General features: G+C 36.7%; 7 protein-coding genes and 4 long non-coding RNA genes across 13 annotated transcripts; 5 read left to right on the top strand and 6 right to left on the bottom strand.

The window, feature by feature from the left end:
• Window positions 1-74,741: 74,741 nt before the first annotated feature.
• On the top strand, window positions 74,742-85,218 carry prkag1 (protein kinase, AMP-activated, gamma 1 non-catalytic subunit). The gene is made up of 13 exons (XM_073870656.1): window positions 74,742-74,942; window positions 76,912-76,963; window positions 77,868-77,968; window positions 78,122-78,203; window positions 78,287-78,345; window positions 78,440-78,485; window positions 78,573-78,627; window positions 80,149-80,278; window positions 82,127-82,289; window positions 82,482-82,519; window positions 82,718-82,864; window positions 82,947-83,046; window positions 83,141-85,218. The coding sequence occupies exons 1-13, from the start codon at window positions 74,934-74,936 to the stop codon at window positions 83,149-83,151; spliced, it is 993 nt and encodes a 330-aa protein (XP_073726757.1). The 5' UTR covers window positions 74,742-74,933; the 3' UTR covers window positions 83,152-85,218.
• A 2,805-nt stretch (window positions 85,219-88,023) lies between these two features.
• Window positions 88,024-103,457, bottom strand: acvr1bb (activin A receptor type 1Bb). The gene is made up of 9 exons (XM_073870655.1): window positions 103,303-103,457; window positions 95,257-95,502; window positions 94,935-95,183; window positions 94,580-94,809; window positions 92,056-92,224; window positions 91,687-91,843; window positions 90,784-90,908; window positions 90,577-90,707; window positions 88,024-90,454 (listed from the first exon to the last, which is right to left on the bottom strand). The coding sequence occupies exons 1-9, from the start codon at window positions 103,364-103,366 to the stop codon at window positions 90,329-90,331; spliced, it is 1,497 nt and encodes a 498-aa protein (XP_073726756.1). The 5' UTR covers window positions 103,367-103,457; the 3' UTR covers window positions 88,024-90,328.
• Window positions 103,458-104,089: 632 nt separating this feature from the next.
• Window positions 104,090-106,696, top strand: pxmp4 (peroxisomal membrane protein 4). The gene is made up of 4 exons (XM_055213822.2): window positions 104,090-104,249; window positions 104,873-104,935; window positions 105,268-105,466; window positions 105,672-106,696. Exons 1-4 carry the CDS (start codon window positions 104,137-104,139, stop codon window positions 105,930-105,932), a joined length of 636 nt encoding a protein of 211 aa, XP_055069797.2. The 5' UTR covers window positions 104,090-104,136; the 3' UTR covers window positions 105,933-106,696.
• A 3,149-nt stretch (window positions 106,697-109,845) lies between these two features.
• Window positions 109,846-122,932, top strand: tgm5l (transglutaminase 5, like). The gene is made up of 15 exons (XM_073870654.1): window positions 109,846-110,001; window positions 110,274-110,453; window positions 110,800-111,054; window positions 111,131-111,249; window positions 113,775-113,903; window positions 114,003-114,183; window positions 114,760-114,892; window positions 115,785-115,888; window positions 117,020-117,263; window positions 117,342-117,364; window positions 117,563-117,595; window positions 117,686-117,895; window positions 120,068-120,231; window positions 120,316-120,452; window positions 122,634-122,932. Exons 1-15 carry the CDS (start codon window positions 109,995-109,997, stop codon window positions 122,782-122,784), a joined length of 2,070 nt encoding a protein of 689 aa, XP_073726755.1. The 5' UTR covers window positions 109,846-109,994; the 3' UTR covers window positions 122,785-122,932.
• Window positions 122,933-126,650: 3,718 nt separating this feature from the next.
• On the bottom strand, window positions 126,651-128,478 carry LOC129450413 (uncharacterized). The gene is made up of 3 exons (XR_008646335.2): window positions 128,166-128,478; window positions 127,938-128,034; window positions 126,651-127,845 (listed from the first exon to the last, which is right to left on the bottom strand). It is a non-coding gene; the product is annotated as an uncharacterized lncRNA (long non-coding RNA).
• Window positions 128,479-134,890: 6,412 nt separating this feature from the next.
• Window positions 134,891-158,366, top strand: vstm2lb (V-set and transmembrane domain containing 2 like b). Of its 2 annotated transcripts, XM_055213143.2 has the most exons (5): window positions 134,891-135,163; window positions 140,036-140,205; window positions 140,345-140,389; window positions 140,514-141,012; window positions 155,894-156,120. In XM_055213143.2, exons 1-4 carry the CDS (start codon window positions 135,085-135,087, stop codon window positions 140,940-140,942), a joined length of 723 nt encoding a protein of 240 aa, XP_055069118.2. In that variant the 5' UTR covers window positions 134,891-135,084; the 3' UTR covers window positions 140,943-141,012; window positions 155,894-156,120. The 2 variants fall into 2 exon arrangements, with proteins under 2 accessions (XP_055069118.2, XP_055069115.2); XM_055213140.2 differs by lacking the exons at window positions 134,891-135,163; window positions 140,036-140,205; window positions 140,345-140,389; window positions 140,514-141,012 and adding an exon at window positions 142,474-142,962 and having other exon boundaries at window positions 155,894-158,366.
• On the bottom strand, window positions 137,378-139,776 carry LOC129455660 (uncharacterized). Its single transcript, XR_012370798.1, has 4 exons — window positions 139,393-139,776; window positions 138,712-138,796; window positions 138,449-138,569; window positions 137,378-138,322 (listed from the first exon to the last, which is right to left on the bottom strand). It is a non-coding gene; the product is annotated as an uncharacterized lncRNA (long non-coding RNA).
• Window positions 148,947-152,831, bottom strand: LOC141365821 (uncharacterized). Its single transcript, XR_012370797.1, has 4 exons — window positions 152,792-152,831; window positions 151,394-151,458; window positions 151,176-151,274; window positions 148,947-149,300 (listed from the first exon to the last, which is right to left on the bottom strand). It is a non-coding gene; the product is annotated as an uncharacterized lncRNA (long non-coding RNA).
• Window positions 158,367-159,738: 1,372 nt separating the features above from the next.
• tgm2b (transglutaminase 2b) lies at window positions 159,739-180,929 on the bottom strand. Its single transcript, XM_055213139.2, has 13 exons — window positions 180,769-180,929; window positions 178,464-178,643; window positions 172,636-172,854; window positions 172,380-172,498; window positions 170,762-170,890; window positions 170,429-170,609; window positions 170,183-170,318; window positions 165,757-165,860; window positions 165,441-165,680; window positions 165,037-165,312; window positions 163,197-163,357; window positions 161,919-162,055; window positions 159,739-160,354 (listed from the first exon to the last, which is right to left on the bottom strand). Exons 1-13 carry the CDS (start codon window positions 180,770-180,772, stop codon window positions 160,204-160,206), a joined length of 2,037 nt encoding a protein of 678 aa, XP_055069114.2. The 5' UTR covers window positions 180,773-180,929; the 3' UTR covers window positions 159,739-160,203.
• An 8,327-nt stretch (window positions 180,930-189,256) lies between these two features.
• On the bottom strand, window positions 189,257-264,929 carry quob (quattro b). 2 transcript variants are annotated; one of them, XM_073870653.1, is made up of 23 exons: window positions 264,837-264,929; window positions 219,003-219,200; window positions 216,359-218,132; window positions 214,150-214,311; window positions 213,422-213,545; window positions 212,699-212,792; window positions 212,218-212,304; window positions 210,481-210,600; window positions 210,196-210,291; window positions 209,769-209,917; window positions 209,349-209,487; window positions 207,526-207,648; window positions 206,983-207,177; window positions 203,693-204,822; window positions 201,133-201,382; window positions 198,985-199,074; window positions 198,355-198,585; window positions 196,369-196,539; window positions 194,019-194,196; window positions 191,245-191,361; window positions 190,063-190,275; window positions 189,570-189,775; window positions 189,257-189,418 (listed from the first exon to the last, which is right to left on the bottom strand). In XM_073870653.1, the coding sequence occupies exons 2-23, from the start codon at window positions 219,060-219,062 to the stop codon at window positions 189,377-189,379; spliced, it is 5,751 nt and encodes a 1,916-aa protein (XP_073726754.1). In that variant the 5' UTR covers window positions 219,063-219,200; window positions 264,837-264,929; the 3' UTR covers window positions 189,257-189,376. The 2 variants fall into 2 exon arrangements, with proteins under 2 accessions (XP_073726754.1, XP_055069295.2); XM_055213320.2 differs by lacking the exon at window positions 264,837-264,929 and adding an exon at window positions 244,973-245,450.
• Window positions 212,206-250,800, top strand: LOC129450501 (uncharacterized). Its single transcript, XR_012370796.1, has 3 exons — window positions 212,206-212,339; window positions 212,687-212,765; window positions 249,874-250,800. It is a non-coding gene; the product is annotated as an uncharacterized lncRNA (long non-coding RNA).
• Window positions 264,930-278,728: the final 13,799 nt, after the last annotated feature.

The following is a 278,728-nucleotide window of genomic DNA, read 5'->3' as shown; positions in this document are numbered from 1 at the left end:
ATTTTTGCTTTGTCTCTTATCTCTTGATCTTTTTAGGGGGGACCCCTGTGGGTCCCCAATTTGCAAATCCCTACACTGTAAAAAATACTTTGCTGCCTTAAAAAATTTTGTGAATCAACTCGGATTTACAAGTCATTTCAACTTACTATTATTTATCTTGACTAGAGGTGAGTTGTTATAAATCTACAGGTGAGTTGTTATAACTTTAAAAAATTTAGTTGATTTTTCTCAACTATACTTTATAAGTTGTGACAACTCATCTCTGTTGACATGACTTGTAAATCTGAGTTGATTTAACAAAAATTTTTAAGGCAGAAAAGTACTTTTTAAAGGCATTTTTTCTCAACTACTGACCTCAAGGGCTCTTTTTTCAATCCAAGCATTTTTCTGTACAAACTGTATCTGTCGCTTGATAAAAGTCACAAAGTTACAAATTTGACAGATGTGTAACATGAACCGGTTGCGTGCATCTCCTCGTTCCCAAAAAACATGAACAAAGCTAAAAGAAAATATCAGCAAGAGTACATGAAATACGGCTCAGTTGCAACAAAAATAAACATGATTTGTGCCGACAACAATTGTGCGATCAATTATTGACACACACAATATAAACTCTCAGTTACACTTCTGTCGTTTTTTATGCATTTACAAAATCATCATAATTTTGCATGTTGGGCCTACACTGTAAAAAGTGAAAAGTTGGATCAACTTAAAAAAAAAAACTTCAACTGGTAGCACATTTAAAATTTACATGTTTGAGTGAAAAATACTTTGTTACAAATTTAACTTTCACAGTGTATTTATGGTTACAGTAATAAATGTCAATGTTTATTTTTGGGAAATGTGTACTTTTGTGCAATAAACAATTTAAGTGCGCTGTTCAGTTGCCAATTCACATCCAATATAAAGTCCCGATGCAAAAGCAGAATTGAATCTCGTTCTTCTGGTAATTATATGAAAGCCAAACTGAACTTATCATAATTCCTTTCTCGGTGTGTATGATAAGGTAATACAGTATTGCCACCCTAATGCGATTCTGTGAAATATATTCATGGCTATTTTAAGTAACAGTGGCCGTTTCAGATGACACTGTCAAATGCAACACAAAAGTGGGGGGAGAAGCGACATTCCTCGTCTCGCATCCATATGGAAAACCATGAGATGATCATCTGCCTCTCTACCGTATTTAAAGCAGGGCCATTATTTTATACTTCTGTTTGGTAATGCTAGTTGAATCTATAGCTATAATAAATACAGTAAAATATTGTAAATGCACAGGTTTGCGCATGTCATCAGTATAATATAATTATTTAATTTTTTTAATACTGGAACAAAACAACAGTGGCTGTTCTTAACGCCTGACCCAAGACAACAGTGAAGATTTGAAGCTGTATGTGAATTAACGCCAAAGCAATAATATATTTCTTATGTAAAGATTAACATTGTCTATATTATATCAAACAAACGCAGACCTAGATCCATTAGACATGTCTTGAGCGAATGCGGGCTGACAGGGATGCAGTGGATCGGTCGGTCCGACAGACTTTCGTCTGGGCCGTGGGTCATTCCTCATGACTGGAAGGATCCAGAGATGATGCTGGGACCTTTTCAAGAATATGAGAGAAGTATTTTAATATCTAGAATAATACATACTTCACTTCGATACATTTGTGAGAGAAAACTATTCATATTTAGCGATCAATACGTCACCTTGTAATGTAAACACATCTAGATTTAAAATGGCGGCATGCCAGCTCCACGTCAGATGATCATTGCTTCTCACAAGTTTTGACTAGTGACTAGTTGTCATATGCTTTGTGACAAAACATGATCAAACCAATGATCGTCTTACTGTACATACGTTCCGATATAAAAGTGATAAGCAATAAATACATGGGCTAATTTTCAATTTAAGGTTAACTATTCCTTTAATATGATTTGTAATATGGTCACCACTAATGGGTGTGAAATCTTCAAGACCTTGCACGTCCTAAAAACAACATTTCAAGCGGCATGCGCTGTAGTTATAACAAACTCGTGGTATATGAGCTAGAGTTCCCGGACACGAAGGAACGTCAGAGACGCTCAGAGCAACACAGCGGCGGAGACTCCACAGATGAGTCTGAAAGAGTGAATACAGGCGAGAACAAAGAGGAGCTGTGTTACAGCAGACATACTAATCACTCGCCTACAGTCAGATCAATGAAGCCTCAGAGACAAAGAGAAACCCATAAATGACACAGTACTGGGCTCAGGCATCTTCAGGAGGTTCTGGTTCATCTGTTCTGGGTCTAGTTGTTGTTGTTGTAGTCACAGCCTGCATGTGCTGTCCGTCTCATCACGTCACATCAATCACTTGCTTGTTTATTTACAAGCCTCATTATGTAAGTTTGGCATCTGCACTGATGTTCTTCCCTTCTGTCTTCCTGCACTCGCTTCCATCCTGTTCTCTCTCTCTCTCTCTCTCTCTCTCTCTCTCTCTCTCTCTCTCTCTCTCCCTCCTGTTCTCCTTCTTTCTTTCTCCCCTTGTCTCCTCCCATTTTCTTCTTTCCTTTGTCTACCCCTTGTCTCCTCCTGTTCTCCTCCCATTTTCTTCTTCCCTTTTCCCATTTCTTGTCTCTTCCTGTTCCCCTTCTCTCTTCTCCTATTCTCCTCCCAATTGACTCCTGTTCTTCTCCTATCTTTTCCTGGATTCCTTCCATTTTCCTCTTATTCTCCGCTCCTAATATCATGTTCTCCTCCAATCTTTCTACTTTTCTCCTCTTCTCCTGTTCCCTTTCCATTTTCCTGCTGTTCGCCTCCCATCTTTCTACTTTTCTCCTCTTCTGTTTCCATTTTACTCCTCCTATCTTTCTACTTTTCTCCTCTTCTCCTGTTTTCTTCTCTTTTTCCTCCTGTTCTCCTCCCATCTTTCTAATTTTCTCCTCTTCTCCTGTTCTCTTTCCATTTTCCTCCTGTTCTCCTCCCATCTTTCTACTTTTCTCCTGTTCTCTTTACATTTTCCTCCTGTTCTCCTCCCATCTTTCTACTTTTCTCATTTTCTCCTCCCATTTTTCTCCTGTTCTCCTCCCATCTTTCTTCTTTTCTCCTCCTCTGTTTCCATTTTCCTCCTGTTCTCCTCCCATCTTTCTACTTTTCTCCATTTCTCCTGTTCTCCTCCTATTTTCCTCCTGTTCTCCTCCCATCTTTTTTAATTTTCTCCTCTTCTGTTTCCATTTTCCTCCTGTTCTCCTCCCATCTTTCTACTTTTCTCCTCTTCTCCTGTTCTCTTCTCTTTTTCCTTCTGTTCTCCTCCCATCTTTCTAATTTTCTCCTCCCATTTTCCTCCTGTTCTCCTCCCATCTTTCTTTTCTCCTCTTCTCCTGTTCTCTTCTCTTTTTCCTCCTGTTCTCCTCCCATCTTTCTACTTTTCTCCTCTTCTCCTCTTCTCCTGTTCTCTTCTCTTTTTCCTCCTGTTCTCCTCCTATCTTTCTAATTTTCTCCTCCCATTTTTCTCCTGTTCTCCTCCCATCTTTCTACTTTTCTCCTCTTCTCCTGTTCTCTTTCCATTTTCCTTCTGTTCTGCTCCCATCTTTCTACTTTTCTCCCCCAATTTTTCTTCTGTTCTCCTCCCATCTTTCTACTTTTCTTCATTTTTTTCCATTTTCCTCCTGTTCTCCTCCCATCTTCCTACTTTTCTCCTGCTCTCCTCCCATTTTTCTCCTGTTCTCCTCCCATCTTTCTACTTTTCTCCTTTACTCCTACCATTTTTCTCCTGTTCTTCTCCCATCTTTCTACTTTTCTCCTGTTCTCCTCCTATTTTTCTCCTGTTCTCCTCCCATTTTTCTCATTTTCTCCTCTTCTTCTATTCTCCTCCCATTTTCCTCCTGTTCTTCTCCCATCTTTCTACTTTTCTCCTGTTCTCCTCCTATTTTTCTCCTGTTCTCCTCCCATTTTTCTCATTTTCTCCTCTTCTTCTATTCTCCTCCCCTTTTCCTCCTGTTCGCCTCCCATCTTTCTGCTTTTCTCCTCTTCTACTGTTGTCTTTCCACTTTCCTCCTATTCTTCCTCATATTCTCATTTTCTCCTCACCTGTTCTTCTCCTCTCTTCTCCTCCCTTCTTCCTCTGTTATTCTCTTCCTCTATTCACCTGTTCTTCTCCCATCTTCCTCCTCTTTTGTCCTGTTTTTCCCATCTTCCTCTGTTATTCTCCTCTTCTTTTCACCGGTTCATCTCCCATCTTCCTCCTGTTCTGTTCTACATTGACATTCTTATATGTAAATGCCCACATTCCGACATAATTTGCTTTGTATCATTTATACAGTTAATCAATATCATTATATATTTATGATATTTCTATCAATATTTGACCACCCACATTTACTTATAAATACCTTAGATGTTGATATGTGAATGCAGTTATGAATTGTGACAACATAACCATGACAATTCTTGAATAAACCATGCCATTATTTTTGATAAATGGTCTGGCTGGGCATGGGAGTGTGGGTTATGAATATTAAAGATTTAATATGCATTATATTTATATTCAATATTTGTCTAATTTCCAGTACATCAAAGTTTTAATTCCAAGGAAAAGTCTGCTTTCCATGCCATGACCGTATAAACTGTCTTTAAAACTCTCTGGCCTGTAAAACAAGCCTTAAAACGTGCCTGACCTGCCTTTGACCACTGACCCTGTAAGCACCTGACATCTGAACATCTGAAAGCTGATGTTCTCCAGCACACACACACACACACACACACACACACACACACACACACACACACACACACACACACACACACACACACACACACACACACACAGAGATACAAATGAAAAGTCCCAGAGTAGAAAACTGTCCATTGAGACACATAAGTACTTGAGAGAATTCAATCACGCACTCCTTACATGCACTTAAACGTGTACAGAGAGCTTTTATGTTCACGGCTCAGGGTCAGAGTGAGATGAATGAAGTTTCACTCTATAGACTTTAACTTCTGCTCTGTTTATGTCCACAAGTCAGTTATAGAATAACAGTAAAATGTTTTGAATCTAATGAACAATCGTAAACCAGCCATAGCAAACACTTTCAGACATTTTATAAATTAAATTGAATTTGTCTCACAGGAGTATGAACCAACAGACATGGCAACATTGTGAACAGCACAGCCATGTTTCCATCACCATGATTTTATGTGCTTTATGAAGTATCACATCAAAAACGAACACCAATTTTCAATAAAAATCGCTTTTTATTGCACTTTTTACGCTGGCAAAGATTAAACCCATGTTACTGATGGTCTAGCTGTTTCCGATTACCATATATGGGGCTTTTCTAAGTGTGTGTTGTTTTATTTACTGTTGGTAACTAGGTTATCAATACCACTGTTATTCACTCGTACAACTTGATGGAAATGCACCTAATTCACATTTGTTTGTTCATATTTTTTGCGATATTTTTAAAAGATTTCGCTTCACGTCTGGATGGAAACCCAGCTAGTAAAAAGCTAGATTGTGTTTTCTTGAATAAAAAAAACAGAGCTTGCAAGTTAGCAAAAGAACAGAGCTTAAATGTTATGGTAAGTTTTGATGTCATTTGTTTTACCTGTCATTGGCATGATGTTTAATGTCTTAACTCTTACTAGCGTAGTGCAATGTAGCGTAGCGGTTCTCAAACTTGTTCAGTGTGCGGCCCCCCTTGTTTACGGTGCATTCCCATGCAGCCCCCCAAAAGACAATGTATGACAAATTTGTTCTATAATGTAACATTTTAATTAAACAAAACATATTATATTATGCAAAATAGTGTTGTTGGTTAGTAGCCTTATTTTTAGGTTTAATTACACAGAATTTATGAGGAATTAATGTATTTTATAAAATGTCATAAAACTGGGGCCCCTCTGACACCATCTCACGGCCCCCAGTTTGAGAACCACTGGCGTAGCGTAATGCAATGTAGCGTAGCGCAACGTAGCGTAACGCAACGTAGCATAACATAACGTAGCGTAACGTAGCGTAGCGTAAGGTAACGTAAAGTAGCGTAGCGTAACGTAGCGTAGCGTAGCGTAGCGTAACGTAACGTAGTGTAGCGTAACGTAACGTAGCGTAGTGTAGCGTTGCGTAAACTTAAAGTAACAACGGTTCACCTAACGTAAGGCAATGTAACTGTAAATGCATGATTACGGATTACGTATTCGTAACATAGCTTATTATGTTACGTTACTTAAGTTAATTTATCTTGCAACACTCATATATAAAAAATGATAAAAAACATTTTTGAATGAACTGTAGTTCCCTTTGGATTAAAATGTCTGCCAAATGCATAAATGTTAATGGATGTCAAAATTATGTCCATTAATACCAGAACATGTCACAACTGTTTGATAGAAGTAGATAGTTAAGTTGTATTAAACCTTAAACGTTCTTTTAATGTCTGTTGAATATGATCAGCATTAGGCTGGGTCGTACAATGAAGCCCAGATCCATTAGACGTTGATGTTTTGATGTTATTGTGCCGTGTCTCTATACCGGCCAATGTTCAAGGTTTAACCTTTTACAGATACTAAATGGTAGAGAAAAGGTTAAACAGCACATTAACATGTATTAAAATATTAAATTATGACTCCATTCACTCTATTAAAGAAAAACAACAACATAAAAAAAGCTTTTAAATTTAAGAAGCTCTTTTCTGAAGAGTCAGGATGGGCGGGACGAGCGAATGAAAGATGATGATATCTTTGAATTAAGGTTTAATGAAGTAACGCGGGGCAGCGCTGTAATTACAGTAAAACTCTCAAGCAAAGCTGGACAAGAAACTGGCGAGAATATAGACAAGAATATGAAAACTGTATTACATTATATACATCACTGAACCATGGTGACACCAGTGTACTGTTGGTGCAAGGCACTTTATAAATATTTGTGATGTACTTGATATATTGTAGGGAAAGGGTTTTATTACATGTAAAACAACAAATGACTGGAGATCTGTCTGTCTGTCCATCTCATGGCAATTCATACATTTTTTTCAAAGTGGCTACTTCTTTTTAATTCGTACGACCACATTTGTAAAATTTTGTACGATTTGCTTTTGCCCGGGTGATGTTGTGGTTAGGGACGGGTTTTGTTATTGTTTTTTTTATGATATTCGTATGTGTTTGTACGATTTGCTTTTACCCCTGTGACGTTGGGGGTTAGTTTGTTACTTTTTTATGATAATCGCATGTTTTTGTAAGATTTGCTTTAGCCTCTGTGACTTTGTGGTTAGGGGTAGGGTTTCGTAATAGTTTTTTAATGATAATTGCATGTTTTTGTACGATTTGCATTTACCCCTGTGACGTTGGGGTTGGGGTAGGGTTTCGTAATAGTTTTTTATGATAATTGCATGTTTTTGTGCGATTTGCTTTTACCCCTGTGACGTTGGGGGTTAGGGGCGGGTTTCGTTACTTTTTTATGATAATTGCATGTTTTTGTAAGATTTGCTTTAGCCTCTGTGACGTTGGGGGTTAGGGGCGGGTTTCGTTACTTTTTTATGATAATCGCATGTTTTTGTACGATTTGCTTTTACCCCTGTGACATTGTGGTTAGGGGGTAGGGTTTCGTAATAGTTTTTCATGATAATCGCATGTTTTTGTACGATTTACTTTTACCCCTGTGACGTTGGGGGTTAGGGGCGGGTTTCGTTACTTTTTTATGATAATCGCATGTTTTTGTAAGATTTACTTTTACCCCTGTGACGTTGGGGGTTAGGGGCGGGTTTCGTTACTTTTTTATGATAATCGCATGTTTTTGTACGATTTACTTTTACCCGTGACGTTGGGGGTTAGGGGCGGGTTTCGTTACTTTTTTATGATAATCGCATGTTTTTGTACGATTTACTTTTACCCCTGTGACGTTGGGGGTTAGGGGCGGGTTTCGTAATAGTTTTTTATGATAATCGCATGTTTTTGTGCGATTTGCTTTTACCCCTGTGACGTTGGGGTGAGGGGTTTTGTAATTGTTTTTTTTATGATAATCGCATGTTTTTGTACGATTTACTTTTACCCCTGTGACGTTGGGGGTTAGGGGCGGGTTTCGTTACTTTTTTATGATAATCGCATGTTTTTGTGCGATTTGCTTTTACCCCTGTGACATTGTGGTTAGGGGGTAGGGTTTCGTTATTGTTTTTTATGATAATCGCATGTTTTTGTACGATTTACTTTTACCCCTGTGACATTGGGGGTTAGGGGCGTTTCGTTACTTTTTCATGATAATCGCATGTTTTTGTGCGATTTGCTTTTACCCCAGTGACTCTGTGGTTAGGAGAGGGGTTTTGTAATTGTTTTTTTTTAAATGATAATTGCATGTTTTTGTACGATTTACTTTTACCCCTGTGACGTTGGGGGTTAGGGGCGGGTTTCGTTATTGTTTTTTATGATAATCGCATGTTTTTGTACGATTTACTTTTACCCCTGTGACGTTGGGGGTTAGGGGCGGGTTTCGTTACTTTTTTATGATAATCGCATGTTTTTGTGCAATTTGCTTTTACCCCTGTGACATTGTGGTTAGGGGGTAGGGTTTCGTTATTGTTTTTTATGATAATCGCATGTTTTTGTACGATTTACTTTTACCCCTGTGACGTTGGGGGTTAGGGGCGGGTTTCGTTACTTTTTTATGATAATCGTATGTTTTTGTGCGATTTGCTTTTACCCCTGTGACATTGTGGTTAGGAGAGGGGTTTTGTAATTGTTTTTTTGTTTTTTTAATGATAATCGCATGTTTTTGTACGATTTACTTTTACCCCTGTGACGTTGGGGGTTAGGGGCGGGTTTCGTAATAGTTTTTTATGATAATCGCATGTTTTTGTGCGATTTGCTTTTACCCCTGTGACTTTGTGGTTAGGGGTAGGGTTTTGTAATAGTTTTTTTTTTTATGATAATTGCATGTTTTTCTACAATTTGCATTTACCCCTGTGACGTTGGGAGTTGTGGGCGGGGTTTCTTTATAGTTTTTTTTTTATGATAATCACATGTGTTTGTACGATTTTCTTTTACCCCTGTGAGGGGTAAAATGGGAGTTATGGGCGGGGTTTCGTTATAGTTTTTTTAATGATAAGCGTTTGTTTTTGTGTGATTTGCTTTGACCCCTGTGATGACGTGGGGTTAGGGGCAGGTGTCATTGTTGTTATTTTTATGATAATCATATGTTTTTGTATGATGTATGATAATCACATGTGTTTGTACGATTTTCTTTTACCCCTGTGAGGGGTAAAATGGGAGTTATGGGCGGGGTTTCGTTATAGTTTTTTTATGATAATTGTATGTTTTTTTACGATTTGCTTTGACCCCTGTGACTTTGTGGTTAGGAGAGGGGTTTTGTAATTGTTTTTTTTTATGATAATCACATGTGTTTGTACGATTTTCTTTTACCCCTGTGAGGGGTAAAATGGGAGTTATGGGCGGGGTTTCTTTATAGTTTTTTTATGATAAGCGTTTGTTTTTTTACGATTTGCTTTGACCCCTGTGACGTTGGGAGTTATGGGCGGGGTTTCGTTATAGTTTTTTTAATGATAAGCGTTTGTTTTTTTACGATTTGCTTTGAACCCTGTGATGACGTGGGGTTAGGGGCAGGTGTCATTGTTGTTATTTTTTGATAATCATATGTTTTTGTGCAATTTGTTTTTACCCCATGACGTTGGGGTTAGGGGCAGGGTTTTGTTATTGTTTTCTTTTTAATGATAACCGGATGTTTTTGTATGATTCACTTTGTACCAAACCCATAAAATACGTACAAATTCTTGTGAGATCAGTCTGGTTTGTCTGTCTCAGAATGAAATGACCACCATGTTATTGGAGAAAATAAACAATTAGGCCATCTGAGTGGCTTGTGTCCCCTTACACATCTCATCCATTTAAGTAATTGAAGAATCCCATCTCAGATCTTACAAACAAGCAATCCCATCATGCAACAGCACTTCAGTCATCTTTGATTGACAGCTTAACCTTTTTAACAATCCTGTGGCCACCAACTTCAATTTACGAGAGAGAGAGAGAGAGAGAGAGAGAGAGAGAGAGAGAGAGAGAGAGAGAGAGAGAGAGAGAGAAGCATCTGTACCTTTGTTAAAAATGGCTTACTAAGGTTAATGTCACCAATTTGCTTACATTTGTTTAGTGGCATGGAAATTGGACAGAATCATTTTACGTTATAATGTTTCATTGTTTTCCATTTGACTCTATTTTCAGGTTTGAATTCTATTTTAATCGCATGACTTGAGACCCCACTGTACTGTATATGTGATATATCACTATTTAGTTGAGATGTAATCATATAAACATTTGAACACTTTGAATTTAACTTTATTAAAATTACTTCCACTAAAACAGAAATTGTACGTTTTCCATTGACATGAATGTTGAACCTGTCACATCAGACATTAATTGGTCAATGGGATTATGCAGGTCTAAATTTATTAGTTTGTTACTTCCAGTCACATTGTTTTTCAACGTGATGGAAAAGTAAAAGTTACCACAAACGACTGGAACTTCCATGCCAGCGTTTGCTTTCGGCCACCCAATTTACTGCGGCGAAGACAGCGGGTGAGCGAGAGTCCCGGTGGGCGGCTGTGTTGGTTTGTATCTGGACGGTCTTTGGTGAGATAAACCCTCTGTAGCTCCAGGGCTCTGTCACTGCTGAGAGTGGCAGATTTGTGTGGGAGATCTCAACCCCACAGTCACTCATCCACCGGCACACTGCTTTTATTAAAACTACCTTCTCTCTCTCACACACACACACGTTCAGGTGTCTAAAGCCAAGTGCCTGGTGCCGGCATGTTTTCAGGCCTAATTTGCATTAATAAAGAGGCTGTTCCTTGTCGGGATGTGTTTTATTCCTCTCAAAAAATCCCTGGGTGATCCCTGACGGAGAGGCGCCCGGGAGAATCTGACTGTCAGATACGACAAGACAAATGTATGGCGATGTCAGCGCACGCCGGCTCACAGATGACAGATTGAGAAGCGCTGTCCCTCTGCCGACAGGCACGCTTCATTTTCAAATTAATAAATCTGAATAAAATATTTTAGCCTTCATTATGAGAGATTCCTGGCTGACAGCTCGGCATGCTGGGAGTGTGCGTTCGGACCGGGAGGGGCTGCCGAGAACAGCTTGCATCCAATCCACCTGGGCCCGGGCTTCATGTTTGTGATGTGGCAACATGCGGTTCAGTCTCTGCCGTGTGTGTGTGTTTTCTCTTCATTAGTGGCTAACATTTATGGATTTGTGTGCGTCTGTAATGCCGCCTCCTAAAGATAACAGTGGTTACGTGCTCTCCGATGCCCTAGGCCGCGGACAGAAAATAAATAAATGCACTCAAATGCGGAGGTTTCGGCCCCAGTGGAGGCTGGGTAATATTTGCATGTCTCACACCTGCCTGGCCATTAGGGGATTGAACAATCACAACAGAAGCATGCATACTTTATGAACGATGATTGTGCTTTAGTAAGCGGACATTTAAGTGTGCTGACACTAACAGAATACATTTACGTGGTGTCATGACAATACAGCTTTTTTGTAGAGTTGAGAAGCCAATTCTTGTGTTATGTGCATTATTAGTCAATTAGTCAATTTCTCCAAAAAAATTTTTATTACCAATATATTAAACCATCTGTTTATATTTTCCTAAGCCCCTGAGTCCTATACTCATGTTTTCTATGTGGATGTGAAAAAAGTACACATTTTTTTGAGAGACAACATACTTTATAGGAATACTGTGAAATAAAACGCACAAACCAGAAGCAATAATACCCAACCAATGTAGGGTCTTCACAGAACAAATATATTCATTTTATTTTAATTATCGTCTGCACATTTATGAGGAAGAAACAACGTTGTGGATGTCAAATTTCTTTATTATAGTAGTGACAATTCCGAAAGCTTCACTAATGGAAAAATAATTTACCAAAATGTTTGAAAACTTAAACAGAGACCTCGCATGGGTGTTTAAGCCACCAAATATTGACATCTGAGATATCAGTTTGGTTAAAAACGTTTGGTTTAAAGGGGCCATGGCACAAGACTTTTTTAAGATGTCAAATAAATCTTTGGTGTCCCCAGAGCACATATGTGAAGTTTTAGCTCAAAATACCATATAAATAATTTATTATAGCATGTTAAAATTGCCACTTCGTAGATGTGTGCAAAAAGGTGCCGTTTTGGGTGTGTCCTTTAAAATGCAAATGAGCTGATGAAATTCAAACACTGATCACAATGATGGTGGTTTGTTGCAATTAAAACTCAATTGTGCTTTTCTCTGCACTAAATGTCAGTGCTGTGGTTGGATAGTGAAGATTAAGAGGTGGTATTATTATAATAAGAGCTCCTTATGACATCATAAGGAGAGCCAAATTTCAACGACCTATTTTTTCATGTGCTTGTAGAGAATGGTTTACCAAAACTAAGTTACTGGGTTGATCTTTTTCACATTTTCTAGGTTGATAGAAGCACTGGAGACCCAATTATAGCACTTAAACATGGAAAAAGTCAGATTTTCATGCCATGGCCTCTTTAAACTAAATTTTTTCATTGTAAGGTTGAACTTTGCATTTTCAACAGTATTTACTAATACTTATTTTTTAACAGAAATATGGACGTAGTGTTCATGATGTCACCCGTAGATTTGCAAAGAGCTTTTTTGAAGTTAATTGTTGGCGGTGCCTGCCGTCGCCATCTGGGCCGTATGTCACCAAGCATCACTTGCGGATAAAATCGAAAATGGGTAAAGAGGCGGGACATGGGTGAAGCTGAGGTGGCTGGTTGCTGAAACCACATCCGCCTAGCTTGATGGTAGTGATAGCAGTGGCAGTTCACCTGTCACTCAAATAGCCACGCCCTAAATTATGCAGAACTTTAAGGTTTAATATAATTTAAAGGGATGAGTTTCAAAAAATTCACCCCCCTCACAGTTGCCATGAAAGGCAAAATTATCTATATAGACCAAAAACACTTTTTGTACCAGGCTGTAAACGCATTATTTTCTGCTGTAAAGTTGGCCATTTTAACATGGGGAGGGTCTATGGCAGTGGCGGCTTGTGACTGCTCATCTGAGGGGTGCTAATTCAAAATATGTGTTTGTTGCATCATGTAAGCCATATGCGTCACATGTTTTGTCAAAATAAGTGCCTGCTGCACACGCGCCAAAACCGTTTATGATAAAAGAGACGCTCACGTTCACAAAATACATGCAAGACACTCCCTTAACAGTAAACTGTGATTGCGCATGAGATTATGTGAGTATCTGGCAAATGTGTGCATCTCTTTTATCATAAACCCTTTAGACGTGTCCACAGCAGGCACTTATTTTGACAAGACACGTGATGCACACATGATCTCTAGATGCCCAGAACACATATTTTAAAAAAAAGAACAGACTACATACATGTTGTGACAAACTTCGCATTGAGCGCCCTCGAAAAAAGAAGTCACCGGCCGCCACTGGCCTATGGGGATTTGACCCCCTTTTGGAGCCTGTCTCTAGCGGCCCGTCGATGAATTGCAGTTTAAGTCACTTCACGTCAATACACGTTCCAAAAAATGGGTTGAAATAACCCAGCAATTTTTACTAAATTTTGGGTGGTTTCAACCCAAAGTCTGGTCAAATATGGATAAACCTAAAAGTTGGGTTTAATGAAATAAATTAAGAATGTCCATATTCTTTTTTCACCCATACAGCCAAAATGGTTCTTCTATGGCATTGTGTAGCACCTTTATTAAGAGTGTGGCCACCTTCACTATACTCTCACAATACTTTTTGACCAAAAAAGTTTTGGTTTCTCAAATGTTCCCCAATTCTTTCGTACCCTTTTATCATCTAAGAATAGCTTTTGTGAAACAGAAAGGTTCTTCAGATGTTAAAGGTTCTTTATGGAACCATTTAGCCAAAAATGGTTCTTCTATGACAGCAGGTAGCATCTTAATATTTAAGAGAGTGTGATAACTGGATTTGATGTATATGTAAAATAAGAAATATAACAGAAGCACTCATCTCATCTGCCATTAAAAATCAGGACGGAGATCCCCATCACTGCTGTAATGTGTTTGGGGGAAGGGATCGCTGCGGTCAGTCTTACGGCTCTAAGGCAAAAAAATTAAAATTCAAAAGCTAAACTAATATGCCATTTCAACACAATCTCTCTCTCTCTCTGTGTGTGTGTGTGTGTGTGTGTGTGTAACAAGAAATTACAGCTTGAGGCTTCATGTCATTGTAATATGTAAATGCATTAGGAACACCGAATGTGATCTGCATTATTGCGTTCATTTTTTTCACGCTCTCAAGGTGATCAAGTAAATGGCCGTATTTATCCAACACCTTCTAGTGGAGAATTAATTTGGATCAGTTTGATATATTAAAACACAAAGAGCGGCTGATGGAAGCGTCTCATTTTTCAAGAGAATCCATTTCATATTTGAGAGAGAGAGAAAGAGAGGTGTGCAGAAGAAAATAGAGTACCATTAGTACAGAAGACATCTTCATGAGTTATTGCAGAAAAAAATGACAAAGATGAATAAATATGTGCGCTGTAATATCTGAAGCATGTAATGAAGACACACAATAGCTAAATAACTGTGAACGATTTAACCGGCACCTTAATTCTACATGACACATGAGCAGAGACATCATTTTTAGGTGAGACGCCTTTTTCTTGTAAGAGCCACGTATTGAAAAGATAAATCTGCTTTTTCAACTTCTGAGAGTTTCTTACAGACTGAATGCGGAAGAAAGAGGCTAGAATAAACAATAATAACATCTCATATCTAAAACAACACAGACCCTCATTATTGCTTTATATGTTTTCTGTATTTGATCGCAAAATAAAAATGTGATTCACTGCCTTTAAAACACGCATGAGCTTGTGTTTGTGCAGGACAGGGAAGGGGATTTTTGCAGAATATCTAAGCACTATAAAAATACTTTATATGATTATGAGCTATAGTCCAAGCCATATAATATAACTGTAGTCATTTTTTACTGATAATCCATTCTCCTGTTGCTCTTCAAACTCATTTGCATATTTAAATACGGCACAGGACGACACATCACAAAAGATTCTGGGAATCCTTAAATTCCAGAGCAAGCAAGAAATTTTGCATTTAAACGACATCTCATAGCTGTCCAAACGCACACTGTAAAAAAGTTAAAAACTTAAATTGGTTGATTTACAATTTGAGTTAATTCAACAACAACAAAAACACAATTCTATTTTTCAATTCAACTTTATTTATATAGCACTTTCCACAATTGTTTAATTGTTTTAAAGCAGCTTTACATTAATAGATGCATGAGAAAATACAGAAAAATCAACAGACAACATAAGCAGCAAAATACAGCTAAGATTAAACGGTACTAGCGAGCGTTGTAATATGTAACATATAGAAGAGGGTACTAATTTAAGCCAATGTCTGGAGCTGACTCCCCAGGGGTTGAAAAAAACCCCTAGGAGAAAAAAACTTCCAACTTTTTAGTTAGGTAAAGCCAAATGTCATACAGTATTGTGGTTTAATAGCCGCTTCAGACAGGCTAACTATTGCGGCATAAGTATATTACCCAGACGAGCTACAGTATGTGAATGCTTTGGTCCGGACACGCTTACTATTGCGGGATAAGTACATTTAAACAAATTATGTGAATGATTTGTTAAAAAGAAATGTCTTTAGTTTAGACTTAAAGCAACCAGGTAACTTAATTTAAGTTGAAACAACAAATCTTTTTTACAGTGATGTCTAGGCTAAAACAAGGCAAATTTTTGTCTGTCAGTGAAAATCGGATAGATGTCGAATCATATAGCCCCAAAATAATTAAATTAAATAAATAAATAGAAGAAAACGGCTTTTAATTTCAGCTGACTTTGCCTACATGATGGAATACATGATGCAATATCAGAAATTGGCAAAAACGACATGTAACCAAATGCGAGTTTATTAAAGTGGGTTACTCATAGCTGGACTATTTCAGGTCTAGATGGTGAAAAGATGACTATTGCTGAGATCAAAGTCACAAAATAAAAGTAAATATATGACTGTAAGACTTTAAGACGTTAAGAGTCAGTTTTTATTTGGGAAATGTTCAGATTTGTTGTAGTACATGAAGTGTCAGTAGGAAGTTAATTAGGTGGTGTTGTATAAACACTGTCAGTTGATTATATCAGATTCATTCACTAGCTGTGTGTCATCTTGTGTGTATTTGCATGTTCAAGACGAATTCTGTCACAACGTGCCGTTCTAATGTACTCTCGTGTACGAATGATAAGAGGATATTTCACAGGAGGTCAGGGCCAATAAAATGCAGTTTCAGCACAGCAAAGATGAATCATGTCTGACTGCTTTACACCACAGCACAGTGGACAAACACAACCAACACCCCCCCACATACACTGTAACGTATGACGGCAAAATGCGGTACAAACAATCGCAGCTTGTCATTAATGATGAAATTTCACGTCCGAAACGGAGTGGCTGGTCATTACTGCTGATAAATGGGTGGAACCAGCGCTGAACTAATCTAGTGAGCAATCAGTTTAACCAATAACACATCCAATATTCCGGCTATACGATTGAATCCCCAAACATTGTTTGAAGGGCATTAGGGAAATAACAAATGCACTGCAATTTAGTTAAGGATTCTCCAAATGTCAAGTCCTGAAAGCAATAACTCCATCAAGCCCATTGCTAATAATGAACATCTCTCACGTCTGCATTGACATATAAACAGTGTAAAGTCAGTCGAAACGATCTGCGTGCGTGTATACAGATGAGTTTGTGTGCGTAGTGTCCTCCAAAATTCACTCATTATTTACTGACCCCCATGCCGTTTCAAATCAATGCTGGTCCTTTCCCCTTATGTAAATTAGCCATGGTTTTACTACAGTTATAATAAACAAACAAAAAATCTTGGTTACTGTAGTAAAAAACACACACTTATATCAAAATATTGTTCAGTTTTAAATTTTCGTAAGTGTTCTTTTGATCTGGAACATAAATGTTTTGATGAACGATAATGCTTTTAATTCATATAAGAATGAATGATTAATACATATTTACAGTGTTTCCTTAAATTTTCTGGGACATCAACCTACAAATGGCTTCTTTAATTTAAATTTATTTCCATATCACTTTTCAGTTTTTGCATTGTTGCAAAGCAGCTAAAAACACATTGTTATATAAACAGATAATATATACAGTATAATAATAACAACTGAATAATAAAAATGTATGTGTATATATCATAATAGCATGAAAATTATAGTTGTTTGTGACACATATCATTTCATGATTTAAGCATCACAACATGACATTTCTGAATGTGCACGGTCAGAAAAAATGATTAAAAAAAATGGTCCATACCCTTTCAAAAAGTACACCTTTATCTAAAGGTTAATATTAGTACCACAAGAGGTACATATTGGTACCAGTATACATATCTGTACCTAAATGGTATTCAGGAACTTTTTAAAGGGTGCTGCCTCAGTAACAGCTTGGGACAATTTTTTAAATAATTTTTCTGACATTGTGCGCAAAACTAAATTAAGACCAAAGCGCTACAGTTTATTGTATAGATGCAGAAAATCTGCAATGTAGAATATATTCACGCTGCAAGTCTAGCATAGAAACAATGGACCAATTTTGCCCCTGAAATAGGGAACCTATCACAGAACGGGACGATGATTACGTCTATGCGACACACAGAAGCAGTTTTGTTTATCCAACACGGCCAAGTTACTTTTCAATGCAGCCTTAGACAGTGTTCTAAGTAGTATTGAACGCAAGTTCATTTTAAAAAAGACATTAAACAATTTCATGTCCAAGAAGGATGTTTGGATATGGCAAGACATGATAGCTACGGAGTTTTATAGGACCAACCTGCTAGGCATCGTCGTCAACAAAGTCCATTTAACTTAGAAATGGTAAGTGGTATTTATCAATATCATATTGTCATTATGCCTGTAGCCTATGATGCAATTTCATGTTTTCCTTTGTCTTTGGAGTGTTAAAAGCCATTCATGCATATAGAAGATCCATAAAGTCTGAAACCCAAAGAGATATTCTTTCGAAAAGTGACGGCTCACCCAGATCTTCCTAAAACGCCTCATTCAATCACGACCCCACATATCTACATCACTGTGTGGGAAGATTTGCATAACACCACCCAAAATGTATATGCCAAAAAAGAAAGCGTAACTTTTATTCTCGCTGTAGTATTTAATTGCTGCAATGTCGTGGAGACGCTGCTTTGGGAGCTGATATTCCAAATATGGTAAGGAGCATATTTGGCCAATCACAATTCACTGGATAGCTGGCCAATCAGAGCACCCTGCGCTTTTGAAAACGAGGAGCTCTTTAAAAATAAACGAACAATCGATCGAACAATAATGTACGGTATGTGGAAAATAATTTGTTTTTTGACCCTTAAAGTGCATAAACACTTGGCATTACACCAAATACACAAATAATTTTTCTTAACAACGTCATGACCCCTTTAAAAAACTCTCTCTCTCTCTCTCTCTCTCTCTCTCTCTCTCTCTCTCTCTCTCTCTCTCTCTCTCTCTCTCTCAGCATTCTTATTCAGCTCCAAACTGACAGTGTTTTTAATCTTTTCTGGGCTTCTCTTCTGGAGATTGGGGAAACAAAAATCAATAGTCTGTGGCAGGTGATCTGGAGGGCTGTGAATTACCGACCGACCGGCCGGCGTTCTGCAGCGCTGACTGTCGTTGGCCTTGAGCCCGAACACACCAGAGTGTGGATGAAGGTCAGAGGTCACGACAGGAGCACTGTGTGTAAAGTGAGGTATTTACTGCACACATGACTGCAATGAGAAATAACTCCTGTAGGTCCATCTCAACGGAGGTCAAACCACACATAACTGTTTTGTTTTCTTGGGAAGCTATGCATTCAGTTTTGGTCAAAACAAATGCGATCTGTCCCAAGAAGTAGCAAACCACCCTGAAATCGATTAAGAGAACACTTTAACTTAAGGGCAATCTGATGACCGAATTCACTTCTTATAGACATTGATGTTAGCATATGTGTTACATATGCATGTTTATACTCTCAAAAGTCTCACTTTGTCCATCTCTGAATGTTGTCTCAGTAGATTTTGAAGCAGAGCTACACTGTCATATTTTCTCTCTCTCTCTCTCTCTCTCTCGCGCTCTCACTCACACACACACACACACACACACACACACACACACACACACACACACACACACAAAAGCAGGTGATGTATAGCAGATCTATCAGTGTGTGTGTGTGTGTGTGTGTGTGTGTGTGTGTGTGTGTGTGTGTGTGTGTGTGTGTGTGTGTGTGTGTGTGTGTGTGTGTGTGTGTGTGTGTGTGTGTGTCTGACAGGACTACAAATCCTGCATGAGAACAGAGTGACGATCCAATGTGATTACTGCTTAATCACAGCAGCACCAATAACATCCCGACTGCCCACCAAAGCAACAAAACCACAGTAAATCCAGCAAAGCACACATAATTTATACTCCACTTTCATCAAACATTCACTTCAATTAAAACTACAGCAATATTTACCACACATAATCTAAAAAACTTTAATTTCATATTATAGAAAGAATTGTTCAGAAAATAGATTTCATTAAATGTCTTATTAAATAAATAAAAATATTTATTAAACTAATCTTGCATAAATTCTTATTAATGAAAACGTCTCTTTTTTGAAATTTTTATTTTCTCGTATAAGCATAATGTACATGTTTACAGCATGTTTAAGGGGATTTGCACTGCCTTAAAGTCAATTTTGAGCATTTCATTAGCAATCAAATTATATTACACTGAATTACATTACTGTTCATGAAATAAAAGGTTTTTGGTCACTATTTATATTCTTGTTTAAAACTGGCAAAACAATTTACATTCAAAAATACCCTAAAAATATCATCTTTCATAATTAACTTCTTAATCTCATTTGCATGTGCAAAATTGAAGCTGAAGATCTACTGAAAATCATGAAACTCAAATTATTGCAAACAATGACCCACTGTCTCGAAACAACAAAAAAAAAACGTTATTTCTATACATTCCAAAAATTATTTTTTTTAATCCAGCAATGGTAAAGGGGACAAACTCCACCAAGTCGCAAACATCTCACTCGGTTGAGTATATTTGCTCGGGCTGAAATCCATCTTTTCCAGGCCTGAATCTGGCTTGATTCATTTGCGTTTGAGGGATTCGGTCGATTGGTGTGCGGTCATCTGCCAATACGGCGCTGACTGAGTAATTAGCCGATGGGCGGCTGCGATCGTTTGCAGAGCAGACAGCCTTAGCAGAGTCACGTCTGCGCACGGGAAAATCCTTGCAGAAAAACACAGACTGGTAACTGTGCTAAAAATGTGAAAATACAAATGAAAATAAATTGTTTAATGTCCATTTATATATTTATTTCTGATAAAATGGTTTATTTTCTGATAATCACAATTTTTTGCAATATTGTATCATTTGTTATTTTGTACATTTGGCAGATGCATTTATCCAGAGACTTAAGATGCATCAGTATGTGTGTTCCTGGGATCAAACCCATGACCTTTTGAGATGTTAACGCAATGCTTTACCAGCTAAGCTATAATACTCTCAACACAATTCCTTGGCATCATCTAATCTACTCTAATTCAGCTTCACATGAAAAGCAAACCAACAAAAATTGTACGTGACCGACTGATAATAGCGTCCTGTTTTCAATCATTTTCTGCTGCAGGACTCACAAAAGCACCATTGTGTTCTTTAATTTAAGTCACAAAGGCCTAATTGAAACTTTCCCTCTTGTTTTCCTGCTTGATTTTCTCCAATTGTCAGAAAATCGATAGCGCTGCCTTTCTTCTGGACAAGCGGCCTCTGGCTTTTATACAAACCCCGCTGAACGCACACACACAAACATACTGAGACTGAAAATCTTCTAATTTATGTCTATTGGCTACAAATACAGAAAGTGTAAATTATCAACCAACATTTGAAAGGTTTTAAAAACAATCTACAGTAGCTCAGTACTTATATAATCTCATTGCTGCCTGAAAAAGGATTCGTTTGCACATAAATGCATTTTCCGTCTTTCATTTATTGCTTTTGCAGGCTAAAATTGAAAGATTCAAAAAACTTGTAATATAGCAGGCAAATACAGTAATTTACCGTTATTGATCTTTTTGCATCAGGTACAGGAGTGCATAGATTATAACAAAATCTTTCTTTTTTTGCATGAACTAAGCCTTTAAAGGAAAAATAAAGAGATTTGACTTTCTCTAAGAGGTCATCGAAAAGCTTGCTGTAGTAGCACGGATCTGCCCAAGTTAATGCACTCGGGTAAAGCGAGGAGAGCAGCTATTTGGCTTTAAGTACGGAGCAATTACACGAGCAGGTGATTTAGAGAGAGCCGGCGTCCTGCCGACGGGGATAAAAATGGTTTTGATAATGATAGAGGTGACGCACGTTCACTCCGAACCATTACGGCACGTCAACGGAGGGAAGAAAAAGCGGAAAACTATGAACGCTACAATTAAGGAGATCTGTAGGAATGACTGTAAGACGTAAGACGAACTAAAAAGGCCAGAGGACAGAGATGGGCAGCTTACGCAGGGATTTATGGGTGATTTTACGAACGACCCGCCGCGTGCCGCAGGTTCCCGTCTGTAGTGTTAATGGCTTCGGTAGCGTTAATGAGGTCAATATGAATGTCATCGTGCCAATGGAGACTATGTTCATGGCCATCACAGTCCGACCTGCTCGCTAACGGTGATGAGGAGAAAAGAAATGTCTTTTAACCTCTGATCATCACACTATTAAACACCTTCATCTTATACAACGAGGGATCATTTATTTAGGCAAATAAACAGGCTGTGCTTATATTACGCAAATGTTGAGAATAGGAGGTCAAAGGTGTGACATTGAGTTGCAATGTTTTTATATTTCAGATAATACAGCATGCTTCACATTTGTGTAAAGAGTTTCACTGATGCGCACCGCAGTGCCAGCTGCACATGAACGTAACTGTAAGCAGGGCAGTGATTTGTGTAATAAATGTAATTTGTGGCCATCCGGCTCGGGGCGACAGCATGCGGCTCCGGCGTTCGGCACAGCCTGCGTCTCATTACGGCGCTCGCATCTGAACGCTTTCTGAAAATGAGCCACAGCAATTAGCGCAGGATTAATTGGAGTCTTTATCTCATTAGTGCCGATGAGATGCCAGCGTGATTAGGTTTGTGTAACCTGCCGTTTGTTTAAGCGGAATGCGGTAATTGGTGCCATTATTACGGGATCTTTAGCACGGCGCGCCGCGGCGTGAAACTCGTAAACCCCAGTGGCGTGACGCCGGGTTGGGTTCGGTTAACCTTGAGAAAGAGAGCTGAGAGCATAAACCCACCCCTGCGATCACAAATAACCGCTGCCCCTCCATAAACAAACAAGTCCTGAAATCTGGGTGTGAATGCCGCGTGTGCGGTCTGCAAGACACAACCAGCTTGTGTTGCATTTAATGGCCAAAGTGTTCCTGTTGAGCATTGCGCAAAAGCTTGTGGAATAAAAAATTTATACCTTTGGATAAAAGCGTCTGCCAAATGCGTAAAGTGCCAACGGTGTGCTAATAGCTCCAATAACACACACACTTCCGGATGAGATGTCAGGCCTGCTTCTCTTGAATTAGTATATGCACGTGTGAATGCTTTACATTTTGGCTAAATACTGTCTTCATGTGTGAAACTTTGTGTATGGGCAGACCACAGTAAACATCCGTTTCGCCTTTTTAAACACACGGTGTCACAGTTCCCAGCGGTATAAAAACACTCATAATAAGCATCTCTCCAGACATGCATTAAGCTTTATGATAGCATCTCTGTTATGAAAGTGATGCTTGTATAAATTGTAAGAGAAAGACAAAGGCATTAATCCACCACTGGAAGAACTTCACACACGCTTGTGACTTCTCTTAAGGGGGTGATCAAGTTTTATGCTCTCGTAACCGTTTCAGCCTCCCTTAGTGTTAACAAACGGACACTTACAAGATGGCAGTGTTTAAACGAGAGTCCTGAGGGATTTTTGGCAGGCTAACGCTGAGCGCCGAACATCTCTGTGGCTTTGTAGCACAATAACAGGATAATCCAGGCAGCTGAAACACAAGTTTGTTCGCTCTGTCCCCGACAGCCGGTCAACACGTGGATTTATTGCAGAGGTCAATCATTCCTAAAGGATCCGGTTCAGGATTTTACACGACGGCCGGCTGAATTGGCATCGAACTCGTCTGCTGTTTCCATAGAGAGTGTGTGTGTCTAAATCAATATGGACTTCTGTGTCTTTGAATAAAGGGAGAAAGAAACATGAAAGTGATGCAAGAAGTTTTTAAGCATTCTCCCTACATTCCAGCATTCAAGTTAATGTAATATACTGTAAATATACAAAATCAGCTTAATATATTAAAGGGCCGCTAACCTACGTGTTTTCAGCAATATAAAATAGTCTCTGGTATTACCAGAATGTGTCTGTAAAGTTTCAGCTCAAAATACACCACAGATCTTTCATTATACGATGTTGAACATGATCATTTGTGGCTCCAATGAAAGTTGTTTTTGTGTGTGTTTCTTTAAATGCAAAACATGTGTCTCTGGCAGAAGATTGAACTACACGCTCATGAGGCGGAGTCTGTGAGCAGTCATGGGTGGGGAGTGATCAGTGTGACATCACATTGATAGAGAGGATCCCCAAGCCTGTTTTGTGTGACTGTTGCGGCTTAAAGGAGATTACACGAAGAAGAAGAGATGGATTTGTATAATAACAGGATGTTTCTGCACACACTGGCGACTACTTTTCTGCTAGAAACACATTTAAAAGTGCATTTTCTAGGTTAAGGGGGCTTTAAAATGGGACCAAATGTGTATATTAAAGGGCAACACTTTACAATAACGTTGTATTTGTTAACATTAGTAAATGCTACTGCTGGGCAAAGATATATATAAATTAAAGTTTTTTTTAATGAATATATGTATGTGTGTATGGTTAAATATACATAATAATTACACATAGCACACAGTCGTATATTATGCAAAAAATCACTTTTATTTTGTATGCAATTAATCGCGATTAATCTTTGCCCCGCACTAATAAATGCATGAGCTAACATAAACCAACAATGAGCAATATAGGTTTTAGAATATTATATTATCTTTATTACACGGCTCTCAAAAAAGCTTGATTCTTGTTGGCCAGTCACAACATTCCAGTTTTCGTTCTTTTCTGATAACTACCACACATGGAAACGGTTACCCGTATGAGGCAAGTCATTTTGACAGGTACAGTTTAATATCACACAAAAATTAAATATAAATATGTTTTTTAACATATATGACATTATATTTAGAAATGATTAAGCCAAATAGTGTATTTGTGACATTTGAACGTCTTTTCTTGAAACTGAAATTAAATGTGTTTTCCTCGCGGAAAGTCGCTATTCGTTAAAAATTAAAAAATAAAATATTTCAAATCATTATTTAATGTTCCTTACCTTACTTGTGATGTAAATATGTCGTTTGTGTCACACTTTTAAGTGGTTTTACCAACACTGGCCACTAGGTGTCAATGGTTAGCTGTATACGCTTGTCACAAATTAATAAATTACTGTCACTGCATTATTATTACCACTAAAATGTTTTAAAATATGAAAACGCCTTTTTTAGACCTTTCCAACAATAAAGAGTTTTTTCATGAGAGATTAAAATTTACATGCAAAATATTAAAGTAAACTCAGTTGTCTCGCACACGGAACAGCGGAAGTTTAGGAGCTAAATACCTGTAATACTTAAACTAGTTTTTTAGTGTATTAAATAAAATAAATGTATAAATGTTTTCTCAAAATAGCCTAGTTGAGTACAGAAAACAACAAACAGCATGATTTACTGACTAGCAATATGATTTTTTGAACAAGTCGTATGCATTTCTACCACTATGCGCAGTGTTAAAGTGTCTGATTTAAAAGTAACAGAACTGTAAAAGAAGCAAGAACGTGAGAGGAAACAGCACAGAAAAGGTGCAGAAACTTCATCCAGCGTTTGAAGTCACAGCTCTGTCACAATCTGTTTTTCTCCCTCATTTATTCAAAGACACACAAAGCCCTGCTACCACTAGAAAGAAAACACACACATTCAAATGCAAATGCGCACACACACAATATGTGTACAGTATTCTTTCATGGTTTCTCATGTGATGGTCAGGCTCTGACTCTGGATCAGCCCTCACAGTCTTTCCGTGCTGCTTTTCTTATTCGCTCTATTTATCTATTATTTATAAAGAGAAGCCGAGCTGAGCTGCAGCTTTATACATGTAGAGTAGCTGTACCCATCCTTTAAAACCTGTTTCTATTATTAATGCCATGCCGCAATAAACGGAGTGCTTGAATAATTCCTGCAGTGATGAATGTAGCATTTTGAAATAATATTTAATGAAAAAGCAAGAAATCACATTCAGTGAATAAACAAACACATTTGAAATAGGCACGCAGTGAACAACAGCGTTTCTCTCTAAAGGATCGACTGGCCCTGAGGCCGAATGTCAATCCACACATGTGAATCATGGAAATGTCAAGTGCAAAGGTCACTGAAGAAACAGAGCCGATGGAGCCGTCTGATCTGAACAGAGCTGAGATATCACGCGACTTAAAACATAAGACTGAGGAAAAGATTCATAAAGGCATAATACTCAGTGTATATTTACAGTTCAATAAAGTGCTACACAAAAAAGTTTCTTATGTTGTCAAAACGCAACATTGATGATGGATTATGATGTCACAAATTCACTTTTTTTGTAGTTTATGTGGAGACGACAAGGGTATCATTTTCAAATGTATGTGTTTATCATGTAAACAAACCAACACTTGCTCATGGCAGTTCGTACGTATTTTACAAGGTGGCTAATTCGTGTTAATTCCTACGATCACATTCGTAGATTTTTGTATACAAAATATGACGTTGGGGTTACGGGTGGTGTTTTGTTATTGCTTTCTTTTATGATAATCATACGTTTTTGTTTGATTCACTTCGTACGAAATAATAAGGAATAGCCAACTCGTAAAATACGTACGAACTCTTGTGAGATCAGGCTGAACAAACAATCAAAACAAATAAATACTTTTCCATTTTTTGTTGAAAATGGTGTTGTCCTACAATCTATTAAAGATGGATTAACTCTTCCCCACTTCTCGTCAATTAAGAGAAAACGTTTGCCTGAAGAGTTTTTATGGTAATCTATAATTCCGCTACTATCCACTAGATAGCTCTCTTACCCAATTTATAAAAAACTGAAGCATAAACTAATTTAACAACCTTGTAAACTCCGTTTATGCTTTGATCATCATTTTGAATCTGATCTCTAACAAAAGTCCTTTACAAAAATTATTTTAGCTTTTACATTTTTTTAAAGAATCCTACCCATATTTGAGAGGTGATAAAAAGAGAACAAATGAAGATAGGATGAATGTTTTTTGTTTTGTTTGTTTGTTTGTTTGTTTGAAAGCAGAGAGTTTGTTCTTTCATTTGATATATTGTATGTTTATAGAAAAAAAAATTCCTGGAAGGCATTTGTTGCAACTTTTGTAAAAAAAAAGGCTGGCATGCAACTTTAAAAAAAGGCTGGCGGGGAATGAGTCAAGGAGCTCTGTAACACTTACCATTATAGCGGTTATGTTAATATAAACAATAAGAAAAGGTTAATAGCTCAAATTGATAACATAAACACTATTCTATACGATTTTTATAAAGTTTTTTAAAGGTATAGCGGAAAATTTTCTTTTTCCGGGTGGATCATCAAGCCTAATGGTCATCCCAGTTGTCAATCATTATGATGATATGTTAACGTAAGGCCGTCGAACGTAAAAAAAAAAATTTAAAGTGGAGGGGCGGTTCTTTTAAAAAATTTGGGGAAATCTTCCGCTATACCTTTAAGTGCATTTTAGCTGCCCCTAAGGTGACATTGGAGTAAAAAAAAATCAAAAGTTTAGTTTCTTGTGCTTACTTGAAACCATCACGCGTGCATGTGAAACTATCGCATGCGCATGTGAAAGCGAAAGTTTCACGTGTGCATGAGAAAGTTTCACGTGCGCACGCAAAACTAAACGCGGTAGTTTCACGTAAGCACACGATAGTTTCACGAATGCACGCGAAACTAAACTTTATTTAATTTTTGCTTCATGTCCCCTGATGCTGCGTTTACACCAACCGCGGTAGAGGTGTGAAGCGTGAGTGATTTCAATGTTAAGTCATATGACACGTTGACGCGCGTCTAGAGGTCCCGCGGCGCGGATGGGGCATTTGGCGCGGAAGACGCGTTTCCGCCTCATTCATACATCTAGCTCGCGCGAAAGGCGCCAATTGAGCGTTGTGTGCGGTATGCGCGAATGGTGCTTTTTGTGCATTTTGTGTTTGATGCGAATTACCGGCTTACACCCGAGTTGAAAATTGTAACCATCCGCCACATTAACCAATCAGGAGCCTGCTTGCTGCTGTGGAGGGATCCCCGCCCGGAGCACTCATTCAACATGAAGGAACGCTTGATATTGTCCGTGAGCAGTCACCCGGAACTATACGACACAAGTTCTTATTTCTATAGACCGTTTCAGCAGTAACAACATAAACAAGTGGCTGCACGTAACTTCCGGTAAACTCCACGAAGAATAAATAACAACAAAGTTCTTTAAACATAGTTTATTTATATAACAAGCAAAAAAACAACACATAGACTACCTAGGAAACCAAAACATTTGTTATTTTCGACGAGGCATTTGTTCAAGAGATCAGTTTAGCAACTAGTCAGACCTTAAAAAAACGAAAACGGAAGTAAGGTTAGGATCCAGACGTGTATCACGTGCGTCCGATGAAACCGTCTATAGAGACAGGAATAAACCTTGCTTGGAAGAGTGTCAGTGAAGACATTGGGCAACCTGGTAAATTGTAATACACATGTCACTTTTGAGTCAAGTGACGTTTATCTACCCGCGCCGTTTATTTTCCCCCTATAGTAAGGTGACCAAATTCAAACCGGTAACTCTCTCGATAAATGTCAACATCAGCCATCTTGCAAACAGACAACTGCATAGCACTTGCCCCTCCCACAAGAAGTGGATTTTGCCTCTGGTGTGCATCAAATGCTTGCTTTTTCCGCGTGTCTACTTCGCTCTACACGTGCGAATGCATTCAAACTGTTCAAGCGGCAAACTAGGTGCGGTAGACGCGATTTTGACGCCTGAAACACGGTTGGTGTAAACGCACCATAAGGGGCTCCGTAAATATCAGATACATTTTCAATTAAAAGACTTATTCTTCAAAGGACATGCATGTCTGTCATTTCTTTTCTCTTTTTATGAAGAGGAAGCACATAAAAAAGACTCAATCTGCTTCATAGTGACAGGATTTTCCATTAAACGTGTATTTGCTTGAGTATGAGACTCAATTCACAGGTGCAATTAAATGAAATGCACAACAGATAATAGAATGAGACACAATTATAATGGCTATAATATTAGGCCGTTTTGCCTTTGTGATCTACCGTCTCCTATAAACCCGTAGAGAAGCCACTGTGAGCCGCCCCTTATACAATGTGATTAAATTACTGCTAATGGCCTTCTATTTTTACACCCCGATACACTTCACTTCTGTACATAAGATCTGTTAGCATCAGCAAAGACCTCATGGTCACAGATCCAGAGAAAATATCATTTTAGTAGTTTTGTCAAGTGCCAAATGCAAGTAAAAATAAACAAGACACGCAAATAAAATCACTCAACATCTATCCGTCCATCCATTCTATTTATCCGAAGTGATTTTAACAACTTTAACCTTTTTCTAGTTTCTAAAACAATTTAAATAGTTTATCCAGGATAGGATAGCCCAAGGTATTTTTCCTTCAAATTTCCATGTAGCATACATGCAGTGTTGTAGTCGAGTCCAACTCGAGTCTGAGTCAAAACCAAGACCAGAGTGTCGAGTCCGAGTCCACATCCAGCTTAATCTTGACTTGGACCAGCCCGATCTCACGAGAATTCATATATATTTCACTATTTGGAATGAACTCGTATGAAGTTCATCGAGCAAAAAATGAACGATTATCATAAAAAAGAATAACAAAACCCCACCCCTAACCCCAACGGCAAAAATCGGCAAATCGTACAAGAATGTACAAATATGGTGATGTAACTTACCCACCTCGTAAAATTCACACGAATTCCCATGAGATAGCGTTGCTCGGACCCGACACTTGATCGCTGCTCTTGGACTCGACTACTGGACTCAACACTGTTTCTCGTATGAAGAAAAAAAATACATGAGCGACTACAGTAATTTTGTTGAAATCTTTTGGAGTTCGACTATAAAAAGTAATGTTATTGTTCTGAAAAGCACAAATTGAAAGCAAGCTTGACTTTGTAATGCGATTCCGATGTTGTTTGTCTGTAAATGGATTAAACTGTGGGGATCTTTATGTTGTCTCAGAAATCTCTTTAAAATATCACAATAGTAATGGAGTCGTACACACATTCAGTCAGTCTGAAGGAGGATTACCTTCATCCAGCAGAACAGAAGGTCTTTAATGTCACACAGTAATTTAAATGAGACGCTGTTGCTCCTGTTGTGATGGACCGATGACTGCTGGAGAAGTGGAGGAATCCTGACATTCACACAGTCAGACGTCTGTGACATAAACACATCATCGGCTTGTTGTTTAACAGTGAATACCATCGACTCTTTTCTCAGTGATGTGAACTACTGTGAGTTCATGTTGTGCTGTACACATCTACAGTCATGACAACCTGCTAAGATCATCCATTCATCATCAGAGGTTGTGTAGACCTACTTGTCTTTCTGTACTTTCAAATCAAGCAATAATAATTGATTTGCATTGAACAACTGGGATTTTTAACTTTTCCTCATGTTGTCATAGGAAAGTCTCAACCTGAACTTTTTAACATGCGTTCTTAAAAAAAACGAATTTGTATTTTTGTCAAATTATGCAAAACATAAAATATATTATTGAACTGTGCGTCAATGTACTGATATAAACATTATTGTGTGTATTAAGGACACATGCTAGCTATGAAATGAACTTTAGGAAGACAATGGGTGCTTCTCAATATGCTTTCTCATCTCCTCGCTCTTACGTCCAACGACCCGGAAACGGATTGAGCTCCGCCATCATGTAGGACATCTCAATTCTTTAATTGCACCATGAGGAGGCGAGGAACAAGGAGTTAGGACACTTTCTGAGGAGTCATGAGCAAGGATACACAAGTGTATCATATGCGGAAGTGTTTTATCAACTAAACCTGACGCACGTATAAATCTCCTCCCCCTTCATATCGTCATGTCATTAAACACACATAAATCTTGCTATTAATCGTTAAATAATTGTAAATGTAGACTCGTTTCAGATAGTATATTTAATATGTATGTATTAACCACCGATCTATATAAATGATCAGTGGTATAGACACATATATTAATTTTTAAGAATTAACTTTTAAGAATGTCTTTATTTTAATGTAAATAAGGATATGAACTCTAACTCAATTATGTTTTAACTTTATTTTATTAAATATTTGGGGTTTTTAATGCACTTGATAATTTGATAACAGAGAATAAACGTTATAAAGAAAGTAAGGAAAGAGGATATCATTTCACTTAATACTTAATATTAGGATGCACAAATAAGAATTGAAAAGCACCCAATGACTTTTATCATCTAATTAAAGAAGTTTTATTCCTTTCGACCATAGGGAATAAAACAAACCAAAAAGCATTATTTGTGACATAGGCATCAATTTCTTTTTCCGTCGATGGGTGCTCGGCACAGCGTCATTTATTGCTTAGGTTGCTTAGCAACGGCAGACACTACGGGAGCGCCCAAGCACTTTGGAAAGAAGGAGGAAAACCGTTTTTCGCTGTGTATTTTTAAGACACGAAATGTGAATCGCTGTTTCTTCAGCTTATTCATGAAAGCATTGTAGATATTACATTTCTGATTAAAATTAATTGAGCATATCTGGCATTTTTCTGTGGGTGCTCGAGCCATGGGATTGGCACCTATGATTTGAGAAATGTTGTTGGGAAATTCCATTTATCCATGACATTTAACTCTTTCGCCGCCAGCATTTTTAAAAAAAGTTTCCAGCCAGCGCCAGCGTTTTTCATGATTTTCACAAAAGTTTAATGCCTTCCAGAAAATGTTTTTCTTTAAATATATAAACATACAATATAACAAATGGAAGAACAGACCCTCTGCTTTCAAACAAAAAAAAAAAAAACGTTTCATCCTACCTTCAGTAGATCTTTTGTAATCAGCTTTTGAATATGGGTAGATTTCTGCAAAAACACCACATTTTGAGCAAAAAGCAGAGATAATTCCATTTTTGTGACGGACTTTTCATAGAGATCCCATTCAGAGCGATCTTTAAAAAAAACACGGACATGCAGCCGCTTGCCCTAGGGAAATACTTCCGGGTTTAAAAAGTTGCGGAATGGTGGATAATAGCGGTATTGCGGAAAGACGGAAATACTCGTCATTGGCAGGGAAGCGTTTTCTCTTGATTGACGAGATATCTCGTCAATGGCGGCGAAAGAGTTAAAGGGACACTCCACTTTTTTGAAAATATGCTCATTTTCCAGCTCCCCTAGAGTTAAACATTTGTTTTTTACCGTTTATGAATCCATTTAGCTGATCTCCGGGTCTGGCGCTACCACTTTTAGCATAGCTTAGCATAATCCATTGAATCTGATTAGGCCATTAGCATCACGCTACAAAATAACCAAAGAGATTTTATATTTTTCCAATTAAAAACTTGACTCTTCTGTTGTTACATCGTGTACTAAGACCGCCGAAAATTTAAAGGTGTGATTTTCTAGGCAGATATGGCTATGTATAGCTGCCAGAGGCGTAACTTTCAATGGCAGGGGACTATTTTCGGGCACTGCGTAATATCATTGCGCCTCGTGAGAGTGAGAGTATAGTTCCTAGCCATATCTGCCTAGAAAATCGCAACTTTTTATTTTCTGTCGGTCTTAGTACACGATGTAACTACAGAGTCAAGTTTTAAATAGGAAAAATATCCAAACTCTTTGTTTTTTTAGGGCAATGCTAATGGCCTAATCTGATTCAATGGATTGTGCTAAGATATGCTAAAAGTGGAAGCCCCAGACCCGGAGATCGGCTGAATGGATTTCAAAAAGGGGAAAAAATCAAACATCTAGGGGAGCTGGAAAATTAGGCTATTTTCAAAAACAGTGGAGTGTCCCTTTATAAAGAAATTACAGAATTGTAAAGTATGTATAGACGGTTTTCATTGGACGCACTGAACTTTACTTCCGGTTTCAGTTTTTTTAATGGTCTGACTAGTTGCTAAACTGAACTTTTGAACAAATACCTCGTCAAAAATAACAAACGTTTTGGTTTCCTAGGTAATCTACGTGTTGTTTACTTTGCTTGTTATATAAATAAACTACGTTTAAAGTACTTTTTTGATATTTATTTTTAGCGGAGTTTACCGGAAGTTACGTGTTGACCACGAAAGCCGCTTGATTATGTTGTTACTGCTGAACCGTCTATATATATTTCTGTATGGTAGGCAAGGCAAGGCAAGGCAAGTTAATTTGTATAGCACATTTCATACACAGAGGTCATTCAAAGTGGTTTACATAGAAATGACGAAAAAGAGAAAAATACTGTAAAAATAAGAGACATTTAAAATCAAAATAAAAAACAAAGATACATAAGAGTTTAAAATAACAATTTAAATGTGATTTTAAAATGAGTTAAAAATAAAGCAGAAATAAAACTGACTGGAATTAAAAGTGCACAGTAAGCATACAGTAGGTGAAATAAACCAGTTCAAGTGTGAATTGTATGTTTTCCCAAACGTATCTATAGCTATAGAAAGACAGTTAAATGGTCGACATGTACGCGTGTCAAACGTCCAGATCATGACAACACGCGTTTTCGTCTTCCTAAGTTGATCGGCGACAGCTTGCGAGCCAGAGGAAAGGTACGGTACACTTCAGCAGCTATGAGCGTCTTCCTAACAGATGGATCAAAGATGTGCAGTACACAAAAAATCTGGAGATCTTAATAATTCAGCAACTTTATATGTGACATGGAGTGTAGTTCAGCCTTCTCTCAAACAGGCCACATATGGAGAAGCAGACGCTCCTCTCGCAGAAAGCGCTAAACTAAGAGGAGAAATCCCCGATGAGAGGAGCGAGGGAGGAACGGACAGAATGCGACTCAACCCCCCCGAGGCCACCGGAGAAAACTTTAACATGTGTGTGTGTTTGTGTACGTGCAGATGTGAACAGCTTGATACTCTGCACCAAATGCTGCCGAGATAAATTCCTCCTGTTTCCAGCGTTAATTTGTGCTGAAATTATCCAGCAGACCGAAGACTGACACTCCTCAAATGATTGATTAAACTCACTAACTTTATCAACTTTACTCTGATCACCCGACAGGCTTTGTGTGAAAATATGAGCATTATCCACAACAGATTTTGTTTACCTTTATTTCATTATCAGGCACGAAGGTGTTAACTTTAAGACAGTGGACACAACAGATCTACCAGCGACTTTGTTCGGAGACGTTCCTAATTCTGGTTGGCCTAGAAACAATTATAAAGAAATGGGAGCCATTGGTAGTTCTTCACGAAAGTTGCTTATCATTTGCATAAAGTTGAACTTTTCCCCTGTCACTAGTGGTCACTGTTGCTCGTGTCACCTGAAGTCACCAAGCTTCCAAAAAAATGAACGAGATTGCATCGCTCCAACGTTTCTGAGTATCCCAAACCTGAAAGGGTGATGATATATCACACTGAATATTATATTATTTGTAACAAATTCAAACCTGGCATGGGAAGTGATGGTGGAGTGATACATTAAACATAAAAGTAGTTCCGGTCAAGATGAAAGGTGTGTAATCTGTTTTTAGTGTTGTTATCGGAGGACCTTGTAATGGCACGACCGAGCATGCCGAGAGTCATGTAATAATGTTTTAGAAATACAAATTTCTGTATTAATTTCTATTTTGCTGGACTGTATCATAAACGAAATGCTACTGGTTATTTAAAAAAGGAGGAGGGTCTTCCTGATTGTTCCGTTCTGACTTCCTGTTTCAGTTAAAATGATGTCACCACATAAGAGGTCTTCACGGGTCCACTTAGATCCAATAACCCGAGGTCCGACCTGAGACCCAAGCAGGTTCGGGTCTTAAAGTTTCACATGTGCCTCGGACACGGGTCAGGTATAATAGTAGCAGCCTTGGGTAATTTAAAATGAATGTGTTTTTGCAAATGGACGCGAGAAGACCCGAAGTCCTTTTCCAACCCCTAATCTGTTTGCCAAGAGTGCTTGCGACATTGTGTGGCTGGTGCTAGAGGCTGGACACACCAAAACTTTTAAACGCGGCTGTAAACGCGGCTGAAAACGCCTTGAGGACGCCGAATGCCAGCTGTTTTTCAGATGAGTTTCAGCTTTCTTCAGCTAAGCGCTTTGGTAGCTCTGATACGTCATCTGTGAGACGGTTGGTTGCTGTGATACTTGTCTCGCCCCTCCTACACTGTGATTGGACGGCCGTGTGAGAACTGACATTGACGAGTGGAGCTTTTTACCCAAAGTTGAATATTTTTCAACTCTCGGCAATCAGCACTGAGTGCGGAAAAACCGCCGGGCGCTGGTTTTCAACGCGGAAGAAAACAGCTAGCTGCTGGCTTTTTTGAAAAACGTCGAGCTTCCATTGGAAACAATTAAAAACATGCCCCGGCCGCGGGCGTAAAAGTTTTGGTGTGCACAACACCTTAGATTTTTTCTCGTTGAGACAGACCTGTCAATCAATTTTGAATGGACATTTTAGCGGTTACCTGTGTCGTCGTCAGATAACAAATGAAAACAAATGGAGCAGCGGGCCAAATTGGTTGCAAGGCCACTGGGGATTCTTTCTGTCTGACATGTCTGTGTACATTCGGGTACACTCAGGTTAAAAAAAATTGCCACTGGGTAAGGTCAGGCTCTGTGAAATTTACTGGGTTTGTCTCGGGTTGCTTCTTTTTTTTTATGCATGTCGGTCATTCCCGGTTGGGTACATGACATTTACACAACATGAAATAATGATGGACGTTCCATGGCACTTCAGTGGGCCTTTAAGCCTAACCCCGGATTTCCACCGACTGGGGAACGGCGGCGGAGTCAATCGGTTTCCATTCAAGTAAATGTGCGTATTTCCACTGACTGCGTTCCGAAACCGTCACAGCTCCGGCCATCCGCAGCCTTCCGGAACAAATACACAGAGCTTCTATTTTTGCCGGATGCCGGACAGCTCTGCTATATCGCGTGATCATACCTGAATTTGCGAGACTTCATGGATCCTCGTCACTTCAGCACAGTACTGGTGGGTATTGGCGGGCGGTGGAGTGCGAAGCCATAACGCAGCTGAGCCGATCTGCAGCCGCTTCGCGGTCGGTGGAAATCCAGTGTAACCCTCCCACATTTTCATTTCAACATTGCTTAGTTTAACATGAAGGCATTGGAATTTAGTTGAAACACAATACATCATTCCTGTATGATGCGTTGTAATATAGTGGATAAATTCTGCTTCCGTTTCAGCATTGGCTTGTGCAGGGCATCTGCGCAGAAACATCAGTAAGGTCGGGGAATGAAGTAGCTCTGTCCTCAGGCTTCATCACATCTCTGATGATTAAGCCCGGCCATCAGAGACTTTACTGGCTCATTTACATTTATCTGCTCGACAGAATCAAAACTCTTCCCAACAGCTATAGCACACTCTCACAGCCATTTCATGCTATTGTATGAAACTTCTCAGGGGAAAATCTTTATTTCTCAGAGGACGATCTTTCATAGCTCGAGAGACTGGTTAAATTCGTTTAAGCGTCAGCTTTTCTCAGATGTTTCTCCTTAAACTGTTTCTAAGAAAAAAATTAATTGCAAACTTAATTATTGTTTATCTGCAGAAAGAGTACACAGCTGTTTAAATGATTCATCATCATTTAGCCTTAAAATAATCTGATGAAAAAAAAATCTGAGCAATGGCGGCCGGTGACTTCTCTGAAGAGGGGCGCAAATTCAAAATATGTGTTTGGTGCGTCATGTGTTTGCCTTGTCATGTCAAAATATGTGTTCTGTGCGTCATGTAACCCATGTGCATCATGCGTGATGTCAAAATACGTGCCTGCCGCACCCCCGACAAAAGGGTTTGTGATACAAGTGACGCTCACATTCACGAAATACTCGCAAGACACTAACTTAACACTAAACTTTGATTACACATGAGATTAAGCGAGTATCTGGCAAACGCGAGTGTCTCTTTTATCATAACCCCCTTCAAAGCGTCTGCAGCAGGCACGTATTTTGACATAATGTGTGATGCACATTGGTTCACATAACGCGCCGAACACATACTTTGACATGATGAGCCACACACATGAAGGGCTAAATAAATGTTGTGACGAGCTTCGCGTCGTGCACCCTCAAAAATCACCGGCACCACTGAAACTGAGTTTGTTCAGGGTTCCCACACCTTAGTTAACTTCAAATTCAAGGACCTTTCAAAGACTTTCCAGGTCCAATACCCTCAAATTTAAGGACTAAACGTGGGGACACATTTCAAGGTTACATCGTGTTATCTTAAAAGAAACATTGTAACAATTCCCTTTTGAGGGAACTCGCGCTGCGTCACTGCGGTGACACTTTGGGAATGCCTGGTATCAAATTTAACCAATGGTGAAGCTTAACGACAAAGACAGGGTGACGCGGGAGTCAGGAAGTATATCGCTATCTGAAATATTGCCAAAGACGGTGTTACAGGGATGCAGGAAGTATGGCATGGGAGACGCAGCGTCTCGTTCCCTTCTCAGGGAACAACAGTTACATACGTAATCCGAGACGTTTTCACGTGTCAAACACAACTATGTAAAAAAGCATTTTGGTATGAATCAACATTCGCATACATATGATATAAGCATTTAAAATGAAACAGTTTAGCACGTGTGCGTAAAAAGTCTAGATTTTTATGATATTATCCTACACTACACAGGGAATAATATGTTTTTTTTTTTCAGAAAACGTCTTGCATAAAATAGATTTAAGCACTTTCAATGACCTGTATCTATGTATGTATATTTTTAAAAACTTCCCAGGGCCTTGAATTTTCTCCCCCAGATTCACAAACTTTCAAGGATTTCAAGGATCCGTGGAAACCCTGTTAGATGGAACATATATTTTTTGAAATTGAGATTTATGAATAAGCTTTCCATTGATTTATGGTTTGTTAGTATAGGAGAATATTTGACCGAGATACAACTCCTTAAAAATCTGGAATCTGTGGGTGCAAAAAAAAACAATTATTAAGAAATTCACATTGAAAATTGTCCACATGACGTCCTTAGCAACACATATTACGAATCATTTTTTTTTTTATATATTTATAGCAATTTTACAAAACATCTTCATGGAACATGATCTTTCTTTAATATCCTAGTGATTTTTGGCATAAAAACTATAATTTTGACCCATGCAATGTATTGTTGGCTATTGCTACAAATATACCAGTGCGACTTGTGGTCCAAGGTCACATATGAGACTTCGGGTTCTTATTCTTATATTGCTCTACAAATGGACTTACTGTTCTTGGTCTTTTTGTAAAAGGATTCATCAGTACACATTACTTTTCATATCTCTTACTAACATGTCATAGTCCCACATCTGAAATGTCTTTTATTTTTGTCTGCTGTCACAAACCTTCTATCCTTATAATCTTTTCAAAACACCTATTTTCAACATTCAAATCTTGTGAAAAACCCCTGCATATTAAAGTAAAATGTAGTGCAAACAGTATCTCACATTCACTTTAATCTCACTGCAAAGATTGCAATGTTAAATAGATCTCATTTGTGATTTTTGTCTTCCACAAGCTGTTTAAGTTGGCATGGAGCAGTTGGATTTTGCCATGCCAACACTTTGTGTCAGCAAAATGCCAGCACTGGATGTGGCATCGCTGACTACGCCCGGTACGCAGATCAATTCCAGATTCTCTGGCGAGCGCCAGCTGGGGTGAGACAGTCGTGTTCTAGTGTTTTATTTACTCCTCCCGGCAGACACGCGCATACATCACCTTCACATCTGTTGACATCTCAGTGACTGACAGGTGCGTTTGATAAGACATGCGTTTCTGCATTTCAGCGTGCAGGCTGATGACTGCGAGCACGTCGCATACACATGTAGAGTTAATGCGGCTACTGGCTCCCTGCACCGGTGCACAGTAATACTCTCTGATCGCAGCGACGCGCCGAACGTCTCCGCGGCCTGACGTGCAGGCCTCACACACACACACACACACACACACACACACACAGAATGGCTCAGCTCCAGGAATAATTGAATGGTTGGATTCTTCTCCGAGCTGGTGCTGAGAGGTTGAGAGAGAGAGATGTGCGGAGACGGACTGACAGTATTCCGGAGCTCATATCAACACTGTCTCTGGAATAATGCAGCCGTGACACTCAGCACCTCTGCTGTCAGATTAGCTGATCTCTGAGACTTATGGGGAACATGGTTTTTAATGAGGGTTTACTCTGGATTATGATTTATGCCATTGGGCCTTAATGACAGACCTAAAGTTTTACTAGTCAACATTCAACAAAGTAACAGGACTGAAACTTGACCATTATTATGTTTTGTGCCATTTATAAGAGTAAACCCATCATGCAATGAGTGCGTTTATGCTTAATAAACTGATAACGTGTGGGGTCATGTAAATGCGTAAAAAGTTTTTTTTTATTGGGAAAAGCCCAAAAACGGAGTATGCAAAAACTGAACGGCACAAGTAGTTTTGTGACGATTACTCCAATTTCGCGTTGCATGTAAACACCCTAACCGGCTTTCTCGCAGTTATGTGCATGTGCACAAGTCTCCGCATGTGAAAGGTAAATGGCTACGCGTAAATAAGCACAAAGTGACGCATAAAACTCTGCACTCGACTCAAGCAGTTGGAGGCACTGTGAAAATTAAGGCTCATCTTACATTTACAGTTTCTGCAGACATGAGTAGAGATGTAACAGTATGTCGGATGGCTTTTTAAACGAATGTACTATCGACTGTCACGAGAAACCTGACAAATCTGCAAATCCCATGTAACGCAGTTTCTGCAGAGCCGGTTTATTGATATGCATGTAAACGCATAGTGATAATGAGCAGATTTTTGATAGTTATCCGTTTATTCTGTCCATGTAAACGCACTCAATGACATCCGAGTGCAGCACATTGAAAAGAGTCAAATGCTTCAGACGTCCACTGAAGACTGGACCTGAGCTATATCTAGAAACCAGAACATCACAGAGACTCAGGGATGGATTCTTAATGCTGCGTTTACACCAGCCGCGTTTGAGGCATCAAAATCGCGTCTACCGCGCCTAGTTTGCCTCTTGAAGAGTTTGAATGCATTTGATGCGCGTCAGAGGCGAAATCCGCTTCTTGTGGGAGGGGCAAGTGCTATCCGGTTGTCTGTTTGCAAGATGGCTGATGTTGATAGTGCATTCATCGAGAGAGGTACCGGTTTGTATTTGGTCACCTACTATATGGGAAAAAAGTAAAAAAAAGTCCGGAATGCTGCGGGTCGATAAACGTCACGTGACTCAAAAGTGAAATGTGTATTTACAACTTACCAGGTTGCCCAATGTCCTCACTGACACTCTTCCAAGCGAGGTCCTTTTTATTCCTGTCTCCAGAAATAAGAACTTGTGTTGTATAGCTCTGGGTGACTGCTTACAGACAATATCAAGCGTTCCTTCATGTTGAATGAGTGCCGCCACAGCAGAAAGCAGGCACAGGCTCCTGATTGGTTAACGCGGCGTGAAAATCTGCCAAAGGTCCAATTTTTGAACTCGGGCGTTAGTCGCAAATTTGCATCAAGTGCAAAATGCACAAAAAGCACCATTCGCGGGTGCCGCGCCAGATGCTCAATTTGCGCCATTTGCGCAAACTAGATGCGCAAATGAGGCGTCTACCGCGCAGCGCTAAACGCCTCATTCGCGCCGCAAGACCTCCAGACGCACGTCAACGCGTCTTCACATTGACTTAACATTGAAATCACTCTGCTTGACGCCTCTACTGCAGCTGGTGTTAACCAGTGTTGGGGAAAGTTACTTTTTAAAAGTAATGCATTACAATATTAATTTACTCCCCAAAAAAGTAACCAATTGCGTTACTTCGTTACTTTTCATGGAAAGTAATGCCTATGTTACTTTTAAGTTACTTTTGCGTTACTTTTTCTTACTTGGCTGAGGCTTGATCTCTTTCAGGCCTTGCAGGTGTTTTTATGATCGCAAAAATGTCAAACTCTGGCCTGCCATCTCCATTTCTGACTCAAACTGTTCCCGCTCAGGCGCAAAGAGTGCGTAATTCTACGTATAGTTTAATTCAGTACATTATTTTTATCTTTAAATTGAATTAATAAAACTGAAAAGTAACTCACATTACTTTTTTTAAAGTAACTCAAATATTAACGTGTACATTTATAAAGTAATGCGATACTTTACTCGTTACTTCAGAAAAGTAATATTATTACGTAATGCGCGTTACTTGTAATGCGTTAACACCAGTGTTGAGGGTAACGCAGCATAAGACCTGGACCAGTAAGCAAGCACCTAGCATCCCCTTAGCAACCACTTAGCAACTGTGAACTACATAGCAATGCCCTGGCTACCACCAACAATGTTGCAAATGCATAACAACCACTCAAATCACCCTAGCAACAGCATCACGTGGTACTCTTCATCTGATTACTCTATGACTTTCAGGTGATGTATGTCTCTAAGATTTCATACAGCCAGTCTGATTTCATGGTGTCGATTGGTGTGATCAGATAGACGCTTCCCTGCGCAGGTGCATGTGAAACAAACTGTAGTTTCTCTTGATCACAAGAGCAAAAACACAAACATACAAATGCATTTATCAACACGACACACCCACACGGTGCGAAGAATCTCTAAATTCAAACGGTTTTCATCTAATCCATCGATAATCTGTCGCTGGTTTCTACGGATACTTGAGCAATGAATGTCTAATTCACAGCCAGAAATAGCAACCGAAATCCAAGTCAAGCGTATTTTTCACTCACCCTGCTGACAAGACATCAGGAAGATTGTGAAAAAATGACAACAAACTTGAGAACAGGCTCGCATGGGCTCACATTCATCAAACACGCTCCCTGTTTTACCCGGCCGCCGTGACAGTCAAATGGGGTACACGCTTACGTCCTCAGTCATTTCGAATCTGATATAAATGCAGCCATTGTAATGACACCACAAAGATTACAGACAAACAACAAACTCACTCGGCAATGCTGGCGGGGGGTAAACTCAGGGAAATAAAAGTGGCAAAGAGGGTGCGATTAAGTTTTCAAGTGGGAAAATGTTGTGCGTTTGGACCTGAGGGGGTTTGGTTCGCTACGATGGCAGCTGGCCGCTCCCCGTGGAGTCGCCCACCTTCACACCCGACTCTCACGTAAACAAGGTCGACTCGTATAAAAACAACTTTGGCCGTAAATACCACACCATTATTCAAATTCTATTCAGCCAAAGTTTGTTTTATTGCCAAGGCCATGCAGATTGTGCTCACCATTGGTGTATAAATTTACCTTTCAAATTTGGTGTGGAATAATTTAGGAAAGCTGCAACCTGCTATTTTAAAACCCCGACTAAAAAGGGACACGCAGCACTTTTTATCCGTCCATATAAAACTTGTGTTCATTTGCATTTACATCAAATTGAAAAATGGTCATTGAACGAAGTTGAATCTCCAAATGAATCACTTTCATTTACTAGCACAAGAGATCTGATGGAGTTTTCAATTGTGTTTCAGTTAAGTATCAACTCGGTCTCAGATGTTTTTCCAAAAATTGCTTAGGAGAAATAAATATATAAACACAACTCCATTGTTAAAATACAATACAGTGATTCTTGAGAATTTGGATAAAACAGGTTTAAATTTTGAAAAAAAAAGTTGAAGGTATATCATTATAGATCAAGGTCTTGACTGTTCAGCAATTTACTGGTGCAACCTCCCCTGTTCGTATTTTTTTCATAAAATAGGTGTTTTTCCAGTTATTACTCATACAACACAAACTTTAAGCCTAAATAGAAAAAGTAATGATTTTTTTTATTTAATAAACATATTTTTGTATTAATAGAGACTATTCATTTAATAACTCAACAGCACCGAAGAAAAATATTGTAAGCATATTAATTTAAAACAAATAAAACTACGTCTGACGGTGGTGACAATAATCTGACGGTGGTGACATTGGCCCTTATTATTCCTTATACCACGGGTCTGTTGAATGCTGCATTCTGATTGGCTGAGAAATGTTCTATGGGTGTTGATTATTTTTCTGTAAACCGCACACCTAACCTATAAAATGTCTTAAAAATAGGCATCAGAGCAATGTTTGTGGTAACCGTGGTATAAGCGGAATAATTGACTCCGGTCCTTTGAATTATAAGAAAATAATGCACAGTGTGACGCTTCGCGTCGTGCCGCATTACCACCTTGGTGTGCATTATTTTCTTATAAAAAATATGAACAAGTTTAAGAGAAAATATCAAACATACAGGAGCTTGAGTGATCTTGAAGCATGCAGAAGAGCTGAAGGTTTAAAAATGTGGTCCTCAGGAATGCAGTTGACCCTGTAGTTGTCTGATTTTATTGCTTTTTATAAATATCTGACGGTGGTGAAGAATATGTGGGACACATTTTTGAGCAATCACAAAATAATAGTAAATATTGTTCAAAACTCACTGTTTGTAGTTTTTAATACATATTACAATGTACTCTTTCATGCGGTAAATATATTATTCAATTCATTTATTACTTTTGGCTTTTTTAATCAAGTTGAAATGATTATCTCTTAACTGAGGACAGTTGATTTTGTAGGCAATGGGTCAGCATATAATCATTAAATTAATAAAAAATCAAAATAAACCTATAAGAGAATTTAACATATGTGCAAAGGACCCCCTGATTATAACATTGATTCTTTTTCTTCATGAAAATGTTATTATTTACAACAGAATTAGCACTTTTCTTATTGGGACATGCTTTTGCCAAATTTTCAAGAATCAGTGAATAAACACTATATTCACTGGAATCCATTCAGCTTATCTCTGGGTCTGGCGGTACCACTTTTAGCATAGCTTAGCATAATTCATTGAATATGATTAGACCATTAGCATCACGCTAAAAAATAAATCCAAAGAATTTTGATATTTTTCCTATTTAAAACTTGACTCTTCTGTAGTTACATCGTGTACTAAGACCGACAGAAAATTAAAATTTGTGATTTTTTAAGGCAGATATTGCTAGGAAATATACTCTCATTCTGGCGTAATAATCAAGGACTTTGCTGCCGTAACATGACTGCAGGAGGTGCAATGATATTACGCAGCACCTGAAAATAGTCCCCTTGTTAATAACTGTGTAATAACTACAGAAGAGTCAAGTTTTAAAAAGGAAAAACACCCAAACTCTTTGGTCATTTTTGAGCACGATGCTAGATTCAATGGATTGTGCTAAGCTATGCTAAAAGTGGTGCCGCCAGACCCCAAAGATCAGCTGAATGGATTCCAAAACGGTAAACATGAAATGTTTAACTCTAGGGGAGCTCGAAAATTAGAATATTTTCAAAAAAAGTGGAGTGTCGCTTTAATAGCATGGAGTTGTGAAATGAATGTCGATTGTATGGGTTAAACAAATTCGGTAATAAATGTGTGACTTCATATAGAAATCTTTAATTATATTGCAGACTTGGCAAATCTGAGATCAGTTGATTGTTAAGATTTCTTCTGAAACTCTAATTTGTGATATTTCTTTGAGTCTTTTCTCAGGAGAAATATCTGAGAAGTAGAAGACTTGTGTACAAGTTTCAATTTACTCTCTTTTTAATTTCCAGGAAAAATCATCAAGATATTAAAAATATTAATCTCATCTGGGATTTTTCATTCCTACAGACTGCTATGCTAGTTTAAAAATACAAAACGGAGAAAGAAATTTAGCAAAATTACATAAATATTGACTTTTCTGCAGTTTAGCGGACATTTATTCTGGAATGGACAAAGACCTTTCTGAAGATTCTTAATAACAGCATATGGGTTTGGAACAAAGTGTTGAGTAAATAATAACAGAAAAAAGTCCTTTTTAAGTGAACTGTTGCTTTAACTCAACACACAGACGTTTATAGGCTGAATATTTTTCCTGTTATAGCGTCGGTTCCTCTCACAGGATACAGAAGAAATCAACAGGAAACACATTGCTGTTTCTATACACATCTTAATGGTGTATTTAAATTTACTGGAGTATAATTGTAAACCTCAAACCTTGCAAAGTGTAATTCATCTGGTTTTGGTATATAATATTGGTGTCCCAGAATACACAGTAAACAGTGAAATTAATGCCAGATTTCTGGTTTGAACTCTTCATCTTTGTGCCGTACAGTCCGACAGAACTTGCAGTAAGAGATTTAATGTTACAATGTTTCATGGACAATAAGTTTAAGACCTCTCAATGTCTCCTGCTTTACATGTTTCTCACAAACATTTATTAAATTGCATAAATTCAGGTCTAACAAAAAATTTATCCTTTTACTATACAAAGTAGACAAAATGTCTTAGATTGAAATGAATTCAGATGCCTAAACTTTCTCTCTCTCTCTCTCTCTCTCTCTCTCTCTCTCTCTCTCTCTCTCTCTCTCTCACTGTGTGTGTGTGTGTGTGTGTGTGTGTGTGTGTGTGTGTGTGTGTGTGTGTGTGTGTGTGTGTGTGTGTGTGTGTGTGTGTGTGTGTGTGTGTGTGTGTGTGTGTGTACACAGGGCCAAAATAATCCCCAGTTCTGTTTCCTCTTACTGGAGGTACAGGGGTGAAAAGTCAACTGAAGGACAGTAAAGACAGATCGAGTGAAGGTGAAGCTGAGGTCAACATCACAACAGCCATTTCCTCTCTGATCACTATCATGCTCTCTATTTCACTACACAACCTTCACAACACACAAAATACTACACAAGACCTGACAAACACACCTTCAAAACACACTCTAGACATGTAATACTACACAACACCTGACACACACGCAACATTTACTTGAAACACAAAAAAGGCTTTTACCATGTTTAAAATATTTCCATTACAGTAAATAGACAGGCCTATTAGTACAAAGCAAAAACAAAAAAAATACATATGATTTTATTGTATTTATTTTCACAAAATATGTACACTTTAGCAATATTAACTGTAACTGCAAAAAAATAAACGTCATAAACGTTATATGACATGCATATTAAATATGTCATACAAACTATTAAAAAAACATTGTCTGCAAGAATGTAATCAGTATCTCAATAGAAAGATGACTGAACTAATAACAACTACAATAAATTGAAACGATTTTATACAGGGTCGCCATACCCTGGCATACAGACAAAATAGCAGAATTAAATAAAATTTTATTTTATTTATATAGTGCGTTTCACAATTGTTTAATTGTTTCAAAGCATCTTTACATTAGTAAATGCCGGAGAAAACACAGAAAATCGATGGACAACATAGGCTAAGCAGCGGCCAAGATTAAACCGCACTAGCGAGCGTAGTAATAACGTAGCCAAGAGGGTGCTAAGTTAAGCCAATGTCTGCCAATATATATATATATATATATATATATATATATATATATATCTCCCAAGGGTTTTTTCCCTCCTAGGACCTTTTTTTTCCTAGGCTTAAAAAAGTCGGGAGGTTTGTCTCCTAGGGTTTTTCAACCCCGGGTAGTCCGCCAACATTGGCTTTACTTAGCACCCTCTTGTATACGATACATCATTATTACGCTCGCTTGTAAAGTTTATTCATAGCCGCTGTATTTTGCTACTTATATTGTCTGTCGATTTTTCTGTGTTTCCCCTGCTTCTTTTAATTTAAAGCTGCTTTGAAACAATTACAAATTGTGAAAAGCGCTATATAAATAAAATTTAATTTAATTGACTTTATGCTTCGCATCATGGGCCCTCGAAAAATAACTCACAGGCCGTCACTGCGTCTGACCTCAGTGTACATTTCTGGCAAAACTTCTTTTGCAAAGTAGAGTCATATCAGACCATACCGATATAGACGATATATCCTGTATCTCGCAAGGAAAAAAATACCAAAACTCAATATATCGCCCAGCCCTAACTATAGTATAAGCAACACTAACACCGATGCTTGCCTTAGAAAACACCACAAATAAATAAAACAAACGTTACTTTGTGCAGAAAAGTGCTTCCCTAAGCTTCAAACGGTAGATTCTGTCAGCTCATAACCTTCATCTGATTGTGATTTTTTGTCCAGCAGTTTAATCAGAAAGCCACAGACAGATTCAATTATCCCAGACACCTGAACACACACACACGGCCGCCTCTGATCCGAGCTGCTCTGTTGTTGCTCTAAGCATCAACCACGCTAATGGGAAATATTGATTCAAATTTTCTCTCGGACCGGAGCAAGCAGATTTGTCTCTCTCTCTCTCCGTGCACTGCTGCTGGTAATAGGCAGATTGGATGTGAATCAGAAGTGGAAAGCCTGTTATTTCATCCCCGTTTATTTCCCCCGAGACCCAAAAGTACTCGTCTCTGAACGTGATGACGATAAAGAGTCACTCACTCACTCACACAGACCGACGCAAATCAAACATCAATTTGTGGACGGTGATACGCAGCTAAAATGTTTCACTATCCGAGTTGTTGTTTTTTTTACTTAAGTATATACTGTTAATCATATCTAGAGTAACTTTTACACTGTTTATTCATTTCTACTAAATCTCTGTCTCTCCTTTTCTCTTATTCGTCCTGTCTCCCTCACCAACCTGTCTCACTTCAATTTAAATGCGCTTCATTAAAATGACAAAACAGTGTATTTTCTAAGTATTTGCAAGGTCTACAAGGAATAACATTAGTCTCTCTCTCTCTCTCTCTGTGTTCAGGCGTCCAGCCAGAGAAGCGAGCAGTAGATTCATCATGATCTCGCTGTGTGGTGTACAGTGTCCACACAAACCACTACAGCTCACATCACTACATAAATCTGCTCTGACTCACTTAATGAAGCTCAATTTCCCCGGACCGGCAGACAGAGCCGCATTTACATGATAGTTCACAAACCTTATCTCTCTTTCTCATATCCCACTGTACACAACACAATGACTCTTTCATCCCTCATCACAGCACGCCAAAGAAAACACTCATAATGTCTATATCAAATAAAAGATATGGACAATTAATAAAGTACAAGAGAACATGCTGTACTGTGAGCTTTAACACCAAAGGGACTTTAAATGTAAGCTGGGAATATATTGTGTTCACATTATAGCCAAAGTCTTTTTTTAGGAAGTTTACAGAGATTTGCAACAGCAATTTTTATTTGCATATTTATTTCATATTTGCATCCAAATGCCCACACTTGCCGTCTTTGTACTTGACCACTTACATGACGTATTTCCTGTATTTGGCTCAAGTGTAGAAGATCCCAAGCATGCAGGTAAAATTATTCATCCGATGGTATCAAGTGTAAAAATGTCAATCCAGGTACACTGAAAAAAATATTAATTCAATTTACTCCATTTAAAAAAAAATAGAAAAGCAAAAGCAAAAAACTTTTATTTCAATGTAGCTTAAATAAATTTATTGCAACTACTTACCTTAAAAAAATTGAGTTAATTGAATGAATTCTTTTTTTCAGTGTGGCAGCAATTTGCACCAAAAACGTATTAATTTTTCATCAAGGCTACATAAAATATACAATTTTAAGTTTTTCTTTAAATAAAATGAACACACAAACACTCTGAAATGAACATTTGCTAAACTTAAAGATGATTATCTACACTTATTTGAAACTTTCAGAAGCAGAATTCTTTGCACCTGTAAAACTCTTAATTTTTTGCATGCAACTTTATAAAAGTTTATTGTTTATTTTATTATCCCTGAATAAGCGACACCATTAATGTTATTTCTACACTGTAAAAAATACTTTGCTGCCTTAAAATTTTTTGTTAAATCAACTCAGATTTACAAGTCATGTCAACAGAGATGAGTTGTCACAACTTATAAAATATAGTTGAGAAAAGTCAACTAAATTTTATAAGATATAACAACTCACCTGTAGTTATAACAACTCATCTCTAGTCTAGATAAATAATAGTAAGTTAAAATGACTTGTAAATCCAAGTTGATTCAACAAAAAATTTTAAGGCAGCAAAGTATTTTTTACAGTGTAATTATGTTATAAAAAGCAGTTGAAGATGTTTTACAAAATACATAACAATGTTTGCACCAATGAAATGTGCAACACTTTCCGTTTTACTACCCAAATATGCAATATCCATTTATTAACTTACAATCAAAAGTTGTCGCAACATCTTGAGAGGGTTGGGCAAAATTCTCACCATCTACAGTACTGTGCAAAAGTCACCATGCCACAATTAAATTTGTTGTTTTTGAACTGTTATAGTGATCATATATAATTTATTTCTCAGTCTCTTTAATAGAATACATTCAGAAAATACAAGAAATGTGTATGTAGTATTAAAAACTGTATAAAAATGTAAACTGAAGTGTCAAGTTTTTAGCTCTACTTCCACTTGAGCAATAGCAGGAAACTGCAGGATCTCTTAAACCTAAATAAAATAAAATCCTAATTTCTAATTTTAAAGAAATTAGTCTTTTTATTTCATTCTGCTCAAAAATGCTCAAGATGTGCCAAGAGAGGTCACACTAAACACAGACGATGCCTAAAGAAGACATTCTGGAATTTTTTTTTTGTTGACATATTTCCTGTATTTTCTGTTTGTATCTTAATAAAATAGATTGAAAAATAAATATGGATGGACATTAAAACTTCTAAAACAACATCAAGTCTGGTGGTGGTGGTATAGGACTTTGGCACAGTACTGTACATCCAGAACATGATGAATGATGGGATACTCTTAGCCGTATTCAAGATAGTGTGGGTTTAGTGAGGATTTGGGGAACTCCGCTTTGCCAGTTTAAAGACATGGGACAGTCTTACGCACTTACTTACTGTCGCGTGCATTAATATCATTAACTCTTTCCCTGCCATTGAGTTATCTTGTCAATTAAGAGAAAACATTTCCCTGCCAATGATGCATCCCTGACGAGTTTTTACGGTAATCTATAATCTATAATCCCGCTATTATCCACTAGATAACTCTAGTACTCTAGTACTCTAGGACTCTTACCCATTTTCTAAACAAAACTGAAGCATCAACTAATTCAACAACATAGTAAACTCTGTGTATGTGTTGATCATCGTTCTGTATCTCATCTCTAACAAAAGTCCTTTATAACAATGTAATTATTTCAAATTTGGTATTTTTGAAGAAACCTACCGATATTTAAGAGGTTATAAAATCAAGTTAGGATGAAAGTTTTTTCCCATTTTGTTTCTTTGTTTTTTTTTTAGAAAGCAGAGGTTCTGTTCTTTCATTTGATATATTTGTATGTGTATATATTTATAAAAGAAATTTTTCCTGGAAGGCATTTTGTGAAACTCACAAAAAAATGCTGGTGGGCAACTTTAAAAAAAAAGACTGGCAGGAAATAAGTTAAAATGCACATTATGAACTTGGGCAGAATTACTAACTGTAAAGGTTGTTAATAAAGCCATCGCCGAATGCAACAAAATACTTAAGTATAATCTCATGTACGATTTACAAAGCCATTACCATCTACTTGTGTTTCATTAATGACTGTGTAAAGTCCAATATTAAATGTATTCTCAGTTTGTGACATCACCGAGAAATGTGATATTAACCACCCAGACCAATTTGAATGATAAAAAACACCAAATAAATAAAATACGTTTTCAAAATCTTGGAAAAACAGGCAGGATTCACTGCTCCCAAACGTTGGGGGCGTGCGCTGTAAAGCTACCGTTTGTCTCAAGTTTTAAAGACCACTACAAACTAAATTGATGCTTGCGATTGTGTTAGGGGCGGGGCCATACTCAGTGGCTCCAGTGCATCATCAAGCCACCGTTTTAGCCCCGCCCACATAATCCTGAACCCAGAACTGTTTGACAATATAACTCCACAAATTCCGTACTGCATAGTCTTTGCAACATTTCAGCAATACATTTCTAACATTTATAATGTGTTTTAAAACAATTCTCTGAAAAAAATATACGTGGACTTTAAAGCATTATGAGGTTTATGTTTTAAGTTTAGGAGATTAAGTGCCTATACAGAAAACATACTTGGGTTTCTGATGAGCATGAAATTCCTTGTCAAAATTTCATTTTTCCGCAAAGCTTTTTCCAAAATGTATCCTTTGTTCCCCGTCTCTCTCTCTCTCTCGCTCATCCTGGGGGTTTTACTAATCCCGGATGTTTTCTTGGATCTTCATATATTTGCTGTCCTAGATTCACTGCTTTCTATAAAACTGCATTTTTAATGCACAAAAAAACTTTCTCCTCCGTGATATTAACATGAAATTGAGGTGTCTGTTAATATTACGCTGGATGTAAACATTTCTAGATTTCATAACAATCCAGTTTTTATTGTAAGGAGCTATGCTTTGAGAAACTAGCTGGTAAAAACCCCTAATTTAATGAGATTTCTAAATGAAGTGTTTAAACGTTTGCAGTCTGTAACTTGGTCTCTCTTTCTCTCTATCTGGGATCAGTGAAGCGCTCACAGCCATCATACCTGCTTTCTCCTGTCGACTTCCATACGGGAAGAGAACGCTATCTGTGATGTCCCATCATGCATCAGGACAGCCGGTGTAAGATTGATGACACCGTCCGGAAGCAACAGAACACGGGGCCGCCCGCGAGCAGCCGCTTATGAGACCTGATAGACTCGTGTCTTAATAAACAGCACTGACGTGTCAGCCACGCCGCGTTTCACCCAAAGCAGCCATGCAGACGAACAGAAACAAGAAGATAAGTGAGGGAGAGAGAAATTTGCAGGAAAAGTCTCGACGGAGCTGCTTCAGCCATCTTCTTATGACTGATGGAGCTGAACACTTAAATGCAAAGAGAAAAACATCAATATTCAAATTAAAACCACCATTAGTCTCTGTCAAAGTGTTCTGCTTTGATGCACAGCTAAAAGGAAGAACGTTAGTATCAGAGACATCACTTGTTAGTACGTAAAAATCATATCAAACTATATGACATTTAAAAATAGATTCGTACACTTTATGAAGAAAATGTGAGATCCACTTGACCGTTCAAAACGCACCACTGCAATGTTAAGATGTTCTGGGGTTATGTTTCTCAAAAGCATCCTTAGTATTCAACTATGATCACAAGTTTTATCATTACCAGCATTGTACTATGATACAGAGAGTGTCTGAGGCAGTGTTGCCAACTTTATTGCTAGATACTGCTAGATATTGCTAGCGTAGCTGCGTATCTGATGTGAATCTTGAGTACCTATAGAGTATTATTACATCCTTCATATCTCCAAAGAGTCTTTAGTTTTATCAGATTTATAAAAGACAGAACAGCTTTACCGTTTCTTTCCGATAACGAACGAAACAATCCGGAAGGAGGAGTTACGAACTGCGGGAGGAGCAAGTCGTGAGTCATGCAACACTGTATACAAAACATCTTATGATTCACTACATGTTCATGTCGTTTATATAATATGCACTTACCCGCATATTTCCAACATAACACAGAAGTCTGTCTTACCGCATGCAACTCATGACTCGGTTGAGACTTTTCAATGAAATCCAACGGTAAACAGACACACACGCAAAACTCTGCTGCTACCCTGGATAGACAAACTATATCCAACTGTTTTTTTTGACACGTTGCATTTGTTTAGCACGAGGAAACAACTATTAAACTGTGTTAATAAGTCAAAATGCATGAAATACCGTTGAACCCCCCCCCCAATGACAAATCTAGCAAATGTTTGGATGAACCTTAGCTTCACATATGTACACATCTGTACACATTTTGTACATTAAGCTGGGCAGCATTCAGTTTCAGACCATACGGATCAGACATGACATTGTTAAAAAAAATTATGTAATTAAAAATTTTGGTGCATATATTTGCGTACAGTTTTCTGTTTTTATAATTCATTTATGTATTTAAAATTGGCAGAAAAACATTCCCTAGCTTTTATCCAAAGCGCTTACTGCATTGCAATGTTTGTTTTTTATCACACTGTAAAATTTGAAAAGTTGGATCAACTTTAAAAAATTACTTTAATAATTGGTAAAACCTAAAAAAATATTATTTCAACTTAATTTTGAATTAAAGTATTTTAAACTTAAACAAATATGTTGAAAATAAAAATTTTTTTGGGGGGGTTACCACTTAAAGTCATTTTTTAAGTTGATCCAACTTTTCACTTTTTACACACTTCAAGAAAGAATGTGTTAATTTTGAAAAAAAAATGTGTTATACATTTTATGACATTATGTGTAATTTTTTGTTGATTCTGTGTTAAAATAAAACACAAAATGTATTGATCCAATAACAACACACATGCAGAGATGTGTGCATTTTGGGACAAAGCATTTACAGTAGTGTGTTGTCCCTAAACTAACACTGATTGTGTTATTTTTAACACATCCAATCTAAGAGTGCAGTGTGATAAAAATGTGTTTTCACTGGGTGTGAACCCATGACCTTTTCCTCTGCTAACAAACTATGCTCTCAGGGAAAAATGATCAAAAGCGGTACCCTTTCAGTTGCCCAAACTTTATCCTACCAAAGGCCAAAAATCAAACCTGACTGAGGGCTGTGTGCCGAAAATAAATGTTGCTGTGTTATATTAAAAGTTGCCTTGATTCTCCTTATTTATAATTTTCTAATATTTAAAAAATAAATAAGCAAACATTACTCGGTTTACTATCCAGTTTTATTTTCAAAGGTAACTGTTGTAAAAAAAGAAATCATTTTACCAATCATTTTTAAAATATCCTTTTGTCTGTGTGCCACTACCTCGACATCTCCATTATAAGCATATAGTACCTAAGTTTATTGAGTTTCGTGATGCATGCTATACATCTTCAAATATGCATGTACATAAAAATTTTTACTTTATTCCTTGCATTTAATTTACATTTTTGTAATGTCCAAATAAAACAAATTTACACAAATCTGATGTTTATACTTTTTCCTTATCTCACGTAGCATGACGGGCCAAATTTAAGGGCATTGCTGGCCAACTTTTAGTTTGGGCACCTCTGATCTAAAGGGTGCATATAATACCTCAAAGGTACATGTCTGTAGCTAAATGGTACATAGTAGGACCTTTTTAAAGGGTACCATCCCACTGACAGCATTTGCACATTTGTTCTGACTGCTGTGAAAATATTTGTATTGATAGGATTTAAATTCATTAAGAAAGTGTGATATGTCAAAAGTCCCAAAGGCAACAATGGGAAGGAACCAAATGATGTAGAAGTGGAGAAAAAAAAACTTGAAACCAGACTCAACTGAGTGGATCTGGCACATTAACATAACACTGCACTAAACTGTGGATGTATACGGTTTGTCGAAGCTAACCAATCTGTTTAAATAATACAGAAAGCAAAACAATCAGATAAAAAAAAACCTACTTAGTACAATGTGTTACACAATTCACTGAATATTTTTTCAAGAGATCAAATAAACTTTATGATCCAACTTGAAAAAAATTCAAAAGGAACCTTAATATCTGTTCGCAAACTCGCTGGAAAAGATGATCATTGGAGAAGTTTTGCGATGCCAATACACAAAAGAAACAATAAAAAAGCAGCCAATCTGGGATCTTATTTCATTCGGCACAGAGATACATGAAAAGACACGGCACGAAAAACCTCTGGCACATTTATGGAGTCTGCTATTTACAATATTCCACATTTCTACGATAAAAAATGTTGTAACTGTCACGATTCGATCTCCTCGACTCACCCTCAACACTGTATAATGCCTTGTTAAAGTCAGTCGTGTGTGAAATGGTGTTTTGAAATAAATGAAACCGACCAGGAAGCGCGGGAGAAGCGCAATATTGCGATGTCAAGCTGACAGGCAGGCGCTGAAAATGTAACAAGAGGCATCATCCGACGGAAGAAACGGGTTAAATAAAAACTCCTGCGCTCATATTGACACGCCGGTGGCGGGGGGCATTTTTCATTGTCTCATCAAGACAAAGGATTATGGGAGATCAATCCGACTGCGCCTCACATAGGCACCGGAGCAAAGTGCTAGCTGCACGTTTTCCATTCTCACGCTTTTATTCCTGGGCAGACGAAGGCCTGCGCCGCACGCATTTCTGCCCTCCATCTGGGGAGAGAATAGCTGTCAGAATTTGAAAAGCAGAAATTCAGAAGGAGAAACGCACGAGGCTTTCTCTTATCTTTCCTATCGAACCTCGGTGCGCCGTTTTTATGATGTCTCTTCTGTTCCTGACCTTAAGACCTTGGTATTGTTAATCACTTACATTTGTCGATGACGCCGACGAGGGCTGTGATCAGCGTTTCAGCTGAGCTCTTTGAAGGCGAACGCCGCTCTCGACAACGTTAAATATCACACCGCGGCTAAATGTGACAGTATTGTGAATCAATGCCACGGAAGAGACAGAATAATTGGACCTCTTCTGTTCAAAAGCCCTCTCGGATTTTTTCCTCTTAGCACAAAGCGCAGAGCGACCATTTTGTCTCATGCACTCGCGAGAAACACTAGACTCTAGAAAAACACAATCCCACATTATTCTTTGAAATGCATAGGAACAGTAAGAGCGGCCCGGCTAAAGGTAATTACCAGAGAAAAATCATATATCATGCCTTTAACCTGGAGAGCTTGTATATCTTCAGGGGTCGTTAATTTTAAAAGAGCGCCATTAACCTGGGGTGAGATTGCTAATGATAGACAGAGAGGGCAGGCTTTATAAAACAAACTCATGCAGATGTGACCACAGGGGGAAAAGAGCTATGTGTGTGTGTGTGTGTGTGTGAGAGAGAGAGAGAGAGAGAGAGAGAATCAGAGAGATCTAAACCGTGGTAAATTCATTGTAACGCGTAGCCTCAAGTGGCTTATTACTTTAATAAAACAGAAGCAACAGCAATATGATAAACGACGCCAATGTTCAATAAATAGCTGCATTCATTAATAAGAATATTATTCAGCTATCCGAATACAATTTCTGCGCCTAGTAATGTGGTTTATAACAGATTAACGCCCTGGTTACTTTTACCATGCAGCAACTTGAAGAATAAAAATCAGATGCAAAACCCTAACATGTTTTCTTGTAAATAAGCATTTTTTCCTCAGGCTTTTATGTTAAGGTTCAGTAATTAAATTTTAATGCAATGAAAAGGTTATTAATTTAAATGCATTACTTTCACAAATATCACTTTTCGTCATTTCATTGGTGTTTAACACATTTGGCTTTTGCTGCAAAACCCTCTAAATGCATCCAAGCTTTGTTTTTGGCAAAAACGTTGTTTTCCAATCCGACCCTATCTCTCTGTAGTCACTCTTCAGTGTCCTTTTTCAATAAAGATTAAATGGTCTAAAATTGGGTCAATATCCTAATATAGCCGGTAAAAATCAAGTAAAAAACTCTCATCTCAACAATTGATTTCCGATGTAGGCGTACCATGATTGTTCATCCAATTTTTCTTTCATGCACTTAGAGGACTTTGCTAAAAATGGGACAAGACTTTTAGTGTGTTCAGCCAACAAAGCCAATGTGTAACATATATATATATAAATATATATATATATATATATAAGCTAAAGTTTCGTAATTTCGTAAGCGAATTGAAAATGCACCCAATGAAAACACGGCAATTTCACATAAACTTACATAATTCGCAAAAAAGTTGCTTGCCTTAGGTATGGCGCAAAACTGCTAAATATTTTACTCATTTACAGTGCATCCCTACTAGCCATTTACATTAATTTAGTATACGACTGAAGCTCAAACATTTAGCTTTATATTTTAATGTAAGAAAGAAACCCACACTGTCAGAAAAAAATTGTCAAAAAACAGCCCAGTCTCACGAAATTTCGTTATAAATTTTTGATTCTTTTTTCGTGATATTATCAAAAATTTTTTGTGATCGTATAACAAATTCCTGTTTTTGTGTGATTATCACGTATTGGTTACTCAACAGTTTTGTCCTATTTTATTACCATTGTCGCTTCGGTTTAGGGTTAGATTTACATAAAATGACATCCTTACCCAAACTCAACTCTAATCCTAACGCCAGGTGACATATACAAAAATAAATCAGAAAAAATTGTGTAAACCAATACATAAAGTGACATTCTATTGCAAGCACCAAATCTAACCCTAAACCGAAAGCGACAATGGTTTGAAAATAAAAAGAAGCAGTTGAGTAACCAATACGTGATAATCACACGAAAACAGAAATTCGTTATACGATCACAAAAAATGCGGAAATTTGTGATAATATCCCGAAAAAATTCTCAAAAATGTACGTGACTATATCACGAAACCTTGTGAGACTGGGTAGCAAAAAACCACATCACTGGGGTGAAACCCTTTGAAAAAGTACACTTTTGCAGCTGAAGACTTCATATTAGTACCACAGAGTTACATTTTGGTACCAAAGAGTGCAGGTTCTTTAGATTATAATAAGGTAGGGATGCACCAAAATTTTGTCTGACAAAAATTTTCAGCCAAAAAGGGCATTATCAGTTTTCGCCCAAAAGAAAAAACGGCCGGAAATATGAGAACATTTTGTTTTATTTTCATCCAATTTTGATTTTACTTTTAAAAAAGTCCAATTATTTTTTGTTTGTATTTATTGGTTTGTAGTCCAACTTAGATTCATTCAATTATTATTTAATAACATTAAAAGTCTAATATTAATACAATTACTGTATACAAAAACCTTAAAATATTTTTTATTCGGTTTTCGACCAAGTGGATCCTAATTTTTTTGGTATCGGTTTCGGCTCAGTATTTTGGTATCGGAATCGGTGAATTACTTAAAGTTTCGTAAATTTCGTAAGGAAATTTAAAATGCGCCAAATGGAAACACGCCAATTTCACATAAACTCCCATATGTCGCAAAAAAAGTTGCTTGGCTTGGGTGGTTTTTCAGACACTTCGAACAAGCAATATGTCGCAAAACTGCAAAGGATTTTTTCTCATTTACAGGTCACCTAACATGCATAAAAGTCACATGATCAATCTTTAAATATGGCACGACATGTTTGATTGGAGGACAAGACAAAGGAGGTGTGGTCGGCTTTATGCAGCGTCACAAGAACCATCAAACGCATGACATCAAAATACCATGAGAGCTATTCGGAGTTGACTGCTCTGTGTGCTTTCGAGTTGTTCACGTAGTATTTTGATGTCATCCGCATGTCGCTCTGTGCAGCAGCGTATGAAGTCCAACACAACCAATGTCGTGGTTTTTGGAATGACTTATCTTGAGAGAACAATATTACATTTTAACATTGGTTTAACTTCGCAATAGTTTTTGGTCGACATTTAGAAAATAATGCAATTTAAACAAATTGAAAACTTTTTGACATGACCTTAAGTCAATATTAAACATATCAAGATTATCTTTTCACATGATGTTCTTCCTATCATCTAGGATAATTTTTAAAGACTTTTTACAGGCAGGGTCACGTATATGAAAGTAGTAAAAAAATGATCTCTGTGGTCATGTCCATGTCACAAATGCTTGATTTCTATTTAACCCAGAACATTAATTTCATACAATATAGCAGTGATGTCATGACACTATGAATGCAGTTTCTCTAAGAAAGAATTATTAAGACGCAACCGTCTGTTTCTCAAATGACTTTCATCATATAACTTGATATCTGCTGAAAGTTACACAAATACAGTTGTCAAAGTGAGTCCAGCTCATTGTTTTGCTTCTTTGGGAATATAAATATTTCTCTCTCTGTCCTGTTTCAGCCAGCATGTGGTCTGATTGTTCCCGGGGTCTCGGGCCCTTTTGCCCAGCAGTGTAAACCATATACCCCCTCGGGGAGTTTGCTGAGGGGGCGACGCGGAGGCCCTGTTGATTTCTGTTTGGACTTTGTGTTCCTCAGGCCAGAGCAGCGCGTCACATTAGAAAGGTTTATTTTCCTACATCAGAGTCAAGCACAATCATTTCTCATTCTCAGAACGGGGAGAAAAACACAGCGCGTCTGTGACCGAATGACTCCACAAGCAAAACACACACTGCCATCGCTCAACCCGAGCCTCATCGACTTCTGTGAAATGTTCATTACTTTTACTGACCTACTAACCTGTAACATTAATTAAAGGAACAATTTATCCAAAAAAAATGTAAAAATATTTTTGCAATAGTTATAGTCTGAGGTCATTTGGTAGCTTTAAATTACATAATTGAATTCAAGTATATATTCACTGAATTATGAAATAAGAGACACTATAGCTCCTGAATCCTATGTGCCATTCCAGATATTCAAGTTAGATTTGTGTGATCAGATATTTGGTATGATTAATTTTTGTTTAACATGAGCATGACTGATACACCGATACAAAATCTCTGAGGCGATAACGTTATTCAATCATTTAGGATAACATAGATACCGACAGTTTTGCTTTTTACTCTTTGTTTCAAAGTATTATGTTGTGAAATCCTAAAAGTGCAGAGAGTACAAATTACAATTCTGTTGTCATTGTGAACCAAAATATTGACACATTATGAATCTGATCGTTTTTCCGTCCCTTTTGATTGGCAGGATATAATCTGCCCTGATCATTGGCTGTTTTTTAACCAACGACTGATGTCCGACAGTGGGGTAAAAAAACTATTATCTGCTGATAGCGATTATTGGCTGATATATCGGTGCATCCCTACTGGAAAAATTTTGGGTAAGATTTCATTTTTATTTTCAAACAAAACTGAATCGCCATTGACATTAATTGACAGAAGCTCAAACATTTAGCTTTTAATTTAAATGTATGAAAGAAACCCACACTGTCAGAAAAAAATTGTCAATAGTCACTGGGGTGAAACCCTTTCAAAAACTACACCCTCGAAAACTTCCAGCCAAAAATGGCATTATCGGTTTTCGCCCAAAAGAAAAAACGGCTAAAAATATGAGGAAAATTTAGTTTAATTTTCATACAATTTTAGTGTTACTTTCAAAAAAAGTCTAATTATTTTTTTTTTGTTCATAGTTATTGATTTGTAGTCCAACTTAGATTCATTCAATTATTATTTAATAACATTAAAAGTCTAATATTAATACAATTATACAAAAACCTTTTTTTATTTGGTTTTCAGCCAAGTGAATCCAGATTTTTTGGTAACGTTTCGGGCCAAAATTTTCAGAGGTGAATCACTTAATTTCAATTCAATTTTATTTATATAGTGCTTTTCACAACACAGAAAAATCGGTGGACAACATAAGAAGCAGAGTAAAGCGGCTAAGATTAACCCGTACTAGTGAGCGTAGTAATGATGTAACATACAGAAGAGAGTTCTAAGTTAAGCCAATGTCAGCTACGCTAACAAAAATAAAATAAAAACTTCTAGGAGAAAAACCCAGTACTAAGGAGAGAAAAAATTAAGTTTGCGCAATTTGAAGGGTAATGAAAACACGTCTACTGTGAAAAACCTTAGCACATTTATTTTTAAATCTTTCCCTGCCATTGACAAGTTATCACGTCAATTAAGAGATAACACTTCCCTGCCAATGACAAGTTTTTATGGTAATCCATATATCTCCACCTTTATCCACTAGGTGGTGCTCTTACCCAACTTATAAAACACTGAAGCATCCATTGATCCAAAAACAGAAAATACTCTGTGTATGTTTTGATCATCGCTCTGAATATGATCGCTAACAAAAGTCCTTTTCAAAAATGCAATTATCTCAGCTTTTTGTTCAAAATTTTGAAGAATATCTGAGAGGTGATAAAAAGAGAACAAATAAAGATGAAGCAGATGGTCTGATCTTTCATTTGATAGCCTATATTTTATGTTTATATTTAAAGAAGAACATTTTCTGGAAAGCATTAAACTATTGTGAAAATCATAAAAAATGCTGGCGCTGACTGGCAATTACAAAAACACTGGCTGTGTTCACATCTCAATGCTACATACTGGTACCAAATGTATCCATATCTGTACCTAAATGGTGACAGACAATTTGGGACCATTTTTTTCTGACCAATTACAAATCTCAGATGATTATTACACCAGTTGTTTGCAACCAGATTAAACAAAAAGAGACTTTCTCAGCTTTCTCAAATGTTTCTCCTGAGAAAAGGACCCCAGTAATTTCACATACTGTAGGTCTCCACCATTTATAAAAGAAATCTAGTAAATGTAAATGTAAATAAAATGTTTTAAACTAGGATCAGATGCTACCATTGAAAGACATATCTTATTATGAATTCAAACATTTCTCATTACAATAAATTCTCACAAGACCAAATTATTTGAACTGCGCCACTTTATACCACTTCATAGCTTTAAACTGTCCAATTTCCAGTTGATGCCCAGTTGATGTCTTAAGAAACTAAAACTCCTTTAAATGAGTGTTTAAAGAGCCTCAATTTCAAAATGCAAAAACATTTTATGTTTTTCACGTGTTAATGTGGTTTTTAACCCAGTGTGTGACTGTATGATGGTTACAGAGGATAACCCTACTGAAAAATCCAGCTAAGACCAGCATAAGCTGGTGAGCTGGTTTTAGCTGGTCCCCAGCTTGGTTTTAGCTGGTTTTGCTGGTGTAGGAAGCTGGTTTTGCTGGTGTAGCAAGCTGGTCTAGCTGTGTTTTGGTCACATTTTAAGCTGGTCTAGCTGGACTTAGCCTAGCATGCTGGAATACCAGCTGGCCCACCAGCATGACCAGCTTTGTCAGGCTGGGAGGACCAGCATAAACCACCTTAAACCAGCTACAACCAGCTAAAACCAGCTACCAGCTTATGCTGGTTTTAGCTGGATTTTTCAGTAGGGGCTCCTGACTGAATCTCTCTCTGACCACACATAAACACATGTCTAAAGCACAACTCCCTGTACACACTGTACACAAACACACACATTGAAAAACAGCATCAATCAATACACATGCGCGCGCGCACACACACACACACACACACACACACACAGTGCATGCAAAAAAAACACACACTAACATACAGATTCAAAACTGCACTGAACAAATCATACAGTAATCCATCTGAAAATATAACATTTGAGTCATAAAACAAACATGAAGAGAAGATATAAAAAATAGAAACGATATAAATGCATGCAGCTGAGACTAATTCCCAGTATCAATTAAAGACGCAAAAGAAATGTAAAGTGACAGCCAAAATATCTTTACACTTTCATAAAGCTGCATATTTAAATGTATATATACATTCTCATGCTTATTTAGTTACTGGACAAGACACAGAAAGACAGACAAACCTTCATCTCTTCTTTAAACCTTTACATTTATCAGTTTTAGCAGCAACACTGCCCCCTACTGACTGTGAACAGTAACAACTTTAACAAGCCATCAGTTCTGTTTATCTGATCCAGAACCTGAAAGCAAAAAAACTAGATTACAAGAAATGCACTTATTTATACACCTGTGTTTTATGATTAAATTTGGTAAAATATTATAAAAACAAATTATTAGGACACAAATGAAAAAAACTGTGAAGGAATCCAGTACATTAACTAATATTTAATGTTCCTCATAAACAAAGCTGTCCAGCTTTGGTAAATTCAGGTGATGCCAGCCAATAAACTGCTGAATATTCTGCTTTATTAAGCACAAGCTGAAATGTGCAGACATTGATTGACAGCTGTCCGTCAAACAGCTGACATACACAATTACACACATCTTCTTACATGATTCTACTTAATGATTCATTATCGCAAAAGCTTAATGAATACAACACACATTTTTAATTCGAGTAAGAAACACAAAAACCTTTAACAATGAATTTGCCAATAGCTACAAATTCTGTGAAACCACGAGCACTAGACTATATAACAGATCGGCTGTATTCATTAAAAATGTTTTGTTAAATGTCAAAAAACCCATTGCACTTTATCAAAGCGTCACTTTGCATGATAGTAGACACGGTGTGTTTGACCTAGAAACTGTGAATTGGTAATTAACCCTGCAAATGAAAACTGGTAAGAATGCATTAATGAGACTCTCCTCTTCTCCGCTCACGCTAGAGGAGATCTTTGAAAGCTTTCTGTGTAATTGATATTGAGAGAGATCATAAAGTCAGTCTAAATCAAATGAAAACGCCTAATTGGCAGAGTTATTACATTCATAGTCCATCATTACAGAGTACATTCAATAAAAACTCTTTACATTTTCTCTTTCACACGGTAATTGGATTCTTGATGAAGGATGAAGTTTCTAGAAATGGCCTTTTTTCAATCAGTGTCTTTTAATTGAAAGCAAATCTTTTTTTTACCCATCAAAGAGGTTTTATATACATCGCTCCAAGAGAAAATAGGACAGACACGGCATAAAGACTTGACACGTGTCAAGCACATTGCATTACAGCCCTTATCAGAATCTATTGTGGCATGTCACTTTTAATAAGGTGAAAAGCTATTCATAGCGAGCAATTTGTAATAATTATTAATTGACCTGGCCAGCTGTTATACCAAGATTTGTTCATTTTGGAAAGTAACACTTTCTTAGGCAAGAATATCTAATGGAGACTTTTACTTAAGTCTCAAATGGTTCACATTTCATCCATGTCTCCTCTAGATTCAAGAAGAAAACTTCACAATGTTTTACATTTGTCAGGAAACCAAAGCCAGTGATTGTACTTTCTCAATTTTACTTGTTTTTTACTTGTTTTTTCATATGGCCGATAGCGGGCTTTCATGACGATAGTTGGCATGTTTGTCTATTATAGTTTTAAATGATTACTATGCTGTTATTATTATCATAGTTTCAAATTAACATTCCCGCGCTTGTGTCACAAATGCGCATTGGGTGCTTTTCCGCACATGAGAAATTCTCTTTGAACAAGAGAGCTTGTAATGGACATGGACTCCTTCTCGCACCTGAACTTGTAATGCACAGCACGGACTCTTCCTCGTACCTGAAAGCGTGAGGCACAGACTCCTTCTCGCACCTGAACTTGTTATGCGTGGCACGGACTCTTCCTCGCACCTAAACGCGCACCGTGTGGACTCGTGGCTAGTAATTCGTGGCACAGACTCCTTCTCGCACCTAAACTTGTAATGTGTGGCACGAACTCTTCTTCACACCTGAATGCGCATAGCACGGACTCCTTCTCGCACCTGAAATTGTAATGCATGGCACGGACTCTTCCTTGCACCTGAACTTGTAATACGTGGCACAGACGCTTTCTCGCACCTAAACGCGCGTGGCACAGACTCCTTCTCGCACCTAAACTTGTAATGCATGACACAGACTCTTTCTCGCACCTGAACGCCTAGGCACGGACTCCTTCTCGCACCTGAGCGTGCACGGTACGGACTCCTTCTAGCACCTAAACTTGTAATGCATAACACGAACTCTTCCTCGCACCTGAACGCGCATAGCATGGACTCCTTCTTGCACCTGAACTTGTAATGCGTGGCATGGACTCTTCCTCGCACCTGAAAGCGTGTGGCACAGATCTTGCACATGAACTTGTTATGCGTGGCACGGACTCTTCCTCGCACCTAAACGTGTGCGCTACGGACTCTTTCTCACACCTGAACTTGTAATGCGTGACACAGACTCTTCCTCACACCTGAACGTGTGCGGCACGGACTCCTTCTCGCACCTAAACTAGTTATGTGTGGCACGGACTCTTCCTTGCACCTGACTTTGTAATGTGTGGCACAGACTCTTCCTCGCACCTGAATACCTAGGCACAGACTCCTTTTCACAGCTGAACTTGTTATGTGTGGCACGGACGCTTCCTGGCACCTGAACCCACGCAGCAAAGACTCCTTCTCGCACCTGAACTTGTAATGTGTGGCACAGACTCTTCCTCGCACCTGAACGCGCGGGGTATGGACTACTTTTCGCACCTGAGCTTGTAATACATGAGGCTCTGGCATTTCCTTGCACTAGAGAGGTTGTTAGATGCACAGGGGTTTAAAATCAGTGAGTTAGTTGTTCCCGCTCCCTGGCACGCAAGATATACTATCGTGCAACGGTGATCTCACAGGCTGATGACAGGACGATCTCACGATGGGGCATATCGCACAACACTAGTCCACTGTGTAGATTTTAGTGACATCTAGTGGTGAGATTGTAAACTGCAACAAACGCATAGAGAAGCTACGGTAGCTGCCACAGGAGAAACATGTCATCGCTGAGACAATGTAGTGACAAAACGTGCTCTGTAGATTTATACTGCAGAATCATGGCAGCACGAAATAGCTACTTCCATGTAAAGTGACCTGACTCATTCTAAGGTAATAAAAACAATACAGTTCATTTTGTAAGGTCTCTATTCACCAATAATAATAATATAGTTATGTAGATTATATTGGATTTCTGTCAAGAGATCCTTCTAAAAGTTACACAATGCACCTTTAATGCAGAAACAGGCGGAGACTCCGTCTGGCTCAAAATGTTCCACCACAAACTGCTTCAATAGAAAATCTAACAAAACAGAAACAAAACTGAACTTGTCAGTCAGAGGGTCTCCACGTCGTCTGAGCAATGAAAGAGCAACTTATGAAGTTTTGAGTAATAAAATGTTCCTCTGTCAAAATATCGCAATCTATATCTACAACACATAAACACTGCAATCCTCTATTTCTCAGGCTGTGTGTGTGTGTGTGTGTGTGTGTGTGTGGAGGGGGTATGTGTGTGTCCTTGGCAGTGAGCTGAAGAAAATTAATCACATCTCAGACCTTCCCCAGCTCTTCTCCATTAGCCCAGAGGTTTGTTGACAAGGCCAGGTGTCACACAACAACACATGCACAAGTGACACATTGAAGAGTGACGGCTGAAGACAGAAATCATATCTCTAAATCACTCTCATCATAAGACACACTCAACTCTGTGTATTATTACATCCCTCAAACTATCATAGAAAAACCTCTTGCTCGTATCATTTGTGAGGCCCATTCACTTCCATAGTAGGAAAATAGAATACTATGGAAGTGAATGGGGCTCATGATCGGTTTGGTTACAAACATTCCTCAAAATATATTCCTTTGTGTTGATCAGAACAAAGACATTTATAGAGGTTTACTTTGTAACAACATGTGAGTGAGTAAATTATGACAGCATTTTGGGTGAACTATCCCTTTAAATCCAAGGCTGTGATAACAAAAAAGTGCATGTGAAAGATTTCAATCTAGTCACAGCTGAAATGTCTGATAGGGTTTAATAACAAACTGACAGAATCAGACAAGATATCTTATCTGGTTATTACAGACGTTGGGCTTTTAAACATCTCATACTTAAAAATGATTATTTACAAGCATTCAAAAATGTCATTCTGCATTTAAATTTGGATCACATTTGTAATGATGTTTGTCATTAACAATTGAATATATAATTATATATCATTAATCTAATACTTTCTGACAGAATCATGCATTTGGGTTTAAAGGTTGATATAATTTCTTCAAAATTAAAGTTAAGGACAATTCAAAAATAACAAAACAAACCTTTTTAAATATCGTACAATTTCATGAAGGTGTGTAAACTGCATCTTTTGGGGAGGCCGCGTGCCACGGAGCTCGAATTTGATTGGTTTGTTATACTGTCAATCTGTTGACGTAATAAATCCCGCCTCTCAAATTGCGCTACTGATCCGCGGCCAGACTGGAAATAAATTAACCTATTTGTTTACAACTTTAGTAACTTACCCACGTAAACAACACCACAGTTATATATATATTTTTTTAATTAGAAACACTTTCTGTGCCGGCTTTAGCTGATGTCAGTGGCACCTTCGATGTGACAATATAGTTTTTATTAACTAATATCTATGCCATACAATACATTAAATAATATTACAAATTTATAAAATATGAATATTATGTACTGTATTATTATTATTGTAGGTTTTCTAGAAGTATTTTAATATGTTATATATATATATATTTTATACCGTAACTATATTATGAACTTATATATGACAATTTACTATATAATTATATATCATAAATCAAATACTTTCTGACAGAATCGTGCATTTGGGTTTAAACGTTAGATATTTTATTTATTTATTTATTTATGTATTTATTTATTTTATAATATACAAAAATGGCCCAAAAATATATTTAATGAAATATATTTTGAAATATGTTTACAATAATATTTTTTCACCAATATATGTTGGGCCAGTTTTGTATATTTGCAAATATTTTTTTGAAATAAATATATTTTAAAGTGTTTAAACATATATATTTGAGCCCTGCATATTCAATCCAAGGAAATATTTTGACGTCGCATGTAAAGAAAACCTTATTCATGTTACAAACCTGTAGGCCTATTTTACAAAGGTTTAAAAAAGGCAAAAATAAAACTAATTTCAACTGCAAAAATATATTTGATTTAGCTTCACTGTTAATAAAATGCATTTAGCAAATATATATGCTAAATACATACATTCATATACACCAGGAATTTTTTTTCGGTATGGATTTAAAATTCTCTATAAAATTACATTAATTGTATTTTGTTTTCAATTGGTGAGTAAATGATGGCAGAATAAAACATGTTTAGATTTTTTTTCTCTGTATGACAAAAAATCTATTGTTTTGAAATGTTGCTGTGATAGCAACTGCACTCAAAAAAAGGATTCAAGCCCTTCTTAGAAATGACACATTAAAATTGTGTTCAGTGAATTTAAAATACCTAAGAGCAACAAGTATATATATTTAATTAGTCTGTCTAATACAAAATGAATATGTACTATTATTTATTGATTTCTTTTTAATTGCGTTAACACAATTAGTTTGAGTCTGGGTTCTGGAAAAAGAATTTCCCAGCATGCTTTGCATGCAACTGCTTTTGGAGAGTAATTTTTTTAATTAAGTGTTATTTTATGCATTTTTAGGTAAAGAGAAAGACTTAATAGTGTTTAATGTCCATTTTTAGAAGCGTTGTGTTATATTTTTTCAAATTGTTTGGTTACCATCGTGCAGAAGAGTGGCGCTTGTAGTTAGGTTGTGAATGTGACATATTTCTCTCAATGAGCACTAACTGTGTTAATGCCTGTTTGGAGATCAATCTCTTCTCACATGCTCATCCAAAGTATCATATGTTATTATTATTAGCATGCTAACATGTGCTTATGCTAATAAGTATGATATAAAAGCATTTTATATAAAATAACAGAATTGAGTTATTCAGACTACACTACATTGAGTTATTCAAACTACGCTAAATCGAGTTATTCAGACTACACTACATTGAGTTATTCAAACTACGCTAAATCGAATTATTCAGACTACACTAAATTGAGTTGAGGCAACTAATTGAGTATTGCCATTTACTTTAAATTGAGTTGGGCTAACTCAATATATTTTTATTGTGTAAAGCAGTTTTTTATGAGTTAGGGGTACACATTCATATTGGATGGAAATCCTGCCCACAATTTTATTGAGTTAATCCAATGAATAATTTTCTTTGAGTGTGTGTCCTTCTGTATCTATCCTCTTCCTCTGAGAACAAAGAGGACGATCATTCATCTTAAGGTGATCTATTTACACTGTGATCACCTCTGGTCTTTGTTATAGTCAGCTGCTCACAGGTTGCTCTTGAAGTTGCTCTCAGGACATTAAATAAAGTTATAATCTAAAAAATGGTATCAGGTCACAATCTGAGATTATAAAGAGATTCAACTTGAAACTTTCTTTCTTTGAATATTGTATTGCCTTGCTCGATACGTTGAGTCTTCCTCTCTAATTTAAACAATAAAACAAATACACGTTTCACGAAACGACACAGGAATAAAACAGAAAGACGTGATTCCATTGCACAATAACCGTAGGAATGGCACAGCTGTGATGCATTGCCTTGGCTGTGGAGGAATCAGTTTAATAAAGGCTCTGTGTTCAGGCTCCTCTGCTGGATTATGTCAACCTGAGGGCCCGAGCTCTCGAGCGGAGCGGTGAGGAACAATGACAGCATGCAAACGGCTGCAGATAATCACTGCAGGAGGAGGAAAACCTCCCGCCCGGTGTAGGCCAATGAAATAACCCCAATAACATACAGAGCACTTGCATCTGATGCGACATGACTTCTGCTATTCTTAACTGCATCCTCCTGTGGCACATCTCCACAAGCTCTGCCTATGTGTGTGTGTGTGTGTGTGTGTGTGTGTGTGTGTGTGTGTGTGTGTGTGTGTGTGTGTGTGTGTGTGTGTGTGTGTGTGTGTGTATGTGTGTCTGTGTGTGTAAGGAGGCATCAGACCGCTGACGGTGGCTCGGTGAAGGCACGTCTGACATCAGATTCTTGCTTTCTGTGCGCTTCAGGGTGTGTGAAAGCAAATCTGAGCATCTACGGACGGCACTTTCCTCACTTGCAGCTGCTTCAAGTACCATTTCAGTCATAAACAACAACTTCACACAGCCAACAGCGTCCTCTGCTAACATTCACACTGCTCATCTAAGTTAAAGTGAGTTTCTTTGGTGATTATGGATAAATGTAGCGTGTAGGTGAGTTGTGTGTAAGGGTGACAGACAGCTGGAGGTCACTGAGGACCACAGGACCGCTGTGTCCTGAAATGTGACAAAAACCTCGGGCATCACACTATTAATGTGAGAGAACCTTTATAAAGGACACTAAGCCAAACCATGAAGCACACGTGTATCTAAAAAGCGAGACAACGTCTATTGTTTTAAAGCGGACATTTCACAAGACTTTTTTAAGATGTTAAATAAATCTTTAGTGTCCCCAGAGTGCATATGTGTAGTTTTAGCTCAAAATACCACACAGATAATTTATTATAACATAATAAAATTGGCATTTTGTAGGTGTGAGCAAAAATGTGGTTGGAGTGCAGATTAAGGGGTGCTATTATCTCCTTCTGACATCACAAGGGGAGCCAACTTTCAATTACCTATTTTTTGCTTGCAGAGAATGGTTTACCAAACTAAGTTACTGAGTTGATCTTTAAAAATGTTCAAGGTTGATAGAAGCACTAGGGACCCAATTATAGCACTGGAAAAAGTCAGATTTTCATGATATGTCTCCTTTAAATTAATTTTTACCAAAACCTAAAAGTGTCAGATATCATAATCTTGAGTACAGAGATACAACTGATGTGGAAATGTAAAATAAAATGTCACGTATTTTCAACCCAGCATTGGGTCAAAAACCGTGTTTGTCCCTATTTTAACCCAAATAACCTAGAGTTTTTTATAGTGTAGTACATTTACTGTAACAGTATAAAATATCTAATCTTGTAATAAGTGCAAATTTTATACAATAGTGCAAATACATAACTATTTCAATGTGTAAGAAATTATTTTCTTTGTCAAAGAACACTTAAAATTATTGTTAACCCATCATTAACCCAGTTGGGTTTTAATTTAACATATGATTGCTTGTGTCAACTGAAAATGCTGGGTTGTTTAATTGTTTGGTCAAATATATAAACATTTACTGGATCATTTAATACACTAGTTGAGTATGTCCCTTTTGGAAATAACCCAGCATTTTTTCAGCAAATTATTATTTTAAAAAATCTAGTTTTACTTACTGTAAAAATCCACAGTACCAGTAAAAAAATTAAAATATTTAATGTGATGCACAGGTAACATCTTTACGTTTTATGATCACACTCTAAAAAAAATCAAAATTTCAGCCAACAATGGGTTAAAGCAACCCAGCATAGGTTAAACCCAAATCTGAAATAATCAGTTTTTCTTTTTAGAGAAATTTCACAAGACTTTTTTTAGATGTCAAATAAATCTTTGGTGTCCTCAGAGTACGTATGTGAAGTTTTAGCTCAAAATATCATATAGATCATTTATTATAAAATGTTAAAATTGACACTTTGTAGTTGTTGTGAGCAAAAATGCGCCGTTTTGGGTGTGTCCTTTAAAATGAGCTGATCTCTGCACTAAATGGCAGTGCTGTGGTTGGATAGTGCAGATTAAGGGGCGGTATTATCCCCTTCTGACATCACAAGGGGAGCCAAATTGTAATGAGCTATTTTTTCACATGCTTGCAGAGAATGGTTTTCCGAAACGAAGTTATTGGGTTGATCTTTTTTACATTTTATATCTTGATAAAAGCACTGGGGACCAAATTATAGCACTTAAACATGGAAAAAGTCAAATTTTTCTTCCATTTAAAGTTAATCCATATGTTCTTCTAATGTATGTGGTGAATGTCAAACTAATGTGATCTCAACTAGTAAATGTGAGTTTAATATTCTATCCAATATAGAAAGAAAAAACATGTAGACTATCTGGTAAATGACAGTGCTTGTAATGCACGATAACGGTTTTGATTCCCAGGAATACAGGAATGCAAGTCGGTTCAGATAAATGTCTCCGATAAACCAGACATTTGTAAGCGCATTCATGACTCTATATGATGACCTGTGGTATCTTCTTTTATGTGTTGTTTTGTTTTGGTAAAGTCAGTAAAGGTCATTTAAGTTATTTTAAAGATCAGTATAAACTCATAGCAAACACCTCTGAACTCCAGACGTGTGTTTGTCTTCTAACCGCAGGCTCTATTCACAGTAATAAACTCTTACACATGTGGGAATTCTGACACTAGTTCACACTCACCATTTTTCAGGACCATTTGTTTAATTAAAAGAGCACTTTTTAGAGAAATTAATTTTCGACTGATGCCTCTGGCTCAGACTCTCACATGGGGTGTGTTAGGATGACATTCAGCTGATGACTGTGTGTGTGTGTGTGCGTGCGTGCGTGCGTGCGTGTGTGTGTGTGTTGAACAACCCAGCCAATAAACACTGAGAGAAGACGACAGTGATTTTGTCCACGAGCTGTTTATGTCTCATTACAATTCTGTTTTGGCAAAAGGGATATTAGAGTATATACACTCACCTAAAGGATTATTAGGAACACCATACTAATACTGTGTCTGACCCCCTTTCGCCTTCAGAACTGCCTTAATTTTACGTGGCATTAATTCAACAAGGTGCTGAAAGCATTCTTTAGAAATGTTGGCCCATATTGATAGGATAGCATCTTGCAGTTGGGGATGCACATCCAGGGCACGAAGCTCCCGTTCCACCACATCCCAAAGATGCTCTATTGGGTTGAGATCTGGTGACTGTGGGGGCCATTTTAGTACAGTGAACTCATTGTCATGTTCAAGAAACCAATTTAAAATGATTCGAGCTTTGTGATATGGTGCATTATCCTGCTGGAAGTAGCCATCAGAGGATGAGTACATACATGGTGGTCATAAAGGGATGGACATGGTCAGAAACAATGCTCAGGTAGGCTGTGGCATTTAAATGATGCCCAATTGGCACTCAGGGGTCTAAAGTGTGCCAAGAAGCCATCCCCCACACCATTACATCACCAACACCAGCCTGCACAGTGGTAACAAGGCATGATGGATCCATGTTCTCATTCTGTTTACGCCAAATTCTGACTCATCGAGACTCATCAGACCAGGCAACATTTTTCCAGTCTTCAACTGTTCAATTTTGATGAGCTTGTGCAAATTGTAGCCACCTTTTCCTATATGTAGTGGAGATGAGTGGTACCCGGTGGGGTCTTCTGCTGTTGCAGCCCATCCGCCTCAAGGTTGTGCGTGTTGTGGCTTCACAAATGCTTTGCTGCATACCCAAGGTGTTAATGTGCATGACACAAAGCGATGTGAAGTAGCTTCTCTTCAATGCACCCTAAAAGTTGAAATTGGTAATAATATATGACTGTGACCCAGGCCATCAGTATTGATCATGTGATTTTCTGTCATTATGTTTCTTAGAGGACAGAAAAACACTCTCTCATCTCTTTAATTGATTTTACCAACGATGAACCATAAAGTAATTTCACTGCACATACACAAATGATCCTCTACTGACCTGTCCTACTTATTTTGTCTTAGAAAACTTTCAATTTAAATTAGCAGTGTAAATTAATTTCTTAATATGTAAAGCATTGTTCTGCATACTAATATTAAACCTTTCTTTAGGTTCATTAACAGTAAGATATCTTTCTAAGATATATTTCTTCATCATTATAACCTATTGATTATAATCATAACCCTAAACTGATTTCTTTGAAAATAAATATGTGATATGACTACAGAATATTTGGTCTCTATTGCTGCTGACATGCCGCCTAAAAATATAGAAAGACAGTTGTATCCCAGCATAATTAAACATCTAAGCAAAAATATTTTATATATTAAATATATTACTATATATTTATAAACATGTATTATTAATCCAAAATTAGTAACTTAATAGATATATTACTTAATATATTTGAATTTTTATTCAAGGCTCTGGAAATTTTTTACTCCCTTATTCAAATCTTCCCGTAAAAACCACATTAATTCAGTTTCACACATGCACAAATCACACGTATGTACATTTTAAATTTACATGCTTATGTTTAATTTCTTTATAATAATGTGAAATATTGGAAGAACATCTTATATTTGACCCTGGACCACAAAACCAGTCATAATTACCATGGGTAGCTATTGTAGTCTACATTACATTGTATGGGTCAAAATTATTGATTTTCCTTTTGTGCAAAAAATATTAAAAGGATATTAAGTAAAGGTCATGTTTCATGTGGTAAATTTCCTACTGTAAAATATATCATTAGTTTCATTAGTCATTATCATATCATTAGTAATATGTGTTGCTGAAGACTTCATTTGGACAACTTTTTCTGAATATACTTAGATTTTGCTCCCTAAGATAGTTGTATCTCAGCCAAATATTGTCTTATGAAAAGCTCATTTATTCAGTTTTCAGGTGATGTATAAATCTCAAATAAATAAAAAATTGACCCTTGAGAGGGTTTTTTGGTCCAGGGTCAAATATGTGCCCAAACCATATAAAATAACATCTGTACACTGTCAGACACTGTGCAGCCTTTCAAAAGTACACATTTGCACCTAAAGAGTTCATATTAGTACCTCAGTGGTACATACTTTTTACCAAATGTACTGTATATATAGCCTATATCTGTAACTTTTTAAAGGGTATTGCCCCAGTGACAGCTAGGGACCATACTTCGTAGCTGAACAAAACTTCAAAACATAGCACATGAAATTGGTCATATTAAAAATGACTGACCAGATGCAATGCTTTTTGTCGGTGGTGTTGTACTGCCCTCTGGAGGTGATGATTATGAACTACATCATTGAGAAGAAGCCCCTTATATAAAATATTAATAAACTATTTACCCGAACTCTATATTTTTTATTATTTACACATACTTTGTTGTGTTCTCTAGTCATTTTTTAACATAAAAGGAGCATAGGGGTTTAGATGCCAGTCCATAATGACAAAAGTTAAACTTTGTATCCACTATTATTTTAACACTTTAACACTTCACTCAACCTCCTTCCCTAAAAAGCCTAATCTATATATAACCAATGTGTCTTTATACATGAGATCTACAACTGAGGTTAACAGTTTTGATATTTTTGACGTGGTCATTAACACGTTTTCATGGTGCAGAGGTGTGAATGAATGTCTGCTTCTCACTTGACTCTGTGCTTAAACTGTGTTACTGTACCTGTGTATTGCAGGTGCAAATGTGAAGACAAAACAACCAACTTTTCTTTCATGATTAGATTTATGATTAGCTGTAACACAGAAATGCAGATGTTTAGTGGAACTAAATGATGATGAAGACTGGGAAGTGTTGAAACATCACATATATTATTTTACCTCAAAATATTCACAATTGTGCATTTGGCAGACCCATTCATCCAAAGTGACTTAAGTTGTGGTACACCAGCACACATCAGTTTGTAATAAACAACTGATATTTTAAAGCTCTTGATGAGCAGCATCAGCATGAGGCCTTGATGGGCGGCGTAACGAAGTGTCAGCTCTTGAACTAATGAAAACGCATCAATAAAAAAGGTCAAACGTTTGCACTTTAATAATAAAAGCTCACTGCCTCCATTTAAAAACCTACTGGAAGACTTAAAAATGTATTGAAGAAATCCACAAAAACTCCGTTGATTGCTTTTCTCTGCAAACACATGCAGTTAATAATAAGACACCAAACAACCCCAATTTGGGGGCTCTAAAATTAAGATATGAATTACAATAGTTGCTTATAATAGTCTGTCCAATACAGGTAAACTCACTACTAAAATACAGCTATTTTGATTAGTCAATACAAATTGTTACTAGTAGGAATAACGCATACTTGCAGTTGAAAATATGTATTATAAAAATTAGCGCACAATAATAATAGTATTAATAGACAAAGTTGTATTTTTAAGTTGCTGTGGATTAAAGTGTCTGCTAAAATGAAAAATGTAAATAAATAAATAATAACATAATAAATAAACAAACAAACAAACAAATAAATAAATAACTGACCTTTTTACACGTAAAATACATGAAATATACTAAATATGCAATATAATCTATAAAAAGAATTTCCATTATAAAAGATTTTAATTTTTAGTAGTTATTCTAAGTAAAACGTAAAACATTTAAACACACAAAAATTATTATTACTATTTTTAACACACGAAAATTATGTTATTGTTATTATTTGACACGCGAAAATTATTATAATTAGGGCGCGGGGGTGGTTGACGTCACATCCGGTCCAGGCCTGCGCAGCGGTATGTCTCTTCCTCATCCTTAAAGAAGTCTATCAGCGAACAGCGGGACAAGAATTGGATTGCAACATCATATTTGTCTTCGTATACCGGATTAAACATCATTTGTGTGTCGATATATCGAGTTAAACGTCATTGTGTGTGTGGAGAGACACTGAATGGATCATGGAGTGTGTAAGTTGTCTCATTGAACTCTTTAACGGCTCACTTTAACTGAATGAAAACACAGTAATGCTCGATAAGATCAGTTGTCTTTTATTGTTTTGTAAGAAAAACAGCTAAATTCTTTCACGTGTTGAAATCGTCTTTACTTGATGATGTTATGTATTGTTTTAAACGAGGCCAGTAATCCTCTTCATGCTGTAACAGTGCAGTAATTTATCACTCTTGTTTAGTAAGTTACTGTGTTGGTTTATCCAGTTTACTGTCGTTAGTCTAGGACTGTCTGTGTTGACTGCTGCTTTACTATTAATGTATTAGTTTACTATTGTTACAGTGCATTAAGTTAACTTACTTCAGTGTCAGATGCTCTGTGTTGGTTTGTCTCTGTGTGTTTATGAAGCAGCCAGAGTGGCCGGTTGCATAAACATAGCCGTGACGTTAATACTACGTCTTAAGTATGATTCTGACTAACTAGCAATTAGTTAGGGCTAATCAGTTTTATTCTTTGGATTTAAATTAGACCAATCTACCTTTCTATGTAACATACTTGAAACAGATATGATCAGTCTTGAAGAAAAAAAAATTCATGACTAACTTTTAAAGCTAGTCTTAAAGTTTTATGCAACCGGCCACAGAAGTCGATTTAAAGTTATTGGATGTTGACTTTAAATTGTATTGTTCATTTAAAGGTGTACTGTAGTCTGTAGGTCATGTGTCTAACTTTATGCTTGAGTACAGGGGACTGTACTGATATTTCACTGTGTTATTGATTTTACGGTTACATCAGTACTCATACTGTTAAAGGGATAGTTCACCCAAAAATCCTCACCCAAAAAAATGTTAATTAGCCCCATAGCTTCCATAGTATTATCCGATTATGGAAGTGAATGGGACTCATGATCAAACATTTCTCAAAATATCTTCCTATGTCTTTATCAGAACAAAAAAATGTATGCAGGCTTGTAACAACATGAACATGAGAGTAAATGATGACAGAATTTTCATTTTTGGGTGAACTATCTCTTTAAGTGTTATTGGTAACTAAGATTGAAGCTCTGAAGTTAAACCAAAGTGAATGAATAAGAACTCGGTTAACCGGTGACTAAGATACAAGCAGACATATTCTGCTAATAAATAATTTTGCTTAATATGTGACCAACTCTTTTTATAGTGCTTTACCGTTTTCTACATAAAATCATCCTACGTAATGTAAAGAACATCTGTGAATATAATCTTCACATCTTAAGAGAGAGAGAGTTCAGCCCAAAAATTAAAATTAACCCATGAATTACTAACCCTCCTCAAGCCATCCACGATGTATATAATTATATTTATTCAGACGAACACAATCAGAGTTATATTAGAAAATGACCTTGCTATTCCAAGCTTTATAATGGTAGTGAATGGTGCTTCTGATTTGTAGTCCAAAAAGTCCATCCGTCCTTCACAGAAGTAATCCACGCGACTCCAGTGGGTTCAGAAAGGCCTTCTGCGGGCAACCGCTACCGATCTTGCACGCTAACTCACTTTCTTGTAAACACACGTTGTTTGTGAAACATTGATATTTTTCTTACAAAATCGCATCGATTGCCCTCAGTAGGCCTTTATTTATTCCCCTGAAGCTGTGTGGATTATTTCCGTGAAGGACTTTTTTGTGGCTTCAAATCTGAAGCACCATTTACCACCACTATGAAGCTTGAAACAACCAGGACATTTTTAAATGAACTCCAATTGTGTTTGTCTGAATAAAGATAATTCTATACATTGAGGACGGCTTGAGGGTCAATGTTGAGATCATCAATCAAAACAAACTATGGTGCTCCTAATCTCATGATTAAATTATGACACTTAAGTCTGTATTTTACATACAGGATCATGTTTGTGTTTAAAAGACATTTTAGCTGTCATAGATGTTTATAATGTTGCATTATAATGAGAGCAAGCTTTGAATGTTTGATTTTCAACATGATCTGTTTTCCAGGTTCCTGCTGTTCTGGATGAGTTGGATGGCAGAAAGGAGGCACCCATAGAGGGTAAGAATGCAAAGAAATGACTTAGAAAAATAAAAAACTGTAATCTGAGGATACAAAGATGTAGGAATGTGATCAACTGTGGATCTGAAAGCAACGAGGGGTTTGACTTCACTTAACTCCTGCAATTAAAAGCAGACATCAGGACTATGCTCGTATGTTAAGCTGTAATGAATTCTTTTTAGGGTTCCCACGGGTCCTTAAAATCCTTAAAAGTTTGTGAATCTGGGGGAAAAAATTCAAGGCCCTGGGAAGTTTTTGAAAATATACATGCATAGATACAGGTCATTGGAAGTGCTTAAATCTATTTTATGCAGGAAGTTTTCTGGAAAAAATATTCCCTGTGTAGTGTAGGATAATATCATAAAAATTCTAGACACGTGCTTAACTGTTCACTTTAAATGCTTATATATTCTGTATGTGAATGTTGATTCATACCAAAATGCTTTTTTTGCATAGTTGTGTTTGACACATGGAAATGTCTCGGGTTACGTATGTAACTGTTGTTCCCTGAGAAGGGAACGAGACGCTGCGTCTCCTTTGCCATACTTCCTGCGTCCCTGTAACGCCGTCTTTGGCAATATTTCATATAGCGATATACTTCCTGGCTCCCGCGTCACCCTGTCTTTATCGTTAAGCCTCACCATTGGTTGAATTTGATATACACATTCAGACACACTTACCCCTGGAGGCGTCCCCAAAGTGTCACCGCAGTGACGCAGCACGAGTTCCCTCGAAAGGGAACTGTAACAATGTATCTTAAAATGTAACTCGATGTAACCTTGATCTCACTTGAAAAGTGTCCCCTCATTTAGTCCTTATATTTGAAGGTATTGGACCTGGAAAGTCCTTGAATTTGAAGTTAACTAAGGTGTGGGAACCCTGTCTTTTTGTTTCTCTCTTACAGACCGCGAGCATAATGTGTACACGCGCTTCATGAAATCACACCGTTGTTATGATCTGGTGCCTACCAGCTCAAAGTTAGTTGTGTTTGACACTTCACTTCAGGTGGGTAACACAATTTTTACGTCACAATCATTCTTTGTTCTGAGATTTTTTAACTTAACCCTGAAAGACAGTCAAATAGTCATATATTTAACTTTAGGGTTTGATGCACTTTGCTCATTCCTAATGGTTGGTTTATGGTTGTGTGGTTACCAGGTGAAGAAAGCTTTCTTTGCTTTAGTATCTAATGGGGTGAGAGCGGCTCCTCTCTGGGACAGCAAGAAGCAATGCTTTGTGGGTAAGTTCGTTTTATTGACTTTTCCAGTGTGTCTGTAGCGTGTCTGTGCTGTGTTGTCATTGTACTGTTGCTTACTGTTATAGGAATGCTGACCATCACAGACTTCATCAATATACTTCATCGCTATTACAAATCACCTCTGGTAAAAAAAACTCTCCTTCACGTCAATGTTATTCCTCAGTGTGATGTTGAGGACTTTGTCAGGAGTTCATGTGTTGTTGTATTTCTGTTGATAGGTTCAGATATACGAGTTAGAGGAGCACAAAATTGAGACGTGGAGAGGTAAGAATGGCCATGTGCGATATTTTATATGAATATTAATAAGTAAAACGTTTGATTAACTGATATGTGTTTATTTTTGTCTTGTAGAGGTCTATCTGCAAGATTCCTTCAAGCCTCTCGTGAGCATATCGCCCAATGCCAGGTGAGAGTTTTTCCTTATCTAACATCATATGGGCTGCTTCTGTGTATCTTTTATCAACTAAATCTGACGCACCTTTACAACTCGGGTCAAGGAGATTTATTGTCATTTCAACCATATGTAGCAGTGCAGTATGTAGTAAAATAAGACCATGTTTCTCCAGGACCATGGTGCTACGTACAGACACTGAACTACATAACGCAACACAGAGCTAAGGACAAAAAAAAGTAAATTTTTAGCTTAGCCACATACATCGTAGCTTCAAGTCATATTCAAACATGCATAAATGTTAGTGTTCATGTAAGTTACTGTAAATGTATACTAATTCCAAACATATACATTTCACTTTATTTATTATGACTCAACTTGTATACTTAAATGTTTTGATGTCTTTGTATGAATTCAATATTTGGCTTGATGGCTACATCTGGTGGTAATTTTGTGTCAAAAAAATCCTCTTACTGTTAAAAATGCTGATGTGTCAAATACTTATTTTCCCCGCTGTATTTATTTAAGAGTACTTTTGAGAATCTCTTTCATTTTAATGTCAGGAGGTCTAGGAACTGTCACAAAGGAAGCATATGTGTTTAACCTTATTTTTAATACATTTGATAATAGAGAAGGCTGTAACAATTAATCAATTAAATTGATAATGAAATTCGTTGTAACTTTTTTAAAGGTTTTTCTGCGGGTTAGAGATTGAAGAATTTGGTTCATTAGTTGTTGATATTTGGGCTGTGATTAATCATTGGAATGCTTTTTAGCTAATTTTGAATGGCCATTGGGCTGGTTTTATTACGGGGATCTGGCAACCCTGACATGACAAAGACTGAGGCAAAAGCACAAATGAATGCTGGTTAATAATTAGGTTTAATTTCATCCTTTAATATAAGTAAGTTTGTATTTGTTCAATTGTTTTTGGGGTTTTATAAAAAAACAGTATGAATCACAAACTAAGCATCTGTTTTAAAGTAAAGGGGGGAATCCAGATATTTATTACTGTAACAACGCATGTATTTCCCTTTCATATCATATGGATTATTTATTTTGTTAATAACGAATAGAGACTTAATTCATTTAGTTTTTGTTTAGGTTTTGACATTTAAAGATTTTAAAATGTTTTACTATTTAAAAGCTGCACAAACCTTTTTTATTTAAGGCTTAAAATGTCATAATCAAAAAAGATTATATAAGTAAAACTCTGTACCCTAATTTAGTTCCTTATTTAGCTACAATAAGTGAAAAATCAATTTGAGCACATATTTATGTTTTAATCCGATTGGTCAACTAATCGAAAAATAATCACCCGATTAATCGATTATGAAAATAATGGTTAATTGCAGCCCTAATAGACAATGAACTTCATATAGAGAGTGAGGATATGCCATTTAACTTAATGTTTGGATTCCTCGGTCCTCACATTTTTCCTTGCATTATAACAAGGAAGTGAAGGGAAATGGAGATGCAAAAATGAGAAGTACTCATCCTTACCACTTTTATTATGTTTTCTCTCTTGTTTCTCAGTCTGTACGATGCTGTTTCATCTCTGCTGAAGAATAAGATCCACAGATTGCCTGTGATCGATCCTCTGACAGGAAACACGCTTTACATCCTAACACACAAGAGGATCCTCAAATTTCTCAAGCTCTTTATAAGTTTCACTTACTAAATCATTGTGCCTTTAGTTCAAACTTCCTTTCGTATTTCAAAATAAAACCGATGTCATCTCATTCAATTTACTTTACTTCATGTATACTTTAATTGCTGTAATGAGTGCATTATGACTCATTTTAATGCTTACTAAAGCACACATGAGAGTATGTGCGGCTCGCTCATCATTTCCCATGTGCTTCAGTCAGTTTTGGTAATAAAATCAACACAAAATTAAAATAATTTCATAGTCAAAGCATAGCTACCTTCGTGACACATTGTTTCTTTTGAACATTGCTGTGTTTGGTTTGTGGCACTGTTGTAAATCTGTTATCTTTCGACAATTTTTCAAAAGGATGTTTTGGGGTTTATGCAACCAAAACTGTGTTTCCATCCAAGGCTCTTTTTGTAAAAAAGTTTTGCACATCCAAAAGTTTACCGATATAGGGTCTGGAAATGCTTATTATCAACTAAATTGTGTAAATGTCGACAAAATGACTTTCCATTGAAATGTAACGCATAAACGCAATGTCGATACCTAAAAAATATGTTGCAAAAAACTAGTTTAATAACACTTTTGTCAAAAAATTGCTTTAACGTAAATAAATGAGGTGCCACATGATAGATGTGCCACCTCCAAAGGGCACAACAGCGTCTTAAAAGCATTTCTGTTTTGATTTGGACTGCTGCTTTGTTTTTTTGACCTAATCTAAAACTAGTAACGCATTTCTGTTAACTGAAATGAAATCAAATAATAATGTCTACATATTTTCTAAATTAAAGGAAAATTAAAAATGTTGCTTTAGTAATAAACAGAAATAAGTTTGAAGTTGATGCGGTAAAATTAATAGCTGTAAATAAATAAAAACATAACTAACTATAAAATAAAATACATTATTTTAAAATTCAAATAAAGTTATGTATCAATATAAAAATAAACAAATGACAAAATGACATTAACAACATTGCTAAAATTACCATGAAAACTAAAACACGCATATAAAAATTAAACTAAGTTTATAATGTTAGTAAAATACCAATAAAGCATAAAAACTATCAAATGTGACAACACATCGTAACAAAGCAAGAAGCCTTACCGTAAAAGATCTTATGATGTTTATTGTGTGCAAGGTAACGTTTATGTCTTTTTTTTAAGTGTGCTTTCCCAAAATGCACTTTACACGAACGTGCAGTCGAACATGCACTGAACTGCTTGAGCCGCTGTCACGGCATGAAATGCTGAAATGTCAATTACTTCTCAATAAAATGCTTAAGGTTTATTTTCTTAAATATTCAATGGTATTCTCCTCATAATCCGATCCATTCGTTTTTACCCGAGGCACCATAAATCAGACCCAACCTGGTCCCAGCTGAGCTATAGTTGATAAAGCTTAGACCTGAACCAACATTGTGTTTTCAAATCCAAGTTGATCTTTATTTTAGGACCTTTACAGCTTTTTGATGTTGTATTCCGATTTTTTTTTTTTTTTGAAATCTTTAAAATTTAAATAAAAATCTTTTTTTAACGTGCAACACCAAAGGAAGATAATTTACGATATACAAAACAATATGTATGAAAATGGCTCAAGGTCAGATTTAGTTTTTTGTCATATGCTATTTTATCAATAAATCAATCAATTATCAATTTTAACAACAGCATTTTATCAATAAAATGGAATTTGAATCGAAACAGACCAGAGACAACAAATTTCGCACCTTTTTTTAATTCATATTCACTTTGTCGCTAACAAAACAGCAGAAAAACTGAATGGAAACATGGCTCATGAGTTCAAGTGTTGTTTGTTTTTTGTAGGCAGAATGTTAATGTGATGTTTATGATCTGTGACAGATATCAGAGATCCCCAAACGTGCGTTTCTCTTTCAAACACTGGAGGAGCTGAACATCGGGACGTTTGACAACATCGCAGTCGTGCATGCTGACACGCCGGTCTACGCCGCATTGGGAATCTTCGTGGATCAGCGGGTGTCCGCACTTCCAGTGGTGGATGAGAACGTTGAGTGGAAACACATTTATCACAATAAATGAGATCTGCAGATACCCATAGATGAAATTTTGCTTTTGTGAACAATGCAGATACATCAGCTGTAGTAAAGTATTTAGCTAACAAACTATATGTAAAGTATGGGGTCGTTTTGCATTCGATTTGTGTTTTCATTGTTATTTTTCCTCTGGTTTGGGCCAACAGGACGAGTGGTTGACATTTACTCCAAGTTTGACGTTATAGTAAGTTTTATTGGCTTATTTTTTGACATTAAGCCACGCTGATGTTATATTGGTTTGTGTTCTGTGCTATCTTTTATACGAGTCAGCAGATATTTATATATAATGTCTCACAATAAATAATTTAGCTTAAAGGCAAAAACTGTGTGTATGTCTGTACATGTTCATGCATCCGTCTTAGTCTTGGGTTGTAATACACAGAATCTAGCAGCTGAGAAGACGTATAATAATCTGGACATCACTGTGACGAAAGCACTTCAGCATCGCTCGCAACATTTCGAGGGCGTGCTCACCTGCCGAGCCACTGAAACGTTAGAAGCCATCATTAACCGACTGGTGGAGGCCGAGGTGAGGAAAACACCAACACTTTTGGCCAAAACAGCCCCGTATGATGAGACAAAGCTGAGAATTGTCTGTTTTCTAATCTTAGGTTCACAGGTTAGTAATCGTGGATGAACAGGAAGTCGTGAAAGGCATCGTTTCTCTCTCGGATATCTTGCAGGCTTTGGTCCTCACCAGTGGAGATGATGGTGAGACTTGTTTATTTATCTAATTGGTTGAAAAACTCAAAATCTTATATATAGTCAGCAATGTTTTACAGGCATGTTTCCCTTTTATTTTCAGGTCTGGCTTGATGAAAGTAAACATCATTGAAGGAGAGCATCTCTCTCAAGACAAGAACTTTATAAAGCACAATGTCAGTTTTTAGATATCCAGCTGTTCCTATGAAGAAACTTTTTTTTATATAGAGCCTCAAACCCTCTTTTTCACATCAAATAGGAAATGAAATGATTCTGATTTTATTTAGTAGAAAACCTCAAAATCCACATGTTGCAGAGCGAGTGTTATTTATGAAAATGTGGCAAAGCGACACGAACATGTAGGGCAGCTGTTTGAAGGGCACAACAAAGTTTGCATGCAAAACGCAAGATTTAACATCATCATTGCAGAAGAAATGATTTGTTTTAAATGATACTGGTTTCAGTTTTTAGCCGTTTAACAGGGTAATGTAGTTTATTTGCATTGCAGTGGGCATTTGAGATGAATTTCAGTGAGTTATGTGTTGACTGATTCTCTAAAGCACAATATGAAATATGACTGAAAATGACCACACATGATACAAATCATTCCTATTTTTGTTTAAAAGCTAGATTTTTGTTATTCAACACTAAAATTTATTTCAATATCTTTACAATGTGAAGCAGAGCTGAAATAAGTGATGCTTAACGGCGTTTGATATGATTGCAACATCAAATCATGTGTTCATTAGCTTTAATTTTTTTGATTTGTTATTTGCATTGCTCGTGTTTCTGGTGTGTTACAGAAGAACTGCTGATGGGTTTATATTACAATGCCACTGATTTCAGTCCACTTTGAGTGCAAAAATCATTTGAAGTTGAAGTATTTAGTTTGATATAAAGTATGAGATGTAACAGGATGACAGTCAGGGTGATTCAACATGGGAACATTTTTTAAGCAAGGTTGTTATGAAACTTCCTGCCAGCTGTATGACAAAAATGTTGTTTAGTTAGATGTGTGACCATTTCCTTTCCATACTTTTCTTTGATCTACACTAGTCAACATCAAAACCTTTCATAAAAGTTGTTTTAAAATGTTGACCAATACCCATTCTTGGCTTAGGACAACTTGATCCACTTAAAATGTAGACTAGGATAAATGTATAGTTGGGTCCAAAAGTTGAGGACTACCACTGAAAAATCCTTTTATTTTAAATAATTTTCTGTTTTGCTTTTTATCCCCTCATAAAAATCTGACTTTTTCCATGTTTAAGTGCTATAATTGGGTCTCCAGTCCTTTTATCAACCTAGAAAATATAAAAAAAGATCAACCCAGTAACTTAGTTTTGGTAATTTATTCTCTGCAAGCATGTGAAAATATAGCTAAATGAAATTCAGCTCCCTTTGTGATGTCATAATAATACCACCACATTTACAGCAAAATTATATTTCAATTTTAAAAAACCACCATTATTGCGATCAGTGTTTGCATTTCATCAGCTCATATTCATTTTAAAGGACACACCCAAAAAACGGCACATTTTTGCTCTGACCTACAAAGTGACAATTTTAACATGCTATAATAAATTATCTGTGGGGTATTTTGAGCTAAAACTTCACATATGTACTCTGTGGACCCCAAAGATTTATTTAAAATTTAAAAAAAGTAAGTCTTGTGAAATGTCCCTTTTCAACAACTGTGTACATTCATTGTGGTAGGAACGTCTGCCCTTTTGTACAAAATACCAAATCTGACCTTTTGTATGAAGAAGTTACAGATTTGTTTACACTTGTTTGGTTAGCAATATGCATAACTTAACATTTTTAATTCCTAAACATTACGATTTCAATAAACTTTAAAGATATTCCCAAGAGTATGTGTAAGAATAAGCTTTTGATTAAGTGCTGATATATTAATGTAATCTGGACTGAAACTTGATTATTTTCACAGCTCATTAAACAAGCAAGACGAGGAAACACTGAACGCTGCTCAATGGCCTCTTGTGCTCCTCAGATTTCCTATAAGGAAAAAGTTTCTTCCATCATTTCATTGTAATATATTTTGCTGGTATTACTCTGTAATGACTTTTATGAATTCATTTTATAGATTGTAAATACACCTGAACTGTTTTCTATCACGTCAAATATGTGCACGAGCAAAATAAAATTGATCCAGTTTGTCAATTGTGGTGCTTCTTGGATGTTGCACTGCACACTTCACATTTTGTACAGATAATATGGACAATATAAAAGCATTCAGAAATGAAATGTTCATTTAAATAAAAATAGTTCGAAAATTAGATAATCTTGAGGTTTGACTAATCTGCAATATAGACAAATTGATTTGAGAAGCATTTCTGACCCTGGACCACAAAATTTACATTGTACATATTTTTCTAAATCATTATTTTAAGTAAAGATCATGATCCATGATGATATTTTGTAAATTTCCTATGTACAAAAAATGTATTTATCATTAGTAATGTGTTTCTGAAGACTTCATTTGAACAACTTTAAGAGAGATTTTCTAAATATTTACATGTTTTGCACCATCAGATTTCCAAATAGTTGTATCTTGGCCAATAATACATCAATGAAAAGCTGTTTTCAACTTTCAGATGATAAATCATCTATCTATATCTATATCTATATCTATATCTATATCTATATCTATCTATCTATCTATCTATCTATCTATCTATATATATATATAAATTGACCCTTATAACTGGTTTTGTGGTCCAGTGTCAAAAATGTGCAATACAGACAAATTGATTTGAAAAGCATTTTACAATTCTAAAGACAATTAATTATAGTTAATTATTAATGATTATTTATTCATTGTTTCCCATACAGTAAAAATATATTTCTTTGGCCAAAAATATTTTTAAATATATGCAAATACATTGTGTAGAAATTAAAGCTTAATTAAATATATTTTTACATTTTAAAAACATTTCTTTTTAACTTTCATATTAACACATATTATAAAATGTATTTCAGGGGCAACAAATATATTTCTTATTTTACAACCCATACGGCAAAAAATAGGTTGCATAAAAGGTATAAAATTCTAAATATATTTTTGTAGTAGTTGAAAACCTATATAATTTTAATCTTTTCAAACCTGTTGTTTATTTTTTATTAAATATATCTCAAAATATACAAAAAATGGCCAAAATTTATTGGTACACATATTTTTTGTATATTTTAAAGTTTTATAGTTCTCATTTTGTTAATGTTGTATGTGATTTTATGTACAGTATTGTTCAAAATAATAGCAGTACAATGTGACTAACCAGAATAATCAAGGTTTTTAGTATATTTTTTTATTGCTACGTGGCAAACAAGTTACCAGTAGGTTCAGTAGATTCTCAGAAAACAAATGAGACCCAGCATTCATGATATGCACGCTCTTAAGGCTGTGCAATTGGGCAAGTAGTTGAATTAGTTGAAAGGGGTGTGTTCAAAAAAATAGCAGTGTGGCATTCAATCACTGAGGTCATCAATTTAGTGAAGAAACAGGTGTGAATCAGGTGGCCCCTATTTAAGGATGAAGCCAACACTTGTTGAACATGCATTTGAAAGCTGAGGAAAATGGGTCGTTCAAGACATTGTTCAGAAGAACAGCGTACTTTGATTAAAAAGTTGATTGGAGAGGGGAAAACCTATAAAGAGGTGCAAAAAATGATAGACTGTTCAGCTAAAATGATCTCCAATGCCTTAAAATGGAGAGCAAAACCAGAGAGACGTGGAAGAAAACAGAAGACAACCATCAAAATGGATAGAAGAATAACCAGAATGGCAAAGGCTCAGCCAATGATCACCTCCAGGATGATCAAAGACAGTCTGGAGTTACCTGTAAGTACTGTGACAGTTAGAAGACGTCTGTGTGAAGCTAATCTATTTTCAAGAATCCCCCGCAATGTCCCTCTGTTAAAAAAAAGGCATGTGCAGAAGAGGTTACAATTTGCCAAAGAACACATCAACTGGCCTAAAGAGAAATGGAGGAACATTTTGTGGACTGATGAGAGTAAAATTGTTCTTTTTGGGTCCAAGGGCCACAGGCAGTTTGTGAGACGACCCCCAAACTCTGAATTCAAGCCACAGTACACAGTGAAGACAGTGAAGCATGGAGGTGCAAGCATCATGATATGGGCATGTTTCTCCTACTATGGTGTTGGGCCTATTTATCGCATACAAGGGATCATGGATCAGTTTGCATATGTTAAAATACTTGAAGAGGTCATGTTGCCCTATGCTGAAGAAGACATGCCCTTAAAATGGTTGTTTCAACAAGACAATGACCCAAAACACACTAGTAAACGGGCAAAGTCTTGGTTCCAAACCAACAAAATTAATGTTATGGAGTGGCCAGCCCAATCTCCAGACCTTAATCCAATTGAGAACTTGTGGGGTGATATCAAAAATGCTGTTTCTGAAGCAAAACCAAGAAATGTGAATGAATTGTGGAATGTTGTTAAAGAATCATGGAGTGGAATAACAGCTGAGAGGTGCCACAAGTTGGTTGACTCCATGCCACACAGATGTCATGCAGTTTTAAAAAACTGTGGTCATACAACTAAATATTATTTTAGTGATTCACAGGATTGCTAAATCCCAGAAAAAAAAATATTTGTACAAAATAGTTTTGAGTTTGTACAGTCAAAGGTAGACACTGCTATTTTTTTGAACACACCCCTTTCAACTAATTGCCCAATTGCACAGCCTTAAGAGCGTGCATATCATGAATGCTGGGTCTTGTTTGTTTTCTGAGAATCTACTGAACCTACTGGTAACTTGTTTGCCACGTAGCAATAAAAAATATACTAAAAACCTTCATTATTCTGGTTAGTCACATTGTACTGCTATTATTTTGAACAATACTGTATGAATAGATGACAATTCTCATGGCATTTAACTTTAAATTAAACACGCCTTATATACACATTCATAGATTATGCAATAAATGATAAACACAACACAATGTAGGAAAATCTGTATTTTATTTCATTTTTTCATTACCCATGTACATGATTGAAATTCCTGAAATCCCTCGTTTAGATTTGGGAAATACACACAGATTATAGGTAGCTTGTGCGGTCACAGAAGTTAAAGGAAACTTTCTCTTGTTATAATACAAGACAGATCACACAGACATGATCATTATATCACACAACATGGAGCGAAGTCAAAGAGCTCTTGCGTCACCCTGCCGGGTTTACATCGAGTTACTGACCGGCTGTACACGCTCTCAAACAGAGAAAACAATCAAATGAGATTTCCTAACTATACTGACGGATTAGCAGCGTGCTAGTTTGTCTCAGTAGTGTTATGAGTCAAAATCAATCCAGTGTAAGATCATAAATCCTGCTGGTCTTTTTGGATGCAGATAACGAAATAAAAAAATGAAAATAAATAGAAACATCACATGCATCAACAAATCCTATATATATATATGATTTTTGGTTTTCTCTGGACACGTTTAAGTATAAAACTAATTGTATAGTGGCTTTGAATTGTAACTGATCACTTACTATCGAGATTGTCAAAACACCAGACGTCAATCTGGAGAGGCAGGGAGATCGAATAAAACAAAACAAAAAAATAAATGCTGTACAGCTTCTTTAAGACCAAATCTACTGTTACAAGCGCTATACAAATAAACCTGAACTGATTCACATTACAAAAATCGTCAAAGCACACAACAGATGATAATGAAAAAGCTAATAAATACAAGCAACTACAACCACACAACAGTCTAAAGAATTAAAAAAAAAAACAAGATTATAAAAAATCAAATCAAACTATTTATACATTCTTGCATATCCCATACAGGAGTGAAGGGCAGTAGTATTAATGGAGTATTTATCAGAGTCAGCTGTCATAAATACAGCGCGAAACCAAACCTTTCAAGTCTTTTTCACACAATTCCTAAGAGACGTAAAACATCAGGAGTCAATCACCACAAAAACAACAAACCTGAATGGACGGTGGGCCTGTCAACATCCACAAATATTAAAATATGAGTAAAACAAAAGCACTTCCAAATCAATCTACGCAAACGCATACAACAGAGTCGTTATCGATTAGAAATCTTAAATCATTCATGATTCAAAGCTTTATTGGCCAGATGTCTTGATCCTATAAACATTATGGATTGTGCATGTTGTATCTGATGGTGATGTGTCTGAATATGCAGTAAAGATTTCACTTTGTCTGTATATCACACAATCTATTGTACGGTTCATAAAGAAGACTTTGAAACAACCCTATGCAAAGTTTCAACAAAAGTCCAAACAATTCCCAAACCTCATCAGCTGATAAAATGTGCATAACCAGTGTTTAAATCAGGTTTAGTGTCGTTTAATGCTACAGCGAGAGGATTAGCTTAAAAAACAAACAAACTAGTTTTCCTGTACTGTACCCAACACAAAACCTTTTCAAACCCGCGACCCGTACACTTCCACGCATTCCTATCGTAATACCTGACTGCCAAGAAACATTTTCACAATGCACCCAACACTTTAAATTAGCTTAGAAATTAAAAAAGGGTCGGCTATTTACATTTCCATACCTTTAAAAATATACTATGTACAGTAGCTTTGCCCATGGAGTGAATGAAAGTTATAAAAACAAGGACGATACCTAAAAGCCAAAATAAATAGATCTCTCTGTACCGATCAGATGTGTGTGCTTTGTTTTTGTTTTTTTAAATCAAGATGGCTGTAATCCACTCGCAAAACCTCCATAATAAAGTGCAAATAAGGTTGTTTTGCTAACACGGTTAGAATTAAATGAAAAAACCAATCATGTTTTGCTCATCATCATTACTTATAACCTTCCTGGAGTGTGTGTGTGTGTTTATTTGTAGATGTTACACAGCTATAGTTTAGCTTAACCGAGGTAGTCTGCTAACCTTTGACACAAACAAATCAAACGTTCACAGCAACCAAGTTAAAAGGGTCAAATACGAGCCATCCCGATGATGTAAAACAACATCTTTAGGGTAAAATGATTGAGAAAATCGCAATGTTGTGGTTATAGAGAGAGATTACAGATGTGGGTGGTAGTAGATTTTGCAGTCGTTTCAGAAGATTGATACATGAGGAGTAGATGAAGACGGGTGGAAAGATGGCAGAAAGGGCTTTTGGGTACCATGGGATTCAGTAGTTTTGGCGTTGGGGGTGAGGTAGGCCCCGCTGCAATATAGCAGACGGAAATACTTTTCACTTAAAACTGGCAGGATAGTTTGGAGTGGTAGCGTTTTTTGTACAGTCTCTCACACTTTCGTTCAGAGTTTGATGTCTTCGTCTACGCTGAGTTGAGACAGGGTTTTTTTGATACGGAGAGCGGTGAGTCGAGCGGCGCCGTTGGCGTACCAACACTCGCGCATGATCTTCCCCATCACACGCAGAGCCTGCAGGAAGAAGTGAATTTATTATTAGTTATTATTAAACAATAATCTGATTTCAAACAGGCTGGAGGTCATGTTTTATTACATTCAAATAATATTTGATTGACGCAGGTTTGGGATCTCACCTCATAGCTCTGCCACCAGTTAGGGATGTTAGGTCGTAACCTCTGATCGCACACCACTTTCCTCATTTCTTCTATGGAGGGGTCAGAGGGCACCAGGTCGTAGTAGGGCAGCTGATATTCCTCATGAATACCTGACACACACAACATGAATGTTATTAACCAAAACAGCATTGTATTGTTTTTGGAAGTTGTGTTTGACTCGATTACCTCCGGCATTGCACCGTCGAGCGATCTCCCAGTACACCAGACCCAGAGCGTAGATATCGGCGCATTTAAACGAATCAAAGTGACGCATGTTAATAGTCTCATCCAGAACCTCGGGTGCCATATACCTGATAAACACAAACAGCACAATACAGTTTATTTTAATGTAAACACGCACTTGGTATATTGTATGGGTGATTCTCTTGAAATTAGACTAATGAGGTGTCATGAAACATTTTGATAAAAAAAAAAGTAAGAGTATCAAAATAAGAAACATACCGTTACAAACATCTTTTCATGTACTATTTTGCATATGATTTCAAATGACATCATTCAAAACAATTTTGTTGTTTTTTTCACATTTAAGAGAAAAATGTTCATTACCGCAACATGTCCATGACTGGATTTTGGTTCTTTGACATGGAAATATTTATAATTAAAAAATTCTAAAAAATAAAAAGTTTCGGTGCATGTTAAACTATAAACATTTAAAGTAAAGAAACACGTGGTATTTGGTGATCATTGGTAAATGTAGAGACAATAATAAGGAATATAAATGTGTCCAAGACCAATTTTTTCAATAATTGTTTAAGCCCTCAAGGAACTAACATTTTCAAAAATTGTTGATAGGGACATAATTGACTGTGACACTCAAGATGGCTACACATATAAATGCATATATTTAATGTAATATCATGTTGCGGTAATGATAATTTTTGATAACGATAATCTAAAAAATGTAAATAATTCTATAGGAAATATTTTTTAATTCCTCTAAAAATAATGTTTATAATAAGACCTTAATCTTATATGTGCAAAAAAAATTGGCTTCAAGGGCTGATGCTGGACTCCTTCTAAATCTGGATTTCGTGAGAATCACCCATATGCATGTTTATCGGTCCGTACCTCTTTGTGCCGACGCGCTGGTTGGGAGCGATATCGATGGTGTCTGTGACGGACTCGTGGCGGACTGCCAGGCCGAGATCGGCTATAGCGCACGTGCAGTTTTTCTTTACCAAAATGTTCTTTGACTTTAGATCCCGGTGAGCGATGCCAGGCTTACCTGCAAAACAACATGAGAAAAAATAGGGCTGATTTTCAAGGGTATCTTTAATATCTTTAAAGGTTTTGATTCATGACGGAGTAAACTTCATAAAGTATACACCTGCTGTGTTATATACCTGATAAAAGCACACACACGCATGATCGTGCATTTGGCTAAACCAATCGTGATATGATATTTTCCCCATATCGCCAACCCCTACGCATACTTACCCTGTGTGCCCAGGATCTCCATGTGCAGATGTGCCAGTCCACTGGCGGCAGACAGAGCCAGTTTGATCATGCCCTCGATAGTGACCGAGTATCGGTTTAGATAGTCGAACAGAGAGCCGTTCTCGTGATAGTCTGATACCAACCACAGCTGAGTCCATGTGCCATTATCCGTCAGCCATCAAACAAACAATATTAGACCATAACACATAGGGTTGCAAAATTAAGAGAATTTTCAAGACTGGAAACTTTCCATGGGAATTAATGGGAATAAACTGGGAATTTAATTTTTTAAAACAAGATTTAATGCAATTTCAGTTGAATTTCTCCCCTACACATTCATCAGTCACATGCACACTGCTTACTGAAGGGCCACTGAGGCCACACCCCCTGCAGGGCTCAAAATTAACTTTTTTATTTGGTAGCACTGGTGCTCCCAACTTTAAAGAGTTAGGAGCACCAGCAAAAATTTAGGCACATCCATCCAAAAATTAAAAAGCACCACAACTACAATGTAAATGTTAATAGATTTATTTTATTAAAAATAAAACACCACCTCTGGGCTTTACACGTCCTATGGCCAGCAATTAAAAGTTTGTCTTCTATTTTATTTTATTTTATTTTATTTTTTGCTGCATAAATTCCTAAATTAATACCCAAATGCTGTTGAAATAGTATAGCAGCAATAATAATTTAACAATTACAGGTAATATGATTAAGATTACATAGAAAATCTAGCAAACATGTAAAACACTGATTAATTGTGACATTACAAAAGTGACCCTAATATAGAAGGCTAATATATATTGGTATTGATTACCAGGATGCTTTTACTACTAAATAGGCAATGTTTTAAAAAATACAACAAAAACATACCATCAGCATTGTCGTATTCCACAGCAACATGGACCACAAGGATGTTTATCGAATGTCCATTCACCAGCGCATGCGCACATACACCATCAAACACACTTTGACAGACAGGTCGGTGTCTCCTTCAATAATAAACACATTTGTCATGACACGCCTTGTGTTTTTGGCACTTTCGTTTCGCCTTGCGCCTTGTTTATACAAGGTATGTCTGGCGCTTAAAATGTTTTGATTCCGCCATTAACGCTGTTTTACAGGATTTACAGTAAACACAGTAAGTTACATTATCATAGCGGAGACACTCGAAATCTTTAAGCCACTCTCTCTAAAAGGTTTAACATCAACTCGTATTTTCCGGTGGTGGAGTTACATTTGAATCCGGATCGTCGTCAAAAAATACAGTAATAACCTTGGCTGTAATCGGCTCGCTCTCGTCATGCTTGCGACGCGTTCGTCTTTTCACATTTCCGCGCTTCACGGCAACAAGGAATGACTGACGCTCATATTAGCCAATCTGCGGTCTTCATTAAACGCAAGAACTTAATGGTGAAATTTGATTGGTTATGTATCGTTGGAGAGAACACTGAACCTGGGACAGCGCCAGCACGCAGGATCACAATCAACTCGCGTCACAACAAAATGGGCAGTCGCACAAATGCTCCCAAATATATTTTAAGGTCGCAGAGATTAAATTTCGGTCGCATATGCGACCAAAATGGTCGCAATTTCGAGCCCTGCCCTGCACACAAAATAATGTCTAAATGTCCATCTTTGCATGTATAAATTACATTAATGTGTTTATTTCATTGAAAATGTATGAAGCTAGCTATCATGTAGCTAGCTCAAGCTGTGATGCTGTTTCTTCTACATTCTGCTAGCCAGTTTTCTGTTATCATACTGTTACTGTACCACCCAAAAGTTTGGACACATTACTATTTTAAATGCTTTTGAAAGAAGTCATTTATTTGATCAAAAATCCTTAAGAAATCATTAATATTTTGATTTGTAAAGGATTTTTAATCAAATAAATCCACGGCTTGATGAGCGCAAGTATCAGGATTCTTCAAAAATTTTATTACCTTGCATGCATGTCGGCTTATGACCAAACAAAATGTTTATTTATGTTTGGATATAATATAGTTTATATAAATTTCCAAATAATTAAAAAAAATTAATTCCCGTTAAATTTCCAATTTGGAATATTTCCTAAATTCCCATGAAAAGTTTCCGGACAATTTCTCTTGCTTTTTGCTTTTTCACATGCATGTTTTCGATTTGTATAAAATGTGTATAGATTTATTAATTCTGATGTTTATAAGATGCACGTTGTCACCATTATAAATCAGTAAACAATGAATGGACGTGTTTAATCTTCTTTAAAGGAACAGTATGTAGGATTGTGGCCAAAACTGGTATTGCAATCACAAACCTTGTGGCTAAAACTGGTACTGCAATCACACAACTAGTGGCCAATACACAAAATGACAACATAAACATCAGTTGAGGGCTTGCCAGCCCACTGTTGTCAGTGTTATAAATATTTGAAATGAAAATTAATTCTTAATGTCTAGTGACATATCAGGGCCATTTTATGATTAATTGATATACATTTCTTACATACTGTTCCTTTAAATAAACGCGTATGAACATTTTTACCTTTGTTATCTGCGGCAATAAAGCCCAGAATGTTCTCGTGCCGGAGCATAATGGTCTGATAAATTTCAGCTTCACGAAACCACGAGCGTTCCTCCCGAGATGAGAAGATCTTCACAGCGACGTCCCCTCCTCTCCACCTTCCCCTCCATACCTCCCCGAAACGTCCTTTACCTATGATCTCCTGCAGCACTATGGTACGAGCCACAGTTCTCTGGACAAACAGTGGCAGACCTGCTCAAAGACAAGAAGGAGTTTATAAAACCAGCGAAAGTGTTTTGTGTGAATAGAAAAAGACTTCACTGCACTGATGCCATTTGAGCACGTTTTGTAGCAACGCCACGTCTTGTGATACTAACCTGAACCAGATCCTGAGGTGGACAGGTCATAGATGAGATCTTGCAGTGTCTTGTCTTTGGCCAGGAACATGTGTTCAGTGCTTGGGTCATCCACCTCCAGTCTCTGCCGGTGGCCGTATGCCCGCTGGTGGTGATGGAACAGAAAGAGACCCAGCAGAACCAGCACACACAGCACAAAGAGCGGACCGGCCACCACTGCCGTCAGCTCCACCGGACCCCATTCCTGACCGACGCCCAATGGGTTTGTCACTGAGAGAAAAGCAGATTAGTAACAAGATCTTTTGTAATTTAATGTATGCTTGGGTTACGTAACGGTGCTCACCTGTAGGTACTTTGAGGTCAATGCCGTTACAGTAGTCTTTATAGCAACAGTGCGTGTTCACCAGTCCTTCAGCACCGAGACAGTAAAACGGCTTACCGGGAGGAACCAGATCCTCCTTCGGGATGCAGTGACGCATGTTCAGTTCCTGTCCATTAATCACAGAGATGGACACCACACACGTCCCGTTTGTCTCGCACTTATAACCATCCTTCTCACATCTAGGTATGGTGCAGTTACAAATCAATCCTGTATAAACAGAGACAAAGAGAAATCAATTTTCAAGTCGACTTTATACACTGTACTGAATGGATAAGCAGACTGTAGTGACTCTTTTAAACAGCAGGGGGCGACAGAGATTATTGCACACAAAAAAATTAAAAGCATTACTTTTTGCACTGTACTATTACTCTCAGGACAATTAAGCAACCCCATTGCCCACCAAACATGAAAACAGTAAGCTAAACACTATGGAGTCTAAAACCTTTTTGTGAGCAAGAGTTAACACTTTTTTATATAGTCTACTCAAAACTTTTTGTTTTACTTAAATGTTTTATCTTTGTTAAAAATGTTAACATGCATAAAGGAAGCCATAAGCTAATATAAAAAATATGTCATGAATATTAAAATTAAGGCTACTAGTAGAATCTGCTTTGGCGGGCAACTCACAGACTCTGTGCGGACAACCTGGTGCCCACGGGCATCATGTTCAAGTCCACTGCACTGGCACTATAATGTTTATTTTTGCTTAATTTCACAAAAACAACTAAAGGATTTCCTTTTCCTCCATTACATTATTTTTGCCACTTTGCATGTATGAAAATGCAGTTTTAGCATTAATTATGTGACTACATTTACTGGCTATGAATACAAGTATGACTACAATCCTACAAGCTATTATTTTTAAAGGTTCTCTAAGCGAATTCACGCGTTTTAGACCATAAAACATTTTTTGTTACATACAGCAAACATCTCCTCACTATCTGCTTGCTTCCTGTCCGCTGATCAAACTGTAAAAAAACGCGATCTCTGTAGACAGCCCAGCCTCCACAAACTGCAATAATAACAAACTGGCCAAACCTACACCAGAAACCATAACAAAGTATTCTAACCAATAAACGCCAAGAAGTATTTGAGGGTTGGGTTTGGGCGCGTTCATGAAAGCACGAAAGGGAGGGGGAGGAGTTAACTACGCTCAGTTTGTTTGAAAACACATTTCAAAAATCAACACACAGATTCGCTTAGAGAACCTTTAAGGTTAGTAGCGCCTCTATTTCGCATTAATACCATATTTTCGATCCTTTTTTTCATGTTATTAAAAGGACACTCCACATTTTTTGAAAATATGCTAATTTTCCAGCTCCCTTGAGTTAAACATTTGATTTTTATCGTTTTGGAATCCATTCAGCTGATCTCTAGGTCTGAAACTAGCACTTTTAGCATAGCTTAGCACAATCCATTGAATCTGATTAGACCATAAGCATCGCGCTAAAAAATAACCAAAGAGTTTCAATATTTTTCTTAATTAAAACTTTACTTTTCTGGAGTTACATCGTGTGCTAAGACCGACGGAAAATTAAAAGTTGGTAAGTTTCAATAGCAGGGGACTATTTTCAGGCATTAATGTACATGATGTAACTACAGAAGAAGAGTTTTAAATAGGAAATATATTTAAACTCTTTGGTCATTTTTTAACATGATGCTAATGGTCTATTCAGATTCAATGGATTATGCTAAGCTATGCTAAAAATGCTAGCGGCAGACCCAGAGATTGGCTGAATGGATTCCAAAACAGGAAAAATCTAAATCACTCTAGGGCAGTGGTTCCCAAACTTTTTCAGCGTGCGGCCCCCCGTGTGTACAGTGCCTTTTTTCGCGGCCCCCCGAAAGAAAATTGATGACAAAAACAGTTTTAAAATGTAATATTTTAATTAAACAAAACATATAAAATTATACCTAGTAGTGCTGTTGGTTAGTTGGCTTATTATTTTTTAGGTTTAATTACACAGAACTCATGATAAATGAATGAATTTTATAAAATGTCATAAAACGGGGGCCCCCCTGGCACCATCTCGCGGCCCCCAGTTTGAAAACCACTGCTCTAGGGGAGCTGGTAAATGAGCATATTTTCAAAAAAAGTGGAATGTCTCTTTAATATACTGCTTTATCTTATATGCATCTACCGTTTGTTTCACACATGCATTTTCTGTAAAACAGCATTAATTTGCAACAATTGCGAATGACCCGCTTGCATGTTCATCAGCTGCACCATTCTCTAAGCAGATCAATCGAGCATTTAAGTTAACAATGAATGATGCAATAATACAACTTTCATTAAGTGACTGATAAATCTCAAACACAACATTGTAATTGAAATATTCTTCACGACATACGGACGATTGCAAAGCGTAAACTGAACTTTCCAAAATTGTCCTGACTGTGTGCAAAATGTCCTCTGCGCCTCCACAGATCGGCATGCAAGCCAGAGCGTGTCGAGCCGATGGCGTGACTGAACACGGCTCCAACGCATGCCAACGAGACTCATTTCCAGCTAAAATGCTGAATCATTAAACACATGAAGCTAGTGACAGATTCACATTAAGTGGATCTGGTTTTATAGTATAGCGTGACATCTTTGGCTCACTCTTATAATTTTTGTGCTTTCTACAACATGTAAACATACAGTAACATGATCACTAATCTATATGTTTGTTAAGGTTTTCATGTGTCAGGGTCATTAAGGTGGGTTTGGTTTCAGCCAAATATATGTATAATAATCTATTAGTTAACAGCTAACAGGATTTGCTGTTTTTAAAGCCGTTCACTTCACATATGTGAAAGTGATTTTAAGTGACTGAATTATTGAGGAATCCACACAGTGAAGCTACATGATTATAGATACAATAATGATGATGAACGCAATGACAGTTTCTAGAGATGTCAGTCTGTGAAAGCGCATGGTTTATTTTTCAAACTTCATGTGCAATATCTCGTGACAGATCATCTTGTCTGGAGTGGACCAGATTAATAGTAACATCAACCATCCCAAAAATGTAAAGAAGAATAAAGAAATGTGTTCTTCAGCCGAAACAGAGACAAATCTCTTCAGAACAGTATCTCACCAACATTACATTTCCAAACTCAAACTGACATACACATGTTCGTGCTTGCACATTTATATGAGTGTTGATACATCCTAGTATGATTACTACCCATAATCCATCGCTCGAGGACTAATTCTGTTACGGCTATAAAAACATACTACTGTTTGAAATGGTTGTGTTACGTTTTCATCCTCGAATCTTAAACCATTTTAGAAAAGTAGTTGGCGATATAATGTGTAGTATGCACTATGCATACATGTGATGTTTTCATGCACTGATCTCATAAGAATGGGAGGATGCAGAAAAACAAACCATTAATAGTTCACTATTGAATACGAAGACAACACAAGATAAACATTGTGATCAAGGGTGAGGACTTATTTCCTATTGAAACAAAGTTGTTCATACCTTTAGAGAAGCTTAATGTTTAGTCAATCGTTAGGAGGACAGAACCATATGGACCGCCCCACCTGTACCAGGCATAAACATCCAGTTATGATTGTTTGCTGTAAATGTAAATGACATCAAGTCCTGGCCCTGAAGGCTTGTTTGTCAATACAGCGCTTAAGCTGTGCAAACAAACATGATACAGTGACAGCTATGGCATGGAATATTTGGTCAATGCAAAACATTAGAACTTGTCACGGTCACGTGGCAGGTGAAAACCAATGGCGGCTGTTATGTTATCAGTGATGCCACACCGAACACGCCATATCGACATGCAAACAAGCACAGGGAAAGAAAAGCATAAATTGTCTGTTTTGGTTCCTCGTGAAGGCTTCAGTCCTACTATAGCTTGTAATTCAAACTCATTACATAACCACAACAAACCAAACAAATATCATTCATGGAAACATTGCAGCTTGATAACAGGAAACAAGTCAGATCCTATTGGGAATACTATCATGTCTAATATTTAGCTGTTCTCCATTTATAAACTACACAGGGGATTATTATTAGCAGAATTTACATTAAATTATTACAACTTATTTCATCCTCTGAATTTTCACTGAGGTAGGTAGTAAATTAAAAGTCCAAATGTTTGTGCATGCTTTACTTCATGTAGGGCTTGTAAGGAGTGCCCGATGGCAAAGGATGCACCAATCTGATATTCTGGATCGGTATCGGGCCAATCCGGGCTTTTTGGCGTTTTTATGCACTTTAATTTAAGTCTTCTTAATACATTAAATAGCTTTATGTGAAGGAACAGCTATACAATTTCAAAGTTCATGAAAACTCTGAACTTGCAACTGTGTTAATGCACCGGTGAAGCAGACAAATGAAACGCGCCATTCACACACACACACACACACACACACGATAACTTTTGGCTATTTTAAAGATCTTAATTTTATAACGTTTCAGTAGGCTGTTGGATGGATGCAATCCGCTATGTGCTAAGCACACAGTGCATCTTTTCTCTTTGTGATTTGAACAGTTATATGAACTTTCCATTGCGGTGCGAGGATTCCCAAGTGAGGATGCTTCAAGTGTATTACATGTAGGTCTCAAAGTGACAGCACACTAAATTAATTCCATGTCTGCAAAACTAATTTTTTTAATGAAATATCGATTACTAATTAATATTGGACTCAATTGAATCAAATCGCCAAATTTGTTGCAATACCCAGCCCTAATACACACTCATTTCAATGGCTTAGAAGGGATGCAGCCTACATAGAAGGGGTGTATGCCAAAATGTTTGAGAAACACTGCCGTAAGGGTTGTGGCAGAGTTTGTGCCTACAGAATTATAAATGATGCGACAAACACAGGCATGTGATTGGCCAAAAACAAAAAAGAAGGAAGGAAAAATAAAGGAAAAAAGGTCACATAAATTCAAGCTTATGATGGCAACAGTCAAAATCTTTAATGTTTTAGCTGGTGTTGGCAAAGGTTTTCTGCCAATCGGATTGTCCAATCCATTTTCAAAATACAAAACATTTCCAAATATGATGTGTGTCCCATAGTGGTCACAACGTCTTCTGCCTCTTTCGCTGTGTTTTTTTGCTATGAGTGCTTTATTGCTGCATTGCATTCACTTGCTGACACGAGCACACGAAAATAAATGAAAAAATGTGCGATTTAGCGAAAATGCGTAAATAAACGTTATGTCAAGGAATGAGGACGCGGAGTGTGTCAATAAGGGTACAGTACCTTAAATAAATATTTTATGTGTGGCATCCACGCATCGTATCGTTGGAAATGTAATTAATGCATCGATCCATATCGATGTATTGTTACACCCCTAATTTATATAGTATGCTGCTATGATACAATCCCCACACGTAATATAAACATTTGTGCTGTGTATTAATATTAGCATTAAATTATATTTTATAGTGTTCATGTGATTAGCTATTAAATACAACTCTTACTCTTTCTGAAGTTTTTTAGACACTGTGAACGTTTTCTTTATCAATCAATAGATATATAAATTAGGGTTGTGCCGATAGACGATAGTATCGTGTATCGACGATCTTCAGACATATCGCCAATGGCAGCCTTTCATGGCGATAGTCATGACGATAGTTGGCGAATGGTTATTATTATTATCATCATAGTTTTATATTAACACCCACAATGCATGCTTTTCCTCACATGAGGGTTTGTGGGCTTCACTTTACGTGGAGAGCTTGTAAAGAGAGAATTCCTTCTTGCACGTACCTGCACTTAATGCGCGCGTCTTGGTCTCCTTCTACCACTGAATCCAGCACGCCGCGTCATGATCAGCTGCGCTTCTCTCTGTCTCACGTGCACGCGCTCTCGTGTCTGTCCGAAGTCTAAACATAAACTAAAGTAGTAATCCTTATGTCTTTGTTCAGTTTAATGCGTTTCATGCGAGCTGAGGCAAACTTTACTTTTTGTTTAAAATATGACCCGCTGCATATTAGCGCCTCTCTCTCACTCTCGCAAACGTGCAGAAAGCTGCGCTCTGTCTGAAGTCAGATCACTAGGTATTAATCCTGTTTATGATATGCATTTCAAGGAGTTGTAGCAACACGTCCCTCGTGTTTAATATATGATTGTGTTTAAAATATGATCGCGTTCCGCAGGACCGATGCGTTTAAAAAGGCACCTCATGAGAGCACCACTGCTTGACACGTGTAGTCTTCTGCAACAGCACTAAACCAATGCATTGAATTGTTTGTATGTGCGCGCACGTGTGTGTGTGTGCGCAGATGCATGTTTTTACAGTTATTAAGTAATCATGATAGGGTTTTAATGACGCGCTCGCATTAATGGCATCAGGTTTAAGAAGGTTGCGGTCATGACGGTGTTGCTCTTGTTTTTTTTTGTCCACCCATCAAGTGCCTTGTTATAATGAGTAAAAAATTAACATATAAAAAATGAGTAAACTACTGCCCCGCCCCCCGATAATATTGTGTATCGCCGATCTCACAGGCTGACGATAGGACGATCTGAAAATAGGGCATATCGCCCAACACTAATATAAATTAATGTTACTAAACCTTGCAAGGAAATACTCTCGTTTATAGTGTGTTTTGCTATCCTAACAGAAAACAAGGGCCTTTATAAAGGGGGTTTGAGAGCTGTAAAGAAAGAGCCCCGGGGTAAGAGTTACCCCACATCAAACCAAACAGAGAAACAAACTGACTGTATGTCTCACATGATACTGAAAGAATAAGAGACAAACATAGAGAGATGGGGTCAATGCTCGGTCATGTCTCTGATAAATAACAGAAGCTATTTTAGTCCATGCACACCAGCTTGAGACCCCTGAATGAGATCCCAGAAGTGTCTCAATGAACCCAGCATTATCACAACCCGTACAGTAAAACACACCATAATTCACAGCCAAGCAGAAGGCCAACAATACCACACACAGCTTGAGTCTACCCTGGTATTAACATGGTATTTCAAAACAGTCAATTTCCATTGAGAACAATAATTTGCATGACTCCCCTCTGTACTTATATTGATCATCATAATAACTCATTATAAACATCGTGCAGGTATTGTCCACCTGTCCTGATACTTCCTCAAAACTAATACAATGAATCACTAACAGTAAACCTAAAACAAGCGAGAAAACTAAGAGTACACAAACGTGCAACAGACCAATGCAAAGATACTTTAAAGAGAGTCATGGTTTAAAATGATCATTTATTTGATCATTGGTTTATAATGATTTACAACTAGTTTATTTCTTACTTCCTATATAAAGATGCATAGATAAACCATCAGTAAGTCTGTAGTGGTAACGCCTCACTTCCGCAAAATCATAAGACCAAACAATGAACAAACAAACCTTTATATAAACCAATATATCAACATTAAACAATAGCATAACACACACTGACAAGAACAAACACAAGTGTGTAACTTATAACAGAGAGAAAAGAACACAATAACTCCGTAAATGTGTTAAAGTGTAAGGTCTGTGTGAATTCCGGTTGTTTAGCAATCATAGTCAAATCAATACAGTACTGTAAGTTATACAGTATATAAAGAGGCCTGTACAGATGATAATAAACCATCAAATGACTGAAAAAATAACATTATACAAACAAACAAACAAACAAACACAAAAACATACAGCGTGTTTTGGAAGTTCACATATTTTATGTTTTTTTATTCAAACTTAACTTTACAGACATGTATCAAACGGTATTAGCCTGTTAGCATGCTAACTCTTCGCCTACGTGATCTTCTGACAGAAAAACGGCCATCCTGATTAATTATTGTTTACATTATACATATAGGTAGAGTATAATTGAAAGTTCTTTATATATTCATAAATCTGAAGGCAAAATAGGAAATGAGAACGGAAATGAGAGAACAGTCTGAGGGTTTGTGGAGACGGTCATTAAACCGCGAGCGCCATGTTGTTGTTGAGGTAAATTCTCAACGTTCAGCGAATAAAACACACTTTTAGACTCACGTCCGTGAATAAAACAGTACATAAATCACCCAAAACTAACCTTCACACACTCGGTTTAATCCTAGTATAAGGATCAGGAACCGCAAGATTCGCCGTGGGTCCATCCTCACAGGACTCACATCTCACTGACTATGCGCGTGAACTCGCGGGGCAATGAGGCGAGCACGCGCTACAACTATATTTGACCATTTCGCATATTTTTAACCTGCACCAATTTAAATGATCTAATTCACTGATGATTAAACATAAAAATAAATCATAGATAGATATATTTTTCCACATTGGTGTTAATGTAACAACAAGCCCCGGTCTTAATTACTAGGGGTTAAAATAAAAAATGATTATTTTCTATAATTTTCTATTTTTTATATATAATTTTCACAGATAGGCCTACAGTTTGATTGTTGCTTGGCGACAAATTTTACATTTTCTTAAAGGTTGTCCCCGTGCGCGCGTGCTCGTCGGTTATGCGCGAGAGCTATGCTGCCATCTGCTGGGCATCATACAAAACAAATCAGAACCAAAGTAAAGATTATTTATCATGTACACAGCAATAATAATGTGGCTTTTATAAATGTAAAATTGTTTAGATGCAATACATGTCACGTAACTACACCACATTCCAAACTACCTAAATATTTATCGATTATAAATATTATAAAGATGTCCATATCATAATAAATAATTGTGTAGCTGTTGGTTCTTTTATAAGTGTAATGTTATGTACCAAACATGTATATAATATTAAATATTTACAGTAAATACAAATGACTGCGGGGGAATGTACGCGGAACTATTAACAACCATAAAGTTTCCTACCGAGAGGGATGACAGCTGCACGTGTGTGTTACAGCGTAAAGCGTCTAGAAGTGTCATGGCAGCTTCAGGTCTCTTTAAAACTCTGTTATACACAGTCAACAATCTCCTTCAACAACAGAAATATAAAACTGCTCTGGCGGTTGTTAAAGGTTTCAGGAATGGAGCTGTGTGAGTTCATCGTTTGACTACATTAATGTTTAATAATGGCAGCAGGTTGACGTCAGGTCCGATTGTCGTTCTGATGTTTAATACATTTGGGCATGAATGTGATCTTTTGATTATGTTCCATCTTGCATGAGAATATACGTCATTTCTTTTCTTAATGTGACGTTGATCATTTTATTGGTCTCAAAATTACAGTTAAGTAACTTTTAATTATAAAGTGCGATGGGTAAAGATGCTCCTGCAGCTCAATTGATAGAGCAGATTGTATTACCAGTGCAAAGGTCATGGGTTCAACCCCAGGCAACACACATACTCATAAAATGTATATCTTAAATGCCCTTTATTTGCTTTGTATAAAAGCGTTTGCCAAATGTAAAAATGTAATAAAGGCAAGAGTTTTAGACATGGAATTTAAACACATGTTATTTATTAGAGATTCAAAGAAGTTTTAGTTGCAGCTTGTACAGTACATAGTAAAACGTAGGTGTTCCTTTAGGACCATGGTGCTATATAAATAATACAACATGCTTGATCTATACATGATTAAGTTATGTTAAATATACTAAATAAAAAAGTAAAATAGAATATAAAAGAATGAGTATAAAACTTTCTTTCTTTTCTTCCAGATATGGTGCTAAAATTCGTGCCCCTCATGCCCTTGTCATGACGTTTCTGTTCAGAAGTGGAAGGTGAAATAAACTTTGACATCTCAATCATGCTTTTTCACTTTTAAAGCAGTTTGTTTAGATTGCATGTTGTTTTTATTTAATTTGCTGATTGTCATCTTTAGCAGATCTTTTGTATGGTCTTTGTAATGTAATCTGTGCTTTACTTAAAAATAAATCTTAGTAATAACTTAACTGATTTAATATAATGTTGTAAATTTTGATATGACCATGAAATACTAAATGCAACCTTATGCATGTAATGTTCTGTTAATGTAATGTAATCTGTGCATTAGTGTTAAGATTTTCACATTTCTTTTTCCTTTTTTTTTCTTTATATCATCACACATTGACAGTCTAAGAGAGAAGTTTAAAGCGATCGCTAAGGCCACATACACCCATTCCAGGAACTTGGCCTGCTTTGTGTTTACATATAAAGGGTTGCAGGGGATCCAGCAGCACATACAGGGCAAACAGCTTCAGTCTCACGCTTTCCTCGCTGCCTGTATCGGAGGCTGGCTTGTATTCGGAGAAAATAACAACATCAACAGCCAGGTGAGTGAATGTACAACTAGCCAAAATGAAATGGATTCAAAAAGTACTTTTGGCATGAGATTTCATACAGTAAGTAAAATAAGAAGATTTTCAATCATAGATTTACAGTGGCTCCAAAAGTATTTGTACAACGAAATGGATGTAGATTGCTGTCTGTCTGATTTGATTTTGTTAACAAATTAATCTTTATTTTACATCCCCTCAGATAAATATGTACCTGCTGTCCAGAATCCTCTTTGCTTTGTCTCGATTGGCTGTGGAAAAGGGTTACATCCCTCAACCCAAGAGAGATCCCTTCCCATTGTTTGCCATGTTGGTGTGGGGTATTGTGCTTTGGCTGTTTGAGTATCATCCTCATACACTTCAGCCTTCCCTTCAGTCATCCATGAATTACCTGTACCATGACAGCAACACCTGGCATGATATTACAGACTTTCTCATTTATAACAAACCAAAATCTAGATGAACATGATAGTATATGGAATTCGACAAAAAAGTAGAGGTTTTCATTTACTTAATGAAATGGTTTAATTATCACGCCTATGGTACTGCACTTTGTAGCACAAAAGGAGGTGGACTGAATTAGTTCTAATGTTTGTACATTGAGTAAAGCATAGCAGATGTAATTCTTAGCACTGAACACTACATTTACTCATGAAAATCATAAGAACCTTTATGATTTAGAGTGAATCTCACAAAAAACATCCAGCTATGCTTAAAATAGTAAAGTAATCTAACATGATTGTATTGTAATACTATAGATTTTTTTGAGGGGGGGAGTCGTAATGTAATTCATTTTGCCAGAGATATGACAAAAAGTGCTTTCTGGAAGTTAAATGTGTGTTTCTGAAGCGATATGAATTCAGGTGCAACTGTCAAAAGTGGTACTGTATGCATAGTTGACTGCTATGAATCTCCACTTTCTATTGCATTGACTGAAGTTGTCTAGCAGTCACACAAACAATGATTTACTTTTGTTGTTAATAATTCTTTTATTATGAGGGTCCATTGTTTATGCGAAATTCTCACCACAACTGAACTGGGTGAGTTTAACCAGATTTATATTTTAATTAAATTAAGAGACAATAGTGTAACATAGTAAACTGAAAATCAAGAGTACTATTTACATAGTTTATTAACCATGCATTATGTGGGTTTGGATTTAAAGCGAGAATGTGTCTTTCAATAAATAAATACAGAAAAGATTGTACATGCAGTACTGTATAGACAGTAAGTGACTCAGTTTTTTTGCCACATACATATTTTCCTTTACTACTTACCCAGGGCATGTATTAACTTGTCAGCTTCACAATTTCAAAATTCAGAGACCTTTTCTTTTCATGATATTGGTTGTGAAATATACAAACAGGTCAAGGTGAGTACAGTGAGTAAGGATAAAGGATAAAAAGGAAGGGAAAAAAAGGATTATTGTAAAACACTGATGCAACTGTAAAACACTGATGCATTTAAATATATATATAACTCTTTTAGAAATGCTTTTTCAACTGAATTCTTCTGTGAAGTGCAACAATGTTTATTTAAATCATATTTAATGAAACCATACGATACTATAACACCCTTTAGCTGTGACTGTCACTAAATGTCAGAGCGTTTGAGAAATAATAACTTGCAAGAATTCAGATCTGTCACATTAAGTATCAATTTTATTTGATTTATCAAAAAATTAAATTAGTAAACCACTTTGTACATTAAGCAAAACTATAGCAACTAACTATAATACTAAAATATACAGTATGTGAAACCAAAACGGCCAAGTTGTCACCTTTTATGTGTAAACTCTGAGAGTGTTGTGTAAGCCAGAACTGCAACTTTATTGTACTCTGTCAGTATAAAACTGATGCATGAAGTCCTTTGCGTCCATAATAATAAATAATTGATATAGCTGAAGGCTCATTCATTCACATGTTTACATAAAATTTCAAAGCGGTCATGAACTTTCTCTTGCATTGTTTCTGAACTATATGACTGTTTATAGCCGACTTATCTTTGTTAATCTAAGATTCATCAAAATGTTCAGTACATGAGGACGGTTGAAATTTTAAGTGACTAATCCTCTTAATCCACATGAGACTGTAAATGCTGCTAAGTTGTGTGTGAGGAGAAAATGTGCTGTTTCTATATGCAAGATGTCATAATCACAGAAAATCCTCTGGAAAAAGGGCCGAGTGGAGGAGTGACCGAAGTGAAACCATGCCAAGCCCATGAACACCACACCTTCTCAATACTTCAGCTCTTACATCACTGATGATGATGATGATGAGAGATAGTCACGCTTCACTTCTCATGCATGTAAGTGAGGGTGTGTAAGATCAAATCATTTCCTCAGAGATGTCATTATGGACCATTCATTGTGTCTTGTAATAGTGCTTCTGTATAGCAATAAAACTAACAATAAAATTATATATTATTCCACTTTCGGGGGAAAATGATTATAAGTGAAAATCACAGGCAGAAATATACAGTGTTTAAGTGTCTTAGGTTTGTTGTTTTTGCAATGATCATATGTATTTTTATCAATCCTACTACCCGAAAATACAGAAAATTTGTATGCAGTATTAAAAAACTAAAGAAATTTTTAATCTAAAGTATCAAATATTTAATGTTTGAGCACTTGATAATAGGATCTCTTAAACTCAAATAAGTTGAAATTTTAATTCTAATCAAATGACTTTAGGACTTCAGTCTCCTCAAAAGATTTCAAGATGTGTCATTTTGTTCAGAAAACGTGTGTGTGGGGTGGTGTACATTTTGAGTACATATATTTTCTGGATATAAACAAAGTATGTGGTGGTGGCCTAAGCCTTTTTACAATACTGTTTATATAGTAATAAATGATTTATAATTATAAATATGATTTTTATGAATAATTGAAAAACTTTCAAATGCATTGTGTTATCTCATGTGCTTTATTGTCTTAATGTGAAATGTATTTTTTTAATCCTATAAAATGAATGTGACCTGGAAGATAAAGGTTATTCCCTTTGCTTATTTTGGGTAATTACTGATTTTCTTATGGCAAGCATCACTGTTACTCTTAATACATTTTTTATACTGATTTAAACACGATTTTGCATGTACTCTAACATTTTATTTTGGTATCCCATGGTTAGGTAAATATTATACAGAACCAACTGTTTGGTCATTAATAACCTATACTGGTTGTTGTTACACTTACTTTAATAAATGCTGGATGGTTTTCATCCCAGCACAGGGTCAAACCCAACCCCTTGAGTTAAATTAACCCAGAAAAAATTTATAATTGACCCAACTATGGGTTTAAACAACCCAGCACAGGTAAAATTGCCACCCATCGGGTTGGGTTTGTCCCTTTTCGACCCAATGCTGGGTTGAAAATACATTTTAAACTTGAACTCTGCACAAAATGAACTAAAAATCAAACACTGAACAAATTTGAGATTGCATTTGACTTTGACCATGAACTAAAAACAGCTAATGTACCTATACTGAATGCTGGTGTACCTGTTTGAGGTGTGGTTTTTACCACAAACAACAATAATAAAGTTTATAGGTGAGGTCAGGGCTTAATCACCCTGTCGGGCACAAATCAGTGCACCGTTCTGCATTTCGTAAAGCAATGCTACTGATGGTGGGCTCATCTAAATATCTAGATTTTTATTAAAGCTATACTGTTAGGGCTGTCAAACAATTAATTGCGATTAATTGAATTTACAAATACACACACATTCATGTATGTATTAAAGAAACATTTACATCTGTATATATATAACAAAAATTTGTGCTGTCAAACGATTAATCGCAATTAACCGCATACAAAATACAAGTTTGTGTTTGCATAATATATGTTTGGTGTCCTGTGTGTAATTATTATGTATATATAAAATCACACACATGCATGTATAAATGTAAGAATTTTTTATATATCATATAAAATGTCAACATTTGAAAGGGATCAAAACTTTTCATAAAAGTTGTCTTAAAACCAATTCCCAAACCCGTTCTTGTCTTTGGACAACTTTGATTAACTTTTTTGATCCACTTCAAATGTTGACTAGTGTATATAGAAATTAATATATGAAAATTTTTCTTTACGTAAATTAATTTGTGTGTATTTTTATATACATACTTACAAATAGGACACACATATATTATGCAAACATTAACTTTTATATTGTATGCAATTAATCGCGATTAATTGTTTGACAGCCCTAATACTGTTTATGAAATAACTAATGACAGTATGTTTATTTTCTCACAGATGGCTGGGTGACTAAATCTGTGACAGTGTAAATCCAGTATGCACTCCTTGATCTGCACAATACTCACGTAATGTTGGATTGCTCAATCATCTGAGGTGTTGGTTGCGCTGACTGTATTATCTGGCATGCTTTGACTGTAAGTGAATGTGGTTGGGCCACTTCATGCGAAATGTTCTTTCAAAAGGGAGGGGCGCGAGAAAATCCTATATAAAGATACTAAAAGCAAAGGATCAGCATATAACAGCAAATAAACAACACGGCAGTACCAAATGGATGGTGAGATTCACATTAACTTTCATTTATAAAAATTTAAATGCAGTTTTGTTAACACTGTTTTATTCTTCACTATGTAAATGTTTACCTAAAGTGTTATTTAGGAATTAACAGTAATCCTAAAGGATTTACAGTAATCTTTTTTTTTTTGAAAATATTATTTATTTGGCTAAGCATTGTATGTGTTAACATTCATTTTACTACGTTTAAGCAGTTTTCAGTTCAGCCAAATCTCAAATTTGTTCAGTGTTTGATTTTAAGTTAACTTTGTGCAGAGTTCAAGTTTAAAAATGCCGACCTGCAGCCGAGTAGAAACCAGCCCCGCCACAGGACGAACGGTTTGAGCTCCACCACTTTGGTCCTGAGGAGAGGACAGGCCTTTCAGATTCTGATTAACTTTGATGGGAGAGCATTCGATCCACGCAGGGATAAGCTGGTCTTCCAAGTTCTTCTAGGTAACCTTGTGTGTTCATGCATATGAGTGATATAAATGACCTCTGTTTCAATTATGTCATCAATTATGTTGATCAAATGTTAAGCACTTTGTCAATGAAGTGCATAACTTATGAACGTTTGTCAGTATGATTCATTCCTGGGTTTGAACCTCAAACGGTAGGCTAACCAGCCCAGATCTTCAAACAGGCCACACCAGCACACACGTGTGTCATCATTAACTGCTTTAGGTGCTCATTCATTCATAAAATTCTCTTGTAAATCATCATTTGTGTATAGAGATCAACAATGATGCCCATTTTGTAGTGCACGTTTTTCTATGGAAAAATGATAATGTCCTCTTTGCAGGTCCGCTGTCTGTGGAAGTGCCCGTCGAGGTGCCCGTCTCTGTATACGGACAGCCGTCTTCATCTCAATGGAGTGCCACTCTGGAGCAGGCCGTGCCCAACCCGAACTCACCCCGTACAATATCAGTGTCGCTGTTCAGTCCCGTATCTGCTTCTGTAGGGGTTTACTCGCTTAGTCTGAGAGTAGAGACCCGCACTGGTGTAAGGACCCATTTGCTCGGTCAATTCACGCTGCTGTGTAACCCCTGGAGTCGAGGTGAGCCCTCAGTCCTGATGTAACACATCTAATGTGAAGTTTTCAGTCAAGAACAAGTCGTTTCGTTCATGTACAGATGATTCTGTGTTCCTGAGCGCTGAGGATCAGAGAGATGAATATGTGATGAGTGATTTTGGAGTGCTATTTAAAGGCACACCAGGTAACATCGTCGCCAGACCGTGGTCCTTTGATCAGGTGAGAGATGCATGTATGGGATATTTGATCTTTTTCATACGGTTTAAAATATTGTAAGGATTTATTTTTCAACTGTTCAGTGCACAGTGCATTTTATTTCTTACTTTCTATGGTACAAAAATAAAAAAAAATGTTGATGCTTATATTAGGGCTGCACAACGATTAATCACAACTTATCATTTGCAGAATAAAGGTTTTTGTTTACATCATATATGTGTGTGTTCCGCTTATAATATTTATCTCTTCGTAAAAAAAGTCGTTTTTACGACTTTTTATAAGTCGTAAAAAAGAAAAAAATATAATCTAGGGCTGCATAGCGATTAATCGCAACTAATCGTATGCAGAATAAAAGTTTTTGTTTACATCATATATGTGTATGTACTGTTTATAATAATTATCCAGTTGTAAAAAGAAAAGTCGTAAACAGGAAAAAATATATAAACTAGGGCTGCATAGCGATTAATTGCAACTAATCATATGCAGAATAAAAGTTTTTGTTTACATCGTATATGTGTGTAGTGTTTATAATAATTATCTAGTCGTAAAAAGAAAAGTTGTAAAAAGAAAAAATATTTATAAACTAGGGCTGCATAACGATTAATTGCAACTAATTGTATGCAGAATAAACGTTTTTGTTTACATCATATATGTGTGTGTACTGTTTATAATAATTATCTAGTCGTAAAAAGAAAAGTAGTTTTTTACGACTTTTTGTAAGTCGTAAAAAGTAAAAATATATATAAACCAGGGCTGCATAGCAATTAATTGCATCTAATTGTATGCAGAATAAACGTTTTTGTTTACATCATATATGTGTGTGTACTGTTTATAATAATTATCTAGTCGTAAAAAGAAAAGTAGTTTTTTACGACTTTTTGTAAGTCGTAAAAAGTAAAAATATATATAAACCAGGGCTGCATAGCAATTAATTGCATCTAATTGTATGCAGAATAAAGGTTTTTGTTTACATCATATATGTGTGTGTTCCGCTTATAATATTTATCTCTTCGTAAAAAAAGTCGTTTTTACGACTTTTTGTAAGTCGTAAAAAAGAAAAAATATAAACTAGGGCTGCATAACGATTAATTGCAACTAATTGTATGCAGAATAAACGTCTTTGTTTACATCATATATGTGTATGTACTGTTTATAATAATTATCCAGTTGTAAAAAGAAAAGTCGTAAACAGGAAAAAATATATAAACTAGGGCTGCATAGCGATTAATTGCAACTAATCATATGCAGAATAAAAGTTTTTGTTTACATCGTATATGTGTGTAGTGTTTATAATAATTATCTAGTCGTAAAAAGAAAAGTATTTTTTTACGACTTTTTGTAAGTCGTAAAAAGAAAAAATATATATAAACCAGGGCTGCATAGCAATTAATTGCATCTAATTGTATGCAGAATAAAAGTTTTTGTTTACATCATATATGTGTGTGTACTGTTTATAATAATTATCCAGTTGTAAAAAGAAAAGTCGTAAAAAGAAAAAATATATAAACTAGGTCTGCATAGCGATTAATCGCAACTAATCGTATGCAGAATAAACGTTTTTGTTTACATTATATATGTGTATGTACTGTTTATAATAATTATCCAGTTGTAAAAAGAAAAGTCGTAAAAAGAAAAAATATATAAACTAGTGCTGCATAGCGATTAATCGCAACTAATTGTATGCAGAATAAAAGTTTTTGTTTACATCATATATGTGTGTGTACTGTTTATAATAATTATCTAGTCGTAAAAAGAAAAGTCGTAAAAAGAAAAAATATTTATAAACTAGGGCTGCATAACAATTAATCGCAACTAATCGTATGCAGAATAAAAGTTTTTGTTTACATCATATATGTGTGTGTACTGCTTATAATAATTATCTAGTCGTAAAAAGAAAAGTAGTTTTTACGACTTTTTGTAAGTCGTAAAAAGAAAAAATATATATAAACTAGTGCTGCATAGCGATTATTCGCAACTAATTGTATGCAGAATAAAAGTTTTTGTTTACATCATATATGTGTGTGTCCTGTTTATAATAATTATCTAGTCATAAAAAGAAAAATCGTAAAAAGAAAAAATATATATAAACTAGGGCTGCATAACGATTAATCGCAACTAATCGTATGCAGAATAAAAGTTTTTGTTTACATCATATATGTGTGTGTACTTTTTATGATAATTATGTAGTTGTAAAAAGAAAAGTAGTTTTTACGACTTTTTGTAGTCATAAAAAGAAAAAAAATATAAACTAGGGCTGCATAACGATTAATCACAACTAATTGAATGTAGAATAAAAGTTTTTGTTTACATCATATATGTGTTTGTACTGTTTATAATAATTATCTAGTCATAAAAAGAAAAGTCGTTTTATAAATAGCACACACACATATATTATCTTAACAAAAACTTCTATTCTGCAAACAATTAATTGCGATTAATCGTTATCCAGTCCTAGTTTATATAATTTGTGTTCTTTTTACGACTAATTTTGTTTTTAAAAAAATGTATTGTCCACTGATTTTCTACAGTATGAAAGGGGGATTTTGGACATTTGTATGAAGCTGCTGCAGTTAAGTCCCCAGTATCTAGCAGATAAGAGAAGAGATTTACTAAACCGGTCCAGTCCGGTTTACATTGGCAGAGTGGTCTCAGCTATGGTAAGGTTCTTTCTCATCTCCAGTCCTCTCTTCCCATCTATCCTTTCCGCTGTCTGTTCATCTCAGTATTGTCTCTTGTTTTTTTCTCTCTTTGAGCAGATAAACTCTCAGGATGATCAGGGTGTACTAATGGGAAAATGGTCGGGTGAATACGACGATGGCATTAACCCTTCACTATGGTCTGGCAGTGCAGATATTCTCCAGATGTGGTCGGCATCACAATTCCGCCCTGTTAAATATGGGCAGTGCTGGGTTTTTGCAGCTGTCATGTGTACAGTAAGATATAAGTTACTTATAATATCTAGTTTACCTTATATGGCTGACTGGAATAATTCATTTTAATTGGTCAGTCCCTGTTTTCCGGTGTTTCTCAATTCACAGTATTGCATGAGTGATGTCATACATGATGGGTCTGCATTGCGCCATTAACTTTGAACAAGTGTAATGTTATAGGTGTCTCCCTAATTAACACACTAACTAGCTGATGCATTGAATCATAGAGAGACATCTTAAACATTGTGGGAGGGGAGCATGAGGACTGAAATTAGGAAACACTGCTTTATTCTGTGGTTGATTTGATCCATAATTCATTTATTTGGTAAGTGTCCAAATGTGCTCATATATGATCCTGATGACCCTGTCAGAGTTTATTCTGCTGTAACGGCCAGTTAACTGTACATTATCCCCTATAACCCTGGGACGGATCTGCACCGGATCTGTGCCAAAGTCTGCAGCTCTAGTGTGGATTTGGTGCAGATCTGGCCCAGAGTCATCTGCTATCTGGGGATGAATGATTGTTTAGATGCTATTGTAGCACTATCAATATTAAAAACAATATTTGTTTGTTTATCAGTAATGAGGGCACTCGGCATTCCAACTCGTGTGGTCACCAACTTTAACTCCGCTCACGACACAAATGGAAACATGGTTATTGAGGAATATTACTCGGAGTTTGGGGAAAAGCTGCCTGTTGGCCGGGACAGCATCTGGTGAGTTATCCTGAAAAAATATAATTGAAACATAAAGGGCTGGTTTCCCAGACACGGATTAGTAAGGCTTGTTTGTTAAAACTAGTTATATTTCCTAATTAAACTAAGGTCTAGTCCTGGCTTAAGCTAATTATCCTGTCTGGGAAACCAACCCAAAAGGTTTAATAAATGCTGTGTCTGTGCACTAAAAAAAAAATATTCATTCAATTTACCCAATTTTTTTAAGGTAAGTGAATCGCAATCAATTTATTTAAGCTACATTTAAACAAAAGTTTTTTGTTTTGTATTTCAATTTTTTTGTTTAAATGTAGCTTAAATAAATTGATTGTGACCACTTACCTTAAAAAAGCTGAGTAAATTAAATTAATAATTTTTTTTTAGTGTATAAGGACAAAAATGTACCCACTGAAAAAATGATTCATTGAATTTACTCAATTTTTTAAGGTAAATGGTTGCAATCAATTTATTTAAGCTACATTTAAACAAAAGTTTTATATTTTGTTTTACTTTACTAATCTTTTTTTGTTTGTAAATGTAGCTTAAATAAATTGATTGCAACCACTTACCTTAAAAAATTGAGTAAATTCAATAAAAAAAATTTTCAGTGCACAGTAACCATCATTTCAATCAGAATGCCACTAAATAAATCACTGTAAAACAAATGCAGCATTTTGTCAAATCAACACATATTTTTCAAATTTGAATTGATAAATTATGTCAATTTTTTAAGCCAAAACTCAAAATAGTAAGTTGAATTGACTTTCAAAACCAAGTTATTTTAAATTACATTTTCAAAAGTAAAGCTTGATTAAAAAATGATTAAAGCATCTTTGATATTAATAAAATGCTGATACAAGTAAACTGAAGTAAACCGAGAATGAACATTTTTCAGGAACTTTCATGTCTGGGTGGAGTCTTGGATGCAGAGGCCTGATTTGGGTGAAGGGTTTGATGGTTGGCAGGTTCTTGACCCCACGCCCCAAGAGATAAGTTCAGGTCAGTAATCTAATATTATTTTTATGACATTCTGCACTGCAAAAAATGATTTTCAAAAAAAAAATCTCAGTATTTTTGTCTTGTTTTCAGTAAAAATGTCTAACAATTCCTAAATTAAGATGCTTTTTTTGATGAGCAAAATGACCCAAGAAAATATAAAGTGTAAGTAATTTTGAGCATAAAACAAGCAAAAAAATCTGCCAATGGGGTAAGCAAATTTTTCTTGAATTTTTCTTGAATTTAGTGTTTAATAAAAATGTTCAAGATTTTTTTTTGCTTACCCCATTGGCAGATTTTTTGTCTTGTTTTATGCACAAAATCACATAAATTTGATATTTTTTGTCTATAAACTATAGACTTATTTTCTTGGGTCATTTTGCTCATCAAGAAAAAGCATCTTAATTTAGGAATTTTTAGATATTTTTACTGAAAACAAGACAAAATACTAAGAACATTTTTTCTTGAAAATAATTTTTTACAGTGTGGCCTGGTTTCACTGACAAGGCTTAGCTAAAGGACTAGGCTTTAGTTAAATTAAGATTTTAAGCATTTTTATTAACATGCCTTGGATAAAGACGTTACTTGTGTTTATATTGAGACAAATCAATAGCACTGGCATATTATTGAGGATTTTTTTAATTCAAGAAAAATTCAAGGAAAAATGTCTTTGAGTTAAACACAAATTCACTTACATTGTATATTTTTTGTCTCAAAACTAGACTTATTTCTTTAGTCCTTTTGCTCATCAAGAAAATACATCTTAATTTAAGATATTTTTTATATTTGTACCGAAAACAAGACAAAAATACTAAGTGTATTTATTTATTTATTTGATGATGTATAAATCTCAATTTCAAAAAATTGGTTTTGTGGACCAGGGTCACTATTTTTGAAAACTCATTGTCGAACTCGGTATTGACACATCTAGTTCTGGCATTGTAAAACATTTAAAACTACACCCTAGACTTTGTTGTGACTCTTTACAATGGATTTTTTATCAGTCCATGTTATTCAAACTCATTAGCCTGGAACAATCTATCAGTCGAGCTTAAGAAACATCATATGCCACGGTTTTACCATGCTGAAGTTTGTCTTTATATTCATTCAAAATCTTTCAATCTTCTGCTACAGGAATGTATAGATGTGGACCTGCTTCTCTTAAAGCCATTCGTGAGAAAGAGATAAATGCGCAGTACGACGTACCGTTTGTCTACGCTGAAGTGAACGCCGATGTGCGTACAATACTTGTCCAAAATGGGAAGATTTTAGGAACCATGACTGATACCAAAAGAGTTGGAGCCCTGGTTTGCACCAAACGTATTGGATCCATGCAAATGCAGAATCTCACCTCAGACTACAAAACTGAGACTGATGAGAAGCACAGATGAGTGAAAATAATTTAAAGATATCATTAACGAATTCACCAAATTTTATTGTTTTTTTTTTCAGATGACAAAGTAATTCGTCCATTTGCTGGTAAGTCATTACATTTTTTATTAAAAATAAAATTGTACACAGAAGTGATTATCTGATAAAACCCTTTAAAAAAGGTCAATTTAATTGAGAAGCTAAACTGTAAAACTGTTTTGAGTTGTGCAGTTACGCATTTTTAATTGATGAAAACATATAAAGGCACTCGTTTTCATTAACATTTTGATACATCTGTTGATACAGCAAGGATGAGAGGTGAAGACTCGTCCAGAACAGGTTCAAGCATTTACAGTTTTCTTTGTATAATTGACACAGACTGTAATACAGTGAGGTAATGCTTTATTTTTTGCGTGCCCTTGCATGCAGCTCGGCAGGGCGTTGCTGTGTCTCTCAGTCTTCTGAAGGCTCCTGTAGTTGGAGAAAGCATCGTGTTTAACGTCATCATCACCAACAACGGACCCAAAGAAAAAGTGCTCAAGGTGCATATCAACGCTCAACACAAAGAATACCACCGCAATCCTACCGCTGCAACCTTCTGGGAGATTCATAATGATCTGAAGATCGCTCCTAATCTAAGTAAGAATTATGCACTACATGAAATGTGCTTGATATTTTAACCACCACACAACTAAAGGCCACACGATAACCAACAGACCAAAGTTTGAGATGAAGACCCCAAATTTACTAAACTACTGATTGTCGGTATCGGTAGATAAAAGGGAACAAATATCGGACATCAGCATTGTTTAAAGTGCGTTTAAAGACAGTCTCTCCAGAAAAACGTGATTATGCGATTGCATGATTCAATCATAGACTGTAAAAAAGATGGTCGACGCCTGTTCGCTCTCTTCCATTGGTGAAAAGTGAAGCCGCCAGCGTCCCGATATGGCGCTGACATCTTGGGTCTTGAGTCTGCGCAATAGCGATTTCGGGACCAGTCATGCGCAGTAGTGAGCAGGAAGGGAAGGCGCGAAGTCAAAACCCCGCCCTCGCTCTCGTAGAATGCACATATCACACGATATCACAGCTGTCAATCATGACGTGACACCACCGTTTTTATATAATTAAATAACTAACTAAACACAAACCTATTTTAAAAACAAACATTTGAATTTACATCAGCGTGATAAAAACTACAGTAAATGACGGAAACCAGCTTCGGAAAAAAGATAATTGATGTGTAATTAATTTTTTTAGTTGGTCTCAAGTCCCATTGAATAACATGGGGAGGCGGGCTTTATGACCTATACTGGGACCGGTCACTGGGGGGCGATCGAGACGTTTTGGCTTCACTTTTCAGGGCTTGTGCGGCACGCTTGGATTCAATGCATAGTCAGCCAAAGTCCGCATATTTAAGCGGGGGACACATTTTTGAAATACGCCGCACTTTCGCCGCATAAATTGCAGATTTCTGCTTGCAAAATATGCGGGCTTGCATGATTTCATAATCCCTGCATTTTCGTAGCAAAAAGTCACATATATCTTAGCAGAAAGTTGAAAAATGTTGCATTTACTTTACACATGTGCAGCCATGTCCCCTGTTGTCATGGGAATGTCAGGAAGTGATGTAATTACGCGATGTGATCATCAATGAAAAGCTGCAAAGACTGCAAACAGTTTTGCAAGTTCGGCAGGTTCACGCAATTTCATCGCATAAAATTGCATAAGTATTCCTCATATTCCATTGCATTTTTTTAAGAAAAAGTGCCACAAGATCAAAGATTTTTGCCTGCAACAACCACAAAAAAACTCAAAATTTTTCTGGAAGGACTGTAAAGTCAATTCAGAGATTCTAAACACATTATAAATGTTATAAATGTATCGCTGAAACACGTTACAAAGACTGTGACTTATGTAGTACTGAAATGTGGAGTTAAACAGTTTTTTTCCATATCTATATGTTCAGGATTATTTGGGCTAAAACGGGAGCTCGATGACACACTGGAGCCAGCAAACATGCATGGCCCCGCCCCTAACACAGTCGCGAGCATCCATTCAGGTTGCTGCTGTATTTAAAAGTTGAGAGAGATGGCAGCTTTCCCACATGTAGGCATGGTTTCATTACAGACAGCGGATACGTTGTCAAAGATTTTTACGAGATTTTAATTTTATTTTAATTTTTCGTCATTCAAAATTGGCTGGCTGGTTAATAACAAATTTTGTCTGAGGTGTAACAAACAGAGAACAAATTTAAAGTTCTTGTGCAATCGACTTTACTTCTTTGTTGTGAAGTATGTCCGAGTGAAACGTTATATCGCACAAGGAAAATAGTGGGTGTGGCTTGTGTTTTTCATTGTGAATTGATTGGATTAAAAAACAATAGGTGTTTTATTCAGAAATGAAACTTGCAGCAAACTTACAGTTGGAGGGGGCGGTGTTAACTGATGCTCCGCCCAAGCCACCTAGCTGATGTAATCAGAGAAGGATCGGCGGAAGTTAATTTTCAGATTTTGATTAAAGTTTATAAGGGCACATACATTTTTTTAAAATAATGACTTACACCGATGAACTGTTTATAATAAACACTGCTATGTTCCATTAAAAAATAAGAATTGTCAGTTTTGATTTCATGGGGACTTTAATATCGGACTGTACACAGACTTTAAAAGCAGTCGATATCCTGGACATAGAAAGGGCCAGAAAAACTCGTATTGGTGCATCTCTTACTATAATAAATGAAAAATCACTAACATTGCATGATAACTCTTCTATGTAGCTCTGATTCATGTTTTACTATTTTTCCACCAGCCCGGACATTCAAACACGAGATTTCTTACGGCAAGTATGCAAGGGATGAGTCCAGGGAAGATGATCTGGTTAACCTGGCTGTGGTTTTAGAGGACGTAGAGACTCAGGAGAGAGTGCTGGCGTCTGAAGAGTTTAACATCAGCAGTCCTACTCTCAGTATACAGGTCAGTGATCGACAAAACTGCAGTCCAGGTGAGGTTTCTCTCTGTCGCATACAGAAATTTAATACCAACACTTTCATTTTTCAGATCCCGAATGAGTACTCGGTCATTGTTAACACGCCACAGGCTGCTATAGTGTCCTTCACGAATCCTTTCAACGTATCAGTAAGTGGAGAGCTCAAGGTCACCGGTGCAGGACTATTGGACGAGAAGATTCGAATAAGGTGATTAATGAAGCGTTTTCAGTTTTATGTCTGTCACGAGTTAAACCAAACCAGTTTGCAAATGTTAATTGGTGTTTTGTTGAGGGTTCCCTTAATGTTCTTCACATTGTGTTTTAAGAGTTTTTTTTATGAATGGCTTACTTTTAGTTCACTTTGCTTATTAAGCTGGCATGTGCACAACATGTATCTTAGCAAAAATTTTATACTTATCCATATTAATGTGAAAAGATTGAGAAGTTGAATAGCTTCTGTGTGATGTCAAGTTCAAATCAGGTCATTTCAAATACCTGAAATGGTACTCGTCTGTACTAGCTGTGATGCCAAAATGACAACATATTTATTTAGCAGATGCTTTTATTCAAAGCGAATTACAAATGAGAAACATGTTTAAACTGTGTTTATGAACAGGGAGAGGTGGCTTAAACAAAGATTTGATAAAGTAATTCCTATGTAAAGAATCACTTCAAAAGATTGATCTTTGTGCTTCTTTAAAGGAACCGAACATGTTTTTATGGCAGTACATTAGGGCTGTCAAAGGATTAATCATGATTAATCACGTACAAAATACAAGTTTTTGCATAATATGTATGCACTGTGTGTAATCATTGTTGTATACATAAATACACACACATGCATGAACTGTAAAAAAAACTTTGCTGCCTTAATTTTTTTGTTGAATCAACTCAGATTTACAAGTCATGTCAACTTACTATTATTTATCTTGACAAGAGATGAGTTGCTTCAACTTCATTTTATAAGTCATATCAACTCATCTGTAGTTATAACAACTCATCTCCAGTCAAGATAAATAATAGTAAGTTGAAATGACTTGTAAAACTAAGTTGACTCAACAAAAAAATTAAGGCAGCAAAGAATTTTTTTACAGTGTGTATGCATTTAAGAAAAAAAAAAAAAAAAAAAAAAAAAAATATATATATATATATATATATATATATATATATATATATATATATATATATATATATATATATATATATATATATATATATATATATGATATATTTATGATTATTTTATAATATAAATAAAAAATAAAAATTACATTAATAACAATTTTCTTACATTTTTAAGAACATGTTTGTGTGTATTTATATACATAATAATTACACAGTGAATGTGATTTCACCAAGAAGGATGTGATCCTGGATTAACACCATTGTTGGTCCTGGATCAACATTTTTATTAGATTTATTAGATTTTATTAGATTAGATTCAATCACATTGCAGGATTAGGGTGTATGTTAGATTTAGTTTTAGGATTGTTGTAGGGGCTCAAACTATTATTTCATACTAATTTGAGGGTTATAAAATGGTTCGGGTTTGAGTTATGGGTAAGTTGGTGTATCTTTGATTGAAACGTTGATCCAGGACCAACAAAAAATGTTGATCCAGGATCACATCTTACTTGGTAAAATCACAGCGACCTTAATGACACATTACACACACACATTGTGCAAACACAAACTTTAATTGTGTATGTGATTAATTGCGATTAATCTTTTGACAGCCCTACAATACATGCTTGCCAACATTTAAGAGACTGAAAATTACAGACATCACGCTGTTTGTGTGTGTCTGTCTGCGTGTGTCTGTATGCGTGTATGTCTGTGTGACATATGATGAAAATCTGACTTTTTCCATGTTTAAGTGCTATAATTGGGTCTCCAGTGCTTTTGTCAACCTAGAAAATGTGAAAAAGATCAACCCAGTAACTTAGTTTTGGTAAACCATTCTCTGCAAGCATAGCTCATTGAAATGTGTCTCCCCTTGTGATGTCAGAAGGGGATCTTATTATAATAATACCACCCCTTAATCTGCACTATCCAACCACGGCGCTGCCATTTAGTGCATCAGCTCATTTGCATTTTTAAGGACACACACAAATCCACAAATTTTTGCTCACATCTACAGTGTGTCAATTTTAACATTTTACAATAAATTATCTGTGGGGTATTTTAAGCTAAAAGTTCACATAGGCTCTCTGGGGACACCAAAGACTTATTTGACATCTTAAAAAAGCATTTTGCTCATCCATATCATCTACAACATTTAAAACGTACAGTATATGAATACTACGCTAGCTTTTTCTTAGTACAGGTAAAGGTTGTTTTAATTTTCTAAATATTTAAATTTTATATCTTCTGTTTTTTTTTGTTTCAGACTCATACTTCAGCCTGGAGAGGCCATGAAGAGGCCGATTCAGTTCATTCCCAAGATGCCAGGTGCCAGGATGCTTCAGGCTAGTTTAGCGTTGACAAACCTGCCCAGCCTCTTCTATGGATTCAAGACCATCAATGTTAAACAGGCTTGAAGTGTCCATAATCTGTTTGTAGTCAGATTTGTAGTCTTTGTATTTCTCATATTGATGTTTGTATAGGATACTGTATATCAGTAGTTTTGTAAAGTGCACCTTATCTGTAAGTAACCCGAATAAAAGCATCTGCTTTACTTTTTAAGTATTTAACTATAGTAACGCCTGCTGTTTCTACATTTAATGTGACTGTAAAAAGTATTCATGACTTAAAGATGTTTTTGACAAAAGCCTGAATTCTGTCATTACATTTTATTATTTACAATCATTCAGCGTGATTTTGCCAAGACATGTTTTAGGATCAACATCTTTTGTTGGTCCTGGAACAACATTCCTGACAAAAACAGTCCCAAAACACCTACCATAACAACCCAAACCCCTCCCATAACTAACCCTTAAATTCACAGTCATATTAGCTTGATAAGGATGATAAACAAGACCCAAACCCTGTCCAATATCTGATAAAACAGCTAAACCTGCCTATTTGATGGTTTTCACTGTTCTCCCAGACTGGTTTTATCAGGCTAGTTTGGAGGGGGTTAGGCCAGTTCTAACTGTTCATGCTGAATGGACAACTACACACCAGCTTGACCAAACTGAAAGATCATCTATTCTAGACCATGCTATTGTCATCTTAAACCAGATCAGTCAACCTGCTTAGGCTGGTTTTTGCTGTTTGTAAAATATTGTATTATAGTTTAATATTGTATACATTTCTAGCCTCTAAAGTGTTTTGAATCCTGACAATGGTACATTTAAATTTACACAGTGTAATTTACACTACACTGTAAATACACTATAAAAAGTACTAGTTTAATATAGTAAATGCTAAAGTATACTATTGTATTTTTTGTGGGATCTAAATGGCTTATAAAGGTGTTGATCAAGTATCATGTGACATTTATCTCTTAACAGTAGAGGGCAGAAAGGATCTGTTCATCACAGCAGAGGTGTTCAGGTTCAGCACACATCAGAAATCTTACAGTATGTAAAGTCATTGAAGTATAAACAAAACATCACAGTAATCACTGATTAATTTCAGCATAACGATGACGTGGACTTCACTGTACTTGTATGATGAAAATGTCAATAGTATGGGCGGTTGCTAGGGTCTTTTGTGTGGTTTTAATCTGGTTGCTATGCAGATGCTGAGATGTTTTCGTGGGATAGTTGACACGGTGTTCTGAGTGGTTTGTTTTGCAGTTGCTAACCCGTTTTCAGTGGTTTTAATCTGGTTGCTATGCAGTTGCTCAGGTGTTCTGAGTGCTTTTTATTCCTCTTACTATGCAGTTGCTAAGGTGTTCTGAGTGATTTTTAATTCGGTTACTGTGCAGTTGCTAAGGTGTTCTGAGTGATTTTTAATCCGCTTGCTATGCAGTTGCTAAGGTGTTCTGAGTGATTTTTAATTCGGTTGCAATGCAGTTGCTAAGGTGTTCTGAGTGGTTTGTAATCTAGTTGCTATGTGGTTGCTAAAGTGTTCTGTGTGGATTTAATCCAGTTGCTATGCAGTTGCTAAGGTGTTCTGAGTGATTTTTAATCCAGTTGCTATGAAGTTGCTAAGGTGTTCTGAGTGATTTTAAATTCAGTTACTGTGCAGTTGCTAAGGTGTTCTGAGTGAGTTTTAATCCATTTGCTATGCCGTTGCTAAGGTGTTCTGGGTGATTTTTAATCTGGTTGCTATGCAGTTGCTAAGGTGTTCTGGGTGATTTTAAATCCGGTTACTGTGCAGTTGCTAAAGTGTTCTGAGTGATTTTTAATCCAGTTGCTATGCAGTTGCTAAGGTGTTCTGAGTGATTTTTAATCCAGTTGCTATGCAGTTGCTAAGGTGTTCTGAGTGATTTTAAATCCGGTTACTGTTCAGTTACTAAGGTGTTTTGAGTGATTTTTAATCCATTTGCTAAGCCGTTGCTAAGGTATTCTGGGTGATTTTTAATCCGGTTATGCAATTGCTAATGTGTTCGGGGTGATTTTTAATCTGGTTGCTATGCAGTCGCTAAGGTGTTCTGAGTGATTTTTAATCCGCTTGCTATGCAGTTGCTAAGTTGTTCTGAGTGATTTTTAATCCGCTTACTATGCAGTTGCTAAGGTGTTCTGAGTGATTTTTATTCCGGTTATGAAGTTGCTAAGGTGTTCTGAGTGATTTTTATTCCGGTTATGTAGTTGCTTAGGTGTTCTGAGTGATTTCTATTCCGGTTATGCAGTTGCTAAGGTTTTCTGGGTGATTTATATTCCGGTTATGCAGTTGCTAAGGTGTTCTGGGTGATTTTTAATCCAGTTGCTATGCAATTGCTTATGTGTTCGGAGTGATTTTTAATCCGCTTGCTATGCAGTTGCTAAGTTGTTCTGAGTGATTTTTAATCCGCTTACTATGCAGTTGCTAAGGTGTTCTGAGTGATTTTTATTCCGGTTATGAAGTTGCTAAGGTATTCTGGGTGATTTTTAATCCGGTTATGCAATTGCTAATGTGTTCGGAGTGATTTTTAATCTGGTTGCTATGCAGTCGCTAAGGTGTTTGGAGTGATTTTTAATCTGCTTGCTATGCAGTTGCTAAGGTGTTCTGAGTGATTTTTAATCCATTTGCTAAACCGTTGCTAAGGTATTCTGGGTGATTTTTAATCCGGTTATGCAGTTGCTAATGTGTTCGGAGTGATTTTTAATCTGGTTGCTATGCAGTCGCTAAGGTGTTTGGAGTGATTTTTAATCCGCTTGCTATGCAGTTGCTAAAGTGTTCTGAGTGATTTTTAATCCATTTGCTAAACCGTTGCTAAGGTATTCTGGGTGATTTTTAATCCGGTTATGCAGTTCCTAATGTGTTCGGAGTGATTTTTAATCCATTTGCTAAACCGTTGCTAAGGTATTCTGGGTGATTTTTAATCCGGTTATGCAGTTCCTAAGGTGTTCTGGGTGATTTTTAATCCATTTGCTTAACCGTTGCTAAGGTATTCTGGGTGATTTTTAATCTGGTTGCTATGCAGTTGCTAAGGTGTTCTGAGTGATTTTTTAATCCGCTTACTATGCAGTTGCTAAGGTGTTCTGAGTGAGTTTTAATCCATTTGCTAAGCCGTAGCTAAGGTGTTCTGGGTGATTTTTAATCCGGTTATGCAGTTGCTAAGGTGTTCTGAGTGATTTTTATTCCGGTTATGCAGTTGCTAAGGTGTTCTGAGTGATTTTTATTCCGGTTATGCAGTTGCTAAGGTGTTCTGAGTGATTTTAATCCGGTTATGCAGTTGCTAAGGTGTTCTGAGTGATTTTTATTCCGGTTATGCAGTTGCTAAGGTGTTCTGAGTATATCTTAATCCGGTTATGCAGTTGCTAAGGTGTTCTGAGGGATTTTTATTCTGGTTATGCAGTTGCTAAGGTGTTCTGAGTGATTTTAATCCGGTTATGCAGTTGCTAAGGTGTTCTGAGTGATTTTTAATCTGGTTACTATTAGCTAAAGGGTTCCTATTGGTGTTTAATTTGGTTGCTATGGGACTGCTGAGGTATTCTGAGTGGTTTGTAATCCAGTTGCTATGCAATTGCTAAGGTGTTCTGACTGATTTGCAATCCGGTTGCACTGCAGTTGCTAAGGTGTTCTGACTGATTTGCAATCCGGTTGTTATGCAGTTGCGGTTGCTATGGTATGTCTGATTTGCAATCCGGTTGTTATGCAGTTGCGGTTGCTATGGAGTTTTTTAATGTGGTTGCTAAGGTGTTCTGACTGTTTTTAGTCAGGTTGCTAAGGTGTTCTGGGTGTTTTTAAACAGGTTGCTATGCGGTTGCTATGATAATCCGAGTGTGTGTGTGTGTGTGTGTGTGTGTGTGTGTGTGTGTGTGTGTGTGTGTGTGTGTGTGTGTGTGTGTGTGTGTGTCTGTGTGTGTGTCTGTGTGTGTGTCTGTGTGTGTGTGTGTGTGTGTGTGTGTGTGTGTGTGTGTGTGTGTGTGTGTGTGTGTGTGTGAGTGTGTGTGTGTGTGTGTGTGTGTGTGTGTGTGTGTGTGTGTGTGTGTGTGTGTGTGTGCAAAAATCACTAACACCACATGTCTGTAAAACACATACGGTTTGCCATAATGGTGTCATGTTAATGTGAGGAGACAGTGTTATTAAACTGCTAGTGTACTGTAGAAGATGAAATGTGATTTCATGGGAACATGCAGCAAGAGAAATGATTTGCTCTTCTGAACCAAGTAAGACAGAGATCATAAGAAATGCATGAGCATCTTATGAATGTTTCATAAAACAGAGAGAGTTTTAGAGAGAGATGAGACTCTTCTGTGTTTGAGCATTAACAATAAATGTTACGTTTATGCTAGGCTTCATCAAAACAAACCCAATATCTTGACAAATGCTACAAATATTTATACAAGAATTATTTAAGGGCCTTATATCTAATCTAACTGGTCCTTATATTGTCATTAAGTACAACATGGCATATTTGTTAGTATTTTGATACACATCTCAATTTTCAATAAAAAAATATTTTTGAGAATAAAATAAAAAGATAATAAAGAAATAAAAAACACAAATGATGGTCTTATTCACAGGTTCTCTGATAAATTAATTCATTTATTACAGAGGGGTTGAGGTCAGGGTCATGGGTTGGGTTGAAGGAAGGCCGATGCCCTGCACATCTAATGGTCAAAATGATGGATATCACAACTAATTTTAACTCACGCTGCTGAAAGTCAAGCCGTTTTATTCACATCAATGCACGATACACACATATATATATTTTTTTACAGTACCGAGTAATTTATTTACATGCTAAAATATGCACACAAACTTTCTCCTGACCTATCACCAAGGAAAATAATCCTTGATATAAGTGTCTTGTGTATTAATTGTTGGTAAAAGTTGAAAATTAGTGGTAACATGAAGATGTTTTGTACCAAGAACCCATTATAAGTTGTTGTGCTTTTACAAGCCTTCAAAACCTCCATTGGCTTTTGGCTTAAATTATACAAATACATCAAGCCAACAAACAACTAGACACAGTTTTTAGTTTTTTAGACATAATAAGCATGAAGTTTTCTTCAACATGGGATTTTTTTTGATGTCAGCCTTTTCTTCATCATTCCAATAATCTTAAAAAGGAAAAATAAACACATTTCCGAAGACGAGTTACAAACAACACATATTTATATAATACATCAGAATGATATGAATGTGAGATTACCTTTGTTTCTGATACAGAAAAGAAATGCAGCCACTCCTAGATGAAATAATACAGCAATAACTACATAAACGGGATACAGCTGAAGATTATCCATGACCTTACAGAAACAAACAACTCGTCATATATTTCTACAGATTTTTACTAAACAAAAGCACAGCACAGATTTACAAACACATTTAAAACATTTACGCATCTATCAATATAGACGGCACTGAATGTTCTTCATACCAAAACAGATTAATCCACATTGACTGATGTCCTCTGACACATGTAGACATTTGAAAACAACTGACCAAGTTTAAGTCAACATTGCTGTTATGTGTGTTTAGAGGAAACTTGGAAACCTCACGTTGGTTAAAGCTGTTGACTCAACACCCATGTGGGTTAATGAGTTTAAGCTTAACATCTTAACCAGTCATGTGAGACAGATAACGAATTGTGTAGTAATATTTTAACCATCAAACATTTTGTTGGAGATTTTTTTATTTGTTGCTAAAGAGTTCAGATCATCGCATGACTTACAGTATGGCTAAATATGAGAAATATTCCACATCCATGCTGCCGCCTGGACATCTGGAGAAAATAAGCTTTATGTAGCATAACTATCAAAAGTTTTTACTGTACACCTTCATGCAGAATCTTTTTGCAGAAAATAATTTTTGAAAATGAAGGTTTCTTTTTAATACAGTCCTGACCTGAAAACAAGTTATTTCACACAAGAAATTTTAAGAAAGTTTGCAACACAGAATAATTTGTAAAAAAAAATATCCCAGTACAAAAAGTTAAAAGGGTGATGGACAGAAGCTGAGGTTGGAGGTGGGAATGTTGACTGAAAGAGTTATTTCACGTCTGATAATGGCCGACACTCAGAGATCTCCAAACATTGATTTAGCTTCGACATACATTAGTCCAACAAAACATATAGAGTATATTTATGTACATGGTACATTATACTCTCTGAAGATATTTACTGGGTTGCTAATTTTAAATGCAGATATTGTGTAGGTGACCGTAATTAAAGCAACGATATGAAGACTATATTTTAAACTCAAAGCGCCATAATGCTGTGACTATTCTTGGAAAGATGTGAATCTCAAACGCAAGAAATAAAAGTGCAATTGTGGTATGTGATAGTTCAGCAAATAAATAAACAATCACGTAACTACCTGCATTTCATTTGAAGCATTAAACATCATTGTCAATGTCAAAAAATATAATAATATAATATAAATAAAACAGCTTCTCAAAAAGAGATTAAAAAATACTGTCCAATATTAAATGTGTTCTCAGTTTGTCACATTTTTATATTATTTGTTTGGCTTTTTTTAATCATTCAAATTTAGTTGGTTGGTTAATATTACATTTATATGCACTGAAAAAAAATGATTCATTCAATTTACTCAATTTTTTTAAGGTAAGTGGTTGCAATCAATTTATTTAAGCTACATTTAAACAAAATATTTTTTTTATTTTTCGAATTGTTTTTGTTTAAATGTAGCTTAAATAAATTGATTTGCAACCACTTACCTTAAAAAAATTGAGTAAATTGAATGAATCATATAAATGTAATATTAACCACCCAACCAAATTATTTAAAAAGCCAAATAAATAAATAATAAATAAAATAAAAATAATAAAAAATTTAAATCTTGGAAAAACAGGCAGGATTTCCTGCTCAACAGTATGGGCATCTCCGCTGTCAGCGCTGAAACCACGCCCACTTGTGTGAACGCTGCTGTCTCTATCAACTTTCAAATACATATGTTTTGAAAAATGTATGTTTCATAACTTTGTATTAAGAAGTATAGCAGTGAATATTCAGATCTATACATACATTAACTAATGTGCTGTTGTGAATATAAGTTTTAGTGTGATTTCTGAATCATCTGACCTTTATGATGTGCACATTGCATGCCTGTAAAAAACGAGATAGAGAGAGAGAGAGAAAGATTTTTGTACATCATCATATTTGGTGTGCCAGTAAACAACCACAAAGCGTCTCAACGGAGTTAGTGTTGCATCTTAACACTTCCAGTATAACACTTTGATGGGGTTTCAGATCCTTTAACATGCACAACAGTTTGTGTAAAATCCAGCAAATTCAGTTCATGTTTTTGAGTTTCTCGGTTTTAAAGGCACGTGTTGTTTTTCTTTTTGTTATGTCAAGATGTTACAGAAGATTGAATACTAATGTTTTTAATATGTTTTCAAGATTAAGGAAAGCCGTTTGCATGGCATGAACTGTGAGCTATGCGGCTCATTCCTTCTGTGCGGTAAAGACATCATGTTGCTTTTCTTTCATCAAAATATGAACCGTAATCAAAATCATTTCTCTAGACTGGTTTGCGAGCAATACAAAACAGAAAAAAATAAAGTAACATGTTCAAAAATGCCAGTTTAATAAAATAAAACAAAACTTAACATTATTGTTAAGTTGTTTCTTCTGTTAGATATTTGTAACACAACAAAAGCCATCACCAATCTCATTTTTTCAAACAACCACACAAATATCACTAAATAGTCACAATAGATTTAATCATTTTTGTATGGTGGTATTAGTTGGTTTTTCTTACTCTGAAACATACCGTCATGTTTAATAAGTTTGGTTAAGTGAATATTAAAATATTTTTTTTCACATAAGCCAAGTTTCAGACATCAAAGGGTGTTGAGTATGATCCTATAGCCTCTTTCACACATGAGCAATTTAACCATTTATCATTTAATGTATCCCAGTTATACTTTATTCATACCGTTGCCATGGTGAACTTGAATCATTATGTGAATTTAAACTGTACATTATAAATGAAATCTTATAGAGTCTGTGTGATTCAGTTGAAATGTTAAAGGAATATTCCATTTTCTTAAAAGAAAAATCCAGATAATTTACTCACCACCATGTCATCCAAAATGTTGATGTCTTTCTTTGTTCAGTCCAGAAGAAATTATGTTTTTTGAGGAAAAAATTGCAGGATTTTTCTAATTTTAATGGACTTTAATAGAGCCCAACATTTAATACTTAACACGTAACAGTTTCAAAGGTCTATAAATGATCCCAAACGAGGCACAAGGGTCTTATCTAGCGAAACGATTGTCATTTTTGACAAGAAAAATAACAAATATACACTTTTAAAGCACAACTTCTCGTCTAGATCCGGTCGTGATGCGCCAGTGCGACCCCACGCAATACGCCATGACGTCAAGAGGTCACAGAGGACGAACGCGAAACTCCGCCCCAGCAGGCTTGTGCACAATTCAGAATTGAATTGAGAATGACCTCCTTAATTCCAATTCAATTCTTGAATTTGAATTGAATTTGAAATGATGTCAAAAACAGGATTTAGAATTGCAATTCGAATTTGAATTAAAGGAAGCAGAATTGCAATTCAATAGAAATTCAAAGAAATTTATACACATATTATACAGTAAGTGAAGTGTTAAAAATGAAGCTTTCAGTATATGTCAGATATGATTGCATTCTATAAATTAAATAAGTTTGAACTACTTGTACAGATACAATTAACAGGAAATGTTTTCCCCCAGCAATTAATGTTAAAAACTCTAGTCACATAACAAATAATTAAGTTAGATTATTTTATAATTGTAATTTTGTGGAACACGATGGAACATGACTTAATTTCCCAGAATGCTTTACTTTAACCAAGTATTTAAAATGGTTGGCAAACAATTTTCCAAAGTAACTTTCCTAACAATGAATGTATGTGAGATTCTTTATGTAGAGTGACTGTGGAATTTCTTTGAATTGACATGAATTTAATTACACTTCCTGTCATTCCAATTCCAATTCAAATTCAACTTCCTTTAGGGCGGAGTCAATTCAATTCAAATTCCAATTCATGAATTGAATGGAGGCCAATTCTGAAATTCTGAATTGTGCACAAGCCTGCGCCCCAGTGTTTACAAGTGTTGAGGAAGAGGACCGTTCCTACGTTGTTGTATGTCAACTGATACTAATTAATGTCTTTGTGTCAGTTTATTGTTTACAATGGTCCGCAAATGTGCATTTTATATATGTAACACGTGACCTCCCTACGTCACCACACATTTACGTTAGGTCGCGCTGGACCAGACATAGACGAAAAGCTGTGGTTAAAAGTGCACATTTTTCACTTTTCCTGTCAAAAATGACAATCGTTTCGCCAGACAAGACCCTTATGCCTCGTTTGGGATCGTTTATAGTCCTTTGAAACTCCGTTACGTGTTGAGTTAAGTGTTAATTGTTGGTGTCTATTAAAGTCCATTAAAATAAAAAAATCCTGCAATGTTTTCCTCAAAAAACATAATTTCTTCTCGACTGAACAAAGAAAGACATCAACATTTTGGATGACATGGTGGTGACTAAATTATCTGGATTTTTCTTTTAAGAAAATGGAATATTCCTTTAAATTATTGACATTATTGTCTTGACTAGAGAGCTTGCCACGCAGTTGCTGGATTTGTCTCAGGATTTTGCATATGGTGGCAACATTAATAACATTAGCCAACAGCATTGCAGAATATATGTTATTATATATATCTTTAATTAGGTTCAGCATTAAGGCAACTTTATCAATGTTGACATCCTTATTAATGAATTATGTAAAAGTAAGTTTGATCTGAAATGTAAAGACTACTTTGAAGGTAAAATCTCATTATAAACTGAGTTGACCCTTCCTTGCCTGTACAGTATAAAAAAATATGATGTTGGGTGTTTAAAAATAACATACAAAAAAGCATTTGTATAATAGCAATTGCTTTTATTTTACATTTACTGAGATATAACCAATGTGACAACTAGCCCCAGTCTTGTCTATAAAGTGAAGCATTGAAGTTTTGATGTTTTCGAGCAGATTTATTCCTGGTTTCTCGTCAGTTTCTTCTCTTTCACTTGCACACAGGTAAATATTCCCTCAAGCACACATCTGTATCTTTCATATCTCCAGACACCGATTTTCCACGAATGTCTTTCAAAGGCAAGAAATGTTGAGGTTTCCACGCATTGTGTAATAAATGCAGCAGTACAAAATCAAACTATGCATATTGGAATCTAGGGCTTATGTCAAAACAGAAGTCACATTCTTGTAAGCGAAAAAACCCTCACATGGACCCAAAAAATATGACATACGAAATAAAGCAGTATGTGATAGGCTGACACATTATCATTCAGTGTTGGTTGTCTGGGATGCTGTAATTACAGTGTTTGCAGACGCTTTGTGTTTACCGACTGGATTTGTTTTTCTCTGTGTGCATTAGAATGAAGCATCTCTGTGTGCATGGCATCTGCTGGCAGTCATTTGTCTCTATTCGAAGAGCCAAACACACAGACTAATGAAGCCACGGGCAAATATCTCTGCCACCATTTCATTATTATTCAAACACAACTTAATGAGTACTTTTTTCATTATTCTGATACGGTTCGTTTTATTTTCACCATCTTAACGTCTGAGTAAAAGATCACATAACAAAACATCTAATTACTTTAGCCAGGTTGAGTTTACAATACACATTGATCTTTCTGCATTTATTACTCGCTTTCATATTGTTCAATAGCAGAGAGAGAGAGAGAGAGAAAGTGGATGGCATTCTCTGCCTCTCAAGGACAATTATCATGCCATTGAAATACCAGCTGTCGTGTTCCTCATATAATATAAAGGCTGAGGACACATGAACGCTTCAGCAATTGAAGGTCACAAAAAAAAATTTTACAACACACAAATACTCAGAAAGCATCAAGCAAATGCATTCATGATTCAAGAGTATATAACATTACTTTGAGTCTGTTTGTCTCTTTATCTTCAACATCTCTCTTGCTCGAACTTATCTTTTAGATCTCATCATAAAACACAAAAGATTGTCCTGAGGAACATTTGTTGTGCAGATGTTTAGTTTGCAAAGACAAGACACAAATTGAGTAGCAAATTAGGAACTATTACTAAACTAAACCTATTACTAAATACCTGGGTTTGAGGATTGTCTCAATTTGCTCATTACATATCTTTTTTTATCAAATGGGTTATGCATGCAAATAACATGTTATTATTTTTATTTATTTACATTAATTTTTTTTCTGTTTCTTTTGACGCATTAATGCATCTGCTCTCATTTTCTGTCATATTTACATCTGCTGTTGATGTCTGTTTCTGAGCTGTGCATCTGTTCCAGCCCTTGGCATCTCACAGCCGGCAATTACACACACACACACACACACACACACACACACACTCACACACACACACACACACACACACACACACACACACACACACACACACACACACACACACACACACACACACACACACACACACACACACACACACACACAGAGAGAAAGCTTTCAGAATTGGATTGCACGCTTGCAAACCCTGTGATGCATCCATCATTCAACCTGAAACAGTGACAATGAAACTCAACGCAGCTGCTCTGATGCTCAGACACACACAGTGCTTGGTGGACGCTTTGATGTTTTCTTTTGTAATGAAAAAACAATACTTGTTCAAAGAATCCACCTTTAGTATGTAGACAAATTTTGATTTAATTATTTGTATTTAAACTACATTTTCTAGCAGGTGTTACAACAAACCCCACCTATAGGGGTAACGTTTGCACTTCTGTCACTTTCGGTGTAATTGTACGATAACAGTAGGTCCCACAAACAAACTTTAAGTGATAATTTGTAGCAGAGATGTGTGTGTTGATTGTGTAAAAAATATTAATCTAATTTACATTTTTTTTAACGATAAGCTTTACTGTGTGCACCGCTTTCTCCTACTGATAAAAAGCATCTCCCAAATAACAGGTTATTATTTTTAAATGATAAATATTTGTAATAGCTATATTATCAGCTTGTGCAAATCTTATTCTAACAGATGACTAACAAATGTGTGTTTTTCTCAGATCAAATCAGTATAGTATTATGAATTCATGAACACCTTTTATCCCTCCGCCTAATTGATCAGACCGCATCACACCGCCTGTGTGTTCCTCCGCCCTGCAGCGGCTCGTGTAATTAATCCGCATCAGAGTGTGAAGAAACGAATCCGCTACTGCGTCTCCCCGTCAGCCGTCATATTTTTTATATCAGCACACTCAGGGATTAAATATTTGGATCGGATGAGTGGATAGACCAGAAACAGTTTCGTTTGGAGAGATGCTGTGGATTTTACACTGCGTGGGACTTTGTGTCCAAATCACCGCACATCTGGATAATCGCGCGTCTGGAAACACAGGTAGGCTATGATGTGAAGAACAACGTGTCTTAAAATCTGCTGAGCTCCCTAAATATATAGCTTCCTACCTAGGCAAGTGAGGATCAAAATGATGTCTAGATAGGGAGCTTCACCAAGTTTTAAGACACAGCTTTTATTTAACGGGTCAAGCTTTAGACTATATCGTTAATCATGTTTATTTTATTTAGTGTTATTCCTCATCAGTACTTTTATTTAGTATAAACTGCATTTCAGTTTAAAGTTTTTATTGTAGATTGATAAGGAAACTTTGAAAGAATTGAAAAAGGAATATTTGCGCATTTCTTTTAAAGAAAAATACGCACTGTGATAGATATTGTTTATTTAGGTCGCTTTAGATATCGCACTTTTAAATATAAGCGAAGAAAACTATCCATAAATAAATATTCTGCAAACTTTCAGTTATGTCTTTCAGCATATCAAAACAATTCTTATTAATTGAATGATTTCAGTTTTGGTAAAATAAGTTCATATTAAAAATCTACAAAGAGAGTTGAGATAAAAACTTTTTCTAAAAGTTCTTCAAGACACAACAAACTATAAAGGCCATTGAAGGTCTGGACTGAAAGCCAAAGAACATGAGATAGATTTTTACTTGCAATGTAAAAGAAATGCAGCATTATTGTCAAAGCAACATATATTTTTATTTTAACTTTAAGATAAAAAATTAAGTCAAACAACTTCAATTTGTTTTTATAATTTATGTCAACTTTTCAAAGGTCAAAATTTAAAATAGTAGATTGAATTGACTTGCAAAGCCAAGTTGTTTTAACTTCATGCTGCAATTGTTAGAGATTGTTTAATGTCATGAATTTTAGGGGTGGGGGAGAAATTGTGGAAAGAAATTATTCTTGGTATAATGAACAGCAGTTCTTTGCTTTAACCCTTTAACTGTCATGGGGGCTTCTTGAGTGGGGGGGGGGGGTGTTGAAAAGGTGATGTGCATCTTCAAATTACCCTGGTCTCTTTTTAAAGAAGACACTTTAAAGTTTTTACTGAAGTGTCTGAAGTTGTGAATATTAAAGGAATAGTCTACTCATTTTCAATATTAAAATATGTTATTACCTTAACTAAGAATTGTTGATACATCCCTCTATCATCTGTGTGCGTGCACGTAAGTGCTGGAGCGCGCTGCGACGATTCGATAGCATTTAGCTTAGCCCCATTCATTCAATGGTACCATTTAGAGATAAAGTTAGAAGTGACCAAACACATCAACGTTTTTCCTATTTAAGACGAGTAGTTATACGAGCAAGTTTGGTGGTACAAAATAAAACGTAGCGCTTTTCTAAGCGGATTTAAAAGAGTAACTATATTTTATGGCGTAATAGCACTTTTGTGAGTACTTCGACTCGCCTGAAAAGTCTGCTCCCCTTCTCACTCTCATAATGGGAGAGGGAGGGTGTTACTGCGCCGAGTCCAAGTACTCCCAAAAGTGCTATTACGCCATAAAATATAATTCCTCTTTTAAATCCGCTTAGAAAAGCGATACGTTTTATTTTGTACCACCAAACTTGCTCGTATAACTACTCGTCTTAAATAGGAAAAACGTTGATGTGTTTGGTCACTTCTAACTTTATCTCTAAATGGTCCCATTGAATGAATGGGGCTAAGCTAAATGCTATCGAAGCGTCACAGCGCGCTCCAGCCCTTACGTGCACGCACACAGATGATAGAGGGATGTATCAACAATTCTTAGTTAAGGTAATAACATATTTTATATTGAAAATGAGTAGACTATTCCTTTAAATGAAAAATGGTAGCATTTTAAGTTTATTTTTAAAAATTGTATATTAAAAACCCATAAAAATGAAACTTTTTACTCCCAAAATGCTATCAAAATAAGGCAGTGAGTCTCAATTAGTTCAGATCTAAATTTCAAGTTAAAATCACTAACAATGAGTTTTTATCACACTTTTAGTGGTTTCACATGGGTTTGCTGCATACTCAAAAATCACAAATTAATAAATTATTGTCACTGCATCGTTATTCATGAAAAAGGTTTTGAAATATAAAAAATACATTCTTAGGGCTTTCCAGTGATGTATAGTTTGTCAAGATTTTTGAAGATTCATAATAGGATGTATACTGTTATGAATATATATTCATATGTAATTCTACGGGGTGAGTGACGTTTAACAAAATGACTGTCACTACTTAATTTTAACATCAAATGGCATTGAAATATGAAAACTAAATTCTTACACTCTTAAGAAAAATGGTTCTATATAGTACCAAATAAGGGTTCTTCAGCTTGTAACAATAGCAGCACCCTTTCTGGTACTATATAGAACCCTTTTTAACATGGTTCTATATAGAACCTTGCCTTGAAAAAGTGCTAAATAGAACCTCAGTGGTGCTATAAAGAACCCTTTCATTTATCAGCAGTCAGGAGGATTATTTTTTATTTGTTTTTTTCTTATTTATAGCACTTTATAAGGTTTAACAGTTTAAAAACAGAATGGCAAGACATCAGAACATACTTTTATTTTCACTTTTTCATTACATGAGGTGTCATACCATAATAAATATGTGCATTAAAATCACAATCAGAATAAATATATTAATTATTATGCAAATATAACAAATCACTACTCAAATAAGATATGGATGTTAAATAACAGCTTCAATATTAAATAAATTAACAATAAAATTTGGCAATTAAAATCATTTTAAATAGACAACAATTACATGAAATCAATAAAATCATGACATGCAACATCAAAACATGCATATGATAATAAATCCTGAATATTAACATATTATTGACATTACATTCAGATGTATACATTTTAGCACAAACAGATCGATGACATAGAATACAAATGAATGGGATGTTTATAATGCATTATTAACTGTAAAAATAAAAGACAATAGGATTGTGTCAATCTTTGTAGAATCTCACCAAAAAAGTCCATATTATTTTCTTTACGGAATCATCCAATACTCCAATACTCCATCTAATGTTCTTTGTTTTGTTGCAATGATGCTGAACATTTAGTCAGATAAGAGTAAGATAAGAAATGGTCTGCTATTGTCATGTTGATCTTGAGACGCAGGGTGTGATTAACACAGATCTCCATCACCTGGCTGTGGTCATCATCATACAAGGTTGAGCATCAGGCTGAACAAGATTTGGATCTGTTGGAGATGGGAGAAAGGATAAGACATGGAGACAAAACAAGTTAATATTAGCCTGGAGTTTGCTTACATACTGTATGTAAAACATGATTTGACAAAAGTTTAATATGACTCTGCTCAAGATACCTGTTTTGTCAGTAAATAGGTGAATGCTTGGTGAAAGATTTATTTATAAATTGAATTCACTCAATTAACATAACTGTTATCAAGCCAATGGCAGACCTGCAGAGCTTCACTCACGATCCACCTACAACAGATAGACCAAAATAATTCTGTTATCACAAGTAAATGTGCCACAAGATCACATCACACACACAATCTCCAAAATGTTTAAACAGTAAATAACTATTATTTTAATGCCAGCATTGAAAGTAACATGCATACATCACCTTTTAAAACAGGATGTGTCTTTCATATCAAGCAGTCATACGCACTGCCTTCACTCCCAGCAAGATTACCTCACATATAAAAACTCTGAAATATCAATAAAAAAAAAACTAAACAAATGTTGTACCACATTCTTTTCATAATTAGTTTAATAAACTTAATGTAAAATATACATGTATATGCTTTATAACAAACACTATAACAAATCATTATCCTAAGTCATTGTTAAAGCAGAGTCCCTAAAATATATCATTTAAAACAATATGAAGATTACCTGCTTTGAAGGGAATGAAGCTTACAGTATGTTGACCTGTTATAAAAGAAATAAAGTACATCAAAAAAACACAAAACCTCAATTTACAAAATGTTTAAACAGTAAAAATTATTATTTTAATGCCAGGATTGAAAGTAACATGCATACATCACCTTTAAAAATAGAATGTGTCTATATCAAGTGGTCATACGCACTGCCTTCACTCCCAGCAAGATTACCTCACATATAAAAACTCTGAAATATCAATAAAAAAAACTAAACACATGTTGTACCACATTCTTTTCATAATTAGTTTAATAAACTTAATGTAAAATATACATGTATATGCTTTTAAACACTTTAACAAATAATTATCCTAAGTCATTGTTAAAGTAGAGTCTCCTATCATTTAAAACAGTATGAAGCTTACCTGCTTTAAAGGGAATGAAGCTTACAGTATAAAGTTTACCTGTTATAAAATAAATAAATTACAATAAGAACACACAAAACTTCAATTTTCAAAATGTTTTAACAGTAAATGATGATTATTTTCCTCTCTTACCTGTTTGTGTTGTTAGTCTGCAGGCAGTTCAGCAGGACTGATGATTCAGGGCTTTTACAGGTGAAAATAATCAGGAGGCAGCTTGAAAATAACTGACTAAATTTAAAATCAAAAAAGGAGGGAAATAAAGAACCCTTTTGCCAAGACAAAGAACCATTTCAGCAAAAAATGGTTCTTCAGTAAGCTATGGTTCTATATAGAACCTTTACCATCGTTTCAGAACCTTTGAAGAACCATTTTTCTTAAGAGTGTAGAGCTTTCCAATGATATGGTTGTCAAGATTATTTCAGGTTTATAGGATATAATAATAAATATGTAAAACCACCATGGGCCCACCTGTTGCACTGCTTCTGTGGTATTTTGCACTGGAAAAGTTACAGTGTGTTTTTATAGTACAGTCATGATGTAAGATAGGTATATTCAATATATCTCTGTCATTGCTGAATCTGTCCATCATATTTACTGAATGAGTATATAAATAATTACTTGCTTGACTTTCTCTCTATTTTAGCGTTGTTCACTGAGGTTCCTCGTGACATCATCTCTCAGGCTGGAGAAGATGTGGAGTTGGCTTGTTCCTTCAAAGGGTCCGGTTCCTCATCCGTTTCTCTGGAAATTCAGTGGTGGTACGCCCGACACGGTAGAGACTTACCAGAGAAACCTGGATGGACCGACAACCAGGCAAGACCAGAAATGTTGTTATTGCACGCACACTTTGCATTAGTAATCCTATACTGCAACATTATTTAGAGACATCATTTAGAGACCTAACCACATTGTTGCCACAATTGTGCATAATTTCGCTCTTGTGTCTCTCCAGGTGCTTTCACAAGAAGTAACATCAAAAGGGGAAACCAAAATAAGTGTGAGTTGTTCATATAAATGTAATAGTGTAGATGTATCACCTCTTTTTGCATTTGACTCTGAGCTCGTCTTATCTGGTAGTCTGCAATGTGTAATGTGAAGGTTCTTGCCTTATTTTTGTTCAGGTGGTCAAAGTGGTCGGCAGTAATATTTCGCACAAGCTTCGTCTGTCTAGCATCAAACCATCAGATGGGGGCACGTACGAATGCAGGGTGATCGACTTCAGCGAAAGCCGAACTCAGCAGCACAGAGTTCAGGCGTATCTGCAGGTACGGCCGGATGATCTCCGACACAAACGCACGCAGCTCCGTCACATGGACCACCTGAGCCATCAGCACACCGTAAAGGGCAACCATCAGCTGGATGATGGAGAGCCGGGTGATGCATACGTTCACAAGGGACACCACAAGAGTGAAGAAATGTTTTATAAAGTTGATCATCACGGGGGAAACAAAACCAAAGCCGTAAATAAACACCAATCGGAGAGCAGAGATTTCCAAACACATGACATGCAGATGAACAGTGACTGTCCTGATGAAGACTGTACACTATAGAGGAAAGGAGGGGAAGAAGAAGAGATATAAAGGGTGATTATGAAGAAGAAACGAGGAGGGAAATAAAAAAGTGTGCTCACATTTTAAAATAATTTATTAAGTTAAAGTAAATGACCATGCACCAACTGCACAATTTAGAGAATGGATGACTGCATATACAAATGTGCCAGTAAATTTGCTGAATAATTCTGAATATTGTGTAATAATTATATTTAGTGTTTTGTTATCACACGGACTTAAACAAGAAACATATGTCATTTTAACCTTAGCTAGTTTTAACCAAAGTATTATTAGTAATTTGTTATTTGACCTGCATGGCATATTAGCATATTAAAGGGATAGTTCAGTGAAAATTATGATTTACTCACCTCCATACGCATGACCATCTTCTTTTAGATGAACACAATTGAAGTTATATTAGAAAATGGCTCTTATAATGGTAGTAAATTTAGGGTCATTTTCAAGCACAAATAGTGCATCCATCCTTCACAGACGCAATCTACACGGCTTCAGAGGTGTACCCAGAGTACGTATGTGAAGTTTTAGCTCAAAATATCATATAGATAATTTATTATAACATGTTAAAATTGCCACTTTGTATGAGTGATCAAAAATGTGCCGTTTTTGGGTGTGTCCTTTAAAATGCAAATGAGCTGATCTTTGAATTAAATGTCGGTGCCGTAGTTGGATAGTGCAGATTAAGGGGCGGTATTATTATAATAAGATCCCCTTCTGACATCACATCGGGAGGCAAATTTCAATGAACTCTTTTTTCACATGCTTGCAGAGAATGGTTTATCAAAACTAAGTTACTTGTTTTTTCTTTTTCACATTTTCTAGGTTGATAGAAACACTGGGGACCCAATTATAGCACTTAAACATGGAAAAAGTCAGATTTTCATGATGTCTCCCCTTTAAATGCGGAGTCCACGATGTTTGAAAAACGCGTTGGAAAAGGAGACGGCCCGACTACCAAAACACACTTATAGCCAATCAAATCAAATCAAATGCCGGGTTGCGTATGTGTGGGGCGGGTCTATCAACAGAAGGTCCAGATTCTATTGGGGCAGGGGCGTGTTTGTTTAGGTGATTTCAAATATCAACATTGGCTTTCAAACATCATGGACTCCGCCTTTAATAGAGGCCTTCTCATGGTATTCAATGTGATTTTGTAATAAAAAAATCCATATTTAAAACTTTATCTTATAAACTATAAATAGCATTAAATCTTAAAAACAAATACATGATTTTTTGTGTCGTGTTCAGTATGTTGTCCTTTAAGTGCGTTGTGTTCTGTATCTCAGGTTTGACGGTCAGGCTGCGCTGTGTTTTATTTGATGCAACACTGCCCCCCTCAGGATAAACTGATAAACTTAGTTAAACAAACTTCATAAAATAATGTGTTTATTGAAACATAAACCACGCGAACATATTGTATCAGAGGTGGGACCAAGTCATTGTTTTGCAAGTCACAATGGCTAAGTCTCGAGTCTTTGCATTCAAGTCACAAGTCAGGACAGGCAAGTCCAAGCGTCATCAACTTTAAGCTTCAAGTTTTAAACAAGTCATTCGTGCTCTTTGCCCAAATGATCAATATTAATATATCCACTATATAAGAGAATAGAGAAGATGGTTTAATAGAATTTATTTATTTTTTGTATATCCTGATCCACACTCCAGTCCAGTCGGTGGCGGTAATGCTACCATAAACACTAAAGAATAAGAAAAAGTTCTACAAGGGGCTGCGTCCAAATACTGCCTTCGGAGGTGGTGAGGAGAAAAGGGCTCTGAAGATTTGGGTGTAACTTTAACTAGTTAAAGGATTTCACACAGCTTTGCTTTGTCTTTGAGGGAAGATAACGTTTCCTACGTCAAGATCGGGAAGTTCGAGTCTCGCGCATGCCTGGATGATTAACGGCTTCGTGTGTTTCATTGAGCGGATGTGAAAAATAACGGTTTGAAGAGAATAAGTGGACCAGACGTCGTCAGCGAGATATTCATACGAATGATCAGAGCATAAGTGAGTACAATTTGACTTAGTTTAATGCAAAGCGAATCTATTGGAAAAACAATCAATTAGTGATGGTAAAGTAAAGTCTCTGATAAAGCACCAAACATTACTGATTCTTTGCTTTGAGTGTCAGCGCCATATGTTGGTTAAAAAAACAGTCGCTTTTTAAAGAAGCTCGTGACAGGTGTAAGTGTAGAAGCGCAGCTGCGCAGGATCATACTAACACCATATGACATGTCACTCATGAGTCTGGGTATCAGCGGCTGACTGTTTCTCAGTCGGAAGGCTGCAGCCTCCGGAGGTCGCATGTATACGTCATTATCTAATCACCTTGCTTTTCTTGATAATTCTTACATTTTTACAAAAAGAGATATTGTTTTTTATTTTACACACAAACAGAAATGTATTGAATTTGTTACCATTTTTTTTTACCTGTATCCAAACATTACATTCACAAACAGAAATTCAAAAAAGAAAAACCTATATTTAAAATGTTTCTCATTGAATTTCAGTACCTCTTATCCACACTTCGAAGAATTAACAACAAGAAAAACATGATGCTTCTTTCTTTCTATGATGAACTCTTTGCTACTCAAACTTGATATGAACTGACTTATTGATACCACCCCCTTTCCCTCCCCCTCCCTCGTATGTTCATGTGACAAATTTAATGTTGTATTCATATGTATGTACAATAAATGTTCTTTAATAAAAAATAAAATAAAAAAAAAAGTTAACTAACTGAGCATTACATTCGCACAGAGGCGTCATGCCCATGATTCAAACATCGTTTTTTTAAGCCAAATGGATTTTGCATGCAACCTCAAAATCAAAGAAGGGAAGGGTCCATTAATCTGTTACTTTCATTTAATCTGTTTAATATGCTAAATATTATGAATTCTGTGCTGCATCCTTGTCACTTTTCAGATATTTCTGCCGTTTTGATAGTGTTTTGATCGTGTTACATTACTTTATTCTGGCGGCAGCTAGGCGCTGCAGACAGTGCAGTCGCAGACGTCATTAGCTTCTAAGCACGCTCATGAGCTCTTTGCTGTTGCTGCTGCATTGGCTGAGGATTTAAAACGTGTAAGAAACACTAACAACATTTCTAAACCCCAGTAATGTGCAGTTAACCTCATCTGTGTAGAAAATGTATGGTTTAAAATGTGACCGTCTCAACGTTATATTAGTAGATTTGATTTCATCTTGGTACAACTCCAAAGTTCGCCAGAGTTCACGGGGGCGCGGAATCACACATGCTCACATATGAGGTAAATTTTGATGCAATAATGCATTCCTCTAATAATTTTATTTAAACATTTTTTTTTAATCATTTTTTAACATTAAACTCAATCACGTTGCTATAGCTTATGTCATTTTCGTTGTTTATATATTTAAAATTACATTAATTTCACAGGATAATGCAGTTGTTGTGCAAAATGCATTAGTGACGCAATTAAACAAAACCTAAATAAACTAAACATGCCGTTTCAGATGTAAATATGATGCCAATATGTAATTATTCCTATTGAATAGTATTTGATATAAAAGTTAGTCAACACTTTTATTGTGGAGATTTTTGCAGGTGCGCTCAAATTGTTAGAAATGTAAGTTCCATGGAAAACACTGAAAGCTCTATAATATTTCGTTTGATGTCTGTGTATGCACAAATTTCTGTGAGCTGTACACACCGTGCCCCCTTAAAGAAATTGGTGCATGACGCCCCTGCATTCGCAAGTCATAAAGCATATTACAAAAACAATTTACAATTAACTAAGAATAATAGTAAACTGTAACATTGTTAATATTCTGTAATAATATTCTGTAATAAAACGTATGCAGCCTGCAAATGGGACCTCCGAAGGCTGCAACCTACGGCTTGAGAAACTGCCAGCGCCAGCCTACAGTAATGCCTATTATCTGACAACTATTGATAGCTGTGAAAATCAAAAATATGTTCCCCCACACCCCCACTGGTAAACATGTAGTCAAACCCAAGTTTACTCACGTATATCCTTTTGCACCTTGTCTAATTAACTTAAATGAAACAAGTTAATACAACACTTTTTTTTTGGCTCAACCTATTTTTGTAATGTTCAATCTGCTTAAATGTAAAAAAAATTCATGAACTTAATCATTTTATATTGGGACCACATTAATGATTTTTGTTGCTATTACTATTACTATTACTGGGCTGTGGATGTGTATTTCCCAGCATGCTTTGCATGCAACTGCCTTTGGAGAGTCATTTTTAAAATTAAGTGTTATTTTATGCATTTTTAGGTAAAGAGAAAGACTTTATACTGTTTAATGTTTGTTTATCTTATTGATTTAGAAAAGTTTACGCTATATTTTTACAAATTGTTTGGTTACCATCGTGCAGAAGAGTGGCGCTTGCGTACGTACTTCTTTAACTGTATTAAAGGAATAGTCTACTCATTTTCAATATTAAAATATGTTATTACCTTAACTAAGAATTGTTGATACTACATCCCTCTATCATCTGTGTGCGTGCACGTAAGCGCTGGAGCGCGCTGCGACGCTTCGATAGCATTTAGCTTAGGCATAAAAAAAAAAAGTTTGGTTCCGGTTGGTTGTCAGTTTAGGTCATGGGTCGGTAGGGAATTTTTTATTTTTTTATTTTTTTTTTTTTTTACAGTGGCAGCAAGGGATAGGTAGGAAATTGTTAAATATTTAAATTGAATAGCGGATATATTTGAGGTGACTTTGGCCATATTGCGTGTTTGTCTCACGCAGCGCAGAGCCACGGATCTCCACGGATTATCTCTTTTTAATTGTGTGTGTGTGTGAGTGTGAGAGAGAGAGAGAGAGAGAGAGAGAGAGAGAGAGAGAGCAGTAAATGCAGCTGAACGAATACACTGCGTGTTTTAAAGTAAAAAAATAAATAAATAACAAAACGCAATATGTGGAGCAGTGGCGGATGCAGAACGTGACATATGGGTGGGCATGGATTAAGTACGGGTGGGCCTGAATCTATGGGTGTCACTTTTGAATAAGAAACTATAACAAGTCTATAAAATTCGTCAAAACCTCAGAACACTAATTTAAACAGCATACACACACACCCGAACTGCACGTCACATTTTTGACATTATTGATACTTTAAATTGTAATGCAACGTGACATTTATTAAGCCTTTTTGGTAAAAAAAAATATTGGGCTCTCATAGCCTACAAAAAAGAACCTGCACACAGTGACAGGAAATATAAATGAACCCAAAAAAACCTTATACTTTTTTAAATAACCTATTAAAGTGTTTAAATAAATACGGCTACTAAATGCTTAAAATGAAGCTTCTAACATCATATTCTCTTCATGCAAATCACTAAAAATATATTTTCGTTCTCACATATTTAAGTTAACTTACTAAATAAAGAAAGAAAAAGGGAATTGCTAGAATAATGTTAGACTCTGGGGTTAAACGAAATGGCAAATAAATAAACATTTAATATACTTTTTGATGAGCACAAGAGCAAGCCTACTCGTGAAGAGCGGAGCCGAGGAGCGCGCATATCAGACGTGAACGAAAGGATTTAATGCTTTCACTTCATTTCCTGACAGTTTCACTTGTTAGTGAGGATAGTAATGGCTAACAAGATGACGCCGAATTACATACAACATAATTACCTAACTAAATCTGAGAGAATGCAAACACATTACAATATTTTTTCCTCCGCCCGACGGGCAAGGCGCATCATTTTTTTTTTTAGCCCGACAGGAATTCGCCATAGCCCGTAATGGACGTCGGGCAAGCGATTTTGCGAGGTTTGTTTTGTAGAAAGACTTTCTTTAAAGTGAATTTCGTTTTGTATAAATTGTATCTTAATATTAATCAATGTTTGATCAAACAATTGCCTCGATTTAATAAATAAGAAGAAAACCAAGAACGTCTGTGGTGTGGATTGAAGTGAACCCACTATATTTCCCAGCCTACACGTCTTTCTGCTATAATGCATTTCTTAAATTAATGTCTCAATTACACAGTAGGCTTATAGGTTGTTATGATAGGCTATTTGTTGCCTAAAAGCAATAGGCTATATTGTATAAAGTGTAGCAATAAACGTGGCGTGACTTATAGTGCTGCTATATCGCTATATCAAACAACATCACTATGATCAGATGTTTTCTTTCTATTTTTTACCCCGCTGTCATATTTGTTGTGTGTTTATGTTATTGAGAGGAAAGCGCGCAGCACATATTTATAACGTGTTGTTATTCAAAATACGTTTTCTACTTGCTTTCAAAAAAAGTTCTCAAAGTGATCATGGCTGAAAGCTGCTCGGGAATATTTCATTATAACGCAACATTCAACTGCTTTAATAGTTTTTAAATAGTTATCAGGCTTACTTATAATTTTACTGTTTTTAACATAACATGCAATAGATAAATTACACCACATATACATGTCTAACTATACAGAGTAGTATTTTTTACATTTCTGATTGGGCGGGCCGCCTGATGTGGAGGCCGTTGTTTAATCTGTCTGTATTATATGAAAAATATCTGACGTGAGCCTGTTGCTAAAGTATAAAAGTGGAACTCTTTGTAGCATAATCCGGGCTTGACATTAACTTTTTTTGCTCACCAGCCAAAGTGGCTAGTTGTTTTTCAAAGGTACTAGCCAAAGTTAAATTGTATATGATTTAAATTTGACTTTGGCATCCTAAAATTACTTTAATTCGAGCAAATTTACTTGCTAAATTAGATGCAGACTGAATTTCAAATGCAGTCTGACTACCCGAATTAAGACAACATTTAGCTGGTATATAGCTGGTATATCAGTATAGATCATATAAGATGCATGAAAAACATGCTAGTAATTAAGGCATAAATAGATTAACTTTGAATGAATATATTAAAAGTAGAGCAGGGGTGTAGAAGAAACACTAATTCTAAACTGAAAAGATAAACACATAACCCATCGATAACCACTTTAAATATTTATTAACAACAGCAGTAAATACTGTCAAGATATGTACATTAATTTTACTGTCATGCAGATGTATTTTATAAGCTAAATGGTTTCTGATAAAAGTGATTTAAGACTTTTAAGACTTTCCCGAAGTGTGTATGCGCTCAGACTGCGTCCTCTTGTTACACTTGTGCATTCGCAAATCCCTCAGCTCTCGCGCGCTCTCTGGAAGGTGACGCTTTGGTCCGCAACGCCCCGCTGATCGCGTGCGCGTCTCTCAACAGATCTCTGTGCGTTGCTCTGGGTGCAGAATGCTCATGGAAGTTGTAGTTTTCCAGTGTCGCATTGCGTATTGTTTATCATTTCGCATAACTTTTAAGAAAACAGACTCGCCTTACGGCCGAAATCTTACCCGCGTTTGGCGGTGTTAATGTCAAGCCCTGGTCATAATACCATGAATTCAAATATTATAATTCACTTACTGCCAGCAAAAATCTCTGGAAGAGAAAAGCCCACTTGCATATCGTTGTTCAGCTCGTCTTTTTTTGTCTGTAATTTACAACTTTCGGCGGGGCAAAAGATCACGTTGCTGTGCACTAAACAGCATCTCGAATGCACACCAAAAATTACCACTTTACCAGTGCCTTTGTAAGTGGCGACAACGATCTGTGAACTATTGTGTTAACGACTGTGTAGCTGCTTTGTTTGTTGCTGGAGGACGCGTCCCAGCAAGCCATTTTGCGTCTAATAGACGTCTAGTAGCCGTCTAAACACCCCCCTGACGTCTAGGCTAAAACAAGGCTAATTTTGGGCTGTCAGTGAAAATCTAGTAGACGTCTATCATAGCCCAAGAATAGACTAGCCGTTAAATAGACGACTATTAAACGTCTACATATATACGTCTAATAGACGGTGAATGTGGGTCTAGGCTAAAACAAGGCTAATTTTGGGCTGTCAGTGAAAATCTAGTAGACGTCTATTATAGCCCAAAAATAGACTAGCCGTTAAATAGACGGCTATTAAATGACTACACATATGTGTCTAATAAACAACAAAAGAATGGCTAAAGAATTCTTTTTAATCCATTAAAACAGGTTCTCATAAACATACAATCATGCAATTTATTACAAAAAATATTGTTAATACAATAGAAATTCAGATAAGACAAAATGATAAGAAAAACTACTTTTAACAAAAAGAATAAAACAGTAACAAAATAAAGGAATAAATAACAAAATACAATTTTAAAAATGAAATAACATCTAAACATTAACAAACTATCTTCAGTTCACTTCAACTTATTAATTGTACTAATTTCTATACACCACGTCCTCCCTGGTGCCTGTTTGAAATGCCCCCATTGCATCCTTCCCTTCCAGTTCTGTTGCTGCTGGGAAGTTGTTCAACACAGCATCTGCCAAATATGAAAAGAATGCATGAGACAAGTATTTTTGCTTTATATTAAATGTGATAGTCATTCTCTTTCGAAGAAGTCATATATAAATATTGACAGGCAACAGTAATCATACCGTTCTCATTACTACAAACACAAGTGCATGTTTCTCTGTGTGTGTTTAATGACAATTTGGAACTAGCAAAAGAGGCTTAAAGGCAGGGTATCTGATTTTGATCCAGAAACATTTTAGTTATGCTGGTTGAAAGTCTCCTCAAGTCTTGATAGCAATCACTATGTTAAGTTGTCTAATGTGTATTTTTATATATTTGTGTCATCTGTAAAAGGCGTAGGACCAAAAAACGTTCAACAAATCATTGAACCCCGACCCAATGCAATATTTGGACATGGGCCAGTTACCAGTTTAAAGGTATACCGAGATTTTCAGAGTCAAGGTTTTAAAAACCACAAAAAATTTCTGTGATACCGTTTTCAATGTATGAACTGTGTTTACACAAAGTGAATTAAATCATGTAATTGAATTCATGTTTACATTTACAACTGAAAGAATATTATCATTTAAAGGCTTTATTTTAAACTGGCATAAATGTTGTTTGTTGTTTAAAAATAAAATGTATTGTGTCCAGTTGAAAAGTTGATGTTTTAATATGCAGACATTTGAAAATAACACATTTTAGTGTCACAATGGCAATACCGCAACACCGTGGTATTTTTGCTTATGGTTATCATCCAGAATCTCATTCCGGCCCATGCCTAATTGGACGCATTAAATTTTTGCCCCTCTTCTGTGAACGTGTTTTGCATGCCACTTCACACCCTGTTCAAACATTTTGAAACAACAAAAAAAAAAACATCTGGATGAGCAAAGAGCAAAAACCCAAATTAACATTGGTAACTTCACTGCTTTTCTGCAAGATGGAAACAGCTACAGGTCTGAAAGGGTCGTTGCAGTGTTTCTTTTGGAAAGGTAGGTATACAGTGTGATTCTATTTTGATGGATTCAGATTGTATTTTAATGAAACGTGTTGCTTATGTAGTTTGTGTTCCTTTACGAATTAGTGCAATGATATTTATCTTTTCAAATTTCTAAACGTGCTGTTTTTAATTTGGTTATTTTGGTAATGTTATTCACTTTGTCAGTCTTACTGGTTAATGAGATAGGAGTGTGCTTCTGGTTGGTGCGTGTAGGCTAAAGTTAGTATTTTTCAAAATCAAATACCCTGCCCTTTAAAGGAATAGTCTACCCTTTTGCCATATTAAACTATGTTATTACCTCAACTTAGACAAATTAATACATATCTATCTTGTTTCAATGCGTGCACTGTATAGCGCGTCGTGAATGTGTTAGCATTTAGCCTAGACCCATTCATTCCTATGGTACCAAACAGGGAAGCCACCAAACACTTCCGTGTTTTCCCTATTTAAAGACTGTTACATGAGGAGTTATACCAGTAAGTATGGTGCCACAAAATAAAACTTTTTTTTGGTACCATAGGAATGAATGGGGCTAGGCTAAATGCGAACACATTAACAACACACTGTACAGTGCACGCATTGAAAAAGATAGGTTAATTCGTCTAGGTTGAGGTAATAACATAGTTTAATATGGCAAAAGGGTAGACTATTCCTTTAAGATGCCAAGCATAAAATATTCACAATACAATCTTATGGACATAAAACATCTAAACAATATTGTATGGGTGAGTTAACTGTTGTATCGGCAAAGAGTAATTTAATCTGGGGCTTTTAATATTTAGAAAATATTAAGGCAGTACCGGACTGTTGTCAATTACTCCTCACATGGCCTAATGTCATATTAAAAGTATTATTTTGTGAAACACCATTCAGCCTAAAACTACATACAAACACACTTACCTTTAATAACTGAGAACTGATGTTTTTTCAAATGCTTGCTTCTGCAGTGGACCACCACCATTCATCTTGAACTTTGAAATTAATGAATCTTAGTGAACTCTAAAATACAAAAGATAATGTCGTTAACAGTTGCAGACTGACATATTTTTTTGAGACCACATGAAAGACTGCGTTGACACCACAATGTCTGATTAATATTGCATGTTTATAGAATTTACCTGTCCAGCATTCTTCCGGCACGGTCTCTCAAGTTTCTCCCTCCAGTTTCACACAGCTTTGACACCTGAATAGCACATGCATATGTCAGTAATTTTACAGTAATGTATGCTTCAGTGTACAAGTGTTTACCAACCTTAAAGGTTAATGCCCACTGACCTGCAAGTTTGCCCTCACTAACACAATAAAACTCTTTTTTCCAACAAACTGAAGGCTTGTAAGTTAAATCCATATGGAAAAATAGCTTTCCCCCACAATCTATCTGTGTATGCATAATTGTAAAGCACAACTGCCCACATTACTGTAAGCAACACAGTAATAACTTAGCTAAGTTACTGCTGTTACTAAAAAGCAGCCTACAAATCACTCATGTTAATCTTCAGTGTAACGTTATATTAGGTATGTTGCTAACTCCGCTGTCGCGGCTGACGTTTTGGTTCCACTCAGCGAAACTCAAGATTTTCTCAGGCGGCGCGCGGTGCTGTTGAAAATAATGCTTCTGTTGGTTTGTTGATGGCGAAATTTCTGAGTTTTTATTGTTAACACCACCGGAAGAAGCATAGGTACCTTCTCGTTTTCAGTCACAACCTTTCATGTTTAACCACTGGCCGTGCGAGCTCGCCGAAGTCGGTTGTTTGAAAAATAGTCGTTGTTTTTGCTGAAGTTGAGTAAAGACATTCTTGAAATTGTAAAGACATTTAGTTTAATTGCTAAACTACAAGTGAACGAAATTTTAAGAAATTTGACCGACTACCAAAGGTGGTTTTACCTCTACCAAAATCTGCTTGAATGGTAAAGAATGGGACGCAGCCGTATAGCCATGTAGATGATATCTGTATATATAGACTGAATAAAGAGTGTTATTTGGTGTAATTAGTGGTTTGTTTTTTTATATATCTGACTTTTCAGAAGTGGAATATGTAGAGGATATATCAAACAGCTTATCCTGAAAGATTCAGGTCAATATCTTAACGATTTAAAAAGTTATAGCTAAAAACTTCATAATTTTCATGATTCGGTCACACATTTTCTTGAATTTTAATGGAAAACATGGGACCAAATAAAGTGATGATTTTCGAGTTTCAAATGGCCAGTATTTTGTTATTCTTTAACCCATATACATGATATTGGTCTAATTTAAAAGCTTTTTTCAAGCTCTTTCTATCTGAACAACTCGTTTTAGCATTTAACCATTTTGAAAATTTTAGCAACATACCTAGTTACATAGACTCATTTACCTCCACTATTTTATTACATTGCAGGTTGTACTGTTTAGGTTTTATAAAACATGGGTTACTTACTCTAACGTTAAGTTACCCGCAAGAATGTCGCGATTCCAACAACAAATAAAGTAAATACATTTTAAACACATGTAAAATAAAATAATAAAAAACACTTACAAGATCAAACGCGTGTGGAAGATTGCTTTCCTCCTGGCTGTTGATTTTCAAACAGCGGAAATCTTTCTCGCAAGATCTGGCCTCGTGTTTGTGTACTGCAGCTGCCATCTAGCGGTTCGGAGTTGTAACTGGATTTTGTTTATCAACAATGAATGTTATGCGTGACAGCAGGGGCCCGTACCATGAAAATGGTTAAACAAAATCAGGGTTACAGGATTAGTTTCAGGTTGACAAAACCAAGCCAATCTGCAGGCCTTGTTGGTAAAAGCTATTTTCATGGTACCCAAAACCCAGGATTTGCACAAACTAATCCTAAACAAAGCTGGCTAACCAACTAAACCAGCTTCATGGTATAGGCCCCAGATATTCAGATAAGATAAATAAAACCAAACATCTTGAATTCACTGGTGTCTTTGCATGCCTGATGAAATATCATACATCTTGCAAGTTATTTTGGCAAAAACAAAATTTTATTAAATTCAAGGTTATTCTGGGCTAAACATGGTTTGTTCGTAGTCGGTCTATTTATGAGCTAAATAGTGGCTATGTACGACGGTGCATAAAACACTTTAAAGAAATTAAACAAACCTTGTAATCGCTGTTAACTTTGCTTACACAATGAAATACCATACATCTCACAAGTTATTTGGCAAAAACCACATGTAATTACATTAATGGTTATTTCTGGGCTAAACGTGGGTTATTCGTAGTCGGTCTATTTGTAAGCTAAATAGTGGCTAAGTACAGACGGTGCATAAAACACTTTAAAGAAATGAAACAAAATACCTTAATCGCTTTGAACTTTGTTTACATGATTAAATATCATACATCTCACAAATCATTTTGGAAAAACAACATGTAATTAAATTCATGGTTATTTCTGGGCTAAACCTGGTTTATTCGTAGTCGGTCTATTTATGAGCTAAATTGTGACTACGTACAGACGATGCATAAAACACTTTATAGAAATGAAACGAAATACCTTGTAATCGCTGTTAACTTTTCTTACATGATGAAATAGCATATCTCACAATTTTTTTTGTCAAAAACCACATGTAACCAAATTAAAGTTTATTTGGGCTAGATATGGGCTAGGCACAGCCCGGCTATATCGGGTCTATACTGAAACGAGACGTTGAAATGACGGCTATTGCTTGCTGGGGTGCTTTACAAAAACGGTGCTGTACTAAAAGGTAAATTATAGTTCGCCTCAAAATTTTTTTTATTTGTGTATTTATTTAATGTGTATTATTTCTTCCCCAAGCTCATAAAATAAATTTGGGTCGCACATAAATTGGCAGGGTCGGTCGGAAACCGGAACCAAACAAATTTTTTTTTTAGGCCTTAGCCCCTTTCATTCAATGGTACCATTTAGAGATAAAGCTAGAAGTGACCAAACACATCAATGTTTTTCCTATTTAAGACGAGTAGTTATACGAGCAAGTTTGGTGGTACAAAATAAAACATAGCGCTCTTCTAAGCGGATTTAAAAGAGGAACTGTTTTTATGGCGTAATAGCACTTTTGGAAGTACTTCGACTCGCCTGAAAAGTCCGCTCCCCTTCTCACTCTCATAATGGGAGAGGGAGGGTGTTACTGCGCCGAGTCGAAGTACTCCCATAAGTGCTATTACGCCATAAAATATAGTTCCTCTTCTTAATCCGCTCAAAGGCATGTTTAGTAAGGCATGTTTGTTTAAACTAATTATATTTCCTAATTAAACTAAGGTCTAGTTCTGGCTTAAGCTAACCTCTGTCCAGGAAACCACCCCAAAGACTATTAAAATAGTGACTAAACATGACTCAATAACCTTGTGTTTAATCCAACCAGCTGTTACTTTAACTACTAAGTTACTATAATCTTGATTTATAAACGAGACATCGCAGACAATTCGGCGCAAATTACAAAATTGCCATTACACAGAGTTACTACAGAAGGCATGCGCGGGCATAGGAGAGAGAGAGCTCGCACACAAGCACATAGAGAAAAAGTGTGTGTGGGAAAACACTGCTAACCTTTCATGATAAACTCGAATCAGTCGTCTTCTCTGTCAGTAACATCTGGCGTTTATGTGAAAATGCAAGTTCAAAGAGGAATCCGCATGGAAAACACATCCAACTTTTAAATCTTTCACTCAGTGTCATGTATGAGAGGCGCTGTCTAGGGGCTTCACGCACAGTGAGAGAGAGAGAGAGCGTGCACAAGAGAGGCACCACCGAGCGCTCACAACAATAAATGAAGCCGTTTTAAATGAAAATAAAAATGTAAATGTTGCGACCATTGTTGATTTTGTGGCGCACACAAACAAATAAATGTATGGATAACACTGCCAGGAGCAGAACCCGCCATTACGCGAGATTAATTAAACAGCGTGACGCGTCGCGTAGTCGACGTAATCGACGTAATCGATGACGTCGACACGTCGTTGCAGCACTATTGAGCACGAAGGGGAGGGGTGGGAGACGACTGATCACCGTGAGTGAAACCTAAGCGCTAGCGCACAGATGGGAGTAGCATTTCCTTTCTGTACCCTATATAATGTGAAGGCTGTCCCCCATCCCTTGCCTCGTCGTCGTCGCTTTGTGCCCCCCAGCCTGACAGGCGGGTCTGTTACCAGCACTGAGAATGGCTGCAAGACCGGATGGCTGCTTGCCTGCACTGGGTTATCTCGACCCCTCCATTCCCCCCTACTCTGTTGCAAGTCGTGTGTTGTTCATGTTGTAAAGTGTACTGACTATGTGCTTATGTAGCTAAAGTGTTTTTTACTTGTTCCCACACTGTACTCCCTTTGGAGCATAGTCTGGGGGTTTGTTTTTTTCTCCTCCCTGTAATGCTGTACTTCTTCCTCAATACCCCGTTGGCCTGTTCTGTCTACCCCTTGTCAGATTTTATGTATGTATGGACAGGTTAATGGATAATTCCGCTGGTACCTGTGACCAAGTGACAAATAAAGTAATTGATTGATTGATTGATTGATGATTGCTAAGAAACATTACAGTAAAAAACTCTTTACAATATTATTAAGGTTTTGTTAACATATTATGGTCTTGAGAACACTTATAGAAATGTACTAACACAAATATACATACTGATTTGCTTTTAGACCTGATGGAACTGGAAGAAACGTCATTATCACATAATTCCACAATCGCAGAAAAATCTCCTGGTTGCTTGCAGATGAAAATGACTTCATTTCCAAAACAAACAGAAAAGCAAAGAACAGAAGCCACTAAATTATCAACTTGCACTCATTGTGGAAAGGGTTTTAAAAGTAAAGGAGACCTTGTGAAGCACATACGAATCCATGCTGAAGAAAAAACGTTCACCTGCCCTGACTGTGGAAAGAGTTTTACAAGCAAACGTAATCTAACCGTCCACATGAAAACTCACACCGAAGAGCGTCCATACCCATGCCCGCAGTGTGGAAAGATTTTCAAAAGAAGTTATAATCTCACGGTCCACATGAGAATTCACTCTCAAGAACGCCCATTCCCATGTCTTCAATGTGAAGAAACCTTCACAAGGAAATATCGTCTTATAGATCACATGAGAATTCACACTGGAGAGACTCCATACCAATGTCTTCAGTGTGAAAAGACATTTAGCAATAAAGCTAGTCTAAAGGTCCACATGAAAGTTCACACTGGAGAGCGTCCATACGCATGTCTTCAGTGCGAAAAGAAATTCAACAGGAAAGATTGTCTATCAGTCCACATGAAGATTCACACTGGAGAGCGTTCATACGCATGTCTTCATTGTGAAAAGACATTTAACATGAAAGGTCGTCTCACAGAACACATGAAAATTCACACAAGAGAGAGTCCAAACCCATGTCCTCAGTGTGGAAAGACTTTCAAAAGGAAAGAGGGTCTTGAAGAACACATGAAAATTCACACTACAGAGAGTCCACACCCTTGTCTTCAGTGTGGAAAGGGTTTCGCACAGAAAAAGTATCTTATGGTCCACATGAGGGTTCACACTGGAGAGCGCCCATACCCATGCCTGCACTGCGAAAAGAGTTTCACACGAAAAAATAGTCTTGTGGTCCACATGAGAACTCACTCTGGTGATGTACACCCATGTCTGCTTTGTGGAAAGAGTTTCGCAAGCAAAAGTGATCTATCAGTCCACACAAGAATTCACACCGGAGAGTGTCCATACTCTTGTTCTCAATGTGGAAAGAGATTCACGCAGAAAACTCATCTTAGAATCCACATGAGAACTCACACTGGAGAGCGCCCATACCCATGTCTTCAGTGTGGAAAGAGTTTCAGAACCACAAGTTCTCTAACTGTCCACATGCTAATTCACACTGGAGAGAAGGCATACCCGTGTCTTCAGTGTGGAAAGACTTTTAGACACAAAGCTTATCGATCAATACACATGATAACTCACACTGGACAGCGCCTATACCCGTGTACTCAGTGTGAAAAGACTTTCAGGAGCAAAGGTCATCTAAATGTCCACATGAGAATTCACACGGGAGAGCGCCCATACCCGTGTCTGCAGTGTGGAAAGACCTTTGCGCACAAACCTAGTCTTACGATCCACATGAGAATCCACACCGGAGAACGTCCATACCCATGTCTTCAGTGCGGAAAGGGTTTCAGACACAAAAAAAGTCTTGAGGAACACGTGAGGATTCACACCGGAGAACGCCCATACCCATGTCTTCAGTGTAAAAAGTGTTTCAAACGCAAAAAAACTCTTGAGGAACACGTGAGGATTCACACCGGAGAAAGCCCATACCCATGTCTTAAGTGTGGAAAGACATTCACAAGGAGAGGTGATCTTGCAGTCCACACGAGAGTTCACACTGGAGCACGCCCATATGCATGTCTTCAGTGTGGAAAATGTTTCAAACAAAAAACGACTCTTGAAGACCACACAAGAATTCACACTGAAGAGGGTCCATGCTAGACGTGTGTCAGTTTTCGGTAGTAACAAAACTGAAGAAGAATGTATATGATCTTTTCCTTTGTGACAGCATGGCAAGGTGAAGACTGTAATCAGCAATCAGACCAATTGCTTTTGAATGTGTGCAAGGGCCTAAAGCAAACTTTTGTCCCATCTGCCATTCACCAGTGACTTTTTTACAGGCTATTATATTATATATGCATACCAGTTGTTTGAACATTTACAACCTTATCCTGTAGTGTTTAGTATCATTTAGTAGTGTTTAAGTTTAGTTTATCTTTTGTAAAAAAAAATACCATTTTATTACAACTGTGTACAACTGTTTCTACAAGTTAGCCAGATGCTTTGCAGCAATGATGCTTCAGGTCTACTTTCAGCAATGCGAGCACGTGCTGCTCATGTGTTGTGTGAATGCTTTAAAGAAGCATTGAATTAAAGAATACATTTTAACTTGATTTTTGTTATATAGACGGATGCACGTGCGCTGACGCAATACACGTCTGGATCCAAACTTTACTTCCGGTTTCGTTTTTTTTATGGTCTGACTAGTTGCTAAACGGATCTCTTGAACAAATGCCTCGTCGAAAATAACAAACGTTTTGGTTTTCTGGGTAATCCATGTGTTGTTTTTTTCCTTGTTATATAAATAAACAAATTTTAAGAACTTTGTTATTATTTATTCTTAGCGGAGTTTACCGGAAGTTACGTGCGGACCACGACAGCCGTTTTTTCATGTTGTTACTGCTGAAACCATCTATAAGAGGTCATCGTACTTAAACTAAACTTAATCCTGCAAGTTTCAGAACTGAAAACGTCCTCGTTACTGGCACCAAGCCCAGAAAACGGCTATAGCACTTTTCACACAGACATTCTGGAAAATACACGGAAAATGCATCCTGGATTCTTCCGGGATCGTTTGATTTTTCTTGTTCACACTACCCTTTATTTGCCGCATCTGCAAGGTCCCGGAAAGACAAGTGACCTGTTTAAAGTCCTGCACTATCTTCTACGCAGCGTCGGAAGTTTGCATATTATTTGTTATTTCTCTCTCCAGAAACCATGCGTGTGCATTTTTGTTTTTGATAAGACTATTAGGAGTGAGTGACGCGACATTCTAGTGTGCTGGTGAATGATCTTAGCTTCAGAGTGGATATTTGACGAGCTCCCTGATCTCTGCTTTAATACAGTTTTCAGACATTTCTCATCGTGATTGTTTATATGCATTTAAAAAACCCATTTTGAGGAGCTGAACAATATATCTTGTTGGGAGGAGCGCAGAGATTTTCGTTTATTACAGCTTAAATGAGCACGTGACACGATATTCTTTTATGCTGCTGAATGATCTCCGTTTCAGTAAGTGACGAGATAACTTACCTGATATCTGCTTCTGTCCAGTTTGCTGACATTTCTTGTTGAGAATGTTGTAAATTTCTAATTTCAAAGAGTTGAACCAACTTCATGTTGCCATGACACGTGCGTCCTCACTACGACACGTGCGTCATTGTTTATGTTTTTCTGATAACTGCTTTAATCTAGTTTGCGACATTTCTCTTCGTGAATGTTGATATGCATGTAAATTTCTCGTTTTAAAGAGCTGAACCATAACTTTTGCTGTACGACACGCCAATTACGGCATTGTTTCGGCTTCTTGTTCACACAGATGGTTTTTCACGTATCTTACTAGGTCCTCTTTCCGGCAACAATCCCAGAAGATATACGGTACGTGTTTGCGTTCACACAGAAGCTTTTTGTATTTGTGAATGGAGTTTATGTGTGACAGTGTAGAGAATTTAAACACCGCCTCCAAAGTCAAATTGTAACGACTACTCATGTAGTCGACTACAGTTCTATGTGGACCGCAATCGCTGTGATTGGTCCACTATTACCCCTCCCATCAGGTAAAAAAACTGCATCAACAATTACTTTTCAACTACATCATCATGCTTGATTCTGATGAGGTCATTTAATCTTTTTGTCATCAAAGATGGAGTAGGATGATTTGCAACATGAAATCTGTATTTAACTTTAGTTATTTGACATTTTAGAGATGATCAGGACCCAGGATTACAGTATAGTTATTTTTAATGAATATTTTTTTTTAAATCTTAAATGCAATGATACACTTGAAGACGTGCAAGATGTGTTACTCTTCCATCTTAACATCCAAAATCAAATTGTTGTGGGTTCCTATGTTGTGGTTGTCTCTTTTACATTGTAATATTTCCCATAATGCATTGTGCCTTAAGCTTTCACTTTGACAACTTCTGTTTACACATCCAGGAATATTGCATCATGTACGGTATAATTCAGTGTGCTACAATTTGACATGATAATATTTATTGCCAGCTCTTTTGCATTGTGGTGTTGTTCGGTGTGCCACAGCATCCAGGCCAGCTTTTTACATTTTTACAAAAATACTGCATATAATAGACATTAATAATGAAAAGCAAATGTAAAACAGATACAATTTTCTTGCACAGGAATGGTTAATGGATCTCATTTTCCAATGATAACGTTCCTGTATCCTCTAACATGGCCCAACTTGTCACTATCAAAATCCACCAGGAGTTTACGCAGGCCGCTCTGAGTGGGAGTGAAGTAGATTTTAACTTTGGCCTCCTGCCCGGGTTCAATGCCGCAGTCGAGTCTGGACAGACAAAAACATTTGCATATTACACTTCAATCGAACAGCTTCACTGAATGTGATTTTTCTTGATTATTGTTATTGCTTTGTTTACAGTGAATATCAGTAGGTGTGAAGAACATGAATTTCTGAACTCCATACTTAGATCTCCCTACTGAGGAATCCAGCTAAAACCAGCGTGGGCTGGTAGCTGGTTTTAGCTGGTTTAAGGTGGTTTATGCTGGTCCTCCCAGCCTGACAATGCTGGTCATGCTGGTGGGCCAGCTGGTCTTCCAGCCTGACCAGCTCAGTCCAGCTAGACCAGCTTAAAATGTGACCAAAACACAGCTAGACCAGCTTCCTACACCAGCTAAAACCAAGCTGGAGACCAACTAAAACCAGCTCACCAGCTTATGCTGGTCTTAGCTGGATTTTTCAGTAGGGCTGGCATTAATCTCTACACAAAAATACATTATTTTGTCTCTATCAATGTCGGTACACACAGAAAAAAATGGTCTCTAGCTTTCACTGGTGGTATGGTACCCAGACAACAGACAAGTCCGGGCTGGGTCTGGCCTGAAGTCAGCAGGTCCTGAACGGATCCAGTGTGGATCAGGGGCCTCATCTATCAAATGCTATGTAGACAACTTTGTAGAAACATTTGATCTTACAATAATTTCTTAAAAGTGCGTACATGTGATTCAAAAACGAACGTGCGCACAGAAAACACGGGTATAGATGTAAAATCTATAATTTGCAAATGATCTTGAAATTGTGCGCAGCTAAATAGTTTCAAATCTCTGCATAAAAAATGCCTAATTAATGTCATTGACATATGAAAGAGCACCTGTCATTGTTTAAATCGTTTTTGAGCAGCAAGAATGTCTTATATTTTTAAAAACTTGCAGCAATCGGAAAAGCAAAAGTGCGTACGTCTGCTCAGACCCTGACTCTCACTTTTCCACGTCTAAGCCAGTATTTATAAATATGGACTTTGTCATGGATTTTTGCGCATGCACACTTTGCTATGAAATCTGTGCGTGCACATGGTTTATAAATGAGGCCCCTGCAGTCTGGGTACCGTCAGAGGAACATGCTGGAACCAAATCTGTACCCAAGTGGACCTTTTAAGAGTACAGCCGCAGTGACAACTTGCAAACATTTTTTTTCCCATTGACAATGTATTTAACAAATGCAAAGTATTATAATGTACAGTTTAGGTCTATGGCCATATGTTTACTTACAGAATACAGGTTCCTATTTTTTTGATTGCCTTAATGAAATAACCATGATTTTATCACAGATAAAACCCAAAAACATTACTTTAGTTTTGCTTCAATAACCATAGTTTAACCATTATTTTGGTAAGGGTTGTGACTCCTGAGCGATTTATTTGTGCAAGACAGAAATGTCATGAATAACTAGTTGATAGTGCAGTGTCGCTCCTATGAACAATCATTCACAGAAAAGTCAATTTTATATCAGTCTCCACCATAGTTTATCTCATCCAAAATGTGTCGGGTTTATGCATATGTTACCATCCAAAAAGTACATTCAGTTCTTTCTAGAGATGAAGCAGATTTCTTACTTCTCAGTGATGCTGTTGCCGCCTGTGAGGTTGGCGCCCTCTATGGTGAAACAGCAGCCTTGCAGAGGTTCTTGCAGTGGGTTCTGCAGTGTGAGCTCTGCTGCCAGCTTACGGTTCTCTTTGGGTTCTCCCAAAATCTGGAAAACATATTCACATTGGGATCTGAGTCGTATGTGGCTCAGCATTTTGGAGTTGCCATGAGCTACTCGTAAAGTGATCTAGGTGTTTGGTTGTCATGCCCATATGGCAAAAAATGAATTTCTCTGGCCGAAAATATATTTTAAATGCTAAATACATTTTATATATTTTTAAATATGGAAATATACTGAGTTTTAACTTTCATATTTCAAAATGTATTTCAAGGGCAAGCAAATACATTTCTAATTTTACATAGCAAAAATGTATTATTTGCCAAAATATATTATACATTTCTGCTATAAGTATATTTTTTAAGTTGAGAATATGTGAATATATTTCCTTGGATTTAAATCAGACTGATCTCACGGAAAGTCATGTTATAGTCACGCAAAATTGTAATAATTTATTTGTGTCCATGGCACGAAATTCAGCTTTTATTCATGGCTTGAACAAGAATGTCTCTTTTGTGACACTCAAATTTATATAAATAGCTTTTTGTGGGCGTGGCACAACTTTCTTTTTCGTTTCATTTTATGTATTGTTTTCTCATTGTTTTTTTTTCCCTATTTTCTTACCATTGTTGCTTGGGGTTGGGGTTAGAATCACTTTCTGTTTTTTTTTAACCCAAACCTCAACTCTAACCCCATCTTCAGGCGAGAATAGTTTTAAAAGCGAAAGAAAAACATGTAGAAACCAGTACATCCTAACCCAAACCCCAAATCTAACCCTAACCCCAAGTGACAATGATTTAAAAACAAGAAAAATTAGAAAACAATACATAAAATGACACGAAAACGAAAGTCGTGCCACGGACACAAAAACAATTTATAAAAATTCAAAATTCATTACGAAAAAGACATTAATGCCCAAGACACGAAAAAAGCTGAATTTCGTGCCATGGACACGAAGAAACTAATACATCTTGCGCGACTATAACACAACTTTCCGTGAGATCAAGTTGCTTTAAATTAATAGAGGGCTAATCATATTTTTAAAGCTTTAAAAAGAATTTACAAACATTTTCCAAAATATACTTCAGCGAATATATTTTTGGCCATTTTTTGTATATTTGTATATTTTTTGCCATATGGGTGGTAATTTTTGCCATATGGGTGGTAGCGCGGTGTATAGCAAACATACCCTGATTTTGATCTCGGGGTTGTCCAGCACGACGTCACGCATGGCCATGACAGCTTCTCTGGTGCTGTAATCGATTAATAGAGCGCCCAGACGAATGAGGTTGTCCTCCGTTAGATTATTACAGTATTTACTGTAGTTCAACCGAAGCGGGACCTTCCTCTCTGAAATAAACACACAACACAAAAAATATTAGCATTTTGCTTTTATGCATTTCAGTGTTTCCCATACATTGATTTATTTGTGGTGGCCCACCACAGAATCAACACTGGCCCCCACAAATAGAATTTTCATGATTCCCATTTACATTTTTATTTCACCATTTAAAACAGCTTCATTCGGCTTAAAATATAATTTGATATATAATACAGATCAAATACAGATACAGATCAAAAAGTAGAAGTGAAACATATTTCAGGTGCCAACACTAGATCAAACGCAAACACAACATGATGACGTCACATATATGCTAATTAGCGGGTGACGTCATCACCACCACACTCTCCTCAAAATCCTGTGGGAAACACTGCATTTAGCAGACACTTTTATCACGTGTCTGGCATCAAACACATAATACCACAACGTTGATAATGTAAATTAAGGTTTATTTTGACTAGAAGTGGGTTACTCATAGTCGAGTGTAGTTAACCTTGATGGTAAAATGATTTTGGCAAGCCGTTTTAACTTTTATTCATTGTGTTCTTGATATCAACAATTCAATTTTCACTAGTTAAAATTGTAATTCTTGATATCAGATATTACATTCCCACTAGTAACAATGTTAATTCTTGATATCAGCAATTTAATTCTTGATATCAGCAATTTAATTCTTGATATCAACAATTCAATTCTTGATATCAGCAATTTAATTCTTGATATCAACAATTCAATTCTTGATATCAGCAATTTAATTCTTGATATCAACAATTCAATTCTTGATATCAACAATTCAATTCTTGATATCAACAATTAAGTTATTGATATCTGTAATTGTATTTTCACTAGTGAAATGTCACCATAGGTTGCCATTCAAATTCAATTGTTGATATCAAGAATTACATTTCCACTAGTAACAATGTTAATTCTTGATATCAACAATTCAATTCTTGAAATCAACAATTCAATTCTTGATATCAACAATCGAGTTCTAGATATCAAGAATTCAATTGTTACTAGTTAAAATGTTAAGTCTTGATATCAATAATTCGATTGTCACTAGTGACAATTTTAATTTCTGATATCATGAATGGGATTGTTACTAGTAAGAAAGCCATTTTAGATATCTGAAATGATATTGATATCAGAAATACAATTTCAGATAACGGAAATTAACATTGTTACTAGTGACAATCGAATTATTGATATCAAGAATTAACATTTTAACTAGTAACAATTGAATTGTTGATATCAAGAACTTGATTGTTGATATCAATAATTAAAATCTTGATATCAATAATTAAAATCTTGATATCAATAACTGAATCGTTGATATCAAGAATTAACATTGTTACTAGTGGAAATGTAATTCTTAATATCAAAAATTGAATTTGAATGGCAGCCTATGGTGATATTTCACTAGTGAAAATACAATTACATATATCAAGAATTGAATTGTTAATATCAAGAATTGAATTGTTGATATCAAGAATTAAATAGTTAATATGAAGAATTATCATTGTTATTAGTGGAAATGTAATTGTTGATATCAAGAATTAAAAATTTAACTAGTGAAAATTGAATTGTTGATATCAAGAACTCAACGAATAAAAGTTAAAATGGCTTGCCATAAAATGATGGCTATTGCTTGCTGGGTTTGGTTGATAACTCATACAGTACTGCTCACCTGCTCCGGGTGCGAGCTCTACGTTGAGCAGATCTTTGAAGCCACACTCTTTCCCAGTGACTCCAGTATAGGAGACGGCCCGTGATGCAAACACCAGACGACACTTCTTCTCCTCCTGCGTGTTATTCGTCGCTATGGCGAACACGTCAAAGTCGCAGCCTTTCTTGATGCCCGCAGACAGCTTGATGTCGACGTGCAGCCCGGGGTTTGCCTGTTCCTGCAGTAATTTATTCTGGTGATTCGCTTTCTCAAAGACCTTTCGCTCCTCCGGAGAACCTGGACGAGACATCAGCGGTCACAAACCATCCACATTTGAAGCCTCCGGAGAAATGTTTAATACAAAGATTTGCTTCTTATGTTTGTATCTGAGCACAGTGTGAGATTGTGTGTGTGTGTGTTCAGACCTTCAGGATATTTGTACAGGTGTGTGATGTCTTCTCTCTCATCCCGGCCCACACTTTTAGTGCTGATCTTCTGTCCCACCTTCTGGTCATTCACGATTTTTTTCGTGCTTCCATCTTTATACTTGAGGAAGTACACTAAATCTGCGTTCACCTCGGCAAACACAAACGCAGCGTCGTACTTTAGCGTCAGTTCTCCTTCCTTTATGGCCCGCACGGGAACCGGGCCGCAGCAGTACACCCCTGAGAAACACATTTATCAGTCTGTTACTTGTGTTCATTCATGGCAGATGAAGGAAGCGACAGAATACGCCCAGACCTTCACTCTTCTCCTGTGGTGTTGGGTCACTCGCTTGCCAGCCGTCGAAGCCCGGTGGAAGGTCCGGTCGGGTCATCCAGCTCTCCACCCAGCAGTGGTAGTTCCTGCGACAGATGCACCAACACATGATGAACATAACAGCAACAACAACTCTTGAAGTACTGATAACATGACAGATTCCTGCTTTTATCATGAAAATATCTTCAAACATGCTTAAAAATACAGAAGGCATTAAAGGGGACATAACATAAAAATCTTTTTCCATGTTTAAGTGCTATATTTGGGTTCCCAGTGCTTCAACCTAGAAAATGTGAAAAGATCAACCTAGTAACTTAGTTTTGGTAAACCATTCTCTGCAAGCATGTGAAAAAATAGATAATTGAAATTTGGCTCCCCTTGTGATGTCAGAAGGGGATAATACTGCCCCTTAATTTGCAATATCCAACCACGACACTGCCATTTAGTGCAGAGAGAGAGAGAAAAGAATTGACAGCACTATTGAGTTTCAATTTCAACAAACCACCATTATGGTGATCAGTGTTTGCATTTTATCAGCTCATTTGCATTTAAAAGGACACACCCAAAAGCAGCAAATTTTTTCTCACACCTTCAAAATGGCAATTTTTACATGCTACAATAAATTATCTATATGGTATTTTAAAGCAACACTATGTAGTTTCCATGTAAAAATGACTTACAGCTCCCCCATGTGGTTGAAAAGCGCAACAGTGCCTGGTATCAGACACTCTCCTGCAGGAAGGGGAAGGGGAGGGGCTGTGTGCTCTACCCGCTCACGCGACTTTCAGAATGTGCTTGTAGCAGCTAGGAGGCTGCTCAGGTTGCAGCAGCAGTAGAATTCGTCCAGTTAAGAGTTGTTCTATCACTGAAATAATTTTAGAGACATTATTTAAAGGTCGACAAACTACATAGTGTTGCTTTAAAGGCATTCCATGCAGTTTGACGTTTTTGTCAAACAGCGACCCCTAGAGTCACTGGGGAAAACTTGCAACTGTCGTAATTTCGCACCCCCACTCTGTACGTACCTGTAAGGATAGTGTTGGGCGTGAATATGCTGCAGAGATGGACTCCGAAGATAATGACCAGGGAATGTTTCACAATTTCATACAAATATTAGGCTACTGCATGTCTACTAAACTACAGATGATGGTAATAGGATAATAAGAAGTTTATGCCAAGTGTAGAGTAGGCATATAATAATAAAGTAGCCTACCGCGTTTGCTGGCTTATTACGTTTTTACAAGATTGCAGCTTAATCACAAGTAAACAGTCTATAGTCTAACGTTATGTGTACTGTATAATTTCATTTGTTATTTAATTGTAAACATTACAAAATGCATTGACAAAGTTAATTGTAATGTATACGTTGCATTATTTCATAACATTGGCCGTTATTCGTTGGCCATAAGAAATCGAAATTAGACAAATGACTACGTACACAACACAACACTTGAGTTTAGATGGCAAAAAAAACATGTAAGAGAAACGAGTGTTTGTTAGCAAGTCTGCTAAATGTTCTTATGATCGTAAGCTAGCTAGACCCATGTTGAAGTTATTTTACTGGTCTAATTATCAACACTGGATGAATGAACAGCAAAAAATACGCAAGCAAGCGCAACCACATACAACATAGACCGCAAACAAATTTACAAATAAGAGATTTACTTACTTGTCCATCAACAAGATCGCCAGATCAGCATCCCTTTTGCATCAAGTGCTGTCTATTAGCTCACGCCAACGAGTAAAAACCTGACCGAGTGGGACTCTTGTCCGGTTCCTAACTCGGTCAGATTCTCTTTTTCGCTTTCTACTCTTTTCCGAACGGGTTTTCTTAGCTGTTTCCCTCATTGAGCATCACGTCTCATATGCGCGCATGCAGTTGTTATAGGCTTGTTTGACTTCATGCAGCGCCGCAGGAACCGACAGCCGGATGACGCCAAAGCGCCGTCTCGGATCATTCTCGCGGTACTTCTACGTCATCCGACTGCCGGCTCCTGCAGCGCCGCACGAAGCCGAACAAGCCTAACGTGTGTGACGTCATTGCCGTAAAGCAAGTCGTGATTCTCGCAAGATTTGTCAGGGGTGGTTCTCTCAAGCTTGCATTGGTGGTTTTGCTAGCGGCGTCCTCCCCGAGCTTCAACAGGAGGATGATTCGCCATACTATGACTTCGTTTACCATCACAATGACTTTGAAGCTGTTATATTAAGGTAAAATAACTGCATAGTGTGTCTTTAAGCTAAAACTTCACATATGTACTCTGGGGACAACCAATATTTATTTTAAATCTTAAAAAATGTCCCACGTAAGACACTTCTATCAATAAACAGCTAAATGTCATTGCCTGAAAAAAACAGAAGAAAGTAGTAGTTTACCCAAAAATGGTACTCATTGACTATATAATCATATTAATTCATACTTTGAAAAGTCTATGGGATCCATTTTTTGGGTGTCCTACTCCTTTAAAGCAATAAGGATCTTTATTCTGTTGATATTTTGATAAATGATGTTTAGGAGGTGGTTGATGGTACCCATTGACTTTTATAGTAAGAAAAAATACTATGGAAGTTAATAGGAACAGTCAGCTTAACATTATTTATTAAAAATAAATATCTCAAAAATAAAACTCATCACTGCAAAAAATGATTTTTACACATTGTGTGTGCCATGCCATTCAAGGCGCCACTTCATGTCCAAACAAATGAAAGGGCCAACACAAGCCGTGCCAAAAACAGCGACGGGAGCAACGCATTACAAAGTAATTCTGTTACTGTAATTCCACTACTTTTAGCGGTAATGAGCATGTAACGAAGCATGTAATCAAGTGAACTTGATTTAAAAAAAATACTTTGTTACGTGCTCATTACCGCTAAAAGTAGTGGAATTACAATAACGGAATTACTTTGTAATGCGTTACTCCCATCACTGTTTTTAACACAACTTGTGTTGTCCCTTTCATTTATTTTAACATGAAACAACGCGTTAAATGGCATGACACACACAATGGCAAAAAATGATGTGTTAATTTTTTACACGTGTACATGTTTCACAACAACATGTGGATGAGTAAATGATGACAGAATTTAAAGTTTGTGTGAATGATCCTTTTATCTTTTTCCCCGCCATTGATGAGTTATCTCGTCAATTAAGAGAAAACGCTTTAATGCCAATAGTCCCTTTCACACATACAGTCTTTACTGGTAATTTACTGGTAAATTGCCGTTAACATGTCATGTGTGAACAGAACCTTTCCGGTAAATCAGTGCTCCCAATTTACCAGTAAGACAGGTTGTAAGATTACCAGTAATTTACCGGTAAGCGCTGTGTGTGAACGAAAATTATAGGATTACCGGCATTTAGAACGGACGACGTCAGACCGTGCTGACAGCTTCGGGCCAATCATAGCGTTTTAATACAGATGACGCGTTTACCCCCGCAGTGTTTACTGCCGTTTCCACACACATGCTGCTTGAAAGTTGAGCACACCTGAAGTTGTTTAAAACAGCTTACCGCCGAATTGCCGACGTCCTTAGCACGCCCTCTGTGAAGCCTAAAGTGCAAACAGTAGTGTTGTTAAAAACGCATTTTCGGTTTGACGTCGTCTCATTCAATGTTGTTTGGTCATGAGCAAGTTCACGACTGTTTACCACAGACGTGAAAACAACAAAATACGGACCGTGGTTATGAACGACGTGGATTGTCTACAAATACAACACTGAGCTCGCCGCGTGCTACAGGTACTTCCGCTTTCTCAACGAATTTACCGGTATTTTGATACTGATGTGTGAATGATGTCTTACTGGTAAAATAACGGAATGCCACTGCGTGTGTGAACAGCACATTTTTGTATTTACCGGTAAATTCATTCTGGTAAATTCATGGTAATTTACCAGAATTACTGTGTGAAAGAGGCTAATGACAATTTTTTACAGCAATCCATATTTCTGGTATTATTCACCAGATGGCGCTCTTACCCAACTTATAAAACACTAAAGCATCCACTGATCCAAAAACAGTAAAAACTCTGTGTTTGTTTTGATCATCGCTCTGAATCTGATTTCTAACCAAAGTCCTTTACAAAAATGCAATTATTTCAGCTTTTTGCTCAAAATTTTGTATTTTTAAGGAAACCTACCAATATTTGAGAGGTAATAAAAAGAAAACAAATTAAGGTAAGATAAAATGTTGTTGTTTTTTTAAAGCAGAGTGTCTGTTCTTTCATTTTATATAGTGTATGTTTTGTTTATATATTTAAAGAATACATTTTTCTGGAAGGCATTAAACTTTTTTGGAAATCATAAAAAAGTTGTACTGGCTGGCAAAAAAAAAAAAAAACACTGTCGGGGAAAGAGTTAATAGAATCTGTAATTGTATAATATTTATGTCTTCAAAGCAAGCTGTTGTTCATACCATATCATATCTTTGCTGGTCCCGATGGGTTCTCCTTTCTCATTAACATAACGCTCGATTATGAGGTTGCTGTTGGTGTCATGAGCAGAAAGGTAATTTGTTACGACTCTGCATGGGATCCCCAGAGCACGAGCCACTGAAAACAAACCAGATACACATAACTGCAGTAGTCGTGAACACGCTTGCATTAAACACATGCAATACAAGATGATTCATCAGTGTAAATAAGGGCGAATGTTGAAATACCTGTGCAGGCAACAGCAGCAAAGACCCAACACTGACCGTAGCGCACAGCCATACAAGACGAGCGGTCCCATGTCTTGAGAATATCAACACTGCTCCTCCAGGACATGGGACTCACACCACCATCAAACGTGTCTCTCCAACATCCCTCCAGTACACCGTTGTCTTGGTCATTGCTATTTATCTAAAAGACAATATAATGTGTCATGGTGATTCATTGTAATCCATGCAAACTGAGAAAACCACATGAAACTGGTGCTTTCCCTAAACCTGATGTTCACGATGATGACCTGTGTGAGGCGGTGTTGTGTAACAGAGCTGATGTCAGATTCTCACCATAGCACTGAGCACTCGTGTAACATAAATGACGTTTCTGCGTCCAGAACAGTCCTTCCCCGGGTTTTTCCTGTGTTTAGGGTTCATGTCCAGGATTCTCAAACAGGCGTCCAGCATGCCTTCCTCAAACTGAACAATACAATAAAGTTATATGTAAAATATATTTGTTTTCTCAAATCTTACATTAAAGGCAATATAAGAATGGCTACCATGATGAATAAATATTTCTTTATTTAAATAGTATAGCATTCGTTTTCTGTTTTAGCATTAAAGGGCACCTATTATGGAAAATCTTTTTTTACAGGTGTTTAGACATAAATGTGTTTTGGCAGTGTGTGAACGCAACAACCCTAAGATAAAAAATGAGACTGCATTAAACCAAAGCAGTCTCATTAGACATGCTGTTTTGATTCTCTTGTTAATGTGATGTCACACTGATACAGCCCCGCCCACGGACACTAACTGGTTATTTTTCACCCAATACAATAGCTTTTCTAAATGAGTTATTCTCACGAAATTAGACTTATGAGGTGTCATGAAACATTTTGATAAAAAAAAGTAAATGCAAAATAAGAAGCATACAGTTACAAACATCTCTTCATGTACTAGTCTGCACATAATTTCAAATGACATCATACAAACCAATTTGTAGTTTTTTCCACATTTAAGGGGGAAATTTTCATTACCGCAACGTGTCCATGACTGGATTTTGGTTCTTTGACATGTAAATTATTTTTATTAAAAAATCTAAAAAATAAAAAGCTTCAGTGCATGTTATACTATAAACATTTACAGTAAAGAAACATGTGGTATTTGGTGATTGGTAAATGTAGAGATAATAAAACGGAATATAAATGTGTCCAAGACCGATTTTCTCATCCTCCGCAACAATTTTTAATCATTGTTTAAGCCCTTGAGGAACTATTATTTTCAAAAAAATATTGTTGGAAGGGACATAATTGACTGTGACACGCAAGATGGCTACCAGGTAAGCAGTTTTAATTTTTTCTCTCCAGATAAAAGTTAACATTTTGTTTGTCATAGTACCTAGACAACTTTTTAGTTCTCATTACCGAAACATGAGTTTGTACATGCATATATTTAATGTAATATCATGTTGCGGTAATGATAATTTTTTAAAAATGATAATCTAAAAAAATGTAAATAATTCTATAGGAAATATGTTTTAAATCATCTGAAAATAATGGTTATAGTAAGTTCAGACCTTAATCTTATATGTGCAAAAAAAAATTGTCTTTAAGGGCTTTTCAAATAAATCTGATGCTGGACACCTTCTAAGTCTGGATTTCGTGAGAATCACCCAAATGTGTTTGTTAGCACATTTTAGCACTGATGCATTGTAAGATACTTTTGTTTCAGACAAAAGGGTTATTTTCAAACCAGTGTTGTGTCAAAAATGTACCCAGAAAATGTTTGTATTTGACCCAACAATGGGTTAAAACAACCAAGCATTTTATAAGGGGTAGCGTCATCCACTTGTGATCCGATCACATCTGTTGCTGTTGTGTGTCTAGGCTTTTTAAATTGTTGTTAGGGAGTGAAATCAGCATATCAATCTTCAAGCACTGTGTAATAGGACAGATGTGTTTCTTGGTACCTGTCCAAAGTCCCAGGCCAGCGGTATAGGGTACTTGGCATCGCCCCTAAAGATGATGCCATCCTGAGCCAAAACATACTCCCCAAGTTTTTCCTCACTATCCATGTACACCACATCTCCTGTAAGTCAGACGGTTTTAGTGGCTGGATGTTTACAGATTTCTATTCATGTGTCATTACCAGGTTACAATAACTTAAAAGATAATATGCTTATAATATGCTTATGCTTACACTCAAACCCATCCGTATTTACTTACTAGGACACCAGGGGTTAAACAACAGAATGAATTCAAACTGGAATCGTCCGTCTAGAGTCAGGATGTATCGTCCGATGGGCGCGTCAGGAGCCGCACAAATAGAAAGGCAAACGGTGTCTGCAGGTGGACTGGTGACCGCTGCACTCCAACGTGTGCTGTCGATCTCATCGCTGAGGTTGAAGACGGCTCTGGTGCCATACTGCTCCACGGGCTGAGGTCCTGTCCGATAATCACAGTTCAAACAGCGTTAACACCAACAGCGAAAAACACCTGCAAATGCTTTGTTTCAAACATTGTGGTGGTGACTTCCAGCAAGCTACAGCCGCCATTTCACAGTCTAGGTGAACTATAGATCTGATATAGTCTGGCTATGAGTAACGCACTTCTAGACAAAATAAACTTCAATTTGGTTACCAAAATGTCGTTTTGCCAAAATATCTTTGAGATGTTTGATATCACACCATTTAAGTGTTTGCTTTCATTTATTGATTTATTTTGGGGCTGTGGTTAGATGTCCAGACCATTCTCATGAAATGCACACAAATAGCACGCAGTGTGAAAAGTCATGCAATACAAAGCCAAATTCTATTTTTGCATGCACATGATACCCCAGTCCTTCCCATTCACTTAATACGGTGCATCTTTTTGTGTTGTTTTATGTATTGGTTTCTTTTTTTACCATTGTCCCTTGGGTTTGAGCTTAGAACAACTTTTTGTTATATTAAAAAATTACATCCTAAACCAAACCCAAATTCTACCATGGTTTAAAAATAGACAAAAACATGGGAAACCTATATATTAAATGTAATCCTAAAACAAATCCCAAATCTAACCCCAAACTCAAGTGACAATGGTTTAAAAAACAGAAAAAATATTGAAAAATTATTACATAAAACGACATGAACGGATGCACCATATTATGTGAATGGAAAGGACTAGTGAATCATATGCAAGCATTTGGCTTATGTATTGCTTTTTGACTTTTCACACTGCTTGCTATTTATATGAATGGGTACCCACCCGGAATGGGTTTGAAAGTCCCAATTTTGCCTTGTTTTAGCCTAGATGTCTGGGCTGTGTTTGGACAGATGTTGTCTTTTAAAAAATGCTTGTTGGGCTTTTAATTTGGTAGTAGAATTTTGTTAATTGACTAACTTAAAGTAACAAAATTACCTAACTTAACTACATCAATAGTGTAATATATGTGTTGAAAATAAGTATTACATTGTATTTCTTTGACTTTTAAAGCTGCTTGAGAACGGGAAACACTTTTTACACTGCAAAAAAGGATTTTCAAGAAAAACATTTCTTATTACTCCTGTCTTGCCCTCAGCAAAAACATCTCAAAATTCTTAAATTAAGATGCTTTTTCCCGATGAGCAAAACGATCCAAGAAAACAAGTCCAGTTTCCAGACCATAAATATTAAATTTAAGCAAATTTGTGCATAAAACAAGCAAAAAAATCTGCCAATGGGGTAAGCAAATTTTTCTTGAATTTTTCTTGATTTTAGTGTTTAAGAAAAATGTTCAAGATTTTTTTGCTTACCTCATTGGCAGATTTTTATTTATTTTTGCTTGTTTCATGCACAAAATCACTTAAATTTGATATTTTTTGTCTATAAACTAGACTTATTTTCTTGGGTCATTTTGCTCATTAAGAAAACGCATCTTATTTTTTAGATATTTTTACTGAAAACAAGACAAAAATACTAAGAATTTTTTTCTTGAAAATCATTTTTTGCAGTGTATTGATTAGCCAAATGAAGAAGAGCCCCTGTTATAATTTAACCTACGCCGAGTTGTTTTAACCCATTGTTGGGTCAAATGTAAATATTTTGTGAATTAATTTTACTCATGGCTGGGCTCGTCCCTTTTTGACCCAGCATTTAGACAGCATGCATTATATTAAAGTAAATTTATTGTATGCAGAACTTAAAGAAAATGTGCACTCTGGGTTAATTTTGACCCATAATGAGTAAACATTGGACAGAACACACCGCTGGGCCAAAACCGACCCAATTCTGGGTTGTTTTAACCCAACTGCTGGGTTATTATACCCCATGGTTGCATAACAACAACCCAACATTGGGTCATTTTTAACCCAGCGGTTTGTTCTGTGCAATATTTACCCATTATGGGTCAAAATTAAACCAGATATTTTAAGAGTGTGTAGTACGACTTTGTAAGCATCTGAAAGTTTGTGGATATTTGTGTGCTGGTATCATTATCAGACTTCTTAACTATTTTAACTAGCAAGCTGCTCTTAGTCAACCAGTTTTATCCTACCCAGTCTCATGTAGATGCATATAAATAGCACGAAGTGTAAAATTTGTGCAATATATACGCCAAATTTCACTTTGGTGTGCATATGATACGCAAGTCCTTCCCATTCACTTAAACGGCGCATCTTTTTTTTGTCATTTTATTTATTGGTTTCTTAAAATTTTTCTGTTTAATAAACCATTTCCACTTGGGTTCAGCGTTAGATTTGCTTAAGGAGGTTATTTAATATACAGGTTTCTCCATGTTTTTGTCTATATTTCAGCCATGGTCGCTTAGAGTTGGGGTTTGGGTTAGGATATCATTTTTATATAACAAAAAGTTGTTCTAACCCTAAACCCAAGCGAAAATGGTAAAAAAGAGCAAAAAATCGGAGAAACGACAAAAAAAATATGCACTGTTTAAGTGAATGGAAAGGAAAGGACTTGCATATGATATGCACGCCAAAGTGGAATTTGACGTATGTATGCACTATTTTTACACTTTGTGCTATTTATACGCAACTCCGTGAGACTGGGTTCGTTTTTTCAGCACAATCCGCTGGTGGATAGTGAACAATAAGGGCTCAGTCACACCAAAAGCGCTTTAAACGCTTGCAAACGCAAGGCGCGACGCACTGCCTTTTTTAAAAAAGAGCAGTGCAGCGCGGCTTTTCATATTGCTAAGCAACCACCGAGTCAGCTGTCTTGTCAATCAAATATTGAAGCGTGAGCGCTCTTTTGCTGTTAACTGTCATATTAGCAGAAACTTTAAAAAGAGGGCGCTTGCTCTGACCTTGTTTGAGGATAAGAGGAGCACAAACACGCAGGAGAGAGTGAGCGAGTGGAGTCCGGTTCTTCAAAGCAACTGTAAACTTCCCTCGCCACAACGTAAGGCCCGCCTCTCCCCTCATTCGATTGGACAATGGAAGACGCGAATGACGTCAGGCGCTCCTCCGCTCTCAGCGCTCCTTCAAAAACGCGTGCGCGGCAGGCGGCAGAAAACCGCAAGGCGCTCGGCGCGCATAAACAGCGCGCAAACGCGCCCTGCCCATAGAATATCATTCAAAAAAGGCGCCTGCAACTGCCATAAACGCTTTTGGTGTGACTGAGCCCTAAGGCTATACTGTTCCACCAGCACTAACAAGCACAAACCAGCTTTGACCGACATGCCGAATCTTCAGGAATGTGTCTACAGCTGCAGGATAGATCTCATTGACCCTGTTATTAAAGGCCATTGAACAATCACATACACTGGAATGTTATGAAATCAGAACTGGAGGTTTTCCAGAACGCCACTCCCGTCTCCAAAGCTCCGGGCATTGACTTAAATTACATTTCCTGTTAGTGTTGTAAGATTAATCAAACTGAGGTGAAAGTGTGAACTCTGATGGGAAAGCATTAGGGTACATTTAAGCGACCGTAGTGTAAATAAAAGGTAATGTTTGTTTAATGTCTTCTCAGACTCCATAATATTTCATTAAATGTCTACGGTGTGCAAATATTTAAAAAAAGGTTAAGAAAACCCCTTGAATGTGTGAAATTCATCACCGCTCTGTTACACAAGAAGGTTGTGGGTGGTCATTGGGTCGCTTATGTGGTTGCTTTGGTTGCAGGTTTGAAGAGCTCATCTCTAGTTCTTTATCATTCTGTTAACACAACACCTAGTAGACAGCATTAATGTGAACTTTTTAGAGGGCTAATCTCTTCACAGATTCTGTTCAACAAGCCAAAAGCTGCAGTCTTGTTGTCTTGACAGTAAGGTTATCTGGGTCTGTACAGACTTTTCCTGTCTGTGTGCCAAACATCGCCGATGTCCTCCTCTCTGTTCCATCACACATCCAACATAACACAAGTTACATAGAAAAGCAACACAACCGCTGCCAAACACAACACACGAGGATAGGCTTAAAAAGGTCTCTAAAGGAAACACTTTCTGGGACATTTGTTCCTATAATGTCAAATCAGGCCAAATCAATGTTGTTTAAATGTTTTATGTCATCCTAACTCTGTTACACGATGCCCTAAGTGACATCAGACCCACCTCATCCCCAAATAAACAATTAAATCCAGACAGCAGACGACCCCAGGCCAGATCTGGCCCAGAGTCGCCTGCTGTCTGTGCTTACCTATGTTTGATATACTGTAAAATAAATCAGATTCAAACCCTAATCATACGTGTTATTGTGTGACGTACATGTTTTTATTTTATAAAAGAATGTAATTTTTATGTCAATTGTCAGACACTTGATAACACATTGCAACCCTGACTGAAAAACACAATCTTGTGGAAATTGTATGTATGACTAATTCTAACCCCGTCTCACGAAATTGCGTACCTATAGTCACGTAAATTTTTGATTATTTTTCGTGGTACTGTCACGAATTTTCACATTTTTCGTGACCGTATCACGAATTTCTGTTTACGTGTGATTGTCACGTATTGATTACTCAGCTGCTTTTTCCTATTTTCAAACCATTTTCGCTTCGGTTTAGGGTTAGATTTGGTGTTTGCATTAGGATGTCACTTTAAGTATCGGTTTACATTAATTTTTCAGATTTTTTTTAATATTTTCAGATTTTTAAACCATTGTCGCCGGGCGTTAGGGTTAGAGTTGGATTTGGGTAAGAATGTCATTTTATGTAAATCTAACCCTAAACTGAAGCGACAAAATAAATACATTTCAACGACACGTAAACATAAATTCGTGATACGTTCACGAAAAAATGCAGAAATTTGTGACAATATCACGAAAAATAAAAAAAAATGTACATGACTATAGGTATGTAATTTTGTGAGACTTTTGTATATTTGTACACTTACATATATGTGTAAGATGATTTGTTTTTGCCCCTGTGATTTTCTGGTTAGGGGTGGAGTTTATTGTGTTTTTTTATAATAATCCTACATATTTGTATGATTCACTTCTTCTACTCGTAAAATGTGTACGAATTCCAGCGAGATCAGGCTGGACTGAATTAGCAGCCTAAAAGATGTATATAAATATACACTCACCTAAAGTATTATTAGGAACACATACTAATACTGTGTTTGACCCCCTTTCGCCTTCAGAACTGCCTTAATTCTACGTGGCACTGATTCAACAAGGTGCTTTAGAAATGTTGGCCCATATTGATAGGATAGCATCTTGCAGTTGATGGAGATTTGTGGGATGCACATCCAGAGAACGAAGCTCCCGTTCCACCACATCCCAAAGATGCTCTATTGGGTTGAGATCTGGTGACTGTGGGGTCCATTTTAGTACAGTGAACTCATTGTCATGAAAGCAATTTAAAATGATTCCAGCTTTGTGACATGGTGCATTATCCTGCTGAAAGTAGCCATCAGAGGTGGTCATAAAGGGATGGACATGGTCAGAAACAATGCTCAGGTAGGCTGTGGCATTTAAATGATGCCCAATTGGCACTAAGGGGCCTAAAGTGTGCCAAGAAAACATCCCCCACACCATTACACTATTGCATTGAGATATTGAACAGGTGTTCCTAATAATCCTTTAGTTAGTGAGTGTAAATGCAATAATGAATGTGTCAGGTGTACACAACATTACCTGTCTCTGCTTCAATATAAAGCTGAGTGGCTCCAGGCTGATAAGATCCAGAGTTAAGGTACAGGTTGATGGTGAAGGGTTGACCTCTCCTCACGATCAGCCGATCTGTGCCGTTTAACTCGGTGTGGTGGTCTGTGTTATTAAACTTGCATGCAAGGTCCCACGTACTGATATCCAGAGCTGTGAAAACACACGATAAAGAGTGATTATGATGCTTTTATTGTGTTATATTTACCCTGTGGTGTCTACTTACACCTCACCGTTCCACACATCAAGTCATTGTAAGTCCTTACATTTATTTCTCATTGATGTGCACCAATGTGCAGAAGTTAAATGGGTTGTTTGCACCATTGTGTGTTGTCCAAAAACTACAGTATTACCGTGGTACTTTGTACTTTGTTATTATTGATGTTTTATTAGGACACTGTAAACATTGTAAACTTTCCAGACGGCAGTCGTCCGGTTTTTGTGCCATTATTTGCAATAAATGACACCAAACAGTTTCAATGCATACATTCATGCTATTTCGAACTAGTGGAGAATTTTTAAGCCACATTTTCTCCCATGTCCTGATAACCATCCAAACATTTCCCCGAAGCAGGTGGGGTCTGCTTGTCATCTCCCTAAAGGCTTTAAGAGTTTTAAAGGTAACGCCTTGGAAATTTTGAGCTCACTTTCGACGGACAAGTCAGAATGAGAGTTTGTCACACTGTCAAGTCTGCAGTAAACTGGACAGCAAACAATACCTAAGATGATCAGAAGGACCTCCTAAACTTCTTGTTAAATGTGATTTTGTGCTTTATTTTGTGTGAGATGTTCTTGCAGAACACAGTCAGGGAACACAGTATTGTGTTACTCTGCGATAATGTGTTTCAGCTGGACCCTGACCTGTGTGTGTGTGTGTGTGTGTGTGTGTGTGTGTGTGTGTGTGTGTGTGTGTGTGTGTGTGTGTGTGTGTGTGTGTGTGTGTGTATAAGTTTGTAATTGGAGCATGTGGTAAAGATCTAAAGAATGTATTGTGCATGTGAAGCATGTGGTTTATGTTTAACAGATGCAGCCTTGAAGGGGCTTTAAAGAGAAATGAAGACCTATAGATGACAGACAGAGAGACATGGAGAGAGAGACAGAGAGATTGCAGATAGACTCTCTCTCTCTATCTGTGTACTCACTAACCTGCGGTGACCAAATTAGTCCCAGATTATTATGTGTGTTTGCATATTGGTGTGTTTTAGTGGGGGGTTGTCTCAGTGGGGTGTTGTCTGTTTTTTTATAAGTTTACCTTCTGTTGTAATATTTAAAAAATCTTTAAAACAAGTCTTTAAGATATGATATCTAACTGTTTGTGTGTGTGTTCCTAAGCCTTGGCTTGCATGCCTCTCTTTTGCATTTATTTCAATAGTTTGCATTTACTAAATAGGCCAGACTGTTTGCTGGTATAAAGCAGGATTTCTAGTGATGCTACAAACTCTTGAAAATGTCCAATTACGCAAGTGAAGGCTGCTTGAGAAAAAATACCCTTTCAATGTCCTTCCTCATTCAATGTAGTTTTCTATTTATGGATATGTGGATGCGGTACTATTTTAATCATTTGTAAATATTTTTCGTTGGGCACATGACGACACAGCTGTTTATAGGCTACTCTTATAAGACGAATCTCAAAGAACCTCTTTCACAGAGATGTGTAATGTTTGCATGCAGCGGGGTGGAAACTACAAGCAAACAGACAAACTTACAGTGAATTTATCAACACAACACACTATACATAAACTCACAAGTGACATCACACTCCTGACTAAACTTTATATTCACACAGAACAGAGATGCTTTAGACTGAACCAGTTCACAAACATGCTGAATTCAACAGTTACGTCTCTAAATTGTGCCTGGTTAATGTTATGAACGTCATGGGAAAAACAACACATAAATAAATAAAAGTTATGAATGCAAATGAATGCTTTTCACAATACATATTTTGACAGATCCATAGTGGACAAAATTGCAAGAAATTTATATATAAATAGATTGATTTATAGCACTATAAAAGATTAAAAGTGTTATTCCTATAGCAAAAAATAGAAAAAAATCACAAATACTTTAACTGCTGTAACACAATATAGCCTACAGTAGCGTTGTGATTGAGTTATATTTTATTTATAATTATAATAATTTTAAATCAATATGAAACATTTTTAGACTTCCAGTCATTTTTCTTTTAATAAAAATATTTTGACGTCATTAATAATCACAATTACAAAAGTAACAGTCATTATACAGATAAACACATGCATTTAAATTGCTTTCTTACCCATGATGTTGATCTGTCCTGATCCTGACGCGTCTGTGTTGTTCAGAGCGCGCGTGTCTTTATTGACCGCTACAGCGCGTGTACTCTAGTTGCGTCACTCAGAGAGCGACACGCCCACTCGCGAGTGAAATAGCAAACAGAAAGTACAGTAGATTTAGAGAAGTACAGTAACTCGCATTACATTAATTCACATTCATTTAAATGACAGCTGATCTACTACGCGGCAGTGGCAAGGACAGAAATTGTAAACTTCAGATGAGCTAAAAAAGGAAATAAAATAAAACAAGAAGAAATCTAGAAATGATACGCATATAAACACAGAAAAGAACAAAGTTACAAATAAAATATGTAAGCTACAATAGTGATTTTCCTTTTGTCTTCTGTTGTTTGATTAACATATTGTAATGACAAAAAGTGTCAGTACCCTCAAGAAATCTGCTTATGTTTAGACCGAATAAGCACAGATCCATTTTGGCACACATCTGATTTCTTTCTAAACTTTGCGCTCCCTTTAACACATAACGAACTGTTTTTTTGAGAATACTTGCCAAGACTGAGGTATTTTACAGATAATTTTGTGTGTATGTTTCTTGTCAAGCGCCGAGAGATTTAGTGTTTGCGTGCTTTTCATTTGAGTATGTGTGTGCGCCTGCGCGCACCGATAACAGTTCACTTTAAAGGGATAGTTCGCCCAAAAATTCTGTCATCGTTTAGGCTACTCACCTCCGTGTTGTTACAAACCTGTATAGACGGTTTCATCGGACGCACGTGATACACGTCTGGATCCGAACCTTACTTCCGGTTTCGTTTTTTAATGGTCTGACTAGTTGCTAAACTGGTCTCTTGAACAAATGCCTCGTCGAAAATAACAAATGTTTTGGTTTCCTAGGTAATCTATGTGTTGTTTTTTTGCTTGTTATATAAATAAATTACGTTTAAAGAACTTTGTTGTTATTTATTCTTAGCGGAGTTTACCGGAAGTTACGTGCGGAACGCAACAGGCGCTTGTTTATGTTGTTACTGCTGAAACGGTCTATACATTTCGTCGTTCTGATGAACACAAAGGAAGATATTTTGAGAAATGTTTGTAACCAAACCATTTGTGGACCCACAGTCAGAAGAGACACAAAATATTTTTTGGGAAACGCAGAAGAAATCACGCATAAATTATGATAATCTCTTTAATAATAATTAGCAGTAATTATGCAGCTGGTTGCCAGTAACTTACTGTAGAATATAAAGACTGAAAATGTTTAATGTTCATTTAACTTTGAACAAACTGATGCCAGTAAATAACATCAATGTAAAATCTACAGTAAGTTACTGTTAACCAGCTGCCAGTCATACTGTCATTTCTACAGAATTTTTTTACAGTGTACTCAACAGAAAGTTGTGTTTCTAAACCTTGCAAATGTTAAGCCATTTTAAACAATTTGAGTGCAAGAAGAATTTAAAGGAATGGTTCACCTAAAAATGAAAATTCTGATCATTTACTCTCACACTCTAAAAAAATTGGTGGTAAATAGCACTTAAACCTCGCAATCATAGGGGAACCATTTTTAGTGCTATATAGCACATAAAGAACCATACGGGGGTGATATAGCAAATATCTATATACGTAGATAGCGCCGTTCTATGCTGGTGAATGATCTCAGCTTCAGAGTGGATATTTGACGAGCTCCCTGATCTCTGCTTTAAAGGTAGAGTAACAGATTTGATCCTGAAACATTTTTAGTTATGCTGGTTAAAAGTCTCCTCACATCCTGATAGCAATCACTGTGTTAAGTTGTTTAAATGTATTTGTAGAAATTTATGTCATCTGTGAAAGGTTGAACGGACGTTTCCTTTTTTGTCCCTCATACTTAAGCGTAATTTGAATGCCACTGCGCAGCCTGTTCACACAGACACCATACGTCATCAACGCATTCACATGCGCTCACCTCCTGTCTGTAAACAGTGAGAATAGCAAACTTTCTGCTGAATTGACAAACTGCACAGGAGCCACAAAATGTGCAAAAACTGCCTGGATCAGCAAAGAGCAAAAACCCAAATGAACATCTGTAACTTTACTGCTTTACCACGAGATGCAAACAGCTGCAGGAGCTGCAAAGGGTCTGAAAGGGTTGTTACACTGTTTATTTTGGTAAGGTAGGTACGCGATATGTTTGTATTGAGATGGATTCAGATATTCTACTTTGATGAAACATTGTGTTGCTTATGAAATTGTGTTCGTTTACGGGATTAGCGTAACGATATAGTTACAACGTCTACACAACCGAAAGTGTGCCTAAACTAATTCTGATGTAAACACGTTGTTTATGATGGTTATTTTGGAAATGTTATTCACTTTGTAATGCAAAGTTTTCTCACTGATGAATGAGACATGAGATGTGACCGTCTGATCTGTGCGTGTTCATGTGTTTTGAACTGGAGGGTGGGGTCGTTATTTCATTGCTAGGCGGCTACTGTTAGCATTTTTCAAAATGTGTTACCCTACCTTTAATCCAGTTTGCAGACATTTCTCATCGTGATTATAAATATGCATTTAAAAGCCCTGTTATATGCTATATAAATGCAGTCCATTTACCATTTACCAATGTGCAGAGGTTTCATGGGTTGTTTGTGCCATTATGTGTCGTCCAAAAACTACAGTATTACCATGGTACTTTGTGAGTATTGATGTTTTATTAGGACACTGTAAACATTGTAAACTTTCCAGATGCCAGTCATCCGGTTTTTGTGGCCATTATTTGCAGTAAATGACACCAAACATTTTCAATGCATACATTCATGCTATTTCAAACTAGTGGAGAATTTCTAAGCCACATTTTCTCCCTTGTCCTGTTTACCATCCAAACTTTTCCCTGAAGCGGTGGGGTCTGCTTGTCTTCTCCCTAAAGACTTTAAAGAGAAATTTCATAACATGAATCTTTATTGAAAGTGGGTCATATTTGTAGTTGAAATGTAACGTAAATGTAGAATTCTGTGCCTATTTGACCGAGAAAAGACAGAACGTGAGTTTAGGGAACATTTGTGTGGAAAACTACAGACAGTTTTAAAGATGTTTGAATGCAAAATCTTCCCTCAACCCCCAAAAAACTCAGACGGAAATCTCGTCACAATACCGAAGAATTTAGTTCAAATTTATAATATAACGAATTCGCTGAAAAGCTGCATGTGAATAATTTCGTTTATTGCCTAATTCAGTGGAAACAGCCAAAAATAAATTCATTCAGAAATGATGGGTCATGCCTGTGGTTGATAAATCTAAGTTTAACAGCTCATTGAAAACCACCATGTGAAATAATATTTAGTTTCCAACATACACATAAAACTGTTGAATAACTAAGATTTAGTTGCATAAGCATTGTGGTTGATAACTGCTGCACATCTGTGTCAAATCAAGTCAACCAACCTCTGGCACCTAGAAACAGATATTTCAGCAGAGGATCCACAGTCCTGTCAATTTTGAGGTTTTGCTTCAAAACTGCATTTTTAATGTCACTCCGCAAGTTTTCATTGGGGTAGATATCAGGGGATTGAGCTGGGCACCCATTTAAGGGGCTTTTCCTTTTCTGCAAAGGGCAAAATAATCTTCTTTAAGTATTCTGATATATTCAAACTGATCCATGTTCGCTTGTATACGATAAATAGGCCCAACACTGTAGTATGAAAAACATCTCAATACCATCATTTTCGCATCCCATGTTTAAATCCTGAGGTTCTGTCGATAACCACTAGAACCGAACAATTTTACTCTCATCGGGCCACAAAATATTACACCATTTTTAGGGCCAGTTGATGTGATTCTGCAAGTACCTTAATTTAATCGATGGTGCTTTACGGGGGCTTCTTGCAAACTGTAGCAAGAAAGCTACAATTAGCTGTAATTATGCAGATGTTTGCCAGTAACTTACTGTAGATTTATATTAATTTAAATGAACATTAAACATTAACAAGACTTTATCTTTACAGAATAAAACTATAAAATAACATCAATTTAAATCTGCAGTAAGTTACTGGCAAACAGCTGCAATAATACTGTCATTTTTTTACAGTATACAATATGATGTAAGCTTATCGCATTTAAAGATCATTGACGTGTCTGGTCTGTCTTTCCCACATTCAGTTTTCTTCTGTACAGGGATGTTACACAAGAGGATTTGACCATGACTTGTCGTAATAAAAATGTTTGTGGTTTACTAGAGTTTTAACAAGATGTGTGTGAACGTGTCAGTTCCACATAAATGTCTTGCATGGTTTCTGCAAGACGTTCTAAATTGAATCATTCTGCCATGTAGACCAGAAGTGTTTAAACTTCATGAAGGCAAGGACCTCCAAAAATGATGAGCCTTTTGTGAGGCACCCCCTTTCCTAAAATATTTATTTGTATATGAAGAGTTTGGTTCCAAAATTTTATTTTTTTTTATTTTGTTTTTTGATTGTGCACTCCAATTAATATCAATCAAACTGTAGTTGGTTTGTTTTGATTTAAGCCTTCATAACTTAAAAAATACAGCTAAGTAGCACCATAAAACAAAATAATAACATGATACCATAATAATAAACATGTTTTGACTAAATAAAAAAAAGAGTTATCTCGTTTTGGAACCAAACTCTTCATATTTTATGTATAAAAAATGTAGTTACAGTGTTCAATAAACAGTATTGTGATATTATATAGACCGTTTCATCGGACACACGTGCGGCTACGCGATACGCGTCTGGTCCGACCTTTACTTCCGGTTTAAGTTTTTTAATGGTCTGACTAGTTGCTAAACTGAACTCTTGAACAAATACCTTGTCGAAATAACAAATGTTTTGGTTAACCTACGTGTTGTTGTTTTTTGCTTGTTATATAAATAAACTATGTTTAAAGTACTTTGTTGTATTTATTCTTAGCAGAGTTTACCGTAAGTTACGTATAGACCACGGACACCGCTTGTTTATGTTGGTATTGCTGAAACCTTCTATAGACAAAATATAGTGCTTGCAAACTTGATTACATTTAGAAAACGATTGCATGTAAAATAAATATTTTCAGATTTAAATACTGTGGCAACTTTCCCACCCATTCTCATGAAGTGCGTATAAATAGCACGCAGTGTGAAATGTCGTTCAATACACACAACAAATTCCCATTTTGTGTGCATATGATACGCCAGTCCTTTCCGTTTTTTGTTTTTTTTAAACTATTGTCACTTGGGTTTGGGGTTAGATTTGGGATTTGCTTGTCATTTAATATATAGGTTTCTTCAGGTTTTTGTCTAATTTTAAACCATGGTAGAATTTGGATTTGGGTTAAGATGTCATTTTATGTAACAAAAACTTGTTCTAACCCCAAACCAAAGCGACAATGGTAAAAAAAACTGGGAAAAAAAGAGAAACCAATACATAAAACGACACAAAAAGATGCACCGTGAACGGGAAGGACTGGCGTGTGCATGCAAAATTGATATTTGGCTATTGCATTAGTTTTCACACTGCATGTGATTTATATGCACTTCATGAGACTGGGCTCAACTTTCAGAAGAAATCTTTTTTTAATAGCAACTTTATGAATACTGCATACAAATGCCAACTACTGAAGCAACTCACGTTCTCACCCGCAGTGTTGCCAACTTAGCAATTTTGTTATTAAGACTTAGCAACTTTTCAGGCAGCTCTAGCAACTTTTCTTCTTTCAAAAAATTACCTAACAATTACCCATTTTTTATTTTTATTTTTGGCAAACTTTTTAGGCCAATCCAAGAACAATTTGTTCTGTAACACACTCATACAAGCCTGTCTGCCTGCAGCAAAATGATATATATACAGTATAGCTGAGATGGCCAGACAATTTGAAGAACCTCAAATTCCAGTCGAATGTGATCATCGCTTTTCAATTTGAAGATAAGAACTCTTGATGTGCAAACTCTGGAGAAAGTTAGGCAACTGTGTCTCAGTGATGTTGTAAAAAATACACTTGGCAAAAAGAGCAATGAATAAAAGGTCATTTTCTCTTTATATGGACTGACTGTTTATACAGCGTCCCTTTTCCCGAAGTGCCCTTATAGGGTGCAAAAATTTTTGGAATTCACACTTATTGTCTAATTTACGCAATGAGCTCTTTTAAAATAAGCAAATTCTCAGCAGAGCCAACCGAGAAACAAAACAAATATAAACAATTCTGGAAAGTATGCAAAGGAGTGATAAAGACTAAGATATGAAACAGTAATAATGTTCAGTACACTTTTTGCTTAGTTTTTCTGGTCACCCCTTAAAATCTTCTGGGGGCCCCTGGACTCCAGTTTGAAAACCCCTGATATAGACATGGCCCTATAGCAGGTTCACAGGTTGCCAACAATGAGGTTTTCGAGTAAAAATGTTACAGATGATTTCTACTAAGGCCAGTTATTACAATTCCCATCCTGTTTTTCTTATTTCATTATATCGAAGTACTTTGATTAAATAAAATGCTTAACATCCACATCATTTTATCATGGGTTTTTACTAATGATTTTGTAATCTTAAAAGTGAAACATTCAATCTGTTGAACTGTTAATCTGTTAATTTAATCTTTCTTACAGGTAAATATTCAGTCTCTTGTTTAATTTCACATTAATTTTCATTTTCGCCTTAAAGCAACATCATGTAGTTTTTTTACATTTAAATAATGTCTCTAAAATTATTTCAGTAATAGAACAACTTTTAACTTAACAAACTGTATTGTTGCTGCCACCTGAGCAGCCTCCTAGCTGCTATAAGCACAATCAGAAAGTGGTGGTGGAGGGTAGAGCACACAGCCCTGCCCCTCCCCCTGCCTGCAGAAGAGTGTCTGATATCAGGCACTGTTGCGCTTTTCAACCACATGGGGGAGCTGTAAGTCATTTTTACATGGAAACTACATAGTGTTGCTTTAAAGGCGGAGTGCACAATGTTTGAAAAACGCTTTGGAAAAGGAGACGGACCGACTACCAAAACACATTTATAGCCAATCAGCAGTAAGGGGCGTGTCTACTAACCGACATCCTTGCCGGGTTGCGTATGTGTGGGGCGGGTCTTTTAAAAGAAGGTCCAGATTCTATTGGGGTAGGGGCGTGTTTGTTTAGGTGATTTCAAATATTAACATTGGCTTTCAAACATTGTGCACTCCACCTTTAACTTTAGTGTACATATATATATATATATATATATATATATATATATATATATATATATATATATATATATATATATATATATATATATATATATATATATATATTGTATAGATTTTCTACCTTTTTCTATACCAGATTTATATTTCACTGCAGGATGTATATGCATACACAGCAAATACCCCAGGGTTAAATTGGTGTTTATATGGGAACCACCGGCAGGGTGTTAAAGGTAACTCTTAAGCACTGGTAAAGTTAATTAGTTTATTAAGTGATCATTTGAGTGATGATTATTTGATTGTTGAAGACACCTGATGATAATAAGCAGAATCACTGAAGACCAAAGAAATACAATAACGACAACCGACTTCCAGCCACCACATCAGATAAAATTAACTGAGAAGACATGAAATCTCTCTTATTACAAAACAGAATGATTTTATTTCAATGTCAATTGTCTACTTTTTTGAGAAATTACAGATATTTAGATGCTATGTTTTATTGAAATTGTTTGGTCGCCGTTATGCTGCTGATCAGTGTTTCCTTTAGTTGGACACTTTGACTCTTGGCTTTTTTCAGCTTTTGGTCTTCGCAACAGCATTTTAACAAAACACATTATTTATTGCAAATGACATCAAGTAATATCAAGTAATATTGCTTAAACAGTCAAAGAAACATGCTTGACTCATCAATAGTTAAATAGATGTAGATAAAATAGTAATTCTCTACTGGAGATCATAAATGTTTTTTTTTTCCGCAGACCAAGCTTTCCAAATTTGATTTTTAAAACCATTGCAGAAGTGTATATATATATATATATATATATATATATATATATATATATATATATATATATATATATATACACATGCAGCTATCAAGAATCAGCACATTAATAGCAACATAGTGACCATTCACGATGAGAGTCATGTGTTTTATACTATAGTGGATCCCAGCATGCATTGCAACATGGAATATGTCACCACCATGGATGCGATTTATGTGCTGCTTCTTGATATTTGGATGGGTTTCTTTAAAAATTTTCCACAATGTATAAAAAGATATTTAGAAATAGGCTGATCCTGAAAAATCCTATATTTTAGCAATCTTGTCAAAAAAAAAATATCTGTAACAAATAAACCACTTTAATTATAAATTATATTAGCAAAGGATAATTTTGTTTTTAACTTTCTTTGCAATATATAATGTGTTTTAATAAACAAAACAAATTGAAGTGATATGTGACAAGTCAAACTGCCCCACTAAAGGAAACACTGATCACCACAATGGTGTATGTGTATATGACAAATACAAATATTTGTTAAAACCAACCAACACCCACACCAAAATAAATAAATAAAATAAGCTTTATTTGAGAGTTGTACAGAGTCCATTAGTGAGCGACAGACATGATGCATGATAATATAAAAGACATGTGAAGGTCTTACGGTATAAACATTATAGATTGGTTAAACTTCAGTTGATTTAGCCATGATGTTTGTCCCTTGAACCTGAGAAAAACAAAGAAAATACATTTTTAATGACAACAATATTCAGCAAAAAACAAGATACTGGCAAATAGCTTATGTTTAAAAAAAGCTGTATTTGCACCGTTGGACATAATGCATTGCACAATGATAAAATAATTTGTAGGCCTCATACTTTGGAGCACGGCTGGTTCCTTGTTTGGCCTGGTGGGTTAGTGGGTTTCCCATTGGTTTCCTGTTTTTGGGCACGTAACTTTTTTGTGTCAATGACGGACACCTCAGATAGGGTGTGTTCACCATCTCCACCAATCACAGACTGGCAGCTGTGACCAGAACTGCTGAAGCAACTCACACTCTCACTCGACGATTCAGAACTGTCCACTGTAACAAAACACAACAAAGGGTACAATTAGCAAAACATTTACCTTCTAAAAATAATAATGCATGGGCTGTAAAATTGCTTCAGTCAAATGGAAGCTGTCTGGATTGGACACTCATTCATTGTGACTAAGAACTGTAGCATCACACATGAGACTTTGGTGGTCAAAAGACATCATCTGTAATGCGACGTCAAAGAGTAACGCCAAGTTGTTGTTCTAAACACGTTCCCAAACTAGAAATCACATCTGATATTTTTATGAACCCTGACACTGAGATAAAGGACATACCAAGTACACTCTGGTTTCCACTGTCCTGCTCCAAATCATCTTCCTCCAGGATTCCTGAGGTTCCTTGCTCAAACCGTACAACATCACCACCGCCTGGACCAATCAGATGTCTCAGATGACAGTCCCACCCAGAGGATAAAGATGAATGGCTACCAGACGATGACGTACAGCTGGTCGAACCAACAGAATTCAAGCGAAGGACAGGAATGCCGCCTAAATTGTAATTAAATAAGATCAATATCATACAGTACTGTGCAAAGTCTTACTGTGGGTTCACACCAGATGCGAGTTCAATTATTTGCACAAGTAGATTACATACAAAGTCAATGCAAAGACGCGATCAGATGCGTCCTCGCATGGGGCGATGCAAATGACGCGATATGGGCGGTGCGTGTGTGGCGAAAACACACGCTATTCGCCTCAAACACGTCATCGCCCAAGTTGAAAATAATCAACTTGAGCGAAAAATTCGCATGACATGAAGTTAAATCCGGCAAGTAATCTAGAGCGAGTATCGCGCTGCCCCGCGTTTGGGGTGTGCGTAGCATTACTGTGCGTTGACACCAGATTACTAATGAAGCGAATAAATCGTGCTATTTGCGGGTAGTTGGACGCTTGAACATTTTGAGTTAACTTGCTTTATTCGCGCATAAAATTCAGACACTAATACGCTTAATTTGCCAGCTTTAGCTAGCTAAGTGAGTGTCCGACCTCCTCACTCACTTTCTTTCAAGTAAGATCCTTTTTATTCTTGTTTCTACAAAACCTCAAAGATGTGTCGTACAGCTCCGGGTGTTCACATACAGCGACAATGATGTTGTCCTCCATTGTTGTTTCGTATTTCTGCCTCCGCTCGCTACATCGTAATCACGTCACTACTAGAGCAAGCTCCTGATTGGTTAACGCAGGATGAATATCCGCCAAAGTTCCGATTATTCAACTCGCTCGATTTGCAAGAATTAAGCATTAGGCAGATCAAATGTCATTTGTGCCACCTCATTCAGGCGAATTGCACCACAGGATGTGCAACGCGTCTTTGCATTGAATTAACATGTAAATCACTCTCGCTTCATTCGTGTCTGGTGTGAACGCACCATTATTCCATCATGCTAGATTATTTGTGTTTTTGCAATAGTATAATGATCATATCTGGTATATATATTTGGATGACACGTGTTTTACCCCGTCCTGTGAGCGCATAGTTGATGGCTCTGTCATTGATGGCCATTTCACTGGGCGTGATGTCCATGTAAGGTTTATATCCAATCCCCATGAACACTCTCTCCTGCATTCGGATCTCTGTGTGAAGACCAACACAGAACTTAAAGTGCGCATATTATGCAAAATCCACTTTTACAAGGTGTTTGGACATAGATGTGTGTTGGCAGTGTGTGAACACGACCTCCATACAATGAAAATAATCCACCATCTCCTCCTTTTTAATCCCCATTAAACAAAAGCAGTCTCATTATATATCTAATTGTTAATGTGATGTCACACTGATAAATCCCCGCCCACGGCCACTGACTGACAGTCCGACATTACCATAGTTTATACCCTATCTGCCATATCTCAATAGTGAGATACTATTGTCTCAGACAGCATTCACAGAAATCAAATCTATTTGAACTTTTAGACACCAATACAGACATCTGTGATCTGTGAATTGCAAATAGAAATGACATACTAAAAAGACATCACAAATATCACACTAATCTACATTTTTTATATATTTTCACAGTTCAATTCAATTTTATTTATAGCGCTTTTCACAATTGCTAATTGTTTCAAAGCAGCTTTACTTTAATAGATGTAGGAAAAGCATAGACAAGCGAGCGTACTAATAATATAGCGTATACAGTAAAGTATGAACTTAAGCCAAAGATGGCGGACTCTCCAGGGGGTGAAAAATCCCTCTTGGAGAAAAACCCTCCTGGCTAGTCCAGGGGGGAACTCCTAGGAGGAGAAAACCCCCTGAGAGAGATACATATATATATTTATATATATAAATACTATCGGGGTATGTGAACGGGTAAGCGAATTAAACTGGTTCCGCCGGTGGTCATTGGTCAGGCATCGACTGGGCATCACGTTGAAGGACGATCAGTAGATCAATGGTGTGACAGTACCTAAACAATGCATGTGTAAAGCTGTGTTTTGTTGTCTTATGCATGACATAAAACAGCGTATCATCTTAGTTTTTTCTTTCTGGGTTTTTCAAATTCACTACCCTTCCGGGTTGCTCGTGGACAAAAAAAGCCACTAAATTGATCAGCTGTAAAATGTATCAGATATTTTTCAAATTTTTGCATAAATCTGTTAATCAACCTCAGTACTGATCAAAACTACTAAATGTTTACAAACATTACACACACACACACACACACACACACACACACACACACACACACACACACACACACACACACACACACACACACACACAAAATAATATGCTGTTATATTCCATATAACTCAATGTACAAGCCAGAAATTAAGCTCTTTGTTTTTGCACAGGCCTACTAAAGGGTTAATAGTGGCACAATGTGATCAACAGTAAAAAATAAAAATGTTACCTCTTTGCAAAAGGAAAAAACACCAACAATCAAGAATGCATGATAATAAGGTGTCATGGCTTTGCAATCAAAAAAATTGGTTATAATGGAAGTCAATGGGGCAAAAAAGCCACGAACAACTAATCAGGGAGAAAAATAAATAAAATCTGATGCTGCACAAAAACTAAAAATGCATCAAAGCCTATGTTTCTACTGATCTTTGACAAGCCCAAAAAGGTTAAAAAAAAACCAGTCCACAATCACTTTATATATTGAAAATAATATCTTTATATCTGTCATTTTGTGTGTTTTTGTGACATCAGTTATAAACTTGGCAATTAAAAAGTTAAAAGCATGGAATTTTTGTAAACATTTGGAAGTTTTGATCAGGACTGAAGTTGATCGACAGATTTATGAAAAAATAAAAAATAATCTGATACATTTTTACAGCTGCTCCATTTAGTGTCTCCCCTGTCCACGAACAACACGAAAGGGTAGTAAACCTGCCCACGGTGTATTGTTGAGTCTTTGAAACATTTCAAAGCATTTTCTCAAAATATGTGTCAATATAAAATTTGTCACCAAAAATCAGTCCATTTGCTGAAACACAGAGAAACTTGTGGCCAAAGTAAGACAAAAATGGCCAAAAATGGCCCCAACAACCCATAAGGGTTATCATAACAGCCGTCTCCAAGTGTCTCTGTTTATGTGTTATAGGGTTCATCCGGCTTTTATTATTAATTTAATGTTTATACATTAGTATATCTGTCAATACACATCAGTCATGTTGCTGCACACTACATCTATTGTTCATTCATTGATGTGTGGCAGATTAGATAAGGAACTGGCAGCACAAGCATGGGCATTTTTAGGTGTTACAGACTTTCGAAGAAAGTTTTGCATAACAAGATTGACTCATATGATGTATTAAAGTGCAAGTAATTCTGTGGAAACAGAGACAATAATGAAACCGGGAAGTTGTACGAGTGTAAATGTAGGAGGCTGATAGGGGTTGAGAAATGAATAAATGCTTTTGTACATGGGGCTGAAAGTTTGGAGTAATTTATCATTTCCCAACACTCCTTCCTTATCTAATTCCTTTGTATACTTATCAGTTAATAACATGACCATCCTTGGCTCCTCATGGTTTTTTCTTAAACACAGAGAGGAAGAACTCCACAGAAACTGATAGGAATAATATTTATATTACTGTATTCTCTGAATGTACACACAATAAAAGTTTAGGGAGTGACTTCAAAAAAGCATGATGTCCATGTCTCACACTCCAAATAACTATAACAGATCAGTCCTGTACAGACCACACAGATTTACTGAACATCATAGCGGAGATTCACTTAAAATAAAAGTTTTTTTCATGATAATGCGAATAGGTTTGCTTACCTCGGTTGTGGACGGCTTGTTCCCACAGAATTCTCTCCAGGTCTCTGGTCCAGTTCTCCTTCACGTCACGACTCTGTGCCTGTAGGATGTACGTGTCCTGTGACTTCCTTCTTCGAAACCAGATCTCAAAACACAACCCGCTCTCACCGAAATTATGGGTCATGCCAATGTCTGAAGTCTGACACAGAACGGAAGAGATGGACAAAACTAACATCACCAACAAATAAATAAATAAAAAAAACACCATTTTACAAAACAATCAATTCCTGATGGATAACCCCACAGTCACGTTAGCTACAAGGGACAGAGCGTCAGGCTACCATTCATTTTCAATGGAGTGGCCGTTTGCCAGCGACAAGCCATGAGCTCGCCGCTGCGCCGAGCAAGGTGGGGCCAAAATAGACAAGACGGGGCAGCGTGACGTAGGTCTGTGGCTTGAGTCGAAGAAAATAATTCAAGATGGCGGAAAATGCGCATTTCTGTATATATCTGATAAGTTTGGCATTTTATCTCATATATTTTGTTACTTTTATTGAGAAATAAATAATTTTAAATCCAAAAACATCGTTCTTGTAACTTAAAAATACCTCTGAAGTGACTTTTGATACCGCTTTCAAATACTAGCCAAGGAACGCACATCAAGCGAGTGTGTGTCGCTTGGCGTTGCTCACTTTCGTAGCTAATGTGACTGTAGGGTCAAATCAAATTTTTATCGCTTCATTTATAAATAGTTCCTTCAAGTTTTTTTACTTTTTACATTGAAGGAATTGCAGACATTTGCTTGTTAAAGGCCCACTGTGTACATTTTAAGCGACATCTAGCAGTGAGACTGGGAATTGCAACTAACGGCTCAGTCCACAGCTCACCCCTCCCTTTAAAAACGCATAGAGAAGCTACAGTAGTCGCCACAGGATAAATATGTCATCTTTTGAGACAGCGTAGTGACAAAATGCGCTCTGTAGAGCAGTTTGTCCATTTAAAGGTGCAGTGTGTCAATTTTAGCGGCATCTAGTGGTGAGGTTGGGAATTGCAATTAACAGCTCAGTCAACTGCTCACCCCTCACTTTTGAAACACATAGAGAAGCTACAGTAGCCGCCACCAGAAAAACATGTCATCGTCGAAGACAACTAAGTAAAAAACTTTTGTCCGTTAACGGCTTCTGTAGAAACATGGCGGCACAAAATGGCGACTTCCACGTAAGGGGACCCTCGTGTATGTAGATTAAAACGTCTCATTCTAAGGTAATAAAAACATAAAGGTTCATTATAAAAAGGTCTTTATACACCCCTGATAATATAGTTTTGGACATTATTTTGCATTTCTGTCAAGAGAGCTTTCTAAAAATTACACACTGCACCTTTAAGGCTACTGTAGAAACATGGTGGCACAAAATGGCGAAATGTGAGGGGACCTGCGGTGTATGTGGACAAAAACATTTCATACTAAAGTAATAAAAACTTTGATGGACCTCAAAATTACAGTTTTAATGCAGCTTCAAAGGGCTCTAAACGATCCGAGGCACAAGGGTTCTTATCTACGATATGATCATCATTTTCACCCCACCCCCCAAAAAAGTACTTTTAAACCACAACTTCTCGTCTTAGTTATTACGTATTCACGTGGGAAGGTTGCACAATACATATGAGAAACGCACACTTGCAGACAATTTTAAAGAATAAACTGACACAAAAACATGAATTAATATCATTTCACATACAACAACGTCAGACGGTCCTATTTCTCCACACTTGTAAAGTGGTAGTTTCGCATACGTCATGCTTGACCTTTTCACATGATTACGTAATACATAAGGTTGCGTGTCACACAGCTAGTGCAAGACGAAAAGTTGTGGTTTAAAAGTACTTTTTTATGAAAATCACGATCATTTGGCTAGATAAGACCCTTATGCCTCAGTTGGGATCGTTTAGAGTCCTTTGAGGCCTAAAAAACTTAATTTCTTCTCGACTTTACAAAGAAAGACATAAACATCTGGGGATGAGTAAATTATCAGAATTTGTAGTTAAAAGTGAAATACTTCTTTAAGCAAACAACAAAAAATACTAATACAGTGAGCTTTAAAACAAGGAAGATTTTTTGTTCCTATCCTCTATCTTATAATGAAGTCCCAGATGACAATACAGCGATACATTTTTCATGAACTGTTAAAATGTCAGTGTCCTGGATGCCTGTGTGAACACCATGAGTTTATAAAAGCTTTGCCCAAATGTGTAATATGATTAAACAGAGATCTGTTTAGATTGTAGTCTCTCTTGAAATCATTTTTTACATCACAACTTGACTTAAGGGGATTAGCACAGAAATCAATATTTGGACGACTCAATGGTTTACCTTAAAAGACTGTTTGTAGATATACGTGTCATTCCCCACATCAGTCCTCCGAGTCTTGCTGAAGAGAATGAGATCTTGGAAGAGAAAAATGTGACGGTAACATTTTTTCTTTCTGAAGGTCACGAGAAACTCGTCTTGACGAATTAGCTGGCCTTGTTCTTTCAGATTCACCTGCATAGACAAAATTATCTTTACAACAATATCAGACATCTTACATTTACTATTCAATTGTATTTTTAAGCTCTATCAGATAGCCAAACTAAACCTAGTAGTCAATGAAACCTCAATGGATTCATTGCAAAAAAATGATTTTCAAGAAAAAAAGGTTCTTAGTATTTTCGTCTTGTTTTCGGTAAAAATATCCAAAAATTCTTAAATGAAGATGCTTTTTCTTGATGAGCAAAACGACCCAAGAAAATAAGTCTAGTTTTAAGATCAAAAATATATAATTTAAGTGATTTTGTGCATAAAACAAGCAAAAAAAGCTGCCAATGGGGTAAGCAAAAAAATCTTGAACATTTTTCTTAAACACTAAATTCAAGAAAAATGTTAAAAAATGTGCTTACCCCATTGGCAGATTTTTTTGCTTGATTTATGCACAAAATTACTTAAATTTGATATTTTTGGTCTAAAAACTAGACTTATTTTCTTGGGTCGTTTTGCTCATCAAGAAAAAGCATCTTAATTTAAGAATTTTTAGATATTTTTTAAGAATGTTAAGAATTTTTTTTCTTGAAAATCATTTTTTGCAGTGTATTTTTCAAGCCATTGAATCTTAATAAGTTTCGTTTTAAGACACTCAGCACAGTTTTTGTATGTATCCAGAACAGACTTGTGACTCACCAGTAAGAATGATTGGGGTGTTTATTTTTATTATATGAAAAACTATAGCAGTTTCTGTTCAATGTTATGATTTATATATTTTTACCGACTTACATGTTTAGTTTTGACTAATTAAAAAAAAAAATAAAGTGCATAAGAGCTTGTGGGAGTTTCCTGTTCTGGTTTCTAAAAACAAATTTGCACCGATGGATGCAGGTGGATGGAGTCAAGTGTATCTTATATTCTTACCACCCACTGATCTTCTTTCCATTTTTGTCTTAAAATAAAAGCAAAGAAAAAAAGGCATTCATCTTTGTAATTACAGATACTCTGTTGCTGTTCACTATGTTCTTTAAAAATATCCTTTCTTTATCAAACCTGCACTATTATTTTATGTTGCTTTTCAAACTTCAATCTCATTGGTGTTTGTGTGTCTCATTATTTGTTGTGCTTGTTTAGCTTAGATGTCAGATCTTTAGCTCAAATATAAAATCTCACACAGTTTACATTTTTTGGAGTCGTTTGGATTACTTTTATGATGAATGGACGTGCGTTTGGAGCATAAACATATTGGGCATGCATGGAGAAAAAATGAAAAAAATCTTTAAAAAATATATATATTTTGTGTGCTTACGTTTATATAAATTCAATTCAATTCAATGTTATTTATATAATTTCACTATTGGTAATTGTTTCAAAGCAGCTTTACAAAGCAATAGAAGCAGGGGAAAATACAGAAAAATCGAGAGACAACATAAGTAGCAAAATACAGCAAAATACAGCGGCTATGAATAAACTTTAATGTAACGTAAAGAAGAGGATGCTAATTAAGCTAATGTCGGCTGACTCCCCGGGTTGAAAAAACCCCTAGGAGAAAAAACCTCCCGACTTTTTTAAGCCTAGGAGGATAAAAAGTCCTAGGAGGGGAAAAACGATTGGGAGATATATATATATCGACTGTATATGTATATGGGATGTAAACGTTATGTAAACGGAAAAGGAGATTAAACGGGTTTCGTCGGTGGTCGGGATGGCATGACGGTGAATATATTCTAAGTTTTTTTTTTTTTTCATTTTTGGATGAACAATTCCCACATTTTGACCATCTATCTTTCATTTCTGTTCAAACCGAATGAGCCTCTTTCTAATATCTCCATCACTCACATCACAGTCCTGAATATCATCCATGGCGAGCAGATTGTTGCCGTGGCGAAGCTGAAACTGTACAATCTCCAGAGCTGTCTGTATCTCCATGCGCTCGCGGCCGGCGCGTGGCCCGCTGTCGCATTCTCGCAGCATGTCCTGCAGCAGCAGACTGTATTTACTGATGCGCTGCACCGGTTTCAAAAGATATGATGACAGATCCATCTTATCACCCAACACCTGCTGTTTATGCTGCAATAGAGCCAAAGACAACCAACATCATATACAGTATATAAGACGTGTGATCCGTGCTTGAATAATACACATCTGTAGTTTGGATAAACAAGTACGGGCTGGCACAGGTGCTTGGCATATGACACATATAACAGTACAGTATTTTCTGTCGACAAGATGTGCCCACCATGCTGTCATGGCAGCTCATTGCAAGAGACAAGTTTTGACTGAAACTCTCTCAGCTTACTGGAATTATGAGTGAACAGATTTCCCGGAGAATGAATGGATGAATTCACATCTGTCAGATCTTTCATTACTCTTTGGATTTTTGCTTTTACACAAGTATTAACAGAAAGGAGCTGGTAACATTTCTTACAGCATCTTGTTCTACTACTTAATAAAAAAAGAAATAATCACCTTGAAGAAGTCTTTTCCATGACTGATGAGCAGTTTTTCAGAGCGAGGTTTGTTCTTACTGTATAACGCGTAGAGGCCAAAGTTTTCTTTCTGGATTTGAGAAACACAAAGTTAGAATCAATGACTGGACAAGCAGAGATGATAAAAGTGTGATCGGAGGATAATGAATGTTATTATGTGACTTTATGTTGTGTGTGTCCTTTTATGCAAATGAGATGATCTGGTTGGATAGTGCAGATTAAGGGGCGGTATAATCCCCTTCTGACATCACAAGGGGAGCCCAATTTCAATGAGATATTTTTTCACATGCTTGCAGAGAATGGTTTACCAAAACTAAGTTACTGTGTTGATCTTTTTCACATTTTCTAGGTTGATAGGGGACCCCATTATAGCACTGTCCCCTTCTGTTCTGTTCGGGGTATAAACAGTGGGGTTATGCTAATAAAATTTAAGGATGCACCAATACAAAATGTATGTGGTAATAATGATATTTGATTACTTAGGATGACGGCTGCCAAATGTCCCCTTTAAATATTTGCTTTTTATGTTATAAACATTGCGGTTTTGTTGATAAAAAATTAGGGATGTACCAATACAAAATTTATGTGGCAATAATGATATTTGATTACTTAGGATGACGTCTGCCAATACCAAGAGTGCCGCAGGGATGACTTATGTTTGTACGTCAATACGAAAGTTAGCGGGACACTGGTTCCTTTGCCAAAAAAAAAAGATTCATTTTTCCTATTTGGATTATCACAAAAAAAGCCTTGTTTTTTTAAGTCTAAATTCATTTACTAGAAATAAAAAGCTAAAATTACACCACATTCTGCCAACCTCAACGTCATCCCCACCAAGCTTCTGACAGCTCTTTCAAACTTTATTAAACACATTTAAAAACATGTTCCCTGATAAGGAAAACTCTTTGGAGTATCTGCACTTCAAAAAATTATTTTCAAGAAAAAATTCTTAGTATTTTGTCTTTTTTTCAGTTAAAATATCTAAAAATTCATAAATTAAGATGTATTTTCTTGATGAGCAAAACGACCCAAGCAAATAAGAAGTCTATTTTTAGACCAAACATATCAAATTTAAGGGATTTTGTGCATAAAACAAGCAAAAAAATCTGCCAATGGGTCAGCATTTTTTTCTTAAATTTAAATTTAGAAAAAAAAAGATTTTTTGCTTTCCCCATTGGCAGATTTTTTTTGTTTGTTTTATGCACAATATCACCTAAATTTTATATTTTTGGTCTATAAACTAGACTTATTTTCTTGGGTCGTTTTGCTCATCAAGAAAAAGCATCTTAATTTAAGAATTTTTAGATATTTTTACTGAAAACAAGACAAAAATACTAAGAATTTTTTTCCTGAAAATCATCTGTTGCAGTGTGTGGATGAATCTTTGTTGAGAATTGTGCCCATGTTGCGTTGTTATTGAGATCTTCATGCATGATGACGTTTAAAGTGCCCGAAAAGTCTGTACTCTTATGTAGCAACTTGTTAGAAACCTTTTAAAGAAAGTTTAAAGCTTTTAAAAAGTCACAAGTGGGACTTACTAGTGTGTTTTATGTCATGAAAATATCCTGGGCTTGTGTTAACCCAAAATCTTATAAAAAAAGGTTTAACTAAAACCCCATTCCAAAAAAAGAAAACATTGACTTTAGGATGATGGAACCGGAAATGCTCAAATGCTAATTCGCTTATGGGTTTTGCCTACAAAAATACATCAGTAGTTTTGCTTTTTACTCCTTGTTTCCAAGTATTATGTCATGAAATCCTAAAAGTGCTGAGCGAAAATAAAAAATGATCACACAGATTCAGTTCTGATGCATTTTTCTGACCCTGCATCTGCCCTGATCATAGACTGTTTTAAACAATCGGCCAATGTCAGATAGTGGGAAAAACTGCTTTTAATTGCTAATAAGAATCTGAACAACAGAACCAAATCTGGATGGGTAAATTTTTTGCTTTTTTGGGTAAAATTATTGTCAGGGCAAGAACAACGGTATCAGCTAAAATTTCTCATTTTTAAGTTTAATTTGCTTCCTACACAGGCAAATATTTTTATGTGAAATTGAATTGACTAGTACTAATGTACATAGTGAGCTTGTGTGGACTCATGCAGGGTTCTTCTCAAAGATCTCACATGTTTTAGAAAGCAGCGTCCCACACTGAAGGGCTCCTGCAGACAGATCTCCAGCTCATTAAGAAAGTGATGCTGGTGGAAATCTCGCAGTTTCTCCAGGTTTCCAAAGATGCTTCCTCGCTGTCCCCGCAGGTCTTGAGGAACATCAGGACGCTCCAGCTCAGGCATGTAATGCTCGACGACGTACCCTAAGGCTCTTACATACTCTCTCTCCGTCTGGAGCAACTCTTCAATGATCAGCTGGAGTTTTCTGAAAGGAGCAAAACAAACCTTACATCATTCCTCCCTTTGGCGATGTTTGACATTTTCCTACAATTTCATTTATTGTAAACAAAACTATAACATATCCTTTAATATGATGTATTAAAGGAATATTACACTTTCATAACAAAATTCCGATAATTTACTCACCCCCATGTCATCCAAGATGTTTTTGTCTTCTCGAGATGAAATAATGTTTTTTTAAGGAAAACATTCCAGGACTTAGTGGACCTTAACAGTTTCAATGCAGCTTTAAAGGGCTCTAAACGAGGCATAAGGGTCTTATCTAGCGAAAAGACCATAATTTTCGCCAAAAACAATAAGCACTTTTTAAAACTTCTTGCTTTGAACTAGCTTTGTGATCCGCCAGTGTGACATTACATATTACGTAATCACGTGGAAAGGTCATGCATGATGTATGTGAAACTACTGCCCTAATGTTTACAAGTGTGGAGAAAGAGGAGCGTTCAGATGTTGTTGTTGTATGTGAATGATACTATTTAATGTCTTTGTGTCAGTTTATTGTTTAAAATGATCTGCAAGTGTGTGTTTCACATATGTAACGCGTGAACCTTCGACATGATTACGCAATATGTAAGGTCGCGCTGGCGCACCACACAGCCAGCGCAAGACGAGAAGTTGTGGTTTAAAAGTACTTTTTTGGCAAAAATAACTATTGTTTGGCTAGGTAAGACCCCTATGTCTCGGTTGGGATCATGTGGAGCCCTTTGAAACTGCATTCACTGCAAAATAATGACTTTCTTATTTAGTATTTTTTTCTTGTTTCAGTAAATAAATCAAAAAATTCTTAAATTAAGATGTATTTTCTTAATGAGCAAAATAACCCAAGAAAATAAGTCTAGTTTTTAGACAAAAAATATAAAATTTAAGCGAATTTGTGCTTAAAACAAGCAAAAAAATCTGCCAATGAAACACGAAAAATACAAATGTATCCAAACACAAAATGTTTATGGAAAAAGTCAACTTATTTCAAGAAAAATTTTCTTGTTTCATTGGCAGAATTTATTTTTTTTTTTGCTTGTTTTAGGCACAAATTCGCTTAAATTGTATCTTTTTTGTCTAAAAACTAGACTCATCAAGAAAATACATCTTAATTTTAGAATTTTTAGATGTTTTCAGTGAAAATAAGACAAAAATACTAAGTAAGAAAGTAATTTTTTGCAGTGTTGAAACTGTAAACTGTGGATGTCCACTATAGTCCACTATATGGAGAAAAATCCTGGAATTTTTTCCTCAAAAAAAAAAAAAAAAAAAAATTATTTGTTCTCGACTGAACAAAGAAAGACATCAACATTTTGGATGACATGGGGGTGAAGAAATTATCATGATTTTTTATGAAAGTGGAGTAATCCTTTAAAGCTACTATTTACACTGCAAAAAAATGATTTAAGAAAAAAAAAAATTTTTGTCTTGTTTTCAGTAAAAATATATATATTTAAACACTAAATTCAAGAAAAATTCTAGAAAAATTTGCTTATCCCGTTGGCAGATTTGTTTGCTTGTTTTATGCACAAAATCCCTTAAATTTAAATTTGAAAAACTAGACTTATATTCTTGAGTTGTTTTGCTCATCAAGAAAAAGCATCTTAATTTAAGAATTTTTTGATATTTTTACTGAAAACCAGACAAAAATACTATGAATTTTTTTCTTGAAAATAATTTTTTGCGGTGTAGTTTTTCTCTTTAAATTTGAGTCACCTTCAACACTGCTACATAGAAAATATCACATTTACCCCAAATTAACTTACATGTTGACACAGTGAGGGCTTTGCTACAAAAGCTCTGATATCAGCATTTAATATCAAATCTATCCAATATTTTTGAACTCTTTGTATTTTTCATACTTTAAAGGTGCAGTGTGTAATTTTTTTGAAGGACCTCTTGACAGAAATGCAAAATAATATACAAAACTATATTATCAGGGGTGTATAAAGACCTTTTTATAATGAACCGTTATGTTTTTATTACCTTAGAATGACACGTTTTTATCTACATACACCGAGGGTCCCCTAACGTGGAAGTCTCCATTTTGTGCCACCATGTTTCTACAGAAGCCCTTAACGGACAAATTTTTTTACTAAGTTGTCTCCGACGATGACATGTTTTCCCGGTGGAGGCTACCATAGCTTCTCTATGTGTTTCAAAAGCAAGGGGTCAGCAGTGGACTTAGCCGTTGGTTGCAATTCGCAACCTCACCACTAGACGCTGCTAAAAATTACACACTGCACCTTTAATAAAGCATTGCACTATTAGATATTCTTCATTTCAGATTACTCACAGTACAGTACTGCTGTTTTCCACAGGCATAGAGATCGACCCATCCTGCAATCTGATGGGAATAACTGAGCGTGTTGGCGAAGAAATCATCGATTTACAGTCATTGCTGGTCTTTTGATTTATTTTGCTCCGGTTCGGTTCCGAAGCGCTTGAACAAAAGCTGTCTTGGTGAGACAACCTGGAGCTCTGTCCATCCCATGATGCTCTGTCCGACTCACTGACTGGACTCGAAGCTCTTGGTACCAATACACAGGAATCTGCAGATGTCTGGTCATTTAAATGTACCACGGGCTTGACCGTAGCATTGGCTTGACAGTGGGTAGATGCACAAGATTCTTTATTAGACGAGAAGACTGGAGTTTGATTACATGGCGAGCGGTCACTCTCGATGGCCCGTCCGGCGTACCCGAGATCACCGTCACTTTGAGAGTACGTCTGATGGCATTTCTTGAATGTTACGGTCTGGCCATAGTGAAAGGTGGAAACGTTACCTTCGCTTGACCTTCGGTGGAAAAGACGTCTTTTTTCTTTAAACCAGACTTTGGGTGAGCTTTGCTCTTTAATCTGCAATGACTGTTGAATACCTTCTAATGAATCTTGTTGTTTAATGGGTAAAGTTTCTTTATAAGCATTTTCAGCCAATAATGTGTCTGAGTTTGATGATGTGCATATCATCATGGGCTTAACGTCAATATTACAAAGTGCCACAGTCTCATTATCGCTTTGTCCATCGTTCTCTATTCGACCGCCAGCTGGATTTGTTTGGAGGTCGCCCTGCTTTTCTTCGGGAGGAGTGGTCATTACATTCTGTGCCAGTCCTGCCAAGAGGCCGTCAGACACATTTTCTTTTTGTGGAGATATGGGAGGACTTTGATTTCTATAAGAGGACTGCAGTATCTCATGAAGCTTCTGTCTGATATCTCGGCATTGAGCCCGGACCGCATTCCAAATCCATATCCCATCTGGGTGCCTCTCCAACAGCGCGCTACTCTTTTCCTCAAAGTGTTGTGGTGAGAAGTCTCTGAACCTCTCCTCAAAAGCCTGTAGTGCACTCATGCGGAGACAAGCTGGAGAGGTCACGTTCGTCTCCGACTCTAAATACTGCATGCACTCTTTCACAAGAGATGAGGCCTGAAAAACAAACAAGTTTAAAACATGTATGGTGTGAAACATAAAAGATTACTTTTTAATCCACGTTTTTTTTCTCTATCCTATAATAGTTTATAGAGCAATGACTGTGTCGGACAAAAATTGACATGTAAATGGCAAATATATGTGACCCTGGACCACAAAACCCAGACTGATCTCACGGAAAGTCGTGTTATAGTCACGCAAAATTTGATCAATTTATTTGTGTCCATGGCACGAAATTCTGCAAATTTCTATAAATAGTTTCTTGTGTCCGTGGCACGACTTTCTTTTTCGGTTCATTGTATGTATTGTTTTCTCATTGGTTTTTCCTATTTTCTTACCATTGTCCTTGGGGTTGGGGTAAGAATCACTTTCTGTTACATTTTTAGACATCTTGACCCAAACCCCAACTCTTACCCCAACTCCAGGCGAGAATAGTTTTAAAAGCGGAAGAAAAACATGTAGAAACCAATACATAAAAGTACATCCTAACCCAAACCACAAATCTAACCCCAACCCCACGCGACAAGTTTTTAAAAATAGAGGGGAAAAAATGAGAAAACAATACATAAAATGACATGAAAAACACTATTTATAGAAATTTGTGTCACGAAAAAGACATGTGTGCTCAAGGCACATAAAAAAGTTGAATTTCGTGCCATGGACACAAATAAATTGATAAAATTTTGCGTAAATATAACTTGACTTTCCCTGAGATCATTTGACAAAACTAGTCATGCCAGTAGCACGGGTATATTTGCAGCTATAGCCAGAAATACACTTTATGGGTCAAAATTATAGTTTTCATGCCGAACATCATTAGGATATTAAGTAAAGAACATGTTCCATGAAGATATTTTGTAAACTTCTTATCGTAAATATATATAAATGTACTTATCATAAGTAATATTTGTTGCTAATGACTTAATTCGAAAAACTTTAACTCTTTCCCCACTATGGATGAGTTATCTCATCAATTACAACAAAACATTTGCATGAAAAACGTGTTCCTGATGAGTTTTTATGGTTATATGTAATACCTCGATTATCCACTAGATGGCACACTTGCCCAATTTATAAAAAAAGTAAGCAAAAAATTATTTATTAATTTTACACTCTGTGTATGTTTTGATAATCGTTCTGAATGTGATCTCTAATAAAATTCATTCACAAAAATGCAATTGTTTCAGCTTTTTGTTAAAAAACTTTTTTTTTGAAGAAAAATATAAATATTTAAGAGTTTATAAGCAGAGAAAAAAATATAGATAGGATGAAACGTTTTGTTTGTTTGTTAATAAGCAGAGCGTCTGTTTTTTTTAGTGCTCGCGATTAATCGCATACAAAATAAAAGTGATTTTTCCATAATATATGAGTGTGTGCTGTGTGTAATTATGATGTATATATAAATAAACACACATTCATGTATGTATTTAAGAAACATTTACATATGTATATATATTTATTTATGATTTTATATATTTAATATGATATATACATTTAAAAAAATTATGTACAAAAAAAATTCGGAAATGAATACATGTATGCGTGTGTGGTTAAATATACATAATAATTACACACAGTACACACACATATATGCAAAAAATAATCACTTTTATTTTGCATGTGATTAATCGTGATTAATCTTTGCCCAGCACTAATTATAAAAAAAGAACTGAAAGGCATTTGGTAAAAAAAAAAAAAACGCTGGCAGGCAACTTTTAAAAAATAGGCTGATGAAGAATGGTTTAATAATCGATTTTTGTTGCACCCTCAGATTACAGATTTTCAAATAGTTGTATCGCGGCCAAATATTTCCTATCCTAACAAACCATACATCAATGGAAATCTAATTTACCCTTATGTTACATTACCCTTATGATGTTTTGTGGTCCAGGGTCACCTCTGAACTTCCCTTTTCAGCTAAATTTCTCATATTTCAAACCCTCCCACCCAAACACCTGGGGGTACTCTGGTGAGGTCTAACTTATAATGTTTGGAATGTCTACTTTCTCCCATTATTCCCCCCGCCCTGCATTCTTCTCACTGAATATCATGTTTCACTTAAAAATCTGTGAGATTATATAGTTGCAATTAGTCAAATTAGTAATAGCCAATTAGTCAAAGCAGCCTTTAGGGTAAAATGAGTTTTTGTGGGCCCACCTGTTCACAGAAACGATAAAGATCAACAGATGTCTCCAGCTCAGATTTACGCTCTTCAGCCCTCAAGAGGAACCCGGTCATCTTGGTTTTAAATGTGTTGATGTTACAGCGAAACGCGTCGGTTTCGGGAAACTGTGTATCTTTGCTCTTTCTCTTGACAGCCTTGACCAACAACATCCCTTTCTCCTTTTTCTCCTGAACATTAGGGAATTTCTTCAGAATGTCTGAAATCTCATAAAACTTTACCATTTATCATTATTAAATAAGATTTACATTTTCAAACCATTTTCATTACGAGATATTTTTATTAAAACTTTAACCGCTCAACACTTCACATAAACCTATAACCCATAAATCCTACAGTAAAAGTCCCGAGGCGATCCACACGAAGGGCTCCAAGTCATTAACTGGACTTTATTTTAACATAAAGTCATGTGAGTTAAAAGTAGAACTTGTCAAATTTTCTTTGTTAGGGTAAAGTTATTACTTCTGCACAGATACACTTCACGAGTCCAATTATTTACGTCAGCTTCTTTCTGTTACCTTTGCTTGCATTAGAACAGATTGAATATTTTGTAGTTTCTGCTCAACTTTAGACAAAGTTTCTTCTGTGTTGTCTTTGTCCTTCTGCCACAACTGTTCCTCCGCATCACACCAGGATTGAATCTGTAAAAAAAAAACATTTGACAATAACTAAAAACACACAAATCAGGTGCACACATCAAAGGCATCTGTCCGGTTTCACACGCCACAAAAAACTATTTTTCTCCATCTTAAAAGAGCAGTACAGCTGGTCACAGCACAAGTTAGATACAGGTCACCATCCCAGGACTCTGCTTTGCTGTCTTGTCTACATCAGGCCTCTTAAAGGAAAGCTTAACAAAACAAATATTGATTTCTAGATCATTCTAGTCTGATGCCATATACTGTACGAGACTTGTGGCTATACTGTTGAAACATTTATTGCCTGGCCCCATGTACTTTTGTTGTAAGTGCCGTACACTGTAAAAAAGACTTTCTTACTTATTTTTACTGAAAACAAGACAAAAATACTATCTAAAACTTCTTAAATTAAGACGCTTTTTCTTGATGAGCAAAACAACCCAAGAAAATAAGTCTAGTTTTTAGACCAAAAATATCGAATTTAAGTGATTTTGTGCAAAAAAACAAGCAAAAAATCTGCTAATGGGGTAAGCACATTTTTCTTGAATTTTCCTTGAATTTAGTGTTTCAGAAAAATGTTCACGTTTTTATTGCTTACCCCATTGGCAGATTTTGCTTGTTTTATGCACGAAATCACTTAAATTTGATATTTTTGGTCTAAAAACTAGACTTATTTTCTTGGGTGATTTTGCTCATCAAGAAAAGCATCTCCATTTAAGAATTTTTAGATACTATTACTGAAAACAAGACAAAAATACTAAGAATTTGTAAGTAAGAAAGTCATTTTTGCAGTGTACTGATTTAGTTTTTACAATCAGGGAATATAAATTATCTTTGGTACTCAACATTACACTTTCATAGGTTTGATGACTTTCTTACTTGGTATTTTTGTCATGTTTTCAGTAGAAATGTATAAAAATTCTAAAATTAAGATGCTTTTTCTTGATGAGCAAAATGACCTAAAAAATAAGTCTAGTTTATAGACTAAATATACAATTTAAGTGAATTTGTGCTTAAAACAAGAAAAAATATCTGTCAATGGTATTAGAAAAAAATCTCTTTTTTCTTAAACACTTAAATTCAAGCTAAATTTTCTCATCCCATTGGCAGATAATTTTGCTTGTTTTAAGCACAAATTCAATTAAATTGTATAGTTTTTTTTTGTCTAAAAACTAGACTTATTTTTTTAGGCCATTTTGCTCATCAAGAAACTTCATCTTGAGTTAAGAATTTTTAGATATTTTTACTGAAAACAAGACAAAAATGCTGAAGTTATTTTTGCAGTGTAAACTCCGGTTTTCATCAAAAATATCTTAAAATGTGTTCTGAAGACAATCAAAGGACTTGGTGGTTTAGAACAACAGGGGTAAGTAAATTATGATTATTAATTATTATTTTGGGGTGAACTAACCCTTTAACTAACCCTGCTGCAGAAACATCATCATTGTCCACCTTCACCAAACCAAGTTGTGTGTTGTGTTAAACAGCATGACTATGTTGGCCCACCAGGCTGACTACCACCAAAGTGGCCACTTTAAAACTTTATCTAAGACGCTTTTAATTTGGCCTCCACAAAGCACAATGGTGCCCAACAGCCTGTTAAGATAACACTGTCTGGATAGCTCACAGTGTATCTCATGCTATTTTAGGTCCTCCTCAGGTAATGTTTGTGAGCCTATATAATCTGTGTCATAAGCGCTGACCTCACTGAGCGAATCCGCCGTCTCTCTCAACAGAAGAACATGTTCGAGATGTTGCAGAGAATGGTTAGACTTCATCACTAATGTATGAACGGCCTCTTCCACCTGGTTATACAGACACGTGACAGACTCCATCGAGTCCCTGAAGAGGCAAATGCAAACATATGAATGTTATAAGCCCCGTTACGAATCTGCACAGATAGACAGTAATGTTCATGCATAAAAGCACTTTTAGCTTGAGAAAAAAGGGTGCATCATAATTCGAAGGCTGCATCCTTTGAAGGACGTAATTGGCCTTTGGAGGACGCAACCTTCCAATTGGGACGCACCCACAGGGTAAACAGGATAAACTAACTAACAAGACCCCCTCTGGAGATGCCCAGCCTGTGCCTGCTGAGATCCAAACAAAGTAAAGAGACGTACCTATAGTCTTCAGACTGAACGAATCGAGACTCCTCCTTTCGCAACCTGGCCAAAATAGCCCCACCTTCTCTTTGGAGAGTGACCAATCGAGTATCTTCAAGCACCATTTTCATGGACGTCCTTTGCTCCTGAATGCAATACTTTACTTCCTGTAAAATTAGTTTACATGTATAAGAATTCACAATGACACATTTCTACACATTCTTTAGAACTTGCCTGTTTGTTTATTAAATATTTTTGGTAATTTTATAATATTTTCAGCCAACAATATATGCCTGTAGTTTTTTCATAGCTCTGTTAAACATATTTGACAATGTTTACATGGTTAAATTGCACAGAAATCAGTGTAGTAAATGGAAGAGAAACCCACAGACTTGTGTTCGGGTCTGTATATTAACAACTAACAGGGATAAAGCTGAAGATGTACCTGTGCAGAATTTGTTTTTTTGACATCCAGTTTCTTGATCGCTGCCTGCAGTAATGAAGATGCCGCATGTAGATCAAGTTGAAAGAGAGACAGTTTCTGAAAGACACAGATATACACGTTAAATAAAAATCTACTTCTCTGTACATTTTGTTCAACCATGACATCTAAGGAAAAAAACAACAGCATGTAACCCACTGACAAACTCAATATGAGTAGCAAATAAAGAGAATGAATATCCATAAATGCTGGATTTAAAGTGTAGCAGTATTTCGACTCATGTTGTACCTGATGAAATTGCAGCCAGTCTTCATGATTGTAAGGGAAAGTTCCTCCGAGGTCAGAGGTCAACTGATTCGCATCAACCGTCTTATGAAGAGCCTTCAGAGATGACGTCACAACATCTATCTGATAGAAAAAGTAATGTTGATCAGCCCCACCCAATTCTCAGGTTTTTGCTAACAGTTAATTTTAACAATTTAATTTTAATGCTAACAGTTAAATGTTTTGTAAACAAATCGTTAATGAGCCCTATTGACTTCCATCCATAGTATTATTTTTCCTACTATTTAAGTAAATGGGGCTCATTAAAGGTTTTGTTACAAACTATTCTCAAAATATCTTCTTCCGTGTTCTTCAGAACAAAGAAATTTATACAGGTTTGTAACAACATGAGTGAGAAAATGATCACAGAATTTTTATTTTTGGGTGAACTATCCCTTTAAATTGGACTATTTTCACACACTAGTTTTGTACATAATACAAAAAAAAATATAGTACTTAAGATAATCTTAAAAACATACTCTTAAAAACATGTCCTTATCTGTGTCATTTTGAGAACTGAAATCCATTTAACATACTATCTTGTATTACAAAAATGTATTTAAGTAAACTTGTACTCATCTTTCATAAAAAAAAGATGGGTTCAAATGAATTACAAGTGGTCCCTAAATACGTTTTAGCATATTTCATATTAATGTACTAAGAAACAAAAAATGTAGGCTTTATTAAGTACAAAATTAGTTCATGAGCACTTTAAGTAGATTATGGAATTGAACAAAGTACGACTTCATAAGGCGAGGCGCTGCAAGAAACGACAAGTAGATGACATCAGAGTAACGCGAGAGTGATTTAAAATGAGCCTCCTCCGCAAGTTTTCTCGCGGTACTCTGATGTCATCTGCGTGTCAGTTCTTGCGGCGCTGCGTAAAGTTGATCACACTTAAAAAACTCGAAATTATCTGTTACTTCTCAGAGTGAGAAATGCAACGTGTGGCGTGTGAACTGACTGAAATGTGTGTTTGACGGTGAATACGTGAGATTTGAGAGCCGTTAACATGTTGAAAGATACAGTGAAATGCAATCTCATCTCATTGCCAAATCAACATTTTTATCGCTTAAAGATTTCCTAAATCTAAAAAGAAAACTTCCTGTTTAGACTTACCTCAACTGACTTTGAGTTTACCTCAGCTTACATTCTGTTTAGCTCAGCTTGTTGCACATTGGTAACATAGTTCTGTGTCTTATGTTTATTTTCATATAGTAAGTTAGTTAGTTAGTTAGCTAGCTAGAATCACCTCTAAAATGAAAAAAACTTTTCACTACTACCATACAATATATTTAATATGCATAACATACCGTATTGTAACAAGAAATAGTTACAGACTGCTTTTACATATTAGTCACTTTGACGGATTATCGTTTCTGCATACTTTTTATTTTTTAAAGCACAATCCAAACAGTATTTTTTTTTACTCACAAAACCCATAAATCACGGAAGCACTAATTAATAGCGCGAACAAGCAAGAATCGTTCATTTGCAAGACTCGTTCGGAAAAGCGGTTCGCTCTAGAAAGGAACAAGAAAGATTCGTTCACTTAAAAGATTCGTTCGAAACAGCAACTTCTCGTGATGATGATATCATTATCACCGGTGTGGATTCATAAAGCGAAGTAAGTGATCTCAAATGTTATTATTAAAGAAGGTGGTGTGAGACCAATTGGTCAGAGTGTAATAATTAACTTACCTGTAGTCCAGGATGTCTTTCAGGTCGAGGATTCATATCTTTCTCAACAAGCATCACAATAGTGTGCACTGCATGAAGGGCCTGTTCCTGTAGTACACAGATACCACAGAAGATAAACACAGGTCAGTGTGTAAAACTATTAAACAAACATCCATAAAAATTAAGGATACAGTGAAATGGAGTCTACGCACGGCACGAGGCCAAACGTTACGTATTTCCGGTAAAATATAAATATTAATAAAAAAAAATTATTTTAATAAATTATATAATATACTATTATGATTTAATAATATTTTAATATAATAATTGAAATCATTTAAAAAAATAAATTAACAATCGACTGTCTGTGTGTTTTACATATCAAAATAATAAGAAAAAAATGATATTTTATTGCCCTCGTGTGGACAATGTGAAAATATGATGCTAATTTTGTATGTTTATATTTGTATTATTGATTATTGGTTTGTAGGCATGTCCTCACCTGAACCATGAGCAGAGATTTATAGAAGACAGAAGGTAGAGGAGATTTCCTGCTGTCAATCACAACAGTGAGTCCCAGATCTCTCACCTCCAACCTACATAAACACAAACACACTATTTAACATCATATACTATAGAGAAATTATTATATAGAGTAAATTAAATATCCAGTTTGAATTATTAAACAATTTGGAAGAACAGATATTTATGTGCATGTTTGTGAACCTGTTTATAAATGTGTATAAAGAAAATAATACATATTACAGAAATTAAAAAATATTACAATCTAGGATCCTGTTTGATTACTAATTTTACACTCATATTAATGAATTCAACACTACTTAAAATCATTCACAAATAAATGAATAACCTGTATACGCTCACAGTGTATAATCTATTATAGCACCACTTCTCAAACTGGGGCCAGGAGCCCTGAGGTGGTGCCAGGGGGCCCCAGATTTAATAAAACACATGAGTTTATCATGAATTCTGTGTAAATAAACCTTTAGAAAAAAATAAGGCTGCTAACCAACAGCACTACATTGTATAACTTAATATGTTTTGTTTAATTCAAAATGTAAATTTTTCCAATGTTTTGTTTCATACATTTTCTTTGGGGGGGCACATTGAAAAAGTTTGAGATCCACTGTGTTATAGTACATCAGCATCATTATACTCGCAGCTGCTGCCCTCTTGTGGTGATTGAGCAGACAGTTTTTGGTACCTGGGTATGGAGTGCAAATAAAGCATCAGTCTGCAGAGGTCCAGAGGAGAGTGCTGAGCCGATGCCCAACCTGTCCGGCCTCCATGAACCTCCACCACAGCTCGACCGGCTCTGTCACGACTGCCTGATGTTGATAAGAAAATACACAGTAAAAACCTGAAGAGATGTGTGCATGTTTAACAAGACAGAACTAAAGCAAACATTCTGTATTCATCATACTAAGATTGATCAAACTAAAGGTGCCCTCAGTATATTTCGTCTATATTCAGAATGAAATTTTTTAGCGTGCAGTACACATTGCAATTAGTATATGAAGCAGTTGCTATAATACAATGCTTCATTGTTGTCACATACGCTTTGCATTCTGTCTCATCGCTTTGCATGCGAGTGCCATCCAGTCATCTTGTTGTTGTCCATTTTTTATTCATTTTTGTGTAATAATTGCCTCTGATTCAATAAGGAAACAAGAAAGAGATGCTTTTTTCACACTGGGAATGGAATGAAGTGAACTGCATGGCATTGTGGGATGCAGTTGTCGGTGTAATTTGCGTACTACACATATTAGACTTTTAGTGCAGACTTTAATGCACACGAGCTGCTTGATTATTGTTTCAGTTCATTTTTGTTCAACCTTCTGGAGTGCATATCTATTATTTTAAAGACCATTAAACACAGTGCTGCACCCCATGGGTTAAATTGCACACAGTTTAAATGAACAGCAGGCACACCTGGCAGACAGATAATTCCCATCTGGAGAAGATTCCTGATTGTAGGGTCTTGGGAAAGGAGAGTTGCTTGAACTCCACTCTCAGGCTGAACCGTCACGGGATGATCGGTGTGAAACTCCTCTCCGTTACCAACTGGAGTTCCAGCTTTCCCAGATGAGGAAACTTATTAAAAAGAGGAAATATAATTATAATCATTGCATAGAGTCTCATACTTTGGTAACAGCTAGGTGGAGCTATAGAGTCTAAAGCAAAAATGTCTAGCAATAGCCCTCCTCTTCCCGTTTAGAAAGACATGAAACAGCTCCCCCATAAACTGCGGAGGGGGTGTAGTTATTTTTGTGCACTTGGATGTAATGAATGCCTTCATTCTGTTCTGCTAAAGAAGAAATTCCCCATGTGGAACGCAGTGCAGGCTGTTGAACTTTGACCTGTGTCACACTGCTCTCTTTTAAGATGACCTTTCAGAGGGTATATTTACCTCCCAACTGAGGAGAAGGGTCAAGGTCAATCTGTAAATCTGACGAAATTCCTTGTTGTGAGCGTGCAAAATGACACAAAAAAGTGTGGATTTAAATGCAGCGGCTGGCGACTAGACCGAGACATAACTTCTTGTTAATGTCTAAAGATTGTTGTTTGTACAGGCTGGTGTTCCCAGGGATTTTTAAGTGTGATTTGGATCTAGGGGGCATCTGAGCCACACATCATTTTGCTTCAAGTGATATTTTTTTTTGCCTTTGATAGATAGCGTGTAATGAGAGGACAGAAAGTACATGGTGGAGAGAGGGGTATGGGATCAGTGAAGGACCTCGAGTCGAGATTCGAACTTGGGTCACAGAAAGTGCGTCTGCACTATATGTCGGAGCACTGCCCACTCAACTACGACATATCATGAAAATCAGACTTTTTCCATGTTCCATAAGTGCTATAATTGGGCCCCCAGTGCTTCTATCAACCTAGAAAATGTGAAAAAGATCAACCCAGCAACTTAGTTTTGGCAAACCATCCCATGCAAGCATGTGAAAAAAGAGGCCATTGAAACCTGGCTCCCCTTGCGATGCCAGAAGGGGAGAACACCGCCCCCTAATATCCACTATCCAACCACGCCAATGAGATCAACTCATTTGCATTTTAAAGGACACACCCAAAACGGCACATTTTTGCTCACACCTACAAAGTGTCCATTTTAACATTTTATAATAAATTATCTGTGGGGTATTTTGAGCTTTTACATACATACTCTGCTGACATAAAAATATTTATTTTACATCTTAAAAAATTCAGTAAAAAAATGTGAAATGTCCCATTTATGCGAGATTTTATGGAAACAAATGTGTATACATTCGGTTTATATACTGTACATAAAAATGAAAATACAGGCTTAAAGGAATATCATGGATTACCAATCCAAGATGTTTATGTCTTTCTTTGGTCAGTCTAAAAGAAATTCAGTTTTTGAGGAAAACATTCCAGGATTTCTCTCCATATAGTAAACTCCAGTGGACCCCAACAGTTTGCAGTTTCAATGCAGCTTCAAAGGGCTTTATACAAGGCTACCGAGGCATACGGGTCTTATCTAGAGAAACCATCCTCATTTTCAGAAAAATAAGTACAACTTCTCCTCTTGCACTAGCGGTGTGACACGCGAGCACGACCTTACATATTACGTATTAACGTGGAAAGGTCACACGTTACATATGTGAAACGCACAATAAACTGACACAAAGACATTAATTAGTATCATTTCACATACAACAACATCTGAACGGTCCTCTTTCTCCACACTTGTAAACACTGGAGCGGTTTTGCATACAACATGCTTGACCTTTCAACGTAATAGGTAAGGCCACACTGGCGTTTCACAAGGTAAGTGAAAGATGAGAAGTTTTTTTTTTTTTTGATGATGATGATGATGGTTTTGCTAGATAAGACCCTTATGCCTCGGTAGCCTTATATAAAGCCCTTTGAAGCTGCATTGAAACTGTAAACTGTTGAGGTCCTCTAAAGTCCACTATATGGAGAAAAATCCTGGAATGTTTTCCAAAAAAAATGACTGAAGAAAGAAAGATATAAACTGGGATGACATGGGGGTTAGTAAATTATCAAGATTTTTTATGATAGTGAGGTAATCCTTTAAAAAATTATTATTTGTGTTAGATCTAAAACAAAACATGCATATATATACAGTATCTGACAAACGAGCCTCACTTACGCTTTCTTTCATGTCGTCTGTTTAATTTGGGGGACACCAAATTAGCTGTGTGTTTTATTCCCTGGATTATGGATACCGATGAGATGATCCCTGGATAGACGTCACTGTGGCTTCTGTTGGTCACTTTGTGTGACGGTTGGCACTCTCTGGCCGTATCCGAGACGGAAGATACGGAGCGGAATTTAGTTCGGCTTTTCCCCGACACTTTCAACACCTGTAAAGGTGAACTCAGGTCTCGCCCGGGCTGTCTGTCATCACAGTGGATTTTGTAATCTGAAGGAGTGTTATGATTTTGAAACAGGATCTGTTGAAATATAGGAGATGTTTGTTCGAGGCTCTGCGTTAGCTGGTTTTGCCGAATGAGATCGACTCGCCTTAAACACAGATTAGCGTCTTGTTTGAGACCGCTGTGGTCGGGTAAAGCCCTGAGCCCCATTTTCGGTAAGTGTTGGGTTTTGGCGTGCTTCTGAGCGCCAGGCCGCACCTGAAACTGATCTTGTCTAATAGAGTCATTCAGACAATAGAGTCTTTTGTCAAGTAATGCTTTATGATTCACTGCAGTCTGATGAAGGTCATGTGATTTGTGATGTTGTTTTGCTTGGGCTGGGTCTGAGCTCGGAGACAAGTTCTCCCTTGAATTACGTCCATGTGGTATTCTCTCACTTGGCTGAGTTGAGTTCTGACCGAGGTTTTTTGGACTTTGCTCTAGCTGGGATGAGTCCTCAAAGCATTGTATTGGGTTTCGGTCTGTTTGGTTTGGTGTCTGGCCAGACGTGCAACATGAATGATTAAGGCCAACTCCGTATCCCTTACAGCTTGGCTCAACCTCCCCTACGTCTGGGCTCGATTCATTCACGGGACGGAGCATACTTGCTCTCTCGAAAGTCACGGGGTTTCGCAAAGCTGCCATGTAAGACTGTCTATACCTGCATTTGGGTTCTGCATCGTTTTGCATGTCCTCAGATGGCTGTTTGTTTTGCGAGCATGGGTTATTAAAGTCACACAGGTTGCCTTTTGCTACAAGCTGAGCTGTCCTGACTTGCCTAAAGCTCGGTGGTTTTGTGGTCTGGTTCTGCTTTGTGAACTCCAACAGGTCAACGTATTCTCCTTCCAGCTCTCGGCTGTTCCTGCTGTCCCAGGTGTTGGGAGAAACCCAGCCAACCGGTTTTCCAGCAAAACTACTGATTGGGTTTCCTTGATCGACCTTAACCAATCTGGTACCGCCCTCCACCAGCTGAATGGGAACCATCATCCCATCTTCCATCGCCAACATTAAGCGATCAACAGGTATCTTGTTTTCTGATATCTCAGTCTGATGATCTTGTACAATGAGAGTTTCGGCCCAGATGTTAGCTTTGGGTCTGTCGAGAAATTCCGGGTTGGCGATTTCAGTCCAAGGTACCTTCACAACCCCCTGGTCGGATGAAAGCACACACCGATGTAGAGGATTACCGTGTCGCCCGTCATTTATTTCCTTTAACCAGGATTCGGTGAAAATGCTCGGATAGGACGTCTCAGGTATTGGTATCCCCTCGACTTCGGGAACTCTAGAGCTTGCTTGAAGCAATGGATTGTCCTGCCCGAGGATGTCTTCCTGCACAAGAAGACTTTTGAGGACAATTCGGGCTAACTGATCTCCAAAAGGCTCCACCTGCAAGTAGAAATCCCCAGGCCGGAGAAGTAAAGGATTGATGGGGGCGAGTTGAATCACCACACGATCCCTTAAGCACAGAGGCCAACCCTCACATCGAAACAGGACATCAGAGTATGCAGCCTATAGAGGAAAATGAGAAAATCTAGTTACTAATAAATTTTGATTAACAGGGTTTTCTGAGATTGGCTTGAACACAAACATTCTTGAATCTCTATCAGAGGAATGGGCCTTTGTTCTTCCTGAAAATAAAACAAAATCCTCGTCTAGTGGACAAGAGAAGGGAGCATGTGGGATCTGTGCCATAAAAAATCCACATGGATTTAAAGACTGCACAGGAAACTGCTTTCATCATGCAGTGAACCTAACTTTGCTCACTTAAAAGTCAGTTCACCCGAAAATCATGAGTTTTCAAAACCCATCCCTTTTTTCTTCTGTGGAGGACATCTGTAGTTTTAACTCTTTCCCCGCCAGCATTTTTGGTTGCCAACCAGCGCCAGCATTTTTCATGATTTTCACAAAAGTTGAATGACTTCTAGAAAATGTTCTTCTTTAAATGTATAAACATACAATATATCAAAAAAAGAACAGACCATTTGCTTTCAAACCAAATGAAACTCGTTTCGTCCAACCTTCATTAGTTATCTTTTATCACCTCTCAAATATGAGTAGGTTTCTTCAAAAACACCAAAATTTGATAGATAATTGCATTTTTGTGAAGAACTTTTGATAGAGATCAGATTCAGAGCGATCCTCAAAACTTACAAGGACATACAACTGTTTGCCCTAGGGCGATACTTCCGACTATTATAAGTTGCAGATAATAATAGCGGTATTATGGATTGCCGGAAACGTTTTCTCTTAATTGACAGGTTAACTCGTCAATGGCGGGGAAAGAGTTAAAGAAGCACATAAGAAATAAAGCACATAATGACCCCAACCCATGAGTTTGGAGAAACCTGAGTACATCATGACAAAATGCGTTGTACTTACACATGCAGCTTGTTGCACGCTCTCTAAGATGTGTTTGGCTGGGATGAGAAAGTCCAGCATGCATTGCAGTGCGTCTCCATGGTAACGTTCCTCAATAGTGCGAAAGAGTTGACTGAGAACAGTAGGGGCGGTCGCTTCAAAAGGCGGGTAAAGGGCCGACAGGGCGTTCTGAATGGACCACTCCAGAGAGGACGGGTTCTGAGAGAGAGAGAAAAAGGAGAGAGATTTATATCAGGACTCTTCATCGATTAAAACTAAAGTCACATATGTGACCCTGGATCATAAGTTATCATTACAATCATTAGGATATTAAGTAAAGATCATATTCCATGAAGATATTTCATCAATTTCCTATTGTAAATATATCTAAAATTTATTTATCATTAGTTTTATGTGTTGCTAAGGACTTTCTCATTTTTAATTTTTTTTGCATCCCCCAGTGCATTCCAGATTTCAAAAGTTGTATCTCAACCAAATATTGCCCTATCCTAACAAACCATACATCAATGAAAAGCTAAATTAATTTACTCAACTTTCAGATGATGTATAAATCTCAATTTCCAAAAATGTTCCCTTATGATTTTGTGGTCCAGGGTCACATATATGAATAGTTGCTAAGTAAAGATCCTAAAGGAAGATAATTTAATATAATTTATTGTACATGAGTACATCAATACATATTGATTAATTATTTGTACTGTAGCTCAATTGTTAGCAGATCAAAAGGTTTTGGGTTCGATTTTCAGGTACAGGGTTCCCACCGGTCCTTGAAATCCTTGAAAGTTTGTGAATCTGGGGGAAATAATTCAAGGCCCTGGGAAGTTTTGAAAAAATAAACATGCATAGATACATTATTGAATGTGCTTAAATCTATTTTGTGCAAGAAGTTTTCTGGAAGAAATCCATATTATTCCCTGTGTAGTGTAGGATAATATCATAAAATTTCTACCCTTTTAAGCACACGTGCTAAACTGTTCACTTAAAATGTTTATATCTTCTGTATGCGAATGTTGATTCATACCAAAATGCTTTTTTGCATAGTTGTGTTTGACACATGAAAACGTCTCGGGTTATGTATGTAACTGTTGTTCCCTGAGATGAGAACGAGACATTGCGTCTCACTTTCCATACTTCCTGCATTCCTGTAATGCCATCTTTGGCAATATTTCAGATAGCGATATTTACCCCTGGAGGCATCTCCAAAGTGTCACCGCAGTTACGCAGCGCAAGTTCCCTCGAAAGGGAACTGTAACAATGTATCTTAAAAGGTAACACTATGTAACCTTGCTCTCACTTGAAATGTGTCCCCACATTTAGTCCTTGAATTCAAGGGTATTGGACCTTGAGAAGTCAGGTAACACCCATACTGATCAAATGTACATTCAATGCACTTTGGAAAAAAAGTGTCTGCCAAATGCATAAATGACTAAAATGCAATGCAAGTGTTTATTAAATTATCAAATGCTTTACAGTATTTTTAGCACTGAATCATATTAGTGTGCCCGATATCTGGGGTCACGTATCAGGACACATTATACTGCGGGCATTATATTTATAAACGCCCTGAATCCTTTGTTTGAAGAGGCAAAATGAGATTGCTGTCATTTGCCTGAGGCAAAGCCTTTTCATAACTGCTGCAACCCCTCCTAAATCTCAGTTGTTACAGAGCCAACAGAGAGACAATAAAGTTTTGGTTTGATGAAATGGATCTCTCCTGTTGTCCACCAGAAGGAAGTATGGGCTCTTGAAAGTGTGTTTGTCCAAGATACGCCTCATTTGAGATGCTTTAGCTCATACAGGGGAGGTCTGTGTCATTAGACAAGTAAAACAAGACCGAAAGAGCAAAGAAAACACGAGGTCTGAACCGGCTCGTCGCTCTGAGGATTTGACAGAGCATATGTGTGCATAATCAGTAACATCCTCAGACATATATGAGTTTTTGATCACAACACAATCTCTCAAATGTTTATCATACATGTATTTCAGCTAGTTCAGGGTTTCAAGCGTTCGACGTGGAATAATTTACAAAGCAGATGTGGGAAGATCAAAACTGGGAATGTTGTGTGGAAAATATTTCATCTCCAATCTGAATGTCTGAGAATCTCAGAATCGGTTCAAGGGGGCGGCAGGTTAGAGTTTAAGACTCTTAAACGGTTTGTTTAAAACTATTTTACAGCGCAGAGAAATGATTAACCTTGAAACTAATCCTTTATATCCTGATAAGGAGTTTGTGTGCTTGGTCTTTGAAAAGTTCGTCTCTGTTGTCTGTCTGATTAAGATGATTACAGGACCTGTGAGAGACCTCAGACAGGAAGTTTATGTCTGCTTGGGGGAAAGCAACAAACATAAACTTAGCAACACTTTGGCAACCATCCACACACCGAGCTGTTTACCACGCTTTGCATGGCTACCACACACATTTTCCTTTATATCACAATAAACAAAATGTGTAAAGGCACAATACATAAGATTTTGTAATAAAATATCCAAAAAAACACTTGCACCGTGTGATATATTTAATGCAGTTGTGCAATTACATTATCCCAAACATTCCCAAGGATTTGTAAATTCCCTTTTTTAAATAACGTCTCTTACATTGTCAGTAGCTGTGTTTCCTTTGCAGATTTGCGCAAAACTTTAGCGTTATTTTTTTTAATGTCGACAAAAAAATGATGGCGTTTCAATTAACCGATGATATGCGACTGAATCGTAGTTTTTTTCTCTCGTAAAAAAAAGTCATTTCAAACATCACATTGACTGATGTTGGTAGGTTTACTAATATCACATCCACAGCACTAGACATTTTTAACCGAAGAAGACATACAGTAAGAGTATTATCCAAACATTAATGCCAAGGAAAGCCCCTTACACTTAGGAGCGGCAACGTACTGTATAGGTGTTTCTTTGAGGTAATAGTACATTATTTTAAATCAAAAGAGATATAGGAAAATTTCCTTAAACTTGGGAGCAGACACGTATTGAGGTGTTTCTGGGAGGTTCTAGTACATACTTCAAATAATGATTATGTGACTCACATCAGGTGACAATAAAATGCGAATAACCTGCAAATTGCCTTAAAAACCACCTCAGGCGAGCGTAAAAACTTTTTTACGCTATATAGGAGTATTTTCAATTGCGCAATTTAACTCATTCACAGCCAGCCTTTTTGAGAAAAGTTAACCACCTGCATTTTTGTGATTTTAACAAAAGTTTCACAAAATTCCTTGCAGGAAAAATTATCTTCTATAAATATATAAACATACAAATAATATCAAATTAAAGAACACACCCTTTGCTTTCAAACAAACAATAAACAAACAAACAAAATGGGGAAAAAACGTTTCATTATATCTTTACTTTTTCCACATAATTTAACCACTGAAATATGGATATATCTCTTCAAAAATACAACATTTTGAGCAAAAAGATTAAAAAATTGCGTTTTTGTAAACAAATTTGTGTTAGATATCAGACTCAGAATGACTTTCAAACATAAAGACAGTTAAAATAAATCATGAAATCTTTTTAACTTCCGTTTTTGATAAATTCGGTTTTGGCGCCATCCAGTGGATAAAAGCGGTATTACACTTTCACTTTGAAATTCGTCCAGAAAGGCATATTTATTAGTTAAATATTAACTTATAATTGACGAGATAACTCGTCAATGGCGGGGAATGAGTTAAAGGGTAATGGAAACGCAGCGACTCTCACCGAAATATCAGTGACGAAATATCTTTGTTAACCTCGGTTTCCGCTTCTAAAAACTTTAGCAACACACGTGGACAAATGCGAAAGTGGTGGTTATACAGTATCTAGCACGCTGCTATTGTGTCGATCAGTCATCATGGATCGCGATCACTCATTGGTGAGTACAGAAAATAAAAAAATGTAAAGGCATAGTCGTAGATCAACAAGGCAAGCAGGCTTTCAGACTAACAGAGATATTAAACGAGGATCAATATCGGTGTGGCGTTTTCGAGATTTGCGATAAACTAAACTAGGACTTAATAGAGACTGCTTTGTAGCGCCATCATGCTTTGCCTTCGTTATTGTTTTCGAAAATGTGACCTCTAGTGGCGAAAACTTACACATTGTGCCTTTAATGTTGGTGAAATCTCAGCTGTTTTATTCATAAAATGATACAGACATCAGAAATCTCATCTGTGAGGTATGCTGATGTTTATCTGAGTTTACTGTATCTCTGCTAGACATGATCACTTTTTCCTGGAGTCCTGATGTTTACAGATGATTGCTTAATGTGTTTAATGATTTAATACTTTACCTTTAATGTGTATTTGTCTTGGATATTTGAACAGTATTAGAGAACGTCACCTTCCACAATACGTTTAATGATTAATCATTTAGTATACTTACACAAAAGCTTTTCTGTTTAATCAATAACTGAAATTGTTTGTGCGGTCTTTGTGTCTCGTTCACGGTGGTCCGCGCTGTCACGAGAGCAGTGTTTATTTTCGCGCGGCCCAGATCTCTCCGTGGCCCTCGGCCTGGTTCTTCGTTTACCCCCATTCTCTTACTGCATGTTACACGTCAACACCTTAGTTTTACAAACTCGTCCAAGTCAAACCTCATTTAACAAATCCACAGGATCCCAAATGAAGGATATCTGGAGCCTGGCGGTGTTCCTCGGGTCTGGAATTTGCATTCAAGAGAACGTCAACTACATTGTTTGATAAAGCACCAAAGTCCAGGATGGATTGAGCCGCTGGCTGAACTTTGGAAACTTAATTCAAGGCTCATTTGATATCTGGAAATGTTAATAACAAGCGCATCCTTTCCTGTGTAAGGACACTTTAGACATCCATCTGAAGGAAAATAATGTTTAACAGATGGTCACCTGCCGGCTTCAGTCACTGCAGCATGGTTTTGATGATACGCTTACAACTTACAATTAAAAGTAAATATCTATTGCAAGTAACAGGGTATCATTTAGAGGTGTGAAAGACTCGCTGTAATTTTGCGATAGAGGTTGTATTTGACATGCTATTATCTAATATGAAAGGCATTTACAGATCAAATAAAAATGTAACGATTTACCATTTCAATATAGAAAATGGTACGCAAAATATGTGCCAAATTTGAAAATTAAATTTAAAAAACTCTTTTTAATTTTCAAGGTGATAATGCATCTTCCCTTTCAAATTGAAATATAAAATTCAACTGATGATTTGACATTTAGTTTTCCTTACAATCTTGAGGTAAGACTGCTAATATTGTATCAAAAACAAACATAAAAAAAAGCTATTTAGTTTTCCTGCCAGCATTTAATTTAACAGAACAGAGCCCCTGCTTTAAAAAAAAGGTTAATCCAGCTTCATTTGCTCCCCTTTTAATCACCTCTCAAATATGGGTAGGTTTCTTCAAAAATACCAAATTTTAAGCAAAGAGTGATCATTGCATTTTTGTAAAGGCATTTGTTAGAGATCAGATTCAGAGCGATGATCAAAACATTTACAGAGTTTTTACTGTTTTTGGATCAGTGGATGCTTCAGTGTTTTATAAGTTGTGTAAGAGCATCCCCTAGTAGATAATAGCGGAAAATATGAATTGCCGTAAAAACTTGTAATTGGCAGGGAAGCGTTTTCTTTTAATTGACGGAATAACTCGTCAATGGCGGGGAAAGAGTTAATGCTTACGCAATAATAGTGACAAAAATTTATTTAAAATGTAAAGATCTGTTTTTATTTAATGTTCTTTTTTATTTAATCTTTTTGGTTTTTATTTTCAAAAGTCAACTTGTATGCAAATTCTATGTTAATCAGTGGGTGGAGTTTACTTGCTTGTAGTGATGTTTTTTTTTACGTGTGCGCAAACTTATGCACACGATCGAATGCACAGCCTGCAAAGTATAGTTTATTTGACTCGTAAGTGTACATAGACGTTCATAGCATGCGCATTTCGACAAAATGCAATGCATGTCCTAGGCTATGTACATTCATTCTCTTGTACATGCATGCATGACCTTCGCATTAAGGTACATTCACATTATAAGCGTCTAGCAGTAGAATTCCATTGATTTCAATGGAAGCTCGGCGGCATCCGGCGACAAGAGAGACAGTGACCGTTGACGGCTGGATGGGCGTGTCCAGTCGCGCCACAAAATTGAGAAATGTTTACCTTTATGCAAATTATGTGCGACATTCGAGAACGACTACCAATTAGAACGAAGCAGGGAAGTTCACATCATCCGTCTCTCGTCAGCTACTGGAGTGGACGTTGCTCATTTGTTTATGACAACTAGATATAGAAACGCCTATTTTGGAAGAGACGAGCGACACACAGCGAAAAGTCGCTTATAATGTGAATGTACCCAGGGTTTCAAAAAATCTGCAGATTCATGTACAGTAAGCGCAAACTCTTCTTATGATGATACTTCGGTCTTAAGGAAGTGTTGCCAACTAACTCTGCATGCACACCACTGTGTGTAACCGTCCACTCAGAAAAGAAGAAAGATGGATGACGTGAACTCCAATGCTTCACTCTCATTGGTAGATTCTCCCGAAAGTCGCTCATCATTTGCATAAAGTGGAATGTTCTCAACTTTGTCACATAGATGGGCACACCCACTTCTTGTCGACAACATTCGCTGTCGCTCGTATTACCGAAAGTCATCAAGCTTCCGTTGAAATAAATAAGATTGCGTCGCTCTGCCGTTGCTATTCGCTGGCAGTGTGCACACAGCATTATTGAAATTAAACGAAATGGAAAAAAAATAATTAATATTAATTCATTTTCAATTTTGGCATGTTTTCTATGTGGAACTGGTAAACCTTGTTTTAATTTTTAAACTTTTATTTTAATTGGCAGAATATTCCTTACATACTGTAGTCTAAAACACATATCTGTAAACATTAATTCTCAGGGTTTTTAAATCATAAACGCCCAGTGATGAGAATCTGACACACCTCATAAATCACAAATAGTGTCATGCATGAGTCAGATCGTCTTATCTCTTGTGGTCTGTAACAATACTTTGCAGTATAGCTCAGCACTTTCTCATCTGACTAAGCTTTCGGTAGATTGATCCAGCAGACATCTGTTAATGCTGTTAATGGATAAAAAAAAATTCTAAGCAAGACCATTTGATGCTTGATTTTCAGTGATGGTTACAATTCATTTTTTCATATTTCTATCTCTATTACAGAGAATTCATTGTTTAGAAAAAAGTGAATTCACAATTAAAGTAATCTAACAAGTCACGGCAGGTCTGTTGTCAAAGCTCAATGTCATCGCTGTGCTTTTGATATTGAATTGCATTTCAACATCATAATCTTGTGGGCTTCAGAAATACAATACATACAGATGTATTATAGAATTGCAAATAGTTCCAGTAAAGCAGCACGCAGCGTCTGAAAATGTGTGTTATGTACACAGAATATGTCTTGACTTGTGTGCGTTGGCACGGGACAAAAGATCCTCTCGTGGCCTTTAAAAACCCTTTCTGCAGCTCTGTTATCACTTCAGTACTCACGCAAAGATCTCAATAACGTTGAAAGAACAAATGGTCAAAGTTTAAAAAGTCCTTTGGTGATCCTGAGATAAACGCTGATCTAAATTGATTTTGAAGGCTTTGAAAGTTTCTCATTTCGGCTGTCAGATTCCAGCAACTTCTCGTCTTGCTTCCAGCACGCCTTTCCCTCACTCCGTCTTTTCCTCGGAAGACAGTGTTGTCTTTGTCTCGGGGCCACTGTAGTTTAACTCCACACAGAGGGAGTTTGGCACAATGTTCGGCATTCACAGCGTAACACACAAGAGTTTTCTTCGACCACTGCCCACTCTCACCAGACAAACATCCACAACATCTGACTTGCATCGCCTTTCTCTCTTCACTTGTTTTGCTATCAGCTTCCAAATTTAGGCTTTTAAGTTCGGTTGAGCAAAGAAACATCTTATTTGAGATTCATTGTTCACTTCATCATGTTTGAGGGCTGTTTATCGAGATTTAAAAACTGTTCCTGATGTTCTTCATGTAAGCAGTACATTAGGAAAACTTACTTCAAATTTATTGTTTCATGCTCTATAACAGCATAAAATAAACTGTGGTCCATGTTTAGCTTTAGTGAATCTGTGTTTAATACATTTGATAACCTTGCATTGTTTTGTTTGAAGTTTTTCTGGATGATGGCACATCAGACGACCTGTCCGTGTTGGCACCTGCCTAATTTGACTACAAAGTGGCCGATGAATTTGCAACCAAACGCTGCAAATTCATTGGTCACTTTGTAGTCAAATGAGTTTGATTGGCCACACAACCTCTGAGGATCAACAAAACGTGAAATATTATTTTGCTATACTAACAATGCACAATGCTAAGATATTTTTCCTGAAGCAGAGGTTTTTGAATGTTATTATGGCAAGGACCCCCAAATTTGATAAACCTTATGCGAGGGAAAAAAGTAGCCTACTTTTGATATTATAAAGCAGCAGATTGTTTCCAAATTGTAGTCCAAATAGCCTATATTGTAGATTTAAAAAAAATAGCTTTGTCTTTGATCTCTGATATATTTTGGGGTCCCCTTCGAACATTCTGGGGGTCCTTGGACCCCAGTTTGAAAAACCCTGTCCTACAGTATAACATTATGTTCTGGAGACTTTGGCATGGTTGTTGGTGCCAGACGGGCTGGTCTGAGTATTTCACAATCTGCTCAGTTACTGGGATTTTCACGCACAACCATTTCTAGGGTTTACAAAGAATGGTGTGAAAAGGGAAAAACATCCAGTATGAGGCAGGTTTGTGGGCAAAAATGCCTTGTTGATGCTAGAGGTCAGAGGAGAATGAGCCGACTGATTCAAGCTGATAGAAAAGCAACTTTGACTGAAATTACCACTTGTTACAACCGAGGTATGCAGCAAAGCATTTGTGAAGCCACAACACGCACACCTTTGAGGCGGATGGGCTACAACAGCAGAAGACCCCACCGGGTACCACTCATCTCCACTACAAATAGAAAAAAGAGGCTACAATTTGCACGAGCTCACCAAAATTGGACAGTTGAAGACTGGAAAAATGTTGCCTGGTCTGATGAGTCTCGATTTCTGTTGAGACATTCAGATGGTAGAGTCAGAATTTGGCATAAACAAAATAAAAACATGGATCCATCATGCCTTGTTACCACTGTGCAGGCTGGTGGTGATGTAATGGTGTGGGGGAAGTTTTCTTGCCACACTTTAGGCCTCTTAGTGCCAATTGGGCATCGTTTAAATGCCACAGCCTACCTGAGCATTGTTTCTGACCATGTCCATCCCTTTATGACCACCATGTACTCTGATGGCAGGATAATGCACCATGTCACAAAGCTCGAATCATTTCAAATTGGTTTCTTGAACATGACAATGAGTTCACTGTACTTAAATTGCCCCCACAGTCACCAGATCTCAACCCAATAGAGCATCTTTGGGATGTGGTTGAACGGGAGCTTCGTGCCCTGGATGTGCATCCCACAAATCTCCATCAACTGCAAGATGTTATCCTATCAGTATGGGCCAACATTTCTAAAGAATGCTTTCAGCACCTTGTTGAATCAATGCCACAGAGAATTAAGGCAGTCAAATGGGGTCAAACACCGTGTTAGTATGGTGTTCCTAATAATAATAATAATAACTAGATAGGTACATTTCCTGAAGAAAATGTGAGTGGTGCTTGCCGTGGCAAAATTCTGGGGACCATATATGATAATAATCAAGCCAAAAGTAAAACGATCCAACTCCCGTGTCTCTACGATGTTCTGATGCAGAGATATAAGGCTTTGTTTACTCTGTTGCTAGGGTACTGTATTTGGTTGCTAGGGAAAAAATTGGCATCCACTGGTGATTACACTCCAAGTCACAAGTAAAATGGTCCAACCCCCGTGTCTCTACGATGTTTTGATGCGGAGATATAAGGCTTTGTTTACTCTGTTGCTAGGGTACTGTATTTGGTTGCTAGGGGGAAAATTGGCATCCACTGGTGATTACACTCCAAGTCACAAGTCAAACGGTCCAACCCCCGTGTCCCTACGATGTTCTGATGCGGAGATATAAGGCTTTGTTTATTCTGTTGCTAGGGTACTGTATTTGGTTGCTAGGGAAAAAATTGGCATCCACTAGTGATTACCCACCGAGTCACGAGTCAAACGGTCCAACCCCCGTGTCTCTACGATGTTCTGATGCTGAGATATAAGGCTTTGTTTACTCTGTTGCTAGGGTACTGTATTTGGTTGCTAGGGAAAAAAACGGCATCCACTAGTTATTACCCGCCGAGTCACGAGTCAAACGGTCCAACCCCCGTGTCTCTACGATGTTCTGATGCGGAGATATAAGGCTTTGTTTACTCTGTTGCTAGGGTACTGTATTTGGTTGCTAGGGGGAAAATTGGCATCCACTAGTGATTACCCTCCGAGTCACGAGTCAAACGGTTCAACCCCCGTGTCTCTACGATGTTCTGATGCGGAGATATAAGGCTTTGTTTACTCTGTTGCTAGGGTACTATATTTGGTTGCTAGGGAAAAAAATGGCATCCACTAGTGATTACCCACCGAGTCACGAGTCAAACGGTCCAACCCCCGTGTCTCTACGATGTTCTGATGCTGAGATATAAGGCTTTGTTTACTCTGTTGCTAGGGTACTGTATTTGGTTGCTAGGGAAAAAAACGGCATCCACTAGTGATTACCCTCCGAGTCATGAGTCAAACGGTCCAACCCCTGTGTCTCTACGATGTTCTGATGCGGAGATATAAGGCTTTGTTTACTCTGTTGCTAGGGTACTGTATTTGGTTGCTAGGGGAAAAAATGGCATCCACTAGTGATTACCCTCCGAGTCACGAGTCAAACGGTCCAACCCCCGTGTCTCTACGATGTTCTGATGCGGAGATATAAGGCTTTGTTTATTCGGTTGCTAGGGTGCTCAAATTTGGTTGCTAGGGGCGTGGCTTGGGAGTGGCCAATGATGTGCCCAATTGTTACACGCCTAGGCACAAGTAAAACGGTCCAACCCCCGTGTCTCTACGATGTTCTGATGCCGAGATATAACTGTTTGAATTTTATGTTGCTAGGGTGCTCATAAGTGGTTGCTAGGGGCGTGGCTTAGTAAGTCTTTAAGGATCCTGAGAGACTGATTGGATGCCTGAGTAAAATGAGCCCACCCCCATGTCTCTATGACATTGTGGTGCAAAGATATCCATCTGGGCATTTTATAATGGCAGTCTATGGGATAGGTTGCTAGGGTGCCCAAAATTGTTGCTAGGGTGAACTTACACCCCATTGTGGGGTACGTCCTGACAGAGTCTAGCACCCTCTTCAAATGTTGTGACCCACATGCTTCTACGAAATCCTCGCCCGGACCTATGACCCATCAAAGTTTTTCGCAATGTTAAGTCTATGGGATTTTCGCCCATTGACTTTGAATGGGAAATTTCGGGTGCCTCTTACACCCCAGGGGTACAGCTTACACCCCAATGTGATGTTTGTTCTTAAAGAGCCTACCACACTCTTCAAATGTTGTAACCCACATGTTTTTACAACACCCTCGAGCAGAGCTATGACCCTTCAAAGTTCGGCGCAATGTTAAGTCAATGGGATTTTTCGGGTGGTTTTTCGCCCCCCTTTCGAAAACCCTGCACCCGATTGCTTATAAAAGATATAGCCCACTTCTCCTCAACAATCCGGTCAAGTTGATCCCTCTTTTATGGCTCTACGACAAACCGTGCGGGACGAGTTACGCGCCGAAATTTTGTGCAGACATAAGAATAAAGATATAATAATAATTATAATAACTAGATAGTTACATTTCCTGAAGAAAATGTGAAGTGGTGCTTGCCGTGGCAAATTTCTGGGGACAGTATATGATTATACTTCCAGTCACGAGTAAAACGATCCAAAGCCAGTGTCTCTATGATGTTCTGATGCGGAGATATAAGGTTTTGTTTACTCTGTTGCTAGGGTACTGTTTTTGGTTGCTAGGGAAAAAATGGCATCCCATAGTGATTACAAGCAGAGTCACAAGTCAAACGGTCCAACCCCCGTGTCTCTACGATGTTCTGATGCAGAGATATAAGGCTTTGTTTACTCTGTTGCTAGGGTACTGTATTTGGTTGCTAGGGAAAAAATGGCATCCCATAGTGATTAGACTCTGAGTCACGAGTCAAACGGTCCAACCCCCATGTCTCTACGATGTTCTGATGCGGAGATATAAGGTTTTGTTTCCTCTGTTGCTAGGGTACTGTATTTGGTTGCTAGGGAAAAAAATGGCATCCCATAGTGATTACACTCCGAGTCATGAGTCAAACGGTCCAACCCCCGTGTCTCTACGATGTTCTGATGCGGAAATATAAGGCTTTGTTTACTCTGTTGCTAGGGTACTGTATTTGGTTGCTATGGAAAAATATGGCATCCCATAGTGATTACCCGCCGAGTCACGAGTCAAACGGTCCAACCCCCGTGTCTCTACGATGTTCTGATGCGGAGATATAAGGCTTTGTTTACTCTGTTGCTAGGGTACTGTATTCGGTTGCTAGGGGAAAAATTGGCATCCCATAATGATTACAATCCGAGTCACGAGTCAAACGGTCCAACCCCCGTGTCTCTACGATGTTCTGAGGCGGAGATATAAGGCTTTGTTTACTCTGTTGCTAGGGTACTGTATTTGGTTGCTAGGGAAAAAATGGCATCCCATAGTGATTACACGCCGAGTCACAAGTCAAACGGTCCAACCCCCGTGTCTCTACGATGTTCTGATGCAGAGATATAAGGCTTTGTTTACTCTGTTGCTAGGGTACTGTATTTGGTTGCTATGGAAAAAAATGGCATCCCATAGTGATTACACGCCGAGTCACGAGTCAAACGGTCCAACCCCCGTTTCTCTACAAAGTTTTGATGCAGAGATATAAGGCTTTGTTTACTCTGTTGCTAGGTTACTGTATTTGGTTGCTAGGGGAAAAAATGGCATCCCATAGTGATTAGACTCTGAGTCATGAGTCAAACGGTCCAACCCCCGTGTCTCTAGGATGTTCTGATGCGGAGATATAAGGTTTTGTTTACTCTGTTGCTAGGGTACTGTATTTGGTTGCTAGGGGAAAAAATGGCATCCCATAGTGATTACACGCCGAGTCACGAGTCAAACGGTCCAACCCCCGTGTCTCTACGATGTTCTGATGCGGAGATATAAGGTTTTGTTTACTCTGTTGCTAGGGTGCTGTATTTGGTTGCTAGGGACAAAATTGGCATCCACTAGTGATTACACTCCGAGTCACGAGTCAAACGGTCCAACCCCCGTGTTTCTACGATGTTCTGATGCGGAGATATAAGGCTTTGTTTATTCGGTTGCTAGGGTACTGTATTTGGTTGCTAGGGAAAAAATTGGCATCCACTAGTGATTACACTCCGAGTCACGAGTCAAACGGTCCAACCCCCGTGTTTCTACGATGTTCTGATGCGGAGATATAAGGCTTTGTTTACTCTGTTGCTAGGGTACTGTATTTGGTTGCTAGGGAAAAAATGGCATCCCATAGTGATTACACGCCGAGTCACAAGTCAAACGGTCCAACCCCCGTGTCTCTACGATGTTCTGATGCAGAGATATAAGGCTTTGTTTACTCTGTTGCTAGGGTACTGTATTTGGTTGCTATGGAAAAAAATGGCATCCCATAGTGATTACACGCCGAGTCACGAGTCAAACGGTCCAACCCCCGTTTCTCTACAAAGTTTTGATGCAGAGATATAAGGCTTTGTTTACTCTGTTGCTAGGTTACTGTATTTGGTTGCTAGGGGAAAAAATGGCATCCCATAGTGATTAGACTCTGAGTCATGAGTCAAACGGTCCAACCCCCGTGTCTCTAGGATGTTCTGATGCGGAGATATAAGGTTTTGTTTACTCTGTTGCTAGGGTACTGTATTTGGTTGCTAGGGGAAAAAATGGCATCCCATAGTGATTACACGCCGAGTCACGAGTCAAACGGTCCAACCCCCGTGTCTCTACGATGTTCTGATGCGGAGATATAAGGTTTTGTTTACTCTGTTGCTAGGGTGCTGTATTTGGTTGCTAGGGACAAAATTGGCATCCACTAGTGATTACACTCCGAGTCACGAGTCAAACGGTCCAACCCCCGTGTTTCTACGATGTTCTGATGCGGAGATATAAGGCTTTGTTTATTCGGTTGCTAGGGTACTGTATTTGGTTGCTAGGGAAAAAATTGGCATCCACTAGTGATTACACTCCGAGTCACGAGTCAAACGGTCCAACCCCCGTGTTTCTACGATGTTCTGATGCGGAGATATAAGGCTTTGTTTACTCTGTTGCTAGGGTGCTGTATTTGGTTGCTAGGGAAAAAATTGGCATCCCATAATGATTACAGTCCAAGTGACGAGTCAAACGGTCCAACCCCCGTGTCTCTACGATGTTCTGATGCCAAGATATAACTGTTTGAATTTTATGTTGCTAGGGTGCTCAAAAGTGGTTGCTAGGGGCGTGGCTTAATACCTATGTAAGGATCCTGAGAGACTGATTGGATGCCTGAGTAAAATGAGCCCACCCCCATGTCTCTATGACACTGTGGTGCAAAGATATCCATCTAGGCATTTTATAATGGCAGTCTATGGGAGATGTTGCTAGGGTGCCCAAAATGGTTGCTAGGGGCGTGGCTTAATAGCTCTGGGACTATCCTGATAGATTGATTGGATGTCTGAGTAAAATGAGCCCACCCCCTTGTCTCTACGACAATGTAAAGCAAAGATATCCCATCTGGAACTTTTTTATTCCCTTATATGGGCATGTTTCCTGCCCCATTATAAGTCAATGGGAAATTTCGGGTGCCTCTTACACCCCAGGGGTACAACTTACACCCCATTGTGATGTATGTTCTTACAGAGTCTACCACCCTCTTCAAGTGTTGTAACCCACATGTTTCTACAAAATCCTCGAGTGGAGCTATGACTGGTCAAAGTTGGGCGCAATGTTAAGTCAATGGGATTTTTCGGGTGGTTTTTCGCCCCCCTTTCGAAAATCCTGCACCCAATCCCTTAAAAAAGATATAGCACACCATTCCTCAATAAACCGGTCAATTTGGGCCCTCTTTTATGGGTCTACGACAAACCGTGTGGGACGAGTTACGCGCCGAAATTTTTGCGACATAAGAATAAAGATATAACTAGATATTAAAGTTTGAAGACAAACTTTATGTTGGCTTGAAAAAGCGTAGCCTGAACGTTTAAAACGGTTTGACAGAAGTTTAGTATCTGGCTGTTAGTTTAAGTATGAAGGTAGCATGATTTAGCATGATGTTAACATGAAAAGCATGAAGCTAACATGATTAGCATGATGCTAGCATGATTAGCATGAAGCTAACATGATGTTAGCATGATTAGCATGAAGCTAACATGATGTTAGCATGATTAGCATGAAGCTAACATGATGTTAACATGATTAGCATGAAGCTAGCATGAAGCTAGCATGATTAGCATGAAGCTGTCATGAAGCTAGCATGATTAGCATGAATCTAGCATGAAGCTAGCATGATTAGCATGAAGTTAGCATGAAGCTAACATGATTAGCATAAAGCTAGCATGATGCTAGCATGATTAGCATGAAGCTAGCATGAAGCTAGCATAATTAGCATGAAGCTAGCATGAAGCTAGCATGATTAGCATGAAGCTAGCATGAAGCTAGCATGATTAGCATGAAGCTAGCATAAAGCTAGCGTGATTAGCATGAAGCTAGCATGAAGTTAGCATGATTAGCATGAAGCTAACATGATTAGCATGAAGCTAGCATGTTTAGCATTAAGCTAGCATGATGCTAGCATGATTAGCGTGAAGCTAGCATGAAGCTAGCATGATTAGCGTGAAGCTAGCATGAAGCTAGCATGATTACCGTGAAGCTAGCATGATGCAAGCATGATTAGCGTGAAGCTAGCATGAAGCTAGCATGATTAGCATGAAGCTAGCATGATTAGCATTAAGTTAGCATGAAGCTAGCATGATTAGCATGAAGCTAGCATGAAGCTAACATGATTAGCATGAAGCTAGCATGATTAGCATGAAGCTAGCATGAAGCTAGCATGAAGCTAACATGATTAGCATGAAGCACGCATGTTTAGCATGAAGCTAGCATGATGCTAGCATGATTAGCATGAAGCTAGCATGATGCTAACATGATTAGCATGAAGCTAGCATGATGCTAACATGATTAGCATGAAGCTAGCATGATGCTAGCATGATTAGCATGATTAGCATGAAGCTAGCATGATTAGCATGAAGCTAGCATGAAGCTAACATGATTAGCACGAAGCCAGCATGATGTTAGCATGATAAGCATGATAAGCATGAAGCTAGCATGATGTTAGCATGATTAGCATGAAGCTAGCATGATTAGCATGAAGCTAGCATGATTAGCATGAAGCTAGCATGATGCTAGCATGATTAGCACGAAGCTAGCATGATACTAGCATGATTAGCACGAAGCTAGCATGATGTTAGCATGATTAGCATGAAGCTAGCATGATGTTACCATGATTAGCATGAAGCTAGCATGAGGCTAACATAATTAACATGAAGTAAGCATAAGGTTAGCATGATTAGCATGAAGCTAACATGATTAGCATGAAGCTAGCACTATTTAACGTGAAGCTAACAAGATTTAACGTGAAGTTAGCATGATTAGCATGATGTTAGCATGATTAGCATGAAGCTAGCACTATTTAACGTGAAGCTAACAAGATTTAACATGAAGTTAGCATGATTTAGCATGAAGTTAGCAAGATTTATTATGAAATTAGCATAAAGCTAGCATGAAACTAGCATGAAGCTAATATGACTTAGCATGGAGCTAGCATGACGCTAACATGACCCAAAGACCCAACCCCCATGTCTCTATGATGTTCAGATCCAGAGATATAAGGCTTCGTTTATTATGTTGCTAGGGTGTTCATATTTGGTTGCTAGGGGCGTGGCTTAATACCTCAATAAGAATCCTAAGAGACTGATTGGATGCCTGAGTAAAATGAGCCAACCCCTATGTCTCTATGACACTCTGGTGTAAAGATATCCATCTGGGCTTTTTATAATGGTAGTCTATGGGAGATGTTGCTAGGGTACCCAAAATTGTTGCTAGGGGCGTGGCTTAATAGCTCTGGGGCGATCCTAAGAGACTAATTGGATGACTGAGTAAAATGAACCCACCCCCATGTCTCTACGACACTCTAAAGTAAAGATATTCCATCTGGGACGCTTTTATTCCCTTATATGGGCATGTTTCCTGCCCCATTATAAGTCAATGGGAAATTTTGGGGGCCTCTTACACCCCAGGGGTATAGCTTACACCCCATTTTGATGTATGTTCTTACAGAGCCTGTCAGCCTCCTTAAATGTGGTAAGCCACAAGTTTCTACAAGTTTCTCACTCGTAGCTATGACCCGTCAAAGTTTGTCTCCATGTTAAGTAAATGGGAGTTTTGGGGTGTTTGAGCCCCCCGTTTAGGAATTCGGAAGGTCCCATCAGTTAGAAAAGATATAGCACACTAAGTCAGACCAGTCTTAAGGTCCGTGGAAAATTTGGTGCATGTAGCTTGAAAGCTCTAGGACGAGTTAGTGTCGATAATTTTGGGGTGCTAAGAAGAATAATAATAATAATAACTAGATATTAAAGTTTGAAGACAAACTTTATGTTGGCTTGAAAAAGCGTAGCTTGAACGTTTAAAATGGTTTGACAGAAGTTTAGTTTAGTAGGCTATCTGGCTGTTAGAATGTTTAAGTATGAAGGTAGCATGATTAGCATGAAGTTAGCCTGATGTTAGCATGAAGCTAGCATGATGATAGCATGATTAGCATGAAGCTAGCATGATGCTAGCATGATTAGCATGAAGCTAGCATGATGTTAACATGATGTTAACATGATGTTAGCATGATGCTAACATGATTAGCATGATGCTAACATGATGCTAGCATGATTAGCATGAAGCTAGCATGATTAGCATGATGTTAACATGATTAGCATGACGCTAGCATGATTAGCATGAAGCTAACATGATTAGCATGAAGCTAGCATGATGTTAGCATGATTAGCATGAAGCTAGCATGATGCTAGCATGATTAGCATGATGTTAGCATGAAGCTAACATGATGCTAGCATGATTAGCATGAAGCTAGCATGATGTTAACATGATTAGCATGAAGCTAGCATGATGCTAACATGATTAGCATGAAGTTAGCATGATGCTAACATGATTAGCATGAAGCTAGCATGATGCTAGCATGATTAGCATGATGCTAGTATGATTAGCATGATGCTAGCATGATTAGCATGAAGTTAGCATGATGCTAGCATGATTAGCATGAAGCTAGCATGATGTTACCATGAAGCTAGCATGATGCTAGCATGATTAGCATGAAGCTAGCATGATGTTAGCATGATTAGCATGAAGCTAGCATGATGTTAGCATGGTTAGCATGAAGCTAGCATGATGCTAGCATGATTAGCATGAAGCTAACATGATGTTAGCATGATTAGCATGAAGTTAGCATGATGCTAGCATGATTAGCATGAAGCTAGCATGATGCTAGCATGATAAGCATGAAGCTAACATGATGTTAATATGATTAGCATGAAGCTAGCATGATGTTAGCATGAAACTAGCATAATTCTAGCATGATTAGCATGAAACTAGCATGATTCTAGCATGATTAGCATGAAGCTAACATGATTCTAGCATGATTAGCATGAAGCTAGCATGATTCTAGCATGATTAGCATGATGCTAGCATGATGCTAGCATGATTATCATGAAGTAAGCATAAGGTTAGCATGATTAGCATGAAGCTAGCATGATTTAACGTGAAGCTAGCATGATTAGCATGATGCTAACATGATTAGCATGACGGTAGCACTATTTGGCGTGCAGCTCACAAGATTTAACATGAAGCTAACATGATTTAGCATGAAGTTAGCAAGATTTATTATGAAATTAGCATAAAGCTAGCATGAAACTAGCATGAAGCTAGTATGACTTAGCATGGAGCTAGCATGAAGCTAACATGACCCAAAGACCCAACCCCCATGTCTCTATGATGTTCAGACCAAGAGATATAAGGCTTTGTTTATTATGTTGCTAGGGTGCTCATATTTGGTTGCTAGGGGCGTGGCTTAATTCCTCAATAAGAATCCTATTAAGACTGATTGGATGCCTGAGTAAAATGAGCCCACCCCTATGTCTCTATGACACTCTGGTGTAAAGATATCCATCTGGGCTTTTTATAATGGTAGTCTATGGGAGATGTTGCTAGGGTACCCAAAATTGTTGCTAGGGGCGTGGCTAAATAGCTTTGGGGCAATCCTAAGAGACTGATTGGATGACTGAGTAAAATGAGCCCACCCCCATGTCTCTACGACACTCCAAAGTAAAGATATTCCATCTGGGACGCTTTTATTCCCTTATATGGGCATGTTTCCTGCCCCATTATAAGTCAATGGGAAATTTTGGGGGTCTCTTACACCCCAGGGGTACAGCTTACACCCCATTGTGATGTATGTTCTTACAGAGCCTGTCAGCCACCTTAAATGTGGTAAGCCACAAGTTTCTACAAGTTTCTCACTCACAGCTATGACCCGTCAAAGTTTGTCTCAATGTTAAGTCAATGGAAATTTTGGGGTGTTCAAGCCCCCCGTTTAGGAATTCGGAAGGTCCCATCAGTTAGAAAAGATATAGCACACTAAGTCAGACCAGTCTGAAGGTCTGTGGAAAATTTGGTGCATGTAGCTTGAAAGCTCTAGGACGAGTTAGTGTCAGAAATTTTGGGGGATAAGAAAGAATAATAATAATAATAATAAGTTTAAATGCAATAACAGTATGTTGGCTTTTTCAAAGCCAACATAATAATAATAAGTTTAATAGCAATAACAGTATGTTGGCTTTTTCAAAGCCAACATAATAATAATATCCCTGAGCAATAGTAATAGTGATGCCTTGCATAAATGCAAGCACCACTAATAATAATAATAATTCCTTACATTTATATAGCGCTTTTCTCAGTACTCAAAGCGCTTTACATATGAATGGGGGAATCTCCTCAATCACCACCATTAATAATCCTTTAGGTTCATAAATCACATACACAGTTTGCGCATTTATATTCACAACCTATTTAATCTCAGCAGAGTCATGCTTCACCTTCGGCATTCACAAACAGGTCTTTCCAACTTGTTTTACAACTCGTATATTTTATTGATGTTCTCCCCAGATTGCCCTGCAGATGAAACAACGCTCTGTGGTTTCTCGCTGAGATCCAAGACCGCAAAACTGCCTCCAAATGATATCACATTTCATTAGATTTTGATTGAGGGTCAATGAACTTATTTCCAAAATAAACTTGAGACACAAACGACCATGAACATACCTTAACACTCGCACACACGTATCGCTTACATTTTCCTACAATTCGGAAAGTCTACACCTTTTCCATCATCGAGGTGTCGATCGGTCGCAGCAGGAAATATTATTAATGTCATTGAATCATAAAGATGAAGTAAATCACATTGAGCATTCAGACATTATGTCAGGTGGCAAAGAGAAAGGAAAGAATCGTCATTGTTCTTACTGTGGTTTTGGCAAGGCTTTGTTACGTGCCATATAGTAAGTGCTTTTCTTAGATGTTGTTTGAGACACCAACTGAGTGAACATCTGGACCACAAGTAACATCCTAATGAAGAGCAGAAGTAAATCAGGCCGAGCTGTCTGTGTGCGTGACAGAAACTGAGAGGGGTCAAAGAAAACAAAATACACATCACAGGCCAGCTGCGGTTCATCCTCTTCAATATGATAGAAAAGCATAAAAACCGCCAGTAAGAGTCTTGGCAGGACGTTTTATGACATGTTATAGGTTGTGCGGTTATCCTCAGTACAACATGATAGCTTTGCTAGAAAAATTGGTTTTCTGTTCCTTTCTAGTTTATCTACTTTAAGGAATTGTCCGGTCCAGAATAGAAAAAATGTCCCACGTTTTACTCACTTAATCCATCCTTAGTGTATAAGACGCTTTTCAGCTTTATAATGGTATTGGATAGTGCCCCATTTTAAAGCCCCCAAAAGTGCATCCATCCACCCAAATCTAATCCAAACAGTTATTAAATGTCTTCCGAGGTAAAAACTATGGCTTTGTGCGTGTTCACGAGCCTGGACGCTTGATATCACAGAGCTTTACAAATGGGGCACTATTCAATGCCTTTATAAATCTGAAAAGAGCCAGGATATTATTTAATATAAATCTGACTGTGTTTGGCAGAAAGAGGAAAGTCATATACACCTAGCATGTAAAATATGGGATAATTTTATGTCGCCCTTTTCCTTTAATCTATCATACTGACATACCTCGCCAATTTCATTAACCGGCTTTGCCAAAATAAACCTGTTTAACCACATCAGGGCTCTGTTCCAGAAGCTAGCAAGTATTTACACTAACACAAAGACTATTATACCAAAACTATAGATACAGTGCTTTATAAATGATGGGTATTTTATACTTTATTAGCTTCCCAGGTAAAAAAGTAGTACACTTCCATAGTGTACTTAAAGTGCTTTATTTTCGCAAACTAATTTTGTACTTAATTTAATAAAAAATTCATCTTACGTACTTCATAAGATGTTTTTAAGATCATCTAAGTGTGCTATTTTGAGACACCATTAATATGAACTAAAATATGCTAAAAATGTATTTAGGAACCACTTGTAGTAAACTTGAACCCATCTTTGTATGAAAGTTGAGTTCAAGTTTAATACAAGTGTTAAATAAATACATTTTTTAATACAGAGATAGTATGTTAAAAGTGCATTTTAGTTCATATTAATGGTGTCTCAAAATAGCACAGTGAAGTACACTTAGATGATCTTAAGAACATCTTAAGAAGAACTAAAGATGAATTTTTAGTATATAAAGTACAAAATTAGTGTGCGAAAATACAGCACTTTAAGTACACTATGGAGGTGTATTACTTTTTCACCTGGGTTAGCAATATGCAAATGCCAAAACACTCAAAACTGCAGAAGTTAGGATGCTGTCTATGTAGACTGATCACTACTTTTTTTTAAAACAGACTCAAACACCAGATTTAACCGGTCTGCACAAATCTCTCCCAGAATTCCTGTTATTTTGGGACTTTAAGCGGGTGATTTCTGCAGTGTTTCTTTGACAGCAATAATTTCACATATGTGGACATCTGGTTTAAAACCGAGCATACCGGATAGCAGCCATGAGTCGTGTGTACATGTGTGTGCGTTTAGTGGTAAGGTGTGTGTGTGTGTGTGTGTGTGTGTGTGTGTATGCATGACTTGTTAATGTTTGTACTTGCATGTTATTAGTGTTGTCAAGGTCTGTCAGAGGTCGTAACGGCCCGAGCACAGCGAGAGGGTTGTTTGTGTGTGAATGTGAGGGTTTGGTCTAATGTTGTTTTCGTCCAGCCGTCAAGCTCTCACTTTAACCATAGTATAAAAACAGCATGCAGGTGTGCAGCTCTCCCGAAAACACAACAAACATATCTCCCAAAAATCCAGACAAAAATGCATTTTTAAGTTGGCTCAATTTAAACATTTTGCATTGACATACCTTAACAAATATGCGCATCAGTATGTTTGTAAAAACTACTTAATTGTCCTAAAATATCTAAAACCTAGCTCTGGATTACTCTTAATCATGTCTAGGAATCTGCACCTGCATGTGTTTCACATTCTGTACATCACATTCATGTGTACCAAACACATTAAGACGCATTGCTTTAGCAAGACCTGATCTACTGTACACATTATACAGCCATAGACTCTCTAAAGTCAATTATATTAAAGTGGGTGTGTACACGACTCATTCACTGACTTTAAAAGAATTGAGCACAACAGTGCCTGCCCCAAAGAGATTTCAAAAGATTCTTAAACCAAGCTCAACATTACAAATCAAACGAAAGACATTAAATTCGGGAGGAATTGAACTCCTCTCATTTATATTTATGCATTTGGTATACGCTTTTATCCAAAGCAACTTACAGTGCATTACAAGGTTTACGTTATTTTCAGCAAGTGCGTTCCCTGGGTTCGAACCCATGGCATTTGGTGATGCTAATGTAATGATCTACCACTGAGCTATACAGGAACATAGATGATGTGATCGATTCAGAGCAGTAGAGTATAAAACAGTTTTGGAATCATCAATCCAGATAGTATTGTAAAAACATACATTTCGCTTTTTTTAGTTTATTGCAATATTATATATTGTGATATTATTGCGATTTGTTAATATTGTGATATTATTGCACGATTGGTTTGTTGCGATCATACAAATTTGTAAGTAGATTGAGAGTTGAGAGAGACGGCTTAATCAATGCTATCTCATGGTAATTTGTACGTATTTTACCAGGTGGCTAATTCGTATGAATTCATACGACCATATTTGTACATTTGTGTACGATTTGCCTTTGCCCCATGTGACGTTTCGGCGTTATTGTTTTATTTCTGAGTACGTTTACATGCACAGTCTCACACCAATTATGCTTAATAAACTGATAACGTTTGGGGTCATGTAAATGCGTAAAAATCTTTTCTTTTATCGGGGAAAGCCCATAAATGGCGTGAGGGAAAAATTATCGTCACAGGTTGTTTTTTACTTACTACCCCGATTTCGCGTTGCATGTAAACACTTTTATGGTGCGTTCCCACCAGCTGCGGTAAAGGCGGCAAAAACGCGCTAATCACGTGTAGTTGGACCTTGAACATTTTGAGTTTACTTGCTTCATTCGCGTGTGAAAGCCGTGCATGGAATTCTAGTCATTCGAGACATTCACGCTGAAATTCGGATCATGGGAGGGGCTTCTGCCTCTCCGCTGAGACTCCGCTCACGTCCTATAATCACGTCACTACTACAGCAAGGTCCTGATTGGTTAACAAGATGCAGAAATCCGCCGAAGTTCCGATTTTTCAACTTGCGCGTTTCCCGCTGCAACGCTCAATTTGTGCGTTCCGCGCCATTCGCGCCGCAGGATGCCTAATCGCGTCTTTGCATTGACTTCACTTATGTAAATCACCTGCGCTTGCCGCCTCTACCGCGGTAGGTGTGACATTTATCTTTCAGTAAGCGCAAAGTAACGCATAAAAGTTTGCGTTCGGATGGTCAAGCAGTTGGCAGAGAAACTGTGAAAATGAAAGCTTATGTCAAATTTACAGGTTGTGGAGACATGAGAAGAGATACAGCAGTATAGCGCAAGACAGATTTCCCATCGGCTTTTTGAACGACTGTACTATAGGCCGTGACATCACTGCCTGCATGAAACCTGACAAATCTCTAAATTTCAATGTAAACGCGTGTTTTCTGCATAGCCAGGTTATTGATTTGCATGTAAACGCATGAAACAGGTTTCTATAATAATCAGATTTTTGATAGTTATCCACTTATTCTGTGCGTGTAAACGCACTCACTGATAATCGTACAAACTTCGTACAAATTTTATTTGATTTAGCCAACTTGTAATAAATGTACAAATTCTCGTGAGATCAGTCTGGTCTGATTGTTTCATTCAAAGAGTTTGTGAGAGCATGCGGTCACTACTGATACTGATATTACTATGGTAACAGTGAATCCTCTGGTGATTGGTGGAAATCTCTTTATGATTATAGTTGCATAGTTTATCACTTCATATATTTAAATGAAGTTTAAATCACACTTCTACCGAAGCAAACACCATCACTTAAGTTCAGAGCTAGTGCTTTTGTAGGTTTATACCCTATTATTAAAATCATATTTGTCTATGAAGAAAATTTACAAACCTGACTGTGGTGCTCTATAAAGATTTTGTTTGCATATTTTTAAGACATAAACAACTATCAAGGCAATCATTTGGTTTCCCAGAAATGCCAATAAAACCACCAGAAAATGACTGTATGACAGAATATATATAATTGTAATGATGTGAGATGTTATTTCTGAAGGCGTGTTGTGAAGTCTGTAGTAATTTTTTTTGGCTGTGCATGTTTACATTCCAGTTATAAACTCCACCGACGTAATGTACTGTATCTCTCTCTACATCTGCATGTTAATGTTTGAAACACTGTACTATTAGAGATAAAGTACATCTGATGAAATAACTAAAAAAAAAAAATACAGACAGATTGTGGAGGCTGTACGAAACATCATCAGATGTTCAGAAAGAAACAGAGATGTAGTTTGGAAAGTGGGTCATGTGCTAAACTATCACAGCTCTTGCAGTCGAGCATCTCATGCATTGGGACGACTCCAAATCTTTAACATCACATTCAAAATCTTTTCTTTAAAACTTTTTAAACTTTATACTAATTAAAAACAAAGTTCAGATGTAAAAAATAGTTCAGGGGTCTCAAAAGCCAAAAAATATTACGACTTATAAAACAAAGCAAAATGTTCCCTTTATAAATCACAGATCACCTGCAAGTGTGCGTAAACAAATCATCCTCATATCCCTTCCTGCAAGCCCATTCTCCCGTCAATTTTTTTGAACTTTGCATGATAACTGGCATATGCACGTTTCCAGCCCCGTATGCTTTATAAATGAGACCCCTGATGTTAATGATCAAATGACTTTATCTATACTATCTATTTAAACACACATGATGCTTAAACTTGTCCATGTCAGCTTGAGTGTTGTCATTGAAGCAAAAAGTGGACACAATAAATATGTTCATTAGAGTTTTATCTACACATCTTCTAGTCTTTGTCTAGTCTAAACAAGTGCATGCGAGAGATCTTGAGTTCAGGGTTAGAAAAAAAGATACTGTAGCTGATCTTAAGTCAGTTTGTCTCTTAAAACGCTTACATTTTGCCGTTTATAAAGTGAAGCATTGTCTTTTTGACCAGTAACATTCATTACAAAGAGTGACAAAACATACTGAGAATGTGAGTGCATCTAATCTACTAAATCTTTGGTCTGTTTCCCAACACCAGTCAGCTATCAGAAAAACCAATCCAAACTAATTGTATTTACCATCTTGACGACAGGATTCGTCTACTGAGCTGTCATCCTCCAACAAAACAAACTCCCAGTTTAGTTCTGGAGATAAACGGGCATCGTTTCCGTGCTTTCCTACATCCAGAGGTGAATCCAGGACGTCTGTGCTGTTTGATTCGGACTGCAGTGGACGACAGCCATTGTGTAGCAAGTTTGCAAGTTTGTGCGAGGGCTGAACGCCTCCAAAAATGCACGAAATGTGAAGCGCTCTGTTGTCGGCTCACTGCGCTGTTTTGTCTTGACTGTAAAGAGCTTTTCAGCGTGAGAGAGAGAGAGAGAACGAGAGAAAGTAAAGACAGAGAGGAGGAGGAGGAGGAGGTCTTTCTTTCAGAGGAAATCCCCCTGAAGGGTTTTCATACTTTCCTCAGTGGCAAATCAGGACCTCCCTTCACACAAACACACACACATACAGACAGACAAAACGACCACTACATCAACCTCCCTAAACTCTTTCATTTCCTTTAGTACAGTTCAGTTTCTGTTTTAGACACATCAGGGAGAGAGAGAGAGAGAGAGAGAGAGAGAGAGAGAGAGAGAGAATTTCCTGGCACAGACTGCCTGGAATGTGTATAAACTTTCTCGCTCGCTCACCCCCACTCTCTCTCTTTCTCTCTCTCTCTTTCTCTCTCTCTCTCTCTTTCTCTCTCTCTCTCTCGCTCTATCACACCTGAATATTATTCACAAACATTTTCAAGCGCAGATTGTGGAATGAAAGCAACTGATAGTCACTAAATTGAAGCAGGAATATAACACTTCCAAAGACTTTATCTTTCTTTCTTTCTTTCTTGAATTGTTGTATAGTAAAGAGAGATCTATGCATGGTTGGAGGGGAGTGGTTAAAGAGATAGTAAGGGAAACATAAAACATATTTTGAATTCAAGAATTTTAATTAAAAAATGATTGTGAGGAAGGTTTTAATTTGAGAAAGTTGTTTACAAAACATAAATTGTAAAATGCGTATGATCTATGATGATTTCTCTTAAACAAGTCACCACTTAACTCGGTGTCTAGACAGAATATAACAAATGATTCTGGCCTGACATGAAAGAAAATGAGGAAAGACGATGGTTTCAATAATTAGTCCGGGGCTTCTTCATAGATACAATTTCACTCCATCACTCCCTCTCTCTCTCTCTCTCTCTCTCTCTGATAGCATCAAAATCAAAGAGAGACCATCATCAGTGTGGATAAAAGAGTCCTTGTGCTTAACAGATAACTGAAATAAAAAATGTGGTTTTCAAAAGTTACCAACAGTGTCTTCAGTGTTGTTACTAATGTAGGAAATGAGAATACAGTTTAAAGGGAAGGGAAGATTATTTGGTGGATAAGACATGGACTGATCTGTGATGTTTAGAAATGAAAGAGTCTATAGAGGAGACTGCAGAAGTCTGATCAAAGTCTGTCTGAGTCATATAAAACTATCCTGAAAAGAAGACAGACCGATAGAGAGAAAGACAGACAGACAGAGAGACAATCAGACAGACAAATAGAGAGTCAGACAGATAGAGAGAGAGACAAAGAAAAAGTCAGTCAGAAAAAGAGACAATCAGACATACCGAGAGACAGTCAGAGAAACAGAAAGAATGTAAGACAAACCGATAGAGAGACAGACAGACGGTCAGACAGAGAGACAATCAGAATTACAGAGAGACAGACCGACCGATAGAGAGACAGAGACAGTCAGACAGACCTATAGAGAGACAGAAAGAATTAGACAGTCAGACATATAGAGAGACAGTCAGTCAGACAGACCGATAAAGAGAAAGAAAGACAGAGACAGTCAGACAGACAGACAAAGAGACAATCAGACATATAGAGAGACAGTCAGTCAGACAGACAGACAGTCAGAGAGAGAGACAATCAGACATACAGAAAGACAGTCAGTCAGACAGACCGATAAAGAGACAGAAAGAAAGAGACAGTCAGACATATAGAGAGACAGTCAGTCAGACAGACCGACCTATAGAGAGACAGAAAGACAGAGACATTCAGTCAGACAGAGAGACAATCAGACATATAGAGTGTCAGACAGACCTACAGAGAGACAGACAGTCAGTCAAACAGAGAGACAATCAGACATACAGAGAGACAGTCAGTCAGACAGACCAATAGAGAGACAGAGACAGTCAGACAGACCTATAGAGAGACAGAAAGAAAGAGACAGTCAGACATATAGAGAGACAGTCAGTCAGACAGACCGATAAAGAGAAAGAAAGACAGAGACAGTCAGACAGACAGACAAAGAGACAATCAGACATATAGAGAGACAGTCAGTCAGACAGACAGACAGTCAGAGAGAGAGACAATCAGACATACAGAAAGACAGTCAGTCAGACAGACCGATAAAGAGATAGAAAGACAGAGACAGACAGAGAGACAATCAGACATACAGAGAGACAGTCAGTCAGTCAGTCAGACAGACCGATAAAGAGACAGAAGGACAGAGACAGTCAGACAGACAGACAAAGAGACAATCAGACATATAAAGAGACAGACAGACAGACAGTCAAAGAGAGAGACAATCAGAAAGACAGTCAGTCAGACAGATCGATAAAGAGACAGAAAGACAGAGATAGTCAGACAGACAGAGAGACAATCAGACATACAGAGAGACTGTCAGTCAGACAGACCAATAGAGAGACAGAAAGACAGAAACATTCAGTCAGACAGAGAGACAATCAGACATATAGAGAGACAGTCAGACAGACAGATAGACAGAGAGAAGGTCAGTCAGACAGACCGATAAAGAGACAGTCAGTCAGACAGACAGAGAGACAGTCAGTCAGACAGAAAGCCAGAGAGACAGAAGGACTGTCTGACAGAGAGGAATTCAAAGAGACAAACAGAGAGTCAGACACAGAAAGACTGTTAGACAGACAGACAGATAGAGAGAGAGACAGACTAACAGAAAGACAATCAGACACACAGAGAGACACCGTCAGACAAAGAGACAGAGTCAGTGAGACAGCTGTGGGTGCTGTGGGTTGTAGATTCAGCTGGGCTCGGCTGAATTGAACACAAGACTTTAATCCAGCAGAAAGCCCTGAAGCTGTTCGTCCATCAGGGGGTCTCAGCCTCCATCAGGGGGTCACCCCAAACTCTGATCGCCCACACACAGAAACATCCCCCCTCTTCTTCAGTATGTGTAAATACTTAAAGCATCTTATTCATAAACACAAGCAAACATACCTCCATCATAGTTATAAACATCTGCACATCATGTATTGTTTACAGACCTTTAAACCAGCACTAAGCCCAAAATTATGTGTAGCATTTTACCATATAAACAGACGGACCTGATCAAATAAACACCATCAGATATACAGGCTGAATGTGTGAGAACGCTTGACTATTCTTACAGTACATTGAGGATTTCATGTGTGCACAAAGGTTTAAGAATAAAATATGTTATGTAGATGCCAGATTTAATTGAATGTAAATGATGAGGATGGATTTTTGAGTGTGTTCACACTTGCCATATTTGGTTTGATTAAATTGAACTCTGCTGCGTTTGCAAGCCCCCGCATATTTTGCGAGCAGAAAACTGCAATTAATGCGGCGAAAGTGCCCCCGCATAAATCTGCGGACTTTGGCTGATTATGAATCATGCAATCACATAATCGCATTTTTCTGGAGGGACTGGTTTGCGCATTTACATTGTAAAAAGTGTACAAATTTTACGTAACACTTAAAAAATTAACAATTTATCAATTCACATTTTCTCCCCTTATTTTAAAATTATACAAATTATTTTAATTTGTTGCACGTAAAAAAAATTAAGCTTTATCATTGAAGTAATTTAAAATGAATCTAACTTTTTACAGTGTAACAGAAGAATTCCAGTTCGCTGTTTAGCATTTAGCTTAGCATTAGCATTTAGCTTAGCACACGGCATTGTTTTGGATGGTCACCAAAATCTGTAGCAAAATACACATCATAAAAGCTGACCAAACATTTTGGGAGTTTGTTTACACGACATCTTCGTACTTTTACAGGAATTAAAAAGATCTTGTTTGGAAGAAAGTGATTGAGGAGGTTGAACAATCTGGTAAGTTTACTCAATTTGAGCTATATAAGCCCCTCCCATGATGCAAATTTGTTACTTTCACGTGCGAATGAAGCGAGTAAACTCAAAATGTTTAAGCGTCCAACTACACGCAAATAGCACGTTTTTGCCGCCTCTTTTGCGTCTGGTGTGAACGCACAGTAAGCGAACTGCAAACTTTTTTTTTGTCTGGTCCAAACTACAGTATAGGTCTAAGACTTTTATATACTAGCTCAGTGGTAAAGCATTGTGTTAGCAGCACAAAATATAATGGCTTCGAAACTCAGGGAATACAAATACTGATAATTAAAATAAAATGTATAAATTGTGTACACTGAAGTCGCTGCAAAAAAATAAGGTAAAGCAATTCTGAGTCTGCAGGGTAAGCCTCAACACATGTGTTGTATAGGTTGTAGCAGAGTGTAATAAAAAAGCAACTGGTCTGGATCAACTAAACTAGTTTCTCAATGAGAACCGCATGGTCTGATGATGAAAAATGCTGAATGAATTTTGTTTCATAAATGCTCTGACACACAAACACACACTACAGAAAATATAAACAGTCTGATAGACATCCGCAATCTTTAAAACAAATCTTAAAAGAGAAATGCAAAACCAGTTCATTCTGTACAGATGGAAAAAGTGAGCGAACAGAAATATGCATTATCTCTGAGTCGTGCCCTGAGGATCACATCTGGAGTATAGACAGATGTGTGTGTGTGTGTGTGTGCTGAAACACAAGCAAATGTTTTTCAGGTTTTGGCAGCTGGCTGCTTTTCTGTGTGAAACAGATTTTTAAAATACATTACATTTGTATTTCTCTGTTAAACAGAGCAGAGCAGAACGCTTCTCGATCCTGATCATCTGTTTCATCTTCATCCTTCATCTCTTCATGAGTCACATGGACTCCAGGAATGATCTTTGCTTTGAAAATAATGATGTGCGCCGTTAAAGAGTATTGCTGTGTGCTTTGACTTTTATTTGATAAAAGTGGAACTTTTATGAAGGATGAACTGGGATCAGAGGAATTTGTTAAGGAGATTGAGAAGAATTTGAAACATCTGGATTCATCTAATGCTTCTTGTAAATATCATATTTCAAGAAGCTCATTCAGGACTCATTCACGTCGTCTCATTAGCTACATGGATTAAAATCTCTTCCAGTACCAGTAGTCTTCACTTTAATCTGAGGTTAAATATCTTTCATGGTCCATCAAGAAACACTTTGCTCTGCGTCAGTACTCGACTAAAGAGAAACAGCTTGCCATCAAAAGAATCAAAGTGTTTCCTAATAAAACTGTCTTAGGACTTAATCTCACCATGAGGAGAAACTTGAGAGTCTTTGAGGACTTCAACTAAACCTGGTCTGATGTCATTCAAGAGAAACCTCAGGCGTGAGCAGAGTCTAATGTGAGACAGTTCTGATAGCTGATTGTATGTTTAATGTCTAATCATTTGCCAATATTCTGTATTTTTCTTAGCAATATGCTGATGTCAGACTCTTTTTGGTATCATTCAAGTGTTGAGTCTGATTATTGAGTCAGAAACAGATGAGAAACAGAAACTACATCACACATGTTGATTGTAAAGAGAAGGACACCTGCTGGTGAATATAAATACTGCAGTGTTTACAGTATATACATCATCATATCATACATCATGTAGTTAGTTATCTGACTGGTTAAAAGCTTGGTTTTGGGTTTTTTTCTATTGTAAACACAGCTTTGTATACTGGACTTGTTGGCTCTTGACTCCAAATGTTAAATCTGTTAAATGATTAGATAGATAGATAGAGAGAGAGAGAGAGAGAGAGAGACAGACAGACAGACAGATATTTAAATTAATTAATACTATTATAGATAGACAGACAGATATTTCAATGAATTAAAAGTATTATAGATAGACAGATAGACAGACGGATATTTAAATTAATTATTACTATTATTGATAGATAGATAGACAGACGGATAAATTAATTATTACTATTATAGATAGACAGACAGACAGACAGATATTTACAATTAATTATTACTATTATAGATAGACAGACAGACAGACAGACAGATATTTAAATAAATTAGTACTATTATAGACAGACAGATATTTAAATTAATTAATACTATTATAGACAGACGGATATTTAAATGAATTAATACTATTATAGATAGACAGACAGATATTTAAATTAATCATTACTATTATAGATAGACAGACAGACAGATATTTAAATTAATTATTAGACAGACAGACAGACGGATAGATAGACATATGAACATTTAAATTAATTATTACTAGATAGACAGATAGATAGACAGCCAGATATTTAAATTAATTATTACTATTATAGATAGAACGACAGACAGATAGATATGAATATTTAAATGAATTAATACTATTATAGATAGACAGACAGACAGATATTTACAATTAATTATTACTATTATAGATAGACAGACAGACAGACAGATATTTAAATTAATTAATACTATTATAGACAGACAGACAGATATTTAAATTAATTATTACTATTATAGATAGACAGACAGATGTTTAATTATTACACAGACAGATGGATAGATAGACATATGAATATTTAAATTAATTATTACTATTATAGATAGACAGATAAGATAGACAGCCAGATATTTAAATTAATTATTACTATTATAGACAGACAGACAGATATTTAAATTAATTAATACTATTATAGATAGACAGAGAGATATTAAAATTAATTATTACTATTATAGACAGACAGATATTTAAATTAATTATTACTATTATAGACAGACAGACAGATATTTAAATGAATTGATACTATTATAGATAGATAGATAGATAGATAGATAGATAGATAGATAGATAGATAGATAGATAGATAGATAGATAGATAGATAGATAGATAGATAGATAGATAGATAGATAGATAGATAGATAGACAGACAGACAGACGGATCAATTAATTATTACTATTATAGATAGACAGACAGACAGACAGATATTTAAATTAATTAATACTATTATAGACAGACAGACAGATATTTAAATTAATTATTACTATTATAGATAGACAGACAGATGTTTAATTATTACACAGACAGATGGATAGATAGACATATGAATATTTAAATTAATTATTACTATTATAGATAGACAGATAAGATAGACAGCCAGATATTTAAATTAATTATTACTATTATAGACAGACAGACAGACAGATATTTAAATTAATTAATACTATTATAGATAGACAGAGAGATATTAAAATTAATTATTACTATTATAGACAGACAGATATTTAAATTAATTATTACTATTATAGACAGACAGACAGATATTTAAATGAATTGATACTATTATAGATAGATAGATAGATAGATAGATAGATAGATAGATAGATAGATAGATAGATAGATAGATAGATAGATAGATAGATAGATAGATAGATAGATAGATAGATAGACAGACAGACGGATCAATTAATTATTACTATTATAGATAGACAGACAGACAGATAGATAGACATATGAATATTTAAATGAATTATTACTATTATAGATAGACAGACAGACAGAGACAAATGTGAATTAATACTATAATAGATAGATCGATAGATAGACAAATGAATTAATACTATATAGCTGTTTGTGTGTGTGTGTGTGTGTGTGTGTGTGTGTGTGTGTGTGTGTGTGTGTGTGTGTGTGTGTGTGTGTGTGTGTGTGTGTGTGTGTGCGTGTGTGTGTGTGTGTCTGTGTGTGTGTGTGTGTGTGTTAGGGTGTGTCTGGGAATAGATTTAATCAGAGGTTTCTTCTCATGCCAAATATCAAGACAAAAGCAGTTTATGAATGACTGTGTTTACTGTATCTGAGCAATAAAGTGATTGAACAGCTAAACTTCATCTCTGTTCAGTCTCAGACAATGATTCAGTCCTCATGTACAGACCTGTAATTGTGTGTGTGTGATTGTCCAGTCATCAGTCACTGTGTATTGTAAGTCAATTGTATTATGAGAAACCACAATTATCAAGCAGGCCAGACTGGAAGACCAGCACAGATTAAACCAGTTTAAGTTGATATAAGATGTGTTTTATTCTCCAGACTGGTAGGGTCTCTTTTTTTATTGACAAAAAATTCAGAAATGCACACTGGTCTCACAAGATTATGTCTAGACACAAATGTATTTGTCTCTCAATTTGCAGGAGTGTGAATGTCCTGGACACACACACACCCTGTTTAAATACAGTATGATCCAAAAACAGATCTCAATCCTACACACGTCTGTCCCACTGCTGCTTTTAATGTGACTAGACATGATGTCAATATACTGTCATTAAAATAGCTTTTGTGTTTGCTTTCCTTTGAAATGAGGGAAGTGCAATTCTCCTGTGTAATGCTGAAGGCATGCATACATTCAGCCGTCAGTACAAACACTATGAAAAAAACCTAATTCAATTTGACATTTTAAATCATTGCAGATGCGCCTTTGGACGGTCAGATGTGTGTGTTTGAGAGAGAGAGAGACTGTATAGAAAAGCCTAAGGAAATGTTGTCAACACTACTAAACTATACAAACTTTCTGACCCTACAATGACTTTTGTGTTTAATATTTCTCATTAATTAGAGAAATAGACTTTCCTGGGTTTGCATGTGTATGAATGAAAGTCAATGGAGTGCAGATGTCTACTGTGACTATCATTCAACTGCTTAGATCAGTGGTTCTCAAACTTTTTCAGCACGCGACCCCCCTTGTGTACGGTGCATTCCTTCGTGGCCCCCCCAAAGAAAATTTATGATAAAAAACAGTAAATTATACAAAGTAGTGCTGTTGGTTAATAGCCTTTTTTGTAGGTTTAATTACACAGAATTCTTGATAAATTAATGTATGTTATATGTTATAAAATGTCATAAAACTGGGGCCCCCCTGGCACCGTCTCACTGCCCCCCTGGGGGCCCCGGCCCCAAGCTTGAGAACCACTGGCTTAGATGTTCAAGGGGTCTAACTCACAAAATATATACTTGAATGTTTTTCAATGTTGTATTTTAAGTTAAAATTCATATATAGTATATTTATAATGGAAAGTATATAAAGAGATCAGATGCAAAACCCTCTACGGGCATCTGACAAGTTTGGAAAAAGTCTTTCGCTGCAAAACCCTCTAAGTGCATGCAAGCTAAAATCCCCAAAAAAAATGTTTGGACAAGTAAGGAATAACTGACGACGGGCCATTGAAGTATAAGAAAATAATGCACACCCAAGGTGCAATGCGGCACGACGCCAAGCGGAGTTACACCGCGGGTGTGCATTATTTTCAAATAATTTAAAGGACCGGAGTCAATTATTCCTCTTATACCACGGTTACCACAAACATTGCTCTGGTGCCTATTTTTAAGACATTTGACAAGTTAGGTGTGCGGTTATCAGAAAATAATGCATACCCACGGAACATTTCTCAGCCAATCAGAATACAGCATTCAACAGACCCGTGGTATAAGACAAAATAAACAATTGCAAAATCACTAAAGATGCAACTAGAAACACTGTAAATGCTGAATTAAAAAGGTAAAAACTGAAGCACACATTAAGCCCGGTACACAACAAAAGATAACCGGGCTGAATTTGGACCGGTTTTCCCCCTTACGACAATCCTGTAAAGTCCCGATCATCATAATCAGATTTTCCTGTTGTGCGTGGTGGTTTAAAAGCGTCTGAATCTGCTCAGAAGCACGTTGGGGTCGCTCTGATTGCAAATCAGAAATATTCATGTTGAATATTTACGATCAGTAATCCTGTTGTGTGGGGAAACATAGAGGACAAACGCACGCTTTAGATTGTCATGTGAAACAAAACAATACCCAATCAGAAAGCGAGCTGAGAAAAGACAAAAGCATATGACATGGCGCATTATGCACAGTCCAAAGTGAAATGGGCATCAGAGATGTAAAAAGCCGTCCACAGTATTTTCTTTATGCCCGTCTTCCACCGTGTTTGTTTACTGTAAAGCAGGGGTTTTCCAATTGTGGGTCGCACAGTGGGATAAGGCAACATGATCTCACAAAGTTTCGTGGTATAGTCACGGATCTCTGCATTTTTCAGTGTCCGTACCACAGACTTTCTTTTCCTTGTTTCATAACAGATTGTTGTGATTATTTAACTAAAATTTTTTACAAGGTTTACCTGGCAGTAAATATTAATACACATAACACATATTTAAAAGTAATCTGATACTGTCTTGTTTATACAGGCGCTGCAGCTCCCCCTTGTGTTTTTTAGAGATATGTGCAATCATTGCGGTGATATGAAACCATTGCGATGAGGTCAAACAATTGCGATGAGACGATTATTTAATCATTGTGACAGTCCTAACTTTAACTTAGAAATTAAATAAAACAATTTTAACTTGTTTTTATAAGTTATAATGTCATCTAATCACAGTCAAAATCTAAAAAAGTAAGTTGAATTGACTTGCAAAATCATGTTGTTTTCATACTACATTTTTTTTATAAGCGGTAATCCACACACTATAAGAACAAAACTGGTAAATCATAGATTTTTTTCATCATATTTGTGGTCTCTCACATTTTGAAAATCTGGTAAGATTTAAAAAACCCTTTGTTGTGGCCCTAGCGTTAGGTGGCACTGTGATGCATGTGGCTGCCACATTCGGTCCAAGTACTCACAAGGGACGCAAGTTTGAATGTGATCTACGGTTGTTTTCACATTCATCTTTAAGGACTTTGTTGAAAAAGGCATGTGATGTTATGGATTAAAGCAACACCAAAGAGTTTTTTTACCTTGAAATAATGCTTCCAAAAAAGTTTCAGTCGTTCATCCACTCGAAACAGGGTGAACGGCACTTTCACATTCGCTTTGCAGCCCTCTATCGGACAAAAGCGCACTAAAGAAGTTTACAACCGTCGGGTCGCGGTCCTGTAGTTCGAGTGAAAACTACAAAAACTTGCTTTACGGCAGACCTGCAATCCAATCAGAGCCAGCTTTGGTGCAGTATTTACGACAATGGTAATGGACAATTCCGCTTCCAACCTGTAGGGGGAGCAAAGAACAAAAACTCTTTAGTGTTGCTTTAACGAATCGATATTTCTGAATGACCTGATGCTGTGATTGAGCGGATTTGAAGCAAAAATGTTTGATGAACGTATATGAGCATTTGGTAACTCATGATGCATGTGGCTTATAGCGCATTTTGCATCTGAGTTCTTCATTTATTGACCATTTCTCCATGAGATTTTGGGGGGTAAGTTGTGTTTAATTATTGAGAATATGTCACAAACATATTAAGACACTTCATCATTATTATTCGCTCATTGTTTATATTTTGTAAAGTTATATAGTTTCATGTAGCCACTCAATTGACATGAACTTTGTATAAACTTGTACAATAACTACAGAAGGATTATAAAAAGGTCAAACAGTTTCAGATGAAGTTTAACATCTTGCACTGCCGGACGCTGCTGTCACAGACTGACAAATTGTGTCAACGTTCATGCAGTACACACAGATGCTGTTCAGACAACACAACTAATGAACTCTACTGCATTGTTCTCCTCCTCCTCATCTGTTTTAATGACTCTCAGATGCCGCCTGAAGCTCATTGTGAGAGAGGTGAGAGAGGATTACAGTCACGAGATTTAGAGGAAATGTAGTAAATCTGTGCTGGAGGTCATCCTGTCTACATCATGAGAAAAATTTACATGCATCTTCACAACACTGCTACATCTACAGTACTGCACATATATGTGTGTGTGTGTGTGTGTGTGTGTGTGTGTGTGTGTGTGTGTGTGTGTGTGTGTGTGTGTGTGTGTGTGTGTGTGTGTGTGTGTGTGTGTGTGTCTGTGTGTGTGTGTGTTAAAGGCATAAATGAATAATAAGATTTTAAAAGAGTAATTTTATAGACTATAGATTTCATTAGACTAAAAATAGTCATTCTGTCAGATTTAAGTCATTAACTCATTCTTATATCTTTCTACTGTTTATTTTTAGAAGTATACAATCAAAAAATGTTTATGCTTCTAAGCAGGGACTGAATACAGGCAGTGCTGCTATAGTCACAAAAACAAAGTCCATAATGTGAGGAACTGACTGAAATTCAAGTCATTATTATAGCAGACTTGGATATTTTCATTGTTTTGCAGGTTTAAACAATATAAGGGTGAGTGAATAATGACAATGGTTGTGCGTGTTATGGGGTTAAATGGGGACTTCAACCTGAATGCACACCAACTCATGAAGACTTGTGTCAACACACCAACCTAAACTGAGGTCACAGGTTACACGGGTAAACAAACATAGAAATTGTGCAGAATTACAAAATAGAAAAATGCATAAAGATTTCTGTAAGGGTTTGGTTTAGTGCAAAGTTTCCCAAACTGGGGTTCGCAACCCCTTGTGGTTCATGAGAGAATAGCAGGTTCAATGATTGATAAAAATATTAATTGATTGCAATAAATTAATAAAATGCAAAAAATAATTAAATAATTTAAATAAAACACCTACTAACAAAATACATCTTTTGTCACGTGACCATTACACAACATTACAATATATCAGAGAACTGAGATGCATAATTGACAGATACGTGTTAAAGAAAATTAGCAGATTAACCTTAGAACGATTTGTTTTTATCTATGTTACCCCTCTTTTGTGCTATGGCAGTGACTAGGGGTATGATTCTCGCTTGGGGTGCGAGAGGTCCCGGGTTCAAATCCTGGACGAGCCCCCAATTATGTTACAGCCACTGCCATAACACAAAAGAGGGGTAACACAAAGTCTCGATCAAATAGGGTAATTTATTAAAATAATACAAGTTAAAGGTCACGTTCTTTCTGATCCCATTTTTTTAAACCCTAGTTAGTGTGTAATGTTGCTATAATAGCATAAATAATACCTGTAAAATGATAAAGCTCAAAGTTAACTGCCAGGCGATATATTTTCTTTAACAGAATTTCAAAGCCTACAGCCCTCTACTTCCTGCTTTAATGACGTCACTAGAACCATAGATATGTATAAAGGAAAGATGTGTTACGGCGGAGTCTCTAACGTCATCACCTGGCGGCCATCTTACCACAGGCAGCACGCTCACTCGTAGCATTGAGTTTAATGGTGCAGATACTTTTAAATGACCATAGCTTGCTCAATTTTCAAATGGTTTGGTTTCTTACAAATGTTATTTACGTGGCTATAAATCTGGATGCTTTAAACACATTTCATGATTTTTTTTGTACAAGTATGCAGTGTCATAGGTACATCTTTGATGTTTATAACAAACCAAACCTTTTGAAAATCGGTCGAAAATTAAGCAAGTTATGGTCATTTAAAAGTACCTGCACCATTAAAACTCAATGCTACGAGTGAATGAGCTGCCTGTGGTAAGATGGCCGCCAGACGGCGAGACATCTAGCCTTTATACATATATATGACTACAACAGTTTTTGACTAAACTCCGCCCACAGGAATACGTCAGTCACCAGCTAAGCTAACTGCAAGCTAAGCTGCTATCGAATCACAACACACTAAACAAACTACACAATCAGAACTCGTTACGTATTGCTGCAGGAGGGACTTCATAGAACAAGGAAGACATCAGATTGTTTTTAGGAGAGTGAAAACAGCACTATACAGATAAGTAAATTGTGTGAAAAATACTGTGTTTTTTACCCACAAAACATGAACACTTGTTAGATTGCACACCGTAAACACAATCAAAGCTTCAAAAACACAAAAAGAATGGGAGCTTTAATACAATGTAGTAGAAAATTGTCAGGATAAACCAATAGGAAACACACAAGAGCAAAACTGAAGTTTCACTGCTAGAATGTGGTAACTTGGCTTCTTATATAGCACTTTAATGGCCCACGGGTGTTAGGAATCTGCTTAAAGGGACAGTAAGTAGGATTTACCCCCATCTAGTGGTGAAATTGTATTTTGCATTCAAACGAACAGTGCTCTCTAGCGCCTCGCTTTTCCAAATGCGTGTTGCAACCACGGTAGCCGTTATGTAATCACTGATCTCCTGGTCCGTTTCAGTTAGTTGTGGAAACGGGTTGGTAGGCTAGTGCTTTTATAGTTTATCAGTATGGCGGAACGACATGGAAGCCTCATTGGACTTACCCGTTGAATGTAAGTAAAGAATAGAAATTCTAAGCTTACAAAGAAAAGTCAGATCACTGGCAGAGGTCATTTGACACCAACAAGGACATATTTATGAATAAAGACATTGATTTTGATTAATAAAACACTTAAAACCCTACTTACTGTTAAAGAAAGCACAAAAAACACTTTTCCTGCCCCCTAGAGGGCAGACAAATAAATTAATGTCCCATGTAACAATCTACATAAAAACGTATCATCATGATAATCGCGATCATGTTTCTACAGTAGCCCTAAACTGTTATATAGATTTTGTTTTGTCACTACGTTGTCTCAGACGATGACATGTTTGTCCTGTGGTGACTACCGTAGCTTGTGCGTTTTGAAAGGATGAGGTGAGCTATGGACTGGAGCCGTTGGTTGCAGTTCACAATCTCACCACTAGATGCCGCTAAAAGTCCCACATCGCACCTTTAAAATGTTAAACATGCAAATGTGCTGTTAAATTAATATTTAAAGAAAATACTTAAAATCCAAGCTTTTTTTGTGTGTAAATAATTCATGCCAAGGGGGTTTGGCTGACAAAAAAGTTTAAAAACTCCTGGGTTAGGGGAGAGAATATACAGTTTGTATAGTATTAAAACCATTACATCTATGATATGTCAGAACTGTGATAATAAACCAGACATGTGTGTGTGTGTGTGTGTGTGTGTGTGTGTGTGTGTGTGTGTGTGTGTGTGTGTGTGTGTTTTGAGTCCCTTTGTTTGTGTGAAGATTAGATATGTTTACACTGAGCAAGCATGTTATCAGTCGTCCTACATGGAGAAAGTACATCTGTCTCGCACGGTCTACATTTGTTTTACTGCTGAGACATCACATACCATCCTGAACACATCCAGACCTACAGACAAAAAAAACTACACACACAAATTCCTCCACCTGATATGACTTTACTTTTTGTCACTGACTTTGATTCATGGACTATTTGTTACTAAACGTGACATCCTTCAAGTACTATACAGTGGTTGATTTTCATAAATGTGGGCTGTTTGTGGTTGCAAAACAATATTGCCGGTTGGAGTTGACACGTTAATACAAAATAAGCTATGACAGATGTGTACTTAGACTCATTTTACACAGCTTTAAACATAACTTACAATCAGAATAAATGGAATCTGTCATATCAAGACCTGGTTCACCCGCCAGACTATTTCTAATAAATAAAATATATTTTTACAACCGAATAAGCTTTTTCAGATCAGATTGGGCAGTGAACTGATTGAATTTTCAGCAAGAAAAGGTTTCATGAACCCTCGGCTCCCTAAAGCAGCCCTGCAGTTTGACAAATGACACTTTAAAGATTTAAACAAACATCGGCCTGTACCTACTCCAAAGTTTGCCCCTCCAGACATGAATTATACATTCAAATCGAGTCTGTATTTTGTCTAGGGTTCATCGAACTGAAGATAACAGAGATTATTGCTGTAGGGATCAGCCGGTCAGACAAAACTTCCTGTACTGTCACATACATGAGACCACACGGCTCTGAGACGCCCGCCCGGGAACAATGACTTCATGTCTGGATGTCTCTGACCCTGGGTGTGCCACACAGACCTTTATCAGTGGACTAGAGATTGAACTTTAGAAAACAAGCAAACATTTCACTTATATTGAGCCATGCAAGTCTCATATCTATACAGATAGCATTTGTTTCATTTGCTATTTCAGAAATGAATCTTGAATTGATGCAAGCGAGCGTGGTGTTGTCCTGAATGTTTACACGGATGTGATGTAATTGTTACACAGTGTTTCTATAAACAAGTCATTGATAATATTTAGTCAATTATACTTTAGACACAATATTATCCTTTATTTTGTCTGCTTTTGGCTCTGATTATAGAAATAACAGCTAACCAACCTTTGCATGGACCGACTGAACAGGTGATACCAACAACGTTACACCTCAAAGAAATACTAAATATCAGATTAGATGCATACAGTAAATGTATGTAAAATATTTAATATATACACGTCACCATAGCCGAAATCACACACTTATATACAATATAACTGATGAAAGTTAGTATAAGAAATGAATATATAATGCAAAAAAAAACGTATGGTCTAATGCTTCCAGTGAGATTTATTAGTATGCATCAAATGAACAGTTTATCTGATGGAGCTGAGGAGCGGCCAAATGCAAAAATTAAATAAATCCAAAATACCAGAAAACTGCAAACGTGACATCTCTTAGTGTAAAAGATACTGGTAAATGCTTTATTCCTTGTGATTTAATTGTAGTTTCACCTGAAATTATTCTCATGGTTGTTGTTTGTACAACAACCATGAGGGGACATGGAGAAAAAATTTAATAAAGTTTAGTTTCATGTGCGCAGGTGAAACTATCGCGTGCGCACGTAAAAGCGAACGTTTCATGTGCGCACACAAAAGTTTCACGTGTGCACGCGAAACTAAACTTTACATATTTTTTACTCCAATGTCACCTTAGGGGCTCGATAGGTTTGTATATCATACACTGCAAAGATTTACATTCTTAGTATTTTTGTCTTGTTTTCCAGTATAAATATCTAAGAATTTTTAAATTTACATGATAAGCAAAGTGGATTTTAAGTCTTGTTTACTGAAATAAAATGTGAAAATCAAGAGGTTAATACTACGGAGCCCCTAAGGGGACATGGAGCAAAAATTAAATAAAGTTGAGTTTCAAGCTCACGCGAAACTTTCATGTGCTCATGCGAAACCTTCATGTGCAGATTTTTTTTTTAAGTTTAGTTTCGCGTGCTCACGTGAAACTATATCGCATGCTCACATATAACTATCGCGTGGGCACGTGAAAGCGAAAGTTTCACGTGCGTGCGTGATAGTTTTACGTGAACACGCGATATGTTTTACGTGAACGCGCGATAGTTTCACGTGAGCACATGAAACTAAACTTTTCATTTTTTTTCTCCAATGTCACCTTACACTGTTTCTTAGTATTTTTGTCTTGTTTTTAGTAAAAATATCTAAAAATTCTTAAATTAAGATGCTTTTTCTTGAAGAAAATAAGTCTAGTTTTTAGACCAAAAATATCAAATTTAAAGGCGGAGTCCATGATGTTTCAAAGCAAATGTTGATATTTGAAATCACCTAAACAAACATGTTTCTACCCCAATAGAATCTGGACCTTCTGTTGATAGCCCCGCCCCACACATACGCAACCCGGCAAGGATGTCGGTTAGTAGACACGCTCCTTACTGCTGATTGGCTATAAGTGTGTTTTGGTAGTCGGCCCGATTCCTTTTCCAAAGCGTCTTTCAAACATCGTGGACTCCGCCTTTAAGTGATTTTGTGAATAAAATAAGCAAAAAAATCTGCCAATGGCAGATGCCAACATTTTTCTTAAACACTAAATTGAAGAAAAATTCAAGAAAAATTTGCTTACCCCATTGGCAGATTTTTTTTGCTTGTTTTATGCACAAAATCACTTAAATTTGAGACTTATTTTCATTTTTTTGCAGTGTAAAATAATTTTTTGCAGTGTAGTATTTGTGTCTTGTTTTTTCAGTATACATATCTAAGAATTCTTCAATTGACATTTACTTGATAGGCAAAGTGGCTTAAGATTTGAAGTCTTGTTTACTGAAATAAAATTTGAAAATCAATGAAATGATTTTCAAGAAAACATTTTCTTAGTATTTTGTGTTGTTTTCAGTAAAAATATCTAAAAATTCTTAAATTAAGATGCTTTTTCTTGATAAGCAAAACGACCCAAGAAAATAAGTCTAGTTTTTAAACCAAAAATATAGCAATATCTGCAAATGGGGTAAGCAAAAAAACGTCTTGAACATTTTTCTTAAACACTAAAAAAATTTGCTTAATGCAGATATCTTTACTTGTTTGAAGTATAAACCTCTTAAATTTCACAATTTATTTCAGTAAACAAGACCTTAAAACCATAAGCCACTTTGCTTATCAAGTAAATGTATCTCATTTTAAGATTTTTCTGATATTTATACTTGAAAACAAGACGAAAATACTAAGTAAGATATGAAGTGTACGTCACTAGACAATGCAGACGCGGTGGATGTAGTATGTCCAGAAAGTATGCATACTGCAACCACATATACTATATAGTCTTGGCAGCCAACCTTTTGTTATTGCCCCCCACGTACATATACGCACGTTGAGATGGAGCGAGTAAAATTTAAATAATAAATTTCCATAAAAAATATCTTTACAACCTTATCTTAGCATTAAGCATATGATTTGTTTTGAAAAACTTAAAAAAATGTATAACATTATTAGTGGCAGTTTTATGCTTCTTTACTTAAAGCAAATCGGATGCCCCCCAAAACAGCACTTGCCCAAAGGTGGCCCGGACCACAGGTTATAGGATATTGCTCTTTTAATAAGGTACTTTATTTACTTTAGTAGTATATACTGTCACAATATGTGATGTTTTGAATACATTGAATGCATTTTAACTTGTTGCAATGCATTATGGGATTTTCTATTTTTTTCATCTAGTGGAGCCTTGTTTTGAAAAGTTTTGAATTATGCAGCATAAACCATTACCTATGGTACACTACAGTAACTTTTGGTGATTTGGTGATTACCAAATTAGTCAGCGTCATTTCTGTTACCAATGTAGCATGATTTTCAACACTGTTACTCTACCTTGATAACCAAATTTGACCGTAACAGCATTGACACTATAACTCAGAAAACAGGAAATCATGTTTTTCCGCTATATGAGATCCTTTATACTGAAACTATTATATTGTTATGGCCTTTAACATCTTGTGATCCATGGGATCAAAAATATAACCAGATTTTGGACACCAAATTTCACTGCAATTATATATTCACCCATCTGTATGCTATTACCTCATATTACCTGAGGTAATTCAGAATGCTTGAAAAGATTAAAAGTTCCCTTTATAAAAGTTATTCATCCGTGTTTTCCGCTCGTTCTCATCAGACGGGATCATTTCGTGTGTACAGTGAATGGAGCTGAATGGAGCTCATCCTGAATCAACAATCACAGCATGAGAATGAATTGAAATCCTGAGCTTTTATTGTGTCTGAAGGCTGCAGCTGGATTTACATAAACCTGAACTTTCCCTTTTCAAAAGATCATTCACATCTCATTATTGTGCCGGCTTGAAAACTCTCTCTGCCAAATCATAATTTACAGTCAAGCATAAAAATACAGTTATAGTGTAAACGTGTTGATCAGAGCTAATAACTGTACTGAATGAGTTACAAGCACATTAAAGTTTGTGTAAATGTCAGATTACAGAACACAGTGAGTTTACACCACAGCGACACCTGCTGTCTGTCAAGTGAATGACTGAAACTGCTAAAAACACAATTCATGATAGATGATGCTACTGTTCATTTAAATACTTGGTGAATAATTAAAATATTTATTTTTTACATTATCACAGTCACCTGCCTAAACCTGACCTTATGAATAAATAAAACCATACTTCCATACTGTCATTACAACATCTGAACAGTACAAAGATACAGAAGATTTTTAGGCATGTTTGAAGCTCTTTTACTCTTTTCCAGACAATGCTAAGAAACACACACATAACTAGTACATACTAACCCTTCATAACCTAATAAACTGGCACACATAAGCTGTTAGATAAAGTAATAAATGAAACCATCTCTTACTCACCCTGAACCGATGTCTTTACTCTGATCTGTTACTCCATGTGTCTGAACTCGACCGACAGGAGACAGAACGCTGGCAGGTGCGGTTTACAACAGGTGTGTGTGTGTGTGTGTGTGTGTGCGTGTGTGTGTGTGTGTGTGTGTGTGTGTGTGTGTGTGTGTGTGTGTGTGTGTGTGTGTGTGTGTGTGTGTGTGTGTGTGTGTGTGTGTGTGTGTGTGTGTGTGTGTGTGTGTGTGTGTGAGAGAGAGAGAGAGAGAGATTTTCAGAGGATTTATTTAAAATATAAATTTCTAACAGTTTGAAATGTCTAGACAAACATCTAAAACGAAACCTCCATGTGTGACAGCTGATAAACATCACAGTAAAGTGAAAACATTGCTATACTTATGATATGATGTTGTTTTCCAACCAAAAGTGATGTCACGTCCTGATAGATGAGGTCCTGGAGAAAGTAGCTTAAAGGTGCCGTAGAATGTAAAACTGTAGCCTATTTATGTAGGCATAGATGAATAATAAGAGTTGTGTACATGGTAATGACATATCGTGAACCTCAAACATAATTGTTTCCTCCTTCTCGTGTAAACCTCGTGCATGCAAAAGACCGCTGGAAAACAGACCAATCTCAACATAACACCAACTGTGATGTCACAGTTGAGATGTACGCCCCAACATTAAATTAATTACAATGTTGTTACAATGCTAAAAACAAGTTATGACTGCTGAGTTAGCGTTATATGCTAGTTAATGCTATATGCTACTTAGCGCTATATGCTAGTTAGCGCTAAATGCTAGTTAATATGCTAGTTAATGCTATATATTAGTGTTTAGGCCGAAGTTCTACTATAGAGGGTATGCATCGACGTCACTTTTCCACGTGACCATGCCGGAACTCGCCCTGTTGAGTGGCAAACGTGACAAAATGTCTGGTTTTCATAGGGGCTTCTGCGAAAATGGCAGTAAAACTGACTATTATCAGCTTAAATAAAATTTAGTTGGACTTGATAGCAGAGGTGGACAATACTTAGTTACATTAGTTACATTTTTCAAGCATCTGTGCTTTATTAGGATGTTTGTATTGAGAAAAATTTACTTCACTACATTCTAAAGCATAGAATCATACTGTAATATTGCATATTAAAATTGATTTAATACCTAATACCTATTTATTTCTCCTTTCAGTGTTTTTTTTTTTGGCAGTCTGTAAAACGATAGCTCCGAATTCTTGTTAATCTGCACAACAGCTGTTTCCCATTTAGACGCATTTTCTAACATTCTAATTTCATATGAATATTTCATATACTATACTATTGACTATCGCCATTATTTCTGGAGCAATTAACCGACCTGTGTAAAGTAGCTACCGTGACAGGCCTACAGCAGAGCTCAACCTTATTATTCAAAAAAGGAAATAATAGACCATTTCATTCTAAAGAGGGTTGTAAATGGACATGTAAAACCATCTCGTCATTTTTGCACTTAATGAAGCCACAAACCTTCTATGTAGATAACAAAGAACAATTTAACAGATTATTACAATGCATATTCTTTGGCACCTTTAATGTGGACATTTCACACGACTTTTTTAAGATGTCAAATACATTTTTGGTTTCCCCAGAGTACGTCTGTGAAGTTTTAACTCAAAACAACCCACAGATAATTTATTAAAGCATGTTAAAATTGCCACTTTGTCTGTGTGTGCAAAAATGTGCCGTTTTGGGGTGTGTCCTTTAAAATGCAAATGAGCTGATCTTTGCACTAAATGTCAGTGCTGTGGTTGGATTAAGGGGTGGTATTAGTATAATAAGATCCACTTCTGACATCACAAGGGGAGCCAAATTTCAATTACCTATTTTTTTTACATGCTTGCAGAGAATGGTTTACCAAAACTAAGTTACTGGGTTGATATTTTTCACATTTTCTAGGTTAACAGAAGCACTGGAGACCCAATTATAGCACTTAAACATGGACAAAGTCTGATTTTCATGATATGCATCCTACTATTTAAATTAGTGCTCAAATGGATAAATAAAGTAATTTCACCTCTGTGCAGTAAGCATTTATTAATTCCTTCTGGCTAGAAATGTGTTGAAGTATTACCATCATCCACTAGATGGCGCTTTTGAGTCACATATTCCTAAAGCAAGCATTAATTCATATGCATTTACATGATACTCATTGCTTCTCTATGTGTCAGAAATAAATGAATAAAAGTGAAATGTGCCTCTGATATTTCACAGGAATGCATTCACGTGTGCATGGTGTTTGTAGATGTTAATATTTATGTATGAATTCAAACGCACTGCAAATCTTGACAAATCATAGGATTAGTCCTGCACTGAAAAAAATCTTTTTGCACTTAATCAACTTGGATTTACAAGTCATTTTAACACTACTGACTATTGTTGAGCTGCAAACTAAGTGCTCTTCCACCATACATTTTAGTTCTCATTTTTATAAGCTTAAAATCACCACGTTTTATTTTGTGCCACCATATTTACTTGCATGTAACAGTCTTTAAATAGGGAAAACATGGAAGTGTTTGGTGTCTTCTAAATTCATCCCTGTTTGGATCCTAAGGAATGAATAGGACTACTGTAGGCTAAATGCTAACACTTTCACGACGCGCTGTACAAAAATTAAGTGCACGCATTGAAAAAATGATAGGTATGTATTATTAGTCGAAGTTGTGGTAAGAACATTGTAAAATATTGAAAAACGGTGGTGTTTTCCTTTAAGTTGACATAACTAAAGCAACTCATCACTCTTGTCAAAATAGTTGAATAAACTTAAAAATATAGGTGCACAAATATAATTTTTTACAGTATGATTTGAAGATGTTTCAAGATTGAAACACATCACCATATTCTTCCTCAAAGAAAGAAACAGTACATTGTGTTTTGTCACACGTCTCTGAGTCTGTGAGCGTGTAATGCATGTGTGACCCAGCCTTATTCAGACTCCCTGATGCTTCGGTGGCCTGTTTGGTCCCTCGTGAAGTTGCGTGTGAAGTTTCTGGGAGACAAAGAAGCATCATGTCCTCCTTAGATTAAATATAGTCGCTTTGAGATCACATGCAGAACACTGCAGCACATCGAGGTGTAGTTTGAGAAATCTTCACCTGTCTGCTGAATAGAGAGAAGCTGAATTTGGGTCAGAGAGCCTTCGGAGAGCTTGATCACACACACACACACGAGCCCTGGGTGATTGTTTAACGCCGCACTGCAGATAGACAGAGACAGAGATGACCTGTTTGTGTTGTTAAGAGCACTGGAGCTGTGTGGTCCTGCTGATGCTGGGAGACCCTCATCGTTATGGCAACAATGATGAGGATGATTAACAGAGACAAAAGTTGATGTGTTGTTTCATTTATCATTTCATCTGTACAATGTCAGGATTATTTTTACTCACAGTGATGTTGCAGATGGTTGCCAAGGTGTTGCTATGTGATTATTTTGCAGGTGCATGATGTGCAGACTGGATTTAATGCCGTGTAGTTGCTAGGCTCGTTGCTATGTGGTTGCTAAGTACACATTCATGTTTTCCAGGCATACAGGTCCAGCGTGAAACATTTCTGCGAGCCCAAACTCTAAGTAGGTCATGATGACTGTGTGTACCGATGCTGCACGGTGACAAAACGCAAGCTTTGTGATCTCATGTTGCGTTGTAAAAATAACAGCCGAGATTGAAGTCTATGCCTCTCTTGTCTTCAGAAATTGCTGCCTGTAAATGAGGACTTTTGGTTTGCTGCACATGATTTAAATCGATGTAGTCTGGTGTTATTTCAGGAACCCCGGCACCCCTGTGTACAGATCATTTATTTCACTTTATTAAACCTGTCAGGTCTGCTGCTCATAGGGATTTGAGCAACCCAAAATTAGTTAAACCACGTTTACCAGAAAACAACCATGACTTTGCTACAAAAACCATACTATGGCAAAACCATAGTAATCAATACACCAAAACAACATGGTTAATACAAAAAACACGGTTAAGCGTTAATAAACGTTTGCACGTATGGATGCTTACACATCACTTTACCCTGCGTGACCTCATTAGGTTCAGTGATGCAGAGGAAAAACACACGGTGCCGTGTAATGTGATCACAAATGAATTTTCCACTCTCTTTTAACACCTAGAAAAAAATCAATACTTTTCCTGCTATGCTGCAAATGTGTATGATACTTAAAATAATGTGGACAATGTGAGTCCCGTAAACTTACAACAGAATGAGAGATTCGGAGAGCAGAACATAAAAGATGTGAAGCTTAGCAACCACCCTAGCAACCATTATTATTAAACATAAAGCATCTTCAGGACAACTAAGATTTGTTAAAAAATAGACAAATCTAATCTATTTTTTTCTTAATAAGTTTAACAGCGTGCATTGGTTGGTCTATTGGTTGAGAGTTTCAGTGTTTTCTGTGTTCGTCCTCTCGCTCGTCTAGACAGATCATATTTCGCTCTGAGCGCGTGGATGGCAAAGTTATTTGGCTTGTGCAAAATATAAGCTTATGCTAATGAATTGCATTTAAATATTCATGTAACTCTGTCTTCCACTGAATCCAGTTAAAAATGAGAAATGATTTGTTCAGTGTAAAAATAAATTCTTTTTGGTGTCAATTATTTTAAGGATTAATTGGTTTCTTTTGATTGCAGTGGGTTTTATAATACATCTGAATATATTTACTCTGGGTGGAGATTGTTTTAGTCCTACAAAGACTTAAAATCTGTTTGCCATTAGGGTTCTGCAAATGCCCTGGTCAAGGTAACTCTCATTATCAGCTAAATAAATGTGTAAATACGAACAGTTTTTAAGTCAGAGAGCTATTTGTGCATTACTAAATAAAGGATAACATATTGTTTTTATATCTATGACCCTTTAAAATAAACTAAAATAGGTCATTTACAACAGTGAGATTTTCCAGGTGCACATTTATATATTCTAAAACATACAGTACACTTTTCCTTATACATTTGCATTTAAATCTTTGTATTTGGCAAACGCTTTTATCCAAAGCAATTTACAGAACACTTAACATTTACATTCAAATGTGTTTAATAAAATAAAAATGTGACATTAACCACCCAGCCAAATTTGAATGAAAAAAAACACAAAATAAATAAAGAATGCTTGCGATTGTGTTAGGGGCGGGGCCATGCTTGGTGGCCCCAGCGCATCATCGAGCCTCCGTTTTAGCCACACCCATAGTTCACAGTCTTTGTAACGTGTTTCAGCACAGTCCACTTCTCACGCTTTTGAAACGCATAGAGAAGCTACGTTAGCTGCCACTGGAAAAACATGTCATCTTTGGAGACAACTTAGTAAAAAGGTTTGTCCGTTAAGGGCTTCTGTAGAAACATGGCGGCACAAAATGGCGACTTCCATGTAAGGGGACCCTCGGTGTATGTAGATAAAAACATCTTATTCTAAGGTAATAAAAACATAACGGTGCATTATAAAAGGTCTTTATACACCCCTGATCATATAGTTTTGTATATGAAGAGGGTTTTTTTAACATTTTTTCAAAACATGTTTATTATTATGTTATCATGTTATTATTTTGTTTTATGGTGCTACTTAGCTGTATTTTTTAAGTTATGAAGGTTTAAATCAAAACAAACCAACTGCAGTTCAATTGAAATTAATTGGAATGCACAACCAAAAAACAAGATTTCTGAACAATTAAAAAATCGGTGGTTATCTCGTTTTGCAACGAAACTTTTCATATTATTCTGCATTTCTGTCAAGAGATCCTTCTAAAAATTACACACTGCACCTTTAAATGTCAAAATATTTGATCCCATTCTACACTGACTAGAATGCAAATTTGGAAAGGATGAACTGTTGTTATGCTTTGTGGATACAAATATAGCTGTTTAAACATGAGACCCAGCCAGATGAATAATGTTGTTCAGAGCCAAATAAAGATTTATCTGAATCCTGAGTTAGCTTTGTAGACCTGTTTTACTTTAGTGTTTTCAATGAGAGTATTAATGAATGATTTTAATTAGAGGTTTTTGTATTATATGCATCACTTTTGTTTTTAAAAGTACAGTCAAGTGAGATCTACTATAATATGTTACACAGACAAAACGAAATGTAGGATTTGATTTCGAGTCTCTTCTGTTCACTGATTTGATGGCCTAATTTTTACAGCTGAAGTTGTGCTGGTCGTACAAGGGTTAAAACTAAAGCCTGGATGCCCTATAGCCTGAGGAGATTTTAGTTTTATATCAGTATATATCTGATGGTGCTGGGAAAATATATAACTCGATTAAATCTTCCCGGGGAGTTGTGCATTGATATTATATTTATGCCGTACTGTGCAATGTACAGTAATACAAAAATTAGGTCTGTCAAAAGATTAATCGCAATTAATCACATACAAAATAAGTTTGTTTTTGCATAAAATATGTGTGTGCAGGTTAATAAAATGCTTAAAAATCAACGTTGAAATTTGGTTGAAATAATGTCAGTTGTTTGTTGATATAACGTTGAAACAACAGCTAATGCTAAACGGTTGCAAAAGGTTAATAAAACTATAAAAAAATCAACGTTAAAATTTGGTTGAAATAATGTCAGTAACAACAGTTAATGCTAGACGGTTGCAAAAGGTTAATAAAATTATAAAAAATCAGCGTTGAAATTTGGTTGAAATATGTCAGTTGTTTGTTCAACGTTGATATAATGTTGAAACAACAGTTAATGCTAAACGGTTGCAAAAGGTTAATAAATAAAATGCTTAAAAATCAACGTTAAAATTTGGTTGAAATAATGTCAGTTGTTTGTTGATATAACGTTGAAACAACAGCTAATGCTAAACGGTTGCAAAAGGTTAATAAAACTATAAAAAAATCAACGTTAAAATTTGGTTGAAATAATGTCAGTTGTTTGTTCAACGTTGATATAACAGTTAATGCTAAACAGTTGCAAAAGGTAAATAAAATGCTTAAAAATCAACGTTGAAATTTGGTTGAAATAATGTCAGTTGTTTGTTCAACATTGATATAACATTGAAACAACAGTTAATGCTAGACGGTTGCAAAAGGTTAATAAAATTATAAAAAATCAGCGTTGAAATTTGGTTGAAATATGTCAGATGTTTGTTCAACGTTGATATAATGTTGAAACAACAGTTAATGCTAAACGGTTGCAAAAGGTTAATAAAATGTTTAAAAGTCAACGTTGAAATTTGGTTGAAATAATGTCAGTTGTTTGTTCAACATTGATATAACGTTGAAACAACAGTTAATGCTAAACAGTTGCAAAAGGTTAATAAATAAAATGCTTAAAAATCAATGTTGAAATTTGGTTAAAATAGTGTCAGTTGTTTGTTCAACATTGATATAACGTTGAAACAACAGTTAATGCTAAACGGTTGCAAAAGGTTAATAAATAAAATGCTTAAAAATCAATGTTGAAATTTGGTTGAAATAATGTCAGTTGTATATCTATATTTATACATGTATGTGTTTATTACAGTGTATATACATAATAAGTGTGATTTGTGCACATCGCTTACATATTTATAGTGTGTTAGAAATGTTTGTTTTTAGCAATTAAACTGGAACAGATTGAAACAGACTGATGAGGATTCAGTTTTTTTAGTCTCAATCATCTTCTCAATGTTTAACACAATCCTCTGAGATTTGTATTGCTTGGATGTTTCTCTGTCTCATGAAGACTTCTTGATAAGGTTATTAACTTTGTCCTGAAATTACTTAAGAGACATACAGTATAATATTTACCATCTAAATGAATCTAAAGCATTATCTCTGTCCTGCGAGATCTGATTTTTCCTTCACCAGACCCAAGGACTTAATAAAACTCGACCAGTGAAGAGGATCTGGAGGATGTCGTCTGGAGAATGCCTACTGTATATCCCATCATGCACCGTGTGTTGTTCCCGTCAGAGAGGAGCATGAAAAAATGTAAGACACAACAATTAGTTAATGGAACATGAGGAGAACAGGAGCGCTCTCATCTGCTCCAAAAATCCTCTTATAATCTGCTTTTTAAAAAGCTCCGGTTAATCCTGCGGTGGTTTGGCAGGAGACAACAAACCTCATCTCATTCAATGAAATATGTAGAGTCAGAGAGGAAACAGACGCTCCTGCCATTTACAGGATTTACTGTAGTCAGGGTCGACCGGGATGCTTTCTCAGGGGTTGTGTTGTTTGATGTCATTTCACCTCATGTGTGCTCACTTTATTGTGTGTGTGAAGGAGAATAACATCAGATAAGTAAATGACATGTGGCGTGTTTTCTGTGTGTTTGCATGTTTGTAGTTTTGCCCTGGGCTGAGCTCTCTCTTTTTTTTCTCTCTGTCTAATAATAGGGTTTATTACTATCATTGCTCTTACAGTATTTACAGTAATTTAGTTTTGAACAAACCCTTAACCTACATAACTCCTAACCTGCAGGGTCTGTAATGCAGAATTAATCCTCAAATCTCAAAGCTTGTGCAGGTGTGAGATGATTTTTCAGAAAGATGATTTTCTTTTTGCCTGATACTGTGTTTAAAAAAATCAATCCAACACAAAATCCAGTCATGCAGGTGAGTTTTGCATGGGCAGGCATCACTCACATTTTCTGTAGAAAATCAAATTATTTTTGCAGTTCAGTTCGACGGTCCGGAAATGAAATGACACACAGCAGCTTGGGTTAAACTAAAATATGCAACGGTAATGAAGCCATGGACAGATGCATCATGGGTAACTGGGCCAAAGGGTATATAATGCAGGTGATTTGTATGAAAGGAGCAATGGATGTGTTTGTGTTCGAGAGAGAGAGAGACGGCCAGTTTGGCTGTGTTGATCAAATGAAGAGAGCGAGGTGAGACTGTTTCTTTATTTCTAACTGATTTTGTAATTGCTGTAAACACAGCCAACACACACACCTTCTCCCCAGCAAGCATATGACCAACCTTCAATGTTGAAATATGGTTAAAATAATGTCAGAATGTAATGAAACAATGTTGATACAACAGTTAATGCTATGTGGTTGCAAAAGGTTAATAAAATGCTTAAAAATCAACGTTGAAATTTGGTTGAAATAATGTTAGTTGTTTGTTAAAAAATGATAAAAAATTAACGTTAAAATTAGGTTGAAATAATGTCAATTGTTTGTTCAATGTTGATACAACGTTTAAACAACAGTTAATGCTAAACAGTTGCAAAAGGTTAATAAAATGATTAAAAGTCAACTTTACAATTTGGTTGAAATTATGTCAGTTGTTTATTTAACATTGATATAACGTTGAAACAACAGTTAATGCTAAACGGTTGCAAAAGGTTAATAAAATTATTAAAAATCAACGTTAAAGTTTGGTTGAAATAATGTCAGTTGTTTGTTCAACATTGATATAATGTTGAAACAACAGTTAATGCTAAACGGTTGCAACAGGTTAATAAAATGCTTAAAATCAGTGTTGAAATTTGGTTAAAATAATGTCAGTTGTTTGTTCAATGTTAATATAACGTTTAAACAACAGTTAATGCTAAACGGTTGCAAAAGGTTAATAAAATGCTTAAAAATCAACGTTGAAATTTGGTTAAAATAATGTCAGTTGTTTGTTCAATGTTAATATAACGTTTAAACAACAGTTAACGCTAAACGGTTGCAAAAGGTTAATAAAATGGTTAATAATCAACGTTGAAATTTGGTTGAAATAATGTCAGTTGTTTGTTCAACGTTGATACAACGTTTAAACAACAGTTAACGCTAAACGGTTGCAAAAGGTTAAAAAATGGTTAAAAATCAACATTGAAATTTGGTTGAAATAATGTTAGTTGTTTGTTCAACGTTGATACAACATTTAAACAACAGTTAACGCTAAACGGTTGCAAAAGGTTAATAAAATGGTTAAAAACTCAACATTGAAATTTGGTTGAAATAATGTCAGTTGTTTGTTCAATGTTAATACAACGTTTAAACAACAGTTAACGCTAAACGGTTGCAAAAGGTTAAAAAAATGGTTAAAAATCAACATTGAAATTTGGTTGAAATAATGTCAGTTGTTTGTTCAATGTTGATACAACGTTTAAACAACAGTTAATGCTAAACGGTTGCAAAAGGTTAATAAAATGGTTAAAAACTCAACATTGAAATTTGGTTGAAATAATGTCAGTTGTTTGTTCAATGTTAATACAACGTTTAAACAACAGTTAACGCTAAACGGTTGCAAAAGGTTAAAAAATGGTTAAAAATCAACATTGAAATTTGGTTGAAATAATGTCAGTAGTTTGTTCAACGTTGATACAGCGTTTAAACAACAGTTAACACTAAACGGTTGCAAAAGGTTAAACATTGATAAAACATTGAAACAGTGGTTAATGCTAAACGCTACGGGTATATCAATGTTGATTCAATTTGCAAAATCAATGCATATTTCAACGTTAATTTGCCATTGACGCAAATATCTTAATTCACCCATGTTGAAAGTGAGATGTTGAAACAACGTTGTGTTATCAACTTTGATTCAATTTGCAAAATCAAACCATAATTCAACGGCGCACGATGCGAAGTACGTCACAAGATGTATTTAGCCTGTCATGTGTGTGGCTTGTCGTGTCAAAATATGTGTTCATCATGTGAACCTATGTGCATCATGCATCTTGTCAAAATAAGTGCCTGCTGCACATGCGTCTCAAGAGTTAAGGATAAAAGAGACGCTCATGTTTGCCAGATACTCGCTTAATCTCACATGTTTAGTGTTAAGTTAGTGTCTTGCGAGTATTTTGTAAACGTGAGCATATCTTTTATCATAAACCCTTTTGACGCATGTGCAGCAGGCATTTATTTTGACAAGATGCATGATGTACATGACGCAACAAACACACATTTTGAAATCACGCCCCTCGGAAGAGAAGTCAGCAGGCACCACTGCGTTGTTGTACATCGAATGATACTAATTAATGTCTTTGTGTCAGTTTATTGTTAAAAATGGTCCACAAGAGTGTGTTTAATACTTAAGATCGTGCTGGCGTGTTACAGCTAGTGCAAGACGCGAAGTTGTGGTTTAAAAGTACTTTTTTATTCAATTTGCAAAAACAAATGGTAATTCAACTTTGATTCAACCTTGTCCTTGACGGTAAATCAACGTTGAAATGTCGGCTGGGTCTGTAGACACTATGCATAGACCCGATACTGTAGGAGCTGTTCCACTTATATTTCATTTAATATCATAATGTAAAGTCATGTGCTAATGCTACGATCCTGTTTTAGCATCTTGACTGTATTAACCTTTAGACAAGAGATCATTTTACTGTCATCGAAACCAATCATCTTTCCATTATATTCCACAAGATGTGCCATCTTATATCTGCTGAAAGTTTGGTCAGATATCCGAGCACTCAAAGAATCACACATTAAACTTTAACTTAGTGTTGACCGTGTGCTTTATCTCATCTGACTCTGAATTCTGTCGGGAAGCGTGTGAATCGCAGCTTTAAGAGTAGTGAAAGTGTGTTGATGTTGTAAAAGTGCATCTCTAGAAGTGATAATTAATGAGAAAAGCACAGAGAGGTTTTTAAGAGCTCTTGTGAGAGCTGTTCATGCATTACTGAAGAGGTGTGATACAGACATTTATAGTCAGTTACACACCAGACGGTCTGAAAAACAAAAAAGAAATAAATGCAATTGTATAAAAATGTTTTAGCTTTAACTCATACGTGGACGATTCTCAGCCTCTTCATCCTCTTCTGTCCTATATGGGATCGCTCCATGTCTCTAGCCCATATCCTAAAAACATAAACCTATTGGATGCTGCTGGGAGCGTAAGCTGTTTATTTGAGCTCCTTTTTGCTGTTTTTACTAAAGGGATTAATGCTAAATTTGGTGAAGGGCAGCTGTTCCTGTCTGAACATGGATGTTCTGTAACACAACCATCTGTCTATCAGAAGCCACGTCACATGAGCTCATGGTGTGCATTTGACATCTCTCTTTACTTATCTCTGTCTGATTTTTATCTCTACTCACTGCAGGATAGCTTTAGTTAAACATGTAGTGAAACAAGTAATACAGATGTTTACTCAACTTGATAGACGTGCGGCGTGACACTGACAACAGTCTGTGTATCAGTATGTTGCACATGGATGTTTGGGTCGAGTTATAAATGCAAGATGCGGTTCTTTGTCAAACCCTTTTAGTTACTGCATTGTGAAAAAATATTTTTGCACTTAAGGGAACGAGACGCTGCGTCTCTCTTGCCATACTTCCACCGTGTCTGAACACCCGCTTCCGCATATGCCAGATAAATTGGGCATCCCTTTCTGCTTTTTTTATGTTCTCTGGCTTCCGTCTATGACGTTACACCCAACCAGTGGTCGAATTTGATATACATACTCAGACGCGTCACACTGTAGACGTTCCCTATAGCGTCAGCTCTGTGACGCAGCGTGAAGTTCCCTCGAAAGGGAACTAGGATTTACAGGTCTTTTCAACTATCTTGACAAGTGATGAGTTGCTGTAACTTAATAAATCAAGTTGAATTTGCTTGAATCAACTTTATTTTATAAGTTACAGCAACTTATCACTAGCAAATACCGTTAAAATGACTTGTAAATCCAACGTGAATAAATTTTAAAATGTAAGTGCAAAAATATTTTTTACAATAAGAACAAGAAGTACAAGAAGAACAAACATTTGTGTATTTGTATCATCAAAGCGATTGCTACAAACAGTGCAAAATAAAAATAATGTAAAAACACATTAGCTGGAAGATTAGTGGACAACATTAAAGAATAAAACTGTAGTAGTATTTTAAAAATAAAAATATTAGGAAAGCCCAAAAACTAAATTGTGGTGGCATTTGTCTGCGTTTTTTTCAGTGACGTGAAAAACTACTTTGTGAGATTTGTTTTTGTGTGATTGCTTTGCTGGATGCGAGAGCTTTTGTATTGATTATTTTTATGGCCTTTACAATGAAAGGGTACAGCCCTGCGGACAGAAAACTGTTTACATCTGACTTATGGAGAGATTGAACAAGAAAACTGGGTACTCAATGAGAAGCTCTACTTACTGAACTATTATTGATATAATGTTAATCCTCACTAACATAGTAAAATATCATGACAACCAACAACTTTACTGGTGTTCACTATTAGACACTTTACTATAACTCATATTTATCTTTAAATCTAATGTCATGCACATGTCTCCATGAGGGTATCTAAATATCATTAGCTGGATATAAAATCAATGGAAGCCTGTGACCTTACTAATATGTGTGGGGCGGCAAGAGAGATATGGATAAATAGAACATGTAAACAACAAAATGTTGGATAATGTGTAACAACAAATAAGATGTGAGAGCTTAATATCAAAAAACAGATAAAAAAGGGTCATATTGCTTTAGTTTGACATTGCAAATATTACAGGAATAATCTGATCTGGGCTGGAATTTCTGTCACTCTTGTCATCTCATTCATCTTTATCAGGACAGTAGACATGAATATTTTCTGTAAATCAGTTCTGTATGCGAGGTGTTGAACTGTGTTTTACGTCACATCAGATCTTGCATGTCTGAGGGCAGTTCAGGTTAGACTGAAGTCTGTATTTGGCTTAAATATTGAAGTGAGAGAGGATCAAAGGAATGAATACCAATGCATCAGATCCCATTTGATTCTGTGGAAAAGGAAATCAAGCATAATGTAGGCATCCAATAAACCATGCTAGATAGTTAATTCCTACAGGTAAACTACAGGTCCACAGTACACTGAATGTACAGTAGGGAGAATTAATGTATTCCTTTATTTCTTAATGCACATTAATTAATAGCATGTTTAAAGGTGTCATATGACGTTGCTAAAAGGACATTGGGGGCTCAATCTTACACCCGGCGCAATGCAGCGCAATGCGCGACGCAAGTGTCTTTTGCTAGTTTTCACCCTGC

Source organism: Misgurnus anguillicaudatus, chromosome 8 (assembly GCF_027580225.2).
Source record: "Misgurnus anguillicaudatus chromosome 8, ASM2758022v2, whole genome shotgun sequence".
Lineage (NCBI taxonomy): Eukaryota > Metazoa > Chordata > Actinopteri > Cypriniformes > Cobitidae > Misgurnus > Misgurnus anguillicaudatus.
Note: the sequence above shows the minus strand (reverse complement) of the source record. Positions and strands in the feature narration are given on the sequence as shown.

Bases quoted from the DNA above. Each gene is read 5' to 3' on its own strand.
- vstm2lb (XM_055213140.2), top strand. From the start codon at position 155,899: ATGGAACTGGAAGAAACGTCATTATCACATAATTCCACAATCGCAGAA.
- tgm2b (XM_055213139.2), bottom strand. The intron at 165,313-165,440 runs GTCTGAACACAC...TGTCTCGTCCAG, and splicing joins CCTGTACAAATATCCTGAAG to GTTCTCCGGAGGAGCGAAAG. The intron at 160,355-161,918 runs GTAAGAAATCTG...TTGTCTGTCCAG, and splicing joins GGCAACAGCATCACTGAGAA to ACTCGACTGCGGCATTGAAC.
- tgm5l (XM_073870654.1), top strand. The intron at 111,055-111,130 runs GTGAGCCCTCAG...GTTCATGTACAG, and splicing joins GTGTAACCCCTGGAGTCGAG to ATGATTCTGTGTTCCTGAGC. The intron at 120,232-120,315 runs GTCAGTGATCGA...TTCATTTTTCAG, and splicing joins GTCCTACTCTCAGTATACAG to ATCCCGAATGAGTACTCGGT.
- acvr1bb (XM_073870655.1), bottom strand. From the start codon at position 103,366: ATGGACCCACGGCGAATCTTGCGGTTCCTGATCCTTATACTAGGATTA. The intron at 95,184-95,256 runs GTGAGCACCGTT...CTTTTCTCTCAG, and splicing joins TGACCTCAAAGTACCTACAG to TGACAAACCCATTGGGCGTC. The intron at 94,810-94,934 runs GTTAGTATCACA...GTCTTTGAGCAG, and splicing joins CACCTCAGGATCTGGTTCAG to GTCTGCCACTGTTTGTCCAG.
- pxmp4 (XM_055213822.2), top strand. From the start codon at position 104,137: ATGGCAGCTTCAGGTCTCTTTAAAACTCTGTTATACACAGTCAACAAT. The intron at 104,250-104,872 runs GTGAGTTCATCG...CTTTTCTTCCAG, and splicing joins GGTTTCAGGAATGGAGCTGT to ATATGGTGCTAAAATTCGTG. The intron at 105,467-105,671 runs GTGAGTGAATGT...ACATCCCCTCAG, and splicing joins ATAACAACATCAACAGCCAG to ATAAATATGTACCTGCTGTC.
- prkag1 (XM_073870656.1), top strand. The intron at 77,969-78,121 runs GTGGGTAACACA...TGTGGTTACCAG, and splicing joins TGTTTGACACTTCACTTCAG to GTGAAGAAAGCTTTCTTTGC. The intron at 82,290-82,481 runs TTGAGTGGAAAC...TTGGGCCAACAG, and splicing joins TCCAGTGGTGGATGAGAACG to GACGAGTGGTTGACATTTAC.
- quob (XM_055213320.2), bottom strand. The intron at 218,133-219,002 runs GTAAGTACAACG...TTTCCTCTATAG, and splicing joins GCGTGCAACAAGCTGCATGT to GCTGCATACTCTGATGTCCT. The intron at 190,276-191,244 runs GTAAAACACGTG...ATTACAATTTAG, and splicing joins CTATGCGCTCACAGGACGGG to GCGGCATTCCTGTCCTTCGC.